The sequence below is a fragment of the Balaenoptera musculus genome, chromosome 11 (genome assembly GCF_009873245.2).
Source record: "Balaenoptera musculus isolate JJ_BM4_2016_0621 chromosome 11, mBalMus1.pri.v3, whole genome shotgun sequence".
Taxonomy (NCBI): Eukaryota; Metazoa; Chordata; class Mammalia; order Artiodactyla; family Balaenopteridae; genus Balaenoptera; species Balaenoptera musculus.
Genome location: NC_045795.1, coordinates 72417656 through 72648060, shown reverse-complemented (window position 1 = coordinate 72648060; position 230405 = coordinate 72417656). Strand labels below are relative to the sequence as shown.

The window sequence follows — 230405 nt, the reverse complement described above, 5'->3', positions numbered from 1 at the left end:
CTCTAGGAAGCAGTTTATGAGGAGTGAAGGGGATTCAGCAACCTTGGTGGAGGAGGGTGGTCAGTGGCTTTGGTGACAAGGAGAGGAAGCAGACAAGGTCTTCAAATGGCTCATTATCAATATGTGATAAAAGATGAGGGCTGAACAACTCAGGGCAGGCATTTCTGCAGGGAGCGTTTTAGCCAATGCATTCCACAGTTTTGCTGACAAGGCCTTCACTTCAAACACCCAATCTGTTTTCTAAATTTTTTCCTAGGCTTCTTTGATCTCTTCTTGGTAGAACCATCCAGAATGGAAGAGTGTAGAGAAGCGAAAGGCTCAGGCTTTCGGTGTGAAGGTGTGAATTCTGGCTATCCTGGCTCGATGACCTTGAACAAATAACCTCAGCAAGCCTGTTTTCTCATCCAGGAAATGGAGCCAACACATCAACTCCTGGGGTTATTAAATAATGCAGGCAAAACTCTTAGCAGAGTGCCTGGAATACCATCAGCGCTCAATAAATGTAACTGAAAACTGGGCAAAATTACCAGAGACTTCTCAACCAGACCCTGAAAAATCTAGAATTAGCTGCATTTTCCCAGACTCCAGTCTGCCTCTGTAAGAAGCCAAGGCTCCTCTCCATGTCTGTTACCCACAGACGTTGACACCAATCTGTTCCAGCCCCGCGAGATCCCAGTCAGAATGAACTGACCAAGAAAACATAAGTAGAGCAGTAACCCCTACATGTCAGGATGGACCTGACAAGACAACAGCAAATTCACAGACATCCACAAGGAAGAGTCTACCTGTACCTGAAGACAAACATCGGGTGGAAGGTTGGAGCACGGTGAGCCTGCTTCTCAAAGTTGTGCGATTTGCCAGCTCAGCCCATGGGAGTAGGATTGGAAGGAGCCCTTCTACCCAGGCAAGTGTGCAGAAGTTCCTCCAATCCCACCTCCAGGCCTTTGCTCAGGCAGTCCCTCCGTCAAGAGTGCTCTCATCTCTCCCCTCCAACTTGGAAAAAGCGTGCCCATCCCCCAGTTCCCTCACTCTCACAGCTTGTGTGGTCCCAATGCTTGTTTTATGCTGAAGTTTACTTGCTGTTTTCACTTGCTGAAGGAGGGCAACTGTCATCTCTGTCCCCTTGCAAGATGCAAGGGGTTTAAGACCTAACAGAGCCTGCACTGTCCAACATAAGTATGATGAGAGCCACACTGTAACTTTAAATGTTCTAATGATACCAAAGAGTTATTAAATACCCTTTAAAAAGTAAAAGGGAGCTTCCCAGTTTCCACCCCTGGTCTGGGAGCTAGATCCCACGTGCATACCGTAACTAAGAGTTCGCATGCCACAACTAAGGAGCTGGTGAGCCACAACTAAGGAGTCTGCCTGCCACAACTGAGACCCAATGCAACAAAATAAATTAAAAAAAAAAAAAAGAGGTGTAATAATAATAATGGTAGTATAGTTGTAATAGTAATAAGAATAACAGAGGCTTCTGCTTCTTAAGTAGCGTTATTCTCATTTAATCATCACAACAACTCCAGGAGGTGTTGTTATTATCCCCATTTTACAGGTAAGGAAACTGAGGCTGAGAGGAGTAGTCATATGCCTAAGGTCACAGAGTGACAGAGACTGGATACTAAGTAAAGGCTAAGAGAGGCAGTAGTCATGATTAAGAGCAGGGACCTGCAGCTGCCCCTGACTTTATTTCCTTACCTGTAATCTACATTAACAACGTACCTCCTAGGAGTTTCTGACAAATGGTAAACTAGATGTATAGCACTTAGCATGTACGTGTCAGCTGAGAGAGCTGATACTGCTATTATTGTCATGATTATGTGACAATGTGAGTGGACGTCAAAGAGGAAGACTGAAAGTTCCAGGTTTAGAAGCCTGCTTTCCAAAGGGAACAGAGGCGAAGACGAAGAACCAGGACTTGAAAAATAAATTTTTGTTCTCCCCAGATGCATCTTTCCCCCAGGGCAGGGCCCTTCTCAGCTGTAATTTTACACCAGTGTCCACACCCTGCCAGAAAGAAAGAGAGCAAAATGTAAACGAGAATATTTACTCTGTCTCCACCCCCTAGAGAAAGAGGAGCTGGTTCTCTTAGCAGCTCCCTGGAGAAGTGGGAGGGTTCACCCTCCACTGCCGGCCCCGCCTGCAAAGGTCCTGGGACCATGTGAGTGCGGTGCTGGAAGGAAGCCCACTCTGGTGCGGAGAGGGGGGAGGGCTGCTGGGAGATCTGGCCTTCCCCCAAAAAGGTGGCAAAAGGCAGCGGCATTTTGCAGGGGCCCCACTAGCCAGCCCTGCCCTGAGATTAGGTGGCGGCTGCTGGGAGGAGGCACAGATCTTCACCCCAGCTCTCCCACTCACCCACCTCCTAAGGTGGAAATCAAAATGGGCAGAGCAGTGATCATGAAAGCCATTCTTTACTGGATTCACACAATGGGCTACGTGACTGTGGTTTTAGCTCTATTCTCTCCTTTGATCCTACAGCTGTAGTGACTGGCCGCTTCCTAGTGCTAGGTACTGAGCTAAGCATGTCTGTGAGTTCTTCTTTAATCGTCTCAAGAACACTGTGAGCTTGGTGCTATTGTTATCAGCCCCATATTACAAGTAGGGAAATTGAGGCTGCAAAAAAAAAAAAAAAAAATCAGTTCACCTTCTCAGAGTCCCTTGGGAATTAGGTGTCAGATTCTGGATTCAAACCCTGGTCTCACCAACTCCAGAGGCCAGTTCTGAGTCTCTAAGCTCATCAGGCTCTCAGAGCCCACAGCCCTGACTTCCAGGAGCACAGTTTGTCCAGCGATGGCAAAGGAATGAAGGCAGTGGCCACTATCCACTGGACGTCTGTGTTGTTCATTCAGCAGGTGCGGGAGTCAGGGTCTGCTGAGGACCTTGGCTTCCTCCCTCGAGGCCTTCCCTTCCCAGCCCAAGGTGGAACTCACTGCCCCATATTCCACCCCAGACTTGCTGGAATCACCAAAAAAAAAAAAAAAAGAAAAATTAGTTTGCAAATGACTGGGCCCTCTTCCTCCACACAGTCTGGCTTTGGCTTCTCTGGAAGATTTATGTGTTAGGTCTGGTTTGTTTTTTTAAAGTGCAGACAAATGCCACAGGGCACTTTTCAGCTAAAGAAAACCCTGTCTAGCCGCTGCTCACCTGGAAAGCCCAGTCTGCCTTCCAACTGGAACAGAACTGCCCCTTTGTGGATGGCTGGACAGCTGACAAAGCCCTTTTCCATCCTTATCTCATCCACTCCCTCCGCCCCCACTGCTCCTCGGGCCAGGATTAGTAGTATTACTCTCAGAGCACTCAAGGACAGGGACTGTTTATCCCCTGGGTCTAAGAGAGTGGAGGCACTGAATTGCCGGGCAGGAAGCTCCAGGCCACATGGTTAGCGTCAGGGTCAGAGCTCAACATTTCTTTAGAGTCTTCTGACTCTAAAGCCTTCTCTAGGGCTCCTTTTGGATATTCGAGGATGTTTATTGCACTGTTTCTAACAGCCACGTGCCCCTCACTGGTGGGTCCCTCACATGCACTGTAGCCTTGCTCCTCACAGTGTGGTCCCGCCAGCAGCTCGGGCAGTACCTGGGGGTGTGCAGACCTCAGGTGCCACCCTGGACCTGCTGAATCCAAAGCTGCAGTTTAACAAGATCCCCACGGCGATTCATGTGCTCATTAAAGTTGCTAAGTCCCACATCACAGTACATCCATCTGGTGGACCACCTTGGCACTTTTTACAAAAGGATGTGATGGATCTACATAGGCTGATGTAAAAGGATCTCAGAACTTATTGTTATGTGGGGAAAAAGAAAAGCAAGTTACAGATCAATATGAATTTGTATGATTCAATTTGTATACACATTAAAAATAATAATAACACTAGTACACGTTAATATATGCACAGAGTTGATCAGCCAGGCAGCCTACTAGGGTGCTAGTCTAGAAGGGGAACCCAAACAGCACTGAACTAGATCAAAACACAGTGCCAGTTAACTCAGGTTTCCACACGGGACAGACCTGTGGTAACCAGTGCTCAGAGGGAAATGGCCTCCTCTGGGGGAAACTAGAACATTCCCCTCTTCGGCACTAGGAGCAACTCTAGGCTGTGCCACCATGCCAGAGTCCAGCTAGGCGACGATTCTCTCAGGTCCGTGGTCTGTCAGCTTAGTCCTTGGTCAGAGATGTGTGTCGCCCTGAGACCTAGTGATTTGTTAGTGCGTCACCTGAATCTTAGCCCATAATACAGCCCCCAAGAAACTGACTGCTCGGACTTCCCTGGCGGTCCAGTGGTTAAGACTCCGTGCTTCCAATGCAGGGGGCACAGGTTCGATCCCTGGTCAGGGAAGTAAGATCCCACATGCCACGCGGCACGGCCAAAAATAAAAGAAACTGACTGCTTGGACAACTACAATTCCAGGACAATTCCAAGTAAGTTAAAAGGTCAGATTTCATTCTGTGTATGTAATAAATTCTTTGTTTCAAAAAGAAAGAGGAATGATCTATTTTATTAACAGAAAATCAGTTTCTCCACATCCTGCCTAAGTAAATTTTGAACCACTGTTTTTAAAATATCAAGTTGAGGGGATGCCAAATTATAAGCCTGCCCAGGGGACCTCTGTGTCTCAGTCTGGTTCTGTATGTGCATAAAAAAAAACAACAACAAGGAAACCTTGGAAGGATTTATAGGAAACAGTTAAGCAGGCCAATCACTAGGAGGTAGAATTATAAGAAGTTTTACTTTCTACCTTAAGGACGTTCTTTCTTCCTTAAATGTTTTGAAACATGCACTGTTGGTGGGAATGTAAAATAGTAAACCCATTTTGGAGAGCGGTTTCTTAAAAAGTTAAACGTATGATCCAGCCCTTCCACTCCTAGGTAATTATCCAAGGGAAATAAAAGCATGTGTCTATAAAAGGACTTGTACTTGGATGTTTGTACCAGCTTTATTTGTAATTGCCCCAAACTGGAAACATCCAAAGGTCCATTTAACAGGTGAATGGATGAACATACTTTGGTGCATCCATACAATGAACTAGTCAGTACTCGGCAACAAAAAGTAAGGACCTACTGACACACGCAACAACATAGATGAATCTCAAAATTATTATGCTCAGTGAAAGGAGCCAGGCAAAAAATGAATACATACTGTGTGATTTCATTTATGTAAAACTCTAAAAAATGCAAGCTATTTATAGTGACGGAAAGCAGATCAGTGTGTGTCTGGGGATGTAGGGGGTAAGTGGGGAGGGATGGGAGGGAGAGATTACCAAAAAGTATGAGGAAACTTTTTGGAGTGATGGATATATTCCTCATTTTGATCATAATAATGGTATCATGAATATATATTTGTGTGTGTGTGTATGGGTATCTATGGGTGGGTGTGTAAAAACATCACATTATGCACTTCAAATATGTGCTGTTTACTGTAAGTATATCATAACAAAGAAGAAGAGAAGAGAGAAAAGAAAAGAAGAAAAGAGAGGTAGGGAGGGAGGGAAGAAGGGAGGAAGGAAGGAAGAAAGGAAAGAAAAAAACAAATCTTTTTTAAGTTTATGTGTAGAAAAAAGCAAAGGCACACCCACATTAAAATGTGTGCTCTTTCACTTGTAAATCTCCTGGTCTCCTCTACCTATCATTGCAGAAAATGCATCAAATGTGATCTTTAATTCAGCTCATTTTAAGACTATCTGTTCCTTTCTCTCCCCCATGTCCCCCACCAAGTGAAGCGGAATCCTGCTGAAATGGAATCAGATAAGGTTTCCTCGCTCCACTATGGCCCCCAGCCTCTCTGTGAGGAATGTGATGGCATGTTTAGTTTGGAGCAGACTTTGGCCAGTAAATACACTCTCAGCTCAGACCAGAATCAGCCCTGATAGAAGATAGGCCCTTCCAAAATAGATGGAGGTCAGTCCTCTGTCCAAAAGCTCCATGTAGATCTTTAACAGTGAGGGGAGGGGAGGGGAGGGGAGGGGAAGGCGATAACCACAGCATTCTCCTCAGTATCACTGGAGCCTAACTGGGAAAGCTCTTGGCTACAGAAGCTCACTGAGAAGTAACAAGAGAACAATCAGAACATGGCTGGCCAAGCTTAACGAGGTCTCTGATGGTCCCCCGTTCTCCAAGTGTGAGAGGTTTGCACCTCTGTTGGCCTCAATGGTTGACCAGTCATGTGATCCCAAGTTGGTTAGGACCAGAAGGAGTCCTAGAATGCAAAACTCTAGTAACAACAATGATAATCATGACATCTGGTGCTGAGCACACATCTATTGCCACATTTAATCCTTACACAACTCCATGAAGTAGGAACTGAGGCCCAGAGAGGTTAAGCATCCTATTAATAGGGCTGACTCCAGGGCCCATGCTCTGGGCCATAGCATCACACTGCCTCCCAGGAAACCATGGGAAGTCCAGGCATGGCAGAGATCCTGGACTCAGACCCAGGTTCAAATTCCCATTCTGCATTGATGAGTTATGCAGGAATAATAATAATACCCACCTCACACTTGCAAAATCACGTGGGTAATGAGGGCTGAGCATAGCAGGTGATCAGGAAGTGGTAGCTGCCATCATTTTCTTCATCATCATCATCATCACCATCATCATCATCATCATCATCATCATCATCATCATCATCATCACCATCGGTGTCCAGAAGACCATCCAAAGCTGCTTCTCAATAAAAGAGAAACAAGGACCAGCATTGTAAATAGTAAAGGCTGGGGCTAGGACCGAAACCTAGGCAGTGGCTCAGAACCTGTGATCCAACAACTACAAATTTTAATTTCAGTATCATATTTTCCAGTTCTGGGACTTCCATTTAATTATTTTTTATAGTTTCCAGTTTCCTGCTGAAATTCTGGTTATCTAATTTCTTGAATGCATTAATCACAGTTATTAGAGTCCCACCTCAAGCCTGGGGTCTTATTAAGGAACCGCCACCATGGGTCAGTCCTCACTCCAATTTTCGTTCCCCCAGACCTTGAGACACCGAAGCTCTGCCAGCTTCTCAGCCTCTCAGCTGCCCCAGTCAGTGCACTCCTTGAGGGGAAAAGCAACTCCCAGTTACAGGCTTGCCTTTCTCAATCATTTCTAGGTGCTCTCGACAGGAGGGGTGACCTGATACTAGCTCTCCTGCCGTGGCCAGAAGCGGGAAGCGCCAGCCCTCCCCCCAACCCCATCCTCTTGCTGCTTCTCTGCCAACATGGGTAAAGACTGCAAAATTAAAAAGCAAAAAGAGAAAAGATAGGTGACATTGCAGTTTTCAAAGTTGTGTTATTTACTTATTTGGGAGACATTTTCCTCTCTTTCATTTCAAGAAATACTACACAATATAGTTTCTGAAGGAAATGAATGATAAAAGCTGCCATTTATTGAGCACTTCAAAAGGACTTAATTGTTTTAAGCATTTTACATGTATTAACTCAGTCCTCATTAAAAGGCTGAGAGTAGGTTTTGCCATCTCCACAGCCATGGGTGAAGGAACCAAGGCCCAGAGAGGTGAAGGCATTGGCCCAAAAACACACAGCTTTTTTTTTTTTTAACATCTTTATTGGAGTATAATTGCTTTACATTGTTGTGTTAGCTGCTGCTGTATAACAAAGTGGATCAGCTATACGTATACATATATCCCTATATCCCCTCCCTCTTGCGTCTGCCTTCCACCCTCCCTATCCCACCGCTCTAGGTGGTCACAAAGCACCGAGCTGATCTCCCTGTGCTATGCGGTTGCTTCCCACTAGCTGTCTACTTTTACATTTGGTAGTGTATATATGTCCATGCCACTCTCTCACTTCATCCCAGCTTACCCTTCCCCCTCCCCGAAGACACACAGCTTGTACAGCATAGAGCAGAAACAAGACCCAGGTCTGGCCAAACATTCTTCTTTGTGACCTAAGAGCAAGGCATGAGTAATTATAAGGAATTAGAGTATCCGGACTTGAAAGGGCAAGAAAGCCCGAAAATATTTGCAGACACCAGAAAGAAAATGGCTAAGGAGGATGAAGCAATGTCTTGGGGCAAGAAAGAGTTCTGAGTTCTGTTTGGTGAGCCCCAGCTTTGAGGACAGGTAACTTTGCCTCAGCGTCTTCATCTGTAAAATGGAAATGATAAAAGCATTTATCTTACCCCCTGGGCTGTTCATTCCTAGGACTTTAGCACTCAACCGCCTTTCCCATTTCCCAGCTCCAAGCAGAACCTGAGACCTTCCCTGTTGAGGGAGGTTTGCTTCAGGTAGAGGAAAACTAGGATTCAGCCAGCTGCACACCTGCCCTGAGCCAAGCCTCATCCTCCTTTGGGAGGAACCTAGATTCGGATGCCAGGCCCTGCAGCGGGGGGCGGGGGGAATGGAGAGGGTGCTTTCCCAGGCCAAATGCAGAATCCCTCCAAGTCTGGATGGTCCTACAGGGCAGCGAGGCCCTTCCCACGCAATCAGCCCAAACTCAGAGGGCTCACTCAGTCACTCAGTCTGTGCGCGTTTACTGAGCACACAGCAGTCAGTCAGGACTCTCCCGGTTGCAGGTGACTGAAACCCAGCTGAAAGTCTGAAAGCAAAAAGAGAAATGATTGTCCCTGTAACCAGACAGTCCAAGGCGGTGGTTCAGACGTGTCTGGATCCAGGGGCCTAGGTGACACCTTCAAGATCCACCTCTCTCCCTCAGGGCTCTGCCTTCCCCTGTGCTGGCTTCCTGCTCAGGCAGGCCTCCCCACGTGGTGATGAAGCCGCCCTCCAGCTGCTCCAGGTTCACCTCCTCGGCAGCCCCAACCCGGAGAGAGCTCCTCTTTCCCAGAACTTCCAGCAAAAGTCCAGGGCTGATGCTAGTTGGCTCTGGTGAGCCTGAGCCGCTCTCACAGTCTGAGGGACGTGGGCCTCCCCTTGCGCAGCCCTGGGCCGTACGTTCACCCCGCCTGAGGGTGCAGGCAGCCACCTCACTGTTGACGTGGGGAGGCATCGAGGACAGATTTCCGGAGCCCCTACCCTGCCAGACACTGTTCCAAGTGCTGTAGATGTATTTAAATCTCACAGAACTCTGTGAGTTAAATACCATCAGGTGGGGCGGGAGGGGCAGTATAGGAGTGGGGGAGTGGGAGGTACAAACTATCGGCTGTAAGAGCGGCTCAGAGATGTAGCATACAACACGAGGAATATAGCCAATATTTTGTAGTAACTGTAAATGGAAAGTAGATTTTAAAATTTGTATAAAGGGCTTCCCTGGTGGCGCCGTGGTTAAGAATCCCCCTTCCAATGCAGGGGACACAGGTTCAATCCCTGGTCGGGGAACTAAGATCCCACATGCCGAGGGGCAACTAAGCCCGCACGCCATAACTACTGAGGCCGTGTGCCACAACTACTGAGCCCACATGCCACAACTGTTGAAGCCTGAGCGCCTGGAGCTCATGCTCCGCAACAAGAGAAACCACTGCAATAAGAAGCCCACGCACGGCAATGAAGAATAGCCCCCGCTCGCCGCAACTAGAGAAAGCCCAAGTGCAGCAACAAAGACCCAACGCAGCCAAAAATAAAATAAATAAATAAAATAAAAAGAATAAAATTTGTATAAAAATAGGTACTTCCCTGGTGGTCCAGTGTTAAAGAATCCACCTTCCAATGCAGGGGACGCAGGTTCGATCCCTGGATGGGGAACTAAGATCCCACATGCTGCGGGGCAACTAAACCCACGCGCCACAACTACAGAGTTTGCAGCCTCAACGAGAGAGCCCACGTGCCACAAACTACAGAGCCCACGTGCCACAACTAGAGAAGAGAAAACCTGCACACCACAACTAGAGAGAAGCCCAAGTGCCACAACTAAAGAAAAAGCCCGAGCGCCACAACGAAGGGACTGCGCACCACAATAAAAGATCCTGCATGCCTCAACGACCCGATGCAGCCAAAAAAAAAAAAAAATGTATGAAAACAATTTTTAATAAAGATAAATAAAATAGGAACACACACACAAAAAATAGCATCAGGCAGGTGAGGAAACTGGGGCACAGAGAGGCCGTTACCCCAAATTGTACAGTTGGGAGACAGCAAGGCATGGCCTCACACGCAAGCACCCACGGAGCCCGCCCTCCTAACCATTGCACCACACGGCTTCTACCATTTCTCCCTCAAGCTCTGGCCACACTGAATCATTTCAGTTCCTCAAATGATTGAGCTTTCTCTCACCTCCTGGCCTTTGCACTCGCTCCTCCTCTGTTCAGCACCCGCCCTTTCCCTTTCCTCCCAGCCTAGGCTGAAGCAAGCTCACGCTCAGGAAGTCTTCCCTGACCCTTCACACCAGTCGGGCCCTTCTGTGTGCTCCCAGCCCCAGGCACCCCCTGCGATGGGTTGCAATTGCCAGCTGCTTGATGATGTGCCCGCCAGGTGTCAGCTGTCCTCGGGAACCGCGCTACATCTGAGCAGTTGGTAGGGGACGGGCTAGTTCAGTAGTTGCATTAGTTTCCTGTGGTTACTGTAACAAATCACCATAAATGTAGTGGCTTAAATCAACACAAATGTATTCTCTTTCAGTTCTGGAGGCCAGAAGTCCAAAGTCAGTTTCACTGGGCTAAGGTCAAAGTGATGGCAGGGCTGGTTCCTTTTGGAGGCTCCAGGGGAGAATCTGTTTCCTTGCCTTTTCCAGCTTCCAGAGGCCACCTGCATCTCTTGGCTCATGACCCTGTCTTCCATCTTCAAAGGGAGCAGTGTAGCATTTTCAAATGTCTTCCTCTCTGTTCCTCTGGTTTGTCATCACATCGTCTTCTGTCTGAAAGACACAGGTGGAGGATACCCTCTTATAAGGACTGTTGTGATTACATCGAGCCCATGTGGATAATCCAGGATCATCTCTCTATCTCAAGATCCTTCGCTTAATCACATCTGCAAAATATCTTTTGCCATAGAAGGTAACAGTCACAGGGTCCGGATGTGGACTTCTTGAGGGGCTACTGTTTGTCTACCACGGGGGTGAAGTGTGAGGACTCCCAGCCTGGAAGCCTGCTCTTGAACCCAAGTGGTTCAGCCTCTAACTTGCTGTGACCAAGTGATTTAACCTCCCTGTGGCCCAGAGGGCAGAGGGCAGGAGGTGACTGAGTGGACTCGTTTGAGGAACCGAAAGCAATTCAGGCTGGCTGCAGGACAGGGTCATGGGAGGAGTCGCTTGGCTTCAAGCCCCAGCTCTGAGTCAGTTTCTGCATCTGTGAAATGGAGATGATAACGGTCCCTACCTCATAGCCCTGGCTGTCGGAGGCTTAAATGAGTCAAGACATGTGAAGTGTTGAGCGCGGTGCTTTGGCACAAAACACTCGATAAATGTTGGAAATTAGATGTTGTCTTAGTTTGGGTTTCCTCGCAAGCAGACCCAATTCTAGGATTCAAATGCAAGACATTTATTTGGGAAGTGATCCCAGGAAGCACTAGCAGGGGAGGTGAGAGGCGAGACAGGCAAGGAAGGAAGCCCATAAAGGGTGCGTTCATGAGGGGGCTGCTCCTGGGACGAGGAAAGGGGAGGAGCTGGGGGCTTTACCATCAGTTATTGGTGGAGGGCTACTGGGAGAGGGGGGCTGTTCATTCGAGGCCCTTTTGGACTAAGATGTACAGGCAGAGTGTGGACTTATGGTGACTAAATAAGTTAGTTTATGAAAAGCACTCACCCAGTGAGCAGGCGACCAGAAAGTCATCAGGCAGAAGGTCTTGGCTGCCAGCAGCTGGAAGTAACTAGCACAAGCTGAAGGGGGTCTGGGTGTGTGCTGAGCGTGTGCCATAGTCATCCCAGAGACCGTCTCGCCCGGGAGCCTGGACTCTGGGGACTGCACACACAGTGGCATCCCCCGAAGAGTGTGGCTCCCCCCGTCTTGGAAATGGGCAGGGCCAGGACTGAGGCCCGAGCCTTCTGGGCCCCTCAGAGCAGATGGGAGAGGCTCTTACGCAATGTCATGTACTTTCTCCGGGACAGGCTGAAGTGGAAATGTTAGCAGATCCCCACAGGTCTTGACTGCAGGTGCCTGACAGACCAGCTCGGCAGCCCAGGGCCCCAGAGGCCAATAGGAAGGTGGTGTCTGTGGGCAAATTCCTGATGGGGGACGGAATGACAGGCATGTCCCTGTGCAGTGAAACAGAGAGGTGTGAAGGGCCCAGGGGTGAGGGGTCCATCGGTAAAGGCAGGGAGGAAGATGACCTTTTAAAGAACAGAGGCCATGAGGCTGTGTGGATTTGGGTGGAGGGCAGGGCTGTTGTGGCTTTCTGAGATATTTCAGGCATGAATAATGCTCAGATTGCTGGGGTGGACATGGAAAGAAAAGTGGGGAGTAGTCCTGAAAGATGGGGAAAGGCCAGCTACTCTGCAGTCACTGCAACTTGAGGCCTAAAGGCACCTCCCTGCAGCAGTGAGGGAGGAAGGCTGTTCCAGTTTCAGGGCCCCGGCAGGTACCTCATGGCAAGGCCTGAAGCCCAAGGAACAAGGTTGGTTTGGACATCAGGCCGGAGCTCTGGGACGCTGCAACCCAACATCTTCCCAGTCCTCTCTCTGCTCTAAACCCTCGAGAAGTCCAGCTGACAGAATGTGGCCCGCTGCTCAGAACGTGGGATTCGGGACAGGCCTTGACCTCATTTGAGGTTCCAAAAATAGACCTTTTTTTTTTGAGGTACTATTCTAATCCTGGGGCCCCCTAGCTCCATGATCTGTAGATATGACCTTATCTGTCTTCTGAGAGACAGAAGAGGAAAATTCAGTGTTACCTGCTAGTCTCCGTAATCCAGGAGAGTCTGTGGTCAAGGACCAGACAGCCTGGGTTCTGATTCCAGCTCTGCCATTCACCAGCTGTGTGACCTTGGGCAAGTTACCTAACCTCTCAGAGCCTCCACTACCTTCCTCTTAGTACATGCGTTGGTCATAATCATACCGACCTGGTAGAATCGTAATGACTAAACAAGTTAGTTCAGGTAAGACACTCAGCACAGTGCCAAGCACATAGGAAGCCACTGACTTCTCTAGTTAGTGTGTATTATCTCATTAATTCTGATAGCAACTCAAGCTGTGCTCACCCAGTGCCTGTATGTCCGCCTCAGAGCAAATCATCTTGCTGTGGTGGATTATAACTTCCTGCTAACTTTTCAGATCCTTCCACAGACGTTCCCGGAGCCAGGAACTTTGCGTTGTTTGCCGCTTTTCCCAGCACAGCACACAAGTGCTCTAAAGATGTTGATTTTGAAAGTATCCCTGCTTTACAGACCAGGAAGCTATGGGCAGCGGGTTTCAGGGACATATTCATGGTTCCCTAGTAATGGGGTCATCCAATATACAGTCTCCAGCCCATGCCATTCTGCCAGTCTGCAATTCTTGAGAGCACATTTTGTATGTCAGTCCTTGGACCGGGCACCAGGGAGAGACACAGAAAAGAAGGTAAACCTCAGCCCCGTCCTTCAGCATCCTTATCTTTAAAAGGGAGATCATACACTTTTCAAAAAAAAGATATCCAAATGGCCAACAGGTACATGAAAATATGCTCAACATCACTAATCATCAGAGAAATGCAAATCAAAACCACAATGAGATATCATCTCACACCTATTAGAATGGCTATCGTCAAAGAGATAACAAGTATTGGCAAAGATGTGGAGAAAAGGGAACTCTGGGGCACTGTTGGTGGGAAGGTAAACTGGTGCAGCCACTCTGGAAAACAGTACGGAGGTTCCTCAAAAAATTAAAATAAGAACTATCATATGATCCAGCAATCCCACTTCTGGGTATATATCCTAAGGAAATGAAATCACTCTCTAGGAGAGATATCTGTACCCACATGTTCACTGCAGCATTATTCACAGTAGTCAAGACATGGAAACAATCTAAGTGCCATCAGTGGATGACTGGATTAAGATATTATTCAGCCATAAAATAAAAGGAAATCCTGCCTTTTGCACCAACATGGATGGACCTTGAAGGCATTATAATAAGTGAAATAAGGCAGACAAAGACAAATACTGTATGTTCTCATTTGCATGTGGAATGTAAAAAGCTGAACTCATAGAAATAGAAAGTAGACTGGTGGTTGCTAGGGCTGGAGAGTGAGGGAAATGGGGAGACGTTTCCAGCCTTATGGTGAATGAGTTCTGGGGATCTAATGTACAGCATGGTGGCTGTAATTAACAATACTGTATTAGATACTTGAAAATTAAGAGAGTAGATCTTAAATGTTATAACAACAAGAAAATGGTAATTATGTGAGAGGATGGGGGTGTTAACTAACCTTCCTGTAGTAATCCTTCATTACACTGGACACCTTAAACTTACATGTTGTATGTCAATAATATCTCAATAAAGCTAGAAGAAATGGAGATCATACTATCTCCCTCAAAGGGCTCCTGTGGGCTGAAGTGAAGTTTTGACTGCTAAGAGCCTGGCACAGGGTCCAGACTGAGGCAAGGGCTTGGTTCCTGGGTGCTAGTACTGGTCTGTGGGCCTTTTCTTGTTCCTTCATCTGAAATTTCCCTTTTCTCCCTTCAGGCCTCCCAAGCCTGACTAGCCCCCACTGAGCCAAGTTGTCACCTCCTCCACGAAGCAGCTCCGCTCCACAGGCTGGCTTAGTTCCTTCTTCTGTGATTTTTTTTTTTTTTTTTGGCTGCGCCACACACCATACGGGATCCTAGTTCTCTGACCAGGGATCGAACTAGTGCCCCATGCAGTGGAAGTGCGGAGTCCCAACAACTGGCACCCCAGGGAAGTCCCCTGTGATCCTAAAATGCCCAAGATTTTGATGTACTCCCCAAACTGGGTTAATTCTGGACCAGACTGTACACTCCACGAGAAGGGGCCTGGGCCCATCTCAGCCACAGCTGTATCCCTGTATCTGGCAAAGGATCAGCCACATAATAAATGCTGAGTGAATAAAGGAAACAAACGAGTAGAAAGGAGAATGGATGAATGGATGGATGGATGAATGATAGACAGATGAATGGTTGGATGGGTGCATGCATGGATGGATGGGAGAATGGATAAGTGATTGAATGGGTAAATGGATGGATGAATGAATGAATGAATGAATGAATGAATGAAGAGGTGCCAGGCTGAAAGGCAGCACTTCATCCTGCAGGCTGTGGATAGCGCTGGGCTGTGGGGAATCCACACATGTGTGGCCTGCAGCCTGACAGTTCAGGCCTGAGGAATCTACATCCCGTCCCTGCCCTGGGTGGGGTGTTTGCTCTACTCTTATTTCCACAAGGCAGTTAACTGCAACCACCCTCCATCCAGGCAGACAGATTCTAGAAAGTCAAACAGCCCTTCCCTCCCTGACTAGGAAAAGAGTGACAAAGTCTTGCCATCCACCAGTGGCTGGCTTCGGGATCCTCGAGTTTGCATTCCCCCAAAGCTCACAGCTCCATCTTTTTATTTTCCTTTTATATATAGCAAAACATTATACTCACTAGCCTTCTGTTTTATCTCAGGCATTTAGTCTCCTGTGACCTCTTCTGAAATTTATCCTCCTGAAAGATAGCGTTCACCAATAGAAATCATACGTACTCTGCACTTGATTTTATTTTCATTTGACATATTACCTTTTCATGATAACAGATACTATTTACCTGTGTAACTGCTGGTAGCTGTGGCCAGGCCCTTGCTCTGCAGTAATGTAATTTATTTAATCATCCATCATGTCAGACAACTTGTGTGCTTTATAAGGTCTCACTACAGTTGGGTGTAGAATAGTGTGGCCAGCGTGCTACCTTTGTGTAAAAAAGGTGGAGCAAAGTATGTATATTTACGTGTCTGCGCATAAAATACCTCTGGAATGATTCATGAGAAAATAGTAACGTTACTTTCAGGGATAGAGATGGGGAGAAAATTTTTGCCTTGGATCCTTTGGTATCTTTTGCACTTTAAACCAGGATTTTTTTAAAAAAGATAATTAAATTAACGTTTAAGGGCTTCCCTGGTGGCGCAGTGGTTGAGGGTCTGCCTGCCAGTGCAGGGGACACGGGTTTGAGCCCTGGTCTGGGAAGATCCCACATGCCGCGGAGCAACTGGGCCCATGAGCCACAATTACTGAGCCTGCGCGTCTGGAGCCTGTGCTCCGCAACAAGAGAGGCCGCGATAGTGAGAGGCCCGCGCACCGCGATGAAGAGTGGCCCCCGCTCGCCGCAACTAGAGAAAGCCCTCGCACAGAAACGAAGACCCAACACACCAGGGATAGATAAATAAATAAAAATTAAAAAAAAAAAAAATTAACGTTTAAAAAATCAAGGTTTCCTGCCCTGTCCCAGTTGAGGGTGGCCTAGACTTATAGACTCACTTCCAAAGAGTAGAGTTTGGAAGGTGAAAAAAATAGTAACTTCACAGTAGAGAAGCCTGACAGACACCACCTTAACCACAAGCTCAAGGTGAATCTCACCAGCGGCGTCACGTGGGTGCCGTGGACTCCTGATAGGATGTGACGAGAAGGGCACTTCACCTCTGTGGTGTTCTCTCTAAAAACTTATAACCCAGGTCTCCTGGGGAGAAAACCACACAGACTGGTGAGCACTGGACAGGAGACCTGTCATTCCTCCTCAACACCATCCATGTCTTTTTTTGGCCACGTGGCTTGCGGGATCTCAGTTCCCCAACCAGGGACTGAACCCAGGCCCTCAGCAGTGGGAGTGTGGATTCCTAACCACTGGACCACCAGGGAAGTCCCAAGACTGTCCATGTCTCGAAAAACAGGGAGAAACTGTCACAGACTAAAGGGGAGCCATGATAAGTAAATGTCATGTGCTTCCCTGGATTGAGTCTTGGAACAGAAATAGGACATTAGTGGAAAAGTCCAGGTGAAACCCAAATCAAGTCTGGAGTTTAGTTAATAGCTGAGTGCCAGTGTCAGTTTCTTGGCTGTGACAAAGCCACATGGTAATAAAACGTTAATAACGGGGAACTGGGTGAAGGAACTCTCCACATTATCCTTACACCTTTTCTGTAAATCTAAAATGATTCCAAAATTAAAAGTTCACTTAAAAAAATAAAGATTTCCCAAGTTTTAATCAGGGGTAAAACAAAACAAATAACCCTACTATATCCTTTTGGAATAGGAGCTCGGGTCCCCTTTTTTTTTCTTCGGTCTGTGGTTGCAGGAGCACTGCGTGTGATGAGTCGGAAGGATGGGGATATTTCCCACATTTCCATCAGCACTTCTGCTGATGGAGGTCTGATTCAGGCCTGGTGTTTGTCTGGGGTTGGGTGAGGCTGTTTCAACATGAGAAATTGCTGTTACCATATAAATAAAATTAATTCCCTTGGTGTTGAGGTTTGCATTTGTTCATTCACCTTAGATGGTGTCCAGATGTTTTCTCCGGGGGAAATGGCTTCAGGCTGAGGGGGTCTGGAGGCTATTGTTTTGGTGCCACATATGCTACTGGCCAGCAAGATGCCAGCTCTCGGGTGCAGAGTTTCGGAATCTCAGTTTGCCTAACCATAAAATGAGATGATAACTTCTCTCTCGTAAAGAACATATGAAAGCACTTTGCAAAAGGTATGATCAGTTCAAATATGAGACCTCAAACTTTTCTACTGGGGGAATAAGCGCAGCATGGAAAGTGAGCAGTTGAGAACTGAGGGTGGGGTGGGTATAGCCCAGAGCAGCCGTCTTCGAAATATGATTTTCTTTTGGTGGGGGGGGGGGGATGGGGGAATCTCAGATTTTAGCTTTATTTTTACTTATTTTTTAAAATAAATTTATTTATTTATTTCTGGCTGCATTGGGTCTTTGTTGCTGCGCCCGGGTTTCTCATTGTGGTGGCTTCTCTTGCTGCGGAGCACGGGCTCTAGGCGTGCAGTCTTCAGTAGCTGTGGCTCACTGGCTTCGGTAGTTGTGGCTCGCGGGCTCCAGAGCGCAGGCTCAGTAGTTGTGGCGCACGGGCTTAGCTGTTCCGTGGCATGTGGGATCTTCCTGGACCAGGGCTCAAACCCGTGTCCCCTGCATTGGCAGGTGGATTCTTAACCACAGCGCCACCAGGGAAGCCCCTGATTTTAGCTTTGAAATTCATGAAACTTGACGTTCTAGTCCATGCAGGGCACACACTAAAGGCCAGGGTCAGCTCCATGGGCGTTCTGCCCGTGCAGTCGACAGGGTTGTGTGCTTGGAACGGCCAGGCACTTAATTTAATACTCTGCTGTCACCATCTTGAAATTCTCCATACTCTCTGAACCAGGGCCCCTACATTTTCATTTTACACCAGGCCCTGCAAAACGATGTAGCCTGTCCTGCTAATGGCACTCAGTGTACATGTGTGAAGGCTACAGGCCAACTTGGATTTTGAGGGCAAGGAGAGGAGTGGCTGGAGTTGCAGAGGAGAGGAGATGTGAAGCTGTGGCCTCAGGAAAACAACTCCTAGAGAAGGAGCTGCAATGGGAGGTACGACTTTCAGGAAGTCTTGCTCTACTAGGAAACTTGCCTTTTAAATTCCTAAGAAACCGCCAATAAATTTTTCGTTGCTGATGGTGGGTTGGATTTGTTTTTGGAGGGAGTCCTGTGTCAGGACTGGGTCCCACTCCATCTCCTGCGCCAGGGAGGAAGGCAGGGAGCATGTGCTGGGTGTGCCCTGGATGCCAGCGGCCATGTTGGGTGTGTTCACACCGAGAGGAGAACAAACCAAGAAAGCAGGGCTGAGGGGCCCCAGCCATTCTCCCTGATCCCTGTTCTAGGCTGAGTCTGAGCAGGGGATCTGTTATGTCCTTGGGTCTCCAGTGCTGGGATTTTGAGGGGCAGGGACAGTAGGGCTTTTGAGGCTGCCCTGGGCCTCAGCCTTTTTGGAACTCCACTTGGAGGCTGGCCAGCCCCCTGCCCTGCCTCTGACTTTATCCCCAGCCACGCCTCTTGCTGTGGCCCCACCTGCGCCCTGCCCGGCCCCTCCTCCACACCTTTGCGCCCACCTGAAACCACAGCCCTCGTAATGTTCCAGTGCAAGTCCTACCTAGTCCTCAGGGCCAAGGCTGCATCCGGACCCTCTCTCTGAACACTCACAGCACCCGGACAATGGTACAGTCAGTGTTTGCTGGGCCACTGTCTCAAGGTCTATTTGTATATGAGGGTTGATGTGTTGGGTGTCCAGCCCCCTGCAGTTCCCATAAAAGTGCAGCTTAGTAAATGGCTAAGTGTGTGGGTTCTGGAATCAGACACCTGAGTTCAAATCCTGTCTCTACCAGTGTGATCTTGGGCACATTACCCAGACTTCCTGAGCCTCACTGTGCCCACCTAGAAGGTGTCATGGGTTTGTTGAGAGAATGTATAAATGAGAGGACAATTAACTGTGGCTGTTGACGTTATTATTATTGTTATTGTTATGACTGGGGATGGATGAGGAGGACTCTGGACAGACTCAAATAATACAGACAATAATGGTCAGACTTAGGGCTTCCCTGGTGGCTTAGTGGTTGAGAATCTGCCTGCCAGTGCAGGGGACACGGGTTCGAGCCCTGGCCTGGGAAGATCCCACATGCCGCGGAGCAACTAGGCCCGTGAGCCACAACTACTGAGCCTGCGCGTCTGGAGCCTGTGCTCCGCAACAAGAGAGGCCGTGATGGTGAGAGGCCCGCGCACCGCGATGAAGAGTGGCCCCCGCTTGCCGCAACTGGAGAAAGCCCTCACACAGAAACGAAGACCCAACACAGCCATAAATAAATAAATAAATAAATGGCGGTGATATGAACAACATATGTACATATCAAACTTTAAAAAAAAAAAAAAGAAATCAAGGCTGGAGGCCAAGTGAAAGAACAGCGCCCACATTATCCCAGTCCAAAGTCCTGCTCCTAAAAAAAAAAAAAAAAAATAATGGCCAGACTTAGCGTGTTCCAGGCAGTGCTCTAAGTGCTTAACATAGGAGTTATTTAATTCTTACGATAACCTGGGAAGCTGGTATTATTTCCCCCATTTTACAGAGGGGGAAACTGAGATCCACAGAAGTGGTTATTAAGTGGTTGGCCCAACATTACAGTAACAGATGGAGCTGGGATTTGAATCCAGGCAGTCTGGCTACAAAGCCTGTACCCTCACCCACTCGCTCTGCTAGCCCTCAGACGGCACCACACTGGTCCCTGTCCCCAGAGCCTGGGCTGGGCCACTACCTGCCTCTCCTCACTCTTCTGGTGCTGGGTGCCGCCACTGCCAAAGGAAGGAACCCTTGGTCTTTAAATACTTTAGCTTTCTGGGTAGCTAATATTTACTGAGCAAAAAGAATGCCCCAGGAACTATGCAAAAGATTAAAATATCTCATTTAATCCTCAAGGCAACGCTAGGGGTTCGGTATCATTGTTATCTCCATTTCATAGTCGGGAACTGAGCTCAGATAGCTTAGATAACAAGGCAGAGTGGGGACTTGAATTGAGGTTTGTGCTACTCTCCTTCCCAAATGGAAGCAGACAGTGGGTCCTTGGGGCCCTTCTCCTGTCTGGAAGCCCGCCCACAAGCCACAGCAGCAGACTCTGGGAGGCTGGAAGCGGGATGGCCCACCTCCTCCCTGGCTCCAAGACTGTGATGAGGTCAGGCTGAGCTGGCCCCATGCCAGCTCCTGTTACCACCACCCCTACCCCACCACTCCCCTACCCACTCCTCCCCCTCCCCCCTCAGGCTAGACGAGGCAAGCTCTGGCCCCGGGTTTCTGGTTTTCCTGGAAGGCAGGATGAGGAGGGAGCAGCTTAACTTTCCAGTGAACAGCTGAGGGTGAGTCAGCCTGGGCCTGCATAGGTGTCCTGCCTGGAGTCAGGGGACGAGATGACTTCATGGGATCATCCCCTCCAGGTCTGGCCACCTTAATGGCCTAAGTCCCAGCAGAGGCTGGGGGGTGGCTTTAGCCATGATGGTGGGGGCATCCCATCAGTGTTTAGGACCCCATCTCTCCCCAGTTTGGGGGGTTTTTCAGATTTTGTATGGCTGTTCTGCTCACTCCTATTCTGCCCCAAATCACCCCCTCTGGACACGGTGTTCTTGCTGAATTGGGTAATGGCATCTGTTGAAGTGAACACTGAGGGGGGTAGACATGTCCTGGATGGGGCTCCAGTGCCTGGCCCTTTGCCCTTCTGGCCCTGGCAGCATCTCCTGCCCTCACCTGTAACAGCCACCTCTCACACCCTTGGTTCCATTCTTATTAGGAATCAAGGAGAGCTCTCCCTCATGGCCACCACATTTTCCAATCTAAGTAGCCAAAGGAAGGTCTCAGGTGTGTGTTGGGTGTCACTTCTGTGTGAAAAACGTAGTCAGGATGCTCACTTTTGGATACGAAGGTGTTGGAATTTCTGGGCCATTTGGGAGATTTATATGGATAATAAGAGAGAATATTTGAAATCAGGATAGTTCCAGAAAATTGGAGCTAGGCAGCTGCTAGAAGTGTGGGGGATTGCTGTTCCAGATTCCTCTGGATGCGGGGAGAACAATTAATTTAGCACATGGATAGAGACCAGCTCAACCCCCCTTCTTCCTCCCTAAGCCATTTTACTCTTTCACTCACCCAAGAGATTTATGCTGCCAGTAGGGAGACCAGATGGACTGCAGCACAGGGCCCATGTTCAGAACTCTGGTTAACTCCTTCCTGACCTGCTGGGCACTGGGCTGGAAGCCAGGCAGTAGGATGGCTTCGCCCACAGGGGACCAGCAGCACTTGCCAAGTGGCCATCATGTGCTCAGCTCCGCATTGCTACTACTTTTTTTTTTTTTTTTTTGTTGCACCACGTGGCATGCAGGAATCTTAGTTTCCTGACTGGGGATCGAACCCACATCCCCTGCAGTGGAAGCACTGAGTCTTAACCACTGGATCGCCAGGGAAGTACTGTTGCTGCTACTTCTAACCTCTCAACTCCCCCAGTATCCAGTTTTACAGATAAGGAACGTGAGGTCAGAGAAGTAAACTGAGTTGCCCCGAGTCTAACCACAGCCAGTAATGACAGTACTAACAAAAGTAATAATAGTAATCATGTAATAATACTACAGTAACAATAGCAATAAGGATAGAGCAATAATACACTGTACTGAGTTCTTCTGTGTCTGCTACTACTTGTTCACATATATTTACTCCTTTAACCCTCACCACAAGCCTGTGAGATATGAACCATTATGAACTCCACTTTGATTACTGACATCAGCATTGTGGTGGATGAGATGCTCCCTTTGTCTCTCCCCTTCAATCTACAACCAGTAAAATATCCACAGCTCAACAAAGGTGCCTCTGCCCAACACACTGGAACGCCAGAGAATTCCATATATCTGTATGTGTAAAGGTGGCTGGGCTGGAACACAGGAACCTGTTTACGCAGGAGGGAATTAAGGCATAGACAAGTAGGACACTTACCTGAAGTCACATACCTAGAGAGTGGAGGGGGAGCTCAAATCCAAATGTGGCTTGTCTCTTTTTTGTTTTTTTTGGTCACACGGCATGTGGGATCTTAGTTCCCTGACCAGGGATCAAACCCGCGCCCTCTGCAGTGGAAGCACAGAGTCTTAACCACTGGACCACCAGGGAAGTCCACTACTTGTATTATTAAGGAAAACAGCCCCAAATCTCTGTGGCTTATCATAATAAAAGTTCATGTCTGGCTCACATCATGGTCCAGAGCTGGTCACAGAGGTGGGACCAGGGGTCTGGAGTCATTCAGGGGCCCAGGTCCCTTCTACCTTGTGGCTCTACCACTTCCAGGTCCTGTAGATCAGTGGTCTGCAACCTTTTTGGCACCAGGAGCCGATTTCGTGGAAGACGATCTTTCCTCAGACAGGGGTGGGTGGGGGAGGTGGGGATGGTTCAGGCGGTAATGCGAGTGACGGGGAGCGACGGGGAGCAGCAGATGAAGCTTCGCTCGCTCGCCTCCTGCTGTGCGGCCCCAGGGAGGGGGGTGGTTGGGGACCCCTGCTGTGGATCCTCTCAGCCGAATCAGCAGGAGAGGGAAGAGGAAGAGAGATCATGTGTGGGAGGTTTATCAGGGCCAGGCCTGGAAGTGGCACTTCTGACTTCTGCTCACTTTCCTGGCAGCATGAGGAACACGGTCACTGCACACAGCAAAGGGGGTGGGGGAAGTGCATTCTGGCTGGTGGCCCACAAAGAAGAGGAGAACGTGAATACGGTGAATATCTCAAGTCTTTGCCGCACTCTTACCACTTCAATTCTGTTTACAAATGAAGAACTGAGGCCTAAGGTCCCAGGACTAGTTAGTGAAGGAACCGGGCCTTAAACCCACACCTGGGTGACCCAGAGCCACCCACTTATCTGTAGACCTGGAGCCTATGACAAGGGAGTGGTGACCCTGGTGCACCTTGGCCTTTTCCCTCTGCCGTGGTTCAGTGGCTGCATGGCTGTGTCCCACGGTCCACACACCTCCCTTTTCCATGGACCAGCATATTTCCCCACACCCAGGAGATGGGCACGAGGTTGAAGGCACAGACCTTGCTCTAATCAAGCCTTTAATGAGCCCCAGCATCTGGTATGAGGTCGCGTCTAACCAATACCCACACAGCAGATTTCACACAAGGAGCTCATCGTGTCCACTCTGGCTAGGGTTTCCTGAAACCCTAAGGGGAGCATGAAAACCCTCCTGTCTCCTAACGGGAGAGAGCAGAGTCTCCTCCCTGCCACCCTGGGAACTAATGCAGGGCCCCGAACAGACCCTGAAGGTCCCCTTAAATCAGCCAGAGGACAGCGGATGCCCATCAGCAGGGTAGAAGCAGAAGAGCCTGGGGGTGGAGAGTGGAAGTCGGATGGACCCTGTGGGAGACCCAGGCCTAGGCCGCCTGAAATAGAAATACAATGAGGGCTAAAGTGTAATAGGCATTTACCATGTCCCAGGCCCTTTACGAGGATTGTCTTCTTCAGGTCTCATGACCTTATATACATACTATTATTACCCCCTTTGACAGAGGGGGAAATTGGGACACAGGGAGGAAGTGTCACTTGCTCAGGTCAGGTAGCTGGAAACAGGAGGAGTTGGGACTTAACTCTGATGTGTCTGAGGCTAAACCCTGTGTTCTTACGTACTCCATGGACTCTGCTGCCTCCCCAGGGCTGGGAGCTGGGCTTAAGAGCCAGAAAGACAGAAGTAGGCACTAGACTCTCCTGCCACTGTGAATACTGGAGAAGCTTAGGCTGAGGGCATGGGATCCGCCAAGGTCCTAGCTAGAGCATTTTTTTCTCCCCAGCACCTAAGAGACATCAATGACTGGGAGAGACATTGGTGTGTGGTCAGTAAACAGGGGCCCACATTCCTGACCCCCCCACACCCCTCCCACCCCACCCCTAGGTCTCCTCGGGGGCAATTCTTGGTACAGAGTGTGTGCTCATTAAATATTTGTCAAATAGATGAGTGAATGAACAAAAGAATGAAAAGATATAGCCTCCTCTCTCAACGTTAACCTGCCTTTTTCTCTTGTATTACTGTATTTTGTATTTCATCGATTATAAGAAATACATTTTCCACATTTTATCACCTCTGCAATTGAGTCAGTCTCACAATTGCTGTTGACAAGGTGGCAGTCATGGTAAAATTGTCATTGCCTAAAAAATATCTTGATCCATTTATTTCAACTATATTTTTCTCCTAATGTACTCACAGATGATACATTATATGATAAAGGAAACTTTACAATGCTGAAAAAACCTCCAAACATCCTAAGTGATAATAGCTGTCAGTTTAATTGGCAGAGTTAGTTCTTTCTTAGTGGCGCATGAACTAATGCTGTGTTCTTACGATCCATAATATCTTGGAGTCAATGAAACACAGCACGTCATGAGCCTCTGACTACCAAGAATGAGAACAGCTAACCAGCACTGGGCTCTTTCCAGGCTTTACATGCACTACCTAATAACTTAGATAATTACTCCCTAGATGATATTATTATTATTATTATATTCCCATTTCGCAAATGGGGAGAGCAAGGCACAGAAAAGTCAAGTAACTTCCTCAAAGTCACGCAGCCAGTGAGAAGCAGAGTCAAGACTTGGCCAGCAACAATTTTACACCAGAGCTTGGGTACCAACCACTGGCCCATTCTGCCTCCCACTCCGTGAGCAAAGAGAGACACTGTGTTTACCATTCCCATTTTAAACACCTGGTGGGGTGATGTGTCAGTTTGCCAACATTTACTGAGCACTTACTGGGTGCTGAATGAGCCCTGTGCTGGGGGCCATGGGGAATTCCCGTGAAAAAGTCCCGAGGCCTTTCTAGGTGTACAGAACTTTCTCTCACCATAACAACTTAAAAATCCATATAATGGCCACAGATGATTTCAATGCAAGCTGGGTACTTTAAGTGACAGTAGGAGCAGAATGGAGGGGCTTAGCCCATAGGACAGTCCAGTAGGGCTTCACAGAGGTGGTAACAAACCCATAAACCTCTTCCAGGGCTTCAACCAGGATCTAACAGCGCAGCTGCCTTCCAGAGACAGCAGGAGGCAGATTTTGCAGGGAGGTGGTGCCCTTGCCCACAGTCTGCTTTGCCCCTTCCTGGCTGTCCCAGTTGGCACTTCAGCTCAGACCTTGGCCCCGGCCTCTCTCCTGAGCCTGAGTCAGGGGAACACAAAGCCTGGGGCCTCCTGGAGTGCAGACACCCAGCCCAGCTGCTGGGTGTTCTCTGGGCAAGGACAGCCACCAAGTCTCAGATCCTGACAGAGAGGGTGTCTCCTCCATGCTGAGACCACTGGCTCTTCCTTAGCTGGCCTGGATCCAGGACTGGTCCATTCATGCTGCCTGATTACTCGTGTAGCACGGAGTTCAAGCCCTAGATCTGTCATTCACAAGCATGATGTCAGCTCACCCTGCTGAGCCTCATTTTCCTCTTTTCTAGAATGGGGGTGTTAATAGTACTGACTCTGCAGTATTTCTGGGAGGATTCGGAGACAAGGCCTGCGGGCTTGTCTGGGCTGTGAAGCTCCCATCACTCACATGTCTGTACACTGACAGGCTGGGCCAGCCGGGGAGGGACTATCTCTACGCATTGGATGTACGCAACTTTTTCAGTCTATGAGACAAGTTATGAAAGTTCAGTGACTAGTATTTAATGCTGACCTACTACTATAAAGTATTCTATATTTATATGACTTCAGAGACTCTTCTGCACTAGGACACCCTCCCTCCAGTGTCCAACAACCAGTGCTAGCCCCAGGGCGTGGGGCAGATTTGCGTATTTATTTGTCTGTTCGGTAGGCTTAGATGTCCAGGATCCTGTTTAAGGTTTTAGGACGCCTTCAATACGTAACTTTTTTTTTTTTTTAATTTTTATTTATTTATTTTTGGCTGCATTGCGTCTTCGTTGCTGCGCGCAGGCTTTCTCTAGTTGTGGTGAGCGGGGCTACTCCTTGTTGCGGTGCGTGGGCTTCTCATTGCAGTGGCTTCTCTTGTTGCGGCGCATGGGCTCTAGGCATGTGGGCTTCAGTAGTTGTGGCGCACAGGCTTAGCTGCTCCACGGCATGTGGGATCTTCCCGGACCAGGGCTCGAACCTGTGTCTCCTGCATTGGCAGGCGGATTCTTAACCACTGCGCCACCAGGGAAGTCAATACATAACGTTTTGAAATGAAAATATTTCATAAAAAAAAAAAAAAGCGCCTGACAGCTAGTGAGCACTCAGGAATGGGAGCTAGTTGATGGGACCAGGCACTGTGCTGGGCGGGGTGGGCGATGCCTCAGGGTACAGAGAGTGGACTCTCAAGTGCCTGGGAGGAGCCGGACAGTGTACCTCTTCTGAGCCTCAGTTGAGGCCTCTGCAGAATGGGGATAAGAGATTCATGATTCAGTCACATAAACATGCATACAGCAGGGACTTCATAAATGTTAGATTTTGTGATGATCTCATTCAGCTTTGGCCAAGTTACCTCCATTTTTCAGAAAGGAAAAAGCACAGAGAGCTGGAGGAGCTGTCCCAGGTCATACAGTGGGAAGCCTGACAGAGGGCCCTCAGGCTGCACCACCAGCTTCCCCAAGGCTCAGATGAGGAGTCAGTGGGTGCGGACGACGACAACGCTCAGGCTGGGACCACTGCCTCAGGTGCTGTAATTAGCCAACAGCAATACGCAGGGCTCCTGACTCCCTGTCTAGCATGTCTGCTGAATCAGTCTTCCTCTGAATGGCCACCCTGCCCTGAGCAGTGCTTGCCAGCCCTGCTTTCATTCGGTACCTTGGCGGAAGCTTGCCCCCAGATTCCTCATGGGAGGAGGGACAGTGAAGTTAGTTGCGTGTCTACCACATTCTTTCTTTTCAGTCTCATAACCCTGAAAGCATGTATCAGGTGTCATTAGCCCCATTTTATGTAAGAGTAATCCAAGCCCAGAAAGGTTAAGAAATCTGCCTGAGGTCACACAGCTTGGACATAGCAGGATCAGGATTCTAACTGACCGATGGGGCTGGAGTGGTAGGAAAGACAATACTAAGCATGGGGACCTGGGAGTAAAGAAGCTCCCAGAAGAGGTCTGAAGGCATGGCCGGCCCACAGACCCTCCTCAGAAGCAGATCCTGGCCTGGTTATGTCAGCTAGAAGAGGAAAAACAAGGGAAGAAGGAACAGCAAACTCGGTTCAGGGTTACTGAGTGTGCTCCCATATCCGCTTGTCCCTCACCACTGCCCAACTTTCAACTGCCAGCACCTGCTTGCTCTGAGTTGCTAGGGGCCACCCTGTGCCACACAGCAGGCCTGACGTGCCCTGGAACTAACACCCCCTCCATCCCAGTGTCCTCAAGGGGACTGACGGGAGATGCCTAAATACTCCAGCCCCCTGGTTCCTGAGTCGCCTGTTCCATACCACTTCCCAGCGTTCCCCTGTAGGGCTGTAACCAGACCACACTCAGGTCTGCTCACCCAACATGCAGCAAAGCCAGTCTACTGACACCAGGTTGTGGTGAAGGAAAGTATAGTGTTTGTTGCACAGCCAAGTGGGTAGAAGGGGCAGCTCATGTTCAAAGGACCCGAACTCCCCGATGGCTTTCAGGGAAGGGTTTTTAAAGGCAACATTAGGGGTGAGGGCTGCAGGGTGTGTGATCAGCTCATCGACTTTCTTCTATTTGGTGGTGAGGTAACAGGTGATGCTTCAGTAATCCCAATCATCAACCTTCTGGTTCCAGCCTGTCTGGGGTCTAGCGCTTGTGCTCAGCATGTAGTCACCATTCTCCACCTGCGAGGGGGGGCTTAGTTTCTGCAGAACAACTCAGATATGTGTCAGATTGCTACGTGTAGCCACTGAGGAGGAACTAGGACTCTGTTTTATCACTGAGCTATCATTTAAGCTAGCATTACTTTTCTTTCTTTCTTTTTTTTTTTTTAACATTTATTTATTTATTTATTTGGCTGCGTCAGGTTTTTGTTGCGGCACACGGGCTTCTCTCTAGTTGTGGCGTGTAGGTTTTCACTCTCTAGTTGTGGCGTGTGGGTTTTCTCTCTCTAGTTGTAGCACGTGGGCTCCAGAGCATGTGGGCTCTGTAATTTGCGGCACGTGGGCGCTAGTTGACGTGCCCGAGCTCGGTAGTTGTGGCGCGCAGGCTTAGTTGCTCCACGGCATGTGGGATCTTAGTTCCCCCACGGCATGTGGGATCTTAGTTCCCCGACCAGGGATCGAACCCGCGTCCCCTGCATTGGCAGGCGGATTCTTAAGCACTGGACCATCAGGGAAGTCCCTAGCATTACTTTTCTTGATTGACTGTTTTTCCTTTGTTCCTCTATTCCCTCACTTCCCTAATTGTTAACTTCTTGTGCCTGCCATTTGGAACTCAGGGAAGGTCTAGAGACTAAAGCTTTCTCTATAAGCAAAAAACAGGGGACATGGAGGGGCTTTTGTATCTGGAAGGCCCCTCAGGGTCCTACTTGGTTTCAGTCCCCCCTTTTCTTTGATATGCCTCAATTCTGAGGAAAATGGGGGCAGGACAAAAAAAGAGAATAAAGTTTCAGATAGAGAGGTTAATCATAAACTTGGCAAAGGAACTCTGTTTTAGGGGGACTCAGTTTCAGGACTAAGCCCCACAGTGATAACCTGCTCATTAACACATTCAGTATCAACGTCTTCTCCCCGTCCACTTCCCAGCTTCCTGAGGTCCTCACCTCAAGATCTCCTTTGAGATCATCTAAGTCAGTAGTTCTCAACCAGGGGCAATTCCCCCGGGGACATTCGGCAAGGTCAGGAGACGTTTTTGATTGTCCAAGTGGCAGAGGGGAAAGATGCTACTGCTTCTAGTGGGTAGAGATGCTGCTAAACATCCTGTAGTGCACAGAACAGTCCCCAACAACAAAGAATTATCTGGCCTCAAACATCAATAGTGGGACTTCCCTGGCTGCCCAGTGGTTAAGACTCCCTACTCCCAACATGCTCCCAATGCAGGAGGCATGGGTTTGATCTGTGGTCGGGCAACTAAGTTCCCGCATGCCACACAGTGAGGAAAAAAAAAAAAAAAAAAGTCAGTAGTGCTGAGGTTGAACATCTCTGACTAAACTAAGACACTGAGTGGCCCCTCCCTGTTGATGACCCTCTAGCATCCGTGGCCAGACAGGCATGGCCCAGAAGAGCCCCTGTGTGGAAAGGGGAGATGGGTGGGGAGCTAGCCCCTGGGGTCGCCTGGCTTTTGCCTGCCTCCATCTCTTCCCCTTCTATCTCCCACCCACTCTTTATGGTTCTGCTGCTGTTTTGGCCCCACAAGAAGACCCAGGGTGAGGATGGGCATGGGAGACAAGGCTTGGCCCATCATAAAACCCCACCCCAGACCACTGGGATGTTGTTCAGGGAGGCACGTGACTCCAGATAAGCCAGTCAGCATTTGCTCTGGGACTTTTCCGCCAGAGACTCTCCTTCCACCAGGGCCAGAGAGCTGGCAGGACATGAGCCTGAGGCATCCAGCAGGCAAGCAGAGCTCAACGTCAAACCTGACTAAGAAACGCTGAGGGGCAGAGGCCTGACAAATAGACGGTTCAGTGACACAGATCAGAACCTTCCCTTTTTTGGAATTGCTTTTCTGTCTTGACTAATAGGGCCTTGTCTCTCCCACTGGGCTGGGAATTTCCTGTTCTTTTATCTCATCTCCAAGCACCCCGCCTCCTCTCCCTTCTAAGAGCCTGGAAGACAGGCCTGCCCCACAGCAGAGTCACCCAACTGCTCATTTATGACCTGGGGCTGCTCACCTCCCCGTCTAGCTCGTGGCAAACACCTGAGCCAGTCTCTCACCACAGCACACAGATGAACCGACTGGGCTGGGGCAGAGCCCTGTCCACCTTGCTAGGAAGGACCCCCTGGGGCAGATGTCTTCTGTGGCTCCTTTGAGGACTGGTGTAAGCTATGGATGGCTCCCGGGGGTTCACAAAACTCCTGATGCCCATTCCCTGCCCTACCTATTTTGGTTTTTCAAGAGAGCTGTCTCTGAATTTTGGACCCGGCTTGAATCCCGAATCTGCGGCTTCCTGGCTGCATAAATCTGAGCAATTCACTTCCTCTCTCTGAACCTGTTTCCTCATCTGCAAAACGTGGAGAGTGGTAACACCAACCGCCCAGGGGTTTTATTGGAGCAAAGATTAAAGGAAACACTACAGGCAAAGCCCTTAGTCTAGTGTCTGGCACTTAGCAAATAGTCAACACCTTGGGGGAATAATAATATTCTGGAAATATTTTCTGCTTGAAAAATAGAGGAGACGCCCTGGGCCACCCCTCCCATCCTAAGCTAGCAGGGCAAGGACTCCTCCGGTCTGCGGCCAGCTGTCAGGAGGTGGGTGTGGAGGCCGGACCCTCTCCCACCAGGGAAGGGCCTGGCGTTCGCACCCCGCCTCCCACCCCGTGGACCCGACACACCCAGACCCCCACCCCTGTGAGTCAGCCCCACTCCTTAAGGCGCAGCAAAACCCACAAGTCACTTCCTGGCCTCCCCAAACAAAGGCCTAGAACCCGCAGTCCAGGAACTGGCCCCTTATCGCTCCTCAGGCCTGATAAGAAGGGCAGGAGGGTCTGAGTCAGCCAGGAGTAGCCGTTTCATGGCTCTCCCTTGGCCTCCGGACTGTTCCCAGCCCAACCTGGGAGCTCAGAGCCCCTCCGCTTCCCCTTCTCTTCATGCTGCCCCGAGGGTCTGCCATTCAGCCCTTCGGCATCATTTCCAGAAGGAACCAGCCCAAAACTCTGGTAGGAGCAGCAGGGCACTCAGTGGAGTACTCCCTGGAGTTTATCAGATAAGCATGCACTTCTGGGGCCCAGGGAATGGGACAGGGGACAGGAACAGGGTGAAGAAGGAGGACAAAGGTGGAGGGGCGGGGCCACACCCTCCCACTGGAGCACGCCTCTGGGAGGGGCTCAGGCTGCAGCCTCCTCAATGGCCCCCCAGCCTCCCACCTGGCTCCACTCTGATCCAACTACCCTCTACCCAGCAGCTAGAACCACCCTCTTTTAAGCTCCATCTGCTTGTCCCACCCCTGCTGTAGCTCCCACTGCCCTCTGGGGAGACGCCAGGTTTTCTTCTGACTGCCAAGGCCTCATTCTTGTCATGCTCCAGATGGAGCTACTCACAGTTTCTGGAAAGGAACTTCTCGTGCTTCTGGCTCTTGGCTGCTGGCCCTCAGAGGAAGTGGGTATCATAACTTTCTGGGTGAGTGGGTAGAGGTTTGAGGGAAGGCTTCCTAGAGGAGGTGGCACTTGAGCCGTCCTGGCATTCTGACAAGAATGATGGAGGCACAGGAGAGGGACGCAGGCAATTACCAAACAAGCTGACAACACTAATTCACTCAGCTTCCACCTGAGCAAGCAGCCTGGACTCCTTCCAGGAAGTGGCTTCTAGTGGAAAGAGCAGGAAACTCAGCACTTAGCAGCTCTGTGACCTTAGACAAGTGTCTCTCTATCTCTGATCTCCTGTGAGGCCACCTGTGAGGACTGCCAGGAGAGAGGAAAGCCTGCAAAGTATATAAATGCCCAGTAGGTGCTTAAGCCATTCGATCTGTGAGGGGGTTTTCTCTGGGTTGCATCTCTGGTCCAAGTCAAGGGAAAGGGCCAGGCTTAGGGGGAAATGAGGCCAGCCTAACCCAGATTTTCCAATTGTTCCTGACCGCGTGTTTGCTCCTCGGGGCTGGAGGGAGGAAATTCCCTGCACAAAGACAGGAAGGCAGAGGTGCTCTGTGGCAAAGGCAAAGCTTACAGTGGCGCCTGGTACGATGGGAGAGTCCACAGCACCAAGAGAGCCGGGCAAGGGAGTCACAGCAGAGGCTCCAACACCCTGGCACCTCTCACCATCTAAGCACATCAACTCAGGATGTCATAGAGTGGGGGACCGAGGCCCGGACAGACTGTGGACCTGCCCCAGGTCACATAAAGACCATGGCTTCCAATTCTGCTCCCCCTCCACTTGTTTTCAAATTCACAGCCATTGACTGAGGACATTCTATAGAGTTACCTAGAAGGTGGTAATCCCACACCAACTGTGGTTTTAAAAGAATTCATTATATACACACACACATGCACATATATATGTATATACACATTTTAAACAGCTTTATCGAAGAGTAATTTATATGGCATACAATTCACCCATAGGAAGAATACTGTTTGATGAGTGAATTTATACAGCGGTTCAACCACCAACACAAGCCAGTTTTCAAACACTTCCATTACCCAATTTGCTCATCTGCAGTCAATTCCACTCCCAGCCCCAGGCAATTAAGGGTCTGCTTTCTGTCTCTAAAATGTTGCCTTTTCTAGAAATCCCCAACCTCTTAAAAAAAAAAAAAAAGTTAGAAGCCCAGGAACGACCCTGCTCTTTCCCAGGCCTGAAAAGGGGAACACTTTGAGGGCAAAAAGGTATGTCTGCGAGGGGACCTAGAGTGCGGGGCCTGATCCCTCTTGGTTGAACTCAGAGAACTCCCAGGTGAACTTAGGGTCAGAGAGGCCTGGGTGGGGAGGGGCCTCTGTGGTCCTACCAGCCCATGCCTTCATTTCACAGACAATAATCAAAGTAGCAGCAGCGAGGGACTTCCCTGGTGGTCCAGTGGTTAAGAATCTGCCTTCCAATGCAGGGAATGCAGGTTCGATCCCTGTTCGGGGAACTAAGATCCCACATGCCCCTGGGCAACTAAGCCCACGCGCTCTGGAGCCCACGTGCCACAACTGGAGAGAAGCCCGTGCACTGCAAGGGAAGATCCTGCGTGCCGCAACTAAGACCCAACGCAGCCAAATAAATAAATTAATTTTAAAAAAAAACAAAAACAGAAAAAACAGGACTTCCCTGGTGGTGCAGTGGTTAAGAATCTGCCTACTAATGCAGGGGACACGGGTTCGATCACTGGTTGGGGAAGATCCCACCTGCCGCGGAGCAACTAAGCCCGGGTGTCACAACTACTGAGCCCGCGCTCTAGAGCCCGCGAGCCACAACCACTGAAGCCCGCGTGCCTGGAACCCGTGCTCCGCAACAAGAGAAGCCACCGCAATGAGAAGCTCGCGCACCGCAGCGAAGAGTAGCCCCTGCTCGCCGTAACTAGAGAAAGCCTGTGCGCAGCAACAAAGACCCAACGCGGCCAAAAATAAATAAATTCATAAAAAAACAAACAACAACAACAAAAGAAACAAAGTAGCAGCAGCGATGGCTCCTACTCAGGGCCTGGCGTGGCCATGTGCCGGCTACCCCTGGGGGCCACCCAAGGAGGGAGGGTGGATCTGGATGCAGAGGGCAGGAGTTCCTCTCTTCCCAAGGACCACTGCGTGAGGTGCTCACTAAATGCAGAGGTCTTCCCCCACCCACCCCAGCTTGGATAGCAAGGGCCAGGCCCCTATCCTGCTCTCTCAGGCCCAGCCAGTTCTAGTTCTAGCTGGAAAGGCTCTTGTTTCCAACCTTTTGCTTCTGGGCCCCAAACCCCCCTGCTAAACTCACCGTGGTTCACCAGCGTCTGAAAAGGAAATTGCCAGCTGCACCAACTTAAAAGTGACCAGGGAAATCAGCTTCCAAACTAGACCCAGAGCAACCAGCCAGAGAAGAGCTCAGTCTTAGAAGCAGGGCAAGTTTGGAAGCAAGGCTGGGGGCTGGGCTGGCCTTTGCCTACAAATCACCTGGGCAGGTGAAAATCAGAGAGGCCTCCTTCGTTCTAATCAGCAACTTGCCGTGTTTTCTGGAGACTGGAGGCAGACTATAAATTGCTTTTTTCTGCAATGACCAGGCGTAGGAGGGAAGGGGAACTTTCCAGTATATTCAGTAGGACAGCCTTTCTCACCCCAAAAGGAGCAAAGTTGTGAGTCTGTGAGTGGGAGTGACTAGAATTAATAATAACAATAGTGAACATTTATTCAGAGCTTCATAAGTACTGTTCTAAGTACTATCTTATGAAGCAGGTACCATTATCACCCCCATTTCACAGATGAGAAAACTGAGGCCCAGAGAGGTGAGGAATGTTCAGAGCCCCACGCAGTGAGGCGTGGGGCTGGGAACTGACGTCTGGAAGTTAGCTCCCCTTATGTCCCGTGCAGTACTGACTTCTGCCACGGAGATGCCTTGCTCTCCCCTGAGGCTTGTTAATAGGCCTACACTCAATCCAGGAACACCTGAGACCAATCAAAGCTGACACCAAAGTTACCCATGCTTCTGCTCTTTCTAGCACCCCAAACTGCCCCAAGAAGCCAGGGGTCTGTGATGCTGAGTAATGGAAAACGAGTTAGGTAACTTTGTTGTTACAAGTTGAACTGTGTCCCCCAAAAGGAGATGTTCAAGTCCTAACATCTGGTACCTATGAATATGACTTTATTTGGAAATACGTTCTCTGCAGTTGTAATCAAGTTAAAATGAGGTCATACTGGATTAGGATGGCTCTAAATCCAAAGACTGGTGTCCTTATAAGGAGAGGGAGATTTGTAAACTACAGATACACAAACACAGGAGGAGGCCATGTGATTACAGAGGCAGAGATTGGAGTGATGTGTCTACAAGCCAAGGAACCCCAAGGATTGCCAGCAACTACCAGCAGCTGGGAGAGAGGCATGGAAGAGATTCTCCCTCAGAGCCTCCAGAAGAAACCAACCCTGCTAACAACCTTGATTTTGGACTTTTGGCCTCATGAGCTGTGAGAGACTAAATTTCTATTGTTTTAAACCACCCAGCTGGTGGTAATTTGTTATGGCGGCCCCAGCAAACTAATATAGTCACTTTCTCAAATCTCTTCAACCAGCCCTGTCATTTTGCTGGTTCCCTCATTAATGACTTAAATAAATCTTTGACATGTGGTCACTACCTACTTGTATGCAAACCTTTCTGAAAATGACACTTTGCCATGGCATAGACACAGAACTATTACTTCAGTTCACTCTGCCCATGGTCTGCTAAGCCACGAGCCCCCACCGCCCATCCTTCTGTCCCAGTCCCAGGCAACAGGATGCCGGGACACAGGGACCGCCCAGACCGAGCCCCCCCGTGGATGGCGCTCCACCCAGATGGTGGCAGCCCTCTCAGTCTTGGTCTTTTTTAGCAGCTGGAGGGCAGAGGCAGCCTGGCAACAGAAAGCTGAGAGGTGGAGGGCTGGGGGAGAGGGGACCTTTCCAATCCTGGCCACAGCTGAGGAGCTGGGCAGAGAAAATACTAGTAACCTCGTGCCAGAGGTGCTGGGGGCTGGGGCTTCGTGACACAAAGCAGACGGCCAAACAGCCCACTGAGGACAGTGAGGTCATCTGGAGGCTGACTCACTGAGGCTGGCAGTGAAGAGTGTGCATGGAAGAAGTCAGCTCCCCCTGAACCCTGAGCAGGGCGCACAGGGTGGGCCTGGGAGTCGGGCGCTTTGTCCTTCATCCCGGGGCTTGTTACCAAGGCCCGTCTCATTTCCCATGACACCTTCAGGGCTGAGGCGGGTGGTGAGACGTGAGCGGGGCAGCGGGCTGGGTTTGAGGTCATGTCCTTCATTTACTCACTGTGTGCTCAGGAATAAGAATCTGACCATCAGCTTCCGTATTTGGAAAATTACCACCTTTCCCACTAGTTCCCAGGAAGCCTCGATGGACTCAGGGCCGAGAAAGCACCTCACAAAGGGCCTGGTGTAAAACTGGCATATAAATGCTAACAAAAAAAAAAAAAAAAATTAAGTCATCCTCAAATGCAACTCCCTTGGCTTTTTTGAGGAAATCACTCTGAGCAAGGAGGGTGAGAGGTGAAAGCAATTAAGTAATTTTTTTCCCAAAAATGGAAAATATCTTCTGGTTTACAAAAATTACTGCATTTCACGAATTCTAAGATGCACATTCCCCCCCCACCACATTTTAACATCTCAAAAACCCAGATATTGGTGATGTAATTTGGTAGTAGTTTTTCTTCATGGTAGTATATAAAATAATGGTGTCTTTCAAGCAATGGCATCTTAGACTTATGAAACGTGGTCTAAAATTGACACATGCTCATTGTATAAAGTTTAGACCACAGAAGTATACATAATAAAGGTTCCCCAAATTCCATTCCCCAGAGACCACCGCCACCCTGAAGACAGCCCACTTTGTGTGGAAGTGCACGTTTCTGTTTTTGTTCTCTTTAATCGCCCAGCAAATCTCCGTAGACCAGTCACCCACACCTCCGCCAGTGCACCAGAGCCAAATTAATGCTTACCTAAAGAGGGCAACACATTAGATATTTGGATTTTGTGATCAGACACCTTCCAGAGCCCCACCCCACGGGGCTGGCCCCTCCCCTGCTGCCCAGCCCTGTCTGGAGCACAGTGCCCTGTGCCAACCAGAAGGTGTGGCGCTGAGGGAGTCCATGACTTAAGCCTTTTAAAAAATGTACATGCAGTGCAGTTTGTAGTTTTACCAGTTGCAAGTGACTAAAACAGGGAGGTGCGGGGCCTGGTCTGGAAAGAGAGAAAGCGGTGGGAAATCAGAAATGTGTGTCTTACGCAAGGACAGGCTTTTTAACCCATGATATGATTTCGCAGAACCACCAGGAGCCCTCACGCGCAGCTCTGTGCCAACTTAACCAAACGGGGAAGAAGGAGGCACACGGCGTCAACGTTCATGAACAGGTAGTGGTTGTCAGGAGCACTGGACTGTGAAAGAGTCTGAGAACCACATTTTTCAAAGGAGGAGGGGAAAGTGACTTGTCCAAGGTCATTTCACCAGTGATTGGCGGAACCCGCCTGGAATCTGCTCTAGTCCATCCGCAAAAGCAAACCTGGGGCTTTTTCTACCATGTCACATGGCCTCCAAGGGGATGATGCCTTCTGCCCCCATCAGCTACATGAAAAATCTGCTCGGCCCGAGTCTACCTGCATGGCCCTCTGTGGATCACAACATCAACAGAAGACTGAAGTGAGAAGTAAGGGGAAGGAGGCGGGGAAACATAGCAGCCTGGGGGCCCACTGGTTATGAAAGAGACTTCTGTTTGCCTGCCCTGTGCGTCTGGAATTTTGTATGAAAACAATGAACTGGAAGGAGGTGAAAGCGTGCTCCCCAAAGCAAGGCCACCACACTCCCCCGCCCCACACTCCCACCTCGCCTTATAAAAGACCTGCTTTGTTTCAAGCAAAGCAAAGGAGAAGCTGGGGAATATGCTGAGATTTGGGGAAGTTCAGGTGTTTGGGGTTGACATTGCCAACGTCTGGGACGAGGCAGCTAGCAGAAAAATTGGGAGCCAAACTAGAACCTGGGATTTCAAACAACGATCATCTTCATAACTGCCCTCATGTGTACGTCATGCTTTTTTTTTTTTTTTTTTTAAAGGAATTCCTTTATTTTTATTATTTATTTATTTATTTATTTATTTTTGGCTGTGTTGGGTCTTCGTTTCTGCGCAAGGGCTTTCTCTAGTTGTGGCGAGCGGGGGCCACTCTTCATCGCGGTGCGCGGGCCTCTCACTATCGCGGCCTCTCCCATTGCGGAGCACAGGCTCCAGACGCGCAGGCTCAGTAGCTGTGGCTCACGGGCCTAGTTGCTCCGTGGCATGTGGGATCTTCCCAGACCAGGGCTCGAACCCGTGTCCCCTGCATTGGCAGGCAGATTCTCAACCACTGCGCCACCAGGGAAGCCCTACGTCATGCTTTACACAAGCTTGCAAAATGCTTTCTCAGGCCTTTTCTCAACAGAGCAAGAGCTTGGGGAGGGACAAAGAGCATCAGTTCCTTCAGCCTTCTCGCTTGCTGTCCGGGTGGCACTGCGGGTACACTGCTTTGTCCATGACCGTCCCCATCCCTGCAAGTTGGGCAGGCTGGGCGGGGGTCCCGGCTTCCTCGCCTGCTGGTTTCAAGACCTTGTGCGGGTTAATGGGTCGTGATGCCAGCTGCGTGAGGGCGGATGAGAGTGGCTACCCGGCAGGATGGCTGTGAGGACTGAACAAGCTTCTAGGTAAGGACCTGGCTCATGGCAAGACCTCAGTCGATGCTGACCACTGGTTGTTCCAGCTAGTAAGAGGCTTACAGTAAGACTGGGGGTATGGCCTAGCCTGGAAGCACCTGGGTAGGTCTCCGGATGTAACTCCTGCCCAGATCTGGGGTGTGTGGGGGGGGTGTCTGGGTGGGAGGGGAGCATCATGTGAGGCAGGCTGTGGATTGAGTGATGCTGCAGGGAGGGTGGGGTCCACAGGGTTGGGGTCACTGGTTGACAGAGTCCGGCTTTCACTAAAGTGTACAGCTTTTCACTAAAGTGAAAAAAAAAAAGTGACACACAAGTACTGAGATCTAATGTGGGCCAGATTACATCACTCCTCTTCCTCAACCCTCCCCCGGGTCCTCATCTCAGTCAGAGAAATAGTTACAATCCTTTCAGTGGCCCATAGGGCTTGGGTCCCCACTACCTGTCTGACTTCCCTTCCACACTGGCCTCCTCGCTTGCACTCAAACATGACAAGCATGCTCCTGCCTCAGGGCTCTTGCACAAGCTGCTCTGTTTGCCAGATTATATTCTTTCCCCTAGATATTCACGCAGCTCCCTCATTTCCTTCAGACTTCTGCTCAAACACCACTTTTTCAAAGAGGGCTTCTTTGACAACTTTTTTTTTTGGCTGTGCCGCTCGGCTTGTGGGATCTTAGTTCCCCAATGTGCGGAGTCGTAACACCAGAGAATTCCCTGACCACTTTGAATAGCAGCCTGCTGATGGTGTTCCTATCGCCGTATCATGCTGAATTTTCCTGCAGATCATTCATCAGATCATGACACATTTTATCACACATACAAGTTTGTTCTTTCTCTCTCTCCACTAGAATCTAAGTTTCATGAAGATAAGGATTTTGTTTGGTTAACTTGCTAGTGCTTAGCAGTATGCCTAGCATGCAGTTGGCGCTCAAAAAATATTTGTTGAGGGCTACCCTGGTGGCGCAGTGGTTGAGAATCTGCCTGCCAATGCAGGGGACACGGGTTCGAGCCCTGGTCTGGGAGGATCCCACATGCCGCGGAGCAACTAGGCCCGTGAGCCACAACTACTGAGCCTGCGCGTCTGGAGCCTGTGCTCCGCAACAAGAGAGGCCGCGATAATGAGAGGCCGGCGCACCGCGATGAAGAGTGGCCCCCGCTCGCCGCAACTAGAGAAAGCCCTCACACAGAAACGAAGACCCAACACAGCCAAAAATAAATAAATAAATAAATAAATAATAAAAATAAAGGAATTCCTTTAAAAAAAAAAAATTTGTTGAAATGAACAAACCACCGTGGTCTGGCATGAGTCATTTTTCATTGCCTAGAACTGATATTTCTTGGCAATTGCTTTATGCCAGGCATTGGACTAAGCCCTTGCCATGCATTAGCTTATTTAACCAAGTACTATTATTACCCCATTTTATAGATGAGAAAACTGTACCTCAAAGGTTGGTTTCCTTACCCAGGTAATAATGGCAGAGCCAGAACTATATCTAGTTCTGACGACCCCAGAGTGTGGGTTCCTAGCAACACGATACTCATTCCTGATGCACCAAGAGTCTGAAAAGATAAACACCAGAACTATAGTAGGCTTACAGTTGATCTGTATCCCTTCTTCATATTTTTCTAAATTTGTTTTCCCCAGTAAGCAGGTATTAATTTTATAATGAGAGAAAAAAAGAAGTTGATCTGCTTGTCCATACGTCCACCAGGCCTGACCACAAAGGTGGGACCCTAAAGAGGAAGGTTACACACTGCTCTTCTGGAAGTCCTCTGAATTCCAGAATGTCTGGGAACCTGATTAAGAGCAGGAGGGATCTAAGGACCCCTGCACAGATGATGGTGGCAGAAAGACAACTTTCAGGTCAGCTGTGAGGATTGCAACTATTACCAGAAGCAGCAAGTGCTAAGATGGAAGAGAAATTTCTCTACAAGTGCAACTGTGCAACTTCTTTTCCTTTTGGATTCTGGCACCACATAGACAGTAAAAATGCTTCAAGGTCTGATACCAGCTTAAATCTATGCCACCTTCCCCAAGTTGTGCTTGGCTTTGAAGCTGTGACAAGGCTTGCATTTTTCACGCAGAACCAGCAGGTCAACTTTTCCAAGAAGACAACCCAGTTCCCCACCTTGGTGTGGGTTTCTGTCCCTGCAGGGTCTGGTCAGAAGGAAAAGGATGCTGTGACAACTCTGTGACTAAATCCTCCAATAGTCAGTGAGCACCGCGGTAGGGTCAAGAAACCAGCACTTCCGGTAAAAAAGTAAAAAGCTAAGAGCATGTCCTATTCTTAGCAAATACAAACTAAGGAAAAGGAACACGATGGAAGAGTTGACATTCTCAAACAGTTTAGGGAAAAAGTGTGTGTTGGTGTACACATACACAGAGAGTGATAAAGCAAATGGGGCAAAGTGTAAACAGTCAGTGAATCTGGGTGAACGGTAAATGTTGAGCTCCTGTGCTGTTCTTGCAATGTTTCTATGAGTTTGAAATCACGTCAGAATAAAAAGTTACAAAGAAAAAGAAGGATATGTGTGCTGAATTAGCTAATGCGTTCAGTTTAGTGTTTAGAGAAGCTGAACTAAGGGTCCAATTCCTTTTCTTGTGCTAAACTCACCCAGGAAATGGAGAAAACTGTAATCATCTCATTCCTCTTCCCATTGGTCACACTGGACCCTCGTAAGCTTCCTGGTATGGGAAACATCCTGCTTGGACAAGAGCTTTGATCATAAAAATGCAATAAATGCCCGGAGCCTGAGATTGGAATCTTTGGAAGGGACTGTAGGAGACGGAAGGGGAAACTTGCTACCTCCCCACAGGGAGGCCAAGGCAGGGTCAACATGGAGAAAATCTGAAAACTCACAGGGCAGACAGAGTGTGATGGTGCTGGAGGGCAGCAAAGGCGAGTGAGGCACAGCCCTGCCATTAGGAGCTCACAGTTTAATGGGGAGGTTGAAGCTACACACAGGTGACCCCTGGGGTGGAAAGTGCTGGGGGAGGAGGAAGGTCACAGAAAAAGTTCTCCAAGGGCTGAGGGCAGGGAGGCTGCTTGGGGTATTTTTGAAGGACACTGGGAGGGACAGAGAGAGAAATTCCCTGCATAGAATGCGGCCTCATGATAACTTCCCTTTCTGCTGAAGCCAGCCTGCTGGTTCTGCACAACCAAAAGTGTGAATCCTCCCCTGCAATGGGGCAGCCTTTGCACACCCAGCTCCCTCTGTCTCAACCATTTCTGCCACCTTAAATCCCCTCTTCCTGCTGTCCCCCCAAACCCGGCTCTTCCTCCAGGCCTAGCTCCAGTGTGTGTGAAACCACTCAACACACCTGCCACTTTCCTACCTTCCCCCTGCAATGCCTTCCTGTAATGTATGTCCCCAATAAGTTCAAATCTTTCCTGCCCTTCAAGGCCTGTCTGAGCCTTGCCCCCTGCAAATTTCTCAAGCTGCTCCCTGGAGAAGTCATTTGATTCTGAAAGGAGAGGCATCGGTATGACTCAGTGGTTCAAACATTTAATGCTTCCTCAGGAGGCATGGGGGAAGCTATTTTGAACTGACCAATCCTACCACACTCTTTGCAGTGCTGATCCTTCTGGGAGCCATTTTTGAAAATCCCGACAAAGCACTGCTGCACTCGGCCTTGTCACATGGCACGGACAGCTGAGGGAGCCAGCTCACTGGGCCTTAGGCCAGCCTGGGCAGGTGCATTCCTTAGCAGAAGAGAAGTCCTGCAAGGAGGAGGTGAGTTCTGGGTGGCAAAGAGATCAGAACTAGGACCAGTGCAGTTAGGAGAAACAAGGACTTAGGACTCTGATGGCAAGGGACACTTTCTGTTATGAAATGCTGCCACACGTGGTCGTGTGCTCCTTGTTGCACAAGGGAGCCAAGTGAAAGTGGGGAAGCGTATAAAGATTTCTTTCGGCCCACAGCAGAATCTCCCAAATGTCCAACCCTCAGGGCAGTCTCCAGTGGTCTAGGGGGACCTGAGAAAAATAAGGGCAGCATGCTGAGGGCTTCATAAAGTTAGTCCATTGAAAGGACTGTTCCTTTTTTGATACAGGTCCCAGAGTTCGAAAAGCTCTGAAAACCAAGTCTTTGGTTTGGCACCAAAACTCAACTGGCAGATAATCCTGTCCTGAACTGACACATGGTTATTTATAGCTTTTACTTATTCCACTTAGTTGAATATTCATATGGTTCACTGCAGAAATTTTACATATTATGAAGTATTATATGTACCACATTACCTTTTTTAAAAAAATATTTTATTTATTTTATTGCGCTGGGTCTTAGTTGTGGCATGCATGTGGGATCTAGTTCTCTGACCAGGGATTGAACCCGGGCCCCCTGCACTGGGAGCACAGAGCCTTAACCACTGTGCCACCAGGGAAGTCCCCACATTACCTTTCAAAATGTAAAAACTTTCAATTCCAAAACAAATCTGGCTTCCAGCATTTCATGAGGATTTGTGGAACACTATTACGTGCATCCTATTTTTTAGAGTGAAAGTAACTAGTAGCTGTGGCTTGTTTTGTTTTTAATAAAAATTTAAAATGTTATTGCTTGGCAAAATAAAAAAGTTGGCAACCCTATGTCTAGTTCCAAATTTCTTGAACATTTTATTGTTCTAAGTCCAACCCTAGCATAAGGCATTTCTGATGCTTTACAAATCTAGGCTTGATTAGAACAGAGGTTGCCAGCTAGTTAGTCACACTGGCCAAAAAGAGCTGAAGACATGTTTTGTTTGCTTCACACAGTGCATTCTCCCCTCCCATCTGGAAAGTGAACATGAAGTCCAGTTTCCAGTTCCTCTTGAAAATTCAGAAGATGTTGACAACAGTCCTGCACAGCATATAATCAGCTGGAGTCAAGCGGCAGGTGGCCTCCGCTGCTTTCTAGTCAATCCCTCTCTGCAGACTGTAACACCCAGTTTGTTTTTTTTGTTGTGTTCTGTTTTTTAATATTTTATTTATTTATTTGGTTGCGCCGGGTCTTAGTTGCGGCTGGTGGGCTCCTTAGTTGCAGCTCACCAGCTCCTTAGTTGTGGCATACGAACTCTTAGTTGTGGCATGCATGTGGGATCTAGTTCCCTGACCAGGGACCGAACCCAGGCCCCCTGCATTGGGAGTGTGGAGTCTTAACCACTGCGCCACCAGGGAAGTCCCTAGAACACCCAGTTTGGTCCACTGTCACCGGACAGACATACTAGAAGAGACTACGTTAAGACTGCTGGTCGGGCTTCCCTGGTGGAGCAGTGGATAAGAATCTGCCTGCCAATGCAGGGGACACGGGTTTGATCTCTGGTCTGGGAAGATCCCACATGCTGCGGATCAACTAAGCCCATGCGCCACAACTACTGAGCCTGCGCTCTAGAGCCCGCGAGCCACAACTACTGAAGCCTGCGTGCCTAGAGCCCGCAACAAGAGAAGCCACTGCAATGAGAAGCCTGCGCACCGCAACAAAGAGTAGCCCCTGCTAGCCGCAACTAGAGAAAAAGCCCGCACGCAGCAACGAAGACCCAACCCAGCCAAAAATTAAAAAAAAAAGACTGCTGGTCACCAGCTCCATATAGAAACTGCCCTAGCCAATACCTCCGCAAAACTAGGAGGCTGCTGCTCTAGGGAAGGCCAGGAGCAGAGAATTCTGGGAGGCTAGGAGGCCAAGAGCAACTTGCTTGACTCAGTGAGCTCCTTAGCTGATGACACAAAAGAACTTGCTTGATTAGGAATTCCTTCTCACTTTCACAGCAACTCCTGCCAAAGCTGCGATTATCAGGAATATTGTCAGCCTGCCTGAGGCTCAGCTGCTGAAAGCCTGTGTGTAACATGGTCCTTCGTCCACAAGAATGACAGCATTTCAAAATATGGTATTAATGAATTTAAAACACCTATTTTAAAAAAAGGCACAATACAAAGCAAAATAAAGATAGTGATTTTTGGTTACTCAACTGACACCTGTCCAACCAGAGTCAACACTTTGGTCACAGTGGAGTTTGCATAGGTAAAATATGCCACTCTTACAGAGATGGTCTATTTAATCAGAACTCTTTTCTTCAAATACAAGGCATGGAAGACAATATATGAAACACCCATGTACCTGTCATCCCAAATGAACAAGTCTTAAACTCTGCCACACGTGCCTTTTAAAAAAATTAATTAATTAATTAATTAATTTTTGGCTGCACTGGGTCTTCACTGCTGCGCGTGGGCCTTTCTCTGGTGTGGCGAGCAGGAGCTACTCTTCCCCGCAGTGCGTGGGTTTCTCATTGCAGTGGCTTCTCTTGTTGTGGAGTATGGGCTCTAGGCGTTCGGGCTTCAGTAGTTGTGGCTTGTGGGCTCTGAGCGCAGGCTCAGGATTTGTGGCACACGGGTTTAGTTGCTCCGTGGCATGTGGGATCTTCCCAGACCAGGGCTCGACCCGTGTCCCCTGCATTGTCAGACGGATTCTTAACCACTGCGCCACCAGGGAAGCCCTACCCTACCCAGTTTTGACAAATTATATTAATCTTTTTCATCTACTTTGAATACTTTTGAAAAGAAGATATGCAGGACTCCCTATACCATATAGAATGCATTAAAAAAAACTTTAGGGCAATTTTAGGTTCACAGCAAAACTGAGTGGAACACAGCATGTGTTTTTTAAAAGAAAAAAAAATAAATTTTTGGCTGCGTTGGGTCTTTGTTGCTGTGCACACGCTTTCTTTTTAGTTGCAGCGAGCGGGGTCTATATTCTTCGTTGAGGTGTGCGGGCTTCTCATTGTGGTGGATTCTCTTCCTGTGGAGCACGGGTTCTAGGCGCGCGGACTTCAGTAGTTGTGTCTTGCGGGCTCTAGAGCGCAGGCTCTGTAACTGTGGCACATGGGCTTAGTTGCTCCGCGGCATGTGGGATCTTCCCGGACCAGGGCTCGAACCCATGTCCCCTGCACTGGCAGGCGGATTCTCAACGAATACGCCACCAGGGAAGCCCAGCATGCATTTTTAAAAAAAGCCCTGAGGGAAATTCCTATTTACTTTTCACACTGCGAAATAATTTATTATTAATATTATGGACACTGACCAGGATTTTTGGTTTATTAGAAAGCTTAGAGCCACATGTGCTGGGTGGCATGAAGTAATCTTTTTCCCTCTCAGTCTTGGCTCAATTTTATATCTTCACTCTTGTTTTACTGTCTTCTTTCCTCTTCCCCTGCTCATTTTAAGCACGCTATTCCATGCTCTAGGTATCTGTGTAGATCACCATAAACCTTATTGAAACAGGCAGGGCATAAATGAATTCAGTACCCTTCTACTTGGTAATTGGTAAAAACTAGGTGCAGCTCTTCTCACTGTGTTGTTTAAGTGTATACCTTAAATAAGGCTTAAAGTCTGTACAAAACAAGGTCCTCCCAGTCAAATTTACATTCACGGTAATAGAATGTTCGCTGCCACTCACTGGTTTTATTCCAGACCAGCGGGAGCACCATCATACGATCTACCAGTGGCTGCCACTAACAACCAGAAAGCAGTGATTCAAGTCCATCTTCAGACTTGGATTTAACTTCCTATATCCAAAAACTTTTTATGGAGTACCTAATATAATATATGCTGTACACTATACTAGGCTCTAGCTATACCAAAGCAAGTAAAGCCCCAGCTGCAGCCCTCAGGGAGTTTATAGTCTAGTGGGGAAGACAGAGAAGGAACTGGCGATTATAAACTATAGCCCAGGGAAAGAGGGGTAAGCTGTGAAGAGAGGTCCATCTGTCCAGAGTGTCCAGTAAAAACTGTCCCTGGGGCTTCCCTGGTGGCGCAGTGGTTGAGAGTCTGCCTGCCAATGCAGGGGACACGAGTTCGAGCCCTGGTCTGGGAGGATCCCACATGCCGCGGAGCAACTAGGCCCGTGAGCCACAATTACTGAGCCTGCGTGTCTGGAGCCTGTGCTCCACAACAAGAGAGGCCACGATAGTGAGAGGTCCGCGCACCGCGATGAGAAGTGGCCCCCGCTTGCCACAACTGGAGAAAGCCCTCCCACAGAAACGAAGACCCAACACAGCCAAAAATAAATAAATAAATAAAATTAAAAAAAACCCAAAACTGTCCCTGTAGCTTTTCATACAGTGGTGGAAGATAAAAGGGCATAGTTTTAAGAGAACAATCTACTTTGGGAACTCTTGATAAAAACTTCTAAATTTAAATTGTAGGTATAACAGTTATCTTGAGGAAGCACAAGCTTGACTATTTGTCATCCAAAGAAATGAATTTCCCAAGTACTCTCTTGTTTTGGAATTTCTACAACTTGTTTGTCATACATCAATTATACAAGGGAAGAATGTAATCCTTACAGAAGTCTCTTTGTTTGCTTTGATACATTTTATAAAATCAAGTCTTCCAACAATTCAGAAGTTTCCCAATGGGAAATTAGGTGAGAAACCAGTCTCCAAACTGGCTCCCAACAATCCCTGCTGCCTCTTGGTATCCATGTCCTTGATAACCCTGCCAAATTGTACCTGGGTTAATCTGTGTGAGCAACAGAATGTGGCAGAGTGATGGTACATCCCTTCAGAGATTCAAAGGCTTCCATCCTTTGTGCTCTTCTCTCTTCAATCCCTTGCTCTGGGGGAAGCCAGCTGCTGTTTAAAGCAGCCCTATGGAGAGGCCGCCTTGGTGAGGAACTGAATGAAGCCTTAAGCTAACAACCATCCGAATGAGCTTAGAAATGCATCCTCTAGCCCCAGCCAACAGCTTGACTGCAACTTCAAGAGAGATCATGGTCTAGATCCACCCAGGTAAGCTGCTCTTGGATCCTCAGAAACTGTGTGAGATAATAAATGTTTGCTATTTTAAGCCGATAAATTTGGGGATAAATTGTTATATAGAAATGGATAACTAAAACAAATTTTGAGGACTTTGCTATAAAATGAGACCAGAAAAAGTATTCAAAGACAGATGATTTAAGCGGGTTGAAGGTTCTATTTACTCCAGGTACTATCACAGTACGTACTCACCTTCACTGATAACAAGGGCTTTATGTGGACACAGCACATATATAATTCACCACCTAATTTTTGGCTTAAGTATTTAAAGTACAAAGTCTTTTTTTTTTTTTTTTTTGGTCTAAAGTTACATGACTAAATAAACTCTTCTCATGGATTTTTGTGTGTCTGATTTTATTAGCTACATACATGAAGTACTAAATTAGAATGTCCCACTTTAAAACTACCAAATTTCGTTTGTGGAAGAAAATGTGATTAGCTCTATATACACTGAGGAAAATAAAAATCTGGTTAAAAGTATCCAAAACACATTAACTCTCTGAAAGTTAGTTATGGAGTATATGGGGTGGAGGGTATGGGGGGAGGTTAAATAAGCATAGGCTAATTGTCTCAGAACAAGTTTCCAACCAAAACCAGAATGGCATAACTAAGAAAAGATTTACGAACAGCGAAGTAATTTACAGTGGAAACCTGTGATTCAAGAAGTGGAAATGGTCGAGGTTTTTCAAGTGCCTTTGGTGCTCCTTCCTTATTGGTGTTCTTTCATCTGCTTAAACAGCCTGCCATGAGGAAGCGTTCTCAGCCCAGCAGGAATGGATCTCGGCCATTTAAGAGGGAAAAAAAATGCTGTCCAAACACACATGCCTGCTTCAAATTCTACGTGGAACAAGATCAGACAAATAAATACATAAAAATTTAGGATGAAAAAAACCCTCTAGGATGTAATTTCATAGAAGTTTTGAATCTCTGCTAAATGAAATCGGGCTACCTAGATGTACTCCGGCCAATTCAAGAGGTCAACATGAAAAGAGGAAGTGAACAGCAACTGTGGACGGTGGGAGCATAACCCGAAAAAGTTCCTTTACTCCTCCATCAACCACCCCCCACCCCAGTCCCTTTTGCTTTTATTCTCAGTGCTCTTGTCTTTTTCACTTTTTCATAGGCTTTATCTCAGTGTCCTTGTAAAACAGGCTAACAAATCATATAAGCTCCGGGTTGAAATCTTTAGGAAGAAATATATAGCTGCTTCATCTGCTCAATGAGCAGCACTGTTAACACACGCAACAAGATATGGTGAACACTTGCCTTCACGTGCCAGGAGTTACTGGCTCCATCCAATCCATGCCCTGGCCTAAGACACTTTCCCCTGTTTAAGACAAAAAATCCTCCACGAAAACAACAAAAAAAACCCCCAAATAACCCGATTAAAAAATGGGCAGAGGATCTGAACAGACATTTTTCCAAAGAAGATACACAGATGATCAACAGGAACATGAAAAGATATTCAACATTACTAATTAGGGAAATGCAAATCAAAACCACGAGATACTTCACACCTGTTAGAATGGCTATTATTGAAAAGAAGGAATAACAAATGCTGGAGAGGATGCGGGTAAAAGGGTCCCCTTGTACACTGTTGGTAGTACTGTAAATTGGTACAGCCGCTATGAAAACCGTAATGGAGTGTCTTCAAAAAATTAAGACTAGAACTACCATATGACCCAGCTATTCCACTTCTGGGTATTTATTCAAAGAACACAAAAACACTAATTCAAAAAGATATATGCACCCTTATGTTCACTGCAACACTGTTTACAACAGCCAAGATATGTAAACAACCTAAGTGTCCACTGATGGATGAATGGACAAAGAAGATATTGTGTATATACACAATGGAATAATACTCAGCCATAACAAAGAATGCTACAATGTGGAACAGCATTTACAACGACATGGATGGACCTTGAAGGTATTATGCTAAGTGAAGTAAGTCAGACAAAGTATGATATCACTCATATGTGGAATCTAAAAAAATAAAACAAATGATCAAACAAAATAAAACAAAAACTCATAGATACAGAGAACACATCAGTTGTTACCAGAGGGTAAGGTGGTTGGTGGATGGGCAAAATGGGTGAAGGGGGTTAAATGTATGGTGACGGATGGTAACTAGACTTGTGGTGGTGATCACTTTGTAGTGTATATAGATGTTGAATTATAATGCTGTACACCTGAAAATTATATCTCTACATAAATCCTTCACTAGTTGCAAGGTGCAGTTCAAACCATTTTACAGGGCAAAACTCCAGGACAGTACATAAAACCTTAAAAATGTTTTCCAATTCTAGGAAAATCAATCTCAGATGTTAGTGGTTTGTAAACTCAGGTACTTCTAGAGAAACCAGTCCTGTTCCCCAGACTACCTAGAAGGAAAACTCACCTTTGGCTCTCCAGCCAGATGTCTCTGGGTTGGATGGTTGAAGGTGAGAGGAAATGCACCCCTTTTCTATGGTTCCACAGGTTCCTATGTCTTCCTCTAGCATCCTGTATTGTGACTGGCCAGCTTCCTTGCCTGTATTTCTCCTCTACAGCAAAAGCTCTATGACAGCAGGAACTGAATATTGCCAGAACCTGGCACAATGTCTCACATCAGACACTCAAAAAGTATTTGCTAAATGAACGGATGTAAAACCATCAAAGCCTGGAGACACAATATGGAGTAGCAAAAAAATAATCATCCTCATCCTCAACTTTATAACTTACTGTAAATCTGACTATGAGTCAAAAATTCTCTGGGTTTTCTCCCTGATAGGCAAAACGGTGAGAACGAATTGCTAAGACCTCTTCCAGTATTCTGATTCTACGTATACATGTACAAAGCATGTTTAAAATTGTAAGACTGATGTTTAAATGAACACACCAGAATTCATAAGTGCAAATGAACATTAACTCTTTTAAACATAGGTACTTTGACAAGGTACTCATTCAATTACGAAAAGCAACTTAGAATTCTGCAGAATTCTTTTTGTTTCTAATTTAAAGCAAAACCAAATAGCTTTTTAATTTACAAAAGCAACATATATTTACCACTAAAAATAAATCAGAAATCATAAAAAGGGAACAGAATTGACCCTCAATCATACAGACAGAAGCACTAGTGTAGCCTGGATAAAAAATCGTTCTGAGTCCTCCTGCTATAAACATATCCTGTATGTCTACATTTTTTTCTTTACAAAACCAAGGTTATTCTACACTGGTAACCTCTTTCTTAATATAGTATGAATATATTCCCACATACTCTGCAAGCACAGCAATCTGTAGGGTGCCAATATTAATTTATTTAACCGATGACCCACTGCTGGATATTTAGGTTGTTTACCCATCACTATTACAGAAAAATGCTACACTAAATGTCCTGGTAGTTAAAATTTTGAACACACAATTATGCCCTCAGAATAAACTTCCAGACGTGAATTTTATGGGAGGAAGGCTGCACATTTTTAACACAGTTGACTTGTATGCAGTTTTTTCCTCTTTGGTAACAGATTTCCATCCTTTTGATAGTAGATGTAATCACTGGAAGTAGCCAAAAGTCACTGGGGGTCAAGTCTGGTGATTGAAGTGAGAGATCAAGCTAGGCAATACTATTTTTAGTTGAAAGCCTCTGATTATGCAGCAGTGTGACTGGTTTTCATATGTGACTCAGAATTGCTCTTGAAGGCAGTCACAACAGGAATTCCAAACTGTTGTAAGCAATTGGCTCATAATCAAACTAAGCATATTACTTCCTAAAGACACAACTATAAAAGGGATGAACAGAGCTGGATGCTTTCTTAGGAGTCATTCCACTGCAGTTCTATCTCATTCACACACGAAGTCTCAACAGTTGAGTCAATCAATTCATTTTAAATAGTTGTACTGGTTCACCTAAAACTTAAATATTTGCGGTATTTATTTACCACTTGACACTTCACATACATTATTTTTAAAATTTTCATACTACCGCTAAAAATATAGATATTATTCCCTCCATTTTATAAATGAGGAAGTAGAGACTCAGAGAAGACAAATGATTTGCCTGCCTAAGGCAGAGCCAGTACGCCAATACGGATGTTTTAGCTTTAAACACCACGTTCTTTTCATTTTCTGACCCAGCCATGTAGCACCTTAATGTAATTTTTAAATGTGTCATAGGGTTGTTCAATTCTTAACTGCTAGGATTAAAACTTCTTAATGACTCTATCACTCCAAGTGAATAATCCTACTCTTTATTTAACCTGAAAGTAAACTGAACAAAACTGGGGGTACTGCTCATGAATAGGCTCATTTATATTCTTACGAAAAACTGGCAGTTCACTACAAAAACCCATTTATTCAATTTGAATAAAGTAAATATTGACTTTATATTTAAAGAGACTTGTCTGGCAAGTGAGTCACGTTTTAACAATAACCATAGTAAAAGGGAAAAAAATTAGAGCAGTAAGTTAAATAAAAGGCTAATAAAACCTGGAGGAAACAGCTCAGTGTTTTCCTTTAAACCCTGAAGAACACCAAACGTACACTATGTTGCATAAAGAGTCATTTCATGAAAAGACTATTAACAATACAATAGTAGAGTCAGTACTAAGAATTTCAATGATATCCAACTCAAAAATGCATAGGGAGAGTAAAGTTATTTTATTAAATCATGCACATCACGTGTGTTAGTGCAAATAGTTTAATCTGTACTCCAGAAATTCTATTGTACTTTATATCTTTACAAAATAGATTTAAAACAATTATTTACTTTAAAAAATGTAATTCTGAAGTTAAGCATTTCAGAACAATATTTGCAATAACCTATATACAGGAGGTACTGGGTACCACTGGCATATTAGCATTCTGTGGTGGAGTGGCTTCCTGCAACAGAAAATGATGAAATGAACTATATGACAGTATTTTCTACAAGTCATTTGTGACTAATTCCTCCATAAATCTAGTGATCCTCCCAACAGCAAACCCCAAATGGCTTAAAATACAACCTTTAAAGTATAAACAATGACTGCCAAACATCACAAGGCAAATTATATCCTAAACTTCTATTTCAATATTTGGCCAGGCCTGTGGATTGCCACAGAACACTCAAGCCAATTCACTGACATTCCCTCCCAGTTTTCATTGACTGAAAAATTTAACTATGTGATACTTTAGGATATTCTACGACCTAAATAAACTTCATTGACATAACTGTGGTGCCGCACAAAAACCATAGCTAAACCTTCACTTCCGTGTTTTAAATTTGTAACATCAAGCAGTGTTTAGGTGCTTTACTGTGCATGGAACACTATTAATCTTGGGAATAGTGCTTCTCATTAACAGAACGTCCCAATTAACAACAATAAAAAGAAAATAACCATTTGCCTCCCCAACCAGGAAATCTGTTGGTAGGTAACAACTGCTCCCCTCGAATATGAATTAGCTTTGAAATATCATTAACCAAATTAAGTCAGTAAAAGCTTATCTAAAGAGATATTAATTCTCTTTCTTCAATTAAACATGCTTGGAGGAAGAGATGATAGGAAAAAAAAAAGTCATGCTTCCTAAAATGCTGTGTATGAGAAAGTAACTTGGCTTTTAAAGAAAATATCTCTTTAAATACATGAGGTTTAATAAATTACATTCCAATTGACTCAACAGTTTGGTTTACTGCACTGAAACTGTATAATTACTATGTTTTTGCTCCCAGAAATACTTCAGTTTGCTCAAGAAAATACACACTCTCATGGAAAGTTTTTCAAAGTTGATGTCCTCCACATCGTCAAGTCACATTAAGGCTGAACAAACGTGCACATATTCCCCAAATTATCACTAGAACAGAGTATTTTCCAAGTGTATTTCTCCTTAAAAAAAAAAAAAAATCCACGCAAATAGTTGTCTCTAAGTCTTGTTCCCAATAGCTCAGTGGTTTTATAACAAGTAAAAATGGCGTAAATATGTAAAAAATATATATATATATGTGTATATATTCAAACTGATAGGCACTGAGCACACAGGGCCTCTCTTCCCATGTATGTATCAGTTGTTTGGTTTGGGTAGTTATCGAATCAAAAAAATGAATTATCTGGCCATTAGAATTCAGAGTAAAATACCCATAAATTTAATGTTATAAATAATTTGGTGTACCAAGAAGCCTACTTTAGGCCACCATAATATTCAGAATTTCAACATACTAATTTAAAAATTACATGAAAAATTGCAAGCAAATTATTGCTTACAGTAGAATAAAGTCACAATTTTATATCCTCTTTATAGACAGATACATTTTATATAATTTAAAGCAATGACCCTACAGCTGTATTCTTGCACTTCTGCTGTTTTAAGAGGTAAAAAGGAAGAAAATGGTTCTGTTTGTCCCCAGCATGAGTGTGGTGCCAGCTTCTAGAGGGAGGACGGTGTACGGACTCAAGAAACGCTCTCATGGAGAAGCTCTGGCCAGACCTGGCACGTACAGCACGATGGCTGTCACCGCAACCAGGGCAGCCAACATGGGCATCCAGGGCCAGGGTTTCTGTGTGGAAAGAAACCAAGAGTCAAAATCACATTCTCCCTTCTTTTTTCATACCTATTAACCCCTTGGTTCCAGAGAGTCCTGAATACTTAACAGAATATTAGAAAAACCTTATCTTTGCATAAGAATAAATTTTAAAAAAAGAAAAAAAGGTGAGGGAGTGCAGGTGTGAGGAGAGCCATAATAGCAGGAACTGTTTTAGAGGACCATTGTGTGGAAGCCGAATACATTGCAGGAAACTCTTGGGCAGTTTTCAATTTTCTTTGAAGCCTAATAGTGACTTCTCTAAGAAACCCTTTGAGCTCAGCCTGTTTTATTTACTCCGGTATCCACATATTACAGCTAACTGATGTCCACAAATGCCTGGAGTATGTTTCTGCCTAAAATGTTTATTTCTTGATAAAAACCAGACTCACATGTTGGCATAGTTTTATACAAGGGGCTGGTGGGTAAGGTGATAGAAAGAAAATGGTCTAAGCTTTGATCCTCTAATCTTAAACCACTGAAGACAAAATCAGAAGGGGTTCAAGATGGCAAAGTGATGTTAGGGACCCTGCTTCTCTGATGCTTTTGGTAAACACCATGTCCAGGGTCATAATGCCACGTGATCATCTCATATGCTCTACTAACCAGTATGCTTGTTGGGGGCGAACATGGATGGGCTGTTTTCTGTTAACTATCAGAGGGCTTTACAATATCAATTTGCATTGTTTGAAAACTTTATTTTCACTAGTGTTCTGAGTTGTATTGAGAAAGCTAGCTTTTAAAGAAATATTGTGATGTTGCAGATCAGGGCTCAGAAAGACACGGGACAGGCTGATACTCTCACAAGTAAATGCATACTGAGGTTGAGATTGTGAGCCAATGGTCCATTATGCTACTCTCATCCTTTTTCATCTTCTTAGCCACAGTGTAATAAGGCAAAGGGTTGAAACAACGAATCTCTACACCATGGAAAAGAAGAGGGAAGGGAGGAGGGGGAAGAAAGCTCGCTGAAAACTTCAAAGAGGCAAACTCTTCATTTCTCATTCAGAGCTGATTAAACATATAATTGGGAAGGGGGTACTAAGCTGCAGCAATTCACAGTTTACTCCGGTTTGCTAGAGACAAAGACTCAGTTAAAGACAGCATATTAACATCTGGTTAGGTTGGAATTAATTCATGGTTAGCATTACTACAAAGGAAACAAGACAATATGTTATGTGATTAGTTGATCATTCAGTTCATTTGTATGACACAATACATAGCATACTAAATGAAAGGTTTGCTTCAGGTAACAAAATACCTGTGTGGTTTTGCCATGCACTATATTACAAATATGGCACAAACAGGTGACGGGGACAAACAGACAAGGACTCAACAGTAGTGCTTGTACCTTTCTCTACCACAATGGACCGAAACACCAAAACAGGAAAGCCAGGAATAGGCCGATGAATACGGCTGGGACGGGTTGTAATATGGAAGGCTAAAGAAGGGAAGGGATATTAAAATCATTTTATGCTATAAAAGAATCAGATAAGATGATTTAGAACCCAGGGGGGTGGGAGGGAGGGTAGAAAGACATTTTAAAGACATCTAATACAATCCAGAATGATGGACTGTGGTATGTAAGTTGGCAAACTACCAGTTTAAAAGGAACAGCTGGAGGCAATGTGGGTGTCCCTAACTCCCTAACGAAATGTAGCACATTAAGACAGAGCAATGAAAATACCTCACCAGCTGATGCTCTGCTTGACAGTACATTATTTTTGTTCCATACTCAGAAACCATTATTTGACAATGTACTCCTTTGGAAACAGCTAAGGTTTATTTTATCCCTCTAGCAAAACCTTTTTTTTTTTTTTTTAAACCAAAACTCTTTTGCTTGAGATAGTATTGCTTTCAAGCTTAAAAATAAATGCCCTGTGATGCATGGCATTTATTTTTCTAAATCAAGCAAGAGATCTGACACAACATATGAGAAACATTTATTATATAAAGACAGGCAGCTGAATCTCAGGGCTTTCAGTGATGTTACAAGAATATAAGTAATTTTTAATTTAATTTTATTATTATTATTTTTTTGGCTGCACCACGTAGCATGTGGGATATTACTTCCCCAGCCAGGGTTTGAACCTATGCCCCTTGCAGTGGAAGTGTGGAATCCTAACCACTGGACTGTCAGGGAATTCCCAGTAATTTTTTAAATTGGAAGGGAATTACTACAAGGAGTGTTATTACAGAGTAATATTTTATTACCATAAGTCTAATGTCATAAAAATAGGAAATCCACCCTTAAAGTAAATTATTTGTATAACTATAAATAATAATAGCAACGTTACTTTCAAATAGGCTCTAAATCATATAGAGGGATCCATTCTGATTATCCTAGATGTCTTCATAGGTTAATTTAGTAGAAGGTAGACTGAAATTCCATAATCAGAGAGATATGAATTAACACAAAAGAGAGAAGTAACCAAACCATTATGATCTGATTTCAGAAGAGTTCTGTAATTGACATTTTCAAAATAAATGCAATCCATTTTTGCTTATCATAAAGCCTCCACACCCAATTCATAAATTTCTGAAAGGCTTCTACTTAAGCAACAAGTCTTTATTAAAAAAAAAACAAACTAGGACTTTCTTTAGCAAAGAACAGTTGGACACAACTCATAAGCATTCTGAGTGTGACTGTGTAACTGGATGGCCATGCAACATTACTCTTTTGTACTTGTGCTGCAAGTTAAGCAGAGTGCCTTCCTCCATAGGAAGTATGCGGCTCATGCCCACTGCAGTGTCCAAGCCATGACAGGGGTTTGGAATAAGTCAGAGCACAATCAACCACACTGAACATCCATCAATTAGGGCCCACAAAGGCAATGATCACTAAAACGTGTAACACAACATTTATTTAGTATAACATCTTTTAAAAGACCATCTGACTCTCTAGCAAATAAAATACAAATTAATATTATTAAACTCAATTTATACCAAAATGTTCCAATTTCACACCGCACACCCCCCTAGAGAAACTCACCAAATACTTCCTAATATTTATAGGAGGCCCAGAAGACACTAAGCTTTTTAGAAATGTGCCTTAGTGAGAACATTATTAGTACAAAATGAAAACCATCATTAAGTCTCCATTTTTTGATACAGCCAAATGCTAAGGAATCGTCATGTATTACTCTTTCTTCAGTGGGTCCCTGGTGGTATAGTGCTTTGTTTCCCAGAGGGGGAAAAACAAGAACTAGATGAAGGCTTAGTGATAGAACCTCAGATTCATTCGGGAAAAGCTGACAGTTCTTAGGTAAATTATTTTTTTGCAAACAAGGCTCTTCCTCCAGGTAGTCCTTAGGCTCTTCTAGGTGTACAGGTTAAAGGGGCAAATTCTTACTCAAAAATCTGACAGCCCAATGATTCCATCATAGAATTTCATAATGAAAAGCTTAGTTCACGTGTACTACAGGTCTTAGTTTCTCAAATCAGTAATAAAGTCCTCTGAAAAATCAATTTCAGGGCTCTCACCTGCCTCTCAATCAAAGCTAAGCCAAGTTTGCAAAGACTTACATTATTTCCTTTCTCTCGGAGCAGCTTCAGGTTGTCTTTACATTGTTTGAGCTCATCTGTGATTGATTGTTTTTCCTGCTCAGTCATTTCAAACTTCAACTTCAGTTCTGAGAGTACAGTCTGTGTCTTTTCATACTAAAGGCAAAGAAAAAAGAGTGTGCAGACTCAACTTAAAATGGGTATGAAGTTATGCGTCTAGTCAGGCTTATATACCAGAGCCTGTTTAGTCACCTGCAACACCACAGTCAAGCCTTTTTGTTATAAGGAGAATAAGAATCACTTGCACTAATAATAAGAAGCCTTTAGTGTTTACTTGATTCTATGTAAGAATTTTGTGGCCCTGGTGTTAAAAAAAATTGAGAAGTCACCACCGTGTCATCTGTTTCTAATATAAGGGGTCACTTTTTCCACTAAGAGAATTAGAGGAGAAAAGTAAAATTCCAAACTGAGCAAAAGAAAAGCAAGTGAAGAAAAACTCCATAGCCTAATTAAATGGCAAGGTTAGGAAGTCTGAGTTTATATCCTGGTAAGTAATGTCAGCCAAGCTATTTTAGTCTTGAAGTAAAAAGTATTAACTCTCATTAGGCCTCCCTTTACCCAGCATCATTGGGTATTAAAGTGTTCTGGACAAGGAATTTCTAGGCAAATGAAGCAAAGAAATATATCTAAGGCACCAATCACTATGATTGGGACATTTCTATCTCTCTACTTAAGACTTATAAGCATCAATTAAAAATAATTTTAAAAAATCTGTTTCTGATATTTTTCCATAGTGAAACATGCCATTTCCTGCTCTGGAAAACAGTTCACTGTATATAATATGACTTTCAGACAGACTACCTAGCCCTTGAACACAGGTGAGATCAATGCAAAACACAGTATGGTTTGCCCCTACTTTAAATCCCCCAGAAGGCAGGAATGCTAGACTGGTTTCACTTCTAGATATTGCATCTTACATGCAAACTGGGCTCTTCTCAGTCAAAGAGCAAAGACTGTTCTGCTGCTGGCTGTGCCTCTGTCTCGGCCTCCACTGCCCCACTCTGCCATTTCTGAAGGTTTTAGAAGGAAGAAAGACAGACAAGGGCTGATTATAAAATAAATATGCCACAGGTCTGGCATACCAGAAAGATGCCTCCTCTTCCCTAAACACAGCCCACGAGGCTGGAAAGTCTATAGTTCCTTTCTGCCTGTATCCTAGAAATTTCTCAATAAAGGACACATTTATATGGTGCTTCTGAATAATCCAAACACCTTGGAGTGATTAATCAGGAGCTCATCATTATGCACTCCAAAGATAAATATTACAGATGCAAATGTATAAAAACATTAATCAGAAGTGGTGGAAGCAGGGGGTTAGGGTCAGCAGCGAGTTCACCATAAAGTGGGAAGAAAGACACGGGTACAGAGAGGGAGGTAAAATATGAAAGGAACTCTCTGTTACCTAACAACGTTCCCAGAACAAGTCTGGGTAGTATGCCAGAGAATGAACTAAGGAGTAAGATTCATGGACTTCATGACAGCTTTTTTTGTGGGGTCTGTGGACTTCCTTCCAGAAGGCAAAAGGTTACCGGCAGGTTGCCAAAGCAAATTCAGTGTACCTCGACTAGTCTCTGCACTAAGTCTCTTAGAACATAATCAATTCTCAATGATCTGATTCTTAACAGTGACTAATAAAGAATAAGTGAAACGTGCTTTGCTGACCAAAATTTTCCTTTTCCACCATTCTTACATCCAGCCTGCCCTTTATACCAAAGCACTTAATCATTTCTCCGTTCCAGGAGTTGTGGAGAATGACAGGAAGGCAGCTTAGTCCCGAAGATCCTGCTGTTTACCTTCAGTTTGTGAGTGGGTGGGAAGGACTCTGGCCCCAGGGCAAGATGGTGAACCCAAACAACTTTCCTCAGTCAGTCTTTGCAGGGTGGACTTGTGTGCTCAATGTTTTATGAATTCTTAAATTACAGATATTCCTACTAAATCAAAATATATAGCTGCTTTCTTAAGTCAAATATAAAGATGGTATACCATTATTTTTCTCTTAACACTGAGGATTAGATTTTACTTTGCTCATGTACTTTTTCTTTTTTAAATGTTCAAACAAAAGCTGCCGCATATATAAAATTTAATTGTCAGAACAAAGGTCACCTTCTGTAGCCTTAGTGTCACACCTCCCTTGGATATCATTTTGCTCCATCTTGCTTTCTAACTCAGAGATGAGAAATGAGCTCAGTTCTGATTAAGAGGGAAATACCACACAATATTACCAGCACCTTTGGTTCTTCTTCACAGAAATAATCATATCTGGGCTTGCTTAGTTTGTAATATTTGAACCTGTGACAGTGCTGAAGATACACAATCATTACATTGTGCACATTAAGTATGATTCTATGAGAGAAAGGAGAAAAAGGGGAAATGCTGAAAGGGAATGTATGTGCATTAATAAAAGGTAGTAATTCATTTGCAGTGGATTACACAGATATAAGAATCTCATTAAAGAAGGTTTTAGTTACAGACTAGTATCCAATAGTTGACATCAGGACAAACGGAAAGAAAAGCCATTTCACATTATAAAGGAGCATGGTATGGTGACTACACTTCATTTCACAATGAAAACATTGAACAAGAAAATAGGAAAGAAACATACTGACAAGATCAGACATATTTTTAAATGTGCTGCATTTAATGCAATCCAAAGGCTACCAACAATTTAGATGCTGTGACAACATGCCACTGCCATTTGTGGGAACAGTTAAAGCATTTCGCACTGATTGCTCAGTGACCAAAAACAGGCAAACAAATAATGCAACAAAATGGCTAACGCATTCAGAGTAACATACAACAGAATCATCTTCCGACCACAGCATTCTTCCCAGATTTTGAAAGAATTATGGCATGTGGACTGAAAGGACACAAAGTGCTTACAGTACTAAATACTAGTATATTTACTTTGGCACAAAATTTGTGTTCCAACCAAATAAAATGAGATTTCTCCCAAAATACATATCCTTAGCAAGAAGATAAAAGATGAACATATTACAAAATCAATATGGCCACATGTGAATAAAAAACGTTACAGTTTTTTTCTTTAGGAACAAACATGAAGACAGAAGAACAACAATCATTTCCAAGTTCAGGATACTACAGGGAAAGAAAAGTGCAAAGGAAAACTACATTGATTAAACAGATTTTCTAAAAACAATTTTGGGAAAATTTGTTATTGAAGACAAAGAGTTGTCTTCAACTTCCTTCTGTTCAAAACAAATCCTTCATTTAAGAGGGTCGACAACTGGGGTGAGCCCTGCCGGGTAGATGAAACTGCATCAGCCTTCTCCATCCCCTCAGCTGGCCAGAAGTCAATGCAGGGAATAGTATAAGGCCAGTAGGACTGATCGCAGCTCTTACTGCCCCACTCTCAACTTCAAGGCTCTGCTCAGGAGAAGCCTGGGTGGGGTCTCTGCTCCAACATCAACCCTCACCATTTTAAACATGATTTTTTTTTTTAAAGCCACCAAAAAAACGGTCACAGAACATGTGTTTGGCTGGCTGGGTATGAGCTGAGCTTTCTCAGAAGCAACTTTTCAGGCCAGTGTCACCTGAGGGGTTTAGACAGCATTATGGTGTGGTCCCAGTTAGCTTTCCAAAAGTATTCTAAATTAAATATGATACTGTCTTTGAAAGATAAACAGTGAATTAAGTAATGTGGTACAAAGGACTTCTCATATAGGTCAACTAACTGGTAGAGAAAAACTTTTAACGTAATTTTGTATATTTATATTTTTGAGACCAAACCTTACTGATGAATTCTCTATATATGGATCATGATACACAGCTAGAAATCACCAGGCAGAGATGCTCCTAGTATCAACTCTGTGATAGGTAATGCTTCCCTTTAGTTCTAACTAGCATGAATATCTGATTTGCTTTTGGCTTTAAGTCCAACCGTAATTGGGCTCATAATGTCTTTTCGCTTTACCTCTTTCTGTACATCCTTTGCTTGGTTTTCAGCCTTACTGAGAAGAGTTTTTAAATCAGCTGAATCCCGAAGATGCTGTTCTTTCAAGGATCCCACTTGATTCTCAAGCTCTTTCCTAGTCATCTGCAGGATGCTGAGATCACTGGTAAGCTCTAAACTCTGCTTCTGAGAACTGCAACATAAATATTGACAGAGTTATTCATGTAGAAACCAGACACAGCAGGAAGTCCAATTTCTTATACATTTTACTAGGACGGATGAAGTGGATTTCAGATGAGGAAAGAAAAGTGTAAAAAAGAATGATATTTTCAATAAGTAAAAAGCATTAAAACACTAAAACAATGAAAGTTTAAAGCTGTGTCCTATTTTCAGATAATCAAATACACACAAAGTTTGAAATTGTAAAAATAGAAGGTGACTAATTGTATATTTTGTCATATCACATTATATTAACTGTATCATAAAAAGACTCAGTGTAGGTCTTCTACAGGAAAAGAAAGCACATATTCCAACTATTTTCTTTAAGTACTTGACAAATAGGATGGCTGACAGAAACTTAAAGCTTAGGAGCCACTTCCAACTTAAGTAAAGATAAACCTACTGAAATGAGAAGACACCAAATTGGGGGGGAAAGCACAAGACAAAGAACCAGGAGTGTGGGTTCTAGACCCCAGATCTGCCACTATTTAGTTGTGCGATGTTGAGCAAGTCATTTAACTGGTGCCATTTCATTCTCTGAGTAAGCATTTCCTGAGCTCTGAGATCTGTGCCAGGCACCATTTGCACAGACACAAATAACACAAGGAGAGTCTCAGTGCCCTCCACTGTCAAACAAGAAGACAGAACTCAATAATTTCTGAGGCTGTTTTCCAGCTTAAAGTCTATGATTGCTGTTACAACCTGATGTAAAAAAAAAGTCCCATTTACACACTAGGAAAACAGCTTGATAAGCAGGAATAGAAATTCTTTGTTCAATTCCTTCTACACCATGGACAACCAAGAACAAAAGACCTGTCTACTGTAGCTGTGTTAAAGAATCTGGCTCCCATCTACAACAGAAATAGCTAAAGGAGGATAAGGTTTTCGAGACATCCTCTCAGGATAGATCATGAGACTCAGACTCAATAATGTAACTGAAGTACTAGAGTATAAATCCCATGCTGATTAGATGCTAGGCAGATCGTAGGGTGTAAGTGTGATGTTGTCAGGGCAATATAGCTAGGAACTATATGGCATGTAAGACACTGTAAAGGGAGACTAGCTTCTAAATACTACTTACATGCTGGGGAGGCTTAACAAATTAACTTAGAGAACTATTAAATCAGAAAAGTTTAAAAAACAGAATTAATGTCTTTAAATAGTTTATGTGAGTTTAGACAGATAACTTGACCAATGATCTAATATATTCCACCCTTCTGGGGCCTAATATTATTAAACCATATGCTTCTAACTCATGAGGAGTTTGTAGGATTGCTTTTCAACATTTAAACAAAATTTGAAGTAATTAAAAAAAAAACATTTAACAATCTGCCAGATTCCAAATTAATCATATCTCAAAAATAAGGGATCAAGTCTGAATCTTTAAAGTATCAAAAATTCCAAAACAAGAATAGTTTAAGATAATCAGTACTGGTAATCAAATATCAGTATTTCTTGATAGGATACCAAACTAAATGGATTCACCAAGATCCAAATGTATTCCAAATATGAAGAACTTGAGTGTCTGTATCATCTTACATACACTTTATACCAAACAATTTGCCCACATGTTCTGTCACACAGATGAGCAGTTGGTACATACATATACACAAATGTGTGCATGTGTGTCTGTGTGAGAGCATCCATTTATTTGTTTGTTTGTTTGTGTTTTGGGCCTTTATTTTGTCCTTTTCATATTTTGAAATTGCTTTTACAAACTTTTACATAAAAAACAAACATTTGTTTTGTTCTTTATTATTAGTTATCTTTAAACATTCAAAAAGTAATACACATAGAAAAGACTATGGAAAGATATGACATTGGAAGAGAAAAAAATGCTTTAAAGATACTGATATTGACCATATGATGTTGTAAGGCGTTTTAGAGAATAAGTCAGCACATCTTGCTCCTTCAACTAGTTCTTGATTTTTTAAATGTAAAACCGATATTACAGTTGCCTTTTTTTTTTTTTAATTGAGGTCCAGTGAGGTTAAATAACTTTTTTTTTTTAAGATTTTTTTTTTGATGTGGACCATTTGTTAAAGTCTTTATTGAATTTGTTACAATATTGCTTCTGTTTTATATTTTGGTTTTCTGGCTGAGAGGCATGTGGGATCCCCAACCAGGGATCAAACTCGCACCCCCTGAATTGGAAGGTGAAGTCTTAACCACTGGACTACCAGGGAAGTCCCGCCTTTGTTTTTATAAGAGATAACGAGGAATACTATTTTCTGATATATCTAGTCCTTTCGTTATCATTTTTCCCTAAAGCTTGTTTTCTATGGGAACTGACCTTGGTCACTGAGTTTTTGCTAATCTTAATGCTCTTCAGGAATATAAAGACAAGGCTAACAAGAGAGTAATGACTCCCATTTTTGGTGTACTCTGGGGAGGGAGATGGATTAAAGAATGGCTTCAATAATAAACACGTACTACTTTCATATCTGAATTAGAATGTAAACATTGTTTAAATAAAAAACATGGAATGGATCAAATTTTTAAGGAAGAAATAAATTTTAAACTGTGCAACAAGTGTTGATGAGAAAATAGGACTCCACTAAATTTGCTGGAATAAATCTATTACATTCATTGGTTTGCCTGTAAGGTAATGGATGTTAGAAAGATTTAATTGGTTTTAGCAAATTTTTGATCTCATATATTATTACTTTTTATATAACCCTGTTTGAAATTCAAAAGCTGAATTTGTATCTTTCAACAGTATCAATTCCTTATCATAGCCACCTCCTGATCACCCTTATAAACAGAAGGGATCATTGGCAAGAAAGAAAAACAAACTTGTATTTGAAATTTATTATCATTTAGTTTAAAGGGCAAGTTCAATCATAGACCTTTTGCTGTCTGTTTGTTTAGATCTTCTGTCTGTCTTTTGGTGAGGAGAAGGGGCATTTAATGAATCTGTATTCCATGAGTACACCAAAAGGAAAGGACATGCAGGTGATGGCAGAAAAAAAGTGCTGAAGTACTCATTTAGCGTGGTTAACCTGCCAGATAGCCAAAAAGAGTCTGGCTGAATATTTTGCTCCAAAAAGGTATTTAAGTATCAAAATTACACTTAAAATTTAGATGAAAATCTAAAGATAAAGAAATATTTTGAACCTAAAAAAGAGTTCTTGCATACTTGTGCAATTCTTTTTCTTGCCGCTGCAGTTCTGATGATAGCAAAACATTTTCCTTTTTTAGAGAACGGCATTCGGCTTCCAATACATTCCATTCCTTTCTCAACTTCTCTAGTTCACCTAAAATAGTCCCAAAACACATTTGTTAATATAGGAACATAACTATTTTTTCCCTTAAACATGTAGATTTTACATGGCTATTCTTTGATTCCTGTTACTTCGCAGTGGCGCCTCAGGGAAGTTCCCATCACCCTAAACTTCAGTAATATTTTTTTCTCACTTCACTTTTATAAGACAAATAATTTTTAACAGTATTTAAATAAAATGTAAAATTGTAAAGATTTTCAATTTATTGTAGAGCTTACAGACCTGAAGAATGCTTATAGCCCCAATATAAAAACACTGCTTTATACAACCAATCATTGTCAAAGACAAAACTAGCCTGAATGGTTATTTTGTACAAGTTATAAAGTTATCGTTATCAAGAGTTAAGAGCTTTATGTAAAATACATTTCTTACCTTGTAGCCTCATTGCTTCTTCTCTCTGCTGGTCCTCACACTGCTGACATCGAAGCTGAAAAGTATTTTGCAAACTCATTATTTCTTTCTCATATTCAGATGCTGCTTTCCGCCACCGCTCAAGCTCGGCTCGCACTTTCTTAAGCTCTTCTTGTAGAGAAGCAATGTCAGTGTCCCGCTCAGAGGCAGCCTTTTCTGCTGCTTGATGAAGGAGTAAAATTTCATCTCGGGCACTAAGCAATTCATCTCGAGTGCTTGTGATTTCACTGTCCTTCTCCTCCCGGAGATTCTCAATATTGATGTGTAACCTCTGCAGTTGGGCTACAAAAGTATATTTACTCATCATTTTCTTAGTCCATAGTAATCAGGAATAAAAGAACAGCCCATATGGGACTATAGTTACTGCATGGCCCAGGCTGTCAGAGCTGTTTGTTGCTTTTGATTAAACTGTACAAGCAATCCATGTTTAATGCAGAAAATGTCAAAATACAGAAACACAAAGAGAAAAAACCCCCAAAGCGATCTTTATTTCTCCCACACAGAGAAAATTGTTTCTAACATTTGGTACTTCCTCTCCTACATTTTTTCTATGCATTTATACGCATATAAAAACAAAAATAGGGAGGGATCATAATAAATACAATGTTCTCTATGCGGCTGCTGATGAATATTTTTCAATAATAAAAACCAGCTATACTTTTTTTTTTTTATACTAACTTTTTTGACTAATCCTTTATTTTAGACACTTGAGGCTGTTCAGATTTTAATTACTATAGACAATACACCTTATAACGCAATCTTGATTTTTTTTTTCCTTAGGGTGAATTTGTAGACATAGAATTGCTTGGTCAGAGTGTAAGCATTAGTAAAACCTCTGATGTTCCTGACTCAATTTTCTGTTCAAATGTCAATTCCTTAAAGAAGCTTTCTCTGATGGCTTATCTAAAAATAGCCCTCTGTCATTCTCTAGCCCTTTACTCTGCCCTTACTGGACATCATATTATATACTTATTTGCTTATTCATCTTTTCCACTAGACTGTACATCTCATGCGTGCTATCTCCAATACTAGAAGAGTAAACAATCAAGAATTATTGGTTGAATTAATGAATTAATAAAGTTAATGAATATTGCCTAATGAAAGAGGTATATTTTTTAAGGATCTGGTCTTGTTGCCCTCATGACTTGAACTGGAAACAATTTGTATAAAATCATACTTGGTTCAGAACTAGAATACTGGTCTTGATTATAGTAACACAAGAAAATTATAGGTATAAAAAGTTCCGTAGGTAGAAAAGAAGAATAATTAAGATAATTAAGAGGATTTAAGGCTTGCGTAGGAAGAAGTTGCCTAATAAATAAACATTAAAGAAAATATTAGACCTTTTAAGTCTGTGGGAAGCATTAAGAGGTAACAGGTTCAAAAATCTGAAAAGACACAATGGCCATGGATAACATGACCATGGACCTGTGGATAAAATCCTGAAATATACATGCTGGCACTAGAGAGCACTCAACGATGCCCACGTAAGACAGCTTTAAGACAAAAGGAAGCACTACATCATAGAACCTTTAGGGATAATAGCCCATACACAATACGGGATGGAAGTATAGATTCAAATCAGATTTATATAAACTAATGGATAATGGCATTAAACTATAAGAGTATAAAGAGCTTTCAATTTAAAAAGATATACAACCTACCCTAGAAATTCTTGTTTGACCATAATACAATTTTTTAAAATAACTCACATGTCCCACTCAAAAATAAGAAAACCCAAAAAGAGGTTTTTCTTTGGGATATTTTAGGGCAAATATCATAGGCCTTATACAATGACTCCCCATTTCGTCTCAACAGAGATTACTTGTCTACTATGTAACTTCTTACCCTACCTCTCAAACTAAAATTTTAAAATAACATTGGTTCCTTCTTTGACAATGAAGGCAAATTAATTTTACTTTAGGAATTTTACAGTGGCACAGGAAAGACATCTCCTGGAGTATCTCACAATTATAACCTCAAAGTACCAGGAGCTCTGGTTCGAAGAAAACCCTTGACAGGCAGGGGTCTTTCGGGTCATTTCTGTAATGACCCTGTGATAGCCCATACAAAGAGATAGCAAAATGGTGGATATGAAGAGCAGCCTTTACCAATGAAGGGAGTGCAGGGACCACTGTTCTATTCCATTTGGTAAATAATTTTTGTTGCAGTGCAAGTGTGCTATGAGCATTAGAAATAACATCACCAACAAGCTAAAAGTGCTGATGCACAGAGCTACTCAAACTGATTTCCTGTCTGAAGGCCTCCTTTGTAGTAAGTCACTACATAACCCAGAAAATGACAGTCTTACCAAATCCATATCTTCAATCTTCCTCTTCCCACTCCAAGTGGGAGGTACTACTGGAGTACTAGGGAATCTTCCCTTAAAAAAAAAAGGGGGCCACAAAGAGCCCAGTTACAGTCTCAGATTCTAGGGAAGAACCAAAGCCTTGAAAAATGGGAACCCTTTGCATTCTTACTTTCCATTTTTTTTGAATTGCTACAAACAAAGAACCAATAACAATCCCAAATAGCCTCGGGTGTTCCATACCTTGAAGAACCTGTATTTGTTTACTGGATTCCTCAACTTGATTTCGATAGGCTTTTCTTTCTTCTTCCAAAAGAGCTAAAAGTAAAGCACAGTATATGTAATTTTGTGATTTAATGAAAATATTCAGAATTGAGCAGCTGGAAGGTTCTAAGAAATTCTCTCCTAAACCTCACTGAAGGAATCAAAAGTTAGGCAGTGTTATCAGTGTTAGCAGTTAGGTAGTTTAAAGATTTTTTTAGGAGCACAAAACAGTAGTAAGTAATAAATATATTCAACTGAGTAGTAGTTGTCTATACCTCGTATTGCCAAGATAACATGTGCTGTTCTTTACTTGAGAAGCATTCTTGATAGTTGTTAATCAGGATTTTGAGCTTAAATGTGAAAAACAGACTTAAAATCCTCATGTTCACTGCCAAGTACATAGTAAGTACTTACTGACAGGAAGTTCACAGTTCCCCGTGGGATGCAAATCTTCCTCCTGGTCAGGAAGGCCATTTTAGAGAACATGAGGATTCTAAGACTTTGTAAGGTACTAATTGACTGCAACTAGGTAACTGCTGTGAACGCTATAGAAATGTAAGCTCTAGGGAATAGCACAGACTCCAACTGGCCTATGACTCTTATCAGTTGGGACATTAGAAAATTCTATACCTTAACCTTGCCTGGTTCCTCTCACTTACTGAAGAATCCACTGTAAAACTGCAGGGAATATAAATTTCCCTTATCTTATACCGAGTAGCTAATATTAGGTATAACTAAAACGTAGAAATTTATATTTCTATGTTTTTTCCTTTTGCTGTACTTAATGTGTAATTAACTTTTAAGATCTTTCATTGGTACAGGCCTTTCTTAATCTTCACAAGAAAGTAGTACAACTGTAACTCTCCTCACTTTACTGATCTGAAACATAAGCTCAGAGAGCATAAGTGATGTCCCAAGATCACATATCTAATAAAGTTGTAGATTTGGAAGAAGATAACCATGCCTCTGGACTTGGAAGTTTGGGGCCATTCAGTTATATCTTGTTGCTTTCACATCCCCTAAAGAATCAAAGTAATCTTGATCTCACCTTGAAGTTCAAAGCATTTTTGTTTACTTGCTCTAGCTAGTTCCTGGGCTTCAATCAATTCCTTCCGAAGATGCTGAATTTCTTGTTTTGCCTCAGTTTCTGACTGTGCACCCTGCAAGTCATCTGACAAAAATATGTTTATTTTAAAAGCAAGAGTTAGTATCATACCATAATCTCTACAACCAAAGATTAGCAATCTTTCTCATGTTTGGAACATGCATAGTTAACAGCATAGCACAACTAAGTTTAATAAAATTTAGAAGCAAACTGTATTAAGCATTTTAGTCATTTTACCTTGGAGAAAGAACACAAATATGATTAAATTATTTTAGTAATTCATGGCAATGGTACTATAACATACATACTAATATATACTAAATTATATGTTTCATTTATATAAGGCTTATGTAGAGCTTATGAAAGGTTTGAAATTTAGTAGTATGATCATAATGCTATTCTTCTTTATCAATTTTGAAATTTCTTCATAACAAGTCAGAAAATTTTCACTTGGAACTTAACTGGAAATGGAAAAACAGAAAGAAACTTTTCTTCAAGAAAAAATATTTTAGCATGATTTCCCCAGCTGTGGAATACAAAATAAAAACTAAGCTGAAAGCTCCACTGTGCTCCCTTCATCATCACTGTTTCCTCAACACTACATACATAACAAGCAAATATTTGCTTAATTATCGTTATTATTTAAAATTAATTAATTAATTAATTTTTGGCTGTGTTGGGTCTTCGTTGCTGCGCGTGGGCTTTTCTCTAGTTGTGGCGAGCGGGGGCTACTCTTTGTTGCGGTGCGCAGGCTTCTCGTTGCGGTGGCTTCTCTTGTGAAGCATGGGCCCTAGGCACGCAGGCTCTAGAGCGCAGGCTCAGTAGTTGTGGCACACGGGCTTAGTTGCTCCGCGGCATGTGGGATCTTACCGGACCAGGGCTCAAACCCATGTCCCCTGCACTGGCAGGCGGATTCTCAACCACTGCGCCACCAGGGAAGCCCTGCTTAATTATTATTATTTTTTTAGAAATTTATTTATTTTATTTCAGTTATTTTAGTTTTGGCTGCGTTGGGTCTTCGTTGCTGCACGCAGGCTTTTCTCTGGTTTTGGCAAGGGGGGGCTACTCTTCGTTGCCATGCGCAGGCTTCTCATTGCGGTGGCTTCTCTTCTTGCGGAGCACGGGCTTTAGGCATGCGGGCTTCAGTAGTTGTGGTACACGGGCTCAGTACTTGTGGCTTGTGGGCTCTAGAGTGTAGGCTCAGTAGTTGTGGTGCACGGGCTTAGTTGCTCCGTGGCATGTGGGATCTTCCCGGACCAGGGCTCGAACCCGTGGTCCCCTGCATTGGCAGGCGGATTCTTAACCACTGCGCCACCAGGGAAGCCCAGCCCTGCTTAATTATTAAATGATGTAACCTAAGTGATTTTATCAAAATAAATTAGAGCCAGCATTACATCTCAAATAAGCTCCCTCCCCTAATTCTTTTCTCTCTAGTTACTCTGCTCATCATCTTTCATTGTATTAGAACTTTCTACTACTGAACACTGACTGAAATAAACGTATCATCAGGTAGGCCATATTCTTCTAGTACATTCTATTTGACTACTACTTTGGTTTACAAGCAACTCAGGCATAACAACTTCAATCTATCAAAAAAGAATTAAGAATAAAATTTCACAGTGTAATCACTGCAGGTCTTAGATATTACAAACCCATGTTTTCATCTTCATATCTTACTTCTCCCTGTCAAAAATCTGACTCTAGGGGCTTCGCTGGTGGCGCAGTGGTTGAGAGTCTGCCTGCCAATGCAGGGGACACGGGTTCGAGCCCTGGTCTGGGAAGATCCCACATGCCGCGGAGCAACTAGGCCCGTGAGCCACAACTACTGAGCCTGAGCGTCTGGAGCCTGTGCTACCAACAAGAGAGGCCGCGATAGTGAGAGTCCCACGCACCGCGATGACGAGTGGCCCCCGCTTGCCACAACTAGAGAAAGCCCTCACATAGAAACGAAGACCCAACACAGCCAAAAATAAATAAATAAATTAATTAATAATTAAAAAAAAATCTGACTCTAGGTTCATCTATTTTAGCCAGTCTATCAACTCTTCCTTCAAACAGTCATGGTAAGGGTGGAGGCAAAGAGAGAGAGAGATTGAGAGAGATTTTCCAGTGGCAGGTGCATTGTCACAGCAACTACAAATCTTCTCTTTCAATATCACGCATTGGGGTCTGCAAAGGTTCTAGCTGCCCATCTCTGGAACTGTCATTATGTAGGACAACGTCCTTATTCTTAGGAGTATTAAAGCAGGAAGTATCATGATGCCTTTATCTTTTTTTTTTTAAAAAAAGTTGATTTACAATGTTGTGTTAATTTCTGCTGTACAGCAAAGTGACTCAGTTATACATACATTTATTCTTTTTCTTATTCTTTTCCATTATGGTTTATCACAGGATATTGATTATAGTTCCATGTGCTATACGGCAGGACCTTGTTGTTTATCCATCCTATATAGAGTAGCTTGCATCTGCTAATCCCAAACTACCAGTCCTTCCCTCCTCAACCCCACCTCCTCCATGGCAACCACAATCTGTTCTCCATGTCTGTAAGTCTGTTTCTGTTTCGTAGATATGTTCATTTGTGTCATATTTTAGATTCCCACATACAAGTGATATCATATGGTATTTGTCTTTCTCTTTCTGACTTACTTTGCTTAGTATGATAATCTCTAGGTCCATCTATATTGTTGCAAAAAGCATTATTTCATTCTTTTTTTATGGCTGAGTAATATTCCATTGTATATAGATACCACATCTTCTTTATCCATTCATCTGTTGATGGACATTTAGGTTGCTTCCATGTCTTGGCTATTGTAAACAGTGCTGCTATGAACATCGGGGTGCATGTCTCTTTTCGAACTGGGTATATGCCCAGGAGTGGGACTGCTGGATCATATGGCAAATCTATTTTTAGTTTTTTGAGGAACCTCCATACTGTTTTTCATTGTGGCTGCACCGATTTACATTCCCACCAACAGTGTAAGAGGGTTCTCTTTTCTCCACACCCTCTCCAGTATTTATTATTTGTAGACTTTTTAATGATGGCCATTCTGATGGGTGTGAGGTATAGTTTTGATTTGCATTTCTCTAATAATTAGTGATGATGAGCATCTTTTCATGTGTATGTCTTCTTTGGAGAAATGTCTATTTAAGTCTTCTGCCCATTTTTTGATTGGGTTGTTTGTTTTTCTGTTATTGAATTGTATGAGCTGTTTGTATATTTTGGAAATTAAGCCCTTGTTGGTTGCATCATTTGCAAAGTATATGTAAATATCATTTGCAAGTATCATGATGCCTTTATCTTACTTTCAAGTGGTTTGGCAAAAAATATCTACATAATATCCTTCAGTAGATATTTTCCTACTTGTATGTTAGGGTTTTTTTCTAAGCACTTTTGACAATTTGGGCTAAATAATTCTTTGTTTTGGGGCTGACCTGTGGATTGTGGGGTGTTTAGGAGGTTCATTGGTTTCAACCCACTAGATGCTAATAGCACTGCCTCTCAGTTGTAACAACCAAAAATGTTTCCATATATTGCCCAATGTCCCTGGGGGTATAAAATTGCCCCACCTTGAGAACTACTGTTCCATGTTAATAACTTTATAACAAAGAGAAAACAAATCTACACATAGGCTTCTTTCCCACAGAAGCATTGGTTAGTAATTCTGAAACTATTTTCTGTATATTCTAAAAATGTTTTAAAAAATAAATAAATTGTAGATAATGGCATCTAGGTTTCTCACTATTGGGAAAGACAATTACAGATATGGAAATACGAAAGACAATTAATTCTGTGGTGTAAGGTATGAATTAGAAGAAGATCTGAATGTATAAAATAGACTCTAACAGATCTGAATGTATAAAAATAAATAGATATAGAAATAAATATAGACATGTGAGGTAGTAAATATAGCCATACATGTATGTATGGATATGAATATACATACATCTGTTTCTTAACTCTGTCCACTCAAGTGGGCCTAGAAGTAATGAACACATCATATACTCAGATCTTGGTTTGTCAATACCATTCTCTAGTTTAAAAAACTAGGGCTCTGTGGAGAAATGGCTGATTTCAGGACTAAAGCTAAGTACAAGATGAATGTAGAACATCTTTTTTTGTGTCAGAAAGTAAGAAAGGACTCAAAGAATGATTGGGTCCAAAAAGACATAAGGGTCTCCCACTGGCCAAACATGAGACAATTTGAGTACCAAAATAAATAATGATAGTGACAGATGATAATTGACTGAATAAAACATGAATCCATGAATTCACACTGATATAGAAAAAGAAAGGAAGGAAGGAAAGAAGAAAGGGAAGGGAAGAGAAAACTCTTCCATACTGTAGAAAGCTTGCTAATAAATGTAGAAGGATGACAGAATTATGAAATCACTACTTGGCAACTATGATTATAATAAATGATTCAGGCAATCATCATAAGGAGACATTAAAGCTAAGAAGATAAATGTTTGAGGAGTGGGCTTCCCTGGTGGCGCAGTGGTTGAGAATCTGCCTGCCGATGCAGGGGACACGGGTTCGAGCCCTGGTCTGGGAAGATCCCACATGCCGCGGAGCAACTAGGCCCGTGAGCCACAACTACCGAGCCTGCGCGTCTGGAGCTGGAGCTTGTGCTCCGCAACAAGAGAGGCCGCGACAGTGAGGCCCGCGCACCGCGATGAAGAGTGGCCCCCGCTTGCCGCAACTAGAGAAAGCCCTCGCACAGAAAGAAAGACCCAACACAGCCAAAAAAAATAATAATAAAATTAATTAATTAATTAATAATTTTAAAAAACTGTTTGAGGAGTACCAGGATATTTATTTAAAGCTGACATCATCAGCGACAGAACAATTCAACATCAGGTGCCTCCTGATATGATGCCCAAAATTATTTCTGTTACATTACTGCCAAAGATGCACAACTTTAATCTAATCATGAGGAAACATAAGATACAACCAAACTGAGGGACATTTTAGAAAATGACCATGGTTCTTCAAAAATGTCAATGTCATGGAACACAAAGAAAAACTGAGGAACTGTTCCAGATTAAAGGGACTAAAGAGACATGACAGATGAATGCAACGCATGACTCAGGATTTTCTGAGGACATTATTGAGACAACTGACAACACGTGAATAAGGTCTGTGTATTTGATAATAGTAATATATCAGCTTGTAGTTAATTTCCTGATTTTGAGAATTATATGGTAGTTATGGAAGAGAAACAGAAAACACACATGAAAATATTTAGGAGTAAGGTTATCACGCCTGCAATTTACTCTCAGTGGTTCAGGGAGAGAGAGGGAGGAGGAAGGAAGAGGGAAAGGGAGATGGATAAATCAAATTTGGTAAAATGTTAACAGCAAATAGGGTGAAATGTTAACAGCTGGAAAATCTGGATGAAGACTATATGAGGTTCTTTGTTCTATTCTTGCAACTTTTCTGTAAGTCTGAAATTATATCAAAATAAAAAGTCAAAAGGATAATTTCTACATATATACATAAACAAATAAAGAAAATATGGCAAAATACTAACAACTGCTGAATCTAGGTGATGGACACATATGGAAGTTTTTGGCATTCTTCAATTTTTCTTGTGTTTGAAATTTTTCCTAATTAAAAAAGGTCTCTTGAAATTACCAATCCTAACGCTACAATCTTGGAGCAATCATTTCTCCCTATATTCTTATCCTTAACCTATCTTCCCCTTCTGCATTCTATATTGCATTGTGACACTAGAGCAATTTTCTTACTGAGATCAAGAACCTACACTGCTGGGGCTTCCCTGGTGGCGAAGTGGTTAAGAATCCGCCCGCCAATGCAGGGGACACGGGTTCGAGCCCTGGCCTGGGAAGATCCCACATGCCGCGCAGCAACTAAGCTCGTGCACCACAACTACTGAGCCTGCGCTCTAGAGCCCGAGAGCCACAACTACTGAATCCCGCGCACCTAGAGCCCATGCTCCGCAACAAGAGAAGCCACCACAATGAGAAGCCCGTGCACCACAATGAAGAGTAGCCCCCGCTTGTCACAACTAGAGAGAAAAGCCCGTGCACAGCAACGAAGACCCAACGCAGTCAATAAATAAATAAAATTATTTTTTAAAAAAGGAAGATAAATGAAAGCCTTATTGAGCTAAATAAAAACCCATTTTATTTAGATGTGCAAGTCAAATGGAAATAAATGTTTTTTTAGGAACTATGATGAGGTGAAAAGATTAATAGAATCTGTTTTCCTTTTAACACAAATCGTGTCTTTAGAAGTGCTTGGTGTATAGTCTGGGCCAGGAACCAGCTTTTCTCAGACTAAGGCTAAATTCTATAAAAAGGTCTACACCACACAGTAACCCACTAAAGAACCAGCCGTGGCACAGAGAATACATGATACTCTAAATTAAATTTGTTGTCACTATTTCTTCATAAGAGTGACTGGAGATTTAACTTAAAATCTGACCTTTGCTTTAAATGTGGGTGAGACACTCTGAACCACGTGGTAAAGGGCCAAATCAAAACATTTCCACCTGAGTTCTATTTTGCACGTGCATGTCTGTTGAAGGCTAATGTAGCCATAACATCTGTTACCTCAGCAACTGATAGAAGTGACCTAGCAGAAGCAGCTGGCCAGGTGGGTGCCATCCTCTTTCTACTACTATCACCCATTCCTTTGGAAAGTCTGGTAGTTTAGTTGCAGGCTTGGTTGATGAGAACCTTCACAGTGGAGGAAGACCACTTTCTTGCTGTGGATATGTGTAGTCATGTGAGATAGTCCTAGGTGGTAGCCTATGAATTTAGCTTTGGCAGCAGCCTCTTACTGTTGATTCTCACCCCTTTGCCATTCCTTCTGACCAGCCGGGTTCCCTCTTGACAACTGGATCTTTTGTTGGCTCCTTTGTCCTTCCCATTGTTCTTCTCTTTCTCTATAAATTCCCCCTGCTATCACAGTCTATCCCTATGCAGAGAATTCCCAAACACTGTTACTGACTTCTTTCTGACCCAGTCTTATCTTTCTCCACATCTGCCCCACACAGCCTGTGTTGCACCACATTTTCCTACTGGTAAATGTTAATTCTACATTAAACATTAGTCCTATTTGTAAATGTCAGTACTATTTTAAGGAAAGGCATGGCGCCCTTTTCCCTCTTGGTGTACCCTGACTTATCTTTAACCAACACATTTGGGAAGCCCATTCTGACTACTGCTCCACTCCACCCCTGCCCCTAGCCAGGAAATTAGCTCTGCTCTCCAAAGTTTTCACCACACCTATTAAAACACTTATTACACTATCAACCTGTCTCCTTACTCCATAAGACTGTAGCCTCCTCATGTGTCTTATCTCTGTATCTCCTGGGCCAATAAATGTCACAGAATTAAATGAAAATGGCTTTCCAGTCCTAGTTTCTGTATCACACTTCCAACTGCATTTCTGGTTCCGAGGGTGACAATACAAAACGTCTGAACGTGAACGGAAGAACTTTTAATGATTATGCTGGGACAACGGGTATAAATGGTTTCAGGAAAACCAGAACCTATGGAAAACCTTCCTGTTCAACATGTGCCAAACTAAAAACATCACATTGTCTTTCCACCACATCATTTAGACTATGTCCCTAGTTATTTATATGTCCTGCAAGTTGGCAGTTGGATCTAGAATCTTGATCAGATTCAGGTTCAGTTTTTTGTCACTGAATACATCACATGTAGTATGACACACTTTCAGGGTCATCTCAAATGATACTTCTTCCATGAATCGCCTTTCCTCCCCATCTTCTAAGACAAACAAAAAGAAACAAATATAAAATCTGGACATTCTTTCTCCTTTCTTTGACTCCTAATGGCAACAACCACCAAGAAACAGCTTATCATCTATACCTCTTCTATAGCCAATTTGCCTAGAAACTCCTCAAATCCCAAAGAGAGTCTTACTAGTCTTTGAAACCACTGGAGTCTCTGGCACAATTCCCTAAATAGAGCAAAGTTGCATTAGACACTAATTGGACTGAATTCCAGTTTTCCTTTTGTCTTTTTTTTGGGAAATGATTTCAAGCATATAAAAACCTGTGGATCAAGCCACAGCTTTATTTCTCTCAAAAGTGGCATAAATTGGTTGAAAATAATTAATATTTCAGGAAAAATTACTACTGCTATCATCATTTCATTTATATCTCATGGTGAATGTTTAATCTACTTTAGATTCTTTTCCCAACCCTAGATGACTAACATGACAGGTAGCACATTATAATTCTAAAAAAAGATTGGCTGTTTTTTAAAAAGGAAATAATAAAATTTGAAAATAATGGTTCAAGAAGCCAGGCATAGGGTTTCAATGAATAAAATAAAGGGGCTACTTTCTACAACTCTCAAGGTTAACACTGTGGTCTAATAATTTATACTCTTCATCTAAGAGAAAAATTCTGTCGGTCTACTGAACCTAATTACACAGACAACAAAACATAACCACATATACTCAAGCATAACCCAAGTGTTTCTAATAAATGTCAGTAAATACATTATTTTAAAGAATTTAGGACTTCCCTGGTGGCGCAGTGGTTAACAATCTCTGCCTGTTAATGCAGGGGACACGGGTTCGAGCCTTGGTCCAGGAAGATTCCACATGCCACGGAGCAACTAAGCCCGAGTGCCACAACTACTGAGCCTGTGCTCTAGAGCCCGCAAGCCACAACTACTGAGCACGCAAGCTGCAACTACTGAAGCCCGCACGCCTAGAGCCCGTGTTCCAAAACAAGAGAAGCCACCGCAATGAGAGGCCTGCGCACCGCAACAAAGAGTAGCCCCTACTCGCGGCAACTAGAGAAAAATCCGCACGCAGCAACGAAGACCCAATGCAGCCAAAAATAAATAAATTTATTAAAAAAAAAAAAGAATTTACACAACTCTTACAAAGAAAAACAATGGATGAAACAACCATTTAGGGCTATGATGACTGTTTCTTGGAGACTCTTCTAAAATTTGCCGCTTCTAATGGGTGATTTTTCTTCATCTAATTACTGACTGACTTAACAATTCTATTCTTAAAATCAAGCTGCAAAATCTTTCAAGAGGTGTTGATAAAAATACCACTTCATTAAACAAAAGTTGGCAATCATATAGGAACGTAAGGAAAGTTTTTGGGTTCTGTTTTTGTCACCTTAACTGAAAGCAAGGTTAGGGAAACTAACCCATTTTCATCAATGGCACTCCAAGCAATTACCAGTAGCATTCGTACACCCACCCTCCTTCCACATGCACCTTGTGTTTTCCAGTCTCTACCTCCTACAACTCCCCCTTTTATACCCTCTTCCTTGAGTCTGATTCTCTAGCCTATATCATGGGCACTTTTACAGATATAATTTAGCCTTCCCGTTGTACTCAAGGATTAAAAAAATTTTGCCCTGACATCTGGCAAAGTAAACAAATAAATACATTATTAACTGGAAAAGATCCACAACCAACAACTGCTTTTCCCTAAAAGATAAAGTAGGAAATATTTTTTTAAATCCCACAATCTTATTTAATTAATGAAAAGTTACCCTTTAACTGACAGGTTTGCCTTTTATTAAAAAAAATAAATTTATTTATTTAATTTATTTTTTTGGCTGCATTGGGTCTTTGTTGCTGCACACGGGCTTTCTCTAGTTGCGGTGAGCAGGGGCTACTCTTCATTGCAATGGGTAGGCTTCTCATTGCGGTGGCTTCTCTTGTGGCGGAGCACGGGCTCTAGGCATGTGGGCTTCAGCAGCTGTGGCACACAGGCTCAGCAGTTGTGGCTCGCGGGCTCTAGAGGGCAGGCTCAGTAGTTGTGGCGCACGGGCTTAGTTGCTCCACAGCATGTGGGATCTTCCCGGACCAGGGATTGAACCCATGTCCCCTGCATTGGCAGGTGGATTCTTAACCATTGCACCACCAGGGAAGTCCCCGGATAGGTTTGCCTTTGTTAATCCCCATCATTATTATTATTATCAGTATCTTCATTATGGGGCTTAACATGTTATGTTCCCAACAACATAGTAAGTGATCTACTTGTACTGTTTCATTTAATCCTCACAAGAATCCTATGAAGTTGGTTTTCCCCAAACCAACAAACCAAAAGACACTGAAGCACAGAGGGGTTACGCAATTTGCCCAAGGATATATTACAAATAAATGGCAGGGGCTTCCCTGGTGGTGCAATAGTTAAGATTCCACGCTCCCAATGCAGGGGGCCCGGGTTCGAATCCTGCTCGAGGAACTAGATCCCACATACATGCTGCAACTAAGAGTTCACATGCCACAACCGAGACCCAGCACAACCAAACAAATAAATAAGTAAATTAAAAAAAACCCCACAAATAAATGGCAGAGCTGGGACAGAACTCAGAGATCTTTGGCTCTTAGCCTCTTGGCTAGAGCCTGTCACTTTCCTAATGCTCTTGTGGTTTTATAACTTTGATGTAAGAGGTCTATTATTAATTCATTCAACAAACATCTGAGTTCTTCCAAATATCTGGCATTGTGGTAGGGAAGAGGATAAAAATAAAATCTAAAGCAGACGGACACATAAGATTACAAAAGCACTAATAACATTTGAATATAATTAACACAGTCATAAACACTATTTACAGGAGTTACTCAGTTTTCCTGGGTATCTCCCTTGTATACCGGAGGTATACATGTTATTAAACTCCTGTTGATGTTGTTTTTTTCTAAAAAAAAAAAAAAAAAAAAAGACTACTTATAAATCAATCTGGATTTGGCTGCTGAAAAGCTTCCTGGGAGATTTCTACAGTAAAAAAAGATCATGAGAACAGCTACTTCTTTACGACGGGTGTCCCTTCCTCATTCACCTCCCTTCTTGTTTCTGTGTGTCCCCCAAAGGCCCAAGGTTCCCAAACTTTTTCAGGATCAGCAACAACATTCTATGCATTAATGGTCTTACGTTTCTGAGAAGAATCAGAAATGCTCCAAGATGAGATTTCTGGCCTGTACACACATTAACTTAGACTTACTATTACCACACTAGAAAAAAGGTATGTCTCGTAAACACCAAAGGTCACCTGAGAAGAGTGCGGATCGGTAAGAATACTGGAAACTATTATCATACTTAAAAACAGATTGGCAGTTCGTTGCCCGGGCCAGTAATCCTCAGGGCTTCCCCTGGTACGGGAATTCAATCAAAGGTGGCTCAAAGAGCCATGTCAGCTTCAGTATCCATGGGGGAGAAAAGAGAAGGCCATGATGCCCAGACTAAGGAATTCGAGAGAATCTGGGTAATCTCTTGGTTAACCAACCCCAATGCCAATCATTATACAACTAGGAGAGCAGCAGGATCATGCAGGGTGAAACTAAGGCTTCCTTATATAATCCAAAACTTAGGGTCTGTACTGGGAGATCCCTTAACAGCCCAGCCAAAAGCAAAGGCATTTCTATACAAAGAAACCTCCACAGGCTGCTTTTGCTGCTAATTTCCGAGAGTTGCCTGGTATTGGTCCACTGTTACTAAAATGCGTAACCTAGTGAGCTGAGCTTATATGTCAACTTTTCTTGTGTACAATAAGGCAATTATAAAAGAGACTAAATGCTGGGTGGGAGAGGGAGGGGATATGGGGGTATATGCATACATATATAGCTGATTCACTTTGTTGTACAGCAGAAATTAACACACAACATTGTAAAGCAATTATACTCCAATAAAGATGTAAAAAAAATAATAATAATTTTCTCTAAATGAGAAATGGATCAAAACACTTAAAAGTGAATCTTTTGTGTGGCAGCTGTTGTCATGATTGCAAAAAAAAAAAGGAGACTAAATGCTGACAATCACAGATTTATCAATAAGCCATCCCCAAGCACTTTATTTTAAAAACACTTTTATAAATGCTAATTTAATTCCTACCCATTTCATTCTAAACAAGTAAATATCAAATAAATGTACTTCTTATTTAGAAGTGACACAAGTGAAAGAATTTATTATATGCACTGCTCATCTTAGCCCCACCCAAAATTTCTAGAAGAGTCCTAAGAACCTGGGGTTATTTACTGGAGAATGAGGAGGGCCAGAAAATGAGGAAATTTACAACTGCTACCATATGATAACAGAGCAAACAGGTAGTTCTTTCAAGAAAGTTAATATTTTTAATCTTTTTTTAGTTTACATTAAAAGTGGTAATGAGTTTCTATCAGAGACATCAAGGTAAACACAAAAAAACCACAGCTGCATTTCACATTCTACCACTTATTGCCTTGCCTTCATTTAACTTTGATTGATACAAACTATTTTACAATTTAAATGTTTTTCTTTAAAGCACTGGCACCAACATCAACATTTTAAATTTTAGTTCCTGCTACTTTAGAGAACCTATCAATCTTTTAAGTTAAAACTTAGTTTTAACTAAAGCTTAAAACATCATATAATACATGATTTTGTGGCAAAGGGTGAATCTGATGCCCTGGTTTAAAATGTCTTAAAAACAAGTTAAAATACCTTTTAATAGGGACACTTTAGCAAAGGGTTCATTTAGGTCTTGCTCATCCATTTGGGCGTCTACAGAGGGGGGAAAAAGATAATTATAAACAGTAAACTCTATTAGCAAGCTATCATTATCAAAATAAAAAACTGAAATTTATACAGCTATTGTATTTGGATCATTGAAAGTAGTTTTTAAATTTATCCAAGATTCAAGGGAGTGACTTGATAAATAGAAGTATTGCTTTTTCCCTCAAACACAAACTTTGAGATCTCCACCCACACTAACCTGCATACCTAAACTGCTTGGTAGGTAACAATAACATCTACAGATTTATAAATATTAGGTTAAAACTGACCTGTAGTGTCGTCACTACTTTTCTCCTTGCTTGGACTCAGAGTATCTGATAAATCAGATTCCTTTGCTCTTGCCTGGTTCTCTAAGAAGAAAAAAATAAATAAATAAATAAAAGTAGAATCTCTTTACAATTAAATAGCTTATATCAATAAAACTGCTTCAGGCTATGCGTGCTCTAAGTCTACTGGTATGCAAAATACTTTTAAAATTAACTGAGGTCACTGGATCTCTTACTTCTTCACCACTCTAGTCCAAAATGGAATGCTGGTTATTACACGTAGCTCATATTAAATTATAATGTGGATCATGATTGCTGTGCAGAGGAGGGCTGGGGCTTTTGTTCAAGGCTGTCCACTGGCCAACTGGAAACAAAAATGAAGCAAGCTTTGCTAAAGTATTCAGAGACCTGCAACAAATATAGCAAAATTCCCAGGACAATGTGGATACCGTATGAAGATGATGAAAGAAAAGGATTCTATTATATAAAAACACTAGTTAGGTTGCCTTAGTAATATTTATACTCATGATAAAGACTCTTTTTAAAAAAATCACCATTGTCTTTTATAAGAGTAACATTTAAAACAAGAAAATTAACAGCTTTTTATATCTAAAGAAAGTATTACTGTACCTGAAGCACAGGCCTGAAATTCTTTGCTTGAGTTGTTATTTCCTTAAACTCAAGGACCATTCTCACTACTTGGCCTATTCAAGCTATATTAAGATATAGCTTAAGCCCCATCACCTCTAAGGAAGTCTTCATTTCTCCAGCATGTTGCTCCTTTTTATTTATCTTCTCTGGGACATAGGGTTTTATAATTAATCATGTTCTATTTTATATCATTCTCTGTGTATACATATATCTTGTTTCCTTAGTGAGATTATAAATTCACTAAACATATAATTACTTTTTATAATGTTACGCACTTAACTATACTGTCTGTGGTAATCTGTATCAAAAATTTAAATGTGTACATTCACTTCTAGTACTTTTCCTAAGGAAATAATAGGCAACATATAGTATATATATATAAGGACGTTCATTGCAGCATTGTTCATTATGGAATGGAAAATGTCCAAGATATATTCACTACTATTAAGTAAAAGTAAAGTCTGTTAAGCCATGTATAAGATGACCCCCTTTAGACTGAAAATAGCTATACACTTAGCTATGAATTTTTTGTTGTATATATTTATTCAAGTCTAGAAGGATCTACAACAGAGATACCATGGTCATTTCTGAAGGTAGGGATGAACATTTATTTTCTAACTTCACATTGTTATATATTGTTTGAAAAATTATAGCGAACATATATTGTTTTCATAATCAACTAAATCAAGAGATATTTTTCATTTTAGAAGCAGTCAGAAACATATCTAAAACCAATACTGTCAAAATAATTAATACAATATTAAAATATAACTTGTTATGGCTATTCCATGTAAGAATACATTAGAACTTATGGCTTCACTTGTGAAATGAATGATGGATTACAAGAAGCCTTTTGCTTCCTTTCTCACTGCCATTTCTAGTCAAAGGCCAACGGGGGAGAGACAGTGAGTTTAGAATAGAAGTGAAGTCACTGATTACTGAGGTCCATGGGAATCTAATCTGTGACCTCTGGTGCATTCACAGTGTACTATAGTCAGACATTTCTGAATGTACTAGTTTTGATCACTAAGTTACAGACTCAAATAAGGCAGGCTAACACATCTTGTCTATATATAGAAAGAAAAGAAACCACTGTGGGAACAAAAAGGAAAAGACAAAAATGACTCTTTCCTAATTTTAATATTCTTGGCAATTTTATGATCAAGATATAGAGGTAAACCAAGAGGAACGTATTTTCAAAAGTATTCTTCTGGCTTAGAAGGAACTTTTATTTCCTATTTGGAGAAGTAGCCAGGAAGGTAAAATTGCCTTAGAGGTGGGACTATCTTCCATTAAGATCTTACTAGAATATAAGCTCCATGAGTGCAGGAATTTTTGCTTTGTTAACTGCTATAATCCCATTGCATAGAACAGTGCACAGTACATAGTACGTGCGCCAAATAGAGGACCATTAGAGACACAATTTTACTTTGAGTAAGAAGGCAAGCTTTTAGCAAGTCAAGTCATGGTTCACCACTGTTGTGTCCTGATACTAGAGTTATTATATGGAGGCAAACGAAATCTATTCAAGATGAAACACAGGACACAACAAATGAGTGGTAGAGTCTCTACTGTTCAAAACATCTACTTTTCAGCTATTAAAAGTCATTACTAGCTGATTTTCTGTGCAGTATTTAATCATTAAAATGCATACCAATAGTATAGAGAAGTAAATGGAAGAATGGCTACCAACATCAATACCAAAATTGTTGCCAAACTGGCAAGTCTACAATAAGGTGAATATTTTCACTATATCTTCAAGCAGACATAACGACGGATGGGCAAGACAAACACAGACCACTTCCTACACCACTGGAACCATTATTTGCAAAGAAAGCAAGGTCAAGGATCAAGGGAAAAAAAAAAAGGAGAACTAACATTTGTTGGACAACGGACCAGTGCTTCCTGCTTTATAAGCAATATTTCATTAAATTCCCACAAAATCCTCTAAGTTATATACTGTCAATCCCATCTTACAAATGAGGAAACTGAGGTTTAAAGAGCTAAAGTAAGTTGCCTGAGGGCACATAGCTAGTTACTGGTAGAACCTGGAATTAAAAGCTACTGTTTGACCTACTCTGTATTCTTTCTACTTCCACCTTGAAATCTACTGTAAACTGCAAGTTGAGTTAGGACTTAAATAGAAGGCATATGCAACTTATGATTACATTTTTCATTAGGTGAAATACCTGAAGGGAATACTACCAAGACTTGTAACAGCTGGTAATTGGCAATTTCCAACAACTGATATTTAAAATCAGTTTTAAATATCATTCCATTAAAAACATCAGCAATGAAAGCATTTAAAAAATAAAACAATCCAGCCAAACCCAAAAGAAAATACTTTATAGCCAGATATAAAGCATTTAAAATGTAATTTATTTCAGCCAACTAGTTTGTCACAAGGATTAGTGTACCTCTGCATGCTAACTGTGGGAAGTACCAGTAAAATGTTGACTGCTGATAGAAATATCTCTGGGTATATAAAACATCTGTATTATCATTCTTTTCTTTGGCCACGCTGCACAGCTTGCAGGATCTTAGTTCCCTGCCCAGGGATCGAACCTGGGCCCGGTCAGTGAAAGCTCCAAATCCTTACCACTGGACCACCAGGGAATTCCCTGTATTATTCTTTTTTTTTGGGCTGCGTTGGGTCTTCATTGCTGCGTACAGGTTTTCTGTAGTTGTGGTGAGTGGGGGCTACTCTTCCTTGCGGTGCACGGGCTTCTCATTACAGTGGCTTCTCTTGTTGCGGAGCACGGGCTCTAGGCACGCGGGCTTTAGTAGTTGCAGCACGCGGGCTCAGTAGTTTCGGCATGTGGGGCCTAGAGCACGCAGGCTCAGTAGTTGTGGCGCACGGGCTTAGTTGCTCCGCAGCACGTGGGATCTTCCCGGACCAGGGATCGAACCTGTGTCCCCTGCATTGGCAGGCAGATTCCCAACCACTGCGCCACCAGGTAAGTCCCTGTATTATCATTCTTAAAGGATGTATTCTATTCACTTGCATGGACTTACTTGCCATAATTTATTTAATAAATGCCCTTATTATCGGACACTTATGTTTTCCTTTTTTTGCCTTTAAAACAACACAAACAAATGCCCTTGCACATTGGTCCAATTTGTTCCTTAAGATAAAAACTTAGAAATGAAATTGCTAGGTCAAAAAGCATGTTCTTTAAAACTTTCAATACATGTTTTATAGCCAGATTTCAAAAGGAAATCATAACATTTTCTTTTTCAATAATGACATAACATAATTTCAAGGAAATATATTCTAATTCAGAATGCATTAAATAGAAGCACTTGGGTAGCAAGATACTTTTAATTATAAGAAGCACTGATTTTTTTCCAAGGCTCTACTTCTACATCAAAGTGTTGGCTATTTAACCAACTAATCTGAATAGGTATTTAGATGGTGAAGTAAAAGCTATTTTAAAATCTGTTCTCATCTCACTTTAATAAGATGAAATAAATTGCCATACGTACTAAAAATAGTTCACTGTTCTGAAATTCAATGCCTGTTTGCCAGAACAATATTAGTGACGCATATTTTATGCATTCTTTCCCCAAATATGGCATCTGCCATGCACAAAATTCCAAATGGAAGCCACCAGATATATGAAATAACACTATCCTTTTAAATATTTTTAAAAGCCAAATGGATCCAGTTACTTTCATAAAACAAAATGTAATGAAATGGAGTATTGCAAACTTTGATCACTCATTGTTTTAGCTAACCAAAATGATTGTCAATTTAGTTTTAAATTTTATACGGGTATGTTCTTCTGATGAAAGTCCTAGAATGAATAATGAGCATATCCCACTAAATTTATTTGCCCAATTTCCCTATATATAAAAGTGACTTGACAATACGATGCTTTTAAAACTCACTTTTCTTCTCTAAGCCTGACAATTGTAACAGAAAAGAATCAACAGAATAAATTACTTCAAGCAATTACAGGACTGTTCATTAAAAAATATAAGGTTCTACATAATCACTTTTGTTTAAGTCAAATTGAAATGCTAACAATTAAGATAATATTAAATATCATAAGGACTATTAAAGGTACGATAACCAACAAAATGGAACTGCAAGCATTTTTCACCTGTTTCAAAAAAGATTTACATTGCGTTTGATTAAAATTTTGAGATCAAAGCTGAAAATAATGCTGGAAGTGAGACAGAGAGATTGCCACAAATCTTTAATACCTAACAAAACCTATTCCAAGCATTTAAAAAAAACCCACACATATATACCCACTTAAAAAGAAACTTTCTGATGAACATATCCTTCTTAAAACAGAACTCCAACTATTTTATATTATTATCTGATATTGTCACTGCATTGCCATTTTGTGAGCTGTAAGACATAAACTGATGGTTAAAGTACTATGACCTTGGAAATGTATACTAACCTTCATTATCCAAAAGAGTCGTCAAAACCCACAGAAAAATGCCACAGAAACCCACAGAAAACGAACCTTTTGAAAGCTTTGTTTCTTCTACCACTTTGGTTAGATGCCCCTCGACGATCAGCTTCTCTGCCAAAGAAAATAAACGTTACTATCCAAGCCCAAACTGAGTAGCAAGCACTTCCCTGAGCTGGGCAGTGTAACACATTCCATGACCAAATTTAAAGATGATGACATTACTCCCATGACTAGGCTTGAACAAAAACTTGAACCTGGAAGGGGAACTAAGAGAACTGGAACGATACTAGAGGAATCAGGTTAATGCAGAAATCCGAGGGTAAGGGAGATGAACTGCCTTCAGTTTTCATTAGCTTTCACATTATTTTAAAAGCCTTGAACTTTTAAAAAAGGACTCAGAACAAACAAAGCAACCCTCTTTAAATCAAGGATATTAAGTTGAAATAAAGGAATTCTGAGAAGGTATTCCATTTAAATAAAGAAGTAATACAAATCATATTATATCAAGTTTACTTTTCCCTATTGACACAATTTAGCAGAGATGCCTATATGACATGTTTCAGTAAAATGAATAATTTTAGAAGAGCTAATTATTGAAAGAAATTAAAAAAATTTTTTTTGCTTTTGTTTTATGGGGGATTCTCTGCAAATGTATAATGTAGTTTCTTTATAATTTATTTAAAGTCAGATTTTCATATTCTGCCTTTCAGTCAGGAGGATAATATATCTATTCTGTATACACCATTATCTGATCCTATATGTCACTTGGTCTCCTTCATTTTACACTTTTGCAGAATGTGAAATAATTTCTCTATTCTATCCTTTAACCCACTGCAACTTGGTCTACACCCATTACTCAACCACTGAAATGGCCCCAAGATCACTATAACCTATCTGCCAAAGCCCATGGTTCCTTTTCTTAATTTTCATTTAACATAGGCTCTTTGCAGCATGTGGCACTGTTTGCTCCTGCCTCCTTGAAAAATAGGAAGTCGAAGTAACAAATTTAGATAATTTTAAAAGGCATTAACCCTACAAGATATGTAACATAAGCTGTCTTACCCATCCTCTGTCCTACTCCATTCCATTCTTGAAAAATCACTTCCTACAAACAACAACTTTTAACTTTTAGCCATTTCTTCTGGTATTTACATTTATATTTCTAAATAATACATTGCTATTTCTTAATTTTTCCATTTTAGGCATTATTTACTGACAATCTCTTACAGATGATTATGCTCTCATATCCTATTATCATCCTCATAAGAGTTACATTTTGTCCATCTGTAATCAGTATTTATATTATGACCATTATCTATACCTGAGTCATATAATATGCGATAATTATATTTCTTTTCTTGTACAACATTTACTATTTTGGGAACTTACAATGCCCTCTTTTGTTTTGCTAATTTTTAAAAATATATCTCAAACACAGCCCAAGTTCTTATAGAACCATAAAACTCTCAATATCCTCAAACATATCAGGCCATCTATCACATTATATATCCCTGTCTCTCCCTTCTCCTGGCCCTTTAATCTTCCTGCTCCAGTCTGAGCTGTATCCTGTACAAGATCCCCTGCCCCCAGATTCCAAATCTTCCTCTTCCTGTTTTATTCCCTTGTTTTAGTGTAATATATCCTCTGATAATTTCCTGATAAGGGGTGGATAGAAGGTAAATGTTTTGTAATTTGTTCCTCTGAAAATGTTAGTGTTCTACCCTCACATTTGACTGGTTTGACAGATACATAATTCTACAGGACATAATTTTCCTTCAGAATTTTTAAAACATTGTTCCACTGTCTTCTAGCTTCAAACTGGAAGGTGAGTCTAATGCCAGTCTGACTCTTGTTCCTCATTATGCACTGCAGAAGCTTCTTGTGCTCAGCAATGCCTGGTTTGCCTGTCCTTTCTGGGCACCTGAGAAGACTGCACATTCCAAGTCCCTAGCACTCAGGAAGGTCCATGTGACTGGTTCTAGCCAGGGCCGAAGCATTTAAAAGAGAGCACAGTAGGATTTTCATATACTTGTTCTCCCCCCACTCTAGAAACCATGTGTTCAGATTAGCCTAGATTCCTGAGTAACAGTATAGAGCAGCGTGTTCTCCCTCACCATGGACATGTAGCATAAATGAAAAGTAATGTTTGTTGAATTAAGCCATTATGATTTCAGGATTTATTTGTGGCTATATTATAATTTAGATTATGATTAACAATACAGTATGAGATCCTTTGTTTCTCTCTGGCAATTTTCAGAATCTTTTCTTTATCCCTGGTGTTCTTAAATTTCATATACCTCAGTATGTGGTCTTGTTTTTAAAAACTGAGGTTAAATTCACATAGTGTATTAATTTTAAAGTGAACAATTCAGTGGCATTTAGTATATTCACGATAATATGGAAGCACCAACTTCATCTAGTTCCAAAACATTTTCATCATCTCAAAAGAAAACCTCATATTCATTAAGAATTTACTTCCCATCCTCCAAAATCTCTTACAACTCAATTGATCATTTTATATTTCTAAAATTAGTCTCTACTCTCATTCCCTTTGTCCTTGTGTCCTATGTCTTTTATAATATTTTACTATGAATGGATCCATTCACCATATTTAATCAAAAGTTTACTGCTTCCCTTTTAAAACTCTTTTCCTTTGACTTCTAGGATACTACTCATTCCTACTTCTTTTATGCGCCTGCTCATTCCTTCCTTCTCAGCTTTTCACTGACTTTCCTTTATTCTATGATCTAAATCTGTATGTACAACTCAACAGCAAGAAAAAAAAAAAGACAAAAAAAAATCTGATTAAAAATTGGGCAGAAGATCTGAACAGATATTTTTCCAAAGAAGAAATACAGATGGCCAATAGGTACATGAAAAGATTCTCAACATCACTAATCATCAGGGAAATGCAAAGCAAAACCATAATGAGATATCACCTCACACTTGTTAGAATGGCTATTATCAAAAAGACAAGAAATAACAAGAATGTGGAGAAAAGGGAACCCTGGTACATTGTTGGTGGGAATGTAAATTGATGCAGCCACTATGGAAAACAGTATGCGGGTTCTTCAAAAAATTAAAAATAGAACTATATGATCCGGCAATTCTACTTTTAGGTATTTATCTGAAGAAAACAAAAACACTAACTTGAAAAGATATATGCACACCTACGTTCACTGCAGCATTGTTTACAATAGCCAAGATAAAGAAACAACTGAAGTGTTCATCAATGGAGGAAGAGATAAAGAAATTATGGTAGGTATACATAATGGAATATTATTCAGCCATAAAAAAGAATAAAATCTTGCCATTTGTGACAATATGGATGGCCCTCAAGAGCAATGTGCTAAGTGAATTATGTCAGACATAGAAAGACAAAGACCATATGATCTCTCTTATATGTGGAATCTTTAAAAAAAAAAACAAAACAAGCTCATAGATACAGACAGCAGACTGATGGTTGGCCAGAGGAGGGGAGTGGGAGGTGGGAGAAGTGAATGAAGGGAACACAGGGTTTAAAAAGGGGGAGGGGAGGTAGGCAAAATGTAGACTTCAAAAGCCTCGTGTGAAAAAAGTGATAGAATTGACATCATATAAATTAAAACTTTCTATATGATCAAATTCACCATAAACAAAGGAAAAGGGCAAGTGCAAACATGGAAAAAATATTTGAAAAACAAATAACAGATAAAAGGTTATTATTCGGGCTTTCCTGGTGGTACAGTGGTTAAGAATCCGCCTGCCAATGCAGAGAACACGGGTTCGAGCCCTGGCCCGGGAAGATCCCACATGCCATGGAGCAACTAAGCCCGTGCGCCACAGCTATTGAGTCTGCGCTCTAGAGCCCGTGCGCCACAACTACTGAAGCCTGCACGCCTAGAGCCCATGCTCCGCAACAAGAGAAGCCACCGCAATGAGAAGCCCGTGCACCACAACGAAGAGTAGCCCCCGCTCGCCGCAAATAAAGAAAGTCCACATGCATGCAGCAACGAAGACCCAACGCAGCCAAAAATAAATAAATAAAAAATAAATAAATTTATTTAAAAAAAAGGTTATTATTCACTCCATTCATTCATTCATTGAACAATTAATTAGGGAGTGCCTACTATATGCCAGACACTGTCCTAGGTGCTGGAAACACTAGAATGAACAAATGACAAAATCCCTGCCCTCCTGATTCTCACATTCTAATGGTGTGGGGAGGGACAGGCAATAAAAAAATAAACAAATAGTATGTCAGATGGCAGTTACAGAGAAAAATAAAACAAGAAATGAGGAAAGGGCCTGTGGAGAAGGCAAAGATATGACGCCTTCCAAAAATGAGTAAGAAAAAATCAAACACAAGAGAAAAAAGGCCAAAGAACAGGAACACAGAATTCACAGGCCAAGAAATGCAAATGTCCAGTAAACATGAAAAATTCTTGGTCTACCCACTAACACAACGCCACGGCATTATTTACCCATCAGGTTGGCAAACATTCAGTACTGGGAGGAGTGGGTAAATGAGTAATCTTGTGCCCTTTCACAGTGGAAGTGTAAATTAGTATCAATTTTTTTTTTTAGAGGGCAATTTGGCAGGAACTATCCAAATGTTGAAAGCACATGCCCTTTGACCCCACAACCCCTCTTCTGTATATCACACTGGAAAGAGAGAGGTTTGTACAAAGATTTCCAATGCAGCACTTGTCTGTACTGGGGGAAAGCAGAATACAAATTTTTAAAGTTTGCCAAGCAAGAAAAAAAGAAAGCATTAGCCTTTGAGATTTCAAAAATTCTTTTCTAATAGCATTAACTACCTGCTACACTTGAATAATTTCTAAATGTTGATGCCTAGTCTAGCTCTCTCTTTCTCACATCCCAGAACCCTAATGCCTAACTGCTTCTCAAACATCTTCACCCAGAAATCCCACAGGAACTTAATCTCACCCCTCAGAACTGCATTTATCTTCTCTTCCTTTCTCCTACATGGATCTGGTATCTCTCCTCTCCTCTTCCATAGCTCTTCATTTGTATCTCTATTAAGCTATACTGCAACTATTTATTTATGTCCACCTTTCCCAACATACTACAAACTCTTTGAGGAATATACTCATTCCTTCAAGTACTTACTATGCACCAGGTACAGTACTAGGTACTCTTCATGGATTACCAAGATAAATGTGATAAATCTAGGAATTTAGGGTCTAGTGAAAGCAGGGAGGCATCTTATTAATAATTTAATTCTCAACACAATTATGTCACATAATACAGGTTCCACAAAAGCTTGTTATATGAATATAGCAAATAATGAAATAGTATAAACACAGGTTCTGAAAGCCATTCCAAGCTTTCTCTAGGATGTTGAAGATTGAAGTACCACCTTTAAAAAATTATAAACACACATTAGGAATAATTTATTGCTCAAAACTCTCTCACCCTTAGAACAAAATCTTAAGTCCCTACCATGATCTACAAGGTCTATAAGCCAACTATGGCCCCACAGAGCCAAATCCAGCCTTCTGCCGCCTCAGTAAATAAAGTTTTATAGGAACATAGCCAGGCCCGTTCATTTACATATTGTCCATGGCTGCTTTCCACAACAATGGCAGAGTTGGGTAGCTATAACAAAGACCTTTTAACACGCAAAGCCTAAAATATTTACTATCTGGCGTTTTATTTTTTAAAGGCATTTTTATTCTAAAACTCCAATTTCAGACCTGCCTTGGGTTTTCATATGGTTTCTCTCCATCTCACACACTCTTTCTGCAGACACGTGTACAACTCACTCAGCTTAGTCCCAAATCTGTTCAAGTCCTACATAATACTTTTATCACTCCCTATTGTCTTATAATCTTCCATTTTTTCTTCAGCGGATTTATCACTACCTGACATATTATTAGTTTATTAGTTTTTATCTCCTCAAGAGAATGTAAATTCCATGAAGGCAAAGCTATCTTTGTCTTGTTCATTTCTATACCTCCCAAAGCTAAAATAATGCCTGGTATATACATAGTAGATGCTTAATAAATATTTGCTGAATGAATGAATTAGGCATTTATGTTTAAAGAGTTCAAACTTGGAAAAATTATTTGAATATTTTCCTCATTCTAAAAAACTAAGGATTAAATACATATAAAAAGTTTTGAACAGTACCAGTATTAAGCTCTAGATAATAATTACCTGCTGTTATTATCACTATTGAAATTATTTAAGGTTATATTACCAATCTAGTGAATCATTAGTGGCCTGTGATTAAAGTATTAAGGAAAAGAATATGGTTTTTAAAAAAGTTTCTAACCGCTAGTGCTAAAACTTGGGGTGGAGACCTCAACTCTTTTAAGAAGTACTGAAAATCGGAGACCCCTCAGAGACAAAAAAGAACTTCCATATAATAATAACTACAGGTCTTGAAAGAACTATTTGCCTTGGCACAAATGAAAGATAGATTTTCTTTCTTTTTTTTTTGATGTGGACCATTTTTAAAGTCTTTATTCAATTTGTTAAAATACTGCTTCTGCTTTATGTTTTGGCTTTTTGGCCGCGAGGCATGTGGGATCTTACTCCTCAACCAGGGATCGAACCCGCACCCCCTACATTGGAAGGCGAAGTCTTAACCACTGGACTGCCAGGGAAGTCCCCAAGATTTTCTTTCTTTTTTAAAACTCCCTCTTTTTGAGGGTTACTCTGGAGAGATTATTATTCATTTCCCCCTGTTTTAAAACCATATTTATTATTTATTATGAAACAACACTTAGAAAGGGGCATAAAACACAAAGGTACAGGTTAATAACATTTTTTTAAAGTTAATGTCTGTATGACTACTGCCCAAATTAAGAAACAGAACCTAACCACCACCTCCAAAGCCTTCCACATTTCCTTTTCCAATCAAAATCCCATGAGGTAAGCATTATCCTGACTTCTATGGTATTTAATTTCTTGCATTTCTTTATAGTCATACTACTCAAATATGTGTGACTAAATAATATAATTTTAGTGGTTTTGAACTTTATTCATCCTATATACCTCAGTGTTTTTTATCCATTTAACTACTGATGGTCTTTCGGGTTATTTCCAGTTTTGAATTACTGTGAATAATGCTGCTCCTGCGAACATTCTTGAATTGCACCTGATATACGTGTTTAGGCATTCTGTAGGGAACCTACCAAGGAAAAGAACTGATGGGTATAATAAGTTTGACATTTGAGAACCACCACCAAAGCACTTTGTTTAGTCAGAAAACATATTACAGAATTGCAAAAACTGCCAAATATTGTCAAAGACTGAATAGAAGAGAACCAAATTTATTTCTTGGCTGATAAAAATATATTATATACTATCTGTATTACTATGTGGCGCAAAATGAAAGTGAGAAACAACGCAAACAAAAGAAGCTCAAAGGGAGCACAGGTGTGCCTAGTTCTTAGCCATTTTCCTCACATGACAGCTACAACCAATTGAAAGCAGAAGATAAACTCAAACAGTACTATCAGATACTGATGTCAGTTCCCTTGGGATCTTAAACAGACAGAAAAGTAGAAGAATAAAAAAGAACTGCATAATCTGCTGTTGTAAATGCCAACCTGGAGAATATTTCTAAATCTCAAAGTTAGATTTCATTAAAAAAAAAAATGTTATGACTAGGGCATCAAAATAATGTGCTTGAGACCAAATTTTTAAAATGGCATGTATATTGGTAATTTAAAAGTTAGACAATCCCTAGATTGTTGGAAACAGATTACTTTAACAGGAGCAATAAAGCTAGATCAATTAGCTTTCACTGTCTTGAAAATGGGAATAAAAAGGAGGAAAACAAGTTACTTCAACATGAAAGCTCCCACTAACACCCTCTCCAAACTCTGCCCCACGCCCCTGCAAAAAGTCTTCTACCTTCTAGTTAACACGTATTTCTGTGTGCCAGGAATTACTTAGAGCACTTAGTAAACATTATCTCATTTAATTCTCATAATCCTATGAAGTAGGTACTACCATCCCATTTTATAAATGAGGAAATTGAGGTTTGAAGAGATCATACCACCCAGAGTCATACTGCCAATGAGGGACCAAATCAGAATTCTCATAAAGGTTCCTCTGATCCAACTCTAAACATCATAAATGAAAATGAGCTAACGTTACTTAGAAGGTCATTAAGGGAAATACAGCTAAGAAACTGAGATTAGAATTAACATCAAGGGGCTGGTAGCACAGTGGTTAAGAATCTGCCTGCCAATGCCGGGAACACGGGTTCGAGCCCTGGTCCGGGAAGATCCCACATGCCGTGGAACAACTAAGCCCGCGAACCACAACTACTGAAGCCCGCGTACCACAACTACTGAAGCCCACGCGCCTACAGCCCGTGCTCCGCCAACAAGAGAAGCCACCGCAATGAGAAGTCCTTGCACTGCAACGAAGAGTAGCCGCCGCTTGCCCCAACTAGAGAAAGCCCGCGCACGGTAACGAAGACCCAAGGCAGCCAAAAATACATAAATAGAATAAATAAGTTTATTATAAAGAATTAACATCAAGATACAACCAAAGTAAAAATTAACAATCAGCATTCAACATCAAGCCAACAATTTATTTCTCTTCAGAGAATAGCAGCTCACATAGTAGAAAGAAAGCTTTAGAACTGCACAGGGTGACTCTGAGAGGTTGCTAATGTGAATAATAGAGACTTTTTCACAAGGTTATTTGTTTCTGCAGCAAAATACTTAAAGCAATTCCTATTACAGAAGATAACCTGCCTTTCCCTAAAAACAGTTCCAGAGGCTGTTTGTCTTAAAATCTAAGAATAAGGAAGAACAAGAGAAAAAAAAAATTAGAATTCAATGACAGATTTAAAATTCAACGAAATGAACCAATTTCCAGAATACAGAAATGGATTTTTTTTTTTTTTAAAGGAACAGTCTATATACCAAAACACTACTGGCATGAATTTAAGACTATATTCTGTGCAGTTATACTGGAAGAAAATCTGGCAGAAATATTGGAAAGCTAGCTGACTGGGGAAATGGTTGGTACAAATCAACAACAAACAAAAACCCTCCAATACTCTAAGAACAAAGAAATAAAAAATTAGCAACATCTAGTTTAAACTCAAGAGTTTTCCTGTAATGGGGACATTAACTACTAAGAGAAGGGAACCACACCAAGTGTTTTCTATTCTTTGGCATAAATAAACTGCTTTGGCTTAGAGAAATAAAAGTTTAAAAGATGAAAATTTAAAACTCTGTTTCAAGTACAATATGTAATCAGAATAAGCCTGAAATTGTTCAGAGAGGCTGATCTCATAGAGTGATGAAAAGTAAACAGTCACAAGAGCAACACTGATTCAATGCATTACTCCAAATAAGGCAATTTCTATGTGAGAGCAAAGCCCTAAGAGCACGGAGGATGGAATGAGAGAATCATACACAGATAGTGACTGTAATTTCAAAATGGGGGTGGGAGGCAGGGAGAGAATTTTTTTTCTAATCAGGAAAAAAAATAAGACATGAATTATTAAGAGAATTAGACTTTTGCCTAATATGATAGTAAAAATGATTAAGTAGCATAGTAAGCATGGATTAAGAATACAAAGACATGAGGTTTATTTCATAGGACTCTTAACTCCATCATCAAAAGGGAGATGCCCTTGGGGGAGTGGGCAGTTTGTCTCTACAAAGCAGACCTCAGAGGAAAGTTTCTCTGGCACCCAGACACTGCGACAAACAGTAGCAAGAGAAATCAAAGGGGCAGGCAGCAGTCCAGAGAAGGCTGTTTTTCACTCCATGCCCACCAAGTGATGGCAGGTCTCTACATCCTTAGCTTCTCTACCTTTTACACCCTTCATCCTTTCACTCAGCATACAAGTTAATCAAGTGGCAGAATTCACAAAATATGTATGAAACAAATTTAGAGATGTACAACTTTTAACTCAGAAAGCATCTTTAGCAAGCATACAAAAGTCTCAATGTATTCATTAAAGTTTATATGGTAAACCTTGAGTGACTAAAATTTGCAGGGAACACGGTATGTGGAGTTCAGCTTAAACCAAACTTCATGCCTGAATCTCTGAAGAAGAAAATTTGCGAAAACTTTTTAGTAAGTTTTATTAAAGTTACTTGTTAAATCTAGATTTTATATGATGTATTTTTATATAGAAAATTTACTTCACAGTTCTGGAATTATGCAAAAGGTTATATTTGAATCTGTTCAAAATCCAATCTCTATGCCAGAGATTAAAAGCTTTTCTCCTAGTGACTTCCCTGGCAGTCCAGTGGTTAAGAATCTGCCTTCCAATGCAGGGGACGCGGGTTCCATCCCTGGTCGGGGAACTAAGATCCCACATGCTGCGGGGCAACTAAGCCTGCGCGCCACGACTACTGAACTCTGGCGTGTCAACTAGAGAGCCTGCGTGCTGCAAACTACAGAGCCCACGTGCTCTGGAGCCTGAGCACCACAACTAGAGAGAAGCCTGCCCGGTGCAGCGAGGAGCCCACGCGCGCAACGGAAGATCCCACGTGCCACAACTAAGACTTGATGCTGCCATAAATAAATGAATGAATGAATGAATATTTTTTTAAAAAAGCTTTTCGCCTAAAAGATAATTAAAAGAAACAGTCTGTTTTACCATAAAAGGAAAACAAATTGAAATGTGTTCCGACCCATTTAATTTCCTCAAAATCACCTTATAAATGGAGAGAGCCAACAACCAAATTGTCCTCTTACGGAGTCATACACATAAACTGAAAAAAAATCTGTCAATATATTTAAAATAGGCATGATGAGACTTCCCTGGCGGCACTGTGGTTAAGAATCCGCCTGCCAATGCAGAGGACACGGGTTTGAGCCATGGTCCGGGAAGATCCCACATGCTGCGGAGAAACTAAGCCCATGTGCCACAACTACTGAGTCTGCACTCCAGAGCCCACATGCCTGAGGCCCGTGCTCCGTAACAAGAGAAGCCACCGCAATGAGAAGCCCTCGCACCACAACGAAGAGTAGCCCCCACTCTCCACAACTAGAGAAAGCCCGCGCACAGCAATGAAGACCCCACGCAGCCAAAAATAAATAAATTAATTAAAAAATAAAATAAAATAAAATAGGCATGATGACTCCTATGGAAGTGAACTATTTGCTTTCTAATTTTTAAAACACCAAGTGAATTTACACTATACAAGCACAGTAAATAATGAAAGCTAGGTACTTAATATTTGCTTTTAAAAGACGAAACAAAAATATGAAGTATTACTGCTCACAGAATATACGCTTCATTGTCAAGATCATAAATCAGTTCAAGATGCCTATCAATGAAAATAATGGCAAAAAAGTTTGTGTGCTTGTCAGAAAATAATCCAAAATTGTTTCAAAAGTTCACTTGAGTAAGATTTTTGCTGAATTTGCCTAGCTTGCCATACTTATTATTAAGCATGACAATTTCAATAATGGCACCTTGTCATCAAACAATAAAAATGTCATAAAATAATGAAAATGAGAACAAATCAAACCAGAGGTAACCCTTACTATGCCAGCTCCAGCTATCCAAATTTAAGGAGCCAAACAGATTTGGAAAATTTGAGATACAACTCTTGCTACTTGCCACCAAAACTCAGGAATCAAACAGATTCAGATAACAAGCTATATCCCTAGCTACCTGAATTTACAATCCAAACTTCCACTATTTATACTTAAGAACCCAGTGGATTCAGACATCTAGGAATGCTTATATTTTATTTTTTCTGTTCTTTGGTTCACTCTTTGTCCAAAAAAACAGGGTTTTATATTCTCATTTCCCCTCTGTGTATCACATTTAGCAACTACCCATGCCATTACATAGTCCTTGTAAACATTATTTTATTGACTAATATCCTCACTGAGGGGATTGCTGTAATTTATATAACTTCTGCTCAATCTCTGAATGTTTATTTGCCCCCATAATTATGACCCAATAAAAATCTCCAAACATCTTTTTCTTTATTTAAAACAAACATTGCTCTGTGTTAAAACTACAGCTAATTATTTTACACATTTTATAATAACACTTTAAATGATTTTTGCAAACTGTAACTTAGTAAAACATTATTTTGATAGTTCTCTGTTCTTATTTCTTTAGGCTCAAAATATAAATCCCAAAAGCGCAAAATAAAAATAACTTATTTTAAAATGGTCACATGTAACACAACTAAGCATAAAACCCTTCTCCTAAAGATTTATATTTTAGATTACATATTCTACTTTTAGTTGGTTTCAGTGGGTACCAATTATTTTGCCCCAATCCCTGCGTCTGCTGTCTGTAAAAATGAGATTTAGTAACCAGAAGGTAACAAAAAGATGCACTAATCTTTGCTTTATGAAAAGACTGTTAAAGAACAAAGAAATGTGCCATATTTATTAAACAATTTGGCTCAAAGTAATATTAAACTTACATTCAACATTAGAGTCTCTAAAATGGACAAAAACAGAAGTTCTTCTAAAACTACTAAATGAAATTCCATGTTTCCTTAAAGCATCTCTAAGGAGTATAACGTGTGATCTGTTGAGTCTGTGCCTGCTATAACTACCAGGTGTGACCCTTACGATCCACGAACGCTCTTGAGATTGGCGGGGTGGGAGCAAAGGGTGGAACAGTAACCACACATGCATGCACACCCATAACATGAATTCATGAGCATAAATACTGGGGAAAACCACTCATTTCAAAGAGAGAGCGAACAGGAAGAAAAAAATGCCTGACAAAGTGTGTGTCTGATAGGAAAAAGTATAGATTTCACCAATGAATCTTTACTACACATAGTGACCTTTAATTGTTACTAAGAAACTAAGAGAATAACACAACCTTGTGATTGTTACAGGTTTAAGCAGTCACATGATTTTCAAGTAAGACGGAATACATAATTCTTTTGTTCAGAATTCAGCATTCAGAATTCTTTTGTTCTAAATCACCTCAAAAGCCAACCTGTCTATCTTTAAAATATTATTAAAATTAGCCTTGTACAACTTCCCCAGGGTAGGCAGTAGATGTCACACTGTAGGACAATCTATTACTACTTCTTCTCTAGAAAGCTCTTGCTACCCTAAGGGGTATCTCCAGATCTGAGTGTCCAAACGAAATCGCTATTTTTGTGATTTATAAATTATAAATTTTTGAAAAGAACCACTGCTCTGAAGATGGCCTTTGTGCACTTCTACCATAAACAAACACGTTGAGATGTTAATTTTTCCTCTCATTTTTCAGTTTAGACCCTGACTTCATTAAAATCAATGTGAAAAATACTCTGTACTCACTCTGGCATTCTATGAATTGATGAATAAAAGTGCAGTCCCCGCCACTCTTTGAAAGCAAGTGCTCTAATAAAGAAAGAAACACCTTTAAGGATACAGTTTTTGTTGCTGTTTTTGAAAACCAACAGCAAAGGTAGGAAAACCAAAATGTATTAACATGGGTAACTGAATAAGATTAATAAAAGTTTAATATATTTTAATACTAACAGCAGACATATTTTGGAGTTAAAGTTAAATGACTGAAAATTATAATTATATAATCTTAATCTGTACCCCAAATGGTTAGCTTTTAAAGGTGCAGTTTCTATCCAAATAGCTCAAGAAAACCATAGAAATATATTGCTTTAAAAAGCTTCTCCCACTTTTAAAATACATCTTTTTCTATGAGAGCTTAACAAATACCCTTAAATAATTTAAAAATTTTATATTTGTTCTTACTGAATTAATTTTCAAATGACTGTTCTCTAACAGTCCCCCTTCAAAGATATTCATCTTAGTTAAGAGGCAAACAGTAAATACTTTAAGAATACCATAAAATGCCTTAAAATTTTTAAGAAACTGATATAATATTTTAATTTTTCCACTTTCATTTCACTAGTAGTCTTTCCCCTTGAGTCACTTAATCTATACTTCATACACTATCAAATCATTACATTATTATCTCTGCCTAAATGATTAAAATCAATGCCCGTACATTTTAAAATAAGAGCTTGGTAAATCGTTTCGCTCAGGTCAAACAGATATTTTTTTTTTCAATAAGTAAAGAGAATCAAAACCTAACACAGTAGTTTAATAAACGTTTCAGCCCTTTTCTTACAATAAGCTTTATTTACTTTGATTCAAAGAGTTAACTTCTAAATCTGGATAACATCCTTCAAGTACATATTTGTATCTTTCAAAACTACCAAACAGACATTGGAAGTTCAAGTGTCAAAAATATATTCCAACATGATGACTATCTAGAAGGTGTAAAAGCACAAAAACCTGTCAAAGAGGACGAGTCAGTCCCACTCTGACTGTAAAAGCTTCTTTTCTCTTCCACCTGGCCTCACCCCTCATCATTTCAACTTTGCTTAAGAGGCAGGCATCTCCCACTCTGATGGCTGGACAACCTCTCTTGACACCCTTACTGATAGCCTTCTTCTTTACCTTCATATTCAAATCTCTCATTATCCTTTATCTACTTACATGGTATGCCGATATATATTTCTATATAAGTATACCTATACAGTTATATATAGTTGTAACTACATATAACACATACATATATATAACTACATACAGTTATACAGAAATACAATGAAAAAGAAAAAAAAAAAGGCTAACTGCAATAGAAATTAGAAATTAAAAAAAAAAATCTAATAAGTAGCATTTGCCAATTGCAGCCAAGAAATCCAAAGCAGGAGTCTTCAGTTGAATAGTAATTACCAAAATAAAAAGTTGTTTACATAAATCCTATGTAAGCTATATAACATTTTCAAAACTCAAACTGTACAATATCACTGTTAAATATGAAAACTCAGTAAAACCAAATTTTAGCCTAACTAAAGGACTTTATAAAACATATTTAAAAATATATATATTTGAAACCAAATTTCAGAGAAGCATCACAAGACTTCAGATGAAATTTATTAATGCAGGACATCCCACCATCACACACCAAGCCAAAAATCAAACTTTTTACCTACTCTGATTTTACTATTGGACTCTACATTAAAATATCTACTATACTAGTTTGGATAAAATGCAAGATTAATATAAAAAGATAAATATACATGTGACTTTCACAAAGGTTATTTCCTAAGATACATGAGAGAAAAGTCTTTCAGGTAGTACATGTAAAGGATTTGGATCATGACACTTTTAACACTTCATTACTTGAATTCAGGCCCTTGGGAATTTCACTTTGCAAAAAACTATAAAAGATGTCACTGATAATCCAAACCAAGAATCAAGAATCAGATACTGAAAGTGCCGGGGCGGGGGAGGGGGTGTGTCCTATGATACCAAATAGAGCTGTAGGAATGTAAAGAAAAAGCAGATACAGAAACATAATAGAGAATCATGACACTTAAAATGTGTTTTATTTATACATGAGTTACCTATGGGTTTTGATTTTTTATACCTGTGTTGTACAATACAGTAGCCATTAGCCACATGTGGCCACTGAGCCCTTAAAAAGTTGTTAGTTTGAATTGAGATGTGTTGTCAGTGTAAATTAAATATATACTGATTTCAAAGACTTACTAAGGAAAAAAGAATGTGAAATCCTCATTTGTAACCTTTTAATATTGATTACATATTGAAATAATATTTTGGATATAGTGGGTTAAAGTAAATATATTATTAAATACATTATTAAAAATTTACCTATTTCTTTTTATAATTTTAATGTGGCTACCAGAAAATTTTAAATTATGTGTGTGGCTCTCAGAATAGTTCTATTAGACAGAGCTTTTCTATACCTTCTAAGATATATTTAAAATATGCTTATAACATTTTAAAAATTACAGTACAAAACTGTGCTTATAGCAGCTACTTTAGATTTAAGTAATCTCAAAAATGGGATTTAGTGGAGAAGTATTATTAATCTTAATTTCTCCAGACATTTTTGAAATATTCTCTTACAACCATACTTGGTTCTCACTCTATTTAAAGAGTAGTTTTAGTTAAAATCATATCTGATAGCACATTATGATTGTGGACTTTGGCAATATTTGAATACTTGATAATTGGTTTCTTACTATATCATAAATGATTCAGAATAGACCTATCTTATTCCAAAATCCACTTTGTAACTAAATCCAGTGTATGAATCTTTTGTGCATATCCAGATATTTACTACTCAGTTTCTTTAAAGACATTCTATTAGTCACTCTCACACTACTCAATTTAGCACTACCAAAAAAACAAATACCAGCAAGGGGAAAATAATCATAGCAAGGAGCACCCTAAGGTGTCCGAAATATCTTATTCAGTGTTTTTTTTTTTTGGGGGGGGTGCTGCATTGGGTCTTTGTTGCTGCCCTCAGGTTTTCTCTAGTTGCAGTGAGCGGGAGCTACTCTTCATTGCAGTGCACGGGTTTCTCATCGCAGTGGCTTCTCTTGTTGTGGAGCATGGGCTCTAGGCATGGGCTTCAGTAGTTGCAGCACGTGGGCTCAGTAGTTGTGGCTCACGGGTTTAGTTGCTCCGTGGCATGTGGGATCTTCCAGGACCAGGGATCTAATCCGTGTCCCCTGTATTGGCAGGCAGATTCTTAACCACTGCACCACCAGGGAAGTCCCTTTATTCAGTTTTAAATCAAGGAGCTGTCTACAACTATTCTCATCTTAATCAACTGGAATTGGCAAAAAATTTTAAGCAGTAATTTGACAATTCTAAATAGTATAAAGATGGTTCAATGTATATAAAAAGATTTTTTTTTTTAAATAAATATATTTATTATTTATTTTTGGCTGCATTGGGTCTTTGTCGCCGTGCAGGCTTTCTCTAGTTGCCGCGAGCTGGGGCTACTCTTCATTGTGGTGCGCAGGCTTCTCATTGTGGTGGCTTCTCTTGTTGCGGAGCACAGGCTCTAGGAGCACGGGCTTAGTTGCTCCGCGGCATGTGGGATCTTCCCAGGTCAGGGCTCGAGCCCGTGTCCCCTGCATTGGCAGGTGGATTATTAACCACTGCGCCACCAGGGAAGTCCCCTTATTCAGTTTTAAATCAAGGAGCTGTCTACAACTATTCTCATATAAATCAACTGGAATTGGCAAAAAATTTTAAGCAGTAATTTGACAATTCTAAATAGTATAAAGATGGGTCAGTGTATATAAAAAGATTCTTAACTGAAGGAATAGAATGTTCCCAGCTCTAGTTAACACTAACATTATCCATGAATACATGCTCAAGTCAAAAGGGTGATGGATTTGAATAAGAAGTGTACATGCCAGAAAGAGAAAATAGGGCAAAATAATGACAAGAGAAAAATATAAATTCATTTAAGAATGAGAAGCTTTTAGAAGATGAGGATTAAGTCTTTTTACATGTTTGCTAAATATACTTCAGTAATAGTGGTGCAATGAATATAAACTACACCTTTAAAAAGTCTCAAATTGAAACTCAAACTGAAATTTTAAAATGTCAATGTATTTCACAAAACATACATAAAATAGTCAAATAACAATGATTAATGAAACATTTTTAAAATTTAGAGTTTCAAGATTTGTTATATACAGAGTATTTAGCTCTTGACCTTGTGGCTCACATATTATACATGATTACCTGAGCCTATTATCCAGTTCTTGATTAAAAACCAACCAACCAAACTGAATCAAAACAAACCAAAAAAGCACCTCCTAACTTTATCAGAGTTTGGTTGCTGCCCAAGAACTATAAAGATATCCCCTGATACATGGAAAAAGTATTTAGTAAGAAATTCTTGGGTATCGACCTTGATGTCTTCCACCAACTTCTGTATAAAAACTGAGTTGAGAGGCACATATATTTGTAAACACAGAAAACAGTTTTATTCATTTTGTACTCTAAGCAACCAATGCAGAATTTGGCATATAGTTGGTGCTCAATTAATGCTGGGTGAATGGGGTGGGGAGGAGGAATCTTCATGACTGAAGGAATATAGAAACCATTGAGTAGAAACCCCATGTTGCAGTAAGAAAACCAACAGAGGCTGTACATTTTTGGCAAGAGATAAACCAAGCTATCCAGAAAGAAGGGTCATGTATCAAGAACAAATAAAGAATTTTTCAGATGGCAGAAATGACTGACCCTGTTATCTCTGATTGATGAAACAGACGGATAAAGAGAGCAATTTCTATGACACGTCCAAAGGCTCACTGGCCTCTGAAGTAAACTCTTGGCCAGGAAGGGGGCAGGGGGTGCACAAACATTAAAAAATGGCGGCCAATTATCCCCAGGAAGCGGTATTTGATGGAAGAAACTGGTAGTATCGTCTTTGAAAATATAGTGGGGGAAAAAGGCTATACTATGTTATATAAGCCAGTACTAAAGTTGAACATTATCATTTTCTTGTTATTTGAATAACTGAAATTTCCATATAACAAGGGATATCTAACCATAGATCACAGAATTAAGAATTACAAAATAAAGGGAAGCTTGATTTTTAAAAGATGGGATTTAATAGTCAATGAGCAGCATGCTTTTCATTCCAAACGCTTAAAACCTAAAAACCCTGACTTCTCTATCCTCCTTAAATAGTAAAAGGATATCATGAAAGAAAAATATTTAAGTTTTTTACACTACCTTTTTCTGTGCTCCCATTTATTTTAGGTAAGAAGTCATCAACTTGTATCCCTAGGATTAAGACAGTGTATCATTGCCTGATCAAAGAAAGTATTATTTAAAACTGGTCTCAAGTGTAACCATGGCATTTTGTATCCCTACTTACATTAAGACTGATAGAACACTTTAAATTTATTTTTACAAGAAGGGTTCAACTTGCCATTTTCTATCATCTCAGAGAAAACCTACAACTGCTTAGTAAGCTGCCAGTGAACCTCAAAAGAAAAAGGATCCTGCTGTTGATGTGTTTTTCTTATTTAAATATCTCTAAGCAGACCGTCTCAGAGGTAGAAATTTCATTCATCTCAAGGACTAAACAATGGTGCCCACTGGTGGCAATCAAGCATATTTTTAAAGGAAATTTTCTGAAAGAGGGTAGATACTTTACACCTAATACGTAAAACACCCTTCTTAAAGAAATAAGTACCCAATGTGAGATAGTAAACATCAAAAATTTAATAATAAAAATTCAGCTTTAAGTAAGAAATTTGGTGACACCTACCTAAGCTGCTGCATTCTTTAAGAGTTTTCTCTTGAAGATGTTCTAACCGTACTGTAAATAAAAGTCCAAGAAAAAGATATTTCGCAGATAAAAAGAAAAAATCAAATCAAATCAATTTCTGGATTAGCTAACTTACCTTGTAAAGCTGTTAGCCTTTCATTGGTGAAGTCATTATCAGCTTGCAAAGCTTCTATTTTTGCCTGGAGCTCCTGTTCTTTTTCTTCCATTTCATCTATTTTATGTTGTAATTCTTTTTTCTCAGCTTGTCCCTTTTGTTGGATTTCCTCTTGTTTTCCCTCTGCTACCTGTTGAAAAAGAAAAAGAAAATTCAGCTGTTTTAATAAATTCGAACCTTGATTTAAGAGGTCTAAAGCAGGACTGCTTTTATTCACATAAACTTCTAAAGAGAATATTCTATATTATAGAACATATCTGTAAATGTCAAAATGATGTCAAAAGTGATATGCACTGTGTCATGCCTCCATATCACCTAGGAGAGAAAAACTTGTAGCAAGCAAGCAAACTCAATACATACGGAGATTATAGGGGTCAAAATGAAAAACACATTTTTGAAGGGGGAAATAACGGTTTTCCCTGAAATTACTATTGTTCCAATTAGTTTGTAAGTTCTAAAATGTAACTTATTCTGAAATTTTAAACAAAATTACCTTTAGCTAAAGGAATGATGATTACAAGCACTTTTTAAAATGACCTCTTTTTAACAAGTCCAATATTTAAAGCTATTATAGGTTAACCAATCACACAAAGGGGAGGTACGCTCTGGTCTTCTCTAACAAATGTGTATCTTCTAGCCACTCAATCCATGGTTTGAATTATATAAAGATGCGTCTTCACAAACTCAGTTCTAACATTTTACAGCAGTAGTCCCCAACCTTTTTTTTTTAAAAAAAAGCATTTTTAAAAATTTATTTATTTTTATTATTAATTAATTAATTTATTTTTGGTTGCACCGGGTCTTATTTGCAGCACGTGTGCTCCTTAGTTGCGGCCATGGGCTCCTTAATTGTGGCATGCAAACTCTTAGTTGTGGCATGCATGTGGGATCTAGTTCCCTGACCAGGGATCGAACCTGCGTCCCCTGCATTGGAAGGTGGATTCTTAACCACTGTGCCACCAGGGAAGTCCCAGTCCCCAACCTTTTTGGCACCAGGGACCAGTTTTGTGGAAGACCATTTTTCAACAGATGGGGGGGATAGGGATGGTTCAGGTGGTAATGTGAGCGATGGGGGGGATGGTTCAGGTGGTAATGTGAGCGATGGGGAGCGGTAGATGAAGTTTCGCTCGCTCGCTCGCCCACCACTCATCTCCTGCTGTGCCGCCCGGTTCCTAACAGGCCGTGGACCATTAGTGGTCTGCGGTCCGCGGGTTGGGGACCCCTGTTTTACAGGACCAACTTGGCATTACCTATGGTCTGGTCTGTCCTCATCCTAAATGTCCTACAGCTACAAGGAGATGCAGCTGAAGCAAAGCCAATGGCCTCCTTGGAAGGAATCACTCCAAGGTTCCCTCTGGGCTTGTACTAGCACTAACATAGCTGGGCCCTGATTTTGGGACACCCGAAAGATAAGCAGATTCCAGTTTTTCAAAAGTCTAAAATAAATATCTTGGGTTTTGCCGACTCTCATCTATTTCCTGTTACATATTTTAAAATGCCTATTATGAAGTACTATTTATTTCCATCCAAAGGAAATATGTCAGCTTTTACAAACTTTCAGTTATCTGTGGTAAGGGTGTTTGGGCTAAATGGCACCTGATTTTTACTATAACTTTAAACCATTACCAAATTTTACATCAACAACTATTCAGCAATAACTAACTCTTAAGCTATTCAGTGTATTAGGGACAATTAATTTACATACTTCTAGGTTGAGAAATACCTACCTTTAATTTATCAGATAAATCTTTAATCTCATTAACTGCTCCATTATATTTATTGGCTAATTCTCTTAATTCTTCCTGAGTCCGTTCATTCATTTCTTTCAGGTGGGTACATTCATCTTCAGTATTACTCAGACTTCGCTGTAATTCAAATTTACAGGCAATTGATTTAGCATAAATGCACATTCTAAATTCAATTTATAGAAAGTCTAACTCTATGGGCTGTTCTAAATCAGCATCTACCTTGGACTTTATATAAAGTTGAGTTAAGTAACATAAGAATTTCAATTTACTTCAGGTACATGCTAAAACAGAAAATACCAAGAATTTGGAAAAACAAAAAACAGGGGGAGGGAGAAAAGGACAATACTTTATATAATTACACTTTTTAAAGGCCATTGGTTATGAGTTTTAGCCTTGAAAATATTTTAAGCCTATCAATTCCTGAAAGCAAGTTTAATAATGTGCACAGAATCAATTTAATAAAATTAGAAGACAATTAGCAATTTTCTTTCCTTGCATGTCATATTAATGACATGACAGTGAATCAGTCACTTTGGGATGGGGCTATTATAGAAACTATCCTTATATTAAAATATGTTTACTACTTAGCTTACAATGGACATTTTAACTAAATCCAGTAACATGTAACTTCTGTGGTAATTTTCCAGTAGTTCAAAAGAATAACCCATATTATCAATTATGTTGTTTTAAAGCAATGAGAATCACATTTTGATTATTCCTAAAAGACCTAGAAAGGACCTCAGAGATAATTTCCCCTGTGAACCTCCAAACAGGCACAATTTTCCTCTCTGGAGGATGGGTAAAGTAAGAATAGCGGTGTTGCTCTCTACCTTACACTGACTATCCTCAACTGCAAGAAAAACAAAACTATGTGAAATGAGATCAATTCCCTGGCACATATCGTGGTCCATTGTGTGGAGGCTGAATCCTAACCGAAGTGCAAATAGTAAAATTCCCTGGTTAGACTTTTATTTCCTCAACCACTGACTAGAGACCATAAGCACCAGAACTCACAGGGTTATGTTGAGAATTCCTGACAATGAAAACAGCACACTGCTCCTTCCCACCAGACAGACAGGAAAAATTTTCTAGCTATATAATAATACCCAAGTTTGAAATGTCCTGAAATGCTAGCACTTTTAGGCTAAAATTTTAAAATCATAGTACTATTTAGTATTTGTTAAATTTAAATACCTCAACTTCTGAAAGTTTTCTAACCACTTCAATTTTCTCCTGAAGAACCCGCCTCAGGGACTCTTTGGCTGTCGTCTCATAGTTGTGTTTATCCTCCTGTAATGCTATAAGTTCCTTCCGTAAACTATCTTCTGTTTGATTCTAGGATTAAAAAATATTTATAATTATAGCCAAGTTATTTTTTTAAAGTATTTACCATTTGAAAAAAACAACACATTGTGATGCTCTTTGAGTTCCATATTAAGGTACCTCCAAACACAAATTATGTTGACTCTGTATTAATTGAAGCTGTATTTAAAAGCTGCATTAATAAATTATGCCTTCACAAATATATTAATCACACTTCCAACAGAAAAAAAAAGGTCTAAATAAACTGAAAATTTCTCTCAAGTATACAAAATGAATGAACTCTTCTACTTGCCATATTCTCTGAAAGCCACAACATTTACATTTATGGGCAAAAATAATCTCTTACCTCTAAAGGGGCCAAGCGTTTTAAAATAATAACTAAACCAAAAGGAATAACAGCACCCTGAGGAAAAAGCTGATTCCACGGCTAAGGCAGGAAAATGTACAAGATGAGTCTGGACTATCTTGTCTGATATGACAGCAGGAAGCTATCAAAGTCTACCAGGGTTCTACCAAAAGAACTCAGGTGCCAACCTGAAGAAGTTCCCATAGACCAAAGGTGGGATAACTGGGAATCAATAAGGAAAACAAATGAAATAGGTTTATACACATGAAATATATTTAAATCTAAGTTGGGGGAAAAAAAATACTTCATTGGTCATTCTTTGGTGGATGAAAAGGAACCAAACCATTATTTTGAAATCCAGTAAATAAAGGGAGAAAATCATTTATCCTGCTTTGCCTAAAGAAAATGTATCTCAGGATAACAAAATGGTTTATGCGGGGAAGTTTCTCTTTATAGAAGTAACTCAGCTAGTAAATGAAGGAAAGACAGAATTACAACATCACCATTTTTGCAACCCTTAATAAAAGAATGGATCTAGGAAAGGATAATCAAAGACTGCTAATATCTCAAAAAGAAAGACAACTAGACACTATGGTGCTTCCTGGTGAAAGTACACAATATTATCCACGAAGTGTTGTTGAAAGAAAAAAAATTTGAGCCTACATCAGAGTTGATCTAAATCTCTAGATCAAACTACGAATTTAGAGTGTGGAAGGAGGAGCTAGAAGAATGTTTAAATATCAATCCAGATTGAGGGAAATTATACAGAACAAATGACCCAGTTTCTCCAACAAATATCAACTATGATAGAAAAAAGAGAGAGCTGTACATGGGTATTCACTATACAGTTCTTTCCATTTACATGTATGTCTGAAATTTCCCATAATGATAGAAGATTAAAAAGAATGGTGAAAATGTATAAACGTTTTTGCATGTATTCAAAATGACAGTCAAAGACATGAAGCCACATAAAAAAACTATGCATTCTTCTTTATGTACTTGAGATTAATACTTACTTTGGAGCAAGCCTGTAATTGGTTTCCCATAACCTCTAACCGTGATAAGAGTCTATCTTCATCTATTAAAGCCTGTTGAAGAAAAATTAAATATCAATAAAATCCCAGAGTAATAAAAAAAAAATATATCAAAAAGGTTGCTACTGCCAGAAAAGATCTAAAATCATAACGTTGACCAACATCCACTGTAAAATGCTAAATTTTCATTATTTGTTCATTAGGAAATAACTTTGCCTTTGCTTGCCACAAAATTTTAGTTTTAGCTTAATCAACAGCTAAGGGATATTAAACTGTGCTTAAATGCTTCTTGAATATAAAGACAACTGGAATACCTGCCAACTGGTATCTGAAGCCTCTTGGGTGATGGCTAGTAGCCGCTGAAGCGTGGCTAACTTCTGTTCCAACATCTGTTCCCGATGTAAGGCTTCCTAATATTATAAATCACAAAAGAAATTCTAATAAACTCAGCATGATACCTTTGAAGAGTAATCAATTTTTAGCACATTCTGAAAATATTCTCATGTTACATCCCACAGTGTATCTTACTTTCAAATCTGATAAATCTACTTTGTGAAATATATTTAGGCCACATCATTATAGCCTCATTTGTTGAGCTGTAAGGAGTGTTATTAGGGGTGCTCTAGCTGCAACTTCCCCTATAACAAAAAACAGGTCATCTGCTTTTGTTTTTTTTACTTGTAATTAATAAGAGTTTAAAAAACCAAAAACCTAGAGTAGAAAATTTGACAAATGTTTTAACCCTACATTTTATATATACACATTTAAAAGATATATATGTGTGTGTGTGTGTGTGTGTGTGTGTATATATATATATATATATATATATATATATACATATATATGGCGAGAGAGAGAGGGTGAGGTGAGAACAAACTCATTCCAAACTAAATCCAAACAATCTGGTTAGCAGCAAAGATACTTCCTAATGGCTTAGCTACATCAGTAGACATCTACAAAAGAAATAACTTTTAATTTTTCCTTTTAAAAATGTTATATAAATATAAACACAGTGTTATATATATATAAAAAGAGAGAAACTGCTTTATTCTCACAGTCTACTCCATTTTCAGGTGTTCTAATTCCCCCTGTGACTGTAAAACACTTAGCCGTAGTCGAATATGCCAAATATAAGTAAGAGTCCACCCAGTGTTAGTTCAATGTAATTAAGGGGTCAAGGAGTTATATAACTATTTGGTAGCTCTAAAGTAATATTCTTACAGAGAAAGACACTGGCAAGCAAAGCCTTATCTCTAGGTCACTTGTTAAAATTTGATAGCTGTTAAGAGGGTCTCCATCACTGGAAGTCAAGGTGAAAATGCTCACACAGCATTCAGTTGCGGTTTTGGCACATCTTTAAATTCACTTTCTTCTATTTCTGTCATTATCCAAAGAAGAACATTTACTACCATAATACCTCTGAGGCACCTCAACTGAGAAGTATATACTTCAAACACAGTATTTGAGGTTTAAAGCGTTCATTTGTTGCTCTCCACATCCTTGATAAATAATGAGGGAAAATTTGGTCTAATTAGAGTTAGAGGTACTGCTTTTTTTAAAAAAAATAAATTTATTTATTTTCTTTATTTATTATTTTTGGCTGCGCTGGGTCTTAGTTGCTGTGCACGGGCTTGCAATTCTTCGTTACAGTGTGCGGGCTTCTCACTGTGGTGGCTTCTCTTGTTGCGGAGCACAGGCTCTAGGCGCGCAGGCTTCAGTAGTTGTGGCTCGCGGGCTTCAGTAGTTGTGGCTCGTGGGCTCTAGAGCGCAGGCTCAGTAGTTGTGGTGCACGGGCTTAGTTGCTCCACGGCATGTGGGATCTTCCCGGACCAGGGCTCGAACCCGTGTCCCCTGCATTGGCAGGCGGATTCTTAACCACTGCGCCACCAGGGAAGCCCCAGAGGTACTGCTTTTTAATATAACTCTAAAAGTACAGATTAAGGAATCTAATAAAAGTCATTCTGCCTCAGAACACATATTAAAACACAGCTTACACTTAAAAGGGACTAGGTGCCAAGTTTATTTTAAACTTCTAAAACATTCCTAATAGTCAGGAAGTTACACTAATGCTGCAAAAAGTTTTACTTAAAAACAAAACCACCAAACAACCACTACTTCCACTAGATGGTGTAATTTCTCCTTTTTTACTCAATTCCATTTAGAGTTTCATAACTCCATGAACCACATCCTAACAGAAATCTAACACTTCCAGGAACGGGCTTTTAGTTCTAAGGCATGAAATGCATCTATTTCAGTTTTTATTCAAAAGGTTTACAACTTATATTAGAACTTCAGCAATTCAAAAAGACGGATACAGAAAAGACAATCCAGTATAATTTTCCCTCAAAGAATTAGAAAAAGAACAGTGAAAGATTATGCCATTATGAATATTCAAAGAACTGACAAGAAAGTTGGAAAGAGTACTGGAGTGAGTCAGAACATTAGATTCACAGTCCACGATGACTAGTAACTGTAGTATATAGCCCTGGGAAATCATTTTACCACATTTCTCATATGAAAAGTGAAGGTTAGACCAGATTAATCTCAAAGTTTTCTTCTACCTCTAAAAATAAGAGAGACTAGGCTTCCCTGGTGGCGCAGTGGTTGAGAATCCGCCTGCCAACGCAGGGGACACGGGTTCGAGCCCTGGTCCGGGAAGATCCCACATGCCGCGGAGCAACTAAGCCCATGCACCACAACGACTGAGTCCACGCGCCACAACTACTGAGCCTGCGTGCCACAACTACTAGCGCCCGTGCGCCTAGAGTCCACGCTCTGCAACAAGAGAAGCCACCGCAATGAGAAGCCCGCGCACCACAATGAAGAGCAGCCCCCGCTCACCGCAACCAGAGAAAGCCCACACACAGCAATGAAGGCCCAATGCAGCCAAAAATAAATAAATAAAATAAATAAATTTTTAAAAAAATGAGAGATCTAGGTAAATTAATGTGACTTCCTACTGAATGGTAAACAACTACTAACATTTACAGCATACGCTCTATGTGCCAGGCACTGTTCTAAGTGCTTTACATGTATTAATTCTTTTTTTTGTTTGTTTTGTTTTGAATATTTATTTACTTGCGCTGGGTCTTAGTTGTGGCACACAGGGATATTCGTTGCGGCATGTGGGATCTAGTTCCCTGACCTGGGCCTCCTGCATTGGGAGCTCGGAGTCTTAACCACTGGACCACCAGGGAAGTCCCTTGCAGCTTGTGGGATTTCAGTTCCCCAAGCAGGGATCAAACCCGGGCCCTCGGCAGTGAAATCACCGAGTGCTAACCACTGGACTGCCAGGGAATTCCCTGCATTAATTCATTTATTCTTTACAATTCTGTGAGGTAAGTGCTATTATTATACACATATCATAGATGAGGAAAATGAGGCACAAACAACTTTCCCAACAGGTCAGAAGTTAAAGCCAAAGATCAAATCCAGGGAATTCTGGCTAGAGTCTACCTACGTTCGTAAATACTCTACTAAACTGCAAGTGTGTAAAACCACTTTTCAATCCACCATCACATTATGCCCAGTGGAATATAAGATCTGATTAATACGCTGATAATTTTCACAGATGTGTACATTCTTAACTGAGGTAGAACTGCTCTTAGTGATTGACCTATAAAAGAATGTAGGGACACAGGATCACTGGTTTGGTCCTACCATTTTAAACAAAAAGCAACTGAAGACCTACATATGTAAACTGACTCACCCAAGGTCACAGAACTCATTGAGTAGGAGCCAAGATAAAAACCTCAATCTCTAAACTCCTGATTCAGGGTTTTCCTTAATCATGCTCCCTCACTAGAATAATAAGAACCATAATCCGGTCTAAATCTACCAAACTCAGGAAAAAAAAAAAAAGAAAGAACAACCACTTGTTTTCTTTTTAGAGATCTGTATGGCTCTTTAAATACGGCATTAACTTCTTCAGGAGCCCATTCTAAGTATCTGCCCTACTAAGAGATCTTTCTACAGATTGAGCAGCACAGAACAGTAGTTAAGAGAGAGACTCTGAGGTCTGACTTGTCTGGGTTCAAATCCCAGCTCAACCACAGAACTTGGTGTGTGATATTGTGCAAACTATTTAAACTTCGTATCCCTCAGTTACTCCAACTATAAAAATGGGAATAAAATATGTACCTCACAGGAATTTTGTGAGGATTAAATGAATTAATATAGGTAAAGTGCTAAAGTCTGCTAGAGTCTGGCATATAGTAAGTGCTACATAATTATTTGCTATTAATAGTTAATATTTTAATAGTTCATATTATTTGCTATTATAGCTATTAATAGCAACCAAAATCTCTCCGGATTTAATTTTATTTAAAAGTCACCTTTGGGGCTTCCCTGGCGGTGCAGTGGTTGAGCGTCTGCCTGCCAATGCAAGGGACACGAGTTCGAGCCCTGGTCTGGGAGGATCCCACATGCCGCGGAGCAACTAGGCCCGTGAGCCACAACTACTGAGCCTGCGCGTCTGGAGCCTGTGCTCCGCAACAAGAGAGGCCGCGACAGTGAGAGGCTCACCCACGGTGATGAAGAGTGGCCCCCGCTCACCACAACTAGAGAAAGCCCTCGCACAGAAACGAAGACCCAACACAGCCAAAAATTAAATAAATAAATTAACTAATTAATTAATTTAAAAAAAAGACACTGCTTTAAAAAAAAAAAAAGTCACCTTTGGACAAAGAACAACTGTGGAACTTCCTCATATGTGAAGAAAAAAACTTCTCTTGTACAGAACCTTATCTTCTCTAGACTTAACAATCCGGATTTTTTAAATCCTTTTTTTTTTTATAAGACCTATTTTTTTTTTTGTACTTTAAAAAGATATTTCTTTTGTACTTGTATCCAGCCAGTATTTCTTTAGCCTATATTTGTGAACTAGCAAAATCAAATCTAAGTTCTGCTTTTAAAGACTAAGAATTCTCAAGATTTATTTTACCTGAAGATACTGAGAAAGCTGGAATAGTTCCTGAGAGTACATACTTGGAGTGTTAGCAGCAACCTAGAAACAAAATGACACACCATTGGCAGTCACACAAAATATTTGCAGAAGACATTAAAGCCAAATCAAGTCCTTGCAATGCCTATTTACTGAACTATGCAAAATAAAAATTATTTTTCAAATGAACGATTTCCTTTAGTTTTCAAAATATTTCTGCTCCATGTCTAGAATTTATAAATGGTATTGTATTATGCTGATCAGTTTGAGATTTACAAGCAGGATGGTGCAACAGGTGCTACCCACGAAAACATTCCTTGATAAATCAAATCACAAACTTAGGGCACAAAGGCAATACAGCCTTTTCTTTACCCAGAAATAATACCTGCTAAATCAACAGATCTACATTTTTCCACTTTAAAATTCATTGTCAAATAGTTCTTCAATATGTCAACAAGTCACAATTCGTTTAGAAGTAGCCATCTTCAAAATGATATTTGTATGTGGGCGCGTGGGGAGAAGCAGGACACGAAATACAATACTTTGTCCAATGGCCAGAGGCAATGAAAAAAGGTCTGTCTTTTTTTTTTTTTCCCTTTAAACTGTAGGTAGGTTTTAAGAAGAAAAAGATAGGAAATAATGGTGTTTAAACATTAAAGTCACAGCCAAAATGCTTAGAACTCAAGAGTATTGGAAGAAGTAACTTCTATAAAGGGTTTCTCCTGGGTGTGGAATATAGAACCACAGAATTATTTAAAAAAAAAAAAAAAGGCACTAACAGGTTGCTGTATCATTCATTTATCCATATTCTCAACACTACCCAAGCCTTATATGTTAACTTATTAGTGATGTTAACAGCATCATTCCTTATTAAGCTCAGAAAGTCTATTTTTACTAATATGCTAAGTAGAAGACCGACAGGTGGCATTATTTTTTTAAAAGTTAGTCCTAAATCAGCAAGGCCATTATTTACGTCTGAAATGACTCTTGGTATTGCTGAAGTTGATGATTAACCACTTTTACTTCTAAAAAAGGAATCTAACAGTGAACTTCAGTTTCAGGTAGGCTTTCATTCTTTATCCAGATGGAAGGAAAAAAAAGTAAAATGTTTTTTCCCAATAGTTTAGTTACTTTACTAAGAAAACTCAACATACACTTTAATGCCAAAAGATACAAGAGATCTTTTTTTTTTTTTTGCTACCTAGCAATGATATCTACAGTTTAATACACCATTATTTCTGAACAAAAGAAAAATATTTTCTAACAAGTAATTACTGCAAAGTTTCTGTCCAAATCAAGTTAAAACTGATCTTCAAGAACAATTAAAGAGGAATTTCTGTAAGCCCACATTTCTGTGTTATTTCCATGTGTAGGTATATTTTGAGTAAATTATCTGGGTGCAAAGCTTTAATAAATATTTCTAGACAGAAATGTATTATAGAATAAAAAGCAGTAACTAACACTTCTTACCTATGGCTAGGCACAAAACAAATGCTTCTAGTCTAGAGTCTGCCACTGACTTGAGATAACAAAGGCTTTGTCCTAAGAAACATCCATCCTAAATTCTCCAGTTTTTGAAGATCAGACTAGAATAACTCTACAGCTATATGCATTCTTGTATTTTTGTTACAAAAGAGAAATAAGTTTCTAGGTAAAGCATATTAAAAACGAACAAACAGAAACCTTTTCAAAAGCAATATAGCTGACTCAGTTTGGAAAAAATAATCATTAGCAACTTACTTTGTCAACAGGACTTGGTAATGGAGCATGGATGACACTGAAAAGTAAAATTTAGAATTTTTATCTAATTTCCTGACAATAGAGGAAATAGAGTATGACAGTACAAGAATATCTTAAACCCCAAAGTTGACACACTTGTTTTCATATAATTACAAGAATGTGAATTATTTTTGAATCCTTCATAAACATATCGAATTGTTAGAAAACAAGGTAATAAATACACAAAACTTTTACACATTAATGTATTTCTAAACACAAATTCAAAATCCGAAATGTATTAAATGCCCTTGCCGGATCTACTATTAATGAGGGTTATGGTGAATTCCTTAGTTATAAGAACTTCTCAACAGAAAAGAAGCACTCCTTAAATTATCCATTTAAAATTTTAGAATGTGTAAATTAAGTTCTCTTAAAATTAAATAATTCTATACAGAAAGCCTTAAAAAGCAAAGTTCTACTGTAAAGAAGGCTATAATTTGAAAATACATTCCAGTGGAGAACAACTTCAGCTAACCAAAACATTAGTACTACTCTTCTCTACCTAGCCACCTCACACACTGAAAGCTTACATGTAGTTATGATTCTAACTCAGTATATCACTTTAAAACTAAACAGTAACACAGTATTAATTGGTATTAATTGCCTTTTGGGCCTTATAAAGTACATAAGAGGCAGTACAGTGTAGCAGTTAAGCATGCAGGCTCAGAAGCTATACTGACTGGGTCCAAATTTTGGCTATACTTACCAGGTATAAAATCTTGGGCAAGTTATCTAACCACTATAGGTCTCAGTTTCCTCATCCATAAAATGGGGATAATCATAAAACTAACCACATAGGGTTATTGTGAGTATTAAATGTGTGAATATAAGTAAAGAGCTTAAAACAGTACCTAGACATAGTAGCACTTGATCACTACTACCACTCCTATGAGAACAGAGCCGCTAAGGAAGCCAGGGTTCCTGTCTTACAAGCACTGTAAGATACTGTAATGTGGGCTGGGAGGGTAAGTAGACGGAGCACAGAGCAAGACTGCCACCCATGGCCCCTACCAGTTGCTCCTCACTCCATATCCTAGAGGCCAATCTGGTAATGGTCTGCTTGATGGTTGATTAGGTAAAGTTCCTAGATTCAACAGGTTAATCACGTGTAAGTTGTTGACAAACTGATCTTACAGGACTTAAAAATAGGGATAACAAGTCTGATTCCATTGTAGTAACTGCAAACATCCTAAGAATATTTCAATTCAATTAGTCACAAATACACTAAGATGCTGAATAAAATGGAATATTAAGTATTAGCACCCACTTCCCTTCTGAGCTCCCATGATATCCTGTACAGACTCCCACTGAGACCATATAATCCCCTGCTCTACTCCTTTGATTTCACGTCTGTGTTCTCAGCACTTTGAACAATTCACCTCTGCATCCCCAGAACCTATACAAGGCCCTAACAAATCTGGTGCCTAATGAAGGTTTAAAAAATTACATACAGCTTTAGTTTATTTCTCTGCCTCATAAAAATGGAATAGACATTTTAAACATAAGTTTCTTTTTCTTGATTTTATACAAGTAATACATATTGACTAGGAAAAATGTGTGAAGTAAAGCATGAGGAAATAAATAAAAACTACCCAATGCCAGCACCCAGATATAGCCATTCTGGGTATATACCTTTTCTCTGTAGGTATGCACATACAGGGAAATGAACTTGAGAAAGTATAAATAGAAGCAAATGGTATTAATGGAGGTTTTTTGTTTTTTGTTTTTCATTTTGGCTGTGCTGGGTCTTCATCACAGTGCCTGGGCTCTTTGTTGTGGCGCACGAGCTTCTCTAGTTGCGGCACGCGGGCTTAGTTGCAATATATGGGATCTTAGTTCCCTGACCAGGGATTGAACCTGGGCCCCCTGCACTGGGAGCACGGAATCTTAACCAATGGACCACCAGGGAAGTCCCAGGAGGTTTTGTTTTTGTTTTTTTTAAACCAGTTTTCTTAGTGACCCAAGTACAAAATTTTCTGTTCTCATGAAAATCTGGTTGATAAACAAAAGGCTAAATATCTAGCAAAACATTCCATAAGTGATATATATTTGTACTTTACAAAAACTATTGTGGATACAGGTGTATTTTGTTTGAATTATGGAAAAAGTTCATATGCAACAAGGAACTGTAGAAGGAAAACTTAGGGTGGTGGGATTATAGGCAATTTTTCTCTGTTATTATTTGAAAATTATTTGTGCAATAAAAATAAAAATCAAGGAAGAAAAATGAATCAGCTTTTTGAGAACAGTATACCCACTGAAGACCTTAAAAATATTAAATGCTATGTATACAATGTACCTCGAACTCTAAGCATTCTGGCATACTTAAAAGCATCTTGATTGCTAGAAAATATTAGATTACAATAAGAGAAATAGTATTCATCGTGTGCTCATTATGCACCAGGTACTACACTAAACTCTTTAAGTGTACAATCTTGCTTAATCCTCCTCATAAAATTCCTGCTCAATAGGTACTATTATTAACTTCATTTTTCAAATGAGAAAAGGGAGGCCTGATCAAGTCACAGAACAGGTGGAGTTGGGCTTTGAACCAGACTATCTACCTCTAAAGACCGTTCTGATCTTCTTCCAGCTCGAGGATTGCCTGTTCAAAATTCATCTTCTCCAGAAAGTCAACCGGATTACACACAATGAAACTGGCAGCAAAATTTTAAATGATGCTAACATTTAACCACATAAGAAAAACCAAACAAAGAGAAGGAAAAAGGGACAAAGATGAAAAGCACTGGGGAAACAAGAGGGATAGGAACACAATTCACTGATATAGACTTTGAAAAAATTCATATGCCCTATCGGATGGAAGCTGAGAACAGACATGACCCTTTATGCAGCTGCTCAAAGCTTTTGAATCCATGAAAGAAAAATCTCATTATCAAATACAAACATCCAGGTCTTTAAGAAGCCATTTGCTATTAGTTGATTAATAGTTACTCTTATTTTTAAAACCTTAACTCTTGACTAACTCATTTTAAAAGCTAAATCACATTGTTAATGTTCCCAAAGTTAACTATATTTTTAATAATTAAACTATAATTTAGAATAGGGAACAGATTAATATTTTAAATTTAAAATGTTTTAAAATTTCTGTTTTATTCAGATATCCTGAAAGGTAAAAAAAAAAAAAAATTGGTAGCCTCCAACTAAAGCATATACAATAATTCTAATGAAAGCACTATCATAGTAATAAGAGGATCTCTCTCTGTTTCCTTTTTCCTTCTCTCTTTCCTACTCACTACTCTACTTCACCTTCAACTTACTGCTGCTCTCAACCTCCCACCCTCAGATATTTGTTTCTGCTTTTGTAGGACAGAAAATATTATGCTGGGTGTAGAAACAAGCCTCTACCATATCCAATATTCATATTTATTTACTCAGAATAAAAAATGCTTAAGTTTAAAGACTGTTTAGCTCCCTCTAACACTTCATAATAATAATCTGTGAAAAGTACAAGATCAAAATGTATTTATGCTTACATTTTAACGTTTGCATTTTATGAGCAATTTTTCCCTCTCAAGTTTGTCCTCCTCTAAGTGACCTTTCCACTGCTTCACTTAAAAAAAGAAAAAACTACAGAATTGGAAAATCCCTCCAAAAACTCCCACCAATATAGACTACTAACTGTGTCAACATCCTTAAAGTCCTTTAAGATTATGACACTGGCATTAACTTCAGAGGCAACCGTAGTTTAAGAAGTCATATATGAAATGCAGATCAAAATGAATACAATTAACACTCATCAATAACTTATATACTCCAAATATTCTAAAAAACTAATTTTCCATCAACATGTAAGTTATAAAGTTAATTTTGGAAACAAAATAACTGTGCCTCCTTACACATTATTATTTACTAGAATTGTAACTAATGTGAAAAGCAATTATACTGTAGTATATTATATTCCAAAAGTACTACATCAATTTTCTAACATTATTAGAATAATCCTGAAGTATAAACAGTATACTATCATCTAGAATATTATTAACCAATGTAATTAATACAAAAAGTTCATAGCTCTATATTATACTCACTCTGAGCGGAGCCGGGCTTCCATACCATCTGGTAGAAAAAGTTTTATTGTGGAAACAATACACCCATGGGTAACTGGTTAAAACAAACAAATAAGATGGATAAAATAATTGTATAAAAATATAAACCTTCGTACCTTTCATGTCTAAACATATATTTTATTCTTAAATGTAATAACTTCCGGGAAAGAAAATAATTTTGGTGGTTTAACGACAATATTCATTCCCCTGAAGAGACTCATTCTTATCCACAATGAATCACAACTGCAAGGCAGAATCACAGATAAAATTGCTTTGAAAAGTGTCCTAACGTCCAATGCTATAGCAACAATAAACCAAAGGTCATTGGAGTATATGCAAATACAATTGAGGGTTGGGGTGGGAGTGAGAGGGAGACGCACTTTCTCCTCTATATGCTAGCATCAAAACCTAAGCACAACTAGTTCCCAGTTTAAAATTTAGCCCTTAGTCCTAAATCTCCTGTCCCCAACCTATAACTCCTATCCATACCTCACAAAACTCTAAAGTTCTGTATAATAACAGCTTGGAATATGCCATTCAATACCCCATTTTATGAGCGAGAAAACCAAGACCTCAGACAAGTGAAATTGCTTCTACAACTCTCTGCTATTAAGTATCAGAGCTGTTGGCTAGAACTCAAATCTGAAGTTCCCAGTTCAGTATTTAAAATTATGGTTTTGTTTTCTCGGTGGTTGTTTCCTCCTCCATCTCCAAACATCTTTATATAACATTACATCAGTCACTTTGTAGACAGCTTCTTTTTTTTTTTTTTAAGGCTTTTAATTAATTAATTTATTTATTTTTGGCTGCGTTGGGTCTTCATTGCTGCACATGGGCTTTCTCTGGTTGCAGCAAGCAGGGGCTACTCTTTGTTGCGGTGCGCGGGCTTCTGACTGTGGTGGCTTCTCTTGTTGCAGAGCACAGGCTCTAGGCTCACGGGCTTCAGTAGTTGCAACATGCAGGCTCAGTAGCTGTGGCTTGCAGGCTCTAGAGCGCAGGCTCAGTAGTTGTGGCGCACGGGCTTAGTTGCTCCGTGGCATGTGGGATCTCCCCAGAACAGGGCTCGAAGCCGTGTCCCCTGCATTGGCAGGCGGATTCTTAACCACTGTGCCACCAGGGAAGTCCTGTAGACAGCTTCTTACCATTGCTTCTTACTTCCTCCTTCGTCTGAAGATTTCAAGAGACAAAACCTCTCAAAAGCAGTACTTGTACAGAGCTTCTTTTTCTTTTACAGAAAAAAATTATTTTCATAGTTTAAAAGTCGATGGTTTGGGGGACTTCCCTGGTGGCACAGTGGTTAATAATCCACCTGCCAATGCAGGGGACATGGATTGGAGCCCTGGTCCGGGGAGATCCCACATGCTGCGGAGCAGCTAAGCTCGTGCACCACAACTACTAAGTCTGCGCTCTAGAGCCCATATGCCACAACTACTGAAGCCCGCGGGCCTAGAGCCCGTGCTCCACAACGAAGAGTAGCCCCCGCTCGCCGCAACTAGAGAAGTCCCGTGTGCAGCAACGAAGACCCAACGCAGCCAAAAATAAATACATAAATACATAAATAAATAAATTTATTTTTTTTAAAAAGTTGATTTTTTTAAATTTCTCTATTCTTCAGATATTATGTCCTTCAGGGTTCAAAGAGTTAATTCATTTAGTTTAACAAACTCTAATTAAAAGCTAATGTAGGGTGATGAAACTCTCTGCCTAACACAGCAATTACTGCCATGAATCATTGACCTTCATTTCAGGTCTCACCCTCCCGTCCTGCTACCACAGATACGCTATGCAAAACCAAGGTACCTGCATCTCCAAATTTCTTACTTTTCATAACCCCATGCCTTTTACACAAGCTGTGCTCTCTGTCGGTGATGTCCTTTATCCCCTTGCCTGCATAACCAAAGGCTATTTATCCTCCAGGGTCAGACTTTTTACTTCCTTCACTAAAGTTCAATACCTGAGCTAGGTGTCCCCAGAACCTATGTCTACTAATAACACTAAACACACTGCACTGTGAATATTTACCATTTCCACAACCATTCTCTCACCAATTAGAGTCAACTCTTTGGGGGTAGCAATGACTGTTGCTTCTCACTTTTTAAACCTGGTAATTAGCAGAGTTATCTGGTACAAAGAGGGTATTTAATAAATGAATGTCAAAGAACATGTCTGGTTAATATTTTACAGTTTCCATTACTCGGGGGAGAAGGTATCTCTTACTACGAGGACAGTAGTGTTCATCTCCACTTACAAGAAGCACCTAACTGCCTCCTTTCCCTGGCAGAAGATAGGGAAGGGATGGATTTATCCCAGCTTGATGGCTCCCCCAGAGATTTACTACAAACAGGCTACAATAAATAGAGGATCACAAAACAAGAAGACCCAGCAGTACTGATAATTTACCAATATATTTAAACTGATAATAAAGTTGTTTTTTTAAAAAAGGTACAGTGAATTACAGAATAAAACTGTAGCGCCAGAGCTGACAGCCTACGACATGTTACATAAGGATTTCTTCTGCTCACATATATCACGCTGAAGCCCAGCAACTGGGCCAATGTATAGATTTGTGAGATGAACCAAGGGCTAATACTACCTGGGCAGTTTGAGGTTGCTGTACTATTGAAAGCAGTTAAAGATCATGTCTGACTAAGCTGACAATCTAGTCTAGTCAAACCTGCCTTTGGAAAGGTTCTTGTGACAGCATAGAAATGTTAGTAATCTTTTCAATTTGCAAAAGGCAAGTATTTAAAGCAACCTGACAAAAATGTTTCGTTCTAATACTTTGATTAATGACTCTACCTAGCAGCATTTCCTAAAATGGAGCGCTAGCAGGTATTAACAAAAAAGGATTTTGGGGTCAGAAGAGTTTGGAAAATACTTGGTTAAAAGACATTTAAAGAGTTTTTATTTATTTAAACCACAGGCTTTCTCAGAGCTTAATGGGTTTTTTGTCCATAATGAGGCTCTAAAGGTTAGATGTGTTTTCCAAACTTATTTGACCATTGAGAATCCCTGCTCCCCTTTTTAGGAACACTGGAACTGGCACTATGGTATAGCATATACGGTATACATGGTATTATGAAGAAACTACTTTGGAAACAGGAAGCTTTTTATTTATTTATTTATTTTTGGCTGTGTTGGGTCTTCATTTCTGTGTGAGGGCTTTCTCTACTTGCGGCAAGTGGGGGCCACTCTTCATCGCGGTGCGCAGGCCTCTCACCATGGCGGCCTCTCTTGTTGCGGAGCACAGGCTCCAGATGCGCAGGCTCAGTAGTTGTGGCTCACGGGCCTAGTTGCTCCGCGGCATGTGGGATCTTCCCGGACCAGGGCTCGAACCCGTGTCCCCTGCATTGGCAGGCGGATTCTCAAGCACTGCGCCACCAGGGAAGCCCTAAAGCATTTTTGAAGCACTTTTAAAACAAACTTTGCTCTCGAAATTCATCCAGAAACATTATTACTGTCATACTGCCAAGATTCAAAAACAAAATTAATTGTAAAACACAATTTTAAAGTTTTTTGGGCAGGGTACGGAGGCTGCAGGAACCCTGTCACGTTAAATGTACACATGTATTGTAAGCTAAATGCAAATTTCAGAAACGTTAAAACATGAAAAACATGTGTTGAGGAAAAACAAGGTATCTGCAGAGAAAAATCTGCAATTACCTGCTGTATTTACGGCACTTTATTAAAAATCAGAATTAAGACTATACAACCTGACTGCCATTTAAATGAGTTCTTTCTCTATTACCTTATACAGATTATTTATTTTGCTTTTGAGTTAATATATTTACTTTATGATATACAGTCAGCCTTTTCTATTACCTCTTTACACATACACCACTTAAAGAACCAATGTTCACTGTGATAAGTTTAAAAACTGTTTAAGACACTTGACTGGGAGACTGAAACTACTAGTATGTTGGAGTCTGGTTCTGTCTCCTTCCCTGCACTGAGTAGGAAGGTCAATACTACAATCTACTTGAGTAGGTTGAAGGGTCTCTTGAGATGACCGGCAGTAACGGGAAGTAAAACTCCAGAAACATTAAAAAGAAAACAAGACCCAAATGAGAGGTTTTAACATTTCCAGGATGGGAAATTATTCATCTGATTGTCTTTTTAAAAAATAATTAATTAATTAATTTATTTTTGGCTGCTTTGGGTCTCTGTTGCTGTACACAGGCTTTTTCTAGCTGCGGAGAGCGGGGGCTACTCTTTGTTGCAGTGTGCGGGCTTCTCATTGCGGTGGCTTCTCTTGTTGCGGAGCACGGGCTCTAGGCGCATGGGCTTCAGAAGTTGTGGCTCGCGGGCTCTAGAGCGCAGGCTCAGTAGTTGCGGTGCACGGGCTTAGGTGATCCGAGGCATGTGGCATCTTCCCAGACTGGGGCTCGAACGCTTGTCTCCTGCATTGGCAGGTGGATTCTTAACCACTTTGCCACCAGGGAAGTCCCTCTAATTGCCTTTTGACTGCAATCTAAGATGAAAGTTACCAAACCTTCATTCTGGTATTTTTTGCTACATAAAGCTTCTGATTCTAAGACTGTTTTTTTTTTTTTAAGGTTAGAAAAGAGACAGGGCAAGTTAGCTGGATAGACAAGTACTCTTCAAATTAAGAAAAAAATTTTTTTTAACTTGAAGTATAGTCGATTTACCATGTTCTGTTAGTTTCTGGTATACAGCAAAGTGATTCAGTTATACAAATACATACATATTCTTTTCCATTATGATTTATTATAGGATATTGAATATAGTTCCCTGTGCTATACAGTAGGACTTTGTTGTCCATTTTATGTATAGTAGTCTGTATCTGCTAATCCCAAACTCCTAATTTATCCCTCCCCCACCCCCTTTCCCCTTTGGTAACCATAAGTCTTTTTTCTATGTGAGTCTGTTGCTGTTTTGTAAATAAATTCATTTGTGTCATATTTTAGATTCCCACATACAAGTGATATCATATGATATTTGTCTTCCTCTATCTGACTAACTTCACTTAGTATAATAATCTCTAGTCCATCCATGTTACTGCAAATGGCGTTATTTCATTCTTTTTTATGGCTGAGTAGCATTCCATTGTGTATATATACTACATCTTCTTTATTCATTCATCTATCGATGGACATTTACGTTGCTTCCATGTCTTGGCTACTGTAAACAGTGCTACGATGAACACTGGGGTGCATGTATCTTTTCTTTTCTTTTCTTTTTTAAATATTTATTTATTTATTTTATTTATTTATTTATGGCTGTGTTGGGTCTTTGTTTCTGTGCGAGGGCTTTCTCTAGTTGTGGCAAGTGGGGGCCACTCTTCATCGCGGTGCGCGGGCCTCTCGTTATCGCGGCCTCTCTTGTTGCGGAGCACAGGCTCCAGACGCGCAGGCTCAGTAATTGTGGCTCACGGGCCTAGTTGCTCCGCGGCATGTGGGATCTTCCCGGACCAGGGCTCGAACCCGTGTCCCCTGCATTGGCAGGCAGATTCTCAACCACTGCGCCACCAGGGAAGCCCTGTATCTTTTCAAATTATGGGTTTTCTGGAGTTTTCTCCAGATACATGCCCCGGAGTGGGACTGCTAGATCCATACGGCAACTCTTTTTTTAAGGAACCTCCATACTGTTTTTCCATAGTACCTGCACCAATTTATATTCCCAACAACAGTGTAGGAGGGTTCCGTTTTCTCCATACCCTCTCCAGCATTTGTTACATGTAGGCTTTTTAATGATGGCCATTCTGACCAGTGTGAGGTGGTACCTCACTGTTGGTTTTAATTTGCATTTCTCTAATAATTTGCAATGCTGAGCAGCTTTTCATGTGCCCCTTGGCCATCTGTATGTGTTCTTTGAAGAAATGTGTATTTAGGTCTTCTACCCATTGTTTGATTGGGTTGTTTTTTTGTTATTGAGTTGTATGAACTGTTTGTATATTTTGGAAATTAAGCCCTTGTCGGTGGCATCGTTTGTAAATATTTTCTCCCAGTCTGTAGGTGGTCTCTTCATTTTCTTTATGGTTTCCTTTGCTGTGCAAAAGCTTATAAGTTTGATTAGGTCCCATTTGTTTATTTTTGCTTTTGCTATTGCCTTAGGAGACTGACCTAAGAAAACGATGGTACAATTTATGTCAGAGAATGTTTTGCCTATGTTCTCTTCTAGGAGTTTTATGGTGTCACGTCTTATATTTAAATCTTCAAGCCATTTTGAGTTTATTTTTGTGTATGGTGTGAGGGTGTGTTCTAACTTCATTATTTACATGTGGCTGTCCAGCTTTCCTAATACCACTTGCTGAAGAGAGTGTCTTAGAAAAACTTTTTTTGAATTGATATTCTATCATCCTGTCTTCATTTGCGAGCTGGAGTTCAGTGATTAAAAAAAACATTTTCTTCAACTACTTGTTTATCTCAGGTATAATTCCTACAGGAAAGGTAACACAAATGCTTTATTCTTCTCTTTATCTACCTGTTTTCAGAATGAGAAATGGGTTTCCTAAGTTCTTCCAGAGGTGATCAAATCTTTTTTTCTTTTTTAGTATCACTGAAACTTTATGGATTTAAACATATTTGATATATTTCAATCCACTGCTCTTATTACTGTTTGATGCTCAAATTGTCTAATCTTTAATCAGTCAAAATTCCACGTTAATTCCTGAGTTCTTCTAACAGAAGCTCAGCAGTCTTAGATAACTCCATTGCTTCCTGATATAACAAAAATCTTATAAATTCAATTTATACATTTCCTGCCCTAGATTCAGAGTCAGCTATTTCCCAGAGAAGTCCTGTTTCGACGTATTTATTTGATGGGAGGAATCCTTTCTCTAGGTATGTGGATTAATTTGCTACTTTATTTCTCTTGGAGTGATATTGCTTGTTGGTTTATCTTTTGACTTGGTTGGTTCTTTGGCTTTACCTGTTGGCTCAATATTCACTGAAAACATGCTGGCTACAAAGGAGCATGCTGGGAATGACAGGAAAAACCAAGAGGACTACAACCAGGTTCTTGTCCTTGAGATTTCAATTCAGTTTGTAGACAGAACTAGAAATATCTAACGTAACAACAAAGGGGGAAAAATGCTATAAAGCACTGTGGGAATTTGAAATGGACAAGGACAGGGGCATTTATGAAGAGGGTAAAGAAAAAAAAAAAGAATAGGATTTCAAAAGCTATAAATGGAAGGAAAGGCAGAGAGAGTGGCACGAGCAAAGAAAAAGAAAACGAGAAGGATGTGAGAGAGTTGCACATCTAATGAGGGCAGCTGGAGGAGACTGGAGGGAGGAGGTAAAGAATATATTTCAAGGCCCTTTAGGTGCCAGTAGTTAACATGTATAGGTGCTAAGCACATTATACATGTTAACTACTTATGACAAACCACATAAATAGTTATTTTTTTGTTCTATTTTTACAGATGAGGCAACTAAAGTCAAAGAAGCTAAACTTGCTTGAGATTCCATTTTGGCAAGTGGCAGCGCTAGTATTCAAAAACAGTTTCTTCTCCCTCTTGCCTCTAAATAACGTTGCTTAACATATATTAAGGGAAGTAATGGGAAATAAAATCAAAAGGTTGAATTGAGTCCACATTTTTGAGGGCCTCAAGTGTACAGGTAAGCATTTCAGACTTTATTCTACAGTATGACACAGCTACTTAAGGCTTCTAAAAGCAGGAGAATGACATGAATAAAGCTGTAATAGAAGAATATTCTGGAGGCACTGGGTTGGCAAAATATGGTGGCCAGAAGTGGAGAGCTACTGTAACATTCTAGGTTGGCATCTGGAAAAACAAGTAGTAGCAGGGAAGGGAGGCAAATGGTGTAGGTGACAACTGCTAAAGGTAAAGAAGAGACAGGATTCAGAAAAGTTACCAATATTCTGAGCTAGAGTGTTTACAGAATGATGGAGCAATAAATGAAATTGGGAAGTTATTGGATTGCTCTAGTTTGAAGGTGGAAATTAGGCTTTGTACAGAGTAATTATAAGGTGAAAGTAGGACATTCAAGAGGAAACAACCAAGCAAGCAGCTGGAAATACAGGTACAGAGCCAGGAAGTATGTATTCGCAGCAGACAACATGAGAAGGGAAATTTGGGACTTGAGGATAAGGGAAAGCACATAAAACCGTTGCCAGAAACTTAACAGAGCAGAGTTCTTAAACCTAGTTGTCCAAAAGAACAACCCAAGGCTTTTTAAAAATAGGTATGCCTAATAGAGGGAACCTACCTCAACATAATAAAGGCCATATATGACAAACCCACAGCCAACATCATTCTCAATGGTGAAAAACTGAAACCATTTCCTCAAAGAACAGGAACAAGACAAGGTTGCCCACTCTCACCACTATTATTCAACATAGTTTTGGAAGTTTTAGCCACAGCAATCAGAGAAGAAAAAGAAATAAAAGGAATCCAAATCAGAAAAGAAGAAGTAAAACTGTCACTGCTTGCAGATGACATGATACTATACATAGAGATGCTAAAGATGCTACCAGAAAACTACTAGAGCTAATAAATGACTCTGGTAAAATAGCAGGATACAAAATTAATGCACAGAAATCTCTTGCATTCCTATACCTGAACAATGAAAAATCTGAAAGAGAAATTAAAGAAACACTCCCATTTACCACTGCAACAAAGAGAAGAAAATACCTAGGAATAAACCTACCTAAGGAGACAAAAGACCTGTATGCAGAAAACTATAAGACACTGATGAAAGAAATTAAAGATGATACAAACAGATGGAGAGATATACCATGTTCTTGGATTAGAAGAATCAACATTGTGAAAATGATTATACTACCCAAAGCAATCTACAGATTCAATGTAATCCCTACCAAACTACCAATGGCATTTTTCACAGAACTAGAACAGGGATTCCCTGGTGGTGCAGTGGTTAAAAATCCGCCTGTCAGTGCAGGGGACACGGGTTTGAGCCCTGGTCCGGAAAGATGCCCACATGCCGCGGAGCAACTAAGCCCATGCGCCACAACTACTGAGCCTGTGCTCTAGAGCCCACAAGCCACAACTACTGAGCCTGCATGCCACAACTACTGAAGCCCACACGCCTACAGTCTGTGCTCAGCAACAAGAGAAGCCACCGCAATGAGAAGCCCGTGCACTGCAACGAAGAGTAGCCCCTGCTCACTGCAACTAGAGAGAGAAAGCCTGCATGCAGCAATGAAGACCCAACACAGCCAAAAATTTAAAAATAAATAAACAAATAAAGAACTAGAACAAAAAAATTCACAATTTGTATGGAAACACAAAAGACCCTGAATAGCCAAAGCTATCTTGAGAAAGAAAAATAGAGCTGGAGGAATCAGGCTCCCTGACTTCAGACTATATTACAAAGCTACAGTAATCAAGACAGTATGGTACTGGCACAAAAACAGAAATACAGATCAATGGAACAAGATAGAAAGCCCAGAGATAAAGCCATGCACATATGGTCACCTTATCTTTGAAAAAGGAGACAAGAATATACAATGGAGAAAAGACAGCCTCTTCAATAAGTGGTACTGGGAAAACTGGACAGCTACATGTAAAAGAATGAAATTAGAACACTCCCTAATGCCATACACAAAAATAAACTCAAAATGGATTAAAGACCTAAATGTAAGGTCAGACACTATAAAACAGAGGAAAACAGAGGCAGAACACTCTATGACATAAATCACAGCAAGATCCTTTTTGACCCACCTCCTAGAGAAATGGAAATAAAAACAAAAATAGGACTTCCCTGGTGGCGCAGTGGTTAAGAATCCACCTGCCAATGCAGGGGACATGGGTTTGAGCCCTGGTCCAGGAAGATCCCACATGCCGTGAAGCAACTAAGCCCATGTGCCACAACTACTGAGCCTGCACTCTAGATCCCGCAAGCCACAACTACTGAGCCCTGATGTCACAACTACTGAAGCCCGCACACCTAGAGCCCATGCTCTGCAACAAGAGAAGCCACCTCAATGAGAAGCCCGCGCACCACAACAGTAGCCCCCGCTCACCACAACTAGAGAAAGCCCACGTGCAGCAACAAAGACCCAACGCAGCCAAAATTAAATAAATAAATAAATTTGTATATATATAAAAAAATAAAAATAAAATAAAAACAAAAATAAACAAATGGGACGTCATGAAACGTAAAAGCTTTTGCACAGCAAAGGAAACCATAAACAAGACCAAAAGACAAGCCTCAGAATGGGAGAAAATATTTGCAAACTGACAAAGATTAACCTCCAAAATCAACAAGCAGCTCATGCAGCTCAATATCAAAAAAAACAAACAACCCAGTCCAAAAATGGGCAGAAGACCTAAATAGACATTTCTCCAAAGAAGATACAGATTGCCAACAAACACATGAGAGGATGCTCAACATCACTAGTTATTAGAGAAATGCAAATCAAAACTACAATGAGGTATCACCTCACACTGGTCAGAATGGCCATCATCAAAAAATCTACAAACAACAAATGCTGGAGAGGGTGTGGAGAAAAGGGAACCCTCTTGCGTTGCTGGTGGGAATGTAAATTGATACAGCCACTATGGAGAACAGTATGGAGGTTCCTTAAAAAACTAAAATTAGGGGGCTTCCCTGGTGGCACAGTGGTTGAGAATCTGCCTGCCAATGCAGGGGACACGGGTTCGAGCCCTGGTCTGGGAAGATCCCACATGTCGCGGAGCAACTAGACCCGTGAGCCACAACTACTGAGCCTGCGCGTCTGGAGCCTGTGCTCCGCAACAAGAGAGGCCGCGATAATGAGAGGCCCGCGCACCGTGATGAAGAGTGGCCCCCACTTGCCGCAACTAGAGAAAGCCCTTGCACAGAAATGAAGACCCAACACAGCAAAAAATAAATAAATAAAATAAAATAAAAAATTAAAAAAAAAACAAACACTAAAAATAGAACTACCACATGACCCAGCAATCCCACTACTGGGCATATACCCCGCGAAAACCATAATTCAAAAAGAGTCATGTACCACAATGTTCACTGCAGCACTATTTACAATAGCCAGGACATGGAAGCAACCTAAGTGTCCATCAACAGATGAATAGGTAAAGAAGACGTGGCACATATATACAATGGAATATTACTCGGCCATAAAAAGAAACAAAATTGAGTTATTTGTAGTGAGGTGGATGGACCTAGAGTCTGTCATACAGAGTGAAGGAAGTCAGAAAGAGAAAAACAAATACCGTATGCTAACACATATATATGGAATCTAAAAAAAAAAAAAAAAAAAAAGAAAAGTTCTGATGAACCTAGGGGCAGGACAGAAAAAAAGACGCAGATGTAGAGAATGGACTTGAGGACACGGGGAGGGGGAAGGGCAAGCTGGGACGAAGTGAGAGGGTAGCATTGACATATATACACTACCAAATGTAAAATAGATAGCTAGTGGGAAGCAGCCACATAGCACAGGGAGATCAGCTCGGTGCTTTGTGACCACCTAGAGGGGTGGGATAGGGAGGGTGGGAGGGAGACACAAGAAGGAGGGGATACGGGGATATATGTATACATATAGCTGACTCACGTTGTTATACAGCAGAAACTACCACAACATTGTGAAGCAATTATACTCCAATAAAGATGTTAATAAATAAATAAATAAATAAATAAATAAATAAATAAATAAATAAATAAATACAAAGGGAAACAAACAACAACAAAAAAATAGGTATGCCTAGGTCCCACACCTAACAAGTCTCCTTCTTAGGGCTGAAGGGTGGGATACACACATGTGTAGTTTTACAAAGCTCTGCAGGTAATTCTGGTGCATATCCTGGGTTGAGAAGCCATCTTTTAAATGAACAACAGAAGACTGCCATGCCATCAGACAGATTCTCTCAGTCAATCTGGCAAATCTGGCACATTCTGTGGTGAATCAGCTTTGTGATTTCCGCTAGTAGCAGGAAAGTGGAAGTATGTAAAGCTTATGGTGAAAGTTTCCAAGAGCTAGAAATAAGCAAAACAGCATGGCCAAAAATCACGGAGTAGTCAAGGAGTTGGTGACAGTACCTCTGAAATGCCAATGATGGGTTCCAAAGGACAGATGGGTAAAGAAGCCTGGGGCTGAAGCTACTGAGAAAGATGGGCAAACTTGATGGTAAAAAAAGATGGTGCAAATGATTGGCAAGGGTTTCAGTAATAATTAAAGCACCTGACCCTGAGCTAAGCACTTTATGTTCACCCTTTCAGTGTTCACATTGAACTGTGAACTGTGAACATTCAACTGTGCCACAACGTGAACACTCAATATTATACCACAAAGCTTGAGATAGTTAGTAGTGTCATGAGTCCCATTTCACAAGATGAGGAAATTAAAGCTGAGACAGGTTAAGGAGAGGTAACTGAGTCACAGCAGAATAAAAAGGGCAGTGGGTAACAAGAAGTTTGCCAATACCCAATCCTCATATAAGCCTCCAGATTAGGAGGAAGGTTGTCAAAATCTTAGTTGAGATGAGGTGGTAGAAAGAACTTTTGTAAAATGGCAGATAAAGATTTATGAGACGTTTGAAAATTTATTCAACCAATATGTGCCAGATTAAGTGTGGAGAGTCTACATTGAAGACAGACACGCTGCCTGTTCTTGAACAGCTTACAGGTTAGTGAGGGAGGCAACCATACAAAGGGGATGAGTACAGTGTGCAACAGGGACATGGAAGGGCATTTTGTTCAGCCTAGAAAGGTTTCTAGGTGAAGGAAAGATCATGTGCAAGGGCTTGAAGGCCAGAAGGGGCAAGATCTACTGCGGGGAGTAAAAGCAATTCAGTGCAGTTGTAGCAGAAAGCAAAAGGAAGATACCATTTGCCTTACTCATAACAGGCCCTTTGTTCATAGAGGCTTAACCTAGCAACAGAGTGGGTAAAGTGGGACCTGGACTGATCAGCTAATTGGAGTTATATGTGAAGTTTATAGAACTAAATGGTCCCAAGATTTGCAACAGAGGGTTACTGTAATGTATGACCCAGAAAACTCATGCCATCTGAGCAGTTTGTGGGTTTGTGAACAGAGCAGTGGCCAGCAATCGGGTTGTTAAGGCTCCCATTCCAGGAGGATCTGATAGGTTGGCTTTCTCTCTTTCTCCCTTCCGTTTTCTTTTTCTTTCTTTTTTTTAAAAAGTCTGTTAGAATGTCATCCTATTTGTTTGCAATAACATTTTATATCTATAGGGCAGGGTATTACTAAAGTGCTGACCAATGAGTCTTTTCCCTGAAGCCACACTGTGTGGAAAGCCAAACATCAAAATCAGCTTGTTTTGGAGAGCTTGGAAAAGAAGACACACTAATATGAACTGATATGTTCAATGACCTCAGACTCATCACATTTTTAACAAAAATCCTGATTTATATATACATACACACACAAATATAAAAACACTTTTATATATTACATATATATATATTTTTAATTTCCTTTTACACATACATTATTTTATACAAATACATAAATGTCATATATCCTAGAGGGGTTTTATTTCAGTTTTGCTAGTCTTGCCCTTTTTAATTTGGCTCCCACTTCTCCTTTACTCCTCCTCTCCAATCATACTCCAGGAAGACTCACATTAATGACTAGTATGTATGCATTCTTCCATGTTTTCCCCCCATGTTCATAAAATCATACACAAACACATGCATATAAATGTACATTTATAGGGATTGATGAGACTTTTTAAAAATAATGAAATTACTAAAAGTAATCCTTTCCTCACTCAACATCTTACAGAAATCCCTGCAATTCATATAATACTAATGTATTCTTTTTAATACCTGCATGAAGGGCAATTTAAAAATTATCCTTCCATTGTTTTTTTTACTATGCACACTGATGCAAAAAAATCCTTTCATAGATCCCCACAAACTAGTTTTTACCATTTCAAGTGTCTAATTTGATATCTTTATTATAAATGTATTCAAAAGCACTATAGAGCATCTGTCTCCTAGAGTAATGGAAATATAAACAAAAATAAACAAATTGGGCCTAATTAAATTTATAAGCTTTTGCACAGCAAAGGAAACCATAAACAAAATGAAAAGACAACCTACAGACTGGGAGAAAATATTTGCTAATGATGCTACCAACAAGGGCTTAATTACCAAAATATACAAACAGCTCATACAATTCAGTAACAGAAAAAAAAACCAACCCAATCAAAAAAATGGGCCCAAGACCTAAACAGACATTTCTCCAAAGAAGACATACAGATGGCCAATAGGCACATGAAAAGATGCTCAACATCACTAATTATTAGAGAAGTGCAAATCAAAACTACAATGAGATACCACCTCCCATGGGTCAGAATGGTCATCATTATAAAGTCTACAAATAATAATTGGCGGAGAGGGTGTAGAGAAAAGGGAGCCCTCCTATACTGTTGGTGGGAATGTAAATTGGTGCAGCTACTATGGAGAACAGTATGGAGGTTCCTTAAAAAACTAAAAATGGAGTTACCATATGACCCTGCAATCCTACTCCTGAGCATGTATCCAGAGAAAACCATAAATCAAAAAGATACGTGCACCCCAATGTTCATAGCAGCACTATTTACAACAGCCAACACATGGAAGCAACCTAAATGTCCACAGACAGACATAGACAGATGAATGGATAAAGAAGATGTGGTTTATATACAAGATGGAATACTACTCAGCCATAAAAAGGAATGAAATCATGCTATTTGCAGTAACATGGATGGACCTAGAGATTATTATACTAAGTGAAGTAAGTCAGATAGAGAAAGACAAATATCATATGGTATCACTTATATGTGGAATCTTAAAAAATGATGTAAATGAACTTATTTACAAAACAAAAACAGACTCACAGACATAGTTTCATTTCTGAATTTAAGTTATTAATATCCTAATCAGGATTTTTTATCTATTGTCACAAATGAAATTAGTTACAATTTTCTTCTTTGTACTTTATCTGTATCAGAATTTGGCACTAATGACAGGCTGCTGGCTTCTTCAAAGGATTTTGAGAGCTTCCCACCTTCACCTATGTTGGAGTATTTAAACAACATTGGATTTATCTGTTTTTTATTAAGACCTAATTCGGCTGTGAATGCCCATTTCTGGTCAATCTTTAATAACTTTTTTTAGTCTCTTTTAAAGAAATCAACTTAAAAGTTTCCTACATCTTGGGATAATTTTGCCAGGAAAACATTAATTTATTCTAGTTTTCTTTTTTTTTTTTCTTTGCCATAGTTTGGCATGTAACAGTCTCTAATAATTCTTTTGGTATATCCCATATTTGTGTTTATATCTCCTTTCTCATTCCTTACATTTTTTTTTCACCTAATAAAGGAATCAAGGCTTATTAATTACCTATTTTACTGTTTTGTTTTAAAGATCCAGCCTTTGGGTTTGTTTAATCCCTTCCTGAGTTTTTTGTTCATTTCATTAATTTCTGCTTTTTTATTTCTTCTTCCCAACTTCTTTTTCTTGTTGTTCTTTTTCTAATTTCTTCTAAGTGCCAAGTTCCTTCATTGTTTGTCTTTCTTCTTTAATATGGAAAATATTTAAGATTATAAATTTTTATCTGAGTAAAGGATTTACTGTATTTTGGTATGAAAGTCTCCTTTCCTTTCCACATAGTTTGAAATTCCCTTTTTGATGTCTTCTTTGATCCAGAGGTTATCCAGTAGTGTTGTACAATTTCAGTAGGATTTTCCAAGTGATATAAAGCTTATCATAATACTGTTTAGCATAGAGCATCTTTTTTTTATTTTTTAAAGCATATGCTTAAACAGTAATACTCAACTCATGACACAGCTGTATCCCAAGAGGCCATGCATAATATAAGTCAACTTTTTGAAGGCAATAAATACCAAAAGAAACAACATTTTAAATGATGAAGAAATTTTTCTTTACTTCCCTTACAGTTGGCATAAAAGATAAATTTTCAAAGAAGCCTGCAAGAATCTATGTTGTCAAAATAATATTGTACTAATAGTAACCCTGAATCTCAGAGTTGCCCTCTTAGCTTTCTACAGCATTTTCTAAAGTGGCCCTCACAGCTAGATGGGGAAGAAGAGTGGGAAGGAGTTTGGAACTTACCTACATTTTATAACAGTCACCCCCTTGGAGATCTGCACATATGTTAGCATGTTATAAGGTCGGAGAAGTCCTGACTATCTTTGGTTAACTAAGCATTCCTAAATGTATTTGATTACTTCATTCTTCTATCAATTAACACCTTTTAATTCTCTTTGAGAAATGCAAGCCAAGAAAATAGATATTCCTTGGAGAGAAAGACGGTGTAATCAAATTCTGTCTTCTCTGTGGGCTCCTCACAGCTGGGGTTCAGTAAATGTTTGCTGAATGACTTGCTAGCAGAGGAGGTGTGATGTGGCAACAGCAGATATCAGAGTGTCCACTGCAGCTGTTCTCAGTATGTTTATACATAAGTTGAGTTCTCTTAGTAAGGAGCACTCAATATTTTGCATCAAAATACAAACTTTCCGTTCTATTTTAAATTGTAAATGAAAATTCCTAAGACGTTGGCCCTACACACATCCAAATTTCAAAACCTAACACCTTAAAAAAAAAAACAAGCAAACAAACAAAAAACCTAACACTCTGAGGAGGCTAACAAAACCCAGCAAAAATAATACTGCAGTTGCAGTATGTAAACGTATATGCACGTGTACACACACACACTATCATCACCAGCACCCCCTGGATTCCCATATCTACTGTGCAAAATGCCAGAGACTAATGACTTAGGGTATTACCAGATCAGAGTGTGCTCAGAGAAACAAAAGGAGAAACTTGCCAATCGGTTCCACTGTCTATACTGAACTGCGACAGTGGGACTGCATACTTTTTGGTTCCTACTTATTTAGTTTTATGATTCAGTCATATAATTTCATGGTCATAAAGTAAACAGTGAACTAGGTAGGGCCAAAAAGCCTCAGAATTGTAAAATTAATCTAAATTTATTTAGCTAGAGAAATCCTAGTTTCAAAAACTTGAGACATGAAATTTTATATTCGCGGTAGCTGCCTACAGAATTCTGATTTTGTTTGGGGCAACAATGAAGACACAACCAAAAGGGATAAATCATAATTGTTCTATGCCAGTCACGGATCTCCTGCTCCCCTTTGCCAAGTAACTTCCTTCCCAGGCTCCTTTGTAGCTACAGTTAAAGGTATGTATGTGACCTACCCATGCAGCCAGTGAGACAAAAGAAAGAATCTGCTGGAAGGAGTCTATGAAAGATTGTTCTTTCAAACATGAAAAGAGAGCCACACAAAAAGGCATTTTGCCCCCACCTTATCTTTTTTGCCTAGGACACTGGTGTGAGGAAAATAAAGCCTGGGGCTGCAGCCATCACCCTTAGACCATGAGGCAACAAGCAAAAGCGTAAAAAACCAACATGTAAGGGATAACAGAATGGGAGGACCCTGGATAAGTAAGACCCTGGATTCCTGATAACGTCACTGAGCCAAGTGAACAAAGTCTGGACCTACCTACCTCCAGGCTTGTTAATAAGTTAACAAGAAATATCCTTATGGTTTAAGCTCCTATTGGTTGAGTACAGCATCACCACAGCCAACTGTTTCCTAACTGACACAGTAGTGCCCTGTGTTTTCATACTGTGATAAAGATTATAAAGTATTTAACATTTTAGAATTTAAAATTTTAGAAAAACAATAGGGAAAGTGAGAAACTCAACTTTTCACTGCATAAAATGTTGTACTTAAACTGCTTCTGCAAGCATGAAATGTTTTGTAACATTAAACAATAGAATAAAAAATTAAACAAACAAGACAAATAATAGGAAAAATCGATCCATACCCGTACCTTTCCGTGTGTTCTCCGTCACATCTACCCCAAACTGGATAATGTCACCGGAAAGAATTTCACATGGTGGACTTTCTTCAGAGCCTCGACTCAATCTCTGACTATTTATAAAGGTACCATTACTACTTTTAGTGTCTTGGAGATAAAACTGCAAAAATAAAATTTAAAAAAAGAGCCAAAGATTAGTAGTAATAATTCCAAACTTACTTTTTAAAAAAAGTATCAATACTTCCAACTTTGCAAACTACTGCAGGTAGATTTTTTTCCCCTATCAATTCAAACCGCTTATTTTAGCTAAGATTCTCCTTCATTACATATGAAATTAGAACCCTGAAACTGGGTGATTTAAAATCCAGCTGGACAAAATGGTATATCACTTCAGAAAACAGTTTACAAGGTCCTCAAAGTGTTAAACAAAAAGTTAGCATATGACCCTGCAATTCTACTCTGAGGTATATACCGAAGAGAACTGAAAACATATGTCTTCACTAAAACTTGTACACGAATGTTCATAGCAGCATTATTCCTTATAGCCAAAAAATGGAAACAACCCCAATGCCCATCAACTGATGAACGGGTTAACAAAACATAGTATATCCACATGAATTATATTATTTTGCAATAAAAAGGAATGAAGTACTGATTCAAGCTATAACATGGATGAACTTTTAAAACCTTATGCTAAGTAAAAGAAGTCAGTCACACAAGACATATATTATGTAATTCCATTTATATGAGATATCCAGAATAAGCAAATGCATAGAGATAAAAAGCACATTAGTGGTTGCAAGGGGCTGAGGTGCTGGGGCAGAGGGTGGGATGGGGTGGGGTGAATAACTGCTAATGGGTATAAGATTTCTTTTTGGGGTGATTAAAAGGTTCTAAAATTAGACAGTGGTGATGGTTGCATAACTCTGTGAATATACTAAAAACCAATGAATTGTTCATTTTAAAAGACTGAATTTTATGGTATATAAATTATATCTCAATAAAGCTGTTATTTTTTTTTTTTAAGCCAGCTACACAAAACTCTAATTTTATCTTTCCATCTCACTCTGACTTTGTAACTTTGCTCCTAGGATTTCTGGGTTAAGTCAATGGAAGTGCTGTTTATTCCACAGGCAAGGACAATTGGTATTAGGTAACACCTATATTAATTGCTATCAGTTAACTAACATACGTGGTATCAGGCCCAACACATCTTCAGTAAACTCTTTGTGATAAACATTTTGGAGACACTAGAAACTAAAATACTGGAATCAACTATGAAGGTACCACTTCCTGGCCCCCCCCAAACTTGCCTTTCATCACTTGGGTAATCTTCCCTCTTTAAGAAGGGAAGGGACAGCAGGAGGCACAGGAAGCCTACCTATTTATTATCACCTACCTATTCCAAGAGAAATTAGGAACAACTGGGATCACACACAATAGACTTACTAGGAAGAGAACAACCAATAAAAAAAGATGTACCTTTCTTTTTGCATCTTTCTACACTCTCCAGCCCTGCTTATTCTAGCAACACATTTTCACTGAATGCCTTCCTAAGGAAGAAAGGAAAGAAGAAAACTAATATTTATTAAAATACATGTTGCACCACCAGGCCCTCATTTAACCTTAACATTAAAGCTATGATATAGATATTATTTCCATTTATAAGTGAGAAAAGTGGGGCACAGGCAAGTATCTTTCCAAAGTCACAGAGCTATGGAATACAGAAGCAGGGATTCATATCATAGAATTAAAATGGACATTTTCCCCCATTACTTCACACTGACCTTTATGTTTCATTTATCCTTCACTCCTCCCAAAAACCCTCTTCTAAAATGAAACACAACAGAAGAATAAGCAATTTGCAGAAGATACGAAAATGACATTTCTTTTCATTAATTCCTAGGTGACAATTTAAAGGCCACCAGGCTGTCTATAAATGACTTAGTCTCTGTTTATAATTCAAAAAGAGACCAACGGTTACTTTGGCTAGCAGTTTATATATTTAATTACAGACCATTAATAAAGAAAATTGTGTTGATATTTTACAAGTCCATTTGAAACTTAGAGGCCTTAATATTTCACACCAGGGAGATGAGCACAGGCAATATGCTTAAGTAGGAACAATTATCCTCAAGATTTTTTCTACACTGGAACCTACTGTTGCACTGTATAAACGAGTTTGTTTTTTGTTTTTTAATTTTAATGTATTCTTGGGAAATGTGGCAATATCTGAATTCTGGTTTGGTCATTTTCAGTTATATGTGCCTTGGCAAGCCAAATAAGGGGATTATAGATTTACAGTGGTTTCCAAACTTCAAATTCTGATCCATTAGTGTGTTACTAAGTCAATTTAGTGGGCTGTTACTAGTGGTTTAAAAAAAAAAAATTAAGAGAACAAAAGTAAGACCAAATGTAAAACAGATAGCTAGTGGGAAGCAGCCGCATAGCACAGGGAGATCAGCTCAGTGCTTTGTGACCACCTAGAGGGGTGGGATAGGGAGGGTGGGAGGGAGGGAGATGCAAGAGGGAAGAGATATGGGAACATATGTATATGTATAACTGATTCACTTTGTTATAAAGCAGGTCATTCTTAAGTCTTTTGTCATTTACAGACAGTTCTGGGTGTACTCTGATGATTTTGCAAATATGTTCCTATAAAAGGGTTTCATCTTCAAGAAATTCATGGAAAAGACTCTGACAAGTACAGGTTTCTGGTAACTGACTGTACTGCTGAACTGAATGAATAAGCATTTTCAGAACTCTAATGAAAAACTGATGAACTCATAAAAGTGCTAACAAAAGATCAAGATGAAAAAAAAAAAAATTAATTACATGGGACTGAGTGAACTGATGAGGATGAGTATAATTTTTGTGACTTTCTGTCTGAATTTAAAAAAAAAAAAAATCCCACAAGGACTCAGAGGCAAAGAATATACAAATCAATTTTCACTGCAAAGTAAAGGAGCTGTTACAGTGGAGGATTACTGGACTGAATGTCAATATTATGACATAGTATGAGTGTGTTTCATGTTTGGTAATTGCAATCATTGTTGCTTTTGTTGTGGTCATCCATGTACAATGCTTGGTGTCAGTCTATTTATGTCTTGTAAAAATAAAATACAGTGTGGGTGTGTGTGAAAAAAAAAAAAAAAAAAAAAGAAACTCAAATTTTATCTTAAAAAAAAAAAAAGAGGACCAAAAACCACAGTTACAGAAAGATAGAGAAGATGAAAAGGCAGAGGGCTATGTACCAGATGAAGGAACAAGAAAAAACCCCAGAAAAACAACTAAATGAAGTGGAGATAGGCAACCTTCCAGAAAAAGAATTCAGAATAATGATAGTGAAGATGATCCAGGACCTCGGAATAAGAATGGAGGCAAAGATTGAGAAGATGCAAGAAATGATTAACAAAGACCTAGAAGAATTAAAGAACAAACAAACAGAGATCACCAATACAATAACTGAAATGAAAACTACACTAGAAGGAATCAATAGCAGAATAACTGAGGCAGAAGAACGGATAAGTGACCTGGAAGACAGAATGGTGGAATTCACTGCTGTGGAACAGACTAAAGAAAAAAGAATGAAAAGAAATGAAGACAGCCTAAGAGACCTCTGGGACAACATTAAACGCAACAACATTCGCATTATAGGGGTCCCAGAAGGAGAAGAGAGAGAGAAAGGACCAGAGAAAATATTTGAAGAGATTATAGTCGAAAACTTCCCTAACATGGGAAAGGAAATAGCCACCCAAGTCCAGGAAGCGCAGAGAGTCCCATACAGAATAAACCCAAGGAGAAACACGCCGAGGCACATAGTAATCAAAGTGGCAAAAATTAAAGACAAAGAAAAATTATTGAAAGCAGCAAGGGAAAAACGACAAATAACATACAAGGGAACTCCCATAAGGTTAACAGCTGATTTCTCAGCAGAAACTCTGCAAGCCAGAAGGGAGTGGCATGATATACTTAAAGTGATGAAAGGGAAGAACCTACAACCAAGATTACTCTACCCGGCAAGGATCTCATTTAGATTTGATGGAGAAATCAAAAGCTTTGCAGACAAGCAAAAGCTAAGAGAATTCAGCACCACCAAACCAGCTCTACAACAAATGCTAAAGGAACTTCTCTAAGTGGGAAACACAAGAGGAGAAAAGGACCTACAAAAACAAACCCAAAACAATTAAGAAAATGGTCATAGGAACATACATATCGATAATTACCTTAAATGTGAATGGATTAAATGCCCCAACCAAAAGACATAGACTGGCTGAATGGATACAAAAACAAGACCCATATATATGCTGTCTACAAGAGACCCACTTTAGACCTAGGGACACATACAGACTGAAAGTGAGGGGATGGAAAAAGATATTCCATGCAAATGGAAATCAAAAGAAAGCTGGAGTAGCTATACTCATATCAGATAAAATAGACTTTAAAATAAAGAATGTTACAAGAGACAAGGAAGGACACTACATAATGATCCAGGGATCAATCCAAGAAGAAGATATTAACAATTATAAATATATATGCACCCAACATAGGAGCACCTCAATACATAAGGCAACTGCTAACAGCTATAAAAGAGGAAATCGACAGTAACACAATAATAGTGGGGGACTTTAACACCTCACTTACACCAATGGACAGATCATCCAAAATGAAAATAAATAAGGAAACAGAAGCTTTAAATGACACAATAGACCAGATAGATTTAATTGATATATATAGGACATTCCATCCAAAAACAGCAGATTACACGTTCTTCTCAAGTGCGCACGGAACATTCTCCAGGATAGATCACATCTTGGGTCACAAATCAAGCCTCAGTAAATTTAAGAAAATTGAAATCATATCAAGCATCTTTTCTGACCACAACGCTATGAGATTAGAAATGAATTACAGGGAAAAAAACGTAAAAAGGACAAACACATGGAGGCTAAACAATACGTTACTAAATAACCAAGAGATCACTGAAGAAATCAAAGAGGAAATCAAAAAATACCTAGAGACAAATGACAATGAAAACACGACAACCCAAAACCTATGGGATGCAGCAAAAGCGGTTCTAAGAGGGAAGTTTATAGCTATACAAGCCTACCTAAAGAAACAAGAAAAATCTCAAGTAAACAATCTAACCTTACACCTAAAGAAACTAGAGAAAGAAGAACAAACAAAACCCAAAGTTAGCAGAAGGAAAGAAATCATAAAGATCAGAGCAGAAATAATTGAAATAGAAACAAAGAAAACAATAGCAAAGATCAATAAAACTAAAAGTTGGTTCTTTGAGAAGATAAACAAAATTGATAAGCCATTAGCCAGACTCATCAAGAAAAAGAGGGAGAGGACTCAAATCAATAAAATCAGAAATGAAAAAGGAGAAGTTACAACAGAGACCGCAGAAATACAAAGCATCCTAAGAGACTACTACAAGCAACTTTATGCCAATAAAATGGACAACCTGGAAGAAATGGACAAATTCTTAGAAAGGTATAACCTTCCCAGACTGAATCAGGAAGAAACAGAAAATATGAACAGACCAATCACAAGTAATGAAATTGAAACTGTGATTAAAAATCTTCCAACAAACAAAAGTCCAGGACCAGATGGCTTCACAGGTGAATTCTATCAAACATTTAGAGAAGAGCTAACACCCATCCTTCTCAAACTCTTCCAAAAAATTGCAGAGGAAGGAACACTCCCAAACTCATTCTATGAGGCCACCATCACCCTGATACCAAAACCAGACAAAGACACTACAAAAAAAGAAAATTACAGACCAATATCACTGATGAATATAGATGCAAAAATCCTCAACAAAATACTAGCAAACAGAATCCAGCAACACATTAAAAGGATCATACACCACGATCAAGTGGGATTTATCCCAGGGATGCAAGGATTCTTCAATATACGCAAATCAATCAATGTGATACACCATATTAACAAACTGAAGAATAAAAACCATATGATCATCTCAATAGATGCAGAAAAAGCTTTTGACAAAATTCAACACCCATTTCTGATAAAAACTCTCCAGAAAGTGGGCATAGAGGGAACCTACCTCAACATAATAAAGGCCATATATGACAAACCCACAGCAAACATCATTCTCAATGGTGAAAAACTGAAAGCATTTCCTCTAAGATCAGGAACGAGACAAGGATGTCCACTCTCACCACTATTATTCAACATAGTTCTGGAAGTCCTAGCCACGGCAATCAGAGAAGAAAAAGAAATAAAAGGAATACAAATTGGAAAAGAAGAAGTAAAACTGTCACTGTTTGCGGATGACATGATACTATACATAGAGAATCCTAAAACTGCCACCAGAAAACTGCTAGAGCTAATTAATGAATATGGTAAAGTTGCAGGATACAAAATTAATGCACAGAAATCTCTTGCATTTCTATACACTAATGATGAAAAATCTGAAAGAGAAATTATGGAAACACTCCCATTTACCATTGCAACAAAAAGAATAAAATACCTAGGAATAAACCTACCTAGGGAGACGAAAGACCTGTATGCAGAAAACTATAAGACACTGATGAAAGAAATTAAAGATGATACCAACAGATGGAGAGATATACCATGTTCTTGGATTGGAAGAATCAACATTGTGAAAATGACTATACTACCCAAAGCAATCTACAGATTCAATGCAATCCCTATCAAATTACCAATGGCATTTTTTACGGAGCTAGAACAAATCATCTTAAAATTTGTATGGAGACACAAAAGACCCCGAATAGCCAAAGCAGTCTTGAGGGGAAAAAATGGAGCTGGAGGAATCAGACTCCCTGACTTCAGACTATACTACAAAGCTACAGTAATCAAGACAGTATGGTACTGGCACAAAAACAGAAACATAGATCAATGGAACAAGATAGAAAGCCCAGAGATTAACCCACGCACCTATGGTCAACTAATCTATGACAAAGGAGGCAAAGATATACAATGGAGAAAAGACAGTCTCTTCAATAAGTGGTGCTGGGAAAACTGGACAGCTACATGTAAAAGAATGAAATTAGAATACTCCCTAACACCATACACAAAAATAAACTCAAAATGGATTAGAGACCTAAATATAAGACTGGACACTATAAAACTCTTAGAGGAAAACATAGGAAGAACACTCCTTGACATAAATCACAGCAAGATCTTTTTTGATCCACCTCCTAGAGTAATGGAAATAAAAACAAAAATAAACAAATGGGACCTAATGAAACTTCAAAGCTTTTGCACAGCAAAGGAAACCATAAACAAGACGAAAAGACAACCCTCAGAATGGGAGAAAATATTTGCAAATGAATCAACGGACAAAGGATTAATCTCCAAAATATATAAACAGCTCATTCAGCTCAATATCAAAGAAACAAACACCCCAATCCAAAAATGGGCAGAAGACCTAAATAGACATTTCTCCAAAGAAGACATACAGATGGCCACGAAGCACATGAAAAGATGCTCAACATCACTAATTATTAGAGAAATGCAAATCAAAACTACAATGAGGTATCACCTCACTCCTGTTAGAATGGGCATCATCAGAAAATCTACAAACAACAAATGCTGGAGAGGGTGTGGAGAAAAGGGAACCCTCTTGCACTGTTGGTGGGAATGTAAATTGATACAGCCACTATGGAGAACAATATGGAGGTTCCTTAAAAAACTAAAAATAGAATTACCATATGACCCAGCAATCCCACTACTGGGCATATACCCAGAGAAAACCGTAATTCAAAAAGACACATGCACCCGAATGTTCATTGCAGCACTATTTACAATAGCCAGGTCATGGAAGCAACCTAAATGCCCATCAACAGACGAATGGATAAAGAAGTTGTGGTACATATATACAATGGAATATTACTCAGCCATAAAAAGGAACGAAATTGAGTCATTTGTTGAGACATGGATGGATCTAGAGACTGTCATACAGAGTGAAGTAAGTCAGAAAGAGAAAAACAAATATCGTATATTAATGCATGTATGCGGAACCTAGAAAAATGGTACAGATGAGCCAGTTTGCAGGGCAGAAGTTGAGACACAAATGTAGAGAATGGTCATATGGACACCAAGGGGGGAAAACTGCGGTGAGGTGGGGATGGTGGTGTGCTGAATTGGGCAATTGGGATTGACATGTATACACTGATGTGTATAAAACTGATGCCTAATAAGAACCTGCAGTATAAAAAAACAAACAAAACAACTAATACTAAACTTTCATTGGGTTATTTGTATGGAAATATGTTAATATAAATGTTTCAGACATTACATGAAATTTCTAAAAATCTTATATTTGTATTTGTATGGAAATATGTATGGAAATATGTTAATATAAATGTTTCAGACATTACATGAAATTTCTAAAAATCTTATATTTGTATTTGTATGGAAATATGTATGGAAATATGTTAATATAAATGTTTCAGACATTACATGAAATTTCTAAAAATCTTATATGTTCTGGTATAATGTTATAAGTAATAATCCTAGTTATTACTTTAAAATGTATATCTCAGAAATAACTAATTTTCTTGTCAACTGCATTATTATGAACTTTCATCAAATCTTTAACCGTGGTCATTCTTAAGTCTTTTGTCATTTACAGACAGTTCTGGGTGTACTCTGATGATTTTGCAAATATGTTCCTATAAAAGGGTTTCATCTTCAAGAAATTCATGGAGAAGACTCTGACAAGTACAGGTTTCTGGTAACTGACTGTACTGCTGAACTGAATGAATAAGCATTTTCAGAACTCTAATGAAAAACTGATGAACTCATAAAAGTGCTAACAAAAGATCAAGATGAAAAAAAAATTAATTACATGGGACTGAGTGAACTGATGAGGATGAGTATAATTTTTGTGACTCTCTGTCTGAATTTAAAAAAAAAAAAAAAATCCCACAAGGACTCAGAGGCAAAGAATATACAAATCAATTTTCACTGCAAAGTAAAGGAGCTGTTACAGTGGAGGATTACTGGACTGAATGTCAATATTATGACATAGTATGAGTGTGTTTCATGTTTGGTAATTGCAATCAGTGTTGCTTTTGTTGTGGTCATCCATGTACAATGCTTGGTGTCAGTCTATTTATGTCTTGTAAAAATAAAATACAGTGTGTGTGTGTGTGAATAAAAAAAAAAAAAAAAAAAAAAAAAAAAAAGAGAACAAAAGTAAGAACATATGAAATGAGGTTCAGTACTGTTTAGAAAACTTTGTTTGAAAAACAAAAATGTGTGTGTGTTTTTCTATGTGTATACACATACACACACATGTATCTCAACACCTCATGTTTGTAGCTCTTAACTCTAAAACCATAAATTTTCAAATTAAAAAAAATTTTAATCAATATTAACCCATGTTCTTTTCATTCTAACATGTCTATATTATGTCCAAAGCACACCATGGTATCTTTGGCCTTCATTTAGCTTGAACATACCATTTACGTTAGTTGCTCAATGATCAACCTGTTAATGGCTTCCAAACACCTTGGAATAAAGTCCAAAGTTCTTACCATTACAGCCAATAAAGCCCCACATGATCTGGCTCCTGGTTCCCTCTCCAAACTCATTAACTCACACTATTTTCCTCCCTTATCCCTCTCAGCCACACTAACCTCCACTCATGCCCCTGAGCCTCCACACTTGGGTATAGCCAGACTGCAATTGTTTACTTCCCTGCAGAAATATTTTCACTGATTTAACCTTCTGCCCTTGGTGTTTTGAAAAACTGTTATTAAAAATAATGTTTCTGCACCTACTACGAAACAATCTGCCACTATTCAGTCTACACTGTACAGAAGCTATTCTATTTACTATCAGGTTAGATAGGTATAAATACGTCAACTTGTTTGCAAGGCACTGGGAAGTGACTGTGCTTACAGTCCCCGGATGCATTTCCCACAGCAGGTATGTCAGTTGGTCCTTTGTCACTTTCAAACCAGAAATATCTTTCTCCTCTATGCTGATACACCTTTTTCTATCAGGCCTTTTTTTTTTTTTTGATTTATTTATTTTTGGCTGCATTGGGTCTTCATTGCTGCGCATGGGCTTTCTCTAGTTGCTGCGAGCGGGGGTTACTCTTCGTTGCAGTGCGTGGGCTTCTCATTGCTGTGGCTTCTCTTGTTGTGGAGCATGGGCTCTAGGTGCGTGGCTTCAGTAGTTGTGGCACATGGGCTCAGTAGTTGCGGCTCTCGGGCTCTAGAGCGCAGGCTCAGTAGTTGTGGCGCACGGGCTAAGTTGTTCCGTGGCAAGTGGGATCTTCCCGGACCAGGGATCGAACCTGTGTCCCCTGCACTGGCAGGCAGATTCTTAACCACTGTGCCACCAGGGAAGTCCCAAAAGAGATAATTTCTAACTACTCTAAAAAACAAATCTTGTTGAAGCTTTAACTATCTTTATTTCCTAGTAGCCTAAGGAATGCCCAAGCATCTCTGGTGTTTGTATTAGCCACTGGGCATTCACTTTGATGTTGAGCAGATGCGTAAGGAGCCCGGAATTTATAAAACCCCCTGTAGCTCGTGGCCAAAGTTCAACTTTCACTGTTTGCAGGCTTTATCTTCAATTAACTCCCTGCCTTACCCTGATTGAAGGTTAAGCTCCCCCAAATCAAGCACTGATGGTGATCCTTGAACTGAAAGGTTGTCCTTGCCCCATCAATCACTTTTCCTTGTTTCTTGCTTATTACGATTACCTTTAAAGACGCAGGCACAGCACTTTACAGGTTGCATAATTTGCTCTTTGGCCTTCAGAAAGTTTCTGCTCTTTCACTCCATAAACAAATACATTTTGCATCACTTTCAACTTCGCTACAATTTGTAAATGCTTTCATTTCCACTATAATGATAAACTGCTTCTTTCTAGCTTTTCTACGTTGACAGGTTTTTGCAATATCCAACCACCAATAGGGATTTCCCTGGTGGTCCAGTGGTAAAGAATCCGCCTCCCAATGCAGGGGACGCGGGTTCGATCCCTGGTCGGGGAGCTAAGATCCCACATGCTGTGGGGAAACTAAGCCCATGTGCTGCAACTACTGAGCTTGCACCCTCAATGAGAGAGCCCGTGTGCTGCAAACTACAGAGCCCACGCACTCTGGAGCCTGTGCACCACAACTAGAGAGAGAGGAAAAAAAGAAACCCACGCGTCACAACTAGAGAGAAGCCCGCATGCCACAAGGAAGAGCCCGCGAGCCGCAACAAAAGATCCCGCATGCCTCAGTGAAGATCCCACACGCCTCAACTAAGACCCGATGCAGCCAATAAATAAATACACACATACATACACACACACACAGATATGATGATAGTAATTATAAAAAAAATCCTACCACCAATAGATTAATAACATTTGAATTAAAGCTTCAGAACAAAGCACAAACACAGGAGACATGCCACAGGCCAGAGGCCAGAAATTCTAAGTCCATACAGAGGGGTTTTAAAAATGTGAATGCAGAGTAGATTCTGGATTCTAGATGGCAGATACTACATCATAGATTTTTTTTTTTTCTTTTTCTTGGCCTGCACCACGCGGCATGCAGAATCTTAGTTCCCTGACCAGGGATCAAACCTCTGTCCCCTGCAGTGGAAGTGTGGAGTCTTAACCACTGGACCACCAGGCAAGACTCCATACATCATAGATTTTTAATTTACTTGAATCACCACCTAAAATCAAAAAGAGTGACTAAGATAGCAAAACCAAAATCCCATGGGCAACATTTGCAACAAAAATTGGTGACAAATTATCCATATGAACCTCAAAATACAAGCGGGGAAAACCATCAACAGTCACAAGACCTTCATGAAATCAGCATCTGTGCAGGAGGATGTATATGGAAACAATGTGGGATTTGAGGGACTTGAGAACCTCAAAATAGTCACTAGATATTTACTGGACAATATGATAGCCAATTTGAGAAGAGAAGATGAAAATGGGAAAGGTTCAGCCCAATCCACTAACAAGTGAGTATGAGGTAGATTCTGAAAAAGGCTGGAGCAGTCTGAGTCATATAAATTCTTAAAACCAACCTACCAACCAAAGCTGCCTTCCAGGATACGGCTCCACACTGTGGGAAAGCTGTTGGGTGTGGAACCAAAATTGATCAGGGCAGGGACAATAGAGACAAGGAAAGAAAAGACCCAGATAAACGTAGAAAAGGGGAAAGGAAGCCATCATATTTTTTAACATTTTACAAAAACAACAGAAGAGGGAGCTCTGTGACATTAGAAAATTTATCCTGAACCATGACCCCCCTCTGTAAGTTCAGGAAAACAAATTTCACATAAAAATGAGCAAAAGAAAAATATCAATGTCCCATGCCATACAGTTATTTTTTTAAAAAAAGAATAAAGAGCAAAATAACATTCCCTACACATAATGACAGACATAGCTTGGGAACAGATCAAAATTATATTATTTCAGAACAAGCTAAAAGACATTAAGAAAATAACTCAAGGCACGAAAAAGAAATATAAATCACAATTACAAAACTCAGGGAAAGGTGAAAGAACTCAAAAAGAAATAGAAAAAAAGGAAGTCATTTCAGGAATGAGTACAAAATTAAAAGGACACAAGTAACTAAATATAACAAAAAATGCCTTAAGAGAAATAAGAAATAAAAAGAAGGAAATTTTTTTTGAATCAAAAAAAATGAAGAAAGTTAAATCAGCAAAATGGCAGAGTAGGCGGCTCCAAGCTCTCATCCCCACACAAAGGCTGAAAAAACAAGCAGAAACTGTCAGAACCAACTTCATCAGAACCTTGGAAAGCAAAGTTTTACAGCAACCATGTGAACACTGAATCAAGAAAAAGGCAACTTAAAAATGGTAGGAAATCTTGGGACTTCCCTGGTAGCGCAGTAGTTAAGAATCTGCCTGCCAGTGCAGGGGACACGGGTTCAATCCCTGGGCCAGGAAGATCCCACATGCCACGGAGCAACTAAGCCCATGCACCACAACTACTGAGCCTGTGCTCTAGAGCCCAGGAGCCACAACTACTGAGCCCGCGAGCCACAACTACTGAAGCCCATGAGCCTAGAGCCCATGCTCTGCAACAAGAAGCCACTGCAATGAGAAGCCCACGCACTGAACGAAGAGTAGCCCCTGCTTGCCACAACCAGAGAAAGCCTGCGCACAGCAACGAAGACCCAACACAGCCAAAAAAAAAAAAAGGGGGAAATCTTCATGGCATTCCTCACCGTTGTCCCCTCCCTTCCCCCTGTAAAACAGAAGCCTTGAAGACATAAGCCTGAATTCCCACTGTGGGACCCTGCTACCTGGTTCCAGAGAGAGCAGACCTAAATTGCAAATTATTGTGTCCGTCTACTCTAACGTGTCTGGGGGCTACCTGAAGGTCTGACTAGAGGCTCTCACCTCTGTTTAGCCTAACTCAGAACTCACCCATGCTGGAAAAGCAGTGGCTTGGCTTGCTGAAAAAGTGGGATTTATCCAAAGTGGTTCAACATAAGTCAATCAATATAATATACCACATTAATAGAAAAAAGGAAAAAAACAAAATGAAACCACAAGATCATCTCAATTGATGTAGAAAAGGCATTTGACAAAATCCAACACCCTTTCATGATATTAAAAAAAACAAAACAAAAAACAAAAAAAAAACCCAGAAAGCTAGGACTGAAAGGAACTTCCTTAACATGATAGAGGACATTTATGAAAAACCCACAGCTAACATAATACTCAATGGTGAAAGACTGAAAGCTTTCTTCCTAAGATCAGGAACATGGCAAGAAAGCCTACTTTTCACCATTGCTACACAATACTGTACTGAAGTTCTAGCCAGACACAAGAAAAAGAAATAGAAGGCATCCAAATTGGAAAGGAAGAAGTATACTATGTCTATTCACAGATGAAAAGATTCTCTATATGGAAAATCCCACAGAACCCAGAAAAAAGCTATTAGAGCTAACAAATTCAACAAAGTTGCAGTTTACAAGAAAAACACAGAAAAATCAGTCGTATGTATACATCAGCAATGAACAATCCAAAAAGGAAATTAAGAAAGCAATTCAATTTATAATAGCATCTAAATAAAATACTTAGGAATAAATTTAACCAAAGAAGTAAAAAACTCGTACAATGAAAACTACAAAATACTGCTGAAAGAAATTAAAGACAAATACAGGCATAGCTCGTTTTACTGCACTTAACTTTACTGTGCTTCACAGACATTTCATTTCTTACAAATTGAAGGCTGTGGCAACCTTGGGTCAAACAAATCTATTGGCGCCATTTTTCCAACAGCATTTCTTTTAATTAAGGTATGTACATTGTTGTTTTTAGACATAATGCTATTGCACACTTAATAGACTACAGTATAGTGTAAACATAACTTTTATATGCACTGGGAAACCAAAAAATTCGTGTGACTCGCTTTATTGCGATATTTGCTTTATTGTGGTGGTCTGGAACTGAACCCACAATATCTCTAAGGTATGCCTGTAAACAGAAGGACATCCTGTGTTCATGGATTGGAAGACTAAATATTAAGGTGTCAATATTACCCAAAGTGGTCTACAGAGTCAATGCAATCCCTACCAGAATCCTAATCGCCTTTTTGTAGAAATGGAAAAGTCAATCCGCAAATGTACATGGAATTGCAAGGGACCCTGAATAGGCAAAACAATCTTGAAGAAGAAGAACAGCGTCCATCCAATAGGAAAAGAACAGTTTCCTCAACAAATAGTGACGGGACAACTGGATAACCACTTGCAAAAGTTGGACCCCTTCCTCCCCCTATATACAAAAATTAACTCAAAGTGGATCAGAGACCTAAATGTAAGAACTAAAACTGTAAAGTTCTCCTCAGCCATTATTTCTTCAAATAATTTTTTTCTGCCCCTTTCTTACTCTCTTCTGGGATTTCCAAAATGCATATGTTGGTACACTTGATGGTGTCTCATAGGTCCCTTAGGTACTGTTCATTTTTCTTCATCTTTTTTCTTTCTAGTCCTCAAACAGAGTAATTTCAATTGCCCTATCTTCAAGTTTGACTCCTTCCGCCTACTCAAATCTGTCACTGAATCTTCCACTGAATTTTTATTTCAGCTATTGTATTAATACTTTTACAATTTCTATCTCTCTACTGATCTTCCACACTTATTCACACATTGTTCTCCTGTTTTTCTTTAATTTGTCCATGGTTTCCTTCAGCATTTTGAGCATATTAAAAACGGTTAATTTAAAAAGTCTTTGTCTAGTAAGTCCAATGTCTGGGCTCCCTCAGGGATGCCTTTTGTCAATTTCTTTTTTTTTTCCTGTGAATGGGCCATAATTTTCTATTTCTTTACATGCTTTGTAATTTTTTTTGAGAATTGGACATCTTGAATACTGTAACGTGGTAACTACAGAAATCAGGTTCTCTCCTCACCCTAGGGATTGCTGTTGTTACTTGACGAAGGCTGCAGTCATCAGTTTATTTACTGACTTTTCCAAACTATTTTTTGCAAAGACTATATTCTTTGTCGTGTATCATCACTGAAGTCTCTGTTTTGTCATCTCCATGGTCATCCAGTGACCTAACACAGATTCCCTTAAATGTCAGGATCCAATAAGAAAAGGCAGGAAGGGTGTGTTTTGTCTCTTTAATCCCTTTGGCAGATGCCAGAGAAGCCGTTCTAGTCTGTGGGGTTTGAAACAATGGCCAGCCTCTGTGCCAGGCCCTCAGCAATAAAAAGCAGTGACAAAAACATACAACCCCAATTTTTGAAAGACAAGCAAAGTCACACCAGGAATCATGGGCCACCATACCCACAGTTACCCGCCACAGGGCTAGGGGATGGAAATGGTAGCCACTGTGCATAACTCTGAAATTCTCAGAAATTTATCACCCTCTTCTTCATTAAGCACTCCCCTGGATGCTGCAAGTGTTTGCTTAGACTCCAGAGTTCCAAAATAATTGCTTCAGACAGTTCATGCTAGCTTAACAGTCATCCTGGTGAAGAAAACCAATTTTTGGAGCTCCCTCCTCCATTATTTTTTATGGCGTCACTCCACAAGTCCCTAATCTATAATAACAGCTACCATTTATTGACTGCCTGCTATGCACAAGCACTTCTGATCTTCACAACAATCCTACCAAGTAGCTATTACCATGTCCATTTTCTAGATTAAGAAACTGAGGCTCAGGTATATTAAGTAGATTGCCACGGTCTCACAGATAGTACAGATTTGACATTGTTATTCCTTCAAAACCTCTACAACGCCTTCCTTCTCTCCTACTTAGACTAAACAGTCTCTGGTCTTTGAGTCCAAAGTTATGAAATCCCACTTTGTTTATGAAGTTTTCCTGAAGCAATCAGAATAGGAAGAGCCAATTTCAACTCTAACTTCACTATTAAGGCAAATCATTTAATCTATAACGTTTACTTGGCACCTGTCTGGAGAGATTGCACATCCATAAAATCAAATGCGGAGCAACTCTACACTGAGAATAAATTAAGAGAGTATGTATTAAGTACCAAAATCCTGAGAGGCAGGATTAGGATTAATAAAGTTAGGCACAGTCAGTTGCTAACAAGACACTTAAGAGTAAGAGAGGTGATCTGAATGAAAGGCAAGGAGAAGGAGGAGATGGAGGAGGAACAGGTATTACAGTATATTTATATATAGTTAAGGCCCAGCCCTAGAGGGTAACCAAAAACAAACAAAGGAAGAAACGGGGAAATATAAAACAGAGTGAAGCTATAAAGAGAGGGCCTGAGCACTGCACTTAGGAGTTGAGATTTCTTAAGACAGAAGCTACTACTAAAGGATTTGATGAAAATACTGTTTTAGGGAGATGATTCCAACAGCTCTGATAATCTAGCAGCTGTGTGTAGGATGAACTGCAGTGGGAGTCACTAGAAATAGGGAGATCCATAACTTGTACGTTTTTGCCACCAGCAATTTAGTTATTTCTTAGAGTACACAAACTTAGTTTATATGCATGTTCAATATGGATTTGTTTATATAACCTTCCTGGCTTCCTGACTAGCAAAGCACCACATATTTCAGAGGCTGGAATTTTTAAGTTGTGCCACTGAAGGGGGAAATAAAAGTTTTATTCACATGCCGTAGGGAAACACATAGAAAAGTGGTAAAATGTTCTCACCAAAATAAAATCTCACAGGTAAACTAGAATGAACTTGTCAATATATACCCAAAGGTCTTACAAATGTTATGAAATTGCCAGGACTTTTTCTATCTCCAAGTGACATCCCAGACACATTTGTTGTAAAGTAATTCTTTCTTGTGGAGCCAGTCCATAATAGAAAGAGAAAGCAAAAGTATTTCTATCTCTCTACATAGGAACAGAGATACGATTATGAAGAACAGAAGTAGAGAAGATGGGGAGAAGAAATTTTTTTAATTTAATGAGAACATTACAAAACATATAAAACACAGAATGATTACACCCTTCTAAAATATGCAAACAAAATTGTGACAACCCTTCACCGAGAACTCAAGACAAAGTAAATTAGATTTCTGAATCTCAGCAAGATGCAAAATAAACATATTATCAGAACATTACAGTTCTGAGAGGTGATGCTACTGAAAGCCTGCACCAAATTCCAATTTGGAAGAGATTAACCTATTTCCTATAACCGAAAACTGATGGGTTGACAGGCAAATCCTGATTATTTTCTCCTCTCATGGTGTGTTAATCACAGCAAGATGCATTCTTCTTTGTCTTTGAAGCTCCTACTGAGGTAATTAAAGAACAGATACTGATCTCAAACTCAATCTTTTAGACCCCAAGAGGTCTTAACCTCAAACGTTAAAATTTTAATGTCAACACCTAAAATAAACATGTATTTATTAAAATACCACATATTTTAGCATATTAAGGATAGAGCAAGGGGATATTGTGATATTTTAAATACACAGTACTCTGACAATAATTTATAGATCATTATTTTCCTCACAAAATGTTAGCTTAAACCATCCTGAGATCAGCTGAAATAACAATAAAATAATTGCACCTCCATTCTTTATCTCTGATAGTTAAAAAACCTCACCCATAGAATAAGTCTTGTTTGCCACAAAAGGAAATCACTGTGATCACATTTGTGGGAAATACAGAACAAGGTCACTATATTTAAAGGATGTAGCCCTACATATTGTTTAATAATGCACACTATGGGCTAAATCTAAGGACAGTTGATATTGACTTATACAGTCACTAGGAGGTAGGGGAGAAGGAGAAATTAATTTTTTTCCATTAAAGATTAGCAAAATTGGCAAAACAGGAATCTAGATCTTATTTAAGAAAACAAAAACAAAAACTGCCCACACATGAAACAGTCTATTTGGCAAACAAACTAAATGGAAATGTTAAAAGACACAAATAGTACATCTGCCCCCCAAAAGAACATTCATAGCTTTTTAAAATGCTTAATAAAGTAATCAAAATGACTATGATGGCCTTTTCTATTCTTTAAGCATAACCACTCAGGTTGGCATATAATTTTAATGTTTAAGACAACTTGTTCTTTACTCACGTCTCCCTGTTTTTAGTGACAGTTAATTCTTCAAGAGATTTATCTCCTCAAGGCTTTGACAATTCACACATCCATAGGGGAGTTCTTTAAAAATTATAATACTTCTACTTTGAAAGAGACAGGGAAACAGTTACTGAGGACTATAAGTGAATATATAGAAATAATAATGATGAAATTTATGAAACAATGGGAAATGACTATTGGGACCAAAGAAAATAAACCCCTTACGGGGTTGAGTATAGTGCAGAGGCTCCCATTTTTCTGCCCCCCACATGATTCAGATATTCAAAACATAGTCTATTCCCAATATCTCTCATGACATTTCCCAATATCTCTCATGACATCCACTGTTTCTCAGGATGAGTAGGTAATGCCCCCAATTAAGAGTCACTAATTCTTTTTTAATTTTGAACAGAAATTTAGTAACAGAAAGTATCACATTCAAATTCCACCTCCATCTACCGCTTAAACACAAGGTCTTAAACATTTTTCCAAGGTTTCTTTTTTTTGGGGGGGAGGGTTATTTATTTATTTATTTATGGCTGTGTTGGGTCTTCATTTCTGTGCGAGGGCTTTCTCTACTTGCGGCAAGCGGGGGCCACTCTTCATCGCGGTGCGCGGGCCTCTCACTATCGTGGCCTCTCTTGTTGCGGAGCACAGGCTCCAGACGCGCAGGCTCAGTAATTGTGGCTCACGGGCCTAGTTGCTCCGCAGCATGTGGGATCTTCCCAGACCAGGGCTCGAACCCGTGTCCCCTGCATTGGCAGGCAGATTCTCAACCACTGCGCCACCAGGGAAGCCCCTCCAAGGTTTTAAGGGCCAAAGGTGAAGCTGCTGGGAAGTTTTTCTTTTAAAAGCGTTGTTGATTTCGTTTACTACCATGAAAGGCAACATCACTTATACCCAGAATTCACCTATGTATACAGAAATTTTAAACACAGAGCAAAGCCAAAGAAGAGTTAATTGTTCAACAGTGTCAAAAAGATACCACATAATTTACAATAATCACAAGTTTTTGAGTTCTTACCATATGCTTGGATAAACTACTTTCCATGCATTTTTCCACTTACTCTTTAAAACAGTCCTATGAGGTAGATGTTTTATTATCCCTATACCACAGATAAAGAAATTAGGACTAAAATAGGTTAAGTAAACTGCCAAAGGTAGTAATGGGGAGAGATGTACATTTTAAACTTTTTAATCTCAACTATTCTGCTATGCTACTTATGTCTGTCTGGTCATTTCACATCCACTATCTCTAATGTTTCTACCAACCATCACATGAATTAGGAATGATTTTGTTCATTTGATAGATCCGCAGGTTGAGGCTGAAACACAAGCAACCTATCTAAGTAACCTCTCTACGGTCACAATAAAATCATAAAACAGCAATCAGGCCTTATGATGCCAAATTATCAGGAAAAGTGAACTTTTAAAATTTCTTTCAGAAATGCCTTCACTACCTTCTACCACCTATTTGACATACAATCCTAATAAATTTGAGTTTCCCAGCTTCCATGTCCATGGCAGATTAAAAGGGAACAAGCATATGCCAGGGACTATGCTAGGCACTTTATACACATAACCTTATCTAAACTTCAGAATACTATGAAATAAGTAGTATCCCACATGAACAGACAGGGTAAGAAGCTAAATTATATGCCCAAAGATTACACAGAAAGTAAGAATGGCAAATAAGGTCTATTAGACACCTCATGACCATGGCAAATCCCTTGAAGATCAAGATAAGTTATATCCCTTTATCTCACTGACATCCCTAGCCCTTAACAAAATGCCTGCTGAACAGGCATCAAACAAGTATTTTATTTTTTAAAATAAATTTATTTTATTTATTTATTTTTGGCTACGTTGGGTCTGCGTTGCTGCGCGCGGTCTTTCTCTAGTTGCAGTGAGCGGGGGGGCTACTCTTCGTTGCGGTGCGCAGGCTTCTCGTTGTGGTGGCTTCTCTTGATGCAGCAGGGCACGGGCTCCAGGTGCACTGGCTTCAGTAGTTCTGGCACACGGGCGTAGTTATTCCGCGGCATGTGGGATCTTCCCAGACCAGGGCTCGAACCCGTGTCCCCAGCATTAGCAGGTGGATTCTTAACCACTGCGCCACCAGGGAAGCCCCACACAAGTATTTTAAATAAATATTTCGTGAGTGTGATATTTATAGCCCTGACTCATTCCATCATTTACCCACCATTTCCTGAGCACCTGTGAATAGGAATTCAGCCATCAGCCACTAAAAATAGAATATGTGACTTTCCAAAGTCACTTAGAGCAAATGCAAAACAGTAATAACAACAAATACTATCAGTAGTAATAATGTCAATAACCCCATAGGGCATTCAATGTCACCAAGTCCTAGGAATTCTGATTCAGAATAATCTCTCAATTCCACACTGCCTTTCCCTCCCCATTACTGTTCCTCTAACTCAGGCCCATAACATTTGCAAAGACGATGGCTATGATTCCACACTCTTCACCCTCTACACTGATGCTAGATTTATTTCCTAAAATACAAACCTGACCATTTTGTTTCCCTTTGTAAAATGGCTGTTGACCCTTTGCCTTCAAAATTAAATCTGAGAGCTCTGATAACTTTCAAAATCTTTCATAATGACCTCAATCACCCTATCAAACTGGATTTTCCACTTTTCCTAAAAGTACCATCCATTCTATCCTTGCTTAACTACTAGCAATTCCCTACACAAGCCCCAGGTATGATTCTTGCTTACGTTGTGCTTGGACCCGAAAAGCCCTTGCTTCCACCCACCCACACTCTTTACTTGTTAAAAGCCTCCTTTTCTTTCTGAAGCCCCAGTTTAAATATCTTAACAAATAAGATTTCTCGTTCAGATAACAATTCTCACTAAATAATATTACACCTAAACCAGAGACTCAAGGCTTTATTCCAGGTTAAGCCTCTAACTCCCAACCCTTTATGTCCAAATCATACTCTGAACAGCATTACAATTCCATCTTTTTAAAACTATAACATTTATTCCCTGTCAGAAAGTTCCAATAGGCACAAGTAACAAATGATTTTTTTTTTTTTTTTTTTTAAGAACATGAGTAACTTTTTTTTTTTTTAATTTATTTGTTTTTGGCTGTGTTGGGTCTTCGTTTCTGTGCGAGGGCTTTCTCTAGTTGCGGCAAGCGGGGGCCACTCTTCACCGCGGTGCGTGGGCCTCTTACTATTGCGGCCTCTCTTGTTGGGGAGCACAGGCTCCAGACGCGCAGGCTCAGTAGTTGTGGCTCACGGGCCTAGTTGCTCCGCGGCATGTGGGATCCTCCCAGACCAGGGCTCGAACCCGTGTCCCCTGCATTGGCAGGCAGATTCTCAACCACTGCGCCACCAGGGAAGCCCACAAATGATGTTTTAAAATACATTTCGAATAAATGAAATAATTCATACTTTAGAATGGAAGCTATAAAGTTTTGATTTACCATAGGATAGGCCAAACTGTATTACATCTAAATAGCAATATGCTATATGGAAGAGAGCATACGTTAAAGGTTTGAATTCCAGCTCCATCACCTTCTAACATACTGTGTGACCTTGAGCATGTTATTTAACCTCTCTGAGCATCCCTTTAGTTATAAAGGGTTATTTATAAATCCCTATTTATAAATTGGGGATAATATCAGTACGTACCTCTGAGTGTTTGTTGTAAAGGTTAAATGATGTTAAGCATGTAAGGTATTTAGCACAGCATTTGTACATAGTAACTGCTAAACAAATGGCAGCTATTATTACTAAATTCACAGAATATGCATAAACGTGTAACCACTGCGACCTTCTTCAGTCAGAGAACTGATGCAAGACTTTCCTTTATGTCTTTTCCTTATAACCTTTCTTAAGCTAAGGTTCTTAAAAATAATTTACCAGTTAATTACTTAAACAGTAAACAGCTGATAGAGATATAAATAAATCAGTAACAGCTGAACTCTAACACATACAGATGTTAAAAATAGCATGCCATTGCCCCATTACACATGAATATTACCATAAATAACCACAACCTGTGCAAAGAAGCAGCTAAATCTCTGTCTCACAGCACAGACTGAAAACCATTTATAAAAAATATGAAACACACATCACAATATGGATCAGGGAATTCCCTAATCAAAGTTATATCAAAAGGAAATTACTACCCTCAGATATATGTAAATACACTCAGAATATATAGCACAGATTAGCAATCTACAGCTCACTTGACAGTGTGAACTAGCTTCTGAATAAATTAAGCAAGTGATATTTAACAGATGTCATATAATTCCATTTCTAAACCACAGCCCTACTATACTCCTGGCCCTGAGTGAGTGACAGGGTTGGAAATCCAGTGAAGTCATGGAATAATGCTCACAGAAGCATTAACTCACTCAGTTCAAAACTCAAAATGCTCCTTAGGACACCTAGTAGCATATAAATTACTAGGGCAGGGCAGAGGTTTTCCCATTACACCCTCCTATACTATTTGAATTTTCTGTTTAAAAAAAAAAAAGAGAGAGAGAAAGAGACATGTATGGGAAGGGGCAAACAAGCATCTAACTCCAAAACTTTCAAGAGACCAAAAAGCTCAGGAAGATGGGCAATTATCACAGTGGTCAATATCAGTTTGGCAAAGATTAAGAATAGTGATACCTGGCTCTGGCAAAATAAAAATGTGGAGAAACAGCTCTCTCACATACTGGGCATATGTACACTGGGCATAAGAGTGTAAACTGCTACACCCATTTTGGAAAATGATTCAGCAACACCTATTAAAATTTTAAATGCTTATATTCTTTGACCGAGCAATTCCACATCCAGGAATCTAACCTATAGAAACAATGAAATGCACACATGTACAATGGCAAATGCATAAGTATGTACCAAAGCAATGTTAATAGAAGTTAAAAACTGGAAACTACTAATGCCCAGCCAAACTGTCTGCCTGATTAAATATCAGACATCATAATCATCAAAAATAATGTAACGGTATGGGTACTGAAATTAAAATATATCAAGACATACAGTGATCTCTTTTATAAAAAGAATGATAGGGACTTCCCTGGTGGTCCAGTGGTAAAGAATCCGCCTTACAATGCAGGGGATGCGGGTTCGATCCCTGGTCGGGGAACTAAGATCCCACATGCCATGGGGCAACTAAGCCCACGCGCCACAGCTACTGAGCTCGCGCACCTCAAGGAGAGAGCCCACGTGCTACAAACTACAGAGCCCAGGCGCCCTGGAGCCCGTGCGCCACAATTAGAGAGAGAAAACCTGCACGCCACAACTAGAGAGAAGCCCAAGCAGTGCAACAACAGATCCCGCGTGCCTCAAAAAAGATCCTGTGTGCCGCAACTAAGACCCGACACAGCCAAAAAAATAAAATAATAAAATAAAATATCCTGAAATTGAGATTCATCTTTAAAAAAAAAGAATGATATATGCTTATACACCATTAGAAAACAAAAATCTGAAAGAATGTATACAAACTATTCACAGTGCTTATCTCCACAAAAAAGAAATCTTAGAGTTAAACTTTAATATTAAAAAAGATATAAAACTTTATTCAATAAGGCTAACAAATCTTCAATTCCGCATTATCATCATTTGATGAAGAAAGTGGAAAGAAGATGAAAAGAAGAAACAAACAAAACAAACCCCCAAATAGAAAAATATAACTACACAAAGAGAGAAAAACACAGGAAAACAGAATTTGCCAGGAAAAAAAAAGGAGGTAAACATCAAGGGAGATCAAAGAAGGAAAAAGTTCAATAAATTCAAAAGGGTTAATAAACTAGTCATCTCCTTGACACAAGAACAGACTTCAGAAGTAAAATCACTGACTTATGAAAGGTACTTAAGAGGGTTAACAGCGCACTTGCTCTTTGTTCTTTCAGATTACAGGACTCAGTTCTGAATGGAAGAGCTTCAGCAACCCACCGGAGTTCTTTATGGGGCGGCGGGGGGAGAGGGGGGAATCAAATCAAGGGATCTGGTATAAATATGGTCTTCAGGATCCCTGCCCTTAAAATAAAACAGTGCTATAAAACTGGAAAAGCATAACATTAACTTTTTATACAACACACACACAAAATGATAATATTTGTACAGCACAAGATTTCCTGACAGACTGGATGTAAAATATGAAAAAAAGGAGTCAAGAAGGATACCAAAGTTTTTGACCCAAGCAACTTAGAAGGATATACAAGTGACCCTTGAACAACACTGGGGTTAGGGACACCAATCCTCCATGGAGTTGAAAACTCCCATATAACTTTTTTTTTTTTAAATTATTTATTTATTTATTTATTTTTGACTGTATGGGGCTTCGTTTCTGTGAGGGCTTTCTCTAGTTGCGGCGAGCGGGGGCCACTCTTCATCGCGGTGCGCGGGCCTCTCACTATTGCGGCCTCTTTTGTTGCGGAGCACAGGCTCCAGACGCGCAGGCTCAGTAGTTGTGGCTCATGGGCCTAGTTGCTCCGCAGCATGTGGGATCTTCCCAGATCAGGGCTCGAACCTGTGTTCCCTGCGTTAGCAGGCAGATTCTCAACCACTGTGCCACCAGGGAAGCCCCCATATAACTTTTAACTTATAGCTGGCCCTCTGTATCTGCAGTTCCATATCCAGGAATGCAACCAACCTCGGATCGTGTAGCACTGTAGTATTTACTACTGAAAAAAATCTGCATATAACTGGACCCATGCAGTTCAAACCCATGTTGTTTAAGGGTCAACTGTAACTGCCCCCACGTGAACTGGAAGGGCTGAATGTGGGAAGGTTTTTTATTGAGGTTAGGGAGGTATCAGGAGTTCAGCTTTGGACATATTAAATTTGAGGTGTATGTTAGATATCAGGTGAAAATGTCAAAAAGGCAGCTGGATATGAACCTAGAGTCCAGGGAGAAAGTCTGGGCTTGAGATAAAAATGTGGTTGTCATCAGCATATACAAAGAACTGAAAGTTAAGAGACAGAATGAAATCATTGAGAAAGCAAGTACAGATAGACAAGAGGACCAAGGACAGAGTCTTGAAGCAGTCCAAAGTTTATAGGTCAGGGAGATGAAGACCAAGCAAAGGAAATTTCAAAGATGGCCAGTGAAGTAAAGTGTTGTGTCCTGGAAGCCATTGTGAATGATGTTTCCAAGAACATGGAAGAGATCAACTATGTCAAATGATGCTGAAAGATCAAGGAAGATTAGGAACAAGAACTGACCAACGGAAATAGCAACCTGGAAGCCACTGATGACCCTGACAAGAATTGTGGATGTAGTGGACAATGAAAGCCTCACCAGAGTGATTCAAGAGAAAATGGATGGAGGGGAATGAGAAAGTGTACATACAGACAAATCTTTTTAAGGAGTTCTGCCCTAAAGGGAAGCAAAGATATGGGCAGTAGCTAGAAAGTTAAGTGGGGTCAAGATAATAATTTTTTAATATGACAAAAATTACACTCTTTCATATACTAACAAGAATAATCCAGTAAAGAGGAAGGGTACTTGGCCCAATCCTGAGGATTCAGAAAAGGCTTCTGATGGAACTGTCCCACGCTGAGTCATGAAGGCTGATTAAGAGTGAATCAGGATGAGAAGGGAGGGGACTGAAACAGCATGAGCAAACAGAGGTGAGAAACAACTTAGTGGGGGGGTGGCATGTGAAGCACAAGACTGAGAATGACAGGAAGTCATGCTGGAGAGGTGAGCAGTCACCAAGCCTTTTAAGACGTATCAAGCAGTACAACCTTTATGATATAGATGATAGGGGACTTGCCACTATAGGGTTTAGATAGGTAAATACTAAGATCAAACTGACATTTCACTCAGGGAGGGAATAGCTTGAGGGGTACTAGACTGAAGGCAGGGAGACCAGTTACAGTTATTGAAATAAAGAAATAACAAGGTCCTAAACTGGACAGTGTTAGAAGCAGTGAAAGGGGCTTAGTGACAGATCTTAAGTGCTCAGTGTTGAGAGCAGCAGTTTCTAGTATGAGCTACTGAGATGATAAGGCCATTACCTGTATTTGGAAATACTGGGGAGGGGGTGGTGAATGATTCATTTCAATTTGGGGTATATTGTTTTTAGAGTCTCTATAGGACATTCAAGTGAATAAATGTAAGCAGGCAGTGGGTAGAAAACTCAGACCTTAGAGCTCAAGATATCTGAGAGGCATTTGAGAAGTAATTAAAATTATTGTACTATATGAGATGATCCAAAAGTAACATTTACGAGGAAAACAATGATTGAACTTTTAAGAACACTACCACTTTATGGAGAGTTAGTGGAGAATATGCTTGAAGGAATTTCAGACAAAACAGTCAAAAAGCTACAGAAAAAATCAGGAAAAGAAATAACCAAGAGGCCAGGGAACCAGCCAAGGACTAACACCTTTACCAGTTTAAAAAGAGATGGTGTAGTGACCTGAATACACTGGTGGGGATCAGAAATCAAGTCAAATCACGTAACAGTCTGGACTTTCTAATTCTGTTGTATTAATTTTTCAAAAATTAGTAGAATCTACAGGCCATCTCTTCCTGAGGTCCCTAAGTAGTCAAGCCAATCTGAGTGGAAAAGACTAAAGGAACTAAATACAGTTGCACCACTACCTCTTGTAGAAGAGTATTTATAGTTTTAGTAGAAGAGTATTTGTGGTTGCTCTATACAAAGAAAATTGGTGATGTATTTCTTAATAAACCAAAAATTGTTGTCAAGTATAATAAAATGAATAGGAAAATTTTTACTTTTTAATCATACCTGACTTCTTCATTGTTACATAATACTTCACCCACGACTTTACATAAACTCAACTAACAATAAATCTCATAGCCTTATATAACAAGGAAAAGTATTTAAGTATGGATGATGTAAAAACCTATAATGCTAGTACTTAGGGAAAAATATTACCAATACAATAAAAATTTGTCAGGAATGGAAAGAATTTTTGACACTGGAAGAAAAAAGATAACTTGAAGATACAGGGGGAAATAAACAGAGCAAGGATCAATTTCCGTTTCTTGATTTTAGCTCTACTTTACAATTTTTTGGCAGACAATTTGTCACACTGAAAAATCACTTACTCTTGGATGGCTGTACTGTACTAACTGGGAGTGACTCATAAGTGTTTGGTCCCACCCATACAGAAGAACTCTGCAAAGAACTTTAAAAAAAAGAAAATCAACCGGAAGCGTATTTTCATATGAGCACCTAACACAAAATCATTAAAGCATAGAAAAGATGTGACAGAATTATTACTCGCTATGAGAAAGTTAAAAGCATTTTCTTGGAGTGGGGTGGGGGTGACTCTCAAGGTGTGAGTCATAGGATTAAAGAACAACTGGATCCAGGATTTAGCGAAAGCTGGAAAAGCAGGATTCAGATCACATGCAGCTCTCCAGGCCAGAGAGAAAAAAAGTTGAGTTGGGTTAGTGCCTCCAGAGTTTAGGTGAGTCACAGAGAGAGCAGAGAGAGAAAAGCACGACCAGACTGGACTTCAGCACATGGGAGAAATCTGTAGCTGTTATCTTTTGGTTTATTTCTTCCCTTATTAATTTACTATTAAAATATGTTAATTACATTCAAAGAAGCTAAAACAGAGGTTACCCCAGAATCTTACTACTCCACAGATGTGGACAAGCTCTGCCCCATTGCTTTGCATGTGGACTAGACCAAAACACAAAGCTAACGTCACTATCACAACCTTTCTAGCACTACATATTTTGATTTTGCTAATTTAATATAACAACCATCTTGTAAGATATTTATTTCTGTGGTTACTAGCAAGGATGTCTGTTTGTTTACTACATATACTCACCTTGAACGAACTGACTGCATAGATCTTTGGTCTACCTACAAAAATCTTGTTGACCTTCTTTTATATTGCAAAGGACATTTTGTGTGTTATATATACTCATTTTTCTGTCATAATTAATGCAAATGATGTTCTATTTCCATTTTTCTCATTTTTCATGGAACCAAAGTAGTTATCAATGTTTATTTAGATATTCATTAATTTTTTTTTTTTTTGCCTTCACTTGGTTTTAGGCTCTAGCAGTTGCTCATGTACCAATAAATCCTGAAGGGGTTTCCATTATTATACAGTCATACTGCATGTCTTAGAACTTTTCACTTGCCTGATCCAATCATTCCAGTTTAACTCTTTTATATCATTTATTTATGTTTCTTCTCAAATACAGTGCTATCATCCTTTCTTTAAAAGAAACATTTTTTGTGGCTAAGTAATGCTATAAAATGTAATGGGTTCCAAGCAATTCTACACCTAGATATCTAGCCAAGAGAAATAAAAGACACAAAATACTGTACACAAATGTTCCTAGCAGCGCTGTTCATAGTAACCAAAAGTTGGAGGCCATCCAAATATCCATCAACCACTGAATAAATAAGATATATCAGCAATAAAGTGAATGAACTATTGATACATTCTATAAAATAGATGAACCTCAAAAACATAATGCTAACGGAAAGAAGCCAGACACAAGTGACTGCATATAGTATGATTTTGTTTATTTAAAATTTCTGGAATATACAAACCTATAGAGGCAGAAAACAGATCAGTGGTTACCTAAGGCTGCATGTGGGATCAAGGACTGAATGCAAATAGGCACAAGAGAACTTTTGGGGGTGATGAAAATGTTTTATAGCTAGATTATGGTGATGATTACAAAACTACAGATTTACTAAAAACCATTAACTTCAAGTAAACTAAACTTACTTTTATAATGGGTAAATTTTATGGAATGTAAATTCTACTTCAATAAAGCTGTTTTTAAAAAGCCGATGAACAGAGGAAGGATGAAAAGAATATATGAATATATACACGCACATAGGAAATAACTTTGTAATATAAAAATTTAAGGGATTCAGCTTGTTACTGATAAAAGTGGCAGAAAGTATTTTAAATAACACTCAGTGCATTCAAGAGTGACATAAGAGAAACATTTTCACAAGCTGGTCATGGGAGTGTAAATTGGCACAACCTGTCTGGAAAGCACTTTGGCAAAGTATACGAAGCGAGCTTTAAAACAATGTCCCCTTTGATTTACTTCTGAGAGCTCAGCCTACAGAAGTAAAAAAAAACATAAATAAAGATCTAGGTATAAAGATATTCAGCAAAGCAAAATTTATAATAGTTTTAAAAGATGGAACCTATGTAAATATTCAACAATGGAAGAACACTTAAGAAAACTGCAGCCTATCCATGAATATTCTGCACTCTTTAAAAATATCTGTGTGCCTATGACCCAGCATAGAGCATGACATCACTGCTGCCACCACCACGACCTACACTCAGGAGGAAGATCCTCTAAGAGGAAGATTCTCACCATTTCCTGCGGGTCATGGCTAGCAGAGCACTGGTGGCATCCCGTAACTGTGCAAATGATGGTACATTTGAAATGAAGAAATGTGACATTCATGGGTAGTAAGAGGGCCCTCTTATCACAACAGTGCTCGGAAGTGAAGAGAGACTCAGACTCTATGGGATGATACAGACTGTTTGCCAATGGAATCAAACAGAAAGTTATTCGTGGTTTTTGTTACTTATGTAATGTCAAGAAGATTGTGGGGGACTTGAGGTCGGGATAAATATCATAGATCATCTCATCACCGCTTACTGGGCTCATGGCTTTAGCTTTACTTGTGGACTTTCTGTCCTAGAAGTTTGTAGAGTTTACAGGACAAAGAGAAGGTTGTGCTAAAGGAAAAGTAGGATTAATACACATGTACACTAAGACCTTCTACAGGGATCAGGGCATTGTCAGAGCTCAGGTTCCCCTGAGCACTGGTCTGGCCTGTAAGTACAGTTACCACTCAGTATCCAAGGGGGATTGGTTCCAGGACTCCCATGGATACCAAAATCCTCAGATGCTCAAGTCCCTTATATAAAATAGCATTGTATTTGCATATAACCCTCCCATATACTTTAAATCATCTCTAGATTACTCATAATACCTCATACAATGTAAATGCTATGTAAATAGTTGCCGGTGCATGGAAAATTCAATTTTTGCTTTTTGGAACTTTCTGGAATTTTTTTCCCATTTTCAATCTGCAGTTGGTTGAATCGGTGGATGCAGAGCCCATGGATAGGGAGGGCCAATTGTATAATGGAAAAAATGAGGTCTGTTTTACTTTATATTTGAAGCATACAATATGGCAACTTTGTGGAAATGACCATTTATTTTCATCTGTGAGAAAAACCACTGTGGAATGGAAACATCTGTTTAGAGAGCAGCAGCCATCACTGATTACTACAAGAAAGGCAGTTTTCTTCCTGGGCTTAGGTCAGATGGAATGGATGCTCTATGTGTCCAGGAGGCAACAAAGATTGCAGCTGCCTATTATAGATCTGTATAGGGGATCATACTGATAGAGTTGCAGACTCAAGATTATGAAGGACACAGTATGCATGATCTTGGAGCCAGTTACTATACACAAGAAGAAATACAAGAAGTAAGAAGAGTGACCCTATTATGCTTCTCCGAGATAGAACAGCACACAGCAATATTGCCAGTGTTGAAGAATGAAAGGAAACTGATGTTGAAGTGAAGAAAGAAATTGAGAGCACAGTCTAGTTTGCTACAGTTGATCCCAAACCACCTTTAGAAGAGCTAGGCCAACACTTCTATTACAGTGATCCACCTTTTGAAGTTTATCGATCAAGTGAATCATTTAAAGGAAGACTGCAGGGACTTCCCTGGTGGTCCAGTGTTTAAGACTCCATGTTCCCAGTGTAGGGGGCCCGGGTTTGATCCCTGGTCAGGGAACTAGATCCCACATGCCACAACTAAGAGTCCACATGCCACAACTAAGAGTCCGCATGCCACAACTAAGAGCCTGCACGCCACAGCGAAGATCCCGCGTGGTGCAACTATGACCCGGAGCAGAATGAATGAAGGAATAAATAAATAAATAAATAAATAAAGGAACACTGTAAATTTACTATTATGCCTTCAACAGAACATTCAATGGTCAACTTCAAGAAACTTTGTGTTCTCAACTTTAAAAGAAATAAAACCCATCAAACAAACAAACAGTTTGTAAACGTGTTTATGCTACTCTATAAAATTAAGTTTAAAAAGATGGGAGAAAAATTTAATGGGTTCCAAAATTCCAGTGGTACAGTGAGAAGTACACCTTCTTCCCCATGTCCCACAGTTTCCCAATTTCCCTCCACAGAAGCAAATATGTTACTAGACTCTTCTACAAGAAAAAATGAAAATTTTAAAAACTGAAACAAATCGACAAATACAAAAGACAATTCAAAATGTTTAAAGGAAAAGTTCATAAACTCTTACATTCAGAAAGAAAAATATGGAGGGAGAAATAGGAACACTTTGTAATTAACGTGAACCAAGTAGCAGAAGATACGAAAAGTATAGGCTGGGGGAATTTGGAAGCATTGAGTTAAATCTATGGGGAGATAGAATAAGATATTAGACATGTAGGAGAGGAACTCTCTCATATCTATACTTACACAAACAACTCATCCTAAAATAAAATCCAATTCCGAAGTCAGGCAGAGATTTTTCCCTCTTGTGTCAGTGAGTCACAAAGCTGTCTCAAGCTGATTTTACCTATCAAGCCAAAAGACATACCACTCTCTTGTTATGAGGATTATAGCTAGGTATGTTTAATGAACAAGTTATTACAATTAGAGGAAAATACCTTATATTTGTTATAAGTAACAAATTGTATCACTTAACTGTGGCAGTCAAACTACTGCCTTTTGCTTCCTGGCAATGTTAACTCTACTAATTTATTCTCTAACACAGAAATAATGCCCCCCATGGTGGGCTGCCTACTGCAGTTACTCCATGTAGAAAAGGAGAGAGCTTCTGAAGACCTAAGAATAAGTGTATTAAAATACAAATTTCATCTTCATTTTGACTGCCATTATAAACTGAGGTATCACAGAGTGACCTGTTCGCAGACAAAAATTTCCCAAGCAATGGAATAGCTGAGTCACTATTCACCAAAGACTTAATTATCTCATATAGTCAGTGAAAGAAAATGATATAATATTATAAAAGTCATCTATTTTTGTAGTCTTTGTTCAGGGTTCCAAAAATGAATTTCAATATGGTTGCTGACTCTGAAAGTAATTTTCACACTCAGATTTACCTCTTAAAACATTTGGGTACATTCTTTTTCTGGGATTACATTAAATAACATCTATGCATCAATCGAGTTACACCAGAGGTAATGTTCCACCAACTTCTAGCTGAGTTTACAATATAACGTTAGCTTTTTCTAGAATGGGCAAGTCAACTGAGCTGTAACATTCCCTTGGGCTTTATGCCATTTCTCAAGTTTAAAACTGAAACATCAGTTGAAGAAAAACAGGTACAACCTAACAGCCTATGCAACTTAATTACAGGCAGATTAAGCTGCACACATCAGCTTCAGAACAAAAAGAGTCAGAAAAAAACTAAAAAATCAAATATGAGATTTTTACTGCTGAAATGGTCTATAACATACTCTCATGGACGAGATAACTTAGGACCTCAAAGAAGCTGCCTGCACAAGAACACAAAACAAATAAGGCAAGCTGGGGGTGGGGGCCAGGGCCTCCAAAACATTCTATTTCACAAATCAATAGCCTCCACAATCTCAAAAATATCTATATAGAAAATTGACTAAACTTTCAAATGACAGATTTAAGAATCACTTACTTGACTAAAAATATTGGCAATAAATAACCTCATTAGAAAGGATCTACATACCAGTAAAAATGGTTAACATTTACTGAATTCTTACTGTGTGCCAGGCTCTATATTAAGTCCTTTACATGTATTTAATTCACTTAATTCTCACCACTCCCCTGTGAGGTATTATCATTAACCCCACTTTAAAAACAAGAAAATTGAGGCAAAGTTTCTGGCAAATTACTTGCCAGAAGTCACCAAGCAAATAAGAACTAGGGTATGAACCCATGTAATGATCTCCTCAGCTGTAGTCCCTAACTCCCCACTTCTGACCTCCCAGCTCTTAACCATTCTACTATACTGCCTTTTAAATTTTAGTCCAATTTCTCATTTTACATATAAGGAAACTATGTCCCCAAGGAAGAGATAAAATTCAATCAAGGTTTAAAATCATTTAATAACATTACTAGTATTAGGATGCAGGTTTCCTATTCCCATTATGCTCTCCTATTTCACACTGGGCTTTTCCTATTTTTCTATCATCCTATTATCCTCTTTCACATTGGGCTTTTCCTATTTTCCTATCATTTTTCCTATTTCACATTGGGCTTTTTCCCCTCTTCTGGTCTTTTTCAATATTAGTTTGTTTTTCTGAGTATAAAATACTTATCACTGAAGTCAAGAAAGTACAATAAAGTATAGAAGAAAATTAAAATTATTCCTCCCAGCTTCCAAGGATAATCATTGTCAACAGTTTAACTTATTTATTTATATGCATTACAAGACCAACACTCCATTTCCCTGCCCCATATGTTTAAAGAAGTTTATAGACCTACTTTACAAGTAGTTGTATATTAATTTGACTTTTTCACTTAAATCACTATTTTCCCAAGGCATTAAATATTTTTTGAATATGACTAAATGGCTACATGACATTTCATAAATTTCATTAAGATATTTAACCATAGGTCTACTGACTATATATATGGAAGACTTCTTGCAATTAATCTCTTTGATGAAACTGTTATACATACATCTTTATGCAACATATCTGTTAATATTCTTAGATTAAGTCCCTGAAAATGATATTACTGAGTTAAAGGGTATAATAATATGTAACACACATGTGCTGCTTACTATTGCCAAACTATTCTAAGTGCTTCACAGATATTAGCTTGTTTAATCCTTGCAACAACCCTGAGAGATGAAATGAATGCCCAGAGAGAACAAGTGACTGGCCCAAGATCATATGGCTAAGAAAGTGGCACAGCCAGGATTCACACCCAGCTAGTCAGAATCCAGGATCCAGGCTCTTCATCATTATGCTGGACTATTTTAATTCCACACTTTTCAACCACATGATGCCAAGTCTCCTAGACATTTACTACAAATGTACAAAAATCATCTGAGGAACCTGTTTTCAGTAAGCATCTCAGGAGATTCTAAAGTTTGAAACCACTATCCTGATCTAAAAATTTTTAAATAGTACAACATCTAATAAACTCTTCTCATAAAACTACTGACAGACCACTGACAGTTTATACTGGTTGACGTTTAATATACAAATGGGAGGGCCAAGTAAGAGAACACTCAAAAATGGTTAAAATATGACCTCATGACCTGGGATTAGGCAAATGGCTTCTTAGACGTGATACCAAAAGCACAAATGGTAATATAAATTAAAAATTTTAGGGTTGTTAGAATTATTTTTAAAATAAAGGATAAACTGAACTTCAAAATTTAAAAATTCTGTGCTATAAAAGACACCATAAGGACACATATTATGTGATTCCACCTATATAACTCACCTAGAATAGGCAAATTCATAGAGCCACAAAGTAGAAATAGCAGTTATTAGAGCCTCAGGGAGAAGAGGAGAGTTATTATTTAATGGGTAAAGAGTTTCTGTTCAGGATGAAGGAAAAGTACTGAAAATGGAGACAGCAGAAGCCAACAACTACAATCCTGCAGCCTGTGGAACAAAAACCACATTCACAGAAAGACAGACAAGATGAAAAGGCAGAGGGCTATGTACGAGATGAAGGAACAAGATAAAACCCAAGAAAAACAACTAAATGAAATGGAGATAGGCAACCTTCCAGAAAAAGAATTCAGAATAATGATACTGAAGATGATCCAGGACCTTGGAAAAAGAATGGAGGCAAAGATCAAGAAGATGCAAGAAATGTTGAACAAAGATGTAGAAGAATTAAAGAACAAACAAACAGAGATGAACAATACAATAACTGAAATGAAAAATACACTAGAAGGAATCAATAGCAGAATAATTGAAGCAGAAGAACGGATGAGTAACCTGGAAGACAGAATGGTGGAATTCACTGCTGCGAAACACAATAAAGAAAAAAGAATGAAAAGAAATGAAGACAGCCTAAGAGACCTCTGGGACAACATTAAACGCAACAACATTCGCATTATAGGGGTCCCAGAAGGAGAATAAAGAGAGAAAGGACCAGAGAAAATATTTGAAGAGATTATAGTTGAAAACTTCCCTAACATGGGAAAGGAAATAGCCACCCAAGTCCAGGAAGCGCAGAGGGTCCCACACAGGATAAACCCAAGGAGAAACACGCTGAGACACATGATAATCAAACTGGCAAAAATTAAAGACAAAGAACAATTATAGAAAGCAGCAAGGGAAAAATGACAAATAACATACAAGGGAACTCCCATAAGGTTGACAGCTGATTTCTCAGCAGAAACTCTACAAGCCAGAAGGGAGTGGCATGATATACTTAAAGTGATGAAAGGGAAGAACCTACAACCAAGATTACTCTACCCGGCAAGGATCTCATTCAGATTCGATGGAGAAATCAAAAGCTTTACAGACAAGCAAAAGCTAAGAGAATTCAGCACCACCAAACCAGCTCTACAACAAATGCTAAAGGAACTTCTCTAAGTGGGAAACACAAGAGAAGAAAAGGACCTACAAAAACGAACCCAAAACAATTTAAAAATGGTCATAGGTACATACGTATCGATAATTACCTTAAACGTGAATGGATTAAATGCTCCAACCAAAAGACACAGGCTCGCTGAATGGACACAAAAACAAGACCCATACAAATGCTGTCTACAAGAGACCCACTTCAGACCTAGGGACACATACAGACTGAAAGTGAGGGGATGGAAAAAGATATTCCATGCAAATGGAAATCAAAAGAAAGCTGGAGTAGCAGTACTCATATCAGATAAAATAGACTTTAAAATAAAGACTGTTACAAGAGACAAGGAAGGACACTACATAATGATCAAGGGATCAATCCAAGAAGAAGATATAACAATTATGAATATATATGCACCCAACATAGGAGCACCTCAATACATACGGCAACTGCTAACAGCTATAAAGGAGGAAATCGACAGTAACACAGTAACAGTGGGGGACTTTAACACCTCACTTACACCAATGGACAGATCATCCAAAATGAAAATAAATAAGGAAACAAAAGCTTTAAATGACACAATACCTCAGATAGATTTAATTGATATTTATAGGACATTCCATCCAAAAACAGCAGATTACACTGTCTTCTCAAGTGTGCACGGAACAGTCTCCAGGATAGATCACATCTTGGGTCACAAATCAAGCCTCAGTAAATTTAAGAAAGTTGAAATCATATCAAGCATCTTTTCTGACCACAACGCTATGAGGTTAGAAATCAACTACAGGGGAAAAAACGTAAGAAACACAAACACACGGATGCTAAACAATACATTACTAAATAACCAAGAGATCACTGAAGAAATCAAAGAGGAAATCAAAAAATACCTAGAGACAAATGACAATGAAAACACGACGATCCAAAACCTATGGAATGCAGCAAAAGCAGTTCTAAGAGGGAAGTTTACAGCTATACAAGCCTACCTCAAGAAACAAGAAAAATCTCAAATAAACAATCTAACGTTACATCTAAAGGAACTAGAGAAAGAAGAACAAACAAAACCCAAAGTTAGCAGAAGGAAATAAATCATAAAGATCAGAGCAGAAATAAATGAAATAGAAACAAAGAAAACAATAGCAAAGATCAACAAAACTAAAAGCTGGTTCTTTGAGAAGATAAACAAAATTGATAAACCATTAGCCAGACTCATCAAGAAAAAGAGGGAGAGGACTCAAATCAATAAAATTAGAAATGAAAAAGGAGAAGTTTCAACAGACATCACAGAAATACAAAGCATCCTAAGAGACTACTACAAGCAACTCTATGCCAATAAAATGGACAACCTGGAAGAAATGGACAAATTCTTAGAAAGGTATAACCTTCCACGACTGAACCAGAAAGAAATAGAAAATATGAATAGACCAATCACAAGTAATGAAATTGAAACTGTAATTAAAAATCTTCCAACAAACAAAATTCCAGGACCAGATGGCTTCACAGGTGAATTCTACCAAACATTTAGAGAAGAGCTAACACCTATCCTTCTCAAACTCTTCCAAAATATTGCAGACGAAGGAACACTCCCAAACTCATTCTATGAGGCCACCATCACCCTGATACCAAAACTAGACAAAGATACTACAAAAAAACGAAATTACAGACCAATATCACTGATGAATATAGATGCAAAAATCCTCAACAAAATACTAGCAAACAGAATACAGCAACACATTACAAGGATCATACACCATGACCAAATGGGGTTTATCCCAGAGATGCAAGGATTCTTCAGTATACGCAAATCAATCAATGTGATACACCATATTAACAAACTGAAGGAGAAAAACCATCTGATCATCTCAATAGATGCAGAAAAAGCTTTGGACAAAATTTAACACCCATTTATGATAAAAAACCCTCCAGAAAGTGGGCATAGAGGGAACCTATGTCAACATAGTAAAGGCCATATATGACAAACCCACAGCAAATATCATTCTCAATGGTGAAAAACTGAAAGCATTTCCTCTAAGATCAGGAACAAGACAAGGATGTCCACTCTCACTGCTATTATTCAACATAGTTTTGGAAGTCCTAGCCATGGCAATCAGAGAAGAAAAAGCAATAAAAGGAATACAAATTGGAAAAGAAGAAGTAAAACTGTCACTGTTTGCAGATGACATGATACTATACATAGAGTATCCTAAAGATGCCACCAGAAAACTACTAGAGCTAATCAATGAACTTGGTAAAGTTGCAGGATACAAAATTAATGCACAGAAATCTCTTGCATTCCTATACGCTAATGATGAAAAATCTGAAAGAGAAATTAAGGAAACACTCCCACTTACCATTGCAACAAAAAGAATAAAATATCTAGGAATAAACCTACCTAGGGAGACAAAAGACCTGTATGCAGAAAACTATAAGACTCTGATGAAAGAAATTAAAGATGATACCAAGAGATGGAGAGATATACCATGTTCTTGGATTGGAAGAATCAATATTGTGAAAATGACTCTACTACCCAAAGCAATCTACAGATTCAATGCAATCCCTATCAAATTACCAATGGCACTTTTTACAGAACTAGAACAAAAAAATCTTAAAATTTGTATGGAAACACAAAAGACCCCGAATAGCCAAAGCAGTCTTGAGGGAAAAAAACGGTGCTGGAGGAATCAGATTCCCTGACTTCAGACTATACTACAAAGCTACAGTAATCAAGATAATATGGTACTGGCACAAAAACAGAAACATAGATCAATGGAACAGGACAGAAAGCCCAGAGATAAACCCACATACCTATGGTCAACTAATCTATGACAAAGGAGGCAAGGATATACAGTGGAGAAAAGACAGCCTCTTCAATAAGTGGTGCTGGGAAAACTGGACAGCTACATGTAAAAGAATGAAATTAGAACACTCCCTAACACCATACACAAAAATAAACTCAAAATGGATTAGAGACCTAAATGTAAGACTGGGCACTATAAAACTCTTAGAGGAAAACATGGGAAGAACACTCTTTGACATAAATCACAGCAAGATCTTTTTTGATCCACCTCCTAGAGTAATGGAAATAAAAACAAAAATAAACACATGGGGCCTAATGAAACTTAAAAACTTTTGCACAGCAAAGGAAACCATAAACAAGACGAAAAGACAACCCTCAGAATGGGAGAAAATATTTGCAAATGAATCATCAGACAAAGGATTAATCTCCAAAATATATAAACAGCTCATGGAGCTCAATATTAAAAAACCAAACAACCCAATCCAAAAATGGGCAGAAGACCTAAATAGACATTTCTCCAAAGAAGACATACAGATGGCCAAGAAGCACATGAAAAGCTGCTCAACATCACTAATTATTAGAGAAATGCAAATCCAAACTACAATGAGGCCTCACACCAGTTAGAATGGGCATCATCAGAAAATCTACAAACAACAAATGCTGGAGAGGGTGTGGAGAAAAGGGAACCCTCTTGCACTGTTGGTGGGAATGTAAATTGATACAGCCACTATGGAGAACAGTATGGAGGTTCCTTAAAGAACTAAAAATAGAATTACCATATGATCCAGCAATCCCACTACTGGGCATATACCCAGAGAAAACCATAATTCAAAAAGACACATGCACCCTAATGTTCACTGCAGCACTATTTACAATAGCCAGGTCATGGAGGCAACCTAACTGCCCATCGACAGATGAATGGATAAAGAAGATGTGGTACATATGTACAATGGAATATTACTCAGCCATAAAAAGGAACGAAACTGGGTCATTTGTAGAGACGTGGATGCATCTAGAGACTGTCCTACAGAGTGAAGTAAGTCAGAAAGAGAAAAACAAATATCGTATATTAACGCATATATGTGGAACCTAGAAAAATGGTACAGATGAACCGGTTTGCAGGGCAGAAATTGAGACACAGATGTAGAGAACAAACGTACGGATACCAAGGGGGGAAAGCAGCGGGGGGTGGGGGTGGGGGTGTGAGGAACTGGGAGATTGGGATTGACATGTACACTGATGTGTATAAAATGGATGACTGATAAGAAAAAAAAAGTACTTAAAATGGATGAAGGTGATGGTTGCAATACATTGTGAATGTATTTAATAGCACTTAAAATGGTAAAAATGGTAAATTTTCTGTTATGTGTATTTTACAATAATACTTTTTTAAAGGCACCATTAAGACATTCTACAAAATGGGGAAAAATATTTGCAAATCATTCATCTGATAAAGGAATTGTATCCAGAATATACAACTCAACAATAAAAAGATAAATAATCCATTTTTTTAAACAGGGAAAGGATATGAACAGACATTTCCCCAGAAAAGTATACAAATGGCCAATAAGTACATGAAAAGATGCTCAATATTACTAGTTAGTAACTGGGGAAATACAAATCAGAAACACAGTGAGACACTTCATACTCACTGAATGGCTACAATAAAAGAGACAGATAATAAGAAGTTTGAACAAGAAGTAGAGACACTAAACCTTCATAAGTTGCTGGTGAGAATGTAAAATAGTACAGCCACTTTGGAAAACAGTTTGGCAGTTCCTCTACACAAAAACTTGTACATATATGTTCACAGCGGCAATTTTCTTTTTCTTTTTTTAATATTTATTTATTTATTTATTTGGTTGCATGGGGTCTTAGTTGCGGCAGGCGAGCTCCTTAGTTGTGGCACATGGACTCCTTAGTTGCGGCCTGTGAACTCTTAGTTGTGGCATGTGAACTCTTAGTTGCGGCATGCATGTGGGATCTAGTTCCCTGACCAGGGATCAAACCCAGGCCCCCTGCATTGGGAGCGCAGAGTCTTATCCACTGCGCCACCAGGAAAGTCCCGGCATTTTTTAATAGCCAAAAAATAGAAATGACCCAAATATCCATCAGCTGATAAATGGATAAATGAAATGTTATATATATCCTTACAAAGGAATATTATTTGGCAATAAAAAGGTATGAAGTACCAATACATGCTACAACATGGACGAATCTTGAAAACTTATGCTGAATGAAAGAAGCCAGGCACAAGAGGTCACATGTTGTATGATTCCATTTATATGAAATTCCCAGACAGGTAAATCTATAGAGACAAAAATTAGATTAGTGGTCACCAGAAGATGGGAGAAGAGGAAATGGGGAGTGACTGCTAATGGGTACAGAGTTTCTTTTGGGGGCAACGAAAACATTCTGGAATTAAATGTGGTAATCACTGCACAATTCTGTGAATATACTAAAAACAACTGAAGTGTATCAAAACACTAAAAATAAACTAAAATATATCAAGAAATTCATGATAAGGACATAAATTTTGAAATTAAGTGCTTAGAAGTGGTAATTTAAGACTGTAAATAGGGCTTCCCTGGTGGCACAGTGGTTAGGAATCCGCCTGCTAATGCAGAGGACACAGGTTCGAGCCCTGGTCCGGGAAAATCCCACACGTCGCGAGCAACTAAGTCCGTGCGCCACAACTACCGAGCCTGTGCTCTAGAGCCCACGATCCACAACTACTGAGCCTGCATGCCACAACTACTGAAGCCCACGTGCCTAGAGCCCGTGCTCAGCAACAAGAGAAGCCACTGCAGTGAGAAGCCTGTGCACCGCAACAAACAGTAGCCCCCACTCACCGCAACTAGAGAAAGCCTGTGTGCAGCAATGAAGACCCAATGAGGCCAAAAAAATAAATAAATTAATTAATTAATTAAAAAAAAAAGACTGTAAGTATATGAATTTTGAGAGAGAATGGGGCGTGGAATCTAAAGGATAAAGATAAAGTCTTTATGGAAACCATAAACAATGGAAACAAAGACGGAAATGTCAAAACTGTCAAAAAAGTCAAAAAAATTAAGAACTAGGAAAGTATCTGTCATGCAAACAAAAGTTTGAAAAGTTCTATTAAAATTCACACTGAGGAAAATGGAAAAGTAAGTTTCAGAGTAGGGAGAAAACAACCAAAACAAAATCATTCAATGACTCATCTAAAGAGATTCCCTGATGACTTAAAAAAAAAAAAAATCTAACTTAGTACATAAAAAACAAGGTTAAGAAAATACACATACAGTCTAAATTTATAAAATTGAAGGCGATATGGACAGATTTTACCAAGTGTAGAGCACTAGCAATTGAGGGCAAAACTGAAATTTAACCAGAATACTTTGGATACATATTAACAGTATTGCTTTTACACAGCAAATTTATAGGACAAGATGAACTGAACTATGTTGGATTCCCTGTCAGTAAATCAAGCACTCCCTTTTGTCCTAAATAGACTGAGGTGATGATGAAAAACTGATGATGGCACACTGCACGCCAGAATGTCAGCTCCATGGGGGCAGGGACTTTGTTTTGTTTAACTAGAACAATGCTTAGCACACAGGAAGAAGTCAATAATATTGGCTAAATGAATCAACAGCACTTTGAAATCTAGAGAATACTGTGTATATGTTTTAGGAATTCCCATCTAGATTAGGGAATTCTTCACATCTAGAAATGGAATTTTAATGAAGAGCCAGAGATAACTGAGCTCTAAAACTAGAGTTTCAGGGAAGAAAAGAATTTTCCTTGAAATACCACACTGACTGGAGGCAGATAAGAAGCCTACATAACTTGCTTGTGCTGTTAAATGCTTAAACATAATCATAAATTTCTTTTATTTTTTACACTGCCAGTATAATGAAAAACATAAATGAGTCCACACAATTCTAAAGAGTTAACTTTTTAAATGGTAAAAATAACTATATACGCTTAGAATTCATCATGGTCAAGTTATAGGAACACACAATACAGAAGATAAAAACCCCTAAAGACAAAGATATGATTTAAGTAAAATATAAAAGATAAAGCCACTATCTAAGAGATCAAAGCAGAAAATATAAAACCTAACTGTTAAAATCTATTCAATGCTAACTAAACTTAGAACGATGAACACAGAAAGAAAACAAAATCCTCCAGCTTAAAGGAATTCAATTCACGATAATAGAGAAGAAAAAACTACTAGACAGTGATAAACACCATAACAACGATAAAAACAATTTCTAACAATGCCTTATTCAGCTAATTTACTTATAAATTTACATGGAGGATCAAAAAAAGACACATCTTCAGATGGGAAAAGACACATACTATAATTTCACTCATATGTGGAATATAAAAAACAAAATAAACAAACCGAACAAAAACAAACATGTAGATGCAGGGAACAGAGTAGTGGTTACCAAAGAGGAAAGGAGGAGTGAAATGGATAAAGGGGGTCAACTGTACGCTGTATGGTGACAGATGGAAACTGAATTTTTGGTGGTGAGCACAATGTAGTATACATATAAGTAAAAATATAATGTTGTACACGCAAAATATATAATGTTATAAACCAAATTACCTCAATTTTTAAAAAGACACATCTTATTTTAAAACATTACATGTATAAGAAGTTTCTATACTTGTCACATAAATAGTAAAATCAATACCAACGAAACAAATGGTGTTTTTTAATAAAAATATCACTAAGAAGCTTGCATTTAAATATTTAATCAACACAATTATTACAAAATTTTGTTCTTTAAATCAAAGCACTCTATTGTTAGAATAATGACAAATATCACTAGTTAGTTCATTTCACCTCACCTCTCTTTTTAAAAAAGATACTCGTGGTCAATAGACATGCAATTAAAGCTGTAGTTCAAGTTCAAACAACTCCCTCTGAACACACTAAAAAGACAGCCCACTAAAACATCCTGTTATATTTCTCACATTTGAATACTGTCTTAGATTTACCTCTACTAAGAATTTTATTTGAATCTAAAATATCAAGCAAATTTTGGGACTTCCCTGGTGGTCCAGTGGTAAAGAATCCACCTTCCAATGCAGGGGACACGGGCTTGATCTCTGGTCGGGGAACTAAGATCCCACATGCTGCAGGGCAAGTAAGCCCGAGCGCCACAACTACTGAGCTCACGCGCCTCAACTAGAGAGCCCGTGTGCAGCAAACTACAGAGCCCAGGTGCTCTGGAACTGGCACGCCACAACTAGAGAAGAGAAAACTTGCACACCACAACTAGAGAGAAGCCCACGCGCTGCAACAAAAGATTCCACAAGCTGCAATGAAGATCCCATGTGCCGCAACTAAGACCCAACGCAGCCAAAAAATTAAAAAATAAGAAAAAAATTTTTTAAATACCAAAAAAAAAACAAGCAAATTTTGAGATGAAATGTTGTTTTGCTTTCCATTAATAAATAGGTATGTCTTTAAATCAGTTTCAACTCTAAAGTTTAGTAAAGAACATAAATTGGTTCAAGTATGAGAGATTTCTATTACTAAAACTAATTTTAGAGTATTTAATCTGAGCAAACTTGATGCTATGTAAAAAAGCTTAAGCAATTTTTGGCACTTTCTGTTGATACAGGAGTTCACTTGATAGTTTTCTGAAAATTATGCTGCAAATACTGAACTTTTAAATAGTCATAAACCAGAAAATTAATCATACCTTAACTTTTTTGTTCATTCTCAAATTGTTTTTCAAGATCCTGAGAGATTTACGCTCTGTTTCAGGCACATTATCTTAGTAGCAAAGCCGAATTTACACTAAGGAAGTGACAGTGCAGATTTTGGGTTTTGACATACATGATTTACAATAGAAAACATTGTGCAAGTAAAAAAGTACTAATGTTGAGAACTACAACATATGCTAAATAAAATGGTACATTTTTTAAAAGTAAGACTGCTGCTATATACTTATACTGGGCCAAAATTCCTAAAAGGCTATTCCTCCAAAATCTCCTTCTTCCCCTACCCCCTGCTCAAAATAACTTTTTCCATCCTAGAACTCGTAAAATGTATTTAAAATACATATTTCAGTACATCTTTATTATCTTTCCATTAATGGATATAACTCTCTGAAACTGAAAATATTTTATTTGACCCCTTTGCTCCAAAGCAACTTAATTATGTTTTTCCATTAAATATATTTATTTATTTATTATTATTATTATTTTTGGCTGCATTGGGTCTTCGTTGCTGCACACGGGCTTTCTCTAGTTGCGGAGAGCGGGGGCTACTCTTGGTTGTGGTGCGTGGGCTTCTCATTGAGGTGGCTTCTCTTGTTGCGGAGCACGGGCTCTAGGCACGTGGGCTTCAGTAGTTGTGGCTCGTGGGCTCTGGAGCGCAGGCTCAGTAGTTGTGGCACACGGGCTTAGCTGCTCCAAGGCACATGGGATCTTCCTGGACCAGGGCTCAAACCCATGTCCCCTGCATTGGCAGGCGGATTCTTAACCACTGAGCCACCAGGGAAGTCCCGTTAATTTTAAATATAAATGTTTAAAATTCACTCTAAATTTAATGGAGGGCCTTAATCCATTGTCAGTGAGCTTCCATACCCACCACTCCACTGAACAGCCCTCAAGTCACTGATGAGACTACTACCTGACAAATCCAAGGACTGCTTTCAGCTCTTAAAAGGTGACATGAGTATTTTCTCAAAAACTCTTCCCTGCCTTGTACCTCACAAATCCAATCTTTCCTGGTCCTCCTACTTCCCTGGTTGTCCCTTCCAACTCTCTTTTCTTTTTCCCTCACAGCAGTTCAAATGTTGATCATCCCCAGGGTTCTTTCCTAGCTTCTACTTTTCTAGAGATGTACAAACCTCCCTGGGCGTGTATTTCCTACAGCCTTCACTATATCGGGTAGTGACTCCCAAATCTGTCTCACTCCATCCAGATGATTTGGTTGCACTCTGGGAATTTGTCTCTAACTGATCTTTCTACTATATCACTCTACTGGGTCTCCTCGCCTCTGAGCACAATTCCAATGTCTTTCACATTGTCACTAAGACTGCTGCTCTAAAAACAAAGTTTTAACCGTGTAATTCTATTACTTAAAATCTTTTGGCACTCCTCACCACTTGTCCTAAAGGAAAAAGGAGCATGACATTAAAATCCCTCACAACCTCATCCTGAACTATCTTTTCTGCCTCATCTTCTATTCCTCACCTAAATGATATCACACAAAATCAGTTTCTCAAACAAGCCAACTATTTTTATTCCTATCAGTACTAATAAAATGATCACTCATGCTGCCTAAAATGTACTTTCCCCTCATTTGCATGCTAAAACCCGCTCTTCTTTTAAGATTTGTTTCAGATATCACCTCTGGAGAAGCCATTCCCTCCTTCATTGCCTTCTCAATTGGTCATTCCATCCTCAACATTTCTACTGCAGTTCATTTGAATAGTATCTCTCTAAGCAATTATTTCACTGAATTGTAATTTTTTGTAGACATGTCCACTTACACAGAATCTCTAAAAACAGGTGTTATATCTTTTCACCCCTTTATCCCTGTCAGCTAGCAAACATGCCATAGTAGATGCTTAATAAAAAGATGTCCAATAAGCAAATGCTATGTAATTATGTTGCTCTCTATTTTAAATACTCTAATGTTTTACAGATGGCCAACAGGCACATGAAAAGATGCTCAACATCACTAATCATCACAGAAACACAAATCAAAACCACAATGAGGTATCACTTCACACCTGTCAGAATAGCTATCATCAAAAAGACCACAAATAATAAATGTGACAAGGATGTGGAGAAAAGGGAACCCTTGTACACCATTGGTGGGAATGTAAATTGGTGGTCACTATGTAAAACAGTATGGAGGTTCCTCAAAAAACTAAAAATAGAACTACCATATGATCCAGCAATTCCACTCCTGGGTATATAGCCAAAGAAAATGAAAACACTAAATCAAAAAGATACTTGCACCCCAACGTTCACAACAGCACTATTTATAATAGCCAAAATATGGAAGCAACCCAAGTGTCCATCAACAGATACACACACACACACACACACATATACACACACACACACTGGAATACCACCCAGTCATAAAAAGAATGAAAAATTTTCCATTTGCAACAACATGAATGGACCTAGAGGTTACTGTGCTTACAGAAATAAGTCAAAGAAAGACAAATACTGTATGTTATCACTTACATGTGGAATCTAAAAAATAAAACAAGCCAATTAATGTAACAAACAGAAACAGACTCACAGATATAGAGAACTAATGGTTACCAATGGGAAAGGTGAGGGGAGAAGGGCAAAATTGGGGTAGAGGATTAAGAGGTACAAACTATCAATATTACGTATAAAATAAATAAGCTTCGAGGACATATTGTACAACACAGGAAATAGAGCCAATATTTTATAATAACTTTGAGTGGAGTTGAATCTATAAAGAATTTGAATCAATATATCATACACCTGAAACTAACATAATACTGTAAATCAACTATATCTCAATAATAAATAAATAAATACTCTAATGTTTGACCCTATGAACTAATATATCCCAGTGTTTTATTTTAAAATATGATCAATACAGATTCAGTCCATGACAAGGCAGATAAACTGGCAAGATAAAGTTGATGAATAGATGTCTGGGAAAAAAAACATCACTTATGACTAAACCCCATAACTCAATGCCAGAGTTATTCACAAAAGATACTAAGTACTGTATCAACGATATAGACTTCTCTCATAAAAAGGAGATCGCTACTTCAAATTATAATTTCTTTAGGCCTTAATTTTCTCTTCTCTGAAAGAGATACAAACCATTTACCTTATGGATATTAGAATACTCAAAAGAGACTAGAAAACTTTATTTTTGCTAAAATGCATTCTTCTTTGACAGCTCCCAAGGCTGTATAATTTTCACTGAGTTGGGAAGTAAGCTGAGTGTAGCAGAACGGATGACAGTACTCAATTATTCCACTGATTTTTCCTAAATGAATATTAATTACACTTCCCTGCCCAATTATGTCATGTTTGGCCATATGACTTGCTTTGGCCAATGAAATGTGAGTGGAAGTGACATGTACCGCTTCTGGGCAGAAACTTTAACTGTACTTCCAGGGCTCTGAATAGCTCTTCTCCTTCTAATACCTACTACCAGAACATGTATGTCCCAGACAGGAGTCGCTCCTTCAGCCTGAATTCCAGAAAGGAGAATGACTGTGGATGGAGCTGCCATCTACCTAAGTATTTAACACAAGCAAGAAATAAATCTTTATTGTTATAAGGCACTGAGCTCTTCGGGTTGTTTATTACCACAGTATAACTACCATAAATTAATCAACACACTGAATCAGCTGTTCTTCCTCTATAATATAATACACAGGCATATGACACTATAAGATATCATACTAAAGGTTTTTTATTGTCTTATGCAAGTAGACTTATGATTTTAAGAAGGCAGACACTTCTTTTTTCATCTCTAGCACCTGGTAGTAGAAGACTGATAAATTTGACTGATAGTTTGCTGAAAGAACTATAGAAGTACCCATTATGTATTTTCCAACAAATGAAGCTACATAGTTACTGAAACTTTTTAAAATGTAATACAAAAATAACTTGTTTAAAAAAAAAAAGCTGAAGAAATCAAAATAACTTATACTGTAAAGAAAAGTTGAAGAGGGCTTCCCTGGTGGCGCAGTGGTTGAGAGTCTGCCTGCCAATGCAGGGGACACAGGTTCGAGCCCTGGTCTGGGAGGATCCCACATGCCGCAGAGCAACTAGGCCCGTGAGCCACAATTACTGAGCCTGCGTGTCTGGAGCCTGTGCTCCGCAACAAGAGAGGCCACGATAGTCAGAGGCCCGCGCACCGCGATGAAGAGTGGCCCCCGCTTGCCGCAATTAGAGAAAGCCCTCGCACAGAAGCGAAGACCCAACACAGCCATAAATAAATAAATAAATAACATTAAAAGCCTGTGGAATGTCTTTTCTCTAAAAAAAAGAAAAGTTGAAGAGATCTGATGACCATCTATTACCTGATCTTTGGTAAAATATCTTAACATTATTCTAAAAGGTTTCGACAATATATTTATCAAAGATTTCAATAATACCAGTTTACTTACAACATATTCACTTGATAACCAGAAAGGAAAGAAGTGTGGGAACAGATGTCCAAGCTGATGCACTGTAAAGTTCACATGCTTCCTTATCGGTTCATATTTACATATGTTTAGTTATTGTTTCTAAACAGTTCCTATAGGAATGGCTGACCTAGAAAACTGACGAATAACAACCCAGAAGAACCAACACATAAAAATGCATAATTCAGTAATTTTAAAACTGCTAATCTAAAGTCACTTAGCACTGGGATAAAAAACATATAACCTCTAATGGTATTAGTAAATTAGGTCATTAAGAAAAGGTTATGTCCAATACCACATGATATCACTTATATGAGGAATCTAAAACATGACACAAATGAACCTATCTACAAACAGACACAGACTCACAGACATAGAGAACAGCCTTGTGGTTGCTGAGGGGGAGCTGGTGGATTGTGAGTTTGGGGCTAGTAGATGCAAACTATTATATATAGAATGGATAAACAACAAGATCCTACTGTACAGCAAAGGGAGCTATTTCAATACCCTGTGATAAACCATAATGGAAAAGAATATAGAAAAGAATGTATATATGCACAACTAAATCACTTTTCTGTACAACAGAAACTAACATAACAGGAACTTCCCTGGTGGCACAGTGGTTAAGAATCCGCCTGCCAAAGCAGGGGACACGGGTTCGAGCCCTAGTCCGGGAAGATCCCACATGCTGCGGAGCAACTATGCCCGTGAGCCGCAACTACTGAGCCTGAGCTCTAGAGCCCGCGTGCCACAACTACTGAAGCCCGCGTGCCTAGAGCCCGTGCTTCACAACAAGAAGCCTGTGCACCGCAATGAAGAGTAGCCCCGCTTGTTGCAACTAGAGAAAGCCTGCGCATAACAATGAAGACCCAACGCAGCCAAAAATAAATAAATAAATAAACAGATAAATAAATAATTTGTTTTAATTTAAAAAAAAGGAAAAAAGGAACACTTTGGCCATCTAAACACTAACTTTTCCTATTTTTTAAGTTAAATGATGTCAGAAAGCTCAAAGTCACAGTACCAAAGCAGTTTATAAATTATAAAACTGTTTAAATATAAGGTTGTATTATTTTAAAAAGCCTCCTCATTAAAAGGAAAGTTCTGCCTATAAATGTACAACATCCAAAAGAGGCAGAAGGTAATCAAAGAACTAACACTGGAAAAGGGGACATTCTGGAAAGACTTTGAGAATCTAACTGAAAAAGTCCTCTTTGAACTTAAACCCTTATTAATTAATGGCATAGTATTCCCCAAATTTCTACTATTTCAAGAGATTATAAAACCAAATCTCCTGGAAATGGAAATATCCTATAGCCAACAAATAAATAAAAGGACATAAATCTGAATCTACCTAAAAGAGCCATAGTAAACATATTTTCTTTTTAAATGAATAAATTGCTGTTGATTTATTTAGAATAGATGGTATAGTTGCACAGTTCCAAAAGAACTAAAAAGGTATATACGCTGAAAAGTCTTCCTGCCACCTTATCTCAGATCAACTCAGTTTTCATCCCCGAACCCACTCTCAGGTAACCACAGTTACTAATTCCCTTGTATCCTTCCAGATCTCTTTATGCATAAGCAAATAAACAACAAATATAGATTCTTATTTTCCCTCCTTTGCATAAAAGCTAGATTACTATATACACTGTTCTGTGCCTCATCTGTCATGTTGTTTTGTTACCTGACAATACATATCGTGGAGAATTCTCCGTATCAGTACAAAGACAGCTTCCTTATTCTTTTTATAGACTTTACAATGAAGCAGAATCTCAAAAAGTCAGCCTCTTTACTTTATAACTCATCTTATAATCCCCTTGTGATCATCTCAACAAAGACATATGTAATGTTGCTGTAATAAGAAATCTTCAGGGGGCTTCCCTGGTGGCGCAGTGGTTGAGAATCTACCTGCCAATGCAGGGGACACAGGTTCGAGCCCTGGTTTGGGAAGATCCCACATGCCGCGGAGCAACTAGGCCCGTGAGCCACAATTACTGAGCCTGCGCGTCTGGAGCCTGTGCTCCGCAACAGGAGAGGCCACGATAATGAGAGGCCTGCGCACCGCGATGAAGAGTGGCCCCCACTTGCCGCAACTAGAGAAAGCCCTTGCACAGAAACGAAGACCCAACACAGCCAAAAATAAAAATAAATAAATAAACCCAAAGTTAAAAAAAAAAAAAGAGCCCAGTGTTGTAGGCAGAGAATTGAGCTGCTCAGGCCATGCTCAGTCTAAAAAAAAAAAAAAGAAAGAAATCTTTGGAATTTTAAAAATCTTATCTGATATTTTTATTATAAAGAATTTATTAAAGTATGGACTACCTATAGAGAAGTGAACAAATAAAAAGTGTATAAGCCTGATGAAACACCACTAAGCCAACACACTCGTATAACTATGATTTTTTAGTATTTCATGGTCTATTAGTATCTAGGAAATATGTTAGAGAAAATTAAAAGTGTTGACTTCCTACACTTCCATTTGGGACACAGTTTGGGGGCTTATGTTTCTTATATTCCATTTCACATAGCTTGATCTTTGTTATTTTTCTTTCAAAATTTTAATTAAGTAGTTCGTACATACAAAAATAAACACAAACATATGAATAAAAACTAAAAAATAATAAAAGAAGTATTCATGTACCTAACACCTATCTTGAGAACCCCCTCCCTACCCCTCCCATGAGGTAAGCTGTATGCTTAAGGGTTAACAGTACAGACTCTAGAGCCAGACTGCCTGAGTTTGATTACAAGGTTTACCACTTATTAGCATTATGATTTGGGGAAGTTAAAGTTTTCTGCACTCTTATTTATAAGCTCCTTTACTAATAAATGAGAATAATAATAGTGCCTGCTTCACAGCAGGTACTCATTTAATTATGAGAATTAAATAAGTATATATTCGTAAAGTATTTAACACTTTCCAGCATATACTACATAAAATTTAGCTATTTTTATATTCACTCTCTGCCACCCTCACAAGGAAATATGTTTACCATTCTATTACTATATATGTAGTAAAATGGATGTATGGATGAGAATTGTGATTTTTAAATTTTATACTAACTGGCATCAGAGTCTAAGTATTCCTTTGCAACTTTCTTTTTTCATTCAAAATTTCTGAGATTCATCTACATTGATACATACAGCTATTGTTCATTCATGTTCTTTCTTGTACAGTATTCTATGGTGTAAATTAAAAGAAGTATCTACATATTTCTGTCAATAGACATCTGGATTATTTCCAGTTTTTGCTATTATGAAAAATGCTACTACTAACATGCTTGAACATGTCTCCTGATACAGATTTGTAAAAAAGTTTTTCTAGAGTATATATCTAGGTGAAGAACTGCTGGGTCACTAGGTATATACAAGTTTAACATTATAACAATGTCAAATTGTTTATCAAAATGGTTATATTATAGCATCACATGCTTTATTAGGAAAGAAGCGGTATTAAATCACTGACCTAAGCTTCCAATTTAAGAAACTAGAAAACAGAAGAGGAAATTAAACCTGAAGAAGGCAGAAAAATGGATATAATAAAGGACAGAAATCCATGGAACAGATAACAGAAAAAAATAATAAAGAAAAATCTATTTAAAATAACTGATTCTTTAAGAAGATCAGTAAAGTTGATAAGTTTCTAGCCAAAAGGATAAAGAAAAAAAGAGAAAAGATACAAATTATCAGTACTGGGAACAAGAGAGGTAAGTAACATCACTACTGATTCTATAGATATTAAAAGGATAATAAGGTAATGTTATAATTTTATGCCAATAAATCCAACAAATAAGATGAAACAGAGAAATTTCTTGAAAGACAAAAACTACCAAAGTCAATGCGAGAAGAAATAGACCTGAAAAGCCATATAGCTAACAGAGAAGTTAAGCTTATAGTTTAAAACATTCCACACACACACACACACAAAAAGACACAAACAGATCCAGATGACTTCACTGGTGAACTCTAACAAGCATTTAAGACTAATCTTTCACGAACAAAGAAGCAAAAAGCCTGAACAAAATATAAGCCAATCAACCAGCAATGTATAAAAGGATAATACAGTACAATAAAGTGGATTTTATCCCAGTAATGCAAAGTTGGTTTAACATTCAAAACTCAATGTAACTCATCATATCAACAATAGAGCATGAGAGTTCCTAGTGCTCTACAGTGTCACCCACACTTGATGTTATCTTTTTTTTAATATTTATTTATTTGGCTGTGCTGGGTCTTAGCTGCGGCACACGGGATCTTCGTTACAGCATGCAGGATCTTTAGTTGCGGCATGCGGGATCTTTAGTTGCAGCACGTGGGATCTAGTTCCCTGACCAGGGATCGAACCCAGACCTCCTGCATTGGGAGCGCAGAGTCTTAGCCACTGGACCACCAGGGAAGTCCCAATACTGTTCAACTTTTAAAATGAGTATAGGGACTTCCCTGGTGGCGCAGTGGTTAAGAATCCACCTGCCAATGCAAAGGACATGGGTTCGATCCCTGGTCCAGGAAGATCCTACCTGCCGCGGAGCAACTATGCCCGTGTGCCACAACTACTGAGCCTGTGCTCTAGAGCCCACATGCCATAACTACTGAAGCCCATGCGCCTAGAGCCCATACTCCGCAACAAGAGAAGTCACCACAATGAGAAGCCCGTGTACCGCAATGAAGAGTAGCCCGTTTGCTGCAACTAGAGAAAGCCTGCACACAGCAACAAAGACCCAACACAGCCAAAAATAAATAAATAAATTTATAAAAATAAAATGAGTATAAATGGTATCTCGAGGTTTCCGTTTACAGTTCCCTAGTTACGCTGAACTTCTTATTATCCATTCTTTCTTCCTCTTCTTTGAAATTCTTATTTGTCTCTTTTGACCATTGTTTCCGTTGGGCTGTATTTCTTATTAATTTGGACAAGTTCTTTCTATATTCTGGATACCAATATTTTACCAGTGTATGTACCATAACTATCTTCTGTTAGTTGTTTTTCTTCATTTTTTTCATTCTATTTTAACGAACAAAATTAATTTTAATGTATTTGAATTTATCAATATTTTACTTGAATGTGTTCTTTTTGTGAATTATTTATGATATCCTTCCCTACCCCAAGGGCATAAAGATAGTCTATATTCTCTAACGAGAGACTTAAAAAAAAAAAAAAGACATTTTTTTTTTTTTTTTGGCTGTGAGGGGTCTTAGTTGCAGCAAGCAGGATGTTTGTTGAGTCATGAGGGATCTTTCGTTGCAGAGTGCAGGCTTCTCTCTAGTTGTGGCGGGTGGACTTCTCTCTAGCAGGCTTTTCTCTAGTTGTGGTGCATGGGCTTCTCTAGCGGGCATTTCTTTAGTTGTGGAGCATAGGGTCCACAGCGTGTGGGCTCTGTAGTTTGCGGCACGCGGGCTCTCTTGTTGAGGCGCACAAGCTCAGTAGTAGTGGCGCACAGGCTTAGTTGCCCCGTGGCATGTGGGATCTTAGTTCCCCGACCAGGGATAGAACCCACATTCCCTGTGTTGGAAGGCAGATTCTTTACCACTGGACCACCAGGGAAGTCAAATTTCTTTCTTTTTTTGGCTGCATTGGGTCTTCGTTGCTGCAAGTGGACCTTCTCTAGTTGAAGCGACCGGGGGCTACTCTTCGTTGCGGTGCACAGGCTTCTCATTGAGGTGGTTTCTCTTGTTGCAGAGCACAGGCTCTAGGCACGCAGGTTTCAGTAGTTGCAGCTCACGGGCTCAGTAGTTGTGGCACGTGGGCCCTAGAGCGCATGAGCTTCAGTAGGTGTGGCACGTGGGCTCAGTAGTTGCGGCATGTGGGCTCTAGGGTGCATGGGCTTCAGTAGTTGTGGCATGCAGGCTCAGTAGTTGTGGCTTGCGGGCTCTAGAGCACAGGCTCAGTAGTTGTGGCACAGGGGCTTAGTTGCTCCACAGCATGTGGGATCTTCCCGGACCAGGGCTTGAACCTGTGTCCCCTGCACTGGCAGGTGGATTCTTAACCACTGAGCCACCAGGGAAGCCCCCAGAAATGGTACTTAAATAAGTTTATTCCAGAACTTAAAGTGACTGACAAAAAAAAAATACCTTAAAATGAGGCACACAAATGCAATCTTTTAACATGCCAAGAGAGAAACCATCTTGAAAATAAGAAGTCATACTTTGGAAACTTCGAATTTTGTCTACTCACTATGAATCAAATCCTCACCACTTTCCAATCACTTTATTATAAAGTCAGCTTATTAAAGCAGATAGGTGTTTCATAACCCACTACAGAACATACCATTTTAGTTATTAGGGTTATTTGGCTGGGTTAAGGGGAGGCACAGCTTTCCCCTAAACTACAAATCCAAGATTCCTAATCCCAGGGCTTGGGCCTTGGTTCCCTAAAGATTTCTGCCCTATTGCCCCACCTCCACAGCCTTCCTGAAATGGAACCTGACAAGTTCACCTCTGTCATTTAACCTAAACTACCTGCTCAATCCAGTAGTAGAGCTCCTTAACACACAGTTCCCTCCGGACTATCCCTCTGGCCTTATGCCTTTTCATGCAGACCTTTATACACCAAGGACACCTGTTATTTTCTATCCTAAATTTTCAGGGTCCAATTCAAGCCTTCTCCACCTTAATCACATAGAGCTTTTAATTCCATTTAGAACTTAATTCTTCCCTAGTTGTTTATGAGGCTAGGTCTGGCTTCCCAATTAAACTATAAGCTCCTAAAAGACTGAAGTGATATCTTAATACTTTCATTATGCCCCATGTTGCCTAATATAGCATATACACTCTCTTACATGTTTCCTGATTGATTAACTAGATTCTCATCATATAACTTACTCAGCTCCTTTAACTCCATATCTTCAAGTAAGGTAAGCCAAGTATGCTAATGATTTTTATTCCTTTTAACAGGGAAAGCATACAAACTTGGTAGTACTGGATAATGGATATTAATTAGAAGACTATTTGAACTGCTTTTACTCACAACACTTCTGATACCAAATGTGTGGCTGTCTTTTCTAACACTACTCCTCCAACTTTCTAAGAAAAGCCGAGTGTCCTACAATTCAATTCAACTCTGACACTATCTACCTGGAGTTAATGTCAGATCCCAAAGGTTAAGGGCTCAGTTAAGGGCAAGACTGCCCCCACTTCTACTGCCAGTCAAAAGTCCCAGGTTGTCACCGATACTTGCAACATGGATACAATTTAGGAATGGTCAAATGAAAGAATTGCAAAGGGCAAGGTATGAGGAAAAGGGCTAGGAGCTTCCATGTCTTCTCCGGTGAGCCACCCTCCTAGCACCTCGATGTGATCACCAAACCAAAAGCTCCCTGAATCTCACTGTTCAAGAGTTTTTATATAACTCAGTCTTCATCCTGCTACCCCTCCTCTTCCCAGAGATTGGTAAGCGGGCCCCAAAGTTCCAACCCTCTAATCACTTAGTCTTTCTGGTGGCCAGTACTATCCTGAAGCTATCCAGGGGCTCCCAGCCACCAGTCATCTTATTAGCATACAAGAGACACTCTTATCACTCAGAAGATTCCACGAGTTTTAGGAGTTGTGAGCCAGGAACCTGGGACAAAGACCAAATTTTTTTTTACTGTATCACACTATTTCTTTAACACATTCAAAAAAGTTTCAAGGTATCAAATAACTTAGTTGAGGAGACTCGAAAGGCAGATATTCGAAGAAGAAAACCTTTTTAACAATAAAAAAAGAACACTTATAGAAAATAAGCACACAGGTCTTACTGTGCAAACACACCAACTAAAAATATAAAGAAAAATTAAAATAGCCACAAGCTACTGAACACAGATCTTCCTAGACTTACGATGATGTTATGTCCCAATAAACCCATTGTAAGTAAGTTGAAAATGCATTTCATACACCTAACCTACCGAACATCATAGCTTAGTCTAGCCTACCTTAAACATGCTCAGAACACTTATTTTAGCCTACAGTTGGGAAAAAACATCTAACACAAAACCTATTTTATAATAAAGTGTTGAATATCTCATGTAATTTATTGAATATTATACTAAAAATGAAAAACAGAATGGTTGTATGGGCACAGATGGTTGTAAGTGTACTGGCTGTTTACCCTTGGGATTGGATAGCTGACTGGAAGCCGTGGCTTGCTGTCGCTGCCCAGCACCACAAGGGAGTATCATACCACATATTGCAGGAAAAGATCAAAATCTTAAGTACTGTTTCTACTGAATGTATTATCACTTTCATACCATCATGAAGTCGAAAAATCCTAAATTGAACTACTGTAAATCAGGGACTGTTTGTACTTATTCTGTGCCAAACATTCTACTAACTGCTTTACATGAATTCTCATATCTCTACAACAATCCTATGAGGTGAATCCCACTATTAGCCTCATTTTTAGATGAGGAATACTGAGGCACAGAGACTCCTCAAGGTCACACACCTGGCAAGCAGTGGAGCCAGGATTCCAACTCAGGTAGTCCAACCCTAAAACTTCTACCAGCAGTGTTCAATGACCCCCAAAGATTTGATAGCAGCTCTATTTTCCCCTCCTCAATTCTGCTAACTTCTGGGTTTGCACTTCCCAGAATACATCATTCTCTTCAGACTTTTCTGCCTTAAACACACACTATTCCCTGGGGCTAGAATGCCCTGCTCTATTTTATACAGAGAGTAAAGCCCTCACTCTTCAAACAGTAGCTTAAAAACAACTTTCTCTATGAAGCCCTCTTCATTCCTTCCATATTTGCTGCCCCCAATCCTAGGGAAGGAATACATCACTCCCTTAGCTCCTTGGAAACAATGATTCGTAGATACTTCTATTGTTGGGCTTATTTGTATTGTAACTGTATTTTTCAGTACTATCTACCGGGCACTACACTGCACGCATGAGACATTCAGATACTTGTTAAGGACTAGGAATGGTCCCAGTTTAAGTTCAACTATAATTTAAACGACTACTTCCTTCTAGTCAAGACAACATCATTCATTCTAATAATATTTTACCACGCTCTATAGGCCTGCATATGCAAGATTCACTGGTGAGAAAAATTAATATCTTAAGTTTCCCAGGTTCAGATTGGGACTTATAAATTGCATCTTTCCAACCATTTCTCAACTCCCATATTAAGACTTTGGCACTAGAGCTTCTCAATAATACCAAAATTTTGTCTCTACCTCTTTAGTATTTGTATCTTACTCTTGGTTAGCCTTTTGTTTCAACAAATGTAGTTAAATTTCGAAACACCATCGACTAAATTCAATAAAACAAAAGTCTAACCAAGAGTAAGACATTCACACTAAGAAACTAGTGACAGAAATTAAGCCACACAGTACTTCAAAAGCTGCTCTGCTAGACTATCCACATTGAACTCTACATTCTTCCACTTCCTACACACTAACCTGCTTTCACTAACCTATTACTCCATCTAACAGTCCTCTTTTTTTATAAGAGCATTTTGAGATATAATTCACACAACATACAATTCACCAATTTAAAGTGTACAATTCAGAGCAACCATCACCGCGATTTTTAAAAAATTTTTTTAAATGCCACAATCAATTTTATAACATTTTGGTCATCCCAAAGAGAAACCTGTACCCATTCAGCAGTCACTCCATGTATTATATTAGTCAGGGTTCTCCAGAGAAACAGAGCCAATAGGATGTGTATATATACAGAGAGAGAGAGATTTATTTTAATTAGCTCATATAACATCCTGGGGGCTGTCAACTGAAATTTGCAGGGCAGGCCAGCCGGCTAGAGAAGGGAAGAACTGCTGTTGCAGTCTTGAGTATGATGGCTCTCTGAAGGCAGAATTCCTTCTTTGGGGGAACCTCAGTCTCTTCTCTTAAGGCCTTCAACTAATTGGATAAGACTCACATTCTGGAGGGTAATCTGCTTTATTCAAAGCCTACTGATTTAAATGTTAATCACATTTTTTAAATACCTTCACAGCAACATCTAGACTGGTATTTAACCAAAAACTGGACACCATGGCCTCACCAAGTTGACATATAAAATTAACCATCACACTCCCTGTTACTTCCTGCTCCTGGCAACCACTAATCTACTTTCTCTCTATGGATTTGCCTATCCTACACATTTCATATAAGCAGAATTAAACAATATGTGGCCTTTCACTGAACATAGTGTTTTCAAGGTTCATCCATGTTGTAGTATGTATCAATATTTCATTCCTTTTAATTACCAAATAATATTCCTTTATATAGTATACCACATTTTATTTACCCACTCATCAGTTGAAGGACATTGGGTTGTTTTTTTTTCTTTTTACAATGAACATTTGTACAAGTTTTTGTGTGGACATATGTTTTGATTTCTCTTGGGTATATACAAAGGAGTAGAATTGCTGGCTTATATGATAACCCTGTAACATTCCTTTTTACTACGCAAAATTTTCCAAAAAATTCAAAGCTACAAATTTTGTTTATTCTACAAGCATAACTACCATTGCTATACTAGTAACATACAGCATGATCTTATCTTCTATCCCTGAACTTCTGAAGTGGAAGGAAACATAACTGGCATCTAATAATACAGTTAATATTTCTATATTTAAAGTTAAAAAACCAAATATATTCATTTTTTTCTAAATTAGATTTACTTATAGGGGGAGGTCACATATATAATTTAAAATACAACCTCCAAACATATTATACTTAGAAATTATCCAATGAAGGATGTGGAGAGAAGGGAACTCTTGTACACTGTTGGTGGGACCGTAAATTGGTGTAGCCACTGTGGAAAACAGTATGAAGAGTCCTCAAAAAACTAAAAAGAGAACTACCATATGATCCAGCAATTCCACTCCTGGGTGTATAGCCAAAAAAAAAAAAAACAAAAAAAAAAAACCCAAAAACACTAATTCAAAAAGATACATGCACCCCAATGTTCATAGCAGCATTGTTTACAACAGCCAAGACATGGAAGCAAAGTAAGTGTCCATCAACAGATGAATGGATAAAGAAGGTGTGGTATATATGTACAACAGAATATTACTAAGCCATAAAAAAGAATGACATTTTTCCATTTGCAACAACATGAATGGACCTGGAGGGTATTATGCTTAGTGAAATAAGTCAGAAAGAGAAAGACAAATACTGTACATTATCACTTATACATGGAATTTAAAAAATAAAACAAACCAATGAATATAACAAACAGAAACAGACTCACAGACATAGAGAAGAAACTAGTGGTTACCAGTGCGGAGAGGGAAAAGATAGGGGTAGGGAATTAAGAGGTACAAACTACTATGAATAAAATACATAAGCTACAAGGATAAATTGTACAGCACAGGGAATATAGCCAATATTTTATAGTAACTTTAAATGGAGTATAATCTTTAAAAATTGTGAACTACTATGTTGTACACCTGAAACTTGTATTTTGTAATCAACTATACCTCAATAAAAATAAAGCATACTAAAAAATTATCTAATGAAAGAGTATCTTTTTTTAGTATATTATAGTATCTGAACAGTGATACTCTTAATATCTTTACATGTAGAGTTGGGTTTTTTTTCAAATTGTAGAATTTTAAGTAATGAATAAATATTGTTTGAGGAACTGGTCTTCAATTAAAACTCTACACAGATTTACTACCAAAATATCTATGAGTTAATGGACAATAAGGTTTTTATTTCAATATATTTTTTTCTTTTGATCTATTGCTCACTAACTGGTTGGTGATGAGATTAACGATGACTAATTGCGTGGAGGTGCTGAGGTAGCAAGCAACAGAGCGATCAAGAGCATGCATTCTGCAATCAGATGACTGGGGTTCAAATCCTGACTTCACCACTCTCTGTGTTACCCTGAACAAATTCCTTCACCTTCCTGAAGCTCAGCTTTCTCATCCTGAGGATAATAATACTAACAAATTCAAAAGTCTGTTGTGAGGATTAAATGAGATAATGCATATAAAATTCAGTGTACCACCTGGTAAGTGCTCAATAAAATGATATTAATTTTACAGCAGTCTGGATGCTGGTCATAACCTAGAGCATATTAACACATTTCAGATAAGCTGACCATAATTCACTTGATATCATCAGCTAAAAAGTACATTTAAAATTATGATCCAATTGCTTATGAAAAAAAGTAACAACAACAAAAAACCTTACTTATCTACATACCCAAGAAGACAAATGCACAGAAAAAGCTCTGAAAATTACATACCAAACTAATAACAAAAGTTACTTCTAGAGGAAGGGAAGAGGATAAGAGGTACCTATGTGAAGGAGGACATATATATACTCCACATACGTCCTTATTGCTTCAATTTTTATGAGAATGTATCCATTATTTTTGTAAGTGAAAAATAAAAAAAGGAAGAATAGCTTGAAGGTCCATATTGGAAATTCATTTCTACTTGACTCAGCTAGAATAAGTCAGTAGTGATAAATGTAGATAAAACCATAAGCCTGAAAGTATTGATAAAACCTTAATGCAAATAAATAAGAAAACAAAGTTTCCTATGTCTTTAAATTAAAATCTAACCCAGATTACATATTTGACAAAGGATACAGCAGAATCACCAAAGGCTTCCATGTTTTCAAGTGCCTATATAAACTTTACTTTTTTCTTTACACCTATCAGCTATTCTCTCTAAAGAATTAAAAATTTACATGGCACACAAGTTTTTCCAAGGCTGTTTCATTCATTTGCATAAACACTCAAATCCATATCAGTTGCCTGAATGCAAACTTAAGAAAAAATATATTTATTGCTAGGAGTAGTAGGGGTATGTTTAAAAAAATGCTAGCTGACTCAGAGAAATAATTAACTCAGATTCTCTCAGTCTTTGAAAGACTGTCATATGACAAGCTTTTTAGTTATACTTCCAGAAAATAATAGCTTAGATTACCCTTCAAGAGAGCAAAAGACAGATTTTCATTACAATAATTGTTCATTCCATAATAAGATAGTTCAGAATAAATGTCTAGCAGTTGGTTTTTATTTCAGAGGCAAACAATCTAGATTCTAGTTCCAACTCTCCACAGTTACTAAGAGATGACCTTGTGCAAATAACCTCTAAACAGCAAACTCTTTTTTCATAAAACGGAGCCAGTCTGCGGTTGCTCTACCTACCTCCTAAGTGTTATACAGATCAAGTGAAATAAGAAAGCATTCTGAATATCATTAAACCCTTAAAAGTATTATTTTGCATGAGAATGGATATATATATGTAATGGCTCAAAATTAATAGTATCACCAATCACAAGATTATCTAAGATACCATAACACTTGGCAAAGTGTCTTGCACACTGCAAATTCTCAATAAGTAATGATTTATACAAACACCATGTATTGGAAGCTGAGTCCATGATCCCAAATTGAGAACTAACTCGAATGACCTTCTGCTCTTTGACCCTCCTCAGGGTCTGCCGAAATAGAAACTGCTCCATTGTTCACATTTCACTCATTCAAGCATTTATGTAGTGCCTATTCCCTTGATCTCAAGAGCTCACATCTGGCAGAGCAATAGTGCATTTGCGTCATAATTATTTTGTTGTCTGTGTCTCATAACGAAATTATATACAAAGTTCTATGGGAGTATAGAGGAAGAAGCAATTAATTCCTCAGTTAGTGGGAGTCAAGGAAGGTGTCACATTGGAACTGGGATGAAGGGGAAAAGTCATTCTGGAAGTCAAAACAGCAAAACGGCTCTTTTTCTAGGAACAATGAGCACTGTCACATAGCTACTGCACAGAGTCTGGGGCAAAGGAAGAAAGGAGTAATAGAAAATGAAGCTGGAAAAAAAAAGGAATGAGAGACGGATTTTGAAGGTTTTGTATATCATGTTAAAAATTAATAGGGCAAAAAAAAAAAAAATTAAAGGGGCAAACAACCTAGATTTTGAGCAGGGGTATAAACTGTTCAACTACTGGTAGTGGTAGTGAGAGAAGCATGGGCAGGAAAGAGTCCTTAGAACATTTCTGCAGCTAACAAATGCCACCATTTTTCTGGATTCAAGTAACTGACATACATTGAGAACCAATCTCACAATCTTTTCACTAAAAACTCTAAATGACAGATACCCTCCTCCCTATTTATAAAAGAGAATAGATACTAAGCTCTAACATAAATACCACTTGAGAAAACCAAACAGGAGCCAGCCTGAGAAGGTAAAGAATAAATTTAAGCCAAGGAGTAAAGTCAAATAACTAAGTAGAACAAAAATGTTTTAAGTGTATACACCAACCATATTTTTAACAAATTGAAATAAGACAAAATATTTCATTAACTTTCCACTACTGTTAAAAGTAACATAGAAGGAAATGATGATGTGCTGTGGATACATAACCAGGCCTTCTGAACATGTTTACATTAATGCGTATTAAACATAACATGTCAAATACATGTCTTTCTCACAAAAACTAGCTCTTAATGACCTTTGTAACTTCTGTAAAAAAAAAAAAAAAACAGACATCTGTTGAAACATAATACAAACAAAATCAATGAATGTATGATCTGCCACTCTCCCCAGAAGCTGAGGCCAGGATCTTTGCAGTCATATGGAAGGAAGAGGGAAGAAACAATCCTGGTTGTCAAATTCTGGAGATTTCTCCTTTGCAATGACTTTCTTGCAATGTCCTTGAAACGTGCCACATCATTCCTGCTTCTATGCCTTTACTTGAGCAATTTTTCCCACCCAAAACTCCTTTCCGACTGACTCTATCTACATTCCACCCTATTCAAAAAGTCCTAAGGTCTAGCTCAAATTGCATCTCGTGCATGAAACCATCTATCCATGAAACCTTTCCTAAAATCTCCAGTCCACACAGACCTTCTCTCTTTGCTGAAGTCCTAACAGACAAGTTAACACATTTGTCTTTTTTCATTTTCTGGCATTTAGTCATTTTCCTTCCTACTATGAACCTGGCCCATGCCCCTACAACATGACATCATACCTAAACTTTTACAAAGCCTTGGAATAGCAAAGTGGTTAAGAGCTTGGATTCAAGAGTCAGAAAACCTCAGTTCAAATCCCACCTCTACCATTTATTAGCTATATGAACTTGGGCAAGTTAACCTAATCTAATCACTCTGCTTAATTTCCTCATATGTTAATATGGGAAAAATAAGCACCTATCTTAAATAGATATTTAAGTATTAAATAAGTTAACATGTAAAGCATTTAGAATAGGGCATGGTACATAGTACACAATAAGTTTAGTTAAGCTAACAATTACCCATTTTTACTTGCTCCAGGCCTCTCTACATGTGGACGTTTTATCACTCTTAAATAATGGTTTTGGTATGTCAGTGCTCGGCACAGAACTCTCCTGGGCCTTCCATAACCCATGGGTCCATGCCCTTAGTTTGGCAACAAAGGCATTCCACAACCTGGCACCAGGCTATCTACTCAGCTTCAGTTACTCAACATCTACTTAACAAGAAATAATAGGAAACAGACACATAAGGCAGAGACCCTCGCCTCCAAGGTCTGAAAACTAATTCCAAAAACAAGGCCCAAACATGAAAACACCACACATGACAAATGTTCACCCACAGCTACTCTCCAAGACCTTCTATCCAACAAAATCAGTTTCCTCAGTGTTTGGAAGATGCCAAAATCATTCAAAATAACTTGCTTTTGTCTGTTTTATTCCACCCTCATTCCCTCACACACAAACACAACCCATAAAAGCACGTTTTCTTAACCTGTGCCTGTCCACTCCTATTTTGAAGTCTAATTCAAACACCATCACTCTCTTGCCATTTGAACTTATATAATACTGTATTATCTCAAATCAACTGTTCTCAAGGTGTTTAGTCACCCTCTCTACCCAAATATAAGCCCCTAAAAAGGAGTAACAATTTCTTGCCAATTCTCCTCATTTTCCCCCCATGTCCCCACCCACCACTATGCTCTCCACTGAAACAGATCATGATAGAACAGGTGCCCCAAAATATGTGTTGAATTTAAGTAAAAAAGTGAACCTGGAAGTAGACAACTACTACTACTACTTACTACTAGGTAAACTACAGTGAGACTGGAAGTAAACTACTGTGTCGACCACTAGACTATCGCTGGTCCACAAAGCCTCAAATCAAATAGGGCCATCCAAATCAGAAGGAGCCAGTCCACTTACTATCTCTTCTATGTAACCACCATATGGGTAGATTTGCTTGTTCAGTGGTACCTTGAGTCAATAGAAGAGTTAATGACCATCCTATAATCTGCCATCTAATTTGAAGAGTCTGACCTCCAAAAACGAGTGAAGGATGATACACAGGGCCAGAATCCAAGCAGGGCAATATTGAACTGCTACATCCCTGAGTAGATGATTTGGGGAAGCTTATTAAATTCCAGTCTGTGGCAAACCTGTCACCCTCCAGCATGCAGGTTTTAAGTACCATAACACATTCCATGAACTTAACATTAAAAAATGTCACCTAGATTTCCATCTGCCTACACTCTGCAAATTTCCTACAATAAACATGTATTACTTGAATAATCAGAAAGTTTTAAGTGTTTATTATTTCTTCCAGCTTTTAATGGTTCTCCCATAATGATGAATGCAGAATGCAACACTCACAAATTGAAAGTCAACCAAAGGGCATGTTACCCCAATTTTCCACTTCCCAGGTAAGGTGCCAATTTGGACAAAGTTCTTCCCATGTTTCAATTTTAAAAATTACTTCCACATATGCCATCACATTAAAGAAAAAAATGTCTCATTACCTTCCTGAGATTCCACAGCACTACAGCAAATTGCAAAGACCTGCCTAGATGGTTCCCTCTTCCCCTGACCCCAAACACCCTCTTCTCTAAGGACTGAGCCCTTATTAAGGGCCAGTAACAGGGTGCTAAGTGATTTACACGATTATCTCAATGCTGGAAACAACAGTAGGTACTATTATTATCCCCAGAAGAGAAAACTGAAGTTTAAAGATGTTTGAGGAAAAAAACAAACAAACAAAAAGAACTTGCCTGAGGCAATGCTTAAAGAAGGAGGGGATTCTAGTGTTGTACAAAGAAATTTGCTGGGAATATATATTAGGCCCTAGGGACTTTTGTTATGATACAATTGTAACAAATCCTCATACTGGAAATTTATTACAGAGAAAACAATAAATGATATTTGGTCTAATTGTGGGTTTTCTTTGTAACTGTGTACCTCACGCTATCTGGCACATAACAGACGCTCAATCAAAACCTACTGTCTGGGGTTTCCCTGGTGGCACAGTGGTTAGGAATCCGCCGGCCAATGCAGGGGACACGGGTTCGAGCCCTGGTCGGGGAAGATCCCACATGGCGTGGAGCAACTAAGCCCTCGTGCCACAACTACTAAGCCTGCGCTCTAGAGCCCATGAGCCACAACTACTGAGCCCTCATGCCACAACTACTGAAGCCCGCGCGCCTGAAGCCCGCGATCCGCAACAGGAGAAGCCACCGCAATAAGAAGTCTGCGCACTGCAACGAAAAGTAGCCCCCGCTCGCCGCAACCAGAGAAAGCCCGCGTGCAGCAACGAAGACCCAACGCAGCCAAAAATAAATAAATAGATAGATAGATAGAAAAAAATTTTTTTTAAATAATAGAAGAAGGACTTATGCTTCAGGAAAGACTGAGTAGGTGTACTTTTCCTTATTTCTCCTGCTGAGAACAAATTGAAAGATTTAAAAAAAACCAAACCTACTGTCTGTTCAAACCTAAACTTTAAATAGTTAATTCTTAAAACAATTCGATCACATGGCAAGATCTGACAGGTTATTTGTTTTATTTGACTGCTGGAAAGATGAGTTCTTTAAATTACTATAGGTAACCTATGAGGTCTTTCAGGCATCCAAACTTTACTTTACAGGGAGAAAAAAGGATCTGTTCCACAGGTAAATAAATGAGCATCTGGTGTTATACAGAAAAATTAACATACTTTTTAGTCTTTATCCTACATACAGAGTAGGATATAGATATTACGCAAGCACACAGCACTTGGGCAATCTTTTCCTCCTTTCTTTGAAAAATGATTTATATAATAATTCCTTAATTCAGAAGTAATGCTTTCTCTCTTCCTTTTGAGGCTCAGGTTTCTTTCATTTCAAAACAGTACTCTTCTAAAAGACTTAAATTCTTCTTTTAAAAAAGACAATCATTTAACTCAGAAAGAGGGACCAAAAAGTCAGGAGGTGAAACCGGAGATATTCTTATTAGTCTTACATAACTTACTCTAAGTTAGAACTAATTCAGTAGATTAACTAAAACTTGAGGTTTAAGCACCAACATGAGCTCTTTAGTATATTCTCCTCACACATAGATAGTTTTTAAAATTGAAAGGGACTTACTCAATTTTTTTCTTGTATTCTTAAAATATAAGCAACCACATGTATAGTTAATTAGGATGCCAACATAAAAATGCTAAAATAGTCAGTCACTTATAATGAAGAGCGCTAAATTCAAGCTATCACATCCAGGTAATGCAATAACTGATAGAGTTGGATATAATTTCAGAAAATAATTTTTAACACTGATTTTTTTTTTTTTTTTTTTTTTACCAGTATTCTTTATTTATTTATGGCTGTGATGGGTCCTCGTTTCTGTGCGAGGGCCCCCTCCAGCTGCGGCAAGCGGGGGCCACTCCTCATCGTGGCGCGCCGGCCTCTCACCATCGCGGCCTCTCCCGTTGCGGAGCACAGGCCCCAGACGCGCAGGCTCAGCAATTGTGGCTCACGGGCCCAGCTACTCCGCGGCACGCGGGATCCTCCCAGACCAGGGCTCGAACCCGTGTCCCCTGCATTGGCAGGCAGACTCTCAACCACTGCGCCACCAGGGAAGCCCTTAACACTGATTTTTAAATATCACCTCTGTAAGTATGCATTAAGTGTTTTTATTAAGTGCTGAAGGGAACATCAAAGTGATTTTCAAAAGCAATTGGTATACATTCACCCAACCTGCAAACAAAACTCTGAAATCATAAAGTTAGTTGTTCATGCTTAATTAAATTGGCTTTGATAATTGCAAATTATCCCTTCCTAGGTAAATATGTATCAAATCTTCCAAAATAAATTTACACAAACACTGTCCTTGCTAGAAAAGCCCTGATCTGAACTCAACTAAAAGCTACTGTGTTGTTAACTATATCTCACCACTGAGTCATTTGAGCCCCAGAGTAATACTGGCCGCAGATTCCCTGCATTGCTTTGGGAACTGCTGCTTGCTTCATCAAGCACTGAACTACAAATTCACCTTTCTAAAAAGACTGAAAGCAAGAAGCCAAGTTTCGCTATCTAGTTTTCTAAAATGAATTAGGGTTTGGGATTTCACTAGGAATGACCACGTTATCAAGATGCCATCGCCCTCTCGAGGCATTTAATTAACAATACCTTCTCTGTTTTCCATTCAACCACCTCAATCAAATTTCCACTAGAACCAGACACACAAAAAGTTGGTTTCATGGCCTTGCTGAAACTCTCCTCTGGGTGCAAGCCCTGGGATCCCACATTCATTATGCAGAAGGGGCAAAGGGAAACGAAAAGCAACAATTGTTAGACAACGTAGTGACATTACCTTGCCCGTCTTGTGATCAAACCAGACGAGAGCATGGTTCCTTGACAGCACTTTGCAATCAAAGGTAGCATTATTCTGCGCTGGTCGACAGCGGGCCACCGAGCGGCCGATTTTAATAGGCTCGTCCAGGTAGACATGACGCTCCTGAAACGGGTGTGAGTTCGGGCGACAAGTGAAGATGGCCAAGGCTGACGGCATCGAGGACAGACTTGGGGTGTCTCTCCTACCAGGAACAAAGAGGAGTTCCACCGATCCGGACTGCCCTGCACAAGCCTATACCCCTATCCCCCCCCAAAATTTTAAATTAAAGCAAACTACACATTGTCTAAACATAACCAGTGAACATCAAAAACTCTTCACTGGGGTGGGAAGACAAGCCAGCGCAAGCCCCATCACCTCCTTTAAAACCCAGCAGGGCCCTGATCACAAAAAGTCCCCAACTGGCAGCTTTCAGTCCATCTTCTTCCCTGGGAAAAAAAGGCTCAAACATTGGACAGCTTCGGCCAAGAAAACTCCTGGAAGACAGTTTGGGGACTGGAGGTATACAACCAGATGAGTCACACACCAATTCTTGTGTTTTGTTTGGGATCGCGGCCGCTTTCCCCCCTCGGTGGCGGAAATGTTGCAGCACTGCAGCATGAAGAAAGGGTCGGTGCGGCCAGAAAGGTCCTTTCGGGCGGAAGAAAGGTGGTGTAGCTGAACACCTCTGGGCAGCCACCGCCCGTCCTCGAGGGCCTCGGGAGTGGAGGGACGAGACGCAATGGGGGCGGCTAAGGGGTCTAGACGGCCAGCGGGACAGTCTGCATTGCCCCTGCTGCGCGGAGGCCGGCCTGGAGGTGGCACGGGGTCCCCGGAACGCCGTGGGCCGAGGCGGCGGTGGCTGAGGTCCTTGGCACGAGGAGCGGGGACCGGCGGGGGCGCGGGCAGCGGCCGAGACGGGACTCCGGGGCACCTGGCGGGCGTCCCCGCGACCAGGGCGGGGATCCGGCTCCGCAGGCGGGTGCGGACCGAACCAGGCGCGACCCGGGGGAGGCTCCGGGGTCTCGGCACGCAGGAAGTTGGTCCCTGAACACCTGGGCTCCTGGCTGCTGCTCAGCACACCGGCCGCCTCCTTTTAGGGTCGCCCCCGCGAGGGTCGCATCTCAGAGGCGGCAGCCGAAGCTCCGGGCTGACGAGGAGGTGGGGGAGGGAGGCCGGCCCGGAGGTTGGGGGAGAGGCCTGGAGGCCCCGGGCTGGGTCCGCCGCAGCCTCCACCACTCGCGGCCGGTGGGACACCCTCAGGCTGTGCCCGACGAGGCAGAAAACTTTCCGACCTGGTGGGGCAAACATGAAAACAAACGGCCGTCAGCCGCCGGTGCCCGCCCGCCTCAGCACTCGCCCCTCTCAACCCACCCCAGCCAGCCCCCGCGACTGGCCACGACCTCGGCCGGCCTCTCTGCGGACAGGCTGCGGGGATTGGGCGCCCGGACGCCACGACGGGTCCAGCTTCCCTTGCCGCCGCCGCCGCCGCCGCCTCAGCTTACCTTGCCAGCGCCAGCCGCCATAGTGACTCTGACTGAAACCTACCCGGTGCACCGCCACGGGAACGCGCACCCTTCAAGGGCCCTCCTACCCTCTCTCCCGCGCCGTAGTCCGGAAGTCACGTGATCGATGCCTCGGAAGCCATGATGGACAAGGGCAGAAAAAGAGGGCAAGCTAATTTTTAACAAGCCTCCGAACGCCATCTTAGTTAAGGGTTAGACGCTTCAGCACCGTGGGATAACCTGTACCATTTTGGTTAAGGGCAGGAAAAAATTTTGACCTGTTGAAGGTTTTCTAAACATAACTGGCCAAATTCCTACTTTAGCGTCTTGGTAAAAGGCGCCTACTTTTACTAAATTTTATTCACTATAGTCGTCGTTGAAAATACCACTGAGCAAGGCGAACAACCCCATCCAAAGGAGAGGTTATTAGCATCCATCTTAGCTGTGGGCAGCACAGTCCCCCACGGCCGCCTTAGGTGTGAGCAACTAAGTTCCCACAAGCCTTGGGATTTGTGCATCTAAAACAAGGTCTATCCTCCCCTTGCTGAAGTCGTCACTGTGTTATCCTGCCCGGAGGAACACTCTTTCTTAGTCCCTGCATTCCATTTCAAACGACCTTTCTTCTCACTGGGTCTGTCTTGTACCCCAGGGCTCCTAACTCAGATTCAACCCCGGAATGAGTGTGCCTTCATAAAGTCTAACATCACGTTGCTTCCAGAGAGTGACAGAACAATTTCTAATATGAAGAAAGGGGGACTGCTTCCACTCAAAATATTAAGGTAGATGAGGAGTCATTAGTCCCAAGAAGGAAAGATTTGCAAAATCTAAACGAAAATTTCAAGAAAAGACAGTGGGAGTGAGTCTTACTCATTTAGAATCAGTGGTGGCTTCATTCTTCAGATTCCTTTGACAACAGGCTCCACCACTTTGTGACCTTGGGCACGTTTCTAAACCTTTTCAAGCCTCGTTTTGTCATCTATTACATGGAGATAATACTTAACTCACTTCTTGTGAGAATTCAAGGCAGTAATCCATTTGCTCCTAAAAGAGTAACTACTTTGCATTTCAATTCTTATATACAGGGTTTGGGCCCTATCCTAAGCTCTGTGCTGGGCCCTGGGGACACATAGGTGAACAAAACCTCAATCCTTGCCCTCTGAGAGTACACCTGAGTATTGTGAGATAGGGATGGGGAGAGGAAGGTGACAAACAGGGATAACTTCACTTTGATGTAATCAAGGCTAAGATGAAAACAAGCACTGGGTGCTAAAGGGGTCAGAGACTGCCTTCTACAGGAGGTAACTGAACTGAAACAAGGCTGGTAGGAAAACCACAATGAACATGGTATTTGATGAATGGCTTCGGAAGTTTCCAGGAAGAAGGTTTAGCAAGAAAAAGAATAAGGCTATTTGAAATGGTGGACCAGTGTGTCTGGCACATGATAGTAACTCAATAAATATTTGATACGTGATTGAAAATTACATACTGTTACTCATTATTACAGGATAAAGTAGGAGTGGCACAAAATGAGTCTGGAGAGAATATGTGTTAGATTATAAGGACCTTGTATACTTTTCTAACACTCTTCACTATTTCAGCAGATATGTATTGAATTATTACCATGTTCCAGGTACCTTTTTTTTTTTTTTTCTTTCCAGGTACTTGATTCTGGAGAAAAATAAGGATATGTTGAAAAGTTTTAATATAAGAGGATGAAAATTTTTCATTTGTGGTAACTTTTAGGCTTCTGTGGAATAAAGTAATATAGAACCCCCCACATCCCCTAATGAGTTCTGTGCATGAACTTATAAGTCACTTATGCATTCTTGTCATTCATTCACTCTATAAATATTTAATTTGAATGTGAAAACAGCTACTGCGACAGGCTCTGGAAATACAACAATGAAAAAAAAAAAGACTCCCTTGAGTTGCTCACAATTTAGTTGATGACACAATAAGATTCTTGCTGTAATGAGTTTATCAAGAGGAATGGGAGCATGGCGGAATAGTTTAAACTGAGATGAAAAATGAGTAGGAGTAGACCAGCTAGTCTGGTAGTAGTGGGATAATGAAATTTTAGGCCAAGGAAACATTACAAACACCCAGAGACTCGGGAGAAAAGGACTTTAAGGGAATTACAAGTAGGTCTGTATTACTGGAGCATAAGGAGAGGTGGTCAAGAAAGAGGGCACAGAAAAGTGGTTTCAGTTGCTGAAGGACTTGCAGGCAATGCAATGGTCTTCAGAGTATTTCCATCTTTCTCCTAGAAGATCAAAGTAGAATAATGAAAATCAAGGTTTCAGAATCACACATTACATCACCATTTAAAAGCACTGTAAATTATAAATTATTAAGCTTCTCTAAGTTTCAATTTCCTCATTTGAAAAAAAGAAGATAGTACCCCCACGGAGTCTTGTTAGGATTAAATAAAATGATGTTAGGATTAAATAAGATAATGATGCCTAGAAGATAATAGATGCTCAGAGAATGTTAGTTTCTATTATTATTACTAATGTTAAGAATTCTTCCAGGGCTTCCCTGGTGGCGCAGTGGTTAAGATTCCGCCTGCCAATGCAGGGGACATGGGTTCAAGCCCTGGTCTGGGAAGATCCCACATGCCATGGAGCAACTAAGCCCATGTGCCCCAACTACTGAGCCTGCGAACCACAACTGCTGAGCCTGCATGCCACAACTACTGAGCCTGTGTGCCACAACTACTGAAGCCTGCGTGCCTAGAGCCCGTGCTCCGCAACAAGAGGAGCCACCGCAATGAGAAGCCCGAGCACCACAACGAAGAGTAGCCCCCACTCGCCACAACTAGAGAAAGCCTGTGTGCAGCAATAAAGACTCAACACAGCCAAAAATAAATAAAATAAATTAATTAAAAGAAAAAAAAAGAATTCTTCCAGCCTTCCACATACAGTAAGGAGCAAGTTGTAATGTCTCTAATTAGTATATGGAGAAACTTGTTCATAAATGTGGAAACAAAAAGTGTCTCTTTATGTTCAGTTCTACTACAATCTCTTAAAATTAACGTTAAATAGAATATGCTTTTTCACATTTTTTTCAAAGAAAAGCTGGGACTGCTATAACCTGGAAGGGCAAAGAATCTCACCAAGCTACACAGGGTGCTGGAAATGCTAAAATGGCAATGAAGGCGTTCTTCACCCACTGGTATTCAGTAGGCACAGAAAAGGCTTAAATTAGACATCTCATACATGAGATATTTTGAATGCTAAGCCATGTGGGTGTTCCTCTATACGATTCTGTATCCATACAATATTTTAATTAAATAAAAAGCATGTTATGTTTTGAGAAATTTGGAATGATAGTATTTCCCAATGTGGTAGCTTTCTCTTCCTTTATTATTTTTACTTTTTTAATAAACTGATCATTATTACCACTGCTATGATCCATGCTACTTTTCAATCTAAGAAAAACAAAGAACGAATTGTAAAATTATTACCCTGGTACCACGAAAGATAGGCAATCATTAGCATTTGAGATGTGTAAGAGACAGCTCAACTTACAGAGTTTACTCTGTAAACTCATTCAGTATGCAACCCTCCCTAAATGATACTCATCTAATTGGATTTTAACCAATGACATATGATATCATGAATTATGGAACACTTGCATAATTGCTTAAGGAGAGTATCTGGTTTGCAAATACGTATAAGTAAACTAACTAAAGAGGAAACCTGGAGTAGTCAAAGATTAAAATTGAGAGGATATAATATTTTAAATGGCACACACTAGCTTCTTGAAACTGAAGTTTAATCTTCTTCACAGTAAGGAAAGCTCTCCTCATCAGGGAGATTCTAATGAGTGGAAATACTCTGTCATTTCCCAGGTGCCCAGGGTGGAGTTGCCCAGACATTCCAGAGGTACTGCTCATTGGTTTTTGGCTTCCTGGTTCTTCAGGAAATAAAAGAAGAACAATTACCTGAAGACAAGTAAAGACATTTATTTTTCATTTAGCAGTCTTTTTTCTGTGAATATAAAAAGAGGGAATCAGAAGATTAACTCTCGAAAGGATCATGGACAACTAATCCAGCTCCCTCATTTTGCAGGCAAGGAACCTGAGGCTCAGAGAAGGTACATTTATTGAAGGTGTATTTTTTTTTTTAACATCTTTATTGGAGTATAATTGCTTTACAATGGTGTGTTAGTTTCTGCTTTATAACAAAGTGAATCAGCTATACATACACACACATCCCCATATCTCTTCCCTCTTGTGTTTCCCTCTCTCCCACCCTCCCTATCCCACCCCTCTAGGTGGTCACAAAGCACCGAGCTGATCTCCCTGTGCTATGCAGCTGCTTCCCACTAGCTATCGGTTTTACATTTGGTAGTGTATACATGTACATGCCACTCTCTCACTTTGTCCCAGCTTACCCTTCCCCCTCCCCGTGTCCTCAAGTCCATTCTCTGGTAGGTCTGCGTCTTTATTCCCATCCTGCCCCTAGGTTCTTCATGACCATTTTCTTTTTTTTAGATTCCATATGTATGTGTTAGCATACAGTATTTGTTTTTCTCTTTCTGACTTACTTCACTCTGTATGACAGACTCTAGGTCCATCCACCTCACTACAAATAACTCAATTTCGTTTCTTAAAAGTATGGAACACTTCACGAATTTGCGTGTCATCCTTGCGCAGGGGCCATGCTAATCTTCTCTATCATTCCAATTTTAGTATATGTGCTGCTGAAGCGAGCACTTGAGGGTGTATTTACCACACATTTTCCTCATGACATCTGTGTGGTATTAACCCCATTTTATAGGTAAGGAAACTGAGGCTTAAAGAGATTGGGTGACTGATCCTAAATCACCATGCTAGATCTAAAGTACGTGCTGGGTTGTTTGTTTTTTTTTCTTTTTAAAAATTTTCTTTAGTGTTTTTTATTTTTGATTGATAAAGCTAATACATATTCATTGCATATATTCATATAAGCAACAGTAAGGAAAGTAAAAATCCTCTCTATCCTCATCACAAATCCTCAGCCTAGGGCTAGCTACTATTAACAATTTATTAGCTATACCCTTCCAGATGTTTTTCTAAGCCATATGAGGCATGCCCTTTTAAAAAATACCATATCATTTATCAGAAATGGGAAAATCAACACTAGGAGTCTTATTCCTAAAAGTGATAAATACTTTATATCAATAGCAAAACGCCTGGACAAGGGGAGAAAGAAAAGGAAGAGAAGAAATTCTATTTATTTTTGTCAGTCTTGTGTAAGTCCCTTTTTGATTACTGGAAGCGTTCTCTTGCTTTTTATAATCAATTTAAGAATGTTAGCTGGAATGCAGCAAATGCTTAAGAATAAGAGGGATGGGTCAGAAAGCCACATGAGGCATTTTCTTTCTGAATTTTTATTGGTATATTTGGGTTTGTTTTTAAATAACTTAGTTACCAATTAAAATATCAGAGACTGTTTCTATGTGCTGGTTTTGTTCATCTAGTGAGTTTTTTAAAAAATATTTTAAATATATTCTTTATTCTAGGAAGACTATAACATTTTATTTTATTTTATTTTATTTATTTTATTTATTTATTTCTGGCCGTGTTAGGTCTTCGTTGCTGCACACGGGCTTTCTCTAGTTGCGGCGAGCGGGGTCTACTCTTCGTTGCGGTGTGCAGGCTTCTCATTGCGGTGGCTTCTCTTGTTGCGGAGCACGGGCTCTAGGCGTGTGGGCTTCAGTAGCTGTGGCATGCGGGCTCAGTAGTTGTGGCTCTCGGGCTCTAGAGTGCAGGCTCAGTAGTTGTAGCTCACAGGCTTAGTTGCTCCGTGGCATGTGGGATCTTCCCAGACCAGGGCTCGAACCCGTGTCCCCTGCATTGGCAGACAGATTCTTAACCACTGCGCCACCAAGGAAGTCCCAAGACTATAACATTTTAAATCATCGTTTTTTTTTTTTTGTTTGTTTGTTTTTTTTAAAACTTCTTTTGAAAGTTATTTTAATTATTTTATTTATTTATTTTTGGCTGTGTTGGGTCTTCGTTTCTGTGCGAGGGCTTTCTCTAGTTGCGGCAAGCGGGGGCCACTCTTCATCGCGGTGCGCGGGCCTCTCACTATCGCGGCCTCTCTTGTTGCGGAGCACAGGCTCCAGACGCGCAGGCTCAGTAGTTGTGGCTCACGGGCCTAGTCGCTCCGCGGCACGTGGGATCCTCCCAGACCAGGGCTCGAACCCGTGTCCCCTGCACTGGCAGGCGGATTCTCAACCACTGCGCCACCAGGGAAACCCCAAATCATCATTTTTTAATGTAATTATTTGTATTTCCTTTTTTAAAAAAATTATTTAATTAATTATTTATTTATTTTATTTTTGGCTGTGTTGGGTCTTCGTTTCTGTGCGAGGGTTTTCTCTAGTTGCGGCAAGTGGGGGCCACTCTTCATCGCGGTGCGCGGGCCTCTCACTATCGCGGCCTCTCTTGTTGCGGAGCACAGGCTCCAGACGCGCAGGCTCAGTAGTTGGGGCTCACGGGCCTAGTTGCTCCGCGGCATGTGGGATCTTCCCAGACCAGGGCTCGAACCCGCGTCCCCTGCATTGGCAGGCAGATTCTCAACCACTGCGCCACCAGGGAAGCCCTGTATTTCCTTTTGATAAGCTCCGTTAGAGCTTTTGTTTCACATAAATGCATTGTTCCTACAACTGTACAACATGGTCATAGATAATGGTCAAAAGCATCTCACTGAATGGTTATAATTTGGAGAATTCATAGATTTCTCAGGAATCTTTGATCTTAAGCATCCCTAAGACGACTGGTTGAAATGGAGTAAAGAGACTATGCAGTAAAATGAGTCTAGAGTGCCTGCTCTTCCTCCAGCCCCATTCCCACCGAGCATGCTCGGCATATGAGGCTTGGTGGGAGGGGACTGTTGCGGGAATCTGCTGGGCTTTGTGTAAGGCTGATTTCATGAATGCGTGACCTTACATGGGGCTTGAGGACTCTGCTGTCTTGAAATTCTTAATACTTTCTCAATGAAAGGTCCCTCATTTTTACTTTGTACTGGGCCTGTCAAATTATAGAGCTGGTCCCACCTTAGGCATACTGCTTTGAGAACCCAGTCTCCTCTGTACAAGTCCAGCATGTTAACAAGCACAACACATGAAATGCTAGGAGAAATTAGTGGGCTACTGACAGCGAACAAGCATCCCTACAGAAATGAGACCTTTTCAAGTGAAACCAGTCAGGTCCATCTCTCTAGCTCCTGGAATCTAATTATATAATTTGGTATCAGTGGCAAAGATGGTTGCCAAAGAAAACGTGCCTTGATTTTGTGACTTATCTTCTCACTCTTAGACTCTGAAGTTATTCTTGAAAATGATAATTAGAATAATATAAAATCAACACAGAATCTCTGTCCATTAAAGTTATGCTTTTTATTATAAAACATTTCAAATGTACAGGAAAACTACAATTGCAATGAACGCACATATATACTCCTCTTTGAGTAAGAGTTGTTACCATTTGGCCATATTTGCCTTATCTATGTATCTGTGTGTGTGTGTGTTTTCTGAACTTTTGACAGTGAGCTGCAGACATCATGACACTACTCTGAAATAGTTCAACATGCACTTCCTAACAATACAGACATTCTCCTAAATAACTAAAATGTAATGGTTTTTTTAAAAAAAGTATTTTATTTGTAACGTAGAAAACTTGGAAAACAGAGAAGTATAAAGAAAAATTACCCATAATTCCACTGCCCAGAGATAACCACCATAAGTAGAAAAACGGCATCACCTTGTATCTATTTGTCCACACAGAATGAAGCATCTCTACTTATTTTCACCCTTACCAACATTTTCCATGCCTTCTGTAGTAGGCAGAATAATGGCCCCTCAAAGATGTCCATATTCTAATCTGCAGAACCTATGAGTATGTTACGTTACAAGGCAAAGGAGACTTTGCAGGTACAATTAAGGGTACAGAATTTGAGCTGGGGATCTTATCTTGGATTATCTGGGTGGATCTCTTTTTAATCACATGAGTCCTTAAAAGTGGAAGAGGGAGGCAGCGAGTAAATCAGAGAGATGTGACATGAAGACTCAACCTGTTGCTGACTTCGAAGATAGAGGAAGCCTCCAAGAAACGAAGGAAGCCTCTAGATGATGGAAAAAGGCAAAGAAACTGATACTTTCCTAGAAACCTCAGAAAGGCCAGTGCCTTGATTTTAGCCTAGTGAGACCCAGTTGGACTTCTGACCTCTAGAATTTTAAGGTAATAAATTTGCGTTAAGTCACTACATGTGTGGTAATTTATTATGGCAGCAATAGAAAATGAATATATCTCCCCATTTGTATTTGCCTTTGAAATGGAAGTCTTTTATTCTTTAGGACATTTTTTAAAAATTTATTTTTGGCTGCGTTGGGTCTTCATTGTTGCACGCAGGCTTTCTCTAGTTGTGGTGAGCAAGGGCTACTCTTTGTTGCAGTGTGCAGGCTTCTCATTGCAGTGGCTTCTCTTGTTGTAGAGCATGGGCTCTAGGTGCGTGGGCTTCAGTAGTTGCAGCATACGGGCTTCAGTAGTTGTGGCTCACGGGCTTCAGTAGTTGTGGCTCACAGGCTCTAGAGCGCAGGCTCAGTAGTCGTGGCGCACGGGCTCAGTTGCTCCATGGTATGTGGGATCTTCCTGGACCAGGGATCGAACCCGTGTCCCCTGCATTGGCAGGCGGACTCTTAACCCTGCATCACCAGGGAAGCCCTCTTTAGGACATTGTGACTGAATTATTTTCTTATTCTATTTGGCTTTGAAAACAATAATGACTAACACAATGAGAAAATAAAGGCAGAACCCCTACCTTTTGCTCTGAAAGGGGGACTAGATCTTCTATGGTTTTTTTGACCATGGCTGGGCTGATACATTCACAGACCATTTACAGACTCATAGGGCAGGGGGAGGGATTGCTCTCTAGTCTTTTTAAGAAATTCACTTGGAATTATGGAAACTGTTTTGAGGAAAACCATTTACTCTTAATCTCTCACAGATCTTTGTACTTGTCTTTCATAGCACTTATAACACACTGTAATGGGGTACAAGTATAACATCTTAATTAATGTCTGTTGTCCCTCTGGACTCTAAGCACTGAAAGGGTAAGGACCCCGTTGGTTCATTTTTGCTATGTGCCTAGCACATAGTTGACCCCAAAATATTTGTTAAATGACTGGATGTTTGGCAATGCAAAAATCTGGTTCTTGAGTGGCTAATGAGAAGCTAAACTGCTCTGTGTAATAATATTAACAATTATAATACTAAACTATATATAAGATTAATTATATGTAATTATATTATTTTAAAGAATATTAAAACAAAATTTTAAAGGAAGAAAAAGCTGTTTTCAACAAGAGCTTGGGAATCTCTTTGAAGATAATTTTGTTTTCTTGGAGACTTTTTTTTTCCTGGATGCAAATTCAGACTACACTGTCTGAATGTCATTCGGAGATACCAACGTGTTCCTGCATACGTGTAAGTTCCTTCCAAAAATCCTCTCAGGAGGTCAGGAACAGATTGTCAGGAAAGACAATGAGTAGTGTCTTCACTTCCTACTGGCAGCAAGCCCTAGAATCAATCAAGCAGGGAGCCCACTCTGGGCTATTGTGCTCAAGTCAGATTGTATTTCACCACTCTAACCACCCAGATGGACAGTCTGGGGGCAATGGAGTTAAAATCACCACTGACTAAGCGATGCCCCCTTGCTGGAGACATTTCTAAGAGCTACAAACTAACAGAAAGGTTGCTCTGTGAAGGAGCAGTCACTTCAGGGAATGTGAAAGTGGAATGTCATCAGTTAGACTGGACAGCAGAGCGATAAGCCTGAAAAGCACTTTCACACTAAGCTTTGAGGGAGGGTGTACCCAAGGCCAACTTTTTCCTATGGAACCTACGTTGCAGTTCTGTTTCGGCAAGTGTTTCTGAAAGCAAAATTTTTTTCAAGTCAGCTGTTATTGGTTAGAATCCTGTGCTTGCAAACGACAGAAACTACCCCTGGCCAACCTAAGCCTACGGAAAGTATTGGAAAGACATGAGGTAGCTCAGAGAATGGAAATAAACACTGAAGAAGCAAGTCTCAGGCAGGATGGGAAGCACAGCTGATGAGCAACAAAAGCCAATAAGCAGCCTCCTTATCAGCTTGACCTTTTTCAATCCTTGAGTCTCTCACCTCAAGATTCAAATGCCCCAGAGAAGGTGATTGACCTAGGCTGGGTTACATGCCCATTTCATGGCCAGAAGGGTGCAGAACTTTGAAGGACAGTCCCACTAACTCTATATCTAATGGAAGAAGGATGGTTTCCCAAAGCTGTTGCCAGGAGGAGGGGGAAGGATTGCTGGGCAGGCAAAAGCATTAGATGTCCATTCATCAGCTTATTCACTGAGTGCACATTCAGGAAAATTAGTCTTCTCCTTGATCCCCATAGCAAAGAACTATAGCTACCTATGGAATTCAGGCAAGTAACTTCCTGTGTGACCTTAGGCAAATCATAAACCCCCTCTGGGCATAGTTTCCTCATTTATAAAATCTATTGAATGGTTTGGACCAGATGATCCCAAGTGGCTTGTAGAGAGGAAAGAGCCAGAAGAGAGGATCTCCTCCCAGATATTGGCAATATGACCTTGGCTGACTCATTTGCCAATTCTGGGTTTCCCTGTGTGTAAAGGGGGTGAACTAGACACTTTCAGGTTACTTCTAGCTGTTAAAGTCCATGATTCTAAAAAAGAACAGATGGAAGTAGCCAGGTCAGTCTTTCCTCTCAGAATCAATGGAATATCCCTGTTTTTAGGAAATATACACTGAAGTATTAAGGAGTAAAAGGGCCTTATGTATACAACCTACTCCCAAATAATCCAGAAAAAAAAACTCATGTACATACATATATACATACGTGTGTGTGTCTGTGTAAAGAAAGGTTCTACAAATGTTAAAAAGTGTCCAAATGTTAAAAAGTAGTGAATTTGAATAAAAAGTGTGTGGGAGTTCTTTGAGCTATTCTTGAAACTCTTCTCTAAGTGTAATTATTTCAAAATGAAGCCCAAAAAAAAGTCAATGGGAAGGGCAAGAGGAAATCTGTTCCTCTGCTTGCTTGCCCAAAGGCTTTTTGATGAATTATTTGTGTGACAAGTGAGTATTTGTATGTCTATACTGCTAGATCCGAACTCTCTAGGGGAAGTTCTTAGTGCCAAAGCATGGACTCTACAATGCGTTCTCACTACTAGTGTGACAAAGCTCCACTGTGAACCTGAAAGATACTGGATAAGGCCTGTCTATTTACTGCTCCTGAGGAGTCTGACTAAGTGGGTGGAGATTTCCTCTTGGCTCTTATGCTTTTCTTTTGTTTTAACAGTGGTTTAGGGGAACATACTTCAGACACAGCATATATATTTAATGCTTTGTACTTTTAAATATTCATCTATAACCCAACAAATGTCTCTACCGACTACTTACTAACTTGATTTGAAGCCAAACATTACTACCTTCACACAATCACTTCTTATTGAAAATTGATTTCAGTATCTAGAAGGGTATTCATTGCAGGATCATATTAGCAAAATATTGGGACCAACCTAGGGGTCCATCAATAGTGTACCGGTTAAATAAATACATTCACGCAATGGAATACTGTGTAGATGGTAAAAAAGAATGAAGAAGCTCCCTAAGAGTGGCTATGTAATGATCTCTAAGTTAAAAATAAATGAAGCACCCACATATGAGTAAATATGGAACAATCTCCAAGGTATAATTTTAGAGCAATATGCACAATTATGTGTAGGTATCATACAATTGTATTTTAAAATTGCTTGAAGGAGTAAGCAATGAGTGGACAATTAATGTTTTTGCCTGCTCAGCATATGCCTATATATGCAGAGCATTTTCTGGGAAGAGATACAGGAAATCAGTAACAGTGGAAAACTCTGGAGAGGGGAACAATGGGTTGGGGTAAGAATCTGGGGAAGAAGGACAGGAGGGAGGCTTGATTTTCACTTACATCTTTTGAGTTTTGTACCAAATTTAATGGAGGACTCAGTGCCCCTTCAGGAGTAGATCCTTCTGATCCTCCCTCATCATGTAGGCTCAAGTGAGGATAAATCACTGTAGTCAAGAAAACTGTCCTGTTAGGGTATGAGTATTCTGCATATTGGGTTCATGACTTATCTTTCTGTTCCCAGCAGCTATTCTTATCTTTGCTTAGTAATTGTTTATTGAATTGAGTTCAACTGGATTGATTTGCTGTGCTTTTAGAGGCACTTATTAGCCCTTCATGTGTTTCCCTCTTTTCTACCCTAAAGGAAAAAATATAAAACAAACATTTATTTTCCATTCTTAAGAATTTAAAACTTAGACAGTCAGTGGATATAAATTGGTGCCTCCTTTTTGGAGGGCATTTTGGTATCATAAATCAGCATGTAAAACGTATTCATGTTGTAACCCAGTACAGCATTTTGTTAAGATATAGAAACAGATCTTACATGTGTATGATCTCATTTTTATCAAATGTCATCCACAGATCACTATATGTATATATGTATAGATATCTAGGAGAAATGTCATCAAAATATTTAAAATGTTTACTCCTCCATGATGGGTGATTTTCCTCTCTGTATTTTTTCATATTATTCACATTTTACACATTGTCATCATTTTTACCAAAAAATGAAACTATTAAAAAGAAAAAGCTGGGAATTCCCTGGTGGTCGGTGGTTAGGACTCAGAGCTTTCTCTGCCAAGGGCCTGGGTTGGATCCCTGGTTGGGGAACTAAGATCCCGCAAGCCGCGCAGCACGGTCAAAATAAATAAATAAATAAATAAATAAATAAATAAATAAATAAAAAAGAAAAAGCATTCAAGTGATTTCACTAGTTTTACTCTTTGACTCATCATATATTTCTTGATTGTACCACATTATTCTAGAATTATCTTTCCTATTTTACAGTCTGCTGAATTTTCTATGCACCCATTTGATAAAGCACTGAAGCTAAATACTTATCAAGTACTTTTGAAAAATTAAACTCCAGAAAAAAAAAATCAGAACAGTAGTTGTCTCTTGGGGAAGCTGGGGATGGAGATAAACTGGGAAAAGGTATGAAGGAAACTTTTAGGGTGATGGATTATGTTTTAAAGGTTTGGGTCACAGAGGTATATGTATTTGTCAAAACTCACAAATTTAGCCAAGATTTGTGCATTCCTCTGTATGTCAATTTTACATCAGAAGGAAAAAAAACAAATTGGATTTTAGTAAGTGATATTGATATCTGGAATTTACTTTGAAATGCACCAAAAACAAGATAGATTAACGGATGGTTTGAGGAATGGATAGATGAATAAATACATAATAAAGCAAATATAATAAAATGTTAATTGTAGAATCTAGGTGATGTGTATATATATATATGTTCATTATAAAATTCTTATAATTTTGCACTTTAACATTTTTCATAATAAAATGTTGAGGAAAATGTAATCACCGATCATCTATTGATATACTGATATGTTGAATATGCTTATATTTCATTCTTATAAACTAAATTCAACAGATTAAGTTCTAGAAGTTGCGTCCCCCACCCTCCCAATTCAAACTTCTCGGATAGTTAAGCTATTTAAATCTATATATATGATATAATTAGTGACAGGGCTGTCTTCATGACCGTGTTAACTATGCAGTCACACAGGGTCACGAAGTTGGTTCAATGCTCTGCTGTTGCTGTCTTGAAATTCTTATTACTTTTTAAACAAGGGGCCCTGTACTTTCATTTTACAATGGGCCCCACAAATTATGTAGCTGGCCCTGACTAATGAGCAGTAATAATAATTACTAACATACATTATCTTCTCTTTTTGCCAGGCACTATGTTAAACACTTTATATACATTATTTCATTGAATCCTCAAAGACAGACTAAAGAGGCAGTCTTAATATCCCCATTTTACAGATGAACATAATGAGGCTCAAAGAGGTTAAGATATTTGCTCAAATTCACACATTTAGTGTACCCTCAGTATGCATAGTAGCACAGTACACATGGTAGATACTCAATAAATATTTACTGAATAATAATGATAATAATAGTAATTATTATAGCAGCTCCCATTTATTGAGCACCTTCCAGCAGCCTACAATGCTCTGACTGAAACCCGACATGTTCTCCCTAACCCAGATTCCCCACCTTTGGCATCACTACCTTAAGACCACATTCCCTGCCAGCCTAAATTAGGTCAAGTCTTCTCTTATGTTACCCTGTGCTTCTTTGTCATAGCAGTCATCACAATTGTAATTAGGTAGTTCTTTGTTTAATGCCTGTCTTCCCTTCTGGACTGGAATCTCAGTGAAGACAGTGACTCATTTTTATCTGCTCACCACTCTATTCCTACCATCCAGTGCTGTAGCTGGAGCGTAGCCTGCTTGCCAGGGCTGGATTATATATTTTTTTCATTTAACCCTCAAATCTGTGAGGTAGAGATTGTTACCATCATTTTACATCATTTACAAGGCTCAGAGAAGTTAAGTCTGAGTTACCCCACCATAAGGGAAGCATCCACCATAACGTGGACCTACATTTGCCAGGCTCCAAAATCTTTTTTGTCTTTTCATGGCAGCCCACTGTTTCTATATGACAATCTGCCTGACATTATTTTCTATCTCCAGGCACTACTTATTCCCTTCAGCTCCTATTTTTGCTGTCTGACCTCTGGGCTCTCTAATGAAGAGGAGACATGCTTTCCCGGAAGTAATTACGGCAAGTGATATAACCAGGCTGGCTGAAGCCAGGATTTTATTTTTTAACCTTGATGAGTAAAGCAGCTGGAAATACTACCTTCTAAAAGCAAAGGATCCAATTTCCCCATGGTACTAACTCTTCCTTAGTGCTGGGAAACACCCTGAAGTCGACTCTTGGGCTATGTAAATATAAAGCAATCTACCCAGGTCTAGTCTTGGGGAAGGCCTGAAATAATTAAGGTAAAGCAAACGTAGATGCTTCAGGCTGTTAACAAGATGTCTCTTAGTAGTTTTAGGCTTCTATAGATTAAGATTTCTATATGAAAATGTTTTTCCCTAAGTGTGGATTTGGACTATCCTATGCTTATGCATTACTGCCTATCTTTGCAGAGTTGAGAGGACTATTCTTTGGATTATTCTTTGTTTGTGAGGATCATAGAAGTGGGATGGAAAGGAATGCTGGGAGAGTGCACAGGCTTATTCTCTTCAGCTAGTGCTGGAGGATAGGCTGTGAACAAGAAATGGAGAGTGCTTGGCCCAGCATGCCCTGGCGTGGATGGTTGAGTTCTACCTGTGGTGTTAAAATCCCAGACTGAAAATCCCAGACCTTAGGAATTAGACTGATGACAGATTGTGCTGTACTTTGTCTTTTGTAGGACATAGGGCATCTGGTGGTGGTAGAGTTTCCAGAGGACCTAGGTTTGTACCATTCTGAGGATGTTCAGACTGTGGACCTCTCAGAGTAGCCACTACTAATAGCAGTGTAAGTTACCCTGTCTATTACACTTCTTTTCTGGTATTCCCAAGCCTTCTGAAAAGACTTGTTAACTGTCACACCCTGGCCTCAGTTGTGCTCTTGAGCTTGTTCTACTTTCTTGGAAGAATATCAAGCACTTCCTAAAGTCAATGGTAGAAGCAATGATGACAGTCATCTGTGCAAAACAGTGGTGCCCACTGTCCTCATAAGGGTGAGAGATAGTAAGGCTGCAGCAGGTCCAGAAAGCTGGGGCAGAAGTACAGGAGGGACTGTTTCTGAGAACACAAAAGCTATGTCAGAAATACAGAAGAAGAAAAAAAAAAAAGAAATATGGGAGAGAAGGAGGTTGCCTTTTCCAGGAAATAGGCCATGAGGGCTTATGCCATCATATTTGAACAATAAAAGTAAGTATGATCATATTTTGTAGTCACTGGCTAGTGAGATAGGATGTACTGTATCTGTTACTCTATATGCCATAACCAGTCTCCAAGATGGTTCCCAGAGATCCTTGCTTTTTTGTATTTATGTCTTTATATAGTCTTCTTCTTCAGTGAATCAGGGCTAGTCTATGTGAACAACAGTGTATGGCAGAGGTTACAGTGGTTGACTTCCAAGGGTAAGTTGTAAAAGACTTGCAACTTCTGCTTTGGTCCCTTGAATTGCTTGCTTTGGGGTAGGCCAGCAGTCATCTCATGAAGACTCTTATTTATTTATTTATTTTTGGCTATGCCACGCGGCATGCGAGATCTGAGTTCCCCAACCAGGGATGGAACCCTTGCCCACCTGCATTGGAAGCGCAGAGTCTTAACCACTGGACCGCCAGAGAAGTCCTCATGAAGACTCTTAAGCTGCTCTGTGGAAAGGCCCACAAGAGGAGGAACTGAGGCCTCTACCACCATCCAGGACCAACTTGCCAGCCAAGTGAGTTAAGTCATTGAAGGTGGATCTTCCAGCCCCATTCAAGCCTTCAGATGACTGCAGCCCCAGCTGACATTTGACTGAGCCTCATGAGAACACCCTATCCAGAACTACCTAGCCAAGTGGCTCCCATATTCCCAGCCCATAGAAACTATGAGAGATAATAAGTGTTTATTATTGTTTTAAACTACTAAGTCTTGGGATGATTTGTTATGCATCAATAAATAAAACACTATACTATAGATTCTATGGAATAAACGTCTATGTGAAACTCTGCCGAAATAGATCAGCCAAGTCCTCAGATAAAAAGAGGACATGGGTTGTGTCTTCAAAGATGAGTAGGAGCTTGCAGGTGGAGGTAAAGTGGAGAAAGGGGAATCATTTCAGGCTGAAGGAACAGCTTGACTATAGGGCCAGAAGTAAGAGGGCATGGCTTGTTTGAAAAAACAGCAGTTAGTTCAGCATGACTGGGGTGCAGTATGTTTAAAGAATGAGGTAGAGAAAGATTACAGGAGTAGACAGGAACAAGCTCAAAAAGGACCTTAAATGCCATGTTCATGTATTTGTTTTTTTATCCTGAAGGCAATGAGGAGCCACTAAAGAATTTTTAAGCAGGCAACTGACATGATCAATTGTACATTTTAGAATGATGGCCAAATGGAGGATGATTGGAGGCAGAAAGACCATTTAGAAATAATTGCAAGTCCAGGTAAGAAATGATTAGTGTCTGAATTAAGGTCTTAGCAGTGTGAACAGAGCGGGGTGGGGGGAATGGATTCAGAGGGCTATTAGGAGGTATAATTTTCAGAATATGAGGGAGGAGGAAAAGGGAATATGTGGGATCCAGGAGGAGGAGCAAGTTTTTAAAAAATATTTATTTATTTATTTATTTATTTATTTATTTATTCGGCTGCGACGGGTCTTAGCTGCGGCATGCGGGCTCTTTGTTGTGGCGCACGGGCTTCTCCCTAGTTGTGCCATGCAGGCTCAGTAGCTGTGACGCATGGGCTTAGGGATCGAACCCGCATCACTTGCATTGGAAGGTGAATTCTTAACCACTGGACCACCAGGGAAGTCCTGAGGAGCAAGTTTTGAAGGGGTGAGTTTGAGTGGTGTGTAGGACACCAAGGTAAACATGTACAGTGGACAACTAGAAACACTGGTCTGGCTTGGAACCCAAGAGGGAATGAAGTCAGGCTGAAGATGGACAGAAGTTTTGAAGGCTTTTTCATACAAGCATCCCTTATTAAAAGGGAAGTAATTCCATGGGTGAAATGAAATCAAACTATAATTTAGAGTTTTAGATTTATCTTTCATTGATAGCAAAGCCATTTAGAAATAAGATTTACAGTAAAAACCTGGGATAGGATCAATGGAATGAAGTCAGAACCAGGTATAGGTGGAAGGCCCTTTTGTAGTATCTTCCAGTTTTGCTGGGGATTCAACCATCAGCAGAATCTGGTGACTAATTAAGTATAGAGATTGAAGGAGAGGGAAGAGTCTAAAAAATTATTTCCCTCCCCCAAAGTTTCCTTTTTTAGATCTACATTTTCCATCATGTATAACATCTTATGATCTATGCACCATTTCAATATCACTGATTTAAAAATTTTCTGAATTAAATTTTGCTTCCGTTTTCTTCACCTATTTTCCAGTAAATTTGTATCAGTTTCATGATCTTCTACTTCCTCCTTTTTTCCCCTTTCTCCTCTTCCTGCTTTTTGTGAACAATAGAAAATAAAACCTCTCCCTTTACTGACTATATAACAGGTGTAGCAGAATTCTTGACTTTTTTAATTGAATATTTTACAGGCATTCATTCTTGATTCACTGTCAATAGCTGTCTAATTCTTTGAAATTGTTTTGTAACTAATACAGTGATTTTCACCTCTAACACCTAAGTATGGCCTAGTAGTCAATGCTCCAAGACTTGGAATTCAACCAATTCACCTGATTTGACCTGATCTACTTATCCAAGAGGTATATATTTAGAAAGATCACATAGATAAATGCAGTGTCCATAGCACTAGCATTTCAAGGATTAAAGAAAAAGTAACTTGCCAGGTCATATAGTTTTGTAATCAAATTGAGAAGAAAGATCACTGTAATAAATGTGCTAAAATCCCAGATTTTGAACAGGACTTTTTCTTTTGGTTGTTTCAAAACTATTTCTGCCTCAGTAAAAATTAATATCAGTGGACTTCATGTCATCTTATTTGTGGAAATAACTGCGGTTTTAAAAAATAATTACCGGGCTTCCCTGGTGGCGCAGTGGTTGAGAATCTGCCTGCCAATGCAGGGGACACGGGTTTGAGCCCTGGTCTGGGAAGATCCCACATGCCACGGAGCAACTGGGCCCGTGAGCCACAATTACTGAGCCTGCGCATCTGGAGCCTGTGCTCCGCAACAAGAGAGGCCGCGATAATGAGAGGCCTGCGCACCGCGATGAAGAGTGGCCCCCACTTGCCACAACTAGAGAAAGCCCTCACACAGAAACGAAGACCCAACACAGCCATAAATAAATAAAAAAATTAAAACAAAAAACAAAAACAAAAAAACAAAAAAATCATTTAAAAAAAAAATAAATAAATAATTACCACTTAATTTTTGTTAGCAAGAAAGCCCAAGGAAAGTAATGTTAAAAATAAGTAAATGGAGCTGAGTGCTTAGTGGTTAGCATCTGGAGACATCACTTAATGTACTTAACTTTTTCAACATCTAATTGATGAAAATTGAGGCTCAATAAAAATTTTCTAAGGAGCAAAATGTCTAATGAATATTTTAAATTTAGCTTTAGATAAAACAGTTTTACAGCATAATTAAAGGTAAATCTGCAAAATCCTAGGTAATAGGGCTTCCCTGGTGGCGCAGTGGTTAAGAATCCGCCTGCCAATTCAGGGAACACGGGTTCAAGCCCTGGTCCGGGAAGTTCCCACATGCCGCGGAGCAACAAAGCCCATGCGCCACAACTACGGAGCCTGCGCTCTAGAGCCACAACTACGGAAGCCCGCGTGCCTAGAGCCCATGCTCCACAACAAGAAAAGCCACCGCAATGAGAAGCCGGCACACAGCAACGAACAGTAGACCCCGCTCGCCATAACTAGAGAAAGCCAGCGCGCAGCAACGAAGACCCAACGCAGCCAAAAATAAGTAAATAAAATAAATAAATAAATTTTTAAAAAAATCTTAGGTAACAGATTTTTTTCTAAGATGAAAAAGTTCTTTTGATTACATAATTGAGACATGCTCATTTAAAAAAATTCAATTGATCCAGAAAAGCAGGAAATAAACTAAATTACATAAATCTCACCAGCCACAGATAAGCATTGTTAAAATTTTGTGAACTTGCTTCCAACCGTCTCTTCATACATATATTTGTGTATGCATATGTATGCCCATAGCGTGACCTACACAGAATCATACCGTTCTGTAAACTGATCCTTTCATTTTGCAACACGTTGTGGACACCTTTCCATTTCCATAAATATAGATCTGGTTCCAGCTTTCTAAACAGATGCGTAGTATTACGCTCTATATAAATACCGTAACTTAACCAACCATTCCCACACTGTTGAACATTTGGGTTGTTCCCAAGGCTTTCTTTTAATTAGCAATACCATGGTAAACATCCCTGTCATATTTCTTTCTTTCTTTCTTTTATTATTATTATTTTTAAAGATTATTTGATGTGGACCATTTTTAAAGTCTTTACTGAATTTGTTACAATATTGCTTCTGTTTCATGTTTTGGTCTCTTGGCCCTGAGACATGTGGGATCCCAGCTCCCCGACCAGGGATCAAACCCGCACCCCCTGCATTGGAAGGCAAAGTCCCAACCAATGGACTGCCAGGGAAGTCCCCTTATTATTTATTTATGTATTTATTTATTTGTTCATTCAAATAAAACATGGCTCGGGACTTTCCTGGCAGTCCAGTGGTTAAGACCCCGTGCTTCCACTGCAGGGGGAACAGGTTTGATCCCAGTTCAGGGAACTAAGATCCCACATGCCGCACAGTGCGGCCAAAAAAAAACCAAAAACGGAAACAGACAAAAAAAAAATATGGCTCAGAGTCCCCACTCATCACGGTGGACAAGAGTTATTTCTGGGATTCTTTTCCCCGCTACAATGAATTATATATGACCTCCAGGGTTTGAGTGGCCCTAGGAAACTGGATTGGGGTTATGCTGTTGATCCTCCTTTGTCTGGCCAGAGACAGTCCTCTCCAGAGGTCTTCTCCATTCTAGGCAGGGAAGCAGCCCCCCAACACTTTTAAAGCTGCTTTCAGGGTCTCAGTGCTTAGTGACCCGTCTCCCAGGCATCCTGCAGCCATCCCAACCTGGGTCTGTTCTTTTCCGGGTCTCTGAGAGAGGGAGATACTTGGAAATCCTAAAATTCCACAACCCCTCCCCAGCCTTAGTGTTGTCTTTATACTAGTAAAGGCTATTTTCTTGAGGAGATGGGGAAAAGGAACTACCACTCAACCTCTCCATATAAACCTATAACAGAGAACTAGACAGTTGACTGTGGAGGAGTTACTTAACCTCCTGAAACCTCAAATTCTTTACCTATCTATAAGATAACAACAAATAGCAACTCCATCCTGCCAGTTGTAGAGACCAGAAAATTTATGTCTTTAGCTTCCCTCATTCTCTCACTGCCACTCATATTCTGCCTCCTGAACCTTCAGAATAGATTGAGAATCTGACCACTTCTCTCCACCTCCCCTGCTTCTACCTTGGGCCAAGTCTCCACCATGTCTCACCTGGATCTTTGCAGTAGCCTCCTAATAGGTCTCCTTGATTCTGCCCTTGTTCCCGTCATCAATTTTCTTTTGAAAAGGATGATGGCTTTCATCTAACTTTGAGGAAAAGGCAAAATTCTTAGACTAACCTAGAAAGCCCTCTTATATGACTTAGCACCACCTCCCCCACTTCTCTGACCTCAGTTCCAACCATCCTCTTCTTCAGTCACACTCCCCTTGCCAAAACATGTCAAGCGTGCCTTTTGCGTTATCCTCAGGATAACAGTTATCTCCATGCAGGTATCTGCTCAATTACCTTTATCATTATCCCCAGAGCCTGCTTCATTTTTCTCCACAGCACTTATCACTGACATAGAGTAAGTTTATTTCATTATCTCTTAAAACTGGAATATAAGCCTGTTGAAGGAAGGACTTGTCTATTTCTATTTAGGTTTTCAGTGCCTAGAGAGTACCTAGCACACGTTAGGGGCTCAATAAATATTTGCTGAATAAGTGAATGGACAA

The 230405-nt window shown here is 39.9% G+C and overlaps 1 protein-coding gene, 1 non-coding gene and 1 pseudogene across 40 annotated transcripts; 1 reads left to right on the top strand and 2 right to left on the bottom strand.

Annotated features, from left to right (window-relative positions):
* Window positions 1–51614: 51614 nt before the first annotated feature.
* Window positions 51615–207447, bottom strand: LOC118904105 (sarcolemma associated protein). 39 transcript variants are annotated; one of them, XM_036869887.1, is made up of 24 exons: window positions 207224–207447; window positions 138702–138855; window positions 120911–120983; window positions 116823–116859; window positions 115083–115145; window positions 110455–110550; window positions 110123–110194; window positions 108632–108772; window positions 107417–107554; window positions 105651–105819; window positions 105515–105565; window positions 104974–105024; window positions 99712–99774; window positions 86452–86577; window positions 81389–81469; window positions 81048–81107; window positions 68540–68662; window positions 67471–67545; window positions 64881–65201; window positions 64364–64481; window positions 61027–61198; window positions 57057–57191; window positions 54883–54972; window positions 51615–53507 (listed from the first exon to the last, which is right to left on the bottom strand). In XM_036869887.1, the coding sequence occupies exons 1-23, from the start codon at window positions 207419–207421 to the stop codon at window positions 54889–54891; spliced, it is 2601 nt and encodes an 866-aa protein (XP_036725782.1). In that variant the 5' UTR covers window positions 207422–207447; the 3' UTR covers window positions 51615–53507; window positions 54883–54888. The 39 variants fall into 39 exon arrangements, with proteins under 39 accessions (XP_036725782.1, XP_036725789.1, XP_036725790.1 ...); XM_036869894.1 differs by having other exon boundaries at window positions 86518–86577; XM_036869895.1 differs by having other exon boundaries at window positions 86518–86577; window positions 138708–138855.
* Window positions 168334–171169, top strand: LOC118903464 (annotated as a pseudogene).
* A 5914-nt stretch (window positions 207448–213361) lies between the features above and the next one.
* On the bottom strand, window positions 213362–213466 carry LOC118904632. Its single transcript, XR_005022080.1, has one exon. It is a non-coding gene; the product is annotated as a U6 spliceosomal RNA (small nuclear RNA).
* Window positions 213467–230405: the final 16939 nt, after the last annotated feature.

Coding starts and splice junctions, on each gene's coding strand:
- LOC118904105 (XM_036869885.1), bottom strand. CDS start 207,421: ATGCCGTCAGCCTTGGCCATCTTCACTTGTCGCCCGAACTCACACCCG. Junction 116,860..120,910: donor GAAGCCCGGCTCCGCTCAGA/GTGAGTATAATA, acceptor TTTACTTTTCAG/TGTCATCCATGCTCCATTAC. Junction 81,470..86,451: donor GACTCTTTTGGATAATGAAG/GTTAGTATACAT, acceptor TTTTCTTCTTAG/AGAACCAGGCAAGAGCAAAG.